The sequence below is a fragment of the Triturus cristatus genome, chromosome 12 (genome assembly GCF_964204655.1).
Source record: "Triturus cristatus chromosome 12, aTriCri1.1, whole genome shotgun sequence".
Lineage (NCBI taxonomy): Eukaryota > Metazoa > Chordata > Amphibia > Caudata > Salamandridae > Triturus > Triturus cristatus.
In genome coordinates this window covers 766,569,763-766,858,120 of record NC_140595.1, presented here as the reverse complement: position 1 = coordinate 766,858,120, position 288,358 = coordinate 766,569,763, and the positions used below count along the sequence as shown (strand labels likewise).

The 288,358-nt window shown below is 44.8% G+C and overlaps 1 protein-coding gene across 1 annotated transcript; it reads left to right on the top strand.

The window, feature by feature from the left end:
* Window positions 1-55,585: 55,585 nt before the first annotated feature.
* On the top strand, window positions 55,586-271,361 carry LOC146782767 (extracellular calcium-sensing receptor-like). Its single transcript, XM_085637240.1, has 5 exons — window positions 55,586-55,855; window positions 215,815-216,636; window positions 267,363-267,581; window positions 270,230-270,353; window positions 270,433-271,361. The coding sequence occupies exons 1-5, from the start codon at window positions 55,586-55,588 to the stop codon at window positions 271,359-271,361; spliced, it is 2,364 nt and encodes a 787-aa protein (XP_085493366.1).
* Window positions 271,362-288,358: the final 16,997 nt, after the last annotated feature.

Here is a 288,358-nt window from a genome sequence, read left to right as displayed (position 1 = left end):
TACCAATCTCCCGATAATTTCTCCAAAGACTGTACTTGATTGCTGCGTAAATATTCAAATACATTGAATGATACAAAAAACTAAAAAAGTCCCCTATCAAGAATCTTTAAGAGAGATCGGTTGATCACTTGGCTTCACATCAAATGCCAAAAGCTATTAAATATGTTAAAATCTTGGAATGTAAACAAATACAAACTAAATGCATGTATTGGATGACAAAAAGATAATCTCATTTCACTTTAGTGTGCACCTCGAATAGACATTACTTAAATTAAAATGCACATAAGTGATAAAGAGAACCTAAATGATGGCCAATCCCGTAAATCTACCTGAGGTTAGAATGTCTAATTACAGATATATCTGAGCTTCCGACAAAAAAAGAGAAGAAGAAAAATGTTCTACCTAAAAAAATGCCCTATCAAATGACTGCTCCAAATGATACCAGTGAATATAGGTGAGGGAGAGTAAAAGGTATATATATGCTCGGGTGCAATGAAAACCGAGGCCCTTTAAGAGCCAATCTAGTTGCTAATATAGCGAATAGCAATCTCCCAAGGGGTATCACTATAGAGTCCTCACTTAAATGTATCCAGGGGTGAATATCCAATAAACATCTCTTCGCTTTTTTATTTCTGTACTCATGGGTTCCTGAAAAATGCCAATTTTCTCCAATATCACTCATTTCAAATCCTCTGGCTTATGTTGGAATTTAAAAAAATGTTTTACTAGTGGGGCTGCTTGTTTAGCTCTCCTGATTGCTGATGGGTGTTCTGTAAGACAAGTGGCCAAGGACCTGGCAAACAAGACTGCCCTGCTTCATGAGCATGTGGCTTGACACCCATGCCACAGCTTGAAAGATGGCCAGAACAGACCAACACAGTGGTAACAGTCTTGGCTCTGGTTGAATAATTCCTTACACCTTCTGGAGTCTGTTTCTTTGACAGTGCATAACACATTTTATTCTAGAGGTTATTACACCCTAATATGGTTGTTTTTTGCACTGCTTTATGCTTTTTGCCCCAGTGAAACTCACAAAGAGCAGATTGTTGTCAGGGTTGGAAAGAAAGGAGTTCATAAACTCCATTGCGCCACTGTAGTCCAGAAGAAACCAATTTTGATACGATCACCCGCTCGAAATAAATCACGGGTGATCGTAGAGCGAAACAAGGCAACCTGCCTAGTACTCCCAAAATGGAGGAATGCTCGGGAAGTTGCTGGTCTAGTTTCTCGCGCCTGGGTCCTGGCGTGAGGTTTAGACCAGGTGTAAAGTGCTACGGTTGAATTCCAAACCGCACACTTCACCAACGGATTTCCAGAGTGAGGAGGTTTTTGAAGCAGGTTTTTGAAACAGTGAGAGATTAGGGTAGTTTCTTCTTGCCAGGCTTACGCGCAGGTTAGTGTGCTTCGTAGCGGCAGTTAGTTAGGTAGGATTTAGCATTCTAGTTATAGTTTTCGGGAAAGAATAAAACTAAGCAACTTGAAGATTTAACACATACCGTTCATCTGCTGGTCCTGGGTCTTTCTGTGGAGTGACGACGGCGAACAGCAAGTATGCCCTCCTGTGGAAGAAAATAATAAGTTTGTCACTGAAGATAACAAATAAGAGTGAGGGTGAGAGAGAGTAATAATTAATTTACGTCAAGTGATAACAGAAGACAGATTATACTAAGACTTGTTTGTGGTTTAGAACACCTGATGTAAATAACATTAAAAGAAGAAAATAAGAGGAGCAAAAGCCTTCGACTAGTTGAGTAAGGAAGTTTAAGAAGAAAGATATCAGGAGAGTCAGGGTGGGAATTCTTGAGTAGTAATAATTGTGTGCTTTCTGTTACTGTATCTTCCAAATAAGCAGTGGAAAAGAGGGAGAGAAAGCAAGAAATAAAGAGCGCTTTCAGAAAAGGAAAAGAGCGAGTGAGGAGATCAAAAGAAGGTCTAGGCAGTCTCTTCTCTGTTCACTTCCCCTTTCCTCCGACGGGGTTCACATGACCGCCAGTATATTTGGTTTTCATGGGAAGGCCTGAGGTGGGAATTAGGAAAATCTCTACATTCTGCTCCCGGGAGTATTGGCTAACAAGTGAGTACTAAGGGTGCCTCGACAACTGTTACCACATGGTCCTTGGAAAGAGTTATTAAAAACTCAAAGCTTTTTTGGGGTCAAAATGATGAAGCCTTTCCTTTTCTTTGGAGGGGTGTGGTCGACTAAAGAGTATAGGAAGAGTGATGGATTGACTGACAGTAAACGGCATCACAACATTTGCCAAGAATGGCACCCTAGTCTGTACCACCAGTCTTTCAATGAAAAAAGTGGTGTAATGTGAATGAAGGGCTAGAGCTTGTAACTCGCTCATGCAATGAGCTGAAGTTATTGCTATGAGGAAGTCTACCTTGAGAATCAGGAGACACAAAGGATTGCTGTACATTGGCTTACATAAAGAATACATAGGAAAATTAAGAACCAAATTAAGGTTCCGCTGCGGCATCAAAAAATATTTGGCTTTTAAACATATGCACTAGACCTTTAATTAAATGTATCACAGCAGGTTATGTAGTTAAAGATAGTCTGGTAAGCATAAAAAGACCATAACAGCTAACAAATAACCTTTAACAGTGCCCCTGGGAAGTCATTGTTAGGCTAAAGACAGCACAAAAAGCAGAAGATTTGAAAACTTAGCATAGAAAAGTTCTGTATGGCAGGAATTAAACCAGGCCTCAAGCATCTAGAAAGTCCAACCGTAGTGGGACACCTGGCTGCTAGAATCTCATCTACTACTTTGGAAAGGAGGTTAAAGGCAGTCATCTGTTGCTGCTCAGTCCCCATATATGGAGTATGCATTGTGTAAGCCCAGGTGCAGGACTGTGCCTTGCTGCTGTGATAGATGTTCCTCCTATGTGTCTCATACTCATTGCGAAACCACTAGAATGACTTAAGCATGGTCATTTCTGATGTTCTTCAGAACTCAGAAGAAAGAGGCATTGGTGGAAATGAGTCCAGTCTATGCAGATTGTGCCTCCACAATACAACCTACTAGGTAACTACAAATCACAAAAATGTTGGCACCGTGGATTCTGGGCGGCAATGGAGAAATTGAGCCATGATCCTCCCCATTGTTGGAGTACACCTGTAAAAAAATTGATTATTATTTGTTGTTGGTGACTGTAAGCTGCATGGAGAAATCCCACTTCTTCTCAGGATACACCCTTAAAGTCACTTAAGTAAACTGAGCTCTAACCCCGGGTAGCTCTAGAATTGAAATGAGATAACCTGCACAGTAAATTGTGCCAATAACACCAACTGAAAAAAATCAAAAATAATACTTCAGCATTGCCCAAATCAAGACCAATACGCTTATGTTCATGGAACATCAATAGATCAGCAAATAATATATCCAACCCACAACTCCTGCTCTACTTTCAAACTTTTGACTAAATACTGTCTTTAATAACCGCCCTCACTTACAGGGCGATACGAACCACCATGCTCCCACATGGAAAATAGCCACTTATGGTCATAAAATGGGTGTCCTGGCAATACACGTCTCAGCAGCAGCCAATAGCTCTGCTAAGGAGTTGAAGGTGAACCCTGTAGTGCCAAATGAAACGCTAGCAGTATGAATGACACTCAGAAGCAGCCAAGATGAAAGGAGGGTGGTGAATAGTCAACGTTTACCTGCATACCAGAGACAGGTCAAAAGACTCAAAGCAACTGATCAGTGTACTATTAAGTCTTTTAGAAGAAGAGGAAACTTATAACTTCATAATAACAAGGGACTTCAATATCCACTTTTGGGAATAACAACAGACGCACACTCGATGCTTCCCCAATGAGCGCAATGGAACATCCCAGAACAGTGGTCAAGAAAAGGAGGCAATCAAACCTAGATAGCTATGCTCTCTGCGGGGTGAGGAGTTGGCCTAATGGCTAGGGCGGTCGACTTCAAATCTGGGGAACTGGGGAACTGGGTTAGAATCTCGTTGAACATCATGTGATTCTGGGCCAATCACTTAATCTCCCCCTGCCTAACACAAATTACTGTATCCGCTTGTAATGCAACTGGTGCTATGTAAAGTGCTCTGATACCCGATTCGGGTCAAGTTCGCGCTATATAAAACTCTGTAAAATTAAAAATAAAATGAATGCAACTCATGAAGGAACTGCAGCATCTTGACCTACAAGCATTAAATGGATGATTTCAGGATGCCAATCCACCTGCACCTCCCACAAGAGGTTACATTCAAAGACTTAACCACACCTCTCAGTTATACGACCAAAATAGCCAATTTAGTATTCACCACAAACAACAGGTGGGTCAAGTGCACTTCTTCTTCCATGGACTAGCTTATGGAATCGGACAGAACAATTCCATGAATCCCATCGCTTTATGGGAGACTTTTACCGAGACCTTGAACAATATATTTGCCATCAATAAAACTAGCCAAGGCACCCTCCAGGCTGAGTATTTTACTCTTCAGTGTGAACTGAGATGTCACAAAGCTGCCATAAAAAAGCTTAATTGGTCCATAAAAAAACAGGACAACTAATCTATATGAATCTATATGGGCATAGCTCCTTCATAACACAAAGTGGAGTGACAGCATATCGTTCAGGCAAATGATTAACTTTCTTCAACTTCCTTCAACACCCAGCCCATTTAGGAATAAACGCTGATCTGTGATAGAAAACATGGACCCAGTTCTTGTTCGGGCAATTCAACAGCACGAAGCAGTGGGAAAAGTACACAGTCTTTGGTGTAAATTCAATAATGGAGGTATTCCTAAATCCAAACAATTAGATTAGAACAACTGCCACGGTATCCCAAGACCATGAGACTACCTCAGCCTGCCTCAGTACAAGGGTAAAGCAAACAAAGAGGCAGATAGCCAAAGAGAGGTGGGTGGGTGTCCCCTGGACCTAATGGGATCCCTCCAGCCTTATTCAAGCAAGATCCTTCATACTAGTCTGAAATCATGGAACCCATATTAAAACAGATTTGGACAGAAGAATTGATCCTGGCCTCCTGGAAGGGATCCATAATATCCCCCATCTACAAGCAGGGTGACAAGAGTAAAGCAAAAAATGATTGCCATGTTACCTTGATCGATAAAGATGCAAAATACCATGCAGGAATGATTCTGGAGGAATAAATATTTTGGGCTGCAAATAACTCCATCATACCATTAAATCAAACAGGTGTTCGTAAGCACTTGAGAACCACCATCAACATTATGTCTCTATCCCTGCTGATCGATGCGGCCAAAGAAACAAAGCAAGCTTTGTATTTATGCTCTGCCTTCAATCACATCAACCAAGAGAAATTGTGGCAGAAGCTAAGGAGCTAAAGCATTGTCCCAGCCCTCAAAGGCAGTTAGTCTTACTGTGTACGGACACCTGAGTCAAGCTGGGGGCTGGAAAGCGGATTTCCAGGTGATTGTCTATCACCAAAGGGCTTAAACAGGTTTTCATTGTTGCCCCCACTCTGTTCAACCTCTTTGTGGCCGACCTGACAATGAGACTGCATAACTGCAATCCACATGCTCCAAAACTGGGTAATATGGTCCTCTCAAGCCTTTCGTATCCGAACAATTTAATGCGACTGAGTAGCACACCGGTTGGATTACAGCATCTACTTCATGCAACCTTGCAAAAGAGTACTTGCTGGAAAATGTCCTGCTAATTAACCTGGAAAAAAAAACAAAGACATGGCAATAAACTACACAAAATGACAAAATCAAAAATGGTACTTTGGAAAACACCATTTGGAAACTGTGGCATAATACAAAAACTCAGGAGTCATCATAGACGATAAGGTATCCTTTAAGCCTCAGAAAGAAGCCCTGACAATAAGAGGTATCACCGTAGCATTGGCTTTGGGGTCTTTGAAGAAGAAATTGGCAGATCCCACCTTAACTCCGTTACTCCAGGCACCCCAAGTGCAACCCCTGCCAATATTAAGATACCCGAGTAAGCCTCTGCGAAGGAGAGACGCAACCACCCTGGGGCATATGGGCGATCGTTCAGGGCGATGTTTGGCCTCCCAAAGTACTCCTTCCTTGTGAAAATAAGATTTGAATTTGACCTTCAAAGACAATCCATGGCCAGAAGGGGGGCACATCAAATGCTGGCACAAGATACCGGGTGCTGAATAAAACAAATTAAGCAATCAGTTCTGGGTAGAAGTAATGTCACAAGAAAGATCCTCAGGTCGGAAATAGACTCTGTAGCTCACCTAGAAATACAGGCTCTATAAGAGATCCCGGCACTCACATCAGCTTTAAAAAAAATGAATTACTAAAATAATCAAAACAACCTCATTAATAGAGCATAAGACAGAACTGGCAGCTAGGTCTCATGGTTGGCTTATACTGAACATGTATGCCACAGAAAGGCTGAAACCATATATTGGCACATGCTTCAACCAAAATAAATACATTTTTGAAATATCATGTGGGTATGCGACCTCTGCTCCCACATTTACCACCTTGGAAGTGGAACTCAACAATTCCTTCAGCTGCTTATGTAGGACCGGGAGTGAAGACCTTCTGCATTTAATTTTTATTTGCACAAAACTCTTGGAGGAGCAAAGATCAAGGCTCCATACCCTCTATAAATCAAAATGTCATCAAAACCTGCAGATGGGCGTTATTGGCCTGTTTCGATCCAAACTTAATTCATTAAACTGCTGCTTAAGGTAGAAAAGGGGCTGCTCCCTGTATTATCTTGCGACTGCAAAGCAGGTGATGAACATAAAACCTCTGATGAAAACTCTGAAGCCAACTTCACGAGGGTAAAACAGACTCTCGAACCATGCAGAACTAGGTTATCTGAAATTGCACATAGCACTTTATTCTAGAAGCCTGCATTAAAGTAAGCCACATTGACCAGAATATTTAGATCTCATTAATGTAATAGGCTCCTTATGATTGTAAGTTTTTAGCATGAAATAGTCTTACAAGCTTTGCACAGTTGGATGGAACTGATAATCTCCTGCTGCCAACAAATCAGGGATTGGTTTAGATCTCTTGGGATAACCACACATGGTCGTAATCAGTACCCAATGGAGAACACTTTGCACATGAAATGATTTCCTCAGGGAATTTTTTTACATGGCACATTAGGTAAACATATCGATGCTTTCTTTTAACATAGTTTTATTTTTATTTTTTAGCTACAATTTAATGTTTTAAATAACTGTTCAATAAAACTAACCTAACCAACACCGGTAGCTATGGCACATATTAGCCAAGATTTACTTAGGGTAATGTATAAAGTAGTTATGCAGTATCAAAACAATAATAAAGTCAAAACACAAAGAAACAAAAATCATAAACCCTAAGGGTGTTAGTTTTTGTCATTTGCTCGTTAGAATGCTTGATAAATTGTAATGGTTTGTAACCTATGTTGGTAGTACATATGTAGGCAGTAGCTCTAGAGGGTGTAGACACACCTTCCATCTAGTGTTTAGCTTAGCATGGCCCCCTGCCTGCATCGTCTCTCATGGTTGTGTGCAAATGCTTCGTTTAGCTGACTCCTCAGCTACTATGGCTGCAAGGCTTTGCCTCACACAGTGCTCCCGTGGAGAAGAAGTCTAGTACCAGTTTGAGTTTCCTGTTAAATACATCAGATAATTCATGAATAAATGTGACCATAGCATGACAACCAGCAAACCGAGGAATGAATCTGCCCCAAAGTGTTGCATTTTGAACAACATGACCCTTTGTCACCTCCCCAGTGTACAATCTTCCCTGGGTTAATATTAATTAAAACAGGTTTTATAATGCTGGGCTCACAAACTTGCAGTAAGATTAACAGAGTGATCAAGACAGAGAGATACTGGAAGAGTAGGGTTTAAGGAACCAAGTTTTTCTTGCCACTTCTGATTAATGCTTATCAAAGTTGTCCTTCATATATGAATTCAGAAAAACATATACTTCTCCTAATGGCCATGACTTTCCTCTTGATAATCAATGAATGAATGAATCAATCAATCAGTCAATCAATCAATCAATCAGTGGTTTGTAAAGTGCAGCTATTAACCCGTTTGGGTATAAAGGCATGGTGGGGGGTGCAGCTCAGTTGGAGTCATCTGAAAAAACAGGTCTTGAGGTCCTTCCTGAACTGCAGCAGTGTAGGGCTGTGCCAGAGTAAGAGGGAGAAGTCGTTTCAGGTCTTGGCTGTGGAGATCGCGGAGGTGTTGCGTGATGTGGTTGTGCCGAGGTATGGCAAAGATTAGTCTGGCTGCAGATTCTGGTTAGAGGGCATTGCCGTATTCCTGTCTGATGGTGAATAGGGTAGGGTGTGCATGACTGTTTTTCGGTAATCGGCAGGGATCCATTTGATTGTTTTTCAGAGTATGTGATGAATATTGAAGCAAGCCGAGGATACGGCGTTGATCTGGTGGTTCATACTGAGCAAAGAGTCCATTATGATGCAGAGGTTATGTGCATGGTCTGTTGGGGGTGAGTGGGTTTCCGAGGGCGGGGTGCTACCAGGTGTCTTCCCCAGCAGAGGGGGTGGTGCCAAGGATGAGGACTTCTGTGTTCTCTGAGTTGAATTCCAGGCAACTGTTCTTCATCCAGGTTGCGGTGTCTGTCATACACTTTTGGAAATTGTGCCTGGTGATGTTGGGTTCCTTTGCAAGGGAGAGGATGAGCAGGGTGTCATTGGCGGAGGAGACAATGTTGAGCCTGTGGTTTCTGATGATGGTTGTGAGGGGGGCCATGTAGATGCTGAAGAGGATGGGTCTGGAGGAGGGTCCCTAGGGTACTCCACATCTAGTCTCTGTTGGTTCTGAGATGTAGGGTGGGAGTCTGACTCTCTGTGTTCTGCCTGTGAGGAATGAGCATATCCAGTCTAGGGCTTTTCCTCGGATGCCAATGTCATGGAGTCTGGTAGCTAGTGTACAGTGGGAGATGGTATCAAAGGCTGCTAATAGGTCTAGGAGGATGAGAGCTGCCATTTGGCCTTGGTCTAGAAGGGCGCAGATGTCATCAGTGGTGGTGAGAAGGGCGGTCTCGGTGCTGTAGTTGCTGCATAATCCAGATTGGGAGATGTCCAGGTGTTGCTAGCTTCGATGAAGTATGCTAGCTGGGTGTTGACAGCCATTTAGATGATCTTGGCTGTGAACGGATGCACAGAGATTGGTCTGAAGTTCTTGAGGTCATTGGGGAATGTGGTGGTCTCAAAGGAGTAGTTGATTGTCAGGTGTAGCTCGGGTGTGATGGCCGTGTCAGCCTTGTTGAAGATGTGGGGTGGACAGGGGTCGCAGTATCCTCCGTTTGTTGTTTCGCTGCCGGGTTTGACAATTCCTCTATAATAGAGAAGTGTTCCTAGGAGTTGTCTGCCTTGGAGGGGATTCTGTCTTGGTTGAAGTTCTTCTTTGTGGATTTGATGAGTTGGTGATGTGTTGTGGTGTCTGTACTGAAAGTGGTGCATGTTTCAGGGGCTTTGCTGTTTCTCCATGTCTTTTCAAGTAGTTGTCAGGAGCATTTGGATTCTTGGAGTGCCGTGGTGAATCAGTTTGCTTTCTTGTTGTGTCATTCTGTAGCTTTCTGGAGGGGAGCAAGTGTGTCGGAGCAATTGGTGATCCAGCGGTGAAGGTTGCTTGCCACTGTTTTGGCATCTGGCATAATTGGAGATAGAGTCCTGGTGAGGGTAGTGGTAATATGTTGTTCGGTGACTTTATTCCAGCTTCTGCGATGAGGTGGTGGGTTTTCTGAAGGAGAAGTGGATGCAGTCCATCCATAACAGTTCTGTGGTGTGCCAGTGGAAGACAATGTTTCCTCCTGCAAAGACGAGGTCGAGTGTGTGTCCATTTGTGTGCATGGGGGCAGTGATAAGTTGCTTCAGTTCTATGTTGGTGAGAGTCTCTAGGAGGGTGGTGGTATTGGGTCATCATGGTTGTCGAGGTGGATGTTTAGGTCTCCGAGTAGTATGTCGTTTGTGGAGGCGAGGGCGTGGGCTGCGATGAGGTCAGTGATGATGTCGGTGAAAGGAGAGCGGGGGCAGGCAGTCTGTAGACAAGGGTTCTGCTGAGAGTCGTTTTGGGGTTGGTCTGGATCTGGAAGGAGATGTTTCATGGGGGGCGAGGCGTCATCCGGGTCTGCGGTTGTCATTCGGAGGGAGCTTTTGTGGATGATGGTGATGCATCCTCCTGGGTGGATCGGGCAGTCTTTTCTTAGGATCTTGTATCTGTTGGGAATGGCATTTGCAATGTCGGTGGCATTGGTCCAGGCATCTGTGAGAAAGGTGACATCTGGCGTGTTGGTGCTGAGGAGGCCCCATATTTCTATGGCGTGTCTGTGCTGGGAGTACACGTTGAGGTGGATGCAGTTCAGTGGTTTATGTTCAGTAGCGTCAGGTAGGCTGGGGGCTGCTGCTGGGGTCTAAAGGTGTGTGAAGGTGCAACAACAGTGTCGGCAGGAGATCGGGCCTTGGGTGTTGCTCAGCGTCGAGAGCTAGCAGTTGTTGCTGCATCCGGGATTGAGAGCATGGAGGGTGCAGTGGTCATAACAGAGGCCGTTCAGGGGACCAGGGTCCCTGGCGCCGGTCGCAGTCAGGTTGGGTTGCTGACGGGCATAGATGGCCTTGCCTGTGGGGCACCAGCAGCACGCCCGCTGCATGGCTGCTCAGTGGCTGCCATTAAGTAGGGGTCAAGGGGAAGGCTGTCAGCTGGGATGCGGGATCGACGCGCTGGGTGGAAGGGGCTACAGGGGCAGCAGGGAACGCTGGAAGGCAAAGGAGGAGAAAAGGTAAGAAATGGACAGAGAGGGTAAAAGAGAAAGGAGAGCAAAAAGAGAGAGAGCAAAAAGAGACAGATCAAATAGAAAGAGAGTAAAAAGAGAGCAAGCAATAAGAGAGAGAGCAAAAAGAGAGAGAGAAAAAGAGAGAGCAAAAAGAGAGAGAGAAAAAGAGAAAAAAGGGCATAGAGGGCACAGACACAGAGCGGAACAGCAGAAGAGCAGAGTGCTCTTCCATTGGACCACCAGGTATGAGGTGCAGGCAGGAGCCTGTGGGTGGAGGAGGACCTCAAACATCTACCTGGGACAGAAGCTCCGGGCTCAGAGGGCAGTCCCTCAATGGTGGAGCTGCACAGGTGGAGAGCAGTGACACTGACCAGGAAGGTCAGTGGTCTTGTTTTTCTTGCCATGCAGCATCTACAATTAAGTAGGGGTGGGGGAGGGCGGTCAGCTGAGAGGTGGTTGCAACATGCTGGGGGGAGGGGCCACAGGGGCAGAGGCGGCAGGGAGCTCGGGAAGACAAAAAAGGAACAAAATGGCCAGAGGTGGTAAAGGGGAAAAGGAGAGCAAAAAGAGAAAGAGCAAATAGAGAGAGAACAAGTAGAGAGAGAGCAAAAAGAGAGAGCAAAAAGAGAAAAAAGGGCACAGAAGGCACAGAGCGGAACAGCAGAAGAGCTAAGTGCTCTTACACTGGACCACAAAGGATGAGGTGCAGGCAGGAGCCTGTGGGTGGAAGAGTGCCTTGACCCCCTCCCTGGCACGGAAGCTTTGGGCTCCGAGGGCAGTCCCTCAGCAGTAGAGCTGCTCTGGGGAGAGCAGTGACACTGACCAGGAATCAATCTACCACACCCACTCTAGAAAACCCAGCTTGCCCACTACCCTTCCGACTATCTCAGATTTACAGGAATTTAAAAACTCACTATGACCAATATTATATTCTCTTCTGAATTCACTATAAGAAACAATACCAGAATAAGAATAAAAACCCACCAGTCTAACATGGCCTATCTCTTTCCATTGAGAGATAAAAGGATCTTGAAATTTCTCTGGCAGTAACGGGTAACTATACAAGGGAGTAAAACATTTCAATCATCCAATGCTAATGTTCTTATGTACCGAAAATCAGACCATAAAAACACAAAGCAGAGAATTGAATCAAACCCTCTTGAAATATCCAAATGTGACCTGTCTCCAAAAGCAACCGAAGACCTCTTTCCAGAATAAAATCTCAAAGGGAGAAGGTATTGTAGTAATGGTATATCTCTTTAAGTGATGTTCCATTACTAGAATCATACTATGTAATAAGAATGTATTAGTATGAACAGAAGCTTGTTGGTTCATTGTACATGCCGTTCCCCACAGAGCTGCATGAATCTTAATATACTCAGATTTCAGGAATTAACTTAAATTTAATTACTTTACTGCCTACCTCAGTTTTGCTCCTGCGTACTATATCTACCAGATCTCTACACATTTTGGCGACTATTGTGGGATTGATATTTTTTTCCCTTAATGAACATTTTTTTTTTAGCACAATTTTGCTCCATACCCTGCCAAGGAGATCAAGCGGATCTTTCTTCACTGCGTTCTGTACTAAACTGGAACTGTCGTCTGAACACTTGGTTACATAATAAAACATCAGCTGAACGCTGCACCCTGCTGATGCCACATTGAATGATCAGCGAAATGCCGTTTGGCTTTTCGGAGACCGACTGTGCTAAAGGGAAAAAGATTGTTCGAACATTTGGTGAGCATAACTTTGCGTATCACTTTGCTGTGTAAAGGAAGCAAAGGTGTTGAGTTCACCCGCGAGCGCAACCGGCTTACATTTGAATGATGCACTCTCCGCACTCCATTCTCCTTCGATTCAAATATCGCCATTAGAGGATGCCTAAAGGCGTCTATGACGTATGTGGTTAGTGGTGTCAAGAAGCGTCACCACGATGAATAGCACGCATAGCAGCCATCTTGTTTCCATGGAAGCGCGCTAGTGACAGAAACGCCGCGCTGAGATCACTGAAGCTGCTTTCTCACTCGCCTTATCCTGCACAGCAAGTATAGCGCGCAATTTATAATAACACCACGCACTGTTTATTTTATTCTACGTTTGTAGAAGGAAGCCTCTCAACATTTAAAGGTATTTGCAACATTTAAAGGTATTTGGAGCTCTGAACAAATAAAGATATTTACAGCTGAGTATATCAGGAAAATAACTATATATATTATAAATACTAGATCAAGTGCATACAAGTGCATGCAGCGTTTTCTTGAGGTTAAAGTACTGTAACTGGCACACTTAATTTTTGCAAAAAATTTTGCTTGAGGGAGAAGTGGATTCACCTATTTAAAAAAGGTTTCAAGACTATTTCCTTGCTCCACATCCTTTGCATTGTTGTTTTGTGGGGGAATTTCCTCTTTCCTCTTCATTTGTGAGTCATGTCTACCAATACTTCAACCAAAGATACAAATGCATCAAGAGCTAATACTGCCGGAGATGGAAATTTTTCTAATCCACACATCAATTCTCCAAAGGAGTTTTGGCGACCCCTGGTGAACCGGTAGTAGCATAGTTGGACTGGAAGGAGTATTTTCTCAATTATATTGCAAACTTAGAAGACGTCAGCGGAACATTTTCACCTGAAAGAAAAAAGAGAATGTTATTATACTCACTAGTTCCTGAGGGTTTACGTATATTTAATGAATTGCACAAACATGATAGAACGGAGGGCGATTTAGACGTATTTAAATCGACCATTTTGGATCTCGATGATCATTTTTCTCCCTCAGTGTGTATTGCTGTCACCAGGCATTCTTTTTTCCACAGGAAACAAGACAAACACTAGACTAGGCCTGGGTGAAAATTCCGTTCCGCTCGCGGAAATTGTGATAATTTGACATTGTCGCGTTCCGTGGAGAGCGTGAAAATGTCAAAATTTCCGCAATCCGCATCTTACTGTAAATTATTTTCTTACTCGCGCTGTAAAAAATACATTCTCACGTGCGCGCGATCGCCTTCCCTGAATCCCCACGTTCGCCGACAAGTTTTCCCGATCCGGTCGCGTTCTCCACGAGATGTTGGATTGTTGGTAGCCATTTGCGCTGTCTAGCGACAGTTCGCGCCCGCAGTAACGTAATTCGTCGCGTGATCACGTCATTCATCACGTGATCACATCTTTCTTCTCGCGATCATGCACTGCGAGACAAGTGAAAACAAGATGGCCGCACCCGTGAGCAACCGCATGGGTAAGTTGGCGAGCCGCGATCATGCAGAAAATACCGCGAACATGCGGGAAAAAAAATTCAGCGTCTTCGCGATATTTCCGCGTGTTTGCGGAGATTTTTAACATTTTTGCGATAGTTTGCGAAAGTGAATTTCGCAAATTCCGCCCACCCCTACACGAGACAATGTATCGCCAATAAGAAAGTTAGCGAGCAAGTGTAAATTTGCACAACTGCATTATGAGTTCATTCGTGACCAAGTAGTCATGTACACCAAAAATAAAACCTTACAGGATAAGTTACGGGTAGAAGGAGAAAGTTGTCTTAAAGACATCATTGCTATGGTCCAGAAAGCTGAACTCTCGGAACGTTGTGCCAAAGCTACATTATCCCAAGATAAAATAGGTGCAGAGGAAGTTGTGGGGAAAGTTATTGTAAAAAAAGGAATGCACAGAAACCACAGAGGTACAAGGTATGACAAAAGCAAACCAGATAACACGGAGAAAAGAAAATCAGATAGCATAGAAACAAAGAGATTTAGCAATCTGATCTGTTACAGATGTGGGAGTTACTCATATTCCGCAGCATACGAGAAGTGTCCAGCCAAATCGGCTAAATGTGTGGTTTGATCAGACACTTCTCTAGAGTGTGTAGACGCAAACACAAGAAGAATTCCAAAGGGGAAGTTGCATGCACACAAGAAGGGGATGATGGAAGTTCTTCAACTTCTAGTGACACTGAAATACAAGTGAACTGTGTCCAAAAAAAAAGGTGGTACTAAACATCACAGGTAGCTCCTCACCTAAACCTTTGTGTCATGTCTCATTAGGCGGCATTGTAGTTCAATTGGCTGCCAATTCTGGCTCTCCATTTACCATTGTGTCACAAGTTGTATGGAAAAACCAATTTATCAACAAGATTGGTGAACGGTTAGAGCCTAATTGTGTGTCTGCTGAAAGCTGTACTGGAGATAAGATCGACATGTTAGGTTTTAGAACCTTAATTTTCCCTTTTAAAGAAAGACAAGCTGTGGGAAAATTGTATGTAGCTAAAGAGGGTCCATCAGTATTGGGATGGAAAGATCAAAAATTATTAGACATAATTTTGAATCCCAAAAGTAAGGAGCAGGTTTTGGTTTCCTGGGATGGGTAGGACACTAAGAAGTGGGTGTTACAAGACTTTCCGGAAGTTTTCACTAATAGCATAAGTAAACTAAAAGGATTTACTCATCAGATTCATTTAAAGGAGGGAGCTGTTCCCAAGATACACAAAGCAAGAAACATTCCCTTTATTATCAGGGATGAGGTTAAAGGGGAGCTTAAAAAAATGTTAGACAATAACGTTATTGAACCCGTAGAAGCAGAAGAATGGGTTTCTCCATTAGTCGTTGCACGCAAATTGAATGGCATAGCCCGTCTATGTGTGGACTTAAGGTATCTCAATGACAACATATTGGTTGACCAATTTCCACTCCCTAGAATTGATGAAATGCTATCCTTGACACGTAATGCAAAGTGGTTTTCCACCTTGGATCTCTCAGCTGCATATAACCAGGTGGTCTTAGAGAAAAGTAGCAGGCAATTCACCACTTTCTGTACGCCTTTCAGTTGTTATAGATTTAAGCGAATGCCATTTGGTTTGGGATCAGCCGCTGCGGTATTTCAGAGGCTGATGTCAAACCATTTCAGCCACATTCAAGAAGTTGCATTCTTTCAAGACGATATATTAATTATGGGAAAAGATAAGACACATCATGATACGGTATTAAGAGAAGTTTTGACCATTCTCAAAGACAATGGATTGGTTGCTGAAGGCAGCAAGTGCAAATTTTCTGAGAAATAAGTCACTTATTTGGGACACAAAATTGGGTGTTCTGGCATCAAACCTAAAAATAGTCTGGTAGAAGCCATTCTCAATGCACCTTCTCCCAAATCTAAGGATGAGCTTCAATCTTTTCTTGGGTTGGCAGAATTTTATTCAAAGTTAGTTAATAATTTTGCTCACAAAACCTATGAAATGCATACTCTGATGAAAAACAAAGCTACTTTGTGTGGACTAGTGCGTGTCAGAATTCATTCAACAGCATTAAAGAAGCCATTGCTTATGCTCCCACATTACAGGGTTTTGATCCACATGCATATACCATTGTTACAACGGATGCCAGTGGTACAGATCTAGGAGGTGTGTTATCCCAAACTTCGGAGCAAGGTAAAGAGGTAGTCATAGCTTCCGCATCTCGTTCTCTTTCTCCAACGGAAGAGAAGTATTCAGTAATAGAGCGAGAGGCTTTAGCTTGTGTATGGGCCATGGAACATTTTAGAAAGTTCATATGGGGAAAGAAATTTTTGTTACGTTCTGACCATAAGCCTCTCATGAAACTACTCACAACGGAAGGTCTTTCTAGAGCTTCAGCAAGAATTGCAAGAATGTCTATGCGACTCCAGGACTGTGTGTGAGGTGAAATATGTCCCTGGCGCAAACAATTTCATAGCTGACTTCCTCAGCAGACTTTCACTACCCATGAAGGAGGTTGATCTTGATCCCTGGTGTGAGTTCTCTGTAGCTGGTGTATTTAGTGACACGTTCGGTTTACGTAAAAGCGATTGGCAAGAAGAGTACAAGAAGGACGACATTTTATCCATGGTTAAAAAGAAGGTCATCTATGGTTGGTCCAATGAATGCAAATTTAATACCACATTAAGAGCGTTTTGGGAAGTTTGTGATGAACTAAGTTTAGATGGGGATTTTGTGTGCAGAGGAGAAAAAATTAGACCCCCTTTAGGGATGCAGGAACAAATTATTGTCATAGGCCACGAAGGACACCCTGGAGTTTCTTGCACTAAAATAAATATTAAAGCACTGTACTGGTGGCCTAGGATTGATTTGGATATTGAAAGATTTGTACGAGAGTGTATTAATTGTGAGTGCTCTGACAAAGCACAGAAAACACTCAATCCTCCCATGTCTTCACTTCCTTGCCCAAATTTACCTTGGGAAGAGGTTGCCCTAGATATTATGGGACATTTAGTTTGGCAGGATGGAGTCACCAAGTATATTTTAGTTCTTGTGGACTTATTTTCCAGATGGCTTGAAGTTGAGGTTGTCACTAAAGTAAATACAGAAACGGTTATTAGTTTTTTAGAAAAATGTTTTTTGATAGAGGGTTTTCCGGCTTCCATATTAACAGACAATGGAGTTCAATTTAAGTCTGATTTGATAAAGAATTTCATGAACAACATGGGCATTGAGCAGAAATTCACAGCCTTGTATCACCCTCGGGGAAATTCAGTGGTAGGGAGAGCGAACATAGTCTTAAAAGGCATTTTACAATTGGCAAAGAAAGGCAACAAGAATTGGGATGACAAACTTAATAAGTTGATTTGTTCGTATAGAATTACTACCCATGATACTGTTGGGGATAGTCCATTTGGCCTAATGCGCGGTAGATTTCCCCATTGTAAAATTAATCCGGGATGGATTGGTAGAAGCAGAAAATATGACTGGGATTCTGAACAAGTGAGGGAGTCCATTATTAATTCACAATGCAAAAATAAATTGTATTTTGATGCTAAACACGGCACTAGAGAAGTTTGTGTGAAAGTTGGGCAAAGCGTCAGAGTAAAGCAAGGAAAAAAATATAGCAAAGTACAGTCCAAGTTTTCTGAACCAAGGACTGTTACTAAGTTCATGAGAAACACTGTGCAACTTAATGATGGCAGTGTCTATCATATGAGTCGCATTGCGATTTCTGCAGATCGTGTAATTAGTAAAAAATATGTTTTGGAAGGGAGAAGGGACTATTAGTGGATGGATGTCTTCCCATCCCTTGAGAAACGTAATGAGATGCTTAGTAACACTGAAGCTGGGAGTAATGCACAGACTATACCTTTATCGGACACATCTCAAGCACCTCAGAATTTGGATGCTGGAGTAAATGGTGAAGTTCTTCACGAACAAGATAGCATGTGTAGCCAGCCCCCTACTTGTTTGGAGGAGATAGAAGGGCAGCATCAGGTGGTTGTTAGAGATTCGGATGCACAGGGTAGAGGGGTGATTAATGACTTCACTATAGAAAACAAATCTAGCAAATTTGGAAGACGCATTATTACTCCCAAGACATTTGATGATTTTTTGCGTTGCTGAATGTTCTTTGTGGTTGTTTATTCACCTGTATTTGTTTTATTTTTGAATTTTTTTTATTTTTTATAATGGTGTTTATTTTTTAATTTTGTTAAGAAGGGAGATGTGTAGTAATGGTGTATCTCGTTAAGTGATGTTCCATTACTAGAATCATACTATGTAATAAGAATGTATTAGTATGAACAAAAGCTTGTTGGTGCATTGTACCTGCCGTTCCCCACAGTGCTGCATGAATCTTGATATACTCAGCAGAAAATGTACGGGCTATAGTAGACGGGGGCGGTCGGGCAGTCCTGGTGATGTTAGATCTCTCGGCTGCCTTCGACACCGTCAATCATAAGGTGTTGCTTCGAAGGCTTCAGGAGTTTGGGGTACAGGGAAGGGCATTGGCCCTACTAGCTTCTTTCTTGGAGGGCAGAGACCACAGCCTGTCATGGGACGGGCTACAGTCGGACCCTTTCCACCTGCCATGTGGAGTGCCACAGGGCTCCTCTTTATCCCCCACGCTTTTTAACATTTACGTAGCCCCTTTAGCCAAGCTCGTCAGGGCTCAGGGCTTTACTATAATCTCCTACGCTGATGACTCCCAGCTTATAGTTTCTGCTGGTGAAGAAGCGAATGACACGGCTATTAAGTTCCATAGCTGTATGTCAGAAATTATGAGATGGATGCGAGAAAACTTCCTCAAAATTAATACAGAGAAAACGGAGATAATAGAATTTGGCCCGGGAAGTCCCGTATGGAATAGCTCCTGGTGGCCAGCCGAGGCGGGTGAATGTCCCTGTCCTGTGCTTAAGGTCAGAAATTTGGGAGTGGTGTTTGACAACCAGCTCAATTTCTCAGCGCATGTCAGTAATCTTGCCTCTTCCTGCTCTTATTTAATTAGGATGTTGCGGAAGATTTTCCCTTTTATCAACCCTGATCTTCGCAGGAATGTGGTGGTGGCTTTAGTGCTGTCCAAAATGGACTACTGTAACGCAATACTGCTAGGATTGAACAAGACCTTGTTGAAGAGACTGCAGGTTCTGCAGAACGCGGCAGCCAGACTCTTGTTAGACGTACCTAGGGACCAGTCTGTCACTGAGGGAATTAAGGCATTGCACTGGCTCCCAGTCCAGCAGCGGATAGATTTCAAGGCACTATGCCTAGTCCATAAGGCTGTGTTTGGGGGGGGAGCTAAAGAAGTTGAGAAGCTCTTTACTCCCTACCTCCCGGGTCGGACACTTAGGTCATCTACTCAAAGCCTGCTTAAACTTAACCGTGTCAAAAAAGCTAGATGGGGTGGCAGAGCTTTTTCGTATCATGCGGCCAGCCGGTGGAATGAGCTCCCTGGCTTTGTTAAACTTACTGAAAGTCACCAAGTTTTTAGAAAACCGATAAAAACACGCCTTTTTGGTGGGACCCGGTGTTAGATGGAGTGGTTTCTTTTTATGGACTAGCGCCAAGACGCCTCGGCATTTGTTCGCGCTCTACAAGTGACTATCCTATCCTATCCTATCCTATCCCATCCTATCCTATCCTATCCTATCCTTTCAGGAATAAACTTAAATTTAATTACTTTACTGCCTACTTCAGTGTTGCTCTTGCGTACTATATCTGCAAGATCTCTACAGGTACACATAATTATGCTTCTGAAACATTATTTTATCCTAAAACAAAATTAGCCTATGTTGAAATACAGTGGCCCAGTAATATGTCAGGAGATGACTCATAATGGAGTGGAAATAGCCCACCAATCAGGGTATCCCCATCTCTTGAGTACCCATTTGCCTGTGATCTAGGAAGGTGGTATCCATGTGCTTTCCTCTGCTCAGAATAATCTGGCACCAGGCAGCTAATCAAAAGGCTTGACACTGTTCTCTGGCAGAGCTGAAGTTGGTCCAACCATCTGAAAATCATTTTTCTGGCAGGTTTATATCCTTAACAAATTTTACTGTTGCTCAGAAGTACTGATTTTCAACTAAAACTCTCATCATTTACAGCTGCACATGGCACTATTGTTTAATAAAATCATCAACATAGTTACCAGTTAATGTTTACGTTGTGTAAATCTAGCCTAATCTGGAGATATTGAAATATTTAATAGATTACTATTTAAAACAGCCTGTAAAGCATATGCTTTTTCCCAATATGTTTGTAATGTTGTGCTGTAAAATTAATAGTTTGGCCCCATTTAAAAAAAAAAAATCACTCACAAAATGATGCGTGTACCTATAATTCCGAGACTGCTACTGGCTTCAGTCATTTGTGTGTGAGACAGAGACCCTCTACCCTGCCACAGTTCTTATCCCAGGGAATAAAATATGTCACACAGTGTGGTCCTTGCACACTTACAGAACAACCGCCTGGCAATTAAAGTTGTTTTGTGACGCCCATTTTGTTCTGATTTTACTTCAGATAGCAAGCATGCATGTCAGGAAATTCATAAGGAGACATTGAGTATCCAACCAGTAATCTGGCTGCCCAGCCCTACACACTGTACACATAGAGACTCAGAGCATTTTACAAGACAATCAATTTCCTCCAATTTTGCTATCGAAGAATTGGGTTTTGGGTGTGGGTGACCGAGGAGGATTTGAACTATGGAAGCAGGGACACAAATTGAAATGGTGAAGGTAAGGGCATTTCATAAAGAATTATTTGTGATTTATTTTGTCTTGCAAATATGATTTATGAATGACAGATACCATAACTGAGATAAGCTTCACAGTAGTTGCGATAAAGATGAGTTGTCCCTTATTCTATACTAATAAATTTGAACTATTAGGCTAGAGAAAGCTCCTTGCATGAGTGCGTAAAGGAAACACAAGTTGGCTGTCTATCTTAATGTATGATATGTCAAAATTATCAAGAAAAGAATCTGGTGAAAATTTTTCTGTAGATCATTAAAAATGTGATCAAAAACTGCTCAAGAAGCGTGCTTTATTCCAATTCCATTGAGGTCTGCGTATACCCGAGGTGGGAGATCAAGGCCAGAGGAAACAATTATAGCACCTGTTTAACAAAAACATAACCAGCCCCAGCAATGAGTGGACAAAGTTCATAAAGACTGTGGTAGAACAGTGAAGTATAGTCCTCTTTTTTAGGATGTGTAGAAAAGGTGTGCTTGGAGTTATCAATTCCATGAGACTTCCATTGGATGATCACGAAGAGCGGATCAGCACAATGATCAGGATAGGGAAATGTAAAAGCCGGGCTGATGGAAAATAATTGCAAACAATGATAGCAGTACTTTCTGTGCATTACCCATTGTTCTTCAATATCTCTAGGAGGGTTTACAGAAGACATTCTGAAGATCTTGTCTTAGGCACACTGCCCTAGTTCACAGGTGCACTGCAGATGTCCTGTGGCCTGAAGACTGTAATCTTCAGTAGCTAGCTGCTCCCAGAAAGTCTAAAGCTCTAATGGTTTTATTTACATCTCTCAACACCTAAGATGTTCAACTTTTTCAGTATTTATTCAGCCTGACCTCAGTTTGGGTCAACTCAGTGGGATTAGCCCAAGATTAGCCCTTCTGCCTTCCGAGGAGCAATAAACACTATCCATTGCAATCTACTATTTTATATAAATCAGTGACTCATTAAAGATAGGGAGCAATAAGCAACTGTGTTAATTGTTAGAAAAACAGAATTAAATATGTCAAACCAATTTGGTTCAGATTGCTTCCACAATGACCACATCCTATACACTAAGCACCCTGATGACACAGATAGAGATTCGGGAGGTGCGTCCAGCCTCACTAACTTTCTTATGTAATTGCTTCCTAGAGACAGAAGCAGCCCCATAGACTGGCAAAGATGGGATTTATTTTTGGAACAGGAAAAGGGCTGCAATCTTTAGCACTGGAAACTAACTGAAAGTACTAACTTTCAAACCTATTACTACATATCTGATTTTTGCCTTCTCTCACTTTTATATCTTTCAGAGTTTTCTTAAACCTAACCAGAAATCCCCAGAATTTCTCAAGCATGAGGTAGACTCCTGTTTGTTGATCACTGTTAACAGACATTTTACAGGCTCATCACAGGCCAGAATATGTGTTGATTTTAGGGAGCTTACATCCATTTAATTTGGTAACGCATTTCTACTCATAGGCAAATTGCCAGACTGGAGCATTGAAGGGTTTGATCTAATCTGGAAACCACTTCCTATCCAGTTTCACGTATTCATTTGCTGTCACGAAGAAGCAATTGAACGGTTTGCGCTCTTGCCCAACTATGCACTGACAACTATTGGCGATAGTTGATGAGTGCTATCTGAATCAATTGAAACCTGGAGCCGTGAACAATTCTTCAGACCCTCTATAAAGCCTGTGCCAAAATCGCATTGGTTTCCGGGCACCCTCACACCAGATGGAACTTGTGTTGAGCTCAGATTGTTTAAAATTCTCAGAGTTCTAAATGGAATGGAAAAAAATGCTAAAATCTAAAAAGTAGTTAGAATCACTAACTGTTGCCACCTTGCAGGTATTATACAGGCTTGGCCGGAATTTGTAGTTCAAACCAGTGGAACAATAGAAAGTAAGTAAAATTCTGTATTTTATTTCTCTTTGAATACACACTTAGCACAGTGAACACTTGAAGAAATTGATTAAAAATTAAATAAGAGCTAATTAAATTATTTAATGACTCCTAAACTAAATAAATCAATCAATCAATTGCCACACTAAAGATGAATTCTTAAGAGTTAATACAATTTTTTCTCATCTACCAGGTTTTGTCCATTCAAATAAAGCTAAACATAAACAAATAACTGGTATTTTTTCTGAGTAAGATGGCAACACTAGTTCCAAAATAGAGGTGACCCTGCAATCACTAGCAAGGTGCAGAAAAGCATAAATCTACCCCAAGTTAAAGAAAATTGACATCCACTTTTCCTGATGATATACTGAAAACAATGTAGCTTAAAGAGTAATTTGGAGGAGAACCAAGTTCCAACATTAGTGCAATGAAGAAAAGTATGCAAGCAAGAAAAAAACATAACTGCCATAGTCCACCTTACTAACTAGGAAAGTTCCAAAAGAACAGGTTATGTGCTGCCGGTAACACTCTTTCAGGCAACTTATCTAACCAAAAAATTCCTCTCCTTTTCAGTATTACCCAGGCATCAGATTGAATCGAGATACATTTCATCAATGATTCTCATGTATCTGCCTGAAGTTCCCTTGTGCACCAAAGTACCTATAACCCACACCCCAGCTATAAACAGTGTTGTCATAAATGATATATTTTCAGGAGTTACAGTGACGTTATCAATCAACATGTCATGCATGATATAACATGGAAGCCTTAGCACTCTGTGCACTTTGCCACTGCAAACCTACACTAAAGTGCTTGAATGGGCCAACTGCTGGCAGGATGGAGGGGGCGGAGCTGGACACAGGTTCACTTGCATCTGAATAGGCTGTGCTCTGCAGGCACACAAAGGGCTTGTCACCACTGCATTGTCTCTGCTGCCAGCTTGGAGCCAAGGCAGGGGAGTCAGGAAATTCCAAGAATTTAAAAGGAACATGTCTAGAAGGTTCCCTTACTTCAAAGAAGGCTCCAGGTATACCAATAAGTTCCTCAGGCCCATTCTTGAGTTCAATTTCTGGACCTGTGGAAGGATTCTATGAGGACTGCCTGCTGATGTAGCCTGCAATGTACTCCACAAGACTGCTTTGCTGCACCTGGAAGGAATGCTTTGCTGCCTGGAGCCTGCCTTGAGCCATCAGAGGCCTGCTTCTTCACATGCATACAGGACTACCAGAGTAACTCCAAGGTCTACCTTTCTGGCCTCCTATTCCAAGTTGCAGGGAAATTACATGCTCCCACCATCTTGAACATGCACCTGTACCTAGCCTGAGTGAGCCCTTACCTCCCCCAGTGGTGCCAATGTAGTCATGGTCCCTTGGTGGTGGTGTTAAAGGTGTCCAGATACCCAAAATTCAAAACATGGGACTTATAAAAGACCGGAACCAACCTGCATGTCTATGAGCCCAAGGTGCATCACCGGTCAACCTGACTTTGTGGCAGCTCCAGCTATGTTCTTCTCCGCAGCAGCAGTGCTTGGTGGTCCTTCACTAAAGGATAGCTGGTATCCTGGAACTTTTGTTGGCTACAGCCTCCTCCCTCGTCCCACTGGAGTTTTCCAACTTCTTAAAAAGTGACTAAGTACAAATGTAGTAATCTTCATCTTGACTTTTTCCAGTGGCTCCACAACAATGACGCTACTTCGTCAGACACTGCCTGCAGCCTTTTCCCGCTGAACATTACCTTTTCAGAACATTTTCTTCAAAATGTATTCTAAGTCAGAAGATAAGCGCTGACCTGGCCCAAATCACTTCTTGTTTTCGACCCGTGCTCCATCGATGTCAGCCATATTTTTTACCTTTGACCCGATCATGTGAGACAAGATGCCCACGGTTGGTGTTTTGATTTTTAGTCACAATTTTTTTATTTAAACTATCAAAATTAATAACTCCAGTTCCATTAATTCAGTACTCATTGTTTTGGTGTCAAATAACTCATAAAAACGTACTCTATTTTAATAAATTGGTGTGGGAATTTTCTTGTATTGTGGCCCCACATTATTATTGTTTGTGTGCTGCATAAATACCATAAAAACCATATGCATGGCCTGTGAGTTACGCCTGACTACCTAAGGTTAAACACAGGTTTATTTAGTGACCTTTTGTGGTTCATTCTGTCAGGGATAGTAGCTGTTGCTTGAACAGGTGGTGCCAACCAATAATCCAACAACCTAATTTGTCACTATAATTATATCTAACAAGCAAACATGTGTAAAAAATAATAACTTAAGGAACACACAGACAAACTGTGTACCCCTGGGAGAACATACATCAAACTCTAAATATCTATCTTAAGGTATGTTGTTTAGGCTTGTGGTTTTGATGAATCTTTACAAAAGTTTCCCCCAAAAAGTTTATCCACCTTTTCTCTTTACTGGAAAGTTTCAGGGTGATCCGTCAAGTGAGGCTGAGAAAATGGGTGGGGGGAGAATTCAATTTCCTCATCCAGTTTCCATAGGGATTGTTAAACAGCTCTACAGCCAAAATGGCAGAACAGAATTGCATAAAATTTGGCAAAAAGCTAAATCTTTACTCAGACAGCATGTCCCACAGGAGTGAAAGGCTTCCACAAATCCTACAGGAGCTCACTCTCTGATTCAGCAAACAAGAAACAAAAACAAGCTTCAGCAGCAGATGCATTTTATATTCTCTTGTCCAGGGCAGAAGCTGAACGAACGTGATGTGGTGATGCAGGAGCAATTAAGGGAGTGAGCAGAGGCAGCAAAACAGCAATAGCAGTTGGAGGTGGTCGCAACCATTCCCAAGCCCCGAGACCCGAGCACTACTTCCAAGCCGTGGAGCCCTTAAAAGTTGGATCACGGAGCGGTTTTGGTTCATTTGGTATATTTTTTAACTGATGAGTGTTGCCCTTGTAAAATCTAGGTGGATTTGGCTGCTCAGCTGGATGCTTCTGCCCGAGATGAGCACTACAGAGCCATGCTAAGCTGAGAGTGGCTGTATACTGTATGCTGAATGCACCCCTTTCATCTCCCCAACTTCTGGGGCAGCACAGGAGTCTTTCTGCCACTAGTGCTGCTAGTTTTGTTTGGTTCATAGGCAGCAGCTGCCTTTTGGATGGCCCAAAGAGAAGGCTGAGGATTCCCAAGCATGGGGATTGTAGGAGCTTGTTCCCTTGGTGAGTAACCCTGCTGGAAACCATTGCAAATTTCTCCCAGAGTTCCCGAAGGGCTGCGCCAGTCAGAGAGAAAGATAAGGCCTCAGGGCTGTAGACCATTGTAAAGAGGAGTAGAAAATGCCTGTATCAGACTGGTGCTGCTTACATCTCTACGGCGTAAGTCCGCATACCTCTCCATCGCTGGGGCAGCTCTCTCTGAGCATAGCCTGAAATAATTGGATGTGGGGCAAACCAGCGATTACTGTGAGCAAGCAGAGGGAAGGGCACTCATATTGCAGCCTCCCCGTTGGATTGCGTTCCCTTGATTTCAGTCATTTGGACGATCATAATGCCTGTAGCCTTTTCTTGACTGTGGAAGGGCTACTAATGTGTAATCAAGGGGTGGCTGAGATAATGTTCAACCTTATTCTTGTCAATGACTTGAGCAAGCACCTGCTGAATCGACCTGCCAAGGATTGAGCTCTTCACGGAGCAGGGTTTCCACACTGAGCCCCAACAACTGGGAAAATGACTGCAAGAAAACTGAGATCAGGGCGCATACTATCTTCCAGATTGTGTCAAAAGACTAAAGCAAACCCAATGAGAAACAGAGTCCCCCAAACAAGAATACTTAAAGGTAGTAGAAAAAAGACAGCGTTATTTCAAAATTTAACCGAAGAAAACCGAAGAAAAAATCCTGGAAAAAGGCTGTACGAATCGTTGTACGGAGCGTTTTCTCCATACGACTCGTACCCGGTAAACTTTCCGTACGACCTAGGAAGTACGATTCGTACAGAAAGCCTATTTCCGTACGTTTCGTACAAAACCGTACGGGTAAAAAAAAACTATGAATAGGATCCGGAACAGCCTGTACGTGACATCCGTACATATTTAAGCAGCGGTTTCCAGCCCAGCAAGTACGATTCGTCCCTATGGCACTCCGTACGGCTCTTTTCTTATGGGAGCCAAAAACAGCAGTGAAAGCAGAGTCCCCAGGGGTATGAGTTGTACAGGCATACACCCCCGTGCGTTGTGTATGTACGGTGCATACCCCCAGTGCGCATGTACCATGCATACCCCCAGTGCGCATGTACTGTGCGTACCCCCAGTGCGCATGTACTGTGAGTACCCCCAGTGCGCATGTACGGTGTGTACCCCCAACATCGTGTATGTACGGTGCATACCCCCAACATCGCGTATGTATCGTGCATACCCCCAACATCGCGTATGTACGGTGCGTACATACGCGATGTTGGTGTACGCACCGTACACATGCGATGTTGGGGGTACGCACCGTACATACGCGATGTTGTTGTAAAGTGCGTACATATGCACGGGGGGCTTGTACGACTCGTACCCCTGTATGACTTGCACCCCGGGAACAACTTTTCCCGGGATACGAGTCGTACAAAGTTCGCTTCGTAGCGAGTAAAGGCATTCCCCGTGTACGGGATGTTTTCCATACGGATCATAAACCGGATTCGACCCCCTAGTGTAGGAAAAAAAGTTATGTAGGCTGCACTTAGAATCCAGTGGCTGTCTTTAAAATCCAGCTCGTCTGTGCAGTTGCCAAAACTTTATAAAGTGAGAGATACATTTAGGCCTCTTGTGATTTACACATTCACTGGTATTTTCATCATAATTGTACATGGCTTGTACTTGTACTCTGGCAGCAGAATTACTTAGTTGCACTGCTTCATTATAACTCCAGTCTTCATTTTCAACAAATATAAACGATGCATCAGTACAAGCAGACCACACTCCTCTTGCTGAGAGTCTGTCCACAGAAATGTTATGCCATAATAAATCACATTTCACATTTTTTTAACAGACTTTAATATTATTCTCAGTCACAAAATGAACATAGACACAATAACAGACAGACACATGTGCCCTTAGAAACAGCTGCATACATTTCAAAATTGCAAGATCTTTATAATCACACCTGTCTCAGTTATTTGTATGACACACTTTGGACAGAATCAGTGAACCACTCACTGGGTATGCCTAGTCTTTCACTGCCTATTTGAGGGTTTTGCATTTGGTAGCCCATATTTACATACTCTATGTAGCATAGCTTATACTGCCACCGTTGAATGGTTTTAGTCATGTTTTCTAAGACAGCATACACTTGGTGGTTACACATCTGTCTGCTATCCATTTGCTGCTCTTGATTGCGATAAAGTTCATTTGATATTGAGGAATGTTAAGTGCACATACCCCACACCACATATACTCATGAAAGAAGGCAGATCTGAGAATTACCCCCACTATGTGATTCCCACTGAGCACCCTCTGGGCATTAGTACGCATCCGGTGGTGTGCCGCGGATGCTTTGTTGTTCCTGGATAATGAGTATGCCCTGTCCGCCACAGCTTGTACTGGGCTAATCTTGTGTTGTGTCCACCCATGCAGTCGCTGCGCACTAGCTGTCCCACTGCCTTCCACAGAATGGCCCACAGAATGAGAAAAGACTAAAAATAAATGGTATTTACCATATGGCCATGCAATGCTCATACTTCAATATAAACAAGCTGTAAGCTTGTCATCTTGTTGCAACAATTTCCGACTTTTCACCAGTGCTATGCACACTGCTCACACTTTTTGGAATTACTTTAACAAAAATGTGAACACACCCACTGCAGGCAGCTCTTGCCTCGCCTCATTTAATGATGATATATTCCCTATAAATTTTGCCCTAGTCCAGATGACTCCTTGCCTCCTAATAGCAATCTTCTAATTGCCTGTCCTTTCTACTGGTTTGAGGACTCTATCTACAATAGCTTGTTAAGAGGTTTGAAATGCAGCAAAGAAGCCCTTTGCTTGTAGTTAGATAATTGAGACTTGGGGTCCAGTGGTTAATAATCGCGTGCACTTGTACCTGTGGAAGTACTTGACTGCTCGGCTGTGTCATCTGCTTCCTAGTGGTCGCCATGTTCGGTGCAGTCATTATGCTTCAATGTATGATGCTAAGAAACTCGTTGTGTTGCGCTAGGATGGTGCTTAATGTGCAGTGAGGCATATCTGGGACTGCATGTACAGTGTACCCCCTACTATCTGGGAATGCATGCACAGTATGGCTCCTACTATCTGGGACTGCATGCACAATATGCCTCTGACTATCTGGGAATACATGCGTGGTATACCTCCTACTATCTGAGAATGCATGGATAGTATGCCTCCTACTTTCTAAGAATGCATGCACTTGTATGCCTCCTACTATCTGAGGATGCATGCATAATATGCCTCCTACTGTCCGAGGATGCATGCATAGTATGCCTCCTACTTTTTGAGAATGCATGCATAGTATGCCTCCTTCTGTCTGAGGATGCATGCATAGTATGCCTCCTACTTTCTGAGAATGCATGCATAGTATGCCTCCTACCATCCGAGGATGCATGCATAGTATGCCTTCTACCATCTGAGGATGCATGCATAGTATGCCTCCTACTTTCTGAAAATTCATGCATAGTATGCCTTCTACTATCTGAGGATGCATGCATAATATGCCTTCTACTATCTGAGGATGCATGCATAGTATGCTTCATACTTTCTGAGAATGCATGCATAGTATGCCTTCTACTTTCTGGGAATGCATACACAGTATGCCTCCTACCATCTAGAAATGCATGCATTGTATACCTCCTACTATCGGGGCATGCATTTATAGTGTGACTTCTATTTTCTGGGAATGCATGCACAGTTTTCCTCCTAATGTCTTTCTGGAAATGCATGCACAGCACATCTCCTACTATCAGGAAATGCATGCACAGTTTGCCTCCTACTAGCATGGTATGCATGCAATGTATTCACAGTTGGGCATGTGCAGAAAAGCCACATGTGCATTGTTCTTGGGGACTTAATAATTGTAAATGTGATGTTTTTGACATAATGAGATGTTGTGGTCTCAGACATTTTAAATATTATTTCATGTATCATATAGATACACAAAAAAGTGTCAACAGTGGTTCATAGAATCTCCATACCGGAACAAGAAGAGAAACATGTAACTTAGAAAACACTTGACAGACTTTGAAATCGCTCATATGCCATACCACTCTAAAAGCAGCAAGAGAGTATGAGCAATATGGTCACTACCACTAAGCCCAACCACTGACAAGAACAAAAAAAACTATTTAAACAAAATACTAGGGCCTATAATTATGCATTACTGGGAAGGGGCAGGAAAGCACTGTATTTAAGGCAATACGGACAGTTACTGTTCTCTACCCTTCACTGGTGCACAATAGGCTGCCTAGCACCAACGCAGGCACCCTTGCGTCAGGGGGCTAGGGTGCCTGCATTGCAAACAGGATTATTTTTGTGCAGGAAGGGGCACCTTGCTGCACAAAAACAATTGTGAGATGCATTTTCCTCTTTGCAACACATATAGAAAGAGGAATAAACAAGGAGAAATAAATATATTTCTCCCCATTATTACTCTCCTGGGCGGTGTATCTTTTTGGCACATTCCCAGGTATACCGGTTCTTGTAAATCTGGGAATGCATCACAATCCATGGATGTTCCCACGCAAAACCCATAGAAACGCCTCTCTTGCACAATGCAATGCAGCAATGTGTTCTACATTACATTACTTGAGATTTATGAAGAAACGCATGGTGGCCTTGCATGGCTTATAAAGCTCATTTTGTATTTGTGCCGCTCTTCCACCACATTGCGTGGTGCGAGAGCGATGCAATGGGACTCATAAGCCTGCCCCTAGAATATTATTCAACTACATACGGACCTCCTTATGAAACCTAGTAAACCCTTCATCTGCCAACTACAAAAAAATTCTCTTTTGCTTTGCAGAAAAAATCTAATTCAGAGAGAAAATATCAGCCTCAACTGGACCTCCTCTGACATACCTCTTGCACAATCAAGAAAAAATAGGATATCTTCTTCCACAAAACCCACCAGCCACTAAATTGATATCCTACCAGACACCATAAATAAACTATGGGGCATATCTACAAGGCGGCGATATAAAATGATCGCCGTTTTCGGCTGAAAAGCTGCGATAATTTATCTCTATATCAGGAAGGTCACGCTATTGCGTAAATCCTTGCCTTAGCGCCTGAATTCCTAACGCCCATCTTTGATTCTCTAATGAGATGCAAAGTGGGTGTTCCTCCCCAGGATAACAGGAGAAATAAGCGACATTTCTCCTATTATCAAGCCCCACGCTATGAAGCATAGCGACATGAAAAGTAGCGATAACCTCTGTTATTGCTACTTTCCTTACGCCTGCTTCAGGACTGACTTAGCCATGATATCCTATGTAAGGTGGATATCATGGCTAAGTATGTGAGGCCCTATCATCAAGCTAACGCCAAACTTCGTGGGATTATCGCTGGGTTTCCAGCGATAATCTCACGTTTGGCAGTTAGCGCTAGGATTTTTATCGCTTTTGAGATAAGCATTGCTAATAGCATGCTATCTCAGCGATAAAAATCCACCCTAGCTGGCGATAATTATCCTAGCGCTAAGAGCACTTAGCGATAATTATCGCCGGTTGTTGCAGATATGCCCCTATGTTCGCCCTGTTTATCATGCCTGATGTGACATAATTAACACTTTGCTTATCCAGAGGATCTAACTCTCATTCCTAAAATCTCAAACACTGGTCAAAATGACTCTTCTACTTACACCCTAAGTCTAAAATACCACGGCTTGCAACAGCAAGAACATCTCCCAGCAGACTATCGATCTGACTTTCACACTGGCAGTGGTGTTGAAAGTAGGCCTGGGCGGTAAATTCCGTTCCGTTCGCGGAATTTGCGGAATTTGGGTAATTTCGCGTTCTGCGGAGAACGCAAAATTGCCCAAAATTCCGCTTTCCGCGACTTCGCGAAATTTTTGCTTGTTCGCGTTCTCGAAATGCGTGTTCGCGAGATATTTCTCCCCGAGCACGCAAACAGCGATTGTGAACAGGAAAAAAGCATCGCGAACAAGCAATTCCGCGTGTTCACGGAATTTCTGCGTGTTCGCGGAGATTTTTTACCGTTTCGCGGAGATTTGCGTAACGCGATTACGCAAATTCCGCCCACCCCTAGTTGAAAGGACCACTCTGAAAATACTACAGGATGTACACTACATTCGGGAAGAGGACATTTACTGCCCCCTCGTCCCTCTCAAACTCACAGTGGCTGCTTTTGACAAATCAATTGCAACAGATTAATATCAACATTAAAGCATGGGTTTTCGAGGGCAAGTGATGAGCTGTTTTATATCCTATATATCGAATTGTAACAAAGTGCTACAAATGGTAAAGTTCACCCCCGAAATAGCTTGGATACCATGCAGTGTGTTACAGGGCTCAGTCCTATCACCCACACTTTTCAACACCAAGTGCTCTGTTCTACCTGGAGCCGATTATTCATGACATTTTCTGGACCTTCAAATAAGCAGGAGCCAATGTACCTAACTCTGCTCCATGTGCTTTAACATTAGTCTCCCTTTTAATTCGGTCTGCGCTATTTTCTTGTGTAACACAAAACCATTTTCTATGAAGAGCACTTTAAAGCTGTTCTACTGCAGCGGTGCGATATAACTCTGTTAAATAAAGAAATACAGGCAGATTTAAAATGCATTTTACATATATTTTAAGTCTGTCCTAGTACTCTCTTACTTTCCACTGCCACCCATCCCTTGTTTGCCATGTTGCCTCATTTAAAAGTCTTTGAATTGTTTCTGAGGTATTTTTTCATATGTTTCTGTAACCACAAAAAGTGCAATAGGTAGCGCTAGATTGGTGTTAGCATGTGATAGCATGACACACACTGAGTGTCATTAATAAGGTGCCTGGTCATTGTCACCCTCAGTATGATAGATTTAATCAGAATTCATCATCCTGTATACAGTTGTGGCACATGTGGTGCCCACCTTCTTTTTCTCCATATGCTGCAGTGTTTTTATCAAGATGTGTCCTTCCCCCACATGCAAACAGATGCCTGCTCAGTCATATACACGTATACAAACCCACGCACACAAGGATACCTATACACTGTAAAATAAGTATGGAGCCAAGCACTGCTTTCTTGCATAGAGACAATGGATGGGTGGATTCATACTAAAAATATTTTGCCTTACGTAGTCACAAATAGATTCAAAGTCTTAGAAAAGTTTGTCCACAGAGAGCAATTTTAAAGCATGGGCAACGTGGAACATCGCCAAGGACCCATACCGTCTAACAGACCCCCTGATAAAGTAACGTGGACCATCACCAAGGACCCACACCGTCTAACAAACCCCCTGATAAAGTAACGTGGACCATCACCAAGGACTCACACCATCTAACTAACCCCCTGATAAAGTAACGTGGAACATTGCCAAGGACCCACACCATCTAACAAACCCCCTGATAAAGTAAAGTGGACATCACCAAGGACCCACACCATCTAAGAAACCCCCTGATAAAGTAACGTGGAACATCGCCAAGGACCTACACCGTCTAACAAACCCCCTGATAAAGTAACGTGGACCATCACCAAGGACCCACACCATCTAACAAACCCCCTGATAAAGTAACGTGGACATCACCAAGGATCCATACCATCTAAGAAACCCCCTTATAAAGTAATTGGGAGAGTCAGGATTTCTTTCACAATAACTTTACACATAAACTTTTAATTCTAATTTGGGAGCTAGGCATGCTTGGCCTGCCCAAACCTCTCTACTCCTGGCTCTCTTACACAGTTTGCAATTACATAAAAATATCCTTCATGTCTCATTTGTTACATTACCTCACCTCTTCTACTTTACCCCTCTCTTTTTGCTTCTCTACCTGTTTACCTATCTCTTTCTATATATTTCTTCATCTATGTCTTGCCTATGTCTATCTCACATTTCTAAATACACCCCTCTCTCATAACTGCAGTCATTCCCACTTTCTGATTTTTGGTATCTCTCCTCATTTTTCCTCACCACTCTCTCTCTGGCTAGTTTTTCTTTTTTCTATACTTCCTCCACTACCTCACCACACAACATGCCTACCTCTCTCTATCTTCATGGGCCTTTAACTCATCTCTCATACTACCTTACCCCTTGGTGTGCCCTACCACTCTCCCTGTTTCTACCTTCCCTTTTGTCTATCTCTAGCTCTCTCACTCACTCTAAAAAATACCAATCTCCATCCATCTCCCACTTTTACTACATCTTCCTTTGATACCTCTCTGCATTTTTCTTTCTAGTAACCTCATATTTCCCTCTTTACCTTACCTCTCTCACCTATCTCCCTCTACCTCAACTCTATCTCAGCATCCCTTTTCTCTATTCTTTATCTCACAAAATATTATTTTTATCTCTCTGTTCTGCTCCTTTCTCCAACACCCCCTTACCCCATTTTGCTGGCTCAGTAGAGCCAAAGGCCAGTGTCTAACAAGAGACTTGTAGAAAGAATTAGAATGACAATTATCAGATTTTACTTTATGGAACTATGAAAATCCTCAGAGCAGTGCTTTGATCTTCACTGTTGTGACCATAATGCCAGTTGTTGAAGTTAAAGGGATTTATTTGTGATTATGAATATCCAGCAAATAATGCTTCTATTTCAAGTCCTATGGCAGTATGTCTTATTTTACTATGATGCCCTATTCACTAAGGGCCAGATTCATCAAGGTTTTTCATTACGCTTGCGCCATGCAAGATGGCTCAAGAGCAACGCAAAACCTAAGTGAGAATTATGAAGACAGGCAAAGCCACCTTGCGTGGCCCTGTGTGGATTGGTAAGCGCAAATTGCTACCTTGGGTTACACTGTCCCATGAAGGCGTTCCATGCATGGAGCGTGGGTGTTCCCATACATGCAGCCATGGATTTTGGTGCATTCCCAGATTTAGCATTAGCTGTAGATCTGGGAATGCTCAAAATGCTATGCCTTCCCAGGTGAGTTGTAACAAGGAGAAATATCTTTACTTCTACTTGTTTTTCCTCTTTCTACATGTGCTGCATTCTGCAGCCCACATAGAAAGAGGGAAAGGCCTCTGAGGATTTTTTTGTGCAGACAAGTGTCCTTTCCTGCACAAAAACAATCCTGCCTACAACACAGGCACCCTGAAGGAAGTGTGCCTGCATTGGCGCTAGTCAGTCAAAAGTGTGACAGCACTTGGAAAGGACAGGAATCCACTGCATAATGTGAAATAAGGTGCATCCCTGCCCACAGTGCAGTAACGTAGCTTGCAGGACCTTAATGCCCATCAAGCCACTCTTACTGTGACTTTAATATAATCCGAGGGGAAGCACTGAATTTGTAAGACAAAAATATAGGTTCAACAACAATGAGTGGCTTTATTTATGTTTGTTTATGCTTTCTTTTAGTGCAATTTCACAAAATTCAGGGCAGATTTATCATTCAGTTGTTTTGCTTGCCTTTTGTTTCTGTAGATTCAATATATGATTCAATATTATTTGACATCAAGGGGGTTTCGATCAGCTGGGCAATACATTTCAAGATTGTTTGAACAAGGGACTTCAAGATATATCTGGGCCTGAGCCCCAAGCATCCTTAAGATGGCACTGCTACCATAGTCTTAAAGGTGTCACATAGGCTTCCTTTATTAACCAGTGAGTATCCTGAACATAATAATGATCTCACACTTACTCAAGAAACCCAAGGTGGACCACAAGGACCTCAAGAACTTCCAGCCCATCTCCCTGCCCCCGTTCCCGGCGAAGGTCATCGAGAAGACCGTCAACAAACACTGACCCGCTACCTAGAGGAGAACAGCATCCTGGACCCATCCCAGTCCGGGTTCCGCAGCAACCACAGCCCCGAAACTGCCCTCATCGCCGCCACCGATGACATCAGGGCCTTGCTAGACAGCGGAGAAACCGCAGCCCTCATCCTCCTGGACCTGTCAGCTGCCTTTGACACGGTCTGCCACCGCACACTACGCACACGCCTCCAAGATGCCGGGATCCAAGAGAAGGCCCTGGACTGGACCACCTGCTTCCTCTCTGGCAGAATACAGAGCATCTGCCTCCCCCCTTCCGCTCCGAAGCCACCAAGATCATCTGCGGCGTACCCCAGGGCTCATCCCTCAGCCCAATGCTGTTTAACATCTACATGGCACCGCTCTCCCACGTCGCCCAACTGCACGACCTCAACATCATCTCTTACGCCAATGACACCCAGCTGATCCTCTCCCTCACCAAGGACCCCCACACCGCCAAAACCAACCTCCATGAAGGAATGAAAGCCGTCGCCGAGTGGATGAAGAACAGCCAACTGAAGCTGAACTCAGACAAGACGGAGGTCCTCATCCTCGGATCCACCCCCTTGGCCTGGGACCACTCCTGGTGGCTGACCACAATGGGAACGGCTCCAACACCCACCGACCACACACGGAACCTAGGGGTCATCCTCGACTCCACCCTTTCCATGACAAAGCAGGTAAATGCCGTCTCTTCCTCCTGCTTCAACACCCTCCGCATGCTCCGCAAGATCTACAAGTGGATCCCCATCGAAACGAGAAGAACGGTCACCCAGGCCCTCGTCAGCAGCAGATTGGGCTACGGAAACGCCCTCTATGCAAGAGCCTAGGCCAAACTCCTGAAACGTCTTCAACGCATTCAGAACGCCTCTGCATGCTTGGTCCTTGATATCCCTCGCTGCAGCCACATCACACCCCACCTGAGAGACCTGCACTGGCTCCCCGTCAACAAGAGGATAACCTTCAAGCTCCTCACCCACGCACACAAGGCACTCCAGAACACTGGACCAGCGTACCTCAACAAACGACTCAGCATCTACACCCCCACCCGCCAGCTTCGCTCTGCCGACCTCGCCACAGTCCCCCGCATCCAATGTGCGGCAGATTGTTTTCCCACCTCACCGCCAACACCTGGAACACTCTCCCCATCCAACTACAGCAGACCCAAGACCTGCTAACCTTCAGAAGACTCCTCAAGACTTGGTTTTTTGAGCAGTAGCAGCATTCCCCCCCCAGCGCCTTGGGAACCTCACGGGTAATTAGTGCGCTTTACAAATGCTATGATTGATTGAGACTCTTATAACAGCTGATGGGTATGAATTGGAAGCTGGTGTAGGTTGTCTGTACACACTGCATTGATGTAGTAACCATTGATGAGATATATCCTGATTGACAGCCCCTACCCCATGGAGAGATTTTACTATCTCAAAGTAACTTTATTTAAAATATAACATTTAAAAAATCACTGTTCAAGCAGTTGTTGACAAGTGTATGCTAGGAATATACCAGTTGCCTCTGCAACCAAAGCCAGGAATGGACATTTACTTATTTTCAGATTATCTTTATATACCAATTTCAGTAATATATGGGTACTTTCTATTAAAAAACTTCATGAACATAGCACTGAGGAACACAGCAATATTTTGCTGAACAACCTGTTCGCCCATGGCAGATACATGTAACACCGACACATCCTGGGAGAATATGTACAAATCATGAGTCTGTTTGACAAATTACAACAGTGACCTTCCTCTCGCAAACACAGTTAAAATGTCCATCAGACAGGATTGCCAGGCTGATAGCTTTGGTGTCTCAATACTGCTGCCAGGGTTTGTTTTCAGCCTGCACATTCAGAGATCATCTCACCCAGCGAGAAACCTGTCTGCCTAAATATAAAACCACTGAGCATGGCTATTAAGAGGAAAGTCAAATTCTAAATGAGGGCTTAAAATAGACCAATTTTTAGCTACAATTGCATGTGAGTTTATGTCTTTCAAAAAGACAATTACTGTAAAAAAACAAGCTGTGGTGAAGCCAATAGGTATCGCCTATACAAGAGATATTGACTTTAACAATGTGTTTTTGCCATGTTGTACACCAGTGTGGCTGCTGTTCAGCGTGGCTAAAAGTTAATAATATGGAGTGTCCTAGAGTGGAGTGGGGGTATTTGTTGCACTATAGTGTTGTAGAGTGGAGTAGCGGGAGTAAAGTGTTGTAGAGGAGTAGAGTTTAGTGGCTCAGTGGCAGAGAGTGTCCTAGAATGCAGTGTCATAGAGTGCTGTGTTGCAGAGTGGAGTGGCATAGAGTTGAGTGGGGTGGAATAGGGTGGAGTGGATTGGAGTGGATTGAGGTAGATTGGGGTAGATTGGATTGGGGTAGCATGGGTTGGAATGAGTGGAGTGGGGTTGATTGGAGTGGGTGGACTGGATGTGGTGGTTTGGAGTGGGGTGATTGAAAAGGGGGAGGTTAATTGGATTGAGGTGGATTAGATTGGTTTGGAGTAGGGTTGATTTGATTTGGGTGGGGTGGGGTGGGGTGGATTGTATTAGAATAGGGTGGTTTGGAGTAGGTTAAACTAAAGTGAAGTGGAGGGGATGGATCAGACTGGAGGAGGTGAACTAAATTGGAGTGGGGTGGATAGGACTGGAGGGGTGGGTTGGAGTGTGGTGGTCTAAATGGATTGGGTTGAGTAGGGTGGACTGAACTGGGGTGGGGTAGATTGGATTAGAGTAGGGTGGTTTGGAGTGGGGTGAATTAGAGTGAAGTGGAGTGTCGTGGCTTGAACTCGGGATGGTGGAGTGGTGAGTGGGGTGGATACGAGTGGAGAGTGGGGTGGATAAGAGTGGGGTGGGTTGGACTGGAGAGAGGTGATGTGGGTTGGGGTAAATTGGATTGGAGGGGTGGAATGGAGTGTGGTGGGCTAGATATTTTGGATTGTCTGAGGTGGTATGGACTGAATTGGGGTGAGGTGGGGTGAATTAAAGTGAAGTGAAGGGGTGGATTGGACTGGAGGGAGTGTATTAGATTGGAATGGAATGGGGTGGACAGAAGTGAGGTGGATTGGACTGTAGTTGGGTTAATTTGATTGGAGGGGTGAATTGAAGTGTGGAGGGTTAGGTGGATTGAACTTGGTTGGGTTGGATTTGATTGGGGTAGAGTAGGGTGCATTGAAGTAGAGTGATGTGGATTGGACTGCAGTGGAGTGAGCTGGATTTGCGTGGAGTGGACTGAGTGGGGTGGATTAGATTGAAGTGGGCTGGAATGGGGTAGGGTAGGGGGACTAGAGTGTGGTGGATTTGAATGGAGTGGTGTGAACTTGAGTGGGGTGATTTGGATTGAGTGGGGTGAACTGGGATGGGGTGGAATGAAGTGAGGTGAAATGGAGTGGGGAGAATTGGAGTGGAGTATATTGGAGTGGGGTGGATTGGATTGTCATGGGGTGGGGTGGATTAGAGTGGATTGGATTAGATTGGATTGCAGTGGGGTAGATTGGATTGAGTGTGGGGGATTGGATTGGATTGAGTGAGTTGGATTGGGTAGGGTTGACTGTTTTGCGTGGGGTGAATTGGATTGAGGTGGATTGGATAGGGGTGGGGTAGATTGGATCTGGCATGACTGGGGTGGATTGGAGTGGGGTGAATTGAATTGGAATGGAGATTGGTTGATTAGATTGGAGTGGGGTGGATTGTATTGGGGTGAGGTGGATTGGATTGGGGTATGCTGAGGTGGATTGGATTGGAGTGGGGCTGATGGAGTGAGGCCAATTGTTTTGAATTGACATGGGTTAGACTGTTTGGGATTGGAGCAGGGAAAATTGGAGTAGGGCAGATTGCTTTAGATTGGAGTGAGAAAGATTGCCTTGAATTGGAGTAGGGCAGATTGGAGTGGGGTAGATTGCTTTGGATTAGAGTGTGGCAGATTGCCTTAGATTGGAGTGGGGCAGACTGTTTTGGATTGAGTGGGACAGATTGTTTTGGATTGGTTTGGGGCAGATTGAAGTAAGGCTGATTTTTTGGGATTGAGTGGGGTGGAATGTGGTGGATTGGAGTGTGGTGAGTTGGGAAAGGAGTGGATTGGATTGGGGCAAAGTGTATTGGATTGGAGTGGGGTAGATTGGTTTGGGGTGAATTGGATTCATTTGAGGTGAATTGAATTGAATTGGGGTTTTTTGGTGGATTGGAGTGTGGTGAATTGGGATGAGATGGATTGGAGCGGGGCAAATTAGAATGAATTGGAATGGGGTGGTTTGGAGTGGGGATGTTTTGAGTGGGAAATTGGAGTGAGTCGGTTTGGAGTGGGGTGGGTTGGAGAAGGGCAGATTGATTTGGATTGGAGTGGGCAGATTATTTTGAATTGGAGTGGGGAAGATTGGAGTGAGATTATTGGAGTGGAGACAAATGTTTTGGATTAGAGTTGGGCAGATTGGAGTGGGCAGATTGTTTTGGATTGGAGTGGGGCAGATTGAAGTAGGATGGATAAGAGTGTGGCAGACTGTTTTGGATTGGGGTGGGGCGAATTGGAGCAAGGCAGATGGTAAAGATGCAGACTGTAGTAGGGCAGACTGGTGTGGGACAGATTGGGGCAGATTGTTTTGGATTGAAGTGGGGTGGATTAGTGTGAAGCAGATTGTTTTGGATTGGTTTAAGGTGGATTGGATATTAGTGGAGATGATTGCGGTGGATTGGAGTGGGGTCAATTGGGATGGAGTGGATGGATTGGGACGAGGTGGGTTGGATTTGGGTGATCTGGAGTGGAGTGTAATGGAATGGGGCAGTTTGGATTGGAGTGGGTGGGTCGGAGTGTGGGGATTAGAGTGGGACAGATTGGAGTGGGCAGATTGTTTTGGATTGAATCGGGGCAGATTGTTTGGATTAGAGTAGAATGGATTGGAGTGGGAACAATTGTTTTGGATTGGAGTAGGGTAAATTGAATTGCACAAATTGGAGTGCGAAGATTGTATTGTATTGGAGTAGGACAGATTGAAGTGAGGCAGATTAGAGTGGGTAGACTGTTTTGGATTAGAGTGGGGTGGATTGAAGTGGGGAGGATTGGGATGGGGCAGACTGGAGTGGGGCAAATTACTTTGAATTGGATGGGGTGGATGAGAACTGGGGCAGATTGTTTTGGATTGGAGTGGGATGGATTGGAGTGGAGCAAATTATTTTTGATTGGAGCGGGGAAGATTGAAGCAGGGCAGACTAATTTTTATTGGAGTGGGACACGTTGGGGTGGGGTACTATTTTAGACATGAGGGGGAAGACTGGAGTGGAATAAATTGTTTTGGATTGGGGCAGCTTGTTTTGGATAGGAGTGGGACCGAGTTTTTTGGATTGGGTTGCGGTAGATTGTTTTGGAGTGGGGCAGATTGTTTTGGATTGGAGTGGGTCTGATTGTTTCGGAATTCAGTGGGGTGAATTGGAGTGAGGCAGATATGAGTGGGGCAGATTTGAGTAGGATGGGTTGGATGGATTGGAGTGTGGTTGATTAGAGTGGAATGGATTGGAGTGAGTGGTTTTGATTGGAGTAGGGTGGATTGGTCTGGGGTAGATTAGTGAGGTGGGGTGGATTGGAGTGGGACAGATTGGAGCAGTGACAGCTGGCAGGGGATGGGGCTGACAGGGTGGGGGGAGCAGGGAGACAAGAAAAAAAACACTTACCTTTTGCCGGCTGGCTGACCAGCTGTCTCTCCCCTTCAGTCCCTTCAGCTGGCTTCTCCTCTGCTTCCATAGCAGAAGGAAGCCTTGTGATTGATCTGAGCACCGTGGGTTGGTGTTCCGACTTGGACTAGGAGGCTTTGCATGTTCATCACCAAACTGTGTAAAGCAAGCCTGGTGAGGAAAGTGCAAAGTGCTCAGGACTGTTTGACTGGCCCGAGAGAGCCGGCCAAGTAGTCACGTGTACTTGGAGTGGGCAAACCACTCCTACCCCATTAACCCCAGCCCCACACCACCTTATCCCAGCCCATGGTGAAAAATCAAATGATAATAATCAGGTTATATTATCATTTTATTTTCCGCTGCACTACTCCTAAAGCAGTGAGACGATGCTCCCCTGCCTTAGCCGCAGTAACACCACTGGATTGGAGTGGAGTGGATTGACATGTACTGCACGGTTATGTGTTAAAACATCATTTGAGAAATTACACATAAGGCAGAAACAATGTTGTTATGCGATGAAATAATCCTCATCTTTTGAGAACAGTGCCCAATAGCAAAGACAAAAGATAACATGAGTGCAATGTGGGAAAAGAAGACTTGACAATATGTAAGAAAATTAACTACAGATAATAAATGTTTGAAATTTTGTTTGTCCTGCTGGGCGCATTTTTGCCAGTCACACGCCTTCTGTTTGTAGGGCACTAACAGTTAAAAAGAACAAAATAGTACCGCAATCATGACGGGAGCATTGGACGGGCACTGATTAAGTTGAGTCAATCAGTGCTTGGTCCCTGCTTCACAGAGAGGCACGGAAATGACGTTAGGCCTGCGTTACAAAATATGAGGTTGTAAAGAAAATTGCCATGCAAGCCAACAAATGGTGAGCAACGGACAGGCTCCAAGCCCTTTTGTTAACAGCAGTGTCTTGCAAGCGAGACGCATGCTCCTGCACATGCACTTGAAGGCTTGATCCTTAAAAGTAGTAAGTCCAGCACACACAGGGCCAACCACCAATGCCGTAATTCCCTTGTGTAGTAAAAAAATGTAAGTTAAATTATTTGAAATAGTTAAAAATATATATAGTTGCAAATTTGTTTTAAACATATTCATTTTATATATAAATAGTACAGGTTTATTAATTATTTTTGAAATATTTGAATAACATATTTTCAATTTAAAAAACGATGTGACAATACATTTCATTAAAAATAGTTACATTAATTTTAATCAATTCTATATATCATCTTTACTAATTGTTAATTCACACAACACAATATTTATATTTTCTTTAGAGGGGAATTAATTGTTATAATTTAAACTTCAGAAAAATTACTTTTATTTCATCTAATATATTTCAATGAATTTACATTTTATTTCAATATTGATTTAATAATGTTCTAGCATTTTTTTGTTCTACGTTTAAAGTAAAATATATAAAAAGAATTTGCAATAATGAAACATATGTTTAATATTTATTTTCAACGTTTTTAATTTATGCACCGCCTTTCCTCTACCAACCCTGGCAATTTCTCTACATTCAGTCTCAAAATCAGTTAAATAAATGATCACAGGTCAAAGAAGGTATGTGTGTGCAATAGTGACAGAACCTATTACAGACTCTGGGGAGCAAATGCTGATTATGTACTTGTCATCTCCTAAGCCACCAGTCCATGTCACAACCCAATTTGTTCAGTGAACACCTCTTCACTGGAGATTTAACAACCATCCAAGATCTCGTGTTAATGCACACAATTACCACCATCCTCTGTGGACCCTCCAGTCTCCCTTGGAAGCACTGGAGGGTATAAAAGAGCGCAAGGCACCTTATAGAGAAACAAAGTACCACAGTGAGGCAGAGCTGCTACACAGTATTAGGAAAATACTTTTAAGACTATAGACTTGTTAGAGAGTGACAGCTCTGTATTGATATTTGCAGATTCTATATGACAGCCCCCCCACTGAAAAAAATATAATTTTCTGTTAAAAATTAATAAACACACATGAACTTACATATCAAGACACTCATACTAATACTAACACACACACACAGTCACACAAAGACATCCACTCACACATTTCTTATAATAACATACATTTTTATTCATTCGTACATTACATTGCCTCTCGTTTGGTAATAACACTGTATGAGAATTGCCAGGAGTTGAATGTGATGATGCAATAACGTGATATGAGCAGGCACACGGCCATACCAAGAGGTAAAACTAGTACCCTCAACTTTACTGCCACAAACACACTTCAATTTAGCAGTGTTTTTAGATCACAAATTCCTCAACAAAATGGACAACACATTTCTTCCCACAAGCAGAGATATGACATTGATGTCCTTCATCAACAATCTTCTGGGCATTCGCGCAGTCGTGCACCTCCTCTTGTCCTGCTTGATGCCAGTGTCTGCTGCCCACAGCACGGGGCCCGGGTGCCAGTTCAATAGAGGCAATACAAGTGGATTTTCAAGAAGTGGAGACATCTTGATCGGCGGGATTTTCTGGGTCCACTTTTCTGTGGTGCAGAAAGAGATCACCTTCCAAGAAGAACCCGAGCCAGCCAGGTGCCAGACGTAAGTCCATTACTACTCACTAGTGAACACAGGGGCAGATTTAGAAGAAAGTGCCACAGCGCGGCACCACAAGCCATTTGCTGCACCACGCTGCAGCACTTTCAGAGCACAGGAATGCAACATATTTATAATAATATGTCGCATTCCTGTGCTCTCCCCTGCGCTGGCGCACAAACAGCTGCCATGCGCCGGCACCCTTGCACCATTGTGCAAGGATGCCTACGCCATGTGGAGATTGTTTTTGTGCTGGAAGGGCCACCTTCCTGCATGAAAACAATCACTGCACGCATGTTCCTCTTTCAATGTGTGCTGTAGAATGCAGCACGCATTGAAAGAGGAAACAAACTATTGCGCCTCGCTACACACTGACACATTTCAAGATTTACGATTCCTCGTAAATCTGGAAATGTGTCTGGTCCCATGGGTGTTGCGTGGGAACACCCACAGCAACACCCATGGAATGCCCCTTTCACGCAAAGTGCTGTGTGCAAAGGGGCCGTAGTTACAAGGACAGGAAAAGCCACGCTAGGGGGCTTTTACTGTCCTTGTAAATATGGGGCAAAGAAATGCGCTGCCAGTGCGTCACAAAAAGTGACATACTGGCAGTGAAAGGGGCTTTTAAATCTGCCCCACAGTGTTTGCAGACTTGTTTCAACTGAACCCCGGAAGCCCTAAAGCCCTCAGTGTTCTGACGAATAATACCCAATGGTGGTGCATGGACCTAGTACTGTGCATGGTCAGCTCAGCTGTCGTCGATGTAAAACAGCACTGTTGACGACTGACACGAGCCCTTGGCCACAATAGTCCTTAGTTGCAAAGTCTGCTGATGCGAAAGTCACCTAGAACAGCACATATAATAAATCTGCAAGTAAACATGAATATTGGTTCCTTGATATTTTTTCTCTGTTCATAGGTACTTTTTCATGTCGGTGTGTGATGCTCTATCATGTTGTATTTTATTGCGTTTTAAATGTTCCTAGTATTTCACATTCTATAATGTAATATTTCAGCTTCTCTAATACAACTTAATTAAAGCTAAGAAAACACCCATGCCCCAAGATGGTTCACTCCAGTTGTATTGCAAGGATGTATATTCCATGACCAGTCAGTGCCACTACAATTTATGGCATTATTTCCTTGTTTATAAACCCACTATTTAGTCTGGGAGAATCAGTGTTTCTCGAACACTGCGCATGGTCAGTGACTGGCTACCGCCCCCTCCCTATGACCTCACCAACCCCCGGACACAGGAACATAAAAACATGGTATCTTTGGAAGGCGGGAGGTCGCAAGACCCCCCGGCCGTATTTATTAAGTTATAAAACAAAAAACTTTATAATTGCACGATAAACAGTTATACAAAAATCAGCAGGACATTAGATACATTATTGTCAACAGGTGTGAGTGACTATCCTTAACAAAAACTCTAATACAGATTGTTTCCTAACCGAGTCTAACATCCTCCTCTGCATTTTTGTATACTAACATTTCTGGGCCATATGGCAAGGTCGCTAACCGGTGTCAGGTCCTACTAGCTGCGCCTCCCCTAAAGATGTGCGCATGCGCAGCCGGGCCCGGTAATTAACCCGGTCCACGCCGTGAACTTCATTTACCCACTAAAGGAGGGCCCTTACTCTGCGCCATCCGGTGACGTCATGAGTATGCGCGCGCGGGGTGGCTACAAGCCTAAGGAAAGCGTGACTCTCCCACCCGCGCCCCTTTGAAGCACCAGTTACCTTGCCCCTGAAGTTCTAGGAGGGGCCAATGACCCAGAATCAGTGTTTCTCGAACACTGCGTTTGTGCAAAAAATGCCTCTATCTTCTTTTGTCAGTATGTGCACATTCCTGTGAAAACATCATTTGTTAAAGGCGGAAGCACAGTAGCGGCGTTTTCCCCACGCTGCTGCCTTATTCACACTGTCTCGTGTACGCTGGGCCTGTTTGCTTTCTGCTAGAAGTCCGTAGAGAAGTGTGAAATCCATAAACTCTGGGGAAACCAGGGCTTATGTAATCTCTCTATTAAGTGCAATTATATTAGCCTCTAATCAGCAAAACTGAAAAAAATATATATTAATTTAACCAGACAACATTGCTATCACCGGTACATGCAGGAGGCTGCCACAGCAAGCACAGCTCCAACAATATGTATGGTTTGATTGCAGGTTGTTACCTTTAGAGTGCACTATTGTGTAGGAAAGGTAGACAAAAGAAGAAAGGGCAGGCATAACGTTATCATGCTTTTACGCATGCAATGTAGCGGGTTGCTTGAGGTTCACTGGCTTGTGCTCGAAATGAAACATTTCCCTCCAAAGGCTGGCTTTAATAGCAAAATAGAGTTAGCCTAAGCTCACTGAATAGTACAAGGTTGGATTCGCCCCAGCCCCTAGAGGGCCGTCATCAGGATGAAACTGTACCGCCGTTCACCAGATGCTGCCAAACTGACTTCCAACCATCCGAGCTGCAGGTGTCATTAATAACCAGATAGAGCTAAGGACTAATGTTAATTATGACACCCTCTGTGTATTCCCTGGGTTACAGAAAAAGAGACAATATTTTTAATAATGCCATGTTGTATAGCATGCAGCGATTAAAATGTGAGGCGACCAGGGCACAATATAGAAAGAGATTGCCGGGGAATGTCTTTCTCGACCTGTAGGCTAATGGGTATTTTGCCATCCATTCTCCTGGCAAAAGAGAAACATTAAGTGCCTGAAGGTGGCACCAGAGGCGGGAGCCTAATGTTCACTCATGTAGAACCTGCCAAAGAGGGCCACACCCTGGTACTGGAGGAGAAACGTTTTGTTATCAGCTAAGCTCATGGGAATGTTTAGTAGAGAAAGAGGAAACAGATCTAAACTGTTCTGCAATAAATTAAGAAATTGTGTTGAATTTTCAGGTGCCTCCAAATGGAATGGCTCATGAGACTTAATGGCATGGGTAAAAAATGTAGATATGTTTTAGGTAAAATAAGCTTTGTACTAAAGCTACCTTTAAAGTTAATTGCAGAATCAAATCTTCGTAACAGTCACACCAGAATAGAGTGCATAGGCCCTGGAAGTAGGGATGGAGGGGCGGGGGGGGGGGGGGGGGCATCCGCAAAATAATCATGCTGGATTTCATAAGGTGAATGAGCGATAAAATTCCTTTATATTTTGTTTTTATCTTGTCACATCTGTTGCCTGTTCAAAGACAGAAGTCAAATGTCAGGGTAAGTCTCCTGACAAATTGCTTCTGATTGTTTTAATTTGGAGATTCGTTTTTTGGTCTCGCCTGAGACAGCGCTTTAGCGCTCCTCTGGCGAGACTTATAGTAAGCGAGTTTTGGAAGTGCAAACAGTGCTTTTCAGGCCTCCAAATACAGTGCATGTGCGCCGGCGGCGCGCACCATTTGGCAGCCTGAAAAGCACTGCCTGATCACTTCGCGGCCCCTTTGATGTCCTCAGTGAGCCGCGCGGCCACTGAGGACATCAAAGTGCACACCATTTGCACTGTGCCCGCCCCCACTCCCCCTCCCACTCCCTCCTCGTCAACTTCAGTGCGCAGCCCTGCTCTCCGCTCCCCCGCCTGGAATGCGCTCCTGTAACAGCTCCCCCGCCCCCAAGCGCGCGCGCGCCACGCTCCATAACGAGATAAAAGGATTACTCTGTTCAGCTGTGATTTTCTGCGTCTTGCCTACCAGACAATATTTAGGTGCGTGTTTCCTTTTTTCTCATTCTAAATCCATTTTTCCCTAGGTGCATCCCCCACCCCAGCTAACACCTCTCTTCTCTCTGCTTCTTTAAAGCCCCTGAGTTTTCTTTCTTCTTCTAATTCACCTTTTCTCTTCTCATTCCGTTTATATCTCCCATCTGCCATTAGCACCTTCCTAATATCAGTAAAACGTGTCTTTATTTCCCCTGCTGCTAAACACACTTGGACTCATTTCTTTGTTACTGCTATTTTGCTCAATGCTCACTTTGTGTTCTCTCTCATGTCCTCTGCGCCCAGTCGATGCTGCTGTGAGGATTCGAGCAAGGAATTTCCAAGTAGATGCTGAAGAGGACATCGTGGGTCTTTTCTGAGTACTACAAAGTTCCTTTTAAGTTTGGTGCAAAGAATCCGAGTGCACATCTCCAGGGCCGCCTAAGCATTTGCCAACCAGATGAGCTTTCTCGAGGCTTTGATATGGTAATGTTTGTTAGCGTCTGCGAATCTAGAGCTCTGTCTGCCTGGACTTGTGTTTACAAGTAAGCAGAGCTCCGTTGCGTGACCAGGTCACAGCAATAAAAGCCGGCACACCTTGCATTATAAAAAAAAAGGGGCGCTGCATTCCTACACTGCCCCAGCTTTTCACTGCCTCTCCTTGTCCGTGTCTTTACGCCCGGCACATAAACAACCAACCTGCGTGAGTGTCCCCAGACAGCTTGCAGGACACAAATCTCCTATTTCTTTGTTCGTGTGCTTGATTGTCATGTGGCACATTACATAAACTTTGCTCCAGTGCAAAAGAATTGCACATTGATTTTACACGATATTTGTTCCTTGCTTCACTCGGAATTAAACAAAGAGGTTTTCCTGCAATCATGTTTTTGGAAAGATGTTTGCATTGGGCCAAAAATGGAGTAAAGTGTTTTGCTCTATTTTTGTTACTTGTAAGATGGAAATGTGCAAACAGGAGGCTAGCCATCACTGGTGCAGACACAATTTTGACCCAGTCATTTCCATTTAACATAGACTGCAGGGGTGAAATGTAGCCATTTACACTTGCACCTGGACACACTCTAACTGTATAATCTGTAAATATCGGTGAAAAATTGAACCAGAACCATTAAACCAACATCACTGTAATTCGACCTAGGTTTTACGCCATATATTTTGCTTGTTCTTATATGCATATTTCCACCAGGACAAAAAGCAAATGAAATAAATAGAATGTTCTCATTTTTTTGATTTTAAATAAAGAAGAAGATAAATGCATTTTGCTCCCATTTTGAACTGTAAAAGATGAGACGATGTTTGAGGGGAAAACAGTTTGCATTATCTCAGATTGCATAAACTCCTTTTTGTCTGAAGCAAAAAGATTTAATGAAATAACATTTGGAGTCAAATCTGCTTTTCTCCAGTCCCTGCTATACAAGAAGGAAAACGGTGTAAGTTGCTTGCCACACACTGCTGCACGCCGCACAATGCTACACGAAACACTGCTGAACGCCACACACTGCTGCACGCCACACACTGCTGCACGCCTCACACTGCTGCACGCCTCACACTGCTGCACGCCTCACACTGCTGCACGCCTCACACTGCTGCATGCCTCACACTGCTGCACGCCGCACACTGCTGCACGCCGCACACTGCTGCATGCCACACACTGCTGCACGTCACACACTGCTGCACGCCGCACACTGCTGCACGCCACACACTGCTGCACACTGCTGCATTACTCACTGCTGCATGCTGCACGACACTGCTGCACGCAGCACACTGTTGCACGCGGCTGCACGCCACACACTGCTGCATGCCTCACACTGCTACACGAAACACTGCTGCACGCCACACACTGCTGCACGCCGCACACTGCTGCACGCCGCACACTGCTGCACGCCGCACACTGCTGCACGCTGCACACTGCTGCACGCTGCACACTGCTGCACGCCTCACACTGCTGCATGCGTTACACTGCTGCATGCCGCACACTGCTGCACGCCGCACACTGCTGCACTCCACACACTGCTTTTATGCGAGTTTATGCTACTGACATTGTAAATGACAATGCCTTTTATTTGTTTTAAAACCAAAACATAAATAAAAGGCATTGTAATTTTACAATGCCAATAGCTCAAACTCTTATAAATGCGAGACCTATTGCATTGCAAATGCTTGTTACTTTTCTTTTCTTTCTCTGACTATAAAGTGGCAGGATTTTGTCAAGTGAACAATGTGACGATCTTGCTGGAATAATGGGAATGTGAAAGGAACGTCTATAGGATGTCAATTTTAATTTTAATACACCACAACAGGGGAGAGGATGTGGTCCATCAGCTAGACTGCCGACCTTGGTGCTGGAAACCAGGGTTCGAGCCTTGGGGTCGCGTCCACACCCTGTGATTCTGGGCAAATCACTGAATCTCCCCGTGCCTGAATGTGTAATGTAAATACGGTGCTCATGTAAACCGCTCCAATACCTTCGGGTCGAGTTTGCGCTATATAAATATGCGACAAAAAAAAAATATTGAATGTTTTGAATTTTAATACACAACAACATTTAAATGCCGGTAAATGAACTGCACAACTAATTCCAATAAGATTTTAATAGGGTCAAAACAAATCGAGACACTTTTCTTGGTGATGCAAAAATGATAAATATTTGCTTAAAATTCTAGTCCCACGTAGTGTTTGTGCACTATACAGTTTTATCAGTAAAGCTGCAAGTCTGTGACAATATATTGGTTATTTCAATCGACAATGTGGTTTGTGCACACAACAGTGTAATCTCACACCATGATTGAGTAATATATTTGCAATAATGTGCTCCTAAGTGCACTATGAGCTACACACTATACTATTATCACTCTCCTGCAGAATGGAAGAGACTCATTTGCTGCACTTGTTCTTTGTTTGACACTTGCATGTTTCACAGTCCCTATGACTTCAATGATGTAACATTGATGGCAGCATTCGCACTCTGAAAACTGTCCGAGCACCACTTCTGAAGCGTGCCTGTAATTGCCACACAGAACCAGAATATTAAGGATGCCTGCATTGATGGTAGGAGGCTACAGGTGCCAACACTAGGAAAGAGCAGAATTGTGGCTTGTTATTAAAAATATACCACAATTCTGCTCTCACCCCTTCACGCAAGACAGGGCAGTAACTTCACTTCCTTGGTTACATTGCATCAAATTTTAGTAACTGTGCCCGACATTTTTGTTACTATCGTAAAGGTGGCCCGGATATTTTAGGCAATACCCCTTTTCCATCTATGCTCTTAGGAACTGGAACAAAATCCCCATCTCCAGCAGGAGCAAACTAAAGCTGCTCCAATTTAGGAAAGAGTTGAAGACACTCCTCTTTCAGTGGTAGCAGTTATTTGAAGGTGGTTGGGTGGGTGGTCATGGGGGGAGGAGGGAATTAAATAAAAATTAAAATACACACTTACCTGTCTACCACCCGCCGTCACCACCATCTCCTCTTGGTTCAATTCCCAGCTTCTAGGGCAGGAAGCAGGATGCACCCGGCTCCCGATAGCCAATCGCAACGCTGCAATGCAGTGCTGTGATTGGTCTGAGCGCTGTGGTTTGGCACTCAGCCAGAGAATGGGAGGCTGGGCAAGGTCTCCATGCAGGCTGTAATGCAGCCTGCATGGAGAACATGCAAAGTGTGCATAAGGCTTTGGCCGGCCCCAGTCAGCCACCCAAAGCGTCTTTCTCACTTGGAGTGGGCAAACCACTCCACACCGGCCCTGCTCTGTGAGCAGAGCAGCTCCGCCCCTACCCAGCTGATTGAGGGGGAACATAAAATGATAATATCAATGAGTTATCATTATTTTCTTTTTTTCTTTTTTGACCTGCTCAGTGGGGTGATGCTCCTCGCCTTATCAGAAGAGCAACCAGTGTCCTCTTTAAAGAACACTACATCACAGTGGATTCACCATCCACAGCACAACTACTTCTCGTACCCCTCTTGACCGTAAGCCTGTCTTTGAGCCTGTACAGTACTACTTTTTGGCTATAAAAATGACCTGTACATAGATACATAAATACACACTTTAAGACAATATAATACAGGGCTGTAAAACACAAATAGGGTCGTTCATGGTATATTGAGTCTTTACCATATTGTACAAACAGCAACAACATGTTTTAAACAGTACACATCTGGAGGCATTCTGAACAGTGTGCTGAAGCATAGAGCACAAGAGCATTGTGGTGATTTAAGGCTTATAAAATCAGAGTTACAATCTGGGGAAAGTGGAGCCCAAAAGGGGTAAATAATGAGTTGTGTGCGAGACTGATATGTGTAGAGGGGATGATAGGATCACTCCTGAAAATCTACTGTGATAAGATGTAGTTAGCGGGTTGGATGCATGAAAGTTGGTAAGATGTACAACAGTAATACTCTCTGGGACTTAACTCTAATTGCAACCAAAGGGTGTCCTAGTCATCAGAAATTGACCGTCTATGGAGGTCTCTGACTGTTTCTGTTTAAAGGTCCGTACTTTCAGCTTTCATCCCCCACAGTTTTTTCCTTCTTCCTTTGTGCTGGCTGAAATTCATTTTTGTTGGTTTTAGAAACCACTGCTAACTGGTATAAAGTCTTTATGATCACTTCTTAAATCATGGTAAAATTGACCTAACCTGATTGGCAAATTTAATTTACTTGTATGTCCTTAGTAAAGTGGTACAACATGTATCCATAGCCTGTAAATAAAATGCTACTGGTTGGCCTGTAGCACTTTTTGTGCCATCGATTTAAGTAGCCCTTTAAAACTTGTCTCCGGCCTGCTATTGCGGTCTTTGTGTAGTTTAAAATGCCATTTCAACCTGACAAAATAAACCTTTTCCAAGCTTAAGCCTTCCATTTTAATACATAAGTTACCTGTAAGGTAAGCCTTAAACAGCCCATAGAGCAGGGTGCAGTGTATTTAAAAAGTTGGACATGTAATTTTAAGTTTTGAATGTCCTGGTAGTGAAAAACTCTTAAATTAGCTTTTCACTTCTGCAGGGCCTACCTCGCCCATAAGATATCCTTGGGTTATCTTATGACATTTGATAAGAGCTAACCATAGTTTGGGAATGGGTAGAAATGTCATGTTCGGTCTCTAAAGAATTGTAATTTAAAATCATTGTTAATGGTTAAGTTTGATTTTGAGTCACAATTCTGAAAATGTCACTTTTAGAAAGTTAAGACAAAGCTGCAATTGCCGGTGCTGACGATCCTTTCGCACATTCAATTTTACTGTGCACACCTTACCTACCTGATTGGCTCACACTCCGTACTGGGAGGCGATAGGCTCTTTGCAAATTTTCAAAGAAAAACAGGTCCAGCTGAAGCAAAAAGAACCAAGCGACACTCACAGTTAAACAGACATTACCCAGTGAAAGCCTTCATTAAATAACATTGATTTACCACCTGTAAAGAATCGGACCAAGTGGCATGCACAGTGACATTGAAAGTATCCAGTGAAAGGCTTAAAGGACAAATTAGCATCTTCCCGGTTTACAGAAAAAGACTGATCCCACACAGATGGCAGTGAGTCTTCAGCCATTTGGAATACATTTTCTCAGAAAAGCACATTTTTGAGAGATCACTGGTGCAAAGGGAATAAGGGGAAAGAATGGCATTAAAGATGCATCCCTGTCACTAGCAGTTTTTCATATAAATTGTGAGGCAGGCAGGAGCTAGTTGAATGGTGTTAAAAATTCCTTTATCTCCCAGTGGGTGGTCAAATTCAGAGCCAGGATACAAGTTTTTATCTATATGCCAATTTGAAGTGTTTTGTTTGTTAACATTTTCATGAAGTAGTCATATGCTTTTTAAAATGTTTCCATGTTTGTTGGTCGTTGTGTTGTGGTAAAAGTATTTAATGTTTTCTGAATATAAAGAAAATAAACTGTGGTTACAGGAATTCATTTGCACAATTATGAAGAGTAAAATGGAATGTGTGAAAGGATTGTCAGCACTGGCAATTGCAGTTTTGTCTTAGTTTATTGCAGCCTAGCCTTTCTCACACATTACCGGCCCAACCCCTGTCCCTGAAAGCAACTTTTAGAAAGTTGGTATTTTCTTGTCCTAACCATTCGGTGCCTGCAGGCTGTTTCTTGAAAGTGGGACAATTGGGGACAAGGTACTCCAAGCTCTACATACATTTCAAAGGGCTGCTTCTAGCAAACACACGCATAGGAAATTGATACCAACCTTTTATCACCCCAGACTTCTAGGAGCCTTGGCTTGGGAAGGAAGGATCTTCCCAGATTCAGATTGGGCGGGGGGCTAGAAGTATTCCTCCTTCAAAAGTTAGCACCAGGTACAAATATTGGACCTTCAGACCAACTCTTTAGTATGCTCCTGGACCTATGGAGACCCCCTAGAAAAACTGTCTTGTTCTTGAGAGGACTGCCTTGCTGCTCAAGGCCTGCTTTGCACCTCAGAGAACTATGCTGCCTGTACCACACGACAGCCATGCTGCTTGAAGGTTGCCTTATTTTATCAGAGGCCTGCACTGCTGTGTGAGGCCTGTCTTGCTACTTGAGCCCAGGACTATCATAGTGACTCCAAGGGCTAGTCCACTGGCCTCTTCTGTGAGCTACAGTGACATAACAAGCTCCAGATACATTGAAGGTGCTTCTTCTGCCCAAAATTGGGACTTAAAAAAATATCTCCAAAAAGTGGCCTGAGAACTGACAGAAGACCCAGACCTTCTCTGCAACAGAAAATCCTGTCCAGCTGAGCCTCTTGATAAAGGAATCTGGCCTCGTGGAGCCCTCATCAGTTACAGCCTGCAGCTCCGTTCTGATGGAGATCTTTCATTTAAAAAATAGTGACAAAGTCAAAGTTCAGAAATCTTCACCATGACTTCGTCCAGCAGCTCCCAGACAATGATGTCTCCTCCTTGGACACCAATGGCTGCCTTTCCCCACTGAGCTTTACCTTCTCAGGAAATTTTGTTCAAATTTTCTTTTAAGACTGAAAGTAAGCTGAGAATTGGCCCAATCCACCTCATGTATCCGATCCGCCCCCCATCACAGTCGGCCATAACTTTTGACTTTGACAAGGTCTTGCGAGACTAGATGTCCGTGACTGATGCTTTGTTCTTTTAGGTGCTTGTTTTCACTAAAAGATTTAAAAACACATGACTCCAGTTCCTCTGATTAAGTTTAATTTGTTTTGGTGTCACTTCATTTATCCACATTTTCTATGTTTTCCTAAATTGCTTTGGAATTTTGTTTGTGTTGTGTTTTCACTTTATTGCTGTTTGTGTGCTGCATAAATACTTAACACAGTTCCTCTAAGTTAAGCCTGACTGCTTTTGTGCCAAGCTACCAGAGGGTTCAGCACAGGTTAGTTTAGTGAGATTTGTGGTTCACCATGACAAACATTGCCGTGGTTCCTTGAGAAGGGTTTTACCCACCCTCAACGAATAACCCATTTGCTTACACCAGCCCACACTGGGTGACTGCTGCAGAAATTGACCTCAAAACAGGGCATGTAAAACTGGCAGAGCCTGACCTGCTGCAGAAGTGGGAGCAGGGCTGCTCCTCTATGTATCGTCCACTCCAATCAGCTCATCACACATGGACTCCTCAGGGAGCCATCTTGCCTAGTCACAAAAGCAGTCACTGAAAACCGATTTGAGAATCCCACCATCCAGGAATTCTTTGCAGTGAGGCTCCACATCAAAGCCAACAGTTTCGGAGCAGATGCCGAAGATAATTATCAGATAGAATGGAGCTCCAGTATGAGATGCTCACACATCTGCCTTGATGATCTCCTTGGCCATTCCCAGAACACCTTCACTTAGTAAGAAAAATAAGAAGAAGGCATCTAGGGCCAAATGGGATAGAGTATCATGCATGAATCAGCACAACAAGTTAGCAAATAGGGTAATCAGTGAGAACAAGTTTTTTTGGTTGTGAAAAGATCTGTTAGCTCCTTTTGGTTACGGTAAATGAAGCACATTTAAGAAAAATAGCGAGTACATTTATGTATGCTGCTTAAACAGCAGAAACAGTTATCCTTCTTCCCAGCTTGCTTTGCTTTATAATATATATTGTTATTTTAGACTTGGCTATGAAATAGGAGCTCGAAATTATTTCAACAATGTCCTTTCCCTAGGTATAGTAAACTCTCCATATTCCAGATTTGGACTCCAGAATTACCAGATGGTGCAGGCTATGCTGTTTGCCATTGAAGAGATTAACAACAACACAAACCTTTTACCCAACATTACCCTGGGATTCCAGATCTATGACACTTGTACGATGCTCCAGCGATCACTGAAGGGGACACTATGGATTCTATCGGGACATGAGGAGCCGATTCCAAACTTTCGGTGCCGGGGGAGTATGCCACCACCAGCTATCATTGGGTATTATGGATCCACCCACTCAATTAGCCTTGCACGCATACTGGGTCTTTACAGATATCCACAGGTAAGACATTGACATTATTGTGCATCAATTAAACTGATTCACTAAGACGTGCAGGTTTGTTATAACAACAAACAGTGCCACTATGAAAAAGGAACAATATTGTTCAAGATATGATAGGGTGTAAATAACTAGATTATGAGTTCCAGGTGGCGCAAAGGTTCTAATCCTGGAAGATGTAGAGCAGAAAGATACAAGAAATATATTCTATTCGTGCTTGTTCCACCCTCTGGGTCCTAAAGCAGAAACACTAATTCTGTGCATCATGGAGCATATAGAGAAAAACTCTGCATGCTTTGAGTTCTATAGTAAGCACACAAATGCAGTAGCAACCCTGCCTAGTGGCACACATTGAGTACTCGTCTAATGTACTTTAGTGCATGTCCTATATCACTGCACTAAAATGCATTCACATGTATATTTAGCTGCTCCTCTTCATTGTTCAAAGTGCTATGCTCTCACTGCACTATGTTTAATGGTTGCACTAGTCTTAGTGCTCATATCTTTTACAGTGCCCCAGGCAGTGTGAGCGAATTTCAGAAAAAATGAGACTGGTTTCCCTGGAAACTAGCACTGGGCCCAGATATTACAATGTATCTCTTTGTTGCATTCTTGTCTTCTGTGCTATGTCACGCAGTACATTGCAGGATGCCATGAGCATGCTCTATCTTGTCCTGACAGGACTGCACTGCCCAGCCCCAAAAACATCACAATGGCTTTCAAACAACACACAGCTGGTCCTCTGATCAGTGTGAAGGACTCAGAAAGCCAGCTTTCTAAGATGGACAGTTTGGAGGTTCACGCTGCACCCAGCACCAGCGTCCTGATAAGGATCTAGCGAGGTCCTGGCAAGTTTGAGGCACTCTGAGCTCTGCTCAGCCCTCTCTCCAGTTCAGGTGAAAATTTCTGACTGAGAAGACAAATCATACAGCGGCAGGGACTCAGTTAGCCAGTGAAGCTCAGTTCAAGTTCTCAACAATGGGTGCAAACCTTTAAAGGAATGCATTTCAGCAATACCATCCAAGTCTCTGTTTACAATGCATGTAGTTGTTTCCCATGTAGTTTGTGACTCTTGTATAGTGTATATTGAGAACTGAGTCACCTCTATGTGTCTGGGTAAGTTGAGGTTATGAACTAGTGATGAAGACAGGGCACAACTGAGCGATCTGGAGTTGAGTTGGAAGGCATTGATAGTTTCTCACTGTGGCAGTGGGTGATAAAAGTGTGAGGATTAAATTCTTATCCAGTCATTGCACTCTCTGCAGAAACCTCAGATCAATGGTCATATATGTGCTAATTGTAGTTAAAATTTTACATTAAAACGCATGAGACAGTTACAGAGGGGCTGAATATTGTGAGGACAAAGGAAAAGAAAATGGTGTGTTTGCAGGTGTGGAGGGAGTGTGGGTGTGTGGTGAAAGGTGGGTAATGCAAGGAAGTAAAGAAGGAGAGAGTGAAATGACAATGATGAGGGGGAAGGAGATGATGTGATATATATGAAGAATGAAGATCTCAGAAAGATGTCTAGAGTAAAAGAATGCGAGTGGATAACAGTGAGAGAAAGCATTAGAAAGTGGTTTGAAGGGATGAATATTATTGATTGAGACCCTATGAAGACTAATAACACTTCCACAAACCTTATTAACGATTATTTCACATTCTAATCTTTTCAGAGCTGAAACATTTTCAATATTAATTATTCACAGCAAAATAAGTATTACTTGTTTACTACTAAGAAGCATTGACAACAGCAATAGGTCAGCTTTGTTCATTATCTGTTATATGGCCATTAGTTGTTGTTTATTATGTTTTATGTCTGGATACAATAACATAAAACACTCCCAAAGAGTCACTGTCACACTGGCAATCACTTGGATTGACATTCTCCATTTATGCTGCAAAGGAAGAGGCTGCATTCAAAGCAGGCTAGGTTGCAATGACCCAATCATTCCCCCAGTGTGTGGTTGGTTTAAATAGTTTTCTCAGGAGTGCTTTTGGTTTCACGCCTGTTCACTTACTGCAAACTTTCTAGACATTATGTGATGAAAATACACTGGCAAGATAAAAACCTGAAACTTAGACGATTTAGCCACCACATCCGTAGTGAGTACCCCACCGGGGCTTCAGGGCATACACCCACCCATGGTGTGACAGTCTTCCTCTTGGCATTCAGGGTTTAGGTGAAAGAGTCTCTAATCACATTCTCCAGAAAGAAATTAAGCACATCGCGGATCTCCTCATAAATGAGCACAGAGATGTGCTTTACTTCATCACTGGTGGTAAATGGCAGTCTTGTTTTTTTTTGTTGTTGTTTTTTTTTATTGATTTTCTGCTAAATGTACATTACAATAATCACATCCAGGACAATTTTCCAGGCATTATACAGCGTGAGAATCTATTAATCGCAGTACCCAGAACTGCACAACTGAGCAGTTATCAGCATATTTCCATCATATAAATAATGCAAAAGCTAAGTCAGTGATTATCTTGGAATAAGGTGAGGTGATCATATAGGTATTCTGTAAGAGGCTCCCAAATGTCCGCCGGTTTCAACACAGCCAGCAGCTCCTCAGCATATAATACAAAATTGTCTCTGCAATATGCAGCATCCTGCATCCAGTTCCTCAAGGTAGGAGTTAGTTTACTGTCCCAGTTCATTGCCACTCTGCGTTTGGCCAAGAGCAGCATTATGGCAGTGAATTTCTTTTTGCGTGATGTCCCCGGTATATTCAATCCCAACAGGCATACCTGTGGCATGCATGGCAATTCAGTTGAGGTCATCCTACCCAGATGGTGAGTCACCAACTCCCAATATTTTTTTATCCTAACACAATTCCACGCTAAGTGCGTGAAGTCTGCCTGATCAGCCCCACATCTCTTACATTGCGCATCTTCCCGCAACCCATATTTGTATAGTTTGGCTGGAGTGTGGTAGACCTGATGTATATATTTGTAGTGAATAATACGGAGGTTACCATTCGGTGTAAGAAGCGTCGTTAGTGCACAGCATGACGCCCAATCATCATCCGTCAGCGGGGAGTCTAGAAGTGTGTTCCAACTGTCCCGAGCCTTATGTGTTTGTGTCCCTATTTCGTCTTAGACAAGCTTATATAGTCTTGATAAAATGTTAGTGTGAGTAGGTGTGGCTATCAACATCTGTAGTGGTTTTAGTGTTTTGGGCAACGCCGGGAATGTGGGGTATAGCTCCCGCATTGCTGCCCTCAGTCTGTGATAAATAAATCTGAATAGCAATGTCTGATTACTAACATAGGATAAATCATCTAGTGAGATGAAAGTGCTATCTGGATACAAATCACCCATTCGTGTAATTCCTATTTGTTGTAGGATCTTCATGCTATTTTTTTCTTGTGTGACTGATAGCTCAGGGTGATGAGCCAGTGGCATGTTTGGAGCATATATAGGGTTTTTACCCGCCTTTTGGCTGATGCTGTGCCAAGCTTCCGACGTCATTCGCACTGTATTAATTTCTCGCAGTGATAACTGATGCAGAGTATGTGTAATTATACTAGTTAGTGGTATAGGATCTGCTTCTCCATCTTCAACTGCCAGGTGTGGTAAATATCTCACCGGGTGATACCAATAATGCGCATATTGCGCCTGAGCGCATAAATAATATAAATCTACATCCGGAACTGCAAAGCCGCATGATTCATAGGGGAGAGTCATAGTGCGTAGACTTATACGCGCGTGCTTCCCAGCCCATATCAGCCTACTGAAGTTAGAGCATATCTGTTTGAAGATTGGAGCCGGCGGTTTTATTGGAATGTTAATGAAAAGGTATAATAATTTGGGTAGCAGTACCATCTTTATTAACGATATTCTGTCAGCTAGCGATAGAGGTAGCGTGATCCACCTGGTTACTTCCATGCGGCTTATCATGGTACCATAATTATACCGCAATACCAGTTCCACATTCCGATGTACCCAGATTCCTAGGTACTTAACCGGTTCATAATGCCAAATGAGGGGGTATTCCAGTTGCGGTGCCCTAGTGCCAACCGTCAGCGGTAGTATAGCCGATTTGCTCCAGTTAATTAGTAATCCCGAGATTCGCCCATATTTGATGTACTCCCGCAATATTGGTGATAGAGTTTCTTCCGGATTACATAGATAGAGTACAATATCATCTGCATATAATGATATGATGATAGGTCGCTGACTAAATCGCAGTGCCGCGTGTGCATAAACCTGACGTATTTTACAAGCCAGCGGTTCTAATGCAATGGAGAAAAGCATTGGGGACAATGGGCAGCCCTGTCGGGTGCCACGTTGTATCTCCACCGCATCCGATATGTGCATGTTTACCTTGACTCAGGCAATGGGCTTGTTGTACAAAAGAGCGACCCCATCAATGAATTTAGGCGGCAGACCTATTGCTCGTAGCACCGCGAACAAGTAAGGCCTTAGCAGCATCCAGTAGTACCGCCACCGCCTGCAGCTCCGGGTTCAGATGATGCAGGAGGGCAAATATAGTGCGTAGATTATGTGCTGTGGAACGTGCCGGTATAAAACCAGATTGATCCGGTAAAATTATTGTGGGCATGAGCGGCTGCAACCTTGTGGCAAAAATTGTTGCCAGTATCTTCACATCAGTGTTTATCAATGACAGAGGTCTATATGAGTCCACCCTATCAGGGCTTTTGTCTGGCTTTAGGAGGGCCACAATGAGCGCTTCACATAGCGTAGGGGGGAGGATTGTTTTATGATATGCTTCACCATACATTTCCAGCAATGGTGTAATGAGCAGGTCAGGGAATGCCTTATAAAATTCTGGCGTATACCCATCTGGACCAGGTGATTTACCATTAGGTAGCGATTTAATTGCTGTCAGTACCTCCTCCTCCGATATAGGTTGAGCGAGGTATTCCTGGTGCGTGTCTGACAGCCATACCAAGGCTATATCTTAGGATCTCATCTGTTTGCGTCGTGGACTGTGACCCATAAAAGTCTTGGTATGCCTCTACAAATGTGTGTAAGATGCCCTGTGTGTCGTAGTGCACTTGTCCACTGTCATCCTCTATCTGGGTAACCGTTTGCTGTTTGCGTTCCACACACACCTTCTGGGCTAGCACCCTGCCCGGTCTACCACCCTCCCCCAATCCACGCGCCATCTGACGTCGGGAAATGTACTTAAGTTACTCGTCTGCTAATGCATTATATCTATTCAGCTCTTCCCGTATCTCACTAAGGGTAAGTGCACTATAAGATGTATCATACTCTGTTTCTAAGCTTCTGATGCGATCCTCGCTTTTCTGTAACTGAGTTCTGATATCCTTTAGGATGCCTGCATTCGTGCTTATACAGATTCCTCTCAGCGTGGCTTCCCAAAACGTACCCGCGCTATCTACTGATTTTGCGTTGTCCTCAAAGTAATCTTTAATCGCTTTTGTATTGTGTCCTTATATATGGGGTCGAGAAGCGCCACGGCATTGAATCGCCATATGAACGGGGGGTGTATAAGTCGGGATTGTTAATGCCAGTAGGACGGGCTTAAGGTCAGAAAGTGTTTTGGGAAGGTAAGTTATATCTATCGCCCATGCGGAGGCTCGGCTCGTGAGAAGCCAGTAGTCCAATCTCGACCAGCTATTATTTACTGTAGAGGAATGAGTACTTTCACATGCTGTTGGGTTGCGTGTGCGCCACACATCTAACATTCGAAATTCTTTCATGCCATCAAGAATAGTGGAGGCTGCATTCGTGTGTCGCTCAGTGGTGTTTGGGGATCTGTCTAGTATGTCATCCAGCACTACATTCATGTTCCCTCCCCATATCAACTCCATATTTGGTAGAGCACGGATCTGCGCCCAGAGGTTCTTGTAGAATGTGGGGTCGTCAGTGTTCGGCCCGTATACATTAATGATGCCTATTTTGGTGCCTCTCAGTACCCCCGTAACAATGACATATCTACCCTGTGGGTCAACTAGTGACTGATGTAGGTGAAAGTTCGTTCCTTTACGTATCAGTGTAGTTACTCCTCGAGTATAAGAGGAATATGCCGCAGATACAACCACCTCTGCCGACCTGTTGCCTAGTGTATCTGCCCTCCGCTGAAGTAAATGCGTCTCCTGCAGCAGCGCGATATCAAAGTGGTGCCTATCAAGGTAAGCAAAGACCTGCCTAATCTTCTTAGGGTTATTTAAACCTCTTACATTGCACGTTATGATTTGCAAAGGCGTTACTTTAGCCTTCGTGTATGTGTCTGATGTCACCTTTCTGCTCCTGGAGAACTGACTTCTCGCGCTCCCTCCATAATCAGTGGGTGCTCTTGTGTGCTATCCTGGGTTGCGTTATGCCGTTGTGTACGTGATTGTGTTATCCTAGAATGTGTGCCACTTTCCATAAAGCAAATTCCCGCCCCGTACCCCCCCTCCCACATCACCATCCCAACTATGGCAAAGACAAGCCCCCATTACAACTAACAGTAATCCCATTCCTCTGTTCATACCCCAATTCAAATACAGTTCAAGAAAGAAAAAATAACAGTCGTGTTACACACAGGGGGGACGGTTGCCGTCGGCTATCAACCCCATCCTATAGGTGAATGGGGGACCACACCGCAGCTCCATTGTTATTTAGACATCCGGAGATACCCTGTAGCAAGCAAGTTCTGAAAATCAAGTACACCTGCCGCAGGCTTCGTAACTAAGAGAAACATGAACTTTGAAACATTGCATAAAGGAATCACATAACCACACTCACATATCCTGCAGTAGATCGAAGAGTCTCAGAGTATCCCTCCCAGAGTCTGTGAGTTTGTCAAGTTCAGTATCTGCACCGCCGGAGATCAAGCATCATTCCAAGTTAGCAGCCCTGTCATTCTATATCCGATGTGGGGTCCTTTTCAGGAGGTTTACGACGTGTTGTTTGTGGGTGGTTCAGCTGTAACTATTTTAGAACTTCCTTAGGATCATTGCATATGGTGCTTTTGCCATCCTCCGTGAGTTTCAGACGAGCAGGGTACATCATAGCATAGGGAATGTTCATGCCTCTTAGTTTTTTCTTAACTTCCATTAATTTCTTACGTGCTTCCTGCACTTGCGACGTGAAGTCCGGATAAATGGAGATGTTCATTCCCTCGTAGTTCAGTGTGCCTATCTCTCGAGCTTTACGAAGGGCCGCATCCCTGTCCCTGTAATTTAGGATCTTTGCGATTATAGGCTGAGGCCGTGCTCCAGGTATCGGCGGGGGCGCCAGAGATCTATGAGCTCGCTCTACGATGAAGACCTCGGAAAAAACCTCCCTGCCCAAGAGAGTGGTTAGGAGCGTTTTAATGTATCTCTCCATGTTTCCCGTCCTGGTCGTCTCCGCCACCCCTGCGATGCGCAGGTTACTTCGGCGCGAGCAAGCTTCTAAGTCCTCAGCCTTTGCCAACAGGGATTGTATCACTCGGTCGGTCTTGGTCTGCTTCAGTTCAGTTTGGTGTTGCAAGTCTTCTGCCTCGGATATTCAGCGCTCCACCTCATCTATTCGCTCAGTATGTTTATCCAGCCTCTCAGACATGTGGACAACCCGATAGGTCAAGGAGTCTATCTTCCCGTCAATGTTGGTCAGGGTCGCTTGTATCGTGGCGAACATGGCTTGGAAATCCACTGTAGAGTCCGACCCCGTCGCCGCAGTGTTAACAGCATCTGGGTCCAGCACCCCAGCGCCCATATCCCCGGTCTTCCGGCGCTGCTCGAAGTGTAGCTTGGGTTGATGTTTATCCTGTTTCCCCATTTCTGCTTCTCGCTCTTTGTAGCGTGTTATTGGAACAGTTCACTAGCAGCAGAGGGGGGCTACCAGATCTCAGCCGAGTCCCCAAGGGCAGCCCAGCACGCCCGAGCCAGAAGCCGCTCCCCAGCCCAAGCCCAGGGGTGGATCCTTTCTGAATTAGAGCCGCAACACCGATCCCACAGCAAATGCGGATGCAGGTGGCTGTCACACAACTCGGGCCACGATTCACAAAAAGGTGCCCAATCTATCCGACGCAGTCTCCCCGATTGCCCAGAGTGATCTCCTGGATCGTTCACCAATTATTTCGCCAATTGTTATCTGCGGTGAAAGGGGTATGCAGGATCATGTGCAGTAGGTCTTGGAAGTGTGCACCAATTGTATAACTCGGGGCTCGGCCTTCCGGCAGACTCCCTTCGCTATCAGCAGAATCACTCGCACTGCTGCATCAGCCTAAGTCTCCAGAATACACTGCGCAGTGGTATTAGCTCCAATGGGCCACCTCCTCGCCAAATCCTCTCTCTGCCGCCGGTTTATCGCGTATGGCCCCCCTCCGCCAACGGCCCAGGTCCGTTCGCGCCTCCCTCCTGGGCCTCTCCGGAGATCAGGTCAGTTGTTGGGCATGCACCCTGGGGCTTCCCCACTCACCGCAGGTCTGACCAGTCAATAGTGCCTCTCCTTGCTTAAATGGCGTACCCAGGGTGCCGCGGGTTAGGGGGGGGTCACCTACCACGTGCCGGGACATCAGGCCACCACAGGATCCGTGTTTCGCCTGCCTCGGGCCTGGGCCTCACTTCGCCTCCAGCAGGACGCTTGCTCCCTCCGATGCGTCACAGGCCCCGTGGTCTTCTGTTACCAGCGCTCACAGCTCGGCACGAACCGCCCTTCACACGCTGCTTCGGCTCCCTCAGCGTCAATGGCCTGTTCCGAGTCGCGACACCCCGGCTCACGCCGCGGACGCAGCCCGGCGCAGGCAGCCTCACCTCCGGCGTCCCCGCCCGGCCAAGCCCACAGCTCGTCCCGCTCCGGTCCCGCGCATCGCAGAGGAAAGGCAGGTGGTCACATGTCCCTGCGGGTGTGCCAGCAGTACGATTCCCTCACATTTGGCAAATTATCACCGTTGGATATCTAGGATAGATGTAGGATGTAGGATTGCGGCGTCGTCGGGAGAGCTCGCTTAGAGCGCAGCCATTTCCCAGCGTGGTAAGCTTAGCCCCAAAAATAGTTTATTTCAAATGGCAGTCTTGTTGATGCCCTGGATCTTCACCAACACCACCTATAGGAAGGTGGAATCTGACTGCATGGTTACCCCCACTTTTTTCCTGGTGTTTTGCTGGTTTTCGACTTAGTTTGACTGGGATCCTGCTAATCAGGACCCCAGTCTATCTGTTTTCTCCCTAAATTGGTTGTTCATGTACATTAGGTACACTCCAGATTGGATTCTGGGGTACCCTTATCAGTCCCTATTATATGGTATACTATGTACCCAGGGCATAGGTAACCCAAAGACCTCTCAGGGGCCGCAGCATGTATTATGACATCCCTGGGAGGCCATTCAAAATGACACAACAGGTCTGCTACAGCAGCCTGTGTAAGGTGGTGCATGCACCCCTTACTTAGATATAGGTTCACTATAGCTATCATTATCACTGCACATATAAACCTATCAGTTACCCCTATGGCAGGCCTTATCAATCCTGAAGGCAGGGTGCTGGGTTTTATGTGAGAGGGTGCCCATGCATGAGCAGAACCCCTCTGCAGCCTTCGGAACCTCTATTCCGGGGTTGCTTGTGATACAGTCAAACCATATATACTTAAGTGCATTATAACCTTGCGGTAAATGCTAACTTTAAAATGGCTGCATGAAAACATGTCGTGTTTGGTGTCTGAATCATACCTCCACACCAGTAACTGCTGTGGGAGGTATGATTCTACCCTACTAGAGGGAGAAATATGACAACACCTGTCCACCCGGTACCAGCTTCACAGAACCCTGGCATCACAAAATGGATTCTGCCAGCCACAGGCATGATTCTGCCCTCCTGCTGCTGGACGAAACTCTGGCAGGGGAGGATGGACAATAGGTTTCCTGTCACAGGGAGGTGTGACCACCTCCCAGACAGGCTTTAGTGTATTGGGGCTGGGTGGGTGCACTCTGAGAGTGCTTTGATACCTGCACTAGGGGCACATTTGGTGTCCCTGTGCATAGTCCAGGTCAAACCGGTTGCAGGGGCTATCAGTCCCTGCTCTGGCATGAAACTGGACAAAGGACATGGGTGTAACAACCCCTCTGTCCTGACCCTCCCATAGGTGGGTCCACAGAATTTGTCCTACCCCTTCCTTGGGTATAAAGTAGGAACCCCTGGATACATGACTTTGGCTTTACCTGGATGAAACTCCGCTACAGAAACCAAGTACTTTGACTATCTACACTACGTTGGATGACTGAAGAATCTCCCTTGGAGTAAAGGAGTTACTCCCCTGCAAGGCAGGCACCTGAAATGCATCTTACCGGTTTGCATCTACGCAGCTCCTGAAGGACTCTGACATTTTTTGCAACACAGGAGGTGGGTTCCTGTGGTCTCTGAGGTTGATCCGTGCTCTCAGCAATTCTGAAATCCGCATCCCTCGTGGGGACCCTGCAACCCGGACCCCTGGGCACCGTGTACATTTGCAGCAGCATATGGTTTTTGGCAACACCTGAGGCTGTGCTTTGGGCTACTTGTAGTCCAGACCCCGAGCAGTATTTCCACTGAAGATTTCCTTCCTACACTCCACGAGTATTCCGTGGGCTGGTATTTTGTGATTCAGCTCGAGGTCCCTTTGCAATCCCTGGTCCGTCGACCTGTGGGTCCCTAAGAAGGTAACTTTGACTTTAAGTGGGCTTTCCTGTTTGCTCCAGATGTGCCCTAACCTTCCATTGCTTGGGGAGTCCCCAGGACCTTGCTGGTCCCCACCGAAGCATCTTTTCTCTGACCGCATGAGTTGCAATTGCCAAGGCTTGTTGGTGGTTAATCCGGACGCTGACCCCCCCCCCCCAAGCTCTCGTCATCCTTCATGGGACAGCTCACCTGCAGACTTTGGTTGTCGTTGACGTCTCCTGGTCCCCATGGCTACAGAGTCAAGCTTCACCTCAACTCACCTGAAACACCCGACATTGGTGGGCATTCGTCTATCGTGCCCCTGGTCATTGTGAAGTGACCCAGACTCTGTCTCTTCTGCTTTCAGGTTCATCTCAGCTCCGATCCAGGCTTGGATCACACCGGACACTTCTCATCTTCCCGGCAGCAGCACTCCTTTGCATCACGCCATTGAAATCAACGAGCGGTTCCGACACCATTTGACCCCTATGCACCCGGCTAATCAGGACCCCAGTCTATCTGCTTTCTCCCTAAATTGGTTGTTCATGTACTTTAGGTACACTCCAGATTGGATTCTGGGGTACTCTTATCAGTCCCTATTTTATGGTATACTATGTACCTAGGGCATAGGTAACCCAAAGACCACTTGACCCCTATGCACCCGGCTCTCCTGGGATAGGTAATACGGGTACCTTAGTACTCTCAAGGGTGCTGGCCTTAGAACCTTCTATGTTCCAAAGGGTTTAGTTGAAGTCCTCTCCAAAGTGTCCTTGATCTTTAAAATTCCAAATGCGACTTTCCCATAGGATTATACGGAGCTCGCGCCTGTGTTCTCACACTGCAAGCGTCCCCCTTGGGTCCCCTCTGTCACTGCCTTGGGTGGTTCCTTTGGGTCCCAGCGATTCAACGTGCTCTAGGCACTGTGTCTAGTCAAGTCGTGGTTGTTATACCACTTTCTTAGTATATGGTTTGGTCTCCCCCTGGAGCCCCCTGTGTATTTTGCTATTTACTGTTGTTCTAGTGCTTTAATATTGTGTGTCTTGTTCTCTAATCTCCTAAAGAGGTTAGTAGAGAGTGTTTAGTAATAAATACATATATTTTATATATACCTTGTGTGGTTCTCCTTTCATTTGGTCATTCAGGAGGTTATAATCTGGTAAACCAAGCTGCTTTACATTACTTCGAGACTTGGCCTGAAGGCTGCTCTCCATAGCTACCACTAGGATAGCTTTCAATAAAGGTTGTCTTTAACCTAATCATCGATAAGGGTTGTTTGGACTGGTGCAAGGTGCCCACTATAACTAGTGGACAGCATATACCAGGCCAACTTCTCACAGCACCTTCCTGTGTCTCTTGGTGCTCTATTTGCTGAGACCACTTCCTCCTTTGCCACATCTGTACATGGTCTTCTCTCACCCAGAACAGAACTAAGAACTAAGACAATGAAGTGTGCATAAATTAAAACACTGATCCAGGACTAGAAGTTACAAAACTGGAGCTATGCATAGGAACGAGGAGTTGTGTCTCGACCCCACACCTTCTCACTTACATCTGATGAAGTAGAACATCATAACAGCAGCATTTTGCATCACAGAAACCACTCTGAGGGCATTATGCACCATTTTTGTTAAAACAGCTTAGTTCTTCTGCTTCTGAGAAATTGCAGGAGCTGCAAAGTGCAATGCCAACTGTGTGTACGTGCTGGTCCTCTGGGATTCTCGCTACCTTTATCTACCACTTGAATTGCAGCTTATGTGACTTCATTGTACATCCCCTTAGGTCTGGCTAGATCCATTTGCAGTAAATAAAGGCAACACACACAGGCATGATCATTAGAAGTGGGAATAGAGGTAGGGTGCCTAAACAATGAGCCTTGAATCAGAAAAATGCTTAAACCCTGGTTCTTCTCTCAGTAATCTATACCTGCAGCCTTCTCATCCTGGTGTTCTGCCTATGCCACTCTAGTGATGGGAATTTTTAGGGTAGCCATGAGCTTTGTAAATCCGCAAAATAAATAAATATTTCTTTACAATCTATTTGAGATGTATCTTGTTTTCTTTTTACTGCATTCAGAGTAGATTATTGTTTTGTTATTACTCGTCTAGGTAACCATATGGCTCTTTTTACTACTTGCTTGTCTTGTAATTGGCCTCTTCAACCCTAGGACATCCATACTCACCGAAATTGCCTTCAGCAATACAAATAGGCACCTCACCTGGTTAATAATTAGTTTAACATTTCATATGCTAATTATGAGTAAACTGTTTAGGTATTGTATTTACTGAATGTACAGCCATACCACGTGATAGCCCATTGGTCTGTTTAGACTCATTAGATAATGGGGGACTGCTGAAGTCATGACACTTTAAAGTAAATTTGCAGAAAAAGGATTTTACATTATGTTCAGGTAACCACATCTGCACTGCCCGTATGCCCATTCTCCACTCCTGATATATAAAGTGGACAACCCAATGTACCCTTGAGGGCTTGGGCAAATAGTGTGAACTGGTAAAGTGTGCCTTCAAGGGATTTTTTGAAACACTACGTTATATCATTTGACTATAGGATAAAAATATACCTCTATGTGAGGTTAATCTCAGAGTGCATATATCTTAAAGTTGTATTCTTTACATTGATCATATATATATACAAATCATTACAACCAAATTAAAGCAATTGAGTAATCAAAAAGGACAAAAGGTGTGTGAAAAAAGTTAATTTATATCAATAAATGGTAGTCAGGGTACTTAAAATTCAGACAATTATACAAAATTTGGAAGGAAATAATATATTCAATGATTCCTCCATTTAACAATAAATCAAACACTTTTTGTGGATGATGCTTAGAAGTTATGTAGAAAACAGTGTGATAGTCACGTTTCGGTCTTTACATCTCAGTTCTTAAGACCATCCTCAGGACTGATAATTTAAAAGTTGACCCCTGGACGTTTAGTGGTTATCCAAGTTTTTCAAAATTTCTAATCTCCACGTTCAAAGACCAGTGCAGAATTGGCAGTCTTGATGCAGTAAATCTCGTTTTTTTCACACACCTTTTGTCCTTTTTGATTACTCAATTGCTTTAATTTGGTTGTAATGATTTGTATATATATGATCAATGTAAAGAATACAACTTTAAGATATATGCACTCTGAGATTAACCTCACCTATAGGTATATTTTTATCCTATAGTCAAATGATATAACGTAGTGTTTCAAAAAATCCCTTGAAGGCACTCTTTACCAGTTCATTCTCCACTCCGGCAACCACAATCCTTTTGCCAGACATCGAGTGCACTCCCAGACCAAAATGCTTTTATTCGCAAACCACAGGCACTGACAGATGCGTATCAGCATGACACCTTTATCAATGTCATTGCAAACAAAACTTATCTGCAATATAATGTCTATAGTTTTTTTTGAAGTATGCGAATACATATGCTTTTCATCATGAATTTTCTATGAAATGTGGGACTTAAAACTTGTTCCATTTCCCCTTTCTCACATCATGTATACCTCTGTGTAACTTGTCAATTGATATTAGAAAGCAAGTATAATTTCAGTAGAATACACATGCTTTGCACAAATGGCCGCTGAATTTAATGGTTGTTCACAAGACCAACTATGCCTTTGTCCATTTTTACACAAATTTGACACATTCCTCCATGGTTTAAATTGCAGGTAATAGCTGTTTTCCCTCAATCCATCAATCAGGGATATTGTAAGCGCGATACTCACCTGTGAGGGTCTCATTTCGCTGGGGGAGGGAAGCAGCTCCTGTCAGTCGAAGAGCCAGGTCTTGAGGGTCTTCCTGAAGATGTGCAAGGTGGTGGCACATCTGATGTTGATTGGCAGCTCATTCCAGGTCTTGGCCTTGATGTAGGAGAAGGTTCTTCTACCCGTTCTTTCTCTGCGGATGTGCAGGGGTTCGGCGAGGGTTCCTCTTGGGTATGTGGATGGAGATTCTGTAGTTGAGATACTGAGGTCTGATGTTCTGGATGAATTTGTAGGCGTGAGTGAGTATCTTGATAGTTACTCTTTTCTCGACAGGGAACCAGTAGAGGTTATGCAGGTGCTGAGTGATGTGTTCGGGTCGGGGGATGCCGAGGTCAAGTCTGGCTGTGGTGTTCTGTATGGTCTGGAGTTTGTGGAGCAGAGACTTGATGATCCCAGCATAGAGGGCATTGCCATAGTCCAGTCTGCTGGTTATGAGTGCATGGGTGACTGTCTTACTTGATTCAGATCCATTTGAAGGTCTTTCAGAGGATGCGGAGGGTGTTGAAGCAGGTGGAGGCGACGGCGTTGACCTGTCGGGTCATGGAAAGGGAGGAGTTGAGTATGATGCCAAGGTTTTGGGCGTGGTCCATTGGGGTGGGGGGCTGTCGAGGGCAGTGGGCCACCAGGAGTTGTCCCATGCAGAGGGGAAGGGTCCAAGGACAAGGACCTCTGTCTTCTCCGAGTTGAGCTTCAGGCAGCTGTTGCTCATCCAGGTTGCAACGTCTTTCATACCTTACTGAAAGTTGAGTCTGGTGGTGATGGGGTCCTTGATGAGGAAGAGGATGAGCTGAGTGTCGTCGGTGTAGGACAATATGTTGAGTCCGTGCTGTCTGATGATGGCAGCGAGGGGGAATTTGTAGATGATGAGGAAGGAGCGGAGCAATTCGAGGGCAGTTCCCTGAGTGCCGGCTTTGTGGAGTCTGGTGGAGTGTGCGGTGGGAGACGGTGTCAAAGGCTGCAGAGAGGTCGATTAGGATGAGGGCTACGGTGTGTCCTTGGTCAAGAAGGGTGTGGATGTCGTCTGTGGTGGCGAGTAGTGCAGTCTCTGTGCTGTGGTTGCTGCAAAATCCGGGTTGGGAGGGGTCGAGGATAGAGTTTTCTTCAATGAATTTTGATAGCTGAACGTTGATGGTCTCCTTGGTGACTTTGGCCGTGAAAGGGAGAAGGAAGATGGGTCGGTAGTTTTTGAGGTCCATGGGGTCTGCTGATGGCATCTTGAGTAGGGCGTCTGACCTCTACGTGTTTCCAGTTGTTGGAAAAGATGATTGTTTTGAAAGTGGCAATGATGGTGTGTCATAGTTCTGGAGCAATGGCGGCGGTGGCTCTGTGGAAGATGTGTGGGGCAGGAGTCCGTGGGGGATCCTGAGTGGATGCTTTTCATGCTCGATGCAGTGTCTTCGGTGGTGACTGGGGTCCAGGAGGAGATGGTGGGTTGAGTGGCATTGCTGGAGAACAGAGTTGTTTCGGAGTCATGTGTCTGGTCATTGAAGTTGTCGTAGAGGCCCTCGATCTTCAAATGGAAGTAGGAGACAAGTCTGTTGCAGAGGTCCTGGGAGGATGTGATATCTGTGGTTACGCTGGGGGGTTTGGTGAATTCCTGGATGATGCTGAAGAGTTCTTTGGAGTTGCTGAGGATCCTGTTCTGGATAAAGTTCCTTTTGGTGGATCTGATGCGTTGGCGGTACTCGGTCATGTAGTTCTTGTAGGTGGTCCGGTCTTCCGAGGATTTGCTGTTTCTACAGTTCTTCTTGAGACGTCTGCTGGTACGCCTAGATTCTTGGAGGTCGGCGGTGAACCAGGTGGCTTTCTTGGGGTGCAGTCTGTCAGGGTTACATAGAGGTGGGAGCTTGTGTGCGCAGTTGGAGATCCATCGGAGGAGTTCTTTGGCTGCGAGGTTGGTGTTGGTCAGGGTGGCGGGGCATCGTGGTTGAGGGTGGAGTTGAGCTGTTCCTTGGTGATCTTGCTCCAGTTTCTTCATTGGAGGCAGGGTGTAGGTTTGGGTGCCATTGGTTTGTCGACTTGGAAGTGTACTCATTGGTGGTCTGTCCATGGGGGTTGCGTGGTGTGGCTGAAGTGGATGTTGTTACCTCCTGTGCAGATGGGGTAGAGGTTGTGTCCAGCCTTGTGGGTGGGGGTGGTGATGAGTTGTTTCAGTTTGAGGATGGTGAGGTTGTCCAGGAGGGTGGTGGAGTTGGGGTCGCTGAGGTTGTCGAGGTGGAAGTTTAGGGCTCCGATGAGTTTGTAGTCCGTGGAGGCGATGGCATGGGGGCGATGAGGTCAGCGATGGAGGTGGTGAACGCAGTTCGACGTCCGGGAGGTCTGTACGTGAGGGTGCCTCTCAGGGTCATTTTGGGGCTAGTTTGGATCTGGCAGTGGAGGTGTTTGGTGGTGGGCGGGCTGTCAATCGAGCTGGAGGTCGTGAGTCGGAGTGACCTCTTGTGTGAGATAGCAAGTCCCCCTCCTGGGCAGTTGGGGCAGTCCTTCCTCTGGATCTTGTATCTGTCAGGGATTGCAGTGGCGATGTCAGGGGCAGAGGTGGAGTTGGTCCAGGTTTCTCTGAAGAAGGCAATGTCTGGTGAAAGGATGTGAATGAGGTCCTAGATCTCTATGGCGTGTCTTTGAAGGGAGTTGACCTTGAGGAGGATGTACCTCAGGGCTTTGACGGTGTTGGTGTTTGGTGTGGGGGCGTTGGCCATGGGGGTGCGGATGGTGGCGAAGGTCTGGTGACAGTGGCGGCAGGAGAACTGTCTGTGGGTGGTGCTCGGCGTGGACAACTGTCAATTGTTGTTCCTTCCAGGGTTGAGTGTTAGGAGGACCAATGAGTCGTAGCGATGGGAGGTCAGAGATCCATCAGACATTGAGATGTCATCAGCGATGTCATGAGTGATGTCACTGACCATGTCATGAGTGATGTAATATGTGACATCATCAGCAGTGCATTGCAGGTGCGCGAGTCATAGTTAGCTCAACTAACTATAACAGGCGAATTTCTCTGGTTTTATATGAGTCAAATGTCCAACTAACTATAATGTCCCTGAAACCTATGTTTTTTTCAGTGAATTTCTAAGGTTTTTTAAATGCTAATTCCTAACTATAACGTCTGTAAAACCTATGTTTTTTTCAGTGAATTTCAAAAGTTTTTTAAATGTTATGTTCATATTTTAATATTTATAAAACCTATATCTTTTCAATTTTTTTTTTTTATATTTTACAACTCTATCATCCTTATTTTAAACTTTACAAATTATATAATCTTTTATATCTTCCCCACAAAACATGTATATCTTTTTTTTTTTTTTGAGAAAACTACAGTCCCATACCAGTAGTCTACCAAGCTCGATCAACACGTGAATCTTAACCACCACATTTAAATGATGCGCATTTCGTATCCGACGGGTTTGTGGCACTGCGTCCCGCGTAACAACATGTGTATATGAGGTCGCGCCAGCAGCTACTTTGGTATGCTACGGGTACGAACTATAGGCCTGGGCTAAATTTCCGTTCCGCTTGCGGAAATTGAGATAATTTGACATTTTTGCGTTCCGTGGAGAGCGCGAAAATGTCAAAATGTCCGCATTCCGCAGCTTAGCGATAATTTGTTTCTTGCTTGCGCTGTAAAATAATACATTCTCGCGCGCGCGCGAGCGCCTTACCTGAATCCCCGTGTTCGCCGACAAGTTTTCCCGATCCGATCGCTTTCTCCAAGAGATGTTGGATTGTTGGTAGCCATTTGCGCTGTCTCGCGACAGTTCGCGCCCGCAGTAATGTCATTGGTCGCGCGATCACGTCTTTCTTCTCGCGATCATGCACCGCGAGAAGAGTGAAAACAAGATGGCCACGCCCGCGAGCAACCGCATGGGTAAGTTGGCGAGCCGCGCCCACGCAGAAAATACCCCGAACAGGCAGGAAAAAAACTTCCGTATCTTCGCTATATTTCCGCTTGTTTGTGGAGATTTTTAACATTTTCGCGATAATTTGCGAAAGTCACTTTCGCAAATTCTGCCCACCCCTAACGCACTACCAAGCAGCGCGTTGCGTCATGTACGTATAGGGTCGCGCCAGCTGTGTGTTGCCTATGTGACGAGTGCACGCTGCCACGCCCTGTGTTAAATCATAGACATATGATGTCGCGCCGCATATGCCATTCCCTCATTTGTTTTTGTATCAAAACTATATCTAAAAAACTTTAAAGTGTATATGAGAGCAAGCGATAATTACAAATATTTTAAACAGTTATTTATTTCTAACTAATAAACTTATATTATAATAAATATATTTTCTCAAAATCACATTCGGTGCAGTCTCATTGCGCACTGGCTGCGCGAATGCCATGTAACCATAAAAAAAAAGCATTTTATTAGTTCATAACATTTCTTATTGTAACAGTTCGAAAATGCCACCCATTTTAGTCAATATCTGTACTGCATTTTATGAGACACACCTCTTCTGCTTAGAGAGCTTTGTTCAAAACCTTTTGCAATATACACATATCTTACACTACACACAACATGCAACCATCATTTTCATCAATATTCATGCTCTGTAAATTAGCCTTCCACCTATGATACCCATACACCTAAAAGTTACATTACCACAGGTAACATGGTTGCATACGCTGTCCACAACACAACGTTATAGAGTACGGCCCAGAGGCAGTATCATGCATAGATAATGAACACATGGACACAGATAGATAGTGGAAGTGGATACGGGCATGTACGCTCGACTCCTTTTTATTACCATGGTGACATATACAGTGACGTCTGTGCTGGATGTGTGTGTGGTAAGTCTAAACCAGCCTTCAGACAATGGTTGCTACTAGCATCAACTACAACAGTAATCATTGGATCACACACAGAGATTCAATATTAAAAGAATCAATATTTTATGCTGCAGTAAGGTAGAGACAGTAGATGTGAAATAATACAGACATAATTCCATCGTAAAAGAACAACAACTTGTGGTATACTGACACACAGTCAATAGATCTGAAATAATACGCAAAAAGATTATATCATAAACGCTCCATCAGTTCTAGTGCACTCACATTACCAAATCAAAAGCATTCAGCATGTGCACAGCCACCGATAATGCGTGCTGTAGACAGGCCAAACTAGGAGCAATATCTGTTGCCATCAACACTGCATCATCTGCAATACCTACTCAATCTGAATTATGAACACTGCTGTCTGCAGTGTAGGCCTTAGAGAGCGGTCACAAAGGACCCACAGATACATAAAGTGATCTCACCTACCCAGTTTGTCGTCACCGAAGCAACAAAAAAGAGTGTGTAAATCCTGCAATGATACATATGCATGGTGCAGACAGTACAAACTGGAGCAATGTATTTTCCTACAGAACTACCTCATCTACAATAGCAACTCAATCTCAATTGTGAACACTACTGTCTGCAGTGTAGGCCAGAGTGAGCGGTCACAAGGGCCCACAACCACATGGCATTCACTTGAGCTCTACAGTTTGTAATACACAAACTAAAAAAAAAACGTGTGCAGAGCCTGCAATGATGCACATGAGAGGTGCACACAGAGCGCACTGGAGCAATGTCTTTTCTTACAGGACTGCATCATCTACATTACCGACTCAATGTCAAATGTGGACACAGATGTCTGCAGTAAAGGCCAGAGAGAGCGTTCAGCAAGGGCCCACAACCACGTGGCATTGACTTGACCTCTACAGTTTGCAATACACGAAGCAAAGAAAACGTGTACAGAGCCTACAATGATGCGCATGAGTGCTGCAGACAGAGCACACTGGAGCAATGTATTTTCCTATAGAACTACCTAATCTACAATAGCGACTCCATCTGAATTGTGAACACTGCTGTCTGCAGCGTAGGCCAGAAAGAGCAGTCAGCAAGAGCCCACAGCCACCTGGCATTCACTTGAGCTCTACAGTTTTCAATACATGAATAAAGAAAATGTGTGCAGATCCTGCAATGATGCATATCAGTGGTGCAGACAGAGCGCACTGGAGCAATGTCTTTTCCTACAGGACTGCATCATCTATAATACCGACTCAATGTCAAATGTGGACACTGAAGTCTGCAGTATAGGCCAGAGAGAGCGTTCATCAAGGGCCCACAGCCACGTGGCATTGACTTGAGCTCTACAGTTTGCAATACACGAAGCAAAAAAAATGTGTGCAGAACCCGCAATGATGCGTATGAGTAATGCAGACAGAGCACACTGGAGCAATGCCTTTTCCTACAGGACTGCCTCATCTATATTAACGACTCAATGTCAAATATGGACACTGAAGTCTGCAGTATAGGCCAGAGAGAGCATCCAGCAAGGGCCCACAGTCACGTAGCATTGACTTGAGCTCTACAGTTTGCAATACACGAAGCAAAGAAAACATGTGCGGAGCCTGCAATGATGTGTATGAGTGGTGCAGACAGAGCACACTACAGCAATCTATCCTCTTACAGGACTGCATCATCTACAATAGCAACTCGATCTGAATTGTGAACACTACTGTATGCATTGTTAATTAAAAGCAGTACTCACACACACAACCATCAATACTTTTTCTCACTCCCTCTCTACAAAATAAAACAACATAAATTACAGAGAACTCTACAATGAATAAATCAAAACAATTCAAATTGGGATTTCATCTCTCCACAGTCTACACTATTCACTGGTCTTTTGGACTTCCAAGATAAATTTGGTCATTTCACTAAACCTATAACTGATATAAAAAATTTATTGAAGCAAGTATACTAAAACAATATTGTGTATGTTTCAATAGATGTTCTAATTACTTAACTACTGGATTCTGTAAATAAACAATCACCACGCAATCTAAATTGTGAACCCTCGAACTGCAGTCTACACCAAATCCAGTGGTCATTCACAACTCACAGCCACATACCGTTGGATTTGGTCAAAGGGAGTACCTTCATCTCCACTCTCAGATGCAGTTCTAACATCATCCTTTATGGCATCAAGACACCGTTCCACTGTTGGGACCCAGAGTTGGTTGCAGCTGGTCAAAGGGAGTACCTCCATCTCCACTCGCAGATGCAGTTCTTACATCGTCCATTGTGGGATCAAGACAGCGTTCTACTGTTCGGACCTAGAGTTGGTTGCACCTGATTGGAGGGGGTACACCGAAATCATCACAGACTTTAACTTCTGACATCCTCAATCATAGAATCAAGACCCCGTTTCACTGTTCCGACCTGCTGTACCACGGTGCACTCCACCGACTGCAGTCAACCAAGCCCAATAATCATGTGCAGCAATTAACTACGGAAGCACAGAATTAGATGCACCTCAACAGAGGGAGTTCTCTGAAAACTCAGCATCAGGTAATGTCGGACATCATCCATTATGGCATCAAGATACCGTTCCACCGTTGGGACCCAGAGTTGGTTGCAGCTCGTCGAAGGGAGTACCTTCATCTCAACTCTCAGATACAGTTCTAACATCGTCCACTATGGTATCAAAACACTGTTCCACTGGCGGTACCTGATGGACTACTGTGTTACTATTACACAGAGCACTCCACGCTCCTGGGCCTAAGGCTGGGCTCTGTGTGCCTGTGTCACGGTAGACAGCGTTAATCTCAGGAGGCTTCCCAGCTCGCAGATCTCGGCCCAGGACCTTCTGCCAGCACGTGGTTGGCCCTCTTTCACATACAGCGGTGTCGAAAGGTGAACTGTGGGGCATATATGTGTCACAGCGGCCATGACGGTTTCTGAGTACCAGCAGGCTGAGAACATCATTCACGCACCCACCTTCGCTCACAGCGTCAGCCTCGTGGTGTTGTAAGCTGCGCAGACCTGGCAGACACGGGCGCCAATCCGGAAGAGAACCACACCCAAAGAAACGTGCTTTTTATTCATACCCCTACGCTAGCCTTGCGTACGGCGAGCCAGCCCACTTCCCTAAACATTTGGGGGGTGGAGAAGGCACATACGCGCTACAATTCCGTAATCTTCCCTAATGACTGTACTATCATGGTTGCGTTCACTTCACTCAATGGTCCATCAGTGTATGTTGACATGTACATTTCTGTGCTCTGCATACTCAAGTCTGTCCGGCACATCCCCTCAAGACTTTGCATTGTATACTTTTATAATCGAGAATTACTTGCCACCTTCGCACATACTTTGCTCTCATCTCTCCCCGCATTCTGTATAGTGAGGCAGAGGTGCCATGCCATGTTTAGTTTGTGTACATGCTTAGCCACGGTTCCCACAGTATGTAGTGTCATTGAGTATGCTACGTGCACATGTTGTTTGTCATGTTGAATGTCATTATATGAGGTAGCGCGTTTATTCATGAGCAGTGGCTTATTCCATTTACATATCGCTGTCTTAAAGAGTATGCAAAAGTTTTTCTAACAGGTGAATAGTGCGACCATAATGGCAGTCATTCATTACTATCCAAGAATGTCCAACTACACAGCGCTTCTAAGCTTACAGCCACCAATCTTGCGATCTTTCTTAAAAGGATGCCAACTCCCACAATCACACCAACATTCACACAGCTTTCTAACGACAGTTATCTGCTTCTCAATAACATACACTCCTACAGAATATGAGCTGGCATACGGCATGTCCTTACTGTTTCAAACACAGTAACTTCCTGTGACAATATCTATTCCCACCCACACAAACTAACTCCCAAACTTCAACTTGGCCTTCTATTCCTAGTTTGAAAACACATTTCAAGAAACAAACCAAACCAAAAGCACCTTTGTTCAGAACAGAAGTCTCCCTCACTTCTGCAAAAGAAATTTATCGACTGCAGATACCACGAACTTCAAATAAAATACACTCCCTTTTAAATACGAACCGCCAATTACACATAGTGAATTGTTACACAATTTTCAACACATGTCACACTCAAGGTCTGGCACACTATTTAACACAGTCTCCTACAGCCTTCTAACACGCTTTCAAACTGTTCTTCTTTTAATACCAGACTACATTCAGACATTCTTTCGATCATCTCTGGAATAACAGGAACAGTGTGAAGAACCGGGGTTTAACCCAGCGGCGTCAGGGGCACGCCTAAGATCTTCGAGTTCACCTGTCTTGGTATACAGAGACACGGAATACTTCTGGATGGCATCAGAGACCAAGTTTATTAACTGCAGCCAGTAACAGTTATCCTAGAAATACATCACGGTGTAAATTCTCAGGAGACTGCTCATTTTACTAAGGCGAGACGTCTCCTTTTATACCCAATATTCACATTATAAATGTACACCCTCTGCACGAAATTCTAGCCAATAAGGTACATTTTCAAACAAAGTGTCACATAACAAAAACTCAATTTACAGTATCCCAACCCAAAAGTTAATTATTAGGAATGTCCCAAATTCAATCTCCACAAGCCGGACAAACCTATAATTGAAAGCATAACCCATGTAATGAAGAAACATAAAAAAAGAAACGGTAACAGATGCTGAACAAGATAAGGCATGTGCAAGGAAAATAAAAGTTAACGATGTCCTGAACATTGATTGTCAATCTCAGACAAAGATCGATCAGGGAAATTGGCTTTGCGGGGTCAGTTTCAGGTGCAGAGGTCAGTTTCTTACAGTTCATTTCAGAGTAAAAAAGAAACCTAGTTAATGTATACATGAACTAAGAAGTCCAGGCCACTTTATTCACCAGGCTACCTTCACAGGCCTACGTGAGGGCAACACAAAATGGTGGCACAGAACAAAATGGAGTCAGACTCGAGAATTACAGAACCTCAGACCCTCCTTTTGCCATTACGTAGGCAATAACCTAAGACTCATGTTCATCTGAATCTAGGTCTATGTCGATATTCATTAGGTCGTCAAGGTGTTGCTGTAGCATCATCTTATTATTCTCTACTTCTCTCGGGACAGGTCGCCGAACACACATAGTAGCACAAAGACTACAAATGGCGGGACCACACTGGATGCAAAGACAACAAGAGAAAAGGATGGTTAAAACCATACCAAGGAATGTCAAAATCTTCCATCCCCATTTGGACAGCAGTCCCCAAAATCATCCCGTCAATGACCAGTCTCCTTCGTCTACATGGATAGACTCAGAGATTTTATAGAATCTAGAGATGGCTTGGTACACTGTAGGGGCATTATCTGGTATGTAAACACAGCAACTGGATCCAATCAATTTACATACTCCTCCTTGATCTGCAAGTATGATAGCTAATATCATACGTTTCTGCAGAGTCATAAGGCGGTCCGCTTGAAGCTCAGCTGTAACATTACTAAGAGCATCTGCTGTCTCATTAATAGTAGCTTCAACAACGCGGACAAGCTGTCGAATATGCCTACTATTGATCATAGGACCCTAAAAGGGCAAGAAGCCCTTGAAGAAATCTCCTACTTCGTGTGCTGCTGTATTTTCTTTATTGAAGACACCTCTACCATATCTCGTTCTATGATAGTCTGAAAAAGTAGTGTATGTAGGGGGAAGTAGAAACGCCACAAAACACGTTCCTGAAAAGTCAGGTGGCAACCATGTGCAGGCTTTGTCATGACAAACCAAATATGTGCCTTTAGCTTGCACAAACGGTGGAGAAGTCAGACATGAATAGACATAGGTTTGAGCACACACACTCTTACCTAGCTGAGCTTTCGGATTCCGACCATTACCTTGAAAACAAAAGTGGCCTCGGTGGGGTACAATCCAAATAGGGGGAGACCTTTTTCGTCTCTCCTTCTCTGTCAAACTGGTACTATATCCAGTCACGTTCCAACCAACGTAAGCCTGCACCTCATCCTTAGGGATAGCATTATATGCATCAATATCTCGGATCAGACCTACTATTCCCCTTATTAAGGCACTATTGCTCGAGTTATCTTTAAGGGAACGTTAGGGGCGTACCTCATTTGCATAGATAAACATGGTCTGAAAAGCCCCCACAGACCAATTAAAAGAAAAAGGCAAAACCAAATATGCCATACCTTTATCTGTCGTATAAGGCATAAGACCACAAACCCAACAATTAGTGTTATTTACTACTAACTGATGCTGATGCAACAACTGTATAAACGAGTTGTTGACAAATTCTGATCTCCTTGTCTGTTCATGTTCAGGCAACGTATAAAACTGGTGCAAAGAAACAGTAGTGAAAGAAAGCATAGGTTGGGAGGTGGGTGCAGATGTCTGTTGTGTAGCATAGACAGTCCAACCCACACAAGCTAATGTGATACTTAAAAACATCAAAAAGCACAATATTATAAAACATTTGCTATGTATCAATGTACAAAATCTTGTCTCAAGATCTATTCTCTCAACATCTCTTTCAGTTACAACAGACTCCATCCTCTAACGTGCTGCTCGTGGCAATTTTCCTTCTTCACACAAGTGTGCGTCTAGCCGTCCTAGACGTCCCTAGAACCACAGACCTTTCGTAAATACGCGGGCCACCCCTTAAGTTCTTATACCGCGACCCTGCAGCTGAACCCGGATGGTGGTTCGAAAAAGAAAAAGAAAAATAGTCTCTTGTCTGAAAGAGTGTAATTCACAAAATAATTCAAATTTTATTTGTCCTTTTTAGACCTTAAGTTGTACCGTTCTTTACCAGGCACACTTTGATCCTGAAAGAGTGTCTCTGGGTGCGTAGTATCAAGTCTCAAACACGGCAGCACAGCTTCTTGCAAGACTTTATCATCCGCATGTTCTGACTGAGTCCATTCCAGATATGCATCGCTAAAAGGTACAAATCTCAGAACCCTTTCACTCTCGGAATCGGCAACACCTTCCCGGACCCACTTATCGTATGGTAAGGGCTAAGGTATCTTCTTACAATGGGTACCATGTACCCAGTTTTTCTTGCCGAACACCTTAATAGCAGTCCGAGTTGATAACAGGACTTGGTATGGACCGGTCCATCTTGGTTCCAAGTTCTTTGACCTCTGGAAATTCTTGGTTAGAACCCAGTCGCCAGGTTGAATCGTGTGGCCTGCGTCTACAGAAACTGAAGGCAAAGTGTCATGGACCTGTTGGTGAAGAACACGCAATTTAGCAGTCAAATCATGTAAGTAGTCAACCAACATAGAGTACTCGATATCACTGTACTTCTTAGGCCTCGGCACACCCCAGACATTCGCCGGGCGTCCAAAAACAATCTTGTATGGGCTAAGTCCCACGCAAGAATGTACTCGTGGACAAAAGTGCCAATGGTAAGGCATCAGGCCATGTAAGACCAGAGCTCGCTTGCACATTGGCCAACTTCAGCTTCAGAGTGACATTATAGAACCCGACCAGGCCTGCTGACTGGGGGTAATTCGCAGCGTGAAATTTCTGTTTAATACCCAGACCCGCACATACTTTCTTCATAATCTGACCCACGAATTCACTTCCATTATCACTCCATACCATCCTTGGCAAGCCATATCTGGGAAAGAATTCTTTAAGCAAAACCTTGGCTGTAGACAAGGCAGTATTATCCTTTAGGGGGTAGGCCTCTATCCATCTGGAAAAGGCACAAACAACTACAAGGACATACTTCAAGTTATTGCATCTTTCCATATGAATATAGTCTATCTGCAGCACCTCGAACGGATACGTTGGAGGAGCAAAATGACCCGCTGGAGTTGGGGTTCCCTTTCCAGGATTATGCATCAAGCTAATCATGCAGTGTTTAACCAAATTCTCAGCACACTTAGGAATTCCACCATTCTGCCATACCGGAGCCAACAACTTACATATCCCTTTTGAACTAATGTGAGCCAACCCATGAGCCATAGTAACCACCGGAAGCACATATGCATCCGGCAACAACCATCGCTGGTGCTCTGACAACTCAACCCAACATCCTGTTGAATCCAACATTCCCGTACTCTCTCTCCACATACTCAATTCTTTCTCAGTAGCTACTGCCTGAATCATCTTCACACTTTCTGTTGTATCTTCACACATTCCTCCTTCCACAACCCATCTGGCAGGACCTGCAACATACATCCGACTCGTCACATCTTTCGCCCTTTCTCTCGCTACTTTATCTGCAAACGCATTCCCTTGACCCACATTATCCGTAACCTTCTATGCGCACTACACTTCACTATCGCAATTTGGGTCGGCAAACTAAGTGATTCAAGAAGTTCACTCACTAATTGTCCATGCTGAATTTTCGTACCATGGGAAGTAAGAAATCCTCTCTCTTTCCACAAGCGACCAAAACTCTGAGCCACGCCAAATGCGTATTGGCTATCAGTATAAACATTCACTCTCTTTCCTTTTGACAACACACACGGTCTAGTCAATGCTATCAACTCCGCTGCTTGCGCTGAATTCTGTGCAATACGTGCTGTTTCAACAATCGTGTGCAAAGTTGTTACAGCATATGCTGCAGTTGTCTCTCCATTCGGAAGATTAAAGCACGAACCATCTACCCATAGGGTACCATCAGGATTCGAAAGAGGAGTATCTTTCAGATCAACTCCACCCTTCGTTTCCTCCTCTGTCCGGAGAAAACAGTCATGCTGTTTCTGAGCATCTGTCTCTACAAAAATCGGCAACAATGTAGCTGGATTCAATGTGTTGCACCGCTTGATGTGCACATGGCTAGCCAAAAGCGTCAACTCATAACCTGACAAATGCGCACACGTAAGATGTTGAGTCTTCGTTCTATTCAATAGGGTATCCACTGCATGTGGGACCATCACAATGAATTTATTATCCAATACCAAACCAGCAGACTGTCGGATAAAAACAGCCGCTGCCGCTGTAGCTCTTAGACAACTAGGCAACGCCCTAGCTACCGGATCTAAAGTAGCTGAAAAATACGCACATGGGCGCTGCTTGTCTCCAAATTGTTGCGTCAACACTGACAACGCACAACCTTCTCTCTCGTGTACATAAAGTGTAAAAGGTATACTGTAGTCGGGGGTACCCAACACCGGAGCAGAACACAATGCATCACGCAATTCGGAAAAACTCTTCTGACATTCGTCAGACCAAGGAAGAGGGTGTGGTGTGTCCTTAAGAGTAAGTGCCAACAAAGGTTTCGCTAGCAAAGAAAAATTCGGAATCCACTGTCTACAATACGAGGTGATACCTAAGAAGGCATGCACCTCTCTCTGTGTGCATGGCACAGTCATTTGGGCAATCGCTTGAATACGCTCTAGGGTCAATCGCCTTCCCTCCTTCGACAAGAGATTACCTAAGTAGGTCACTTCTTGGCGGCAATACTGCAACTTCGAAGGTGACACTTTATGATGAAGGTCAGACAGGTGTCGCAACAAAGAAAGAGTAACTTCTTTACAAATCTCTTCATCATCAGCAGCAACCAACAGATCATCAACATACTGGATAAGAGTAACACCAGAAGACAATGCAAGAGTATCAAGCTGAGTTTTCAAAGCCTGACTGTAAATGGAGGGACTCTCACAATAACCTTGAGGAGCGCGCTTAAACCGGAAACTGCGGCCTCCTAAAGAGAAGCCAAAAATATCCCTACTTTCCTCAGCAATCGAAATACTGAAGAAAGCGTTCTTCAGATCAATAACAGAAAACCAAGCAGCTGAGGCAGGGATCATAGTCAATAAAGCAGTAATGTCCGGGACAACAGGAAACTGTGGCACAACGATCTTATTGACCTCTCGAAGGTCGATCGCAAACCGATACACAGGTGGCTGAGAAGAGTCAGTACGCTTAAGGACAGGCAGAACAGGACTGTTGCACACATTACCTCTCGTTTCTTCAACCACACCTTTCTCAACCAAATCATAGATAATCGCTAAAAGAGCTCTTTCGCCATCACTGGAAATTTTGTACTGGGGAATGCGAGGTAATTTAGCATTCAACTTAAGGGTAACAACATAGGGTGGAATCTCCAAGAGACTAAAATCATTGGGACCTGTAGCCCAAAGTGTATCAGGGAGAGAACGCAGTTCCAGTGGAAGGCGATCCTTAGACAGATACATCGGGGAAATCACTTTCTTACCCACCGTAAGATGTACTCCCAAAGGAGAACAATGTAATGTCGCATGCAATCTTTTCAACAAGTCCATACCCAACAGATTCTCGCCACAGCCTGTCGTTAGAATAAGGGGAGCCTCCAATTCACAGGGACCAATAGAAAGGGGCAAAGGACAAGAAACCGGATTACGAACTGGGGTGCCAGAAAATCCTACTGAAACATTGGTCAAGCCAGACAAAGGTGCGCCGGGGAGTTTAGAGTGCATGATAGAACTCTTTGCTGCACCAGTATCCAAAAAAAAAGGTTCTGCCACACCCGATTTATTCACCTCAACATAAGGTCCACTCTGGTCTACTGGAACTGACACTACTCCCTCCCTTTGTCCATGGCTGTCCTAACTATCATTAAAACCAGCACTCTCACTTCCAACATTATAATCATCAGTGTAGTACTGAGCGGACTGGACGGTCGGAACATTCTGTCGGTCAAAATAATTCATAGAATTCTGAGAGGAAAAGGAACGTTCATTCTGGGGAAACGTACCACGTCCCCTACCCCTAGGTACTTGTTGGAAACCACCACGACCTCTCAGACCAGACATACCATTCGCACGCTGTAGCAAGATCGGGCAACTATTCTTGAAGTGACCTTCTTCTTTACAATAAGCACACTGATTAGGGCCTAGCGGGAGTCGCGAAGCAAAAGAATCAGGCTTCTGCAACAGTTTCTGAAACTGTGGGGGATGCTGAAACTGGGAAGGTTGCTGAAACTGACGCTGATTAGGGCGAGGCGGATAAGGCTGCTGCAGAAGAACTTTTGTTTTTAATTATCTAGTCTTCTTCTCTACTTTATCCTTCTCATCTTTATCTCTATTCTCATAGTATTGTGCAGTAGCCAATATCTGAGCCGAAGAAGAAACAGCTCATGAACTCTCAGAGTCCTTTAACTTATTAGAAAGTTCAGGAAGTAAATTTAAAACAAACTTATCTACAAACAACCTCTGACCACCTTCTGTACTCATATCCTGACCACTATGATCAATGAATGTTTCCTCAAACCTAGAGAAGAAATCAGACACACTCTCGTCTTTCTTTTGTTTGCATGCTGCTAACTTGGCCCAATTCACCCGCAGAGGAGGCATCATAGTTTTCATTAAATTAATAATCCTACCAGGTAGTTCTGCAACTAAGGGTTCAGGTTTGGCTCCTCCTACCTGCAGACCATCTGCAGCAGTAATATTAACCCACGTATCTCCTAACTCTGGCGTGTGATCCTCGTGACGGATCTTCACCCACAAAGGTTGAGGAACTACAATACCCATCAACATATCTATGTCAGCTAAATTCATAACACACGCATCAACTGTCTGAGACAACTCCTTATAATAACCAGCAGGATTTTTACGGGGGTCAGGCAAAGTCTGCTTAAGAGCCAGGACCTCAGCTCTCTTCCAAGGGACATGCACCCACACTCGCTGAAAATGAGCCAGTGCAGCCACAATACCATGAGCGACATCAGCCACAACTGCCTCTCTCCATACAGGGAGAACCTCCCTCATAGGATAATGCTTCCCTTTTCTCCTAATAGAAGGGTCAGGTTCGAACAATGACTGAGGTGGAAGTCTAAACCTAAAAGTGAGTAGTGTCTCTACCGCTTCCTCAACATCGGAACCCACTATCGTCCCTTTAGCAAATTCAGACTGAACATTAAGCAATTCCAGTGGAATTGAACCCAACTCATTATCTTCCCACTCCTGACGAAGGAAGGTACACATGACATTAAAAACATACCTTTGTTTTGGTGCCTCCCACTGTAGGAAGATATCCATAACCACTTGTGGACTGTACTTGGAGGTATTCGAAACCCATCTATGAGCAAGGAGATCTAACAGTGCCCACTCTTCGGGACCAGGGAGCTGACTATGTCTCTGCTTACGTTCAGAAACAGGGGTCATATTCAGTGACAAAAGGAGACAAAAGACTAGTGACAGTCTCAGTCATTCGTTGCCGAGCAGAAGGAGAAGAAGTTGACATGAGGACAGGAGACAAAGTGTTTTGAGGTGACAGAGACGTAGGGACAGAAATAAGAGAAGTCGAAGATAAAGGAGTGTAAGGCAAAGGAGTTTGAGGCAAGGCTGGTGGCAAGGCTGGCGGCCCTGGAGGGGGCTGCGCCGGGGGAGGAAGAACCACCTGTGAAACAACGGGTGGCTGAACTACAACAGGGGGTTGAACGACAACAAGGGGTGCAACAACTGAAGGTAACGGAGGTGCAGTAGCACCCTGCACATAAGGGGGTGGTAATCTCAGTAAATGTGACATCAAAGGATCCTTTTCAGGGTCTACAGTCACATTTGAAAGGGGAGGTGGCAAAGCCAGGTAACATTTGTCAATGGCCATGCAATGTTGTCTATCTGACACTTCAATCGTACAATCTTCTTCATCTTCCTTAAACTGCCTAGCAGCTTGCATTACCGATATATTCCTTTCCTTCCTATCTCTCTTAGCTTGCTTAATTTCTCGCTGTTTGGCTTCCTTACGCCAAAGGCGGAAAGAGTCAAACATCGCCGGCCGGGCTTTCTTCCTAAATAGCGCAACTTCTAGGTTATCTAAAACATCTGATTCAAAACTACCATGTTGGGGCCATTGTAAAACACCATCTTTCCTTGTATAACGGACCCATACTTCATTAAAGGTAATGGGACCTACACCATGCTTTGAATAGAGCTCATAAGTTGGAGTTCCAACCGGAGGTATCGGACACGAGTCCTCCAATCGGGAATCCCTGTTACAACTACAACAAAACCATTTCCTAAATTTGCAAAAACCAGGCATCTTTTAGCTCACTTTTCTTGCTTCAAACTTCAAGGGGTTATCAAAAATGATACACTCGCAATTATACGAACCCCCCGGCTTTGACTATTGCAATGGCCGAATCAAAACCAAGAAACAAAACTTATACTTAACCAAAATGTCTGTCACGCCACCAGAAGACGTCTAACGTCTCGCATTACAAACCATCACAAGAGTGTCCAAGACAGGGCGACAGTCAGGGCAGCAGTCCTTCGGAGCCGTCAGAAAGGGGAAGCCTCACAGAAAAAAACCTTCGGTCCACGTCGACATGCAGGGGTCGATGAAGTGGCGGCCGTCCTCCAGAATTTCCTCATGGGGCTCCTCACAATCTTCGGGCTTGGACCAGTACCGCTGAAGTCGCCCCATGTGGGCGCCAGTTGAAGAACCGGGGTTTAACCCAGCGGCGTCAGGGGCATGCCTAAGATCTTCGAGTTCACCTGTCTTGGTATACAGAGACACAGAATACTTCTGGATGGCATCAGAGACCAAGTTTATTAACTGCAGCTAGTAACAGTTATCCTAGAAATACATCACGGTGTAAATTCTCAGGGGACTGCTCATTTTACTAAGGCGAGACATCTCCTTTTATACCCAATATTCACATTATAAATGTACACCCACTGCACGAAATTCTAGCCAATAAGGTACATTTTCAAACAAAGTGTCACATAACAAAAACTCAATTTACAGTATCCCAACCCAAAAGTTAATTATTAGGAATGTCCCAAATTCAATCTCCACAAGCCGGACAAACTTATAATTGAAAGCATAACCCATGTAATGAAGAAACATAAAAAAAGAAACGGTAACAGATGCTGAACAAGATAAGGCATGTGCAAGGAAACTAAAAGTTAACGATGTCCTGAACATTGATTGGCAATCTCAGACAAAGATCGATCAGGGAAATTGGCTTTGCGGAGTCAGTTTCAGGTGCAGAGGTCAGTTTCTTACAGTTCATTTCAGAGTCAAAAAGAAACCTAGTTAATGTATACATGAACTAAGAAGGCCAGGTCACTTTATTTGCCAGGCTACCTTCACAGGCCTACGTGAGGGCAACACATAATGGTGGCACAGAACAAAATGGAGTCAGACTCGAGAATTACAGAACCTCAAGTGCCCATAATTCTCACCCTCTTTGTGGCCATCCTACTACTAATTCTACTTCTTGAAATGGCTACGCTCTCTATGGCAACAACTATGTTCGACAGAATACGCCTCTAAGCCAAGCTACATCAAAACTGTAAAAAAACTGAAAAACTTTTCGGCTGCCTGCCGCTATCTATTATCGGAGCTATCTACAACATAACATTTATCTACAGTTATGCAATATGCACAACCATCGTTTGATTGCAAAACTTGCCCATTCGACTGGCGAATGGATGTATGCCTTGCCAACATCTCAACAATCACTCCAGATCTCCAGCAGGTAATGGAGTATCTTGAAAACCTTGAACGTGATTGTTCTGGCAGCAGAGCAATGGTGAATGCAATGCAAAAAGGAATCGCAGCGCAATGGGATTTCTGCACAGCCGTGAAAGATCTCCTGCAACGTGCGACCTTTCACAACATCGCAGATTGCCTGCCCATTCAAATTACCGCTTCAACATTCGAGGAACATTGCTGTCCCTTCGAGGATATGAATTGGATCTCTTCGCTTTTCTCACACGATGGCAACAATAGCCTTTTGGAAAATTACGCATCTCAAGCAGCTGAAGAACTTTTGGCCTGGAATCTCCAAGACTTGTAAGAAACTCACATTATTCTTGAATAGATTTTTTTCCATCTTTTTTTACTTTTTCCTTTACATTTTTTATAATACACTTCAATCCTACTACTTTGATATAATAACTTTCTATGTATACTCAGACATTTGAACTCTATCCTCATTATTCCCCATTAGTTCTCCAGTCTAACCAGGAATCGGTGATGTATGGCCTATGCAAATAAGCTATTTATTTCCAAAATTAACCTAAACCCGACACCCATTTAGAAACCACGTCTATTCTTTGTGCACACACCTCTCTGCCTGCCTGTTATTCACAAAGCCATTTCACACAATTTTACTCAAAGTCAGCCTCTGCTCAGAACCTCACAATAAAAATGTAAAAAGACGACTTTGTTTAGGAACTGGTTGGCACAGTGTGGTAATCGTAAACTACCTTTATTTTCATTATAAAATGTATTTATTCATGTCTAATAGCTATTCTGTAGGTCACATAGAACTGTAACATATAATGTGGAATTCACTGATGCAGGAGCTTCGATTTGACTGCAGCAGAAGCAATTGGAGTTTGTCTAAGCTCGATGCCTTAGCTCTCTACAGAAGAATGTTTTTTTGAAACAGCTGAAGACAATAATGTATGGTTTGACTACAAAGGTACAGAATGTGATTCTCAGAAGCGAAATGTTTGTATTCATCCTCAAAGTTCCAATGTGGGTAGAACTAGTACCAATTCTGACACGCACCACATTGAATCTACTGTACAACAGATTGCTAACTATTCTACTGTTGGTAATTTTCTGTTACAAAAAAGCACTGCCAAGGTACATAAAAAGTTTGATGACTACATTTTGCAATTTCTTTTTTATTTCTTTCATTTCTTAAACAATACATGTGGTAATCGTATCCTACCTGTATTTTCTTTATTACACTCAACCACTTTCTTAGACACAACTCATTTTACCATTTTCCTTCTCTGGTATTGCAACCTTCTGCATTATATTCTTCACGATTATTCCTTTATTCCTGCTTCCTAAAACACTACATTCAACTCTTCAGACCAATAGGATGAGTAGTTTGTTTCACACCCCCTGTATAGAATAAACGCACACTAACACTACTTACACAGGTATGCTACAGCAGCCAGTATCCTACAGCGCCCACAGCACAATACTTCACAGCAATAAACTCATGACTTACACTCACAGTTTCATCCCGAGTCTTCATAGCGATACCACTAAGTACTTTGCTTCCCACTCCTGCTATACTCTAAACGCATACTAACACCACCTGCACAGATATGCTACAGCGCCCACTTTGCTACAGCGCCCAGAGCACATCACTTTACAGCACTCAGCTCACAGTTTAGATGCGCGGTTTAATCCCAGAATGTACCGGCACCTCACCTCAGCACCATCTCACAGTAGGCAAAACAGCACTTTCACACCAGTAGGGATAAATAATTTGCTTCACACTCCCTCTATAGTACACCCTACGCACCCTACGAACCTCACAGGGCTCCTACCCTCCTCTTACTCACTTCAATGGGATCACAAAATGGCAGCCAACACTTCCTATCTGCAACCGCTCGCACTGCTCGCAGCCAATCACCTGCAAGCTCGTGCTCGTGACGCCTTAGCCAATCAGATGGCAGAATTCCCAAATATTGATATCTGTAAATTTCGATATTTCTCAAAAACTACTGAATGGATTTACACCAAATAAACAAAAGTGTGCTTTTTAGATCAAGACCCTTCTCCCTTCCAAATGTGGGGTAATTCCGTTCACCCGTTTCCTATGGAAATTAACATTGAAAAACACGTTTTGGGACCACCTTTTTTCTCGGCCCCCCCTTCACGAATCACCACCAAACTTTCAACATGGGAGCTGATCTCAACAAAAAATTCATTTTGAAAATTTCACGAAGATTCATCAATTGGCGCTAAAGTTATTGCGAATAGAATGCTGCCATTTTTCTATAGCAACTAGGTCCTAACTATAACTACCTACTGGCGACCGCCAGTAGGTAATATATATTCATATGTACATGTGACCAAGGGCGAAGTGGCCTGAAATGCGTCATGAAGGAGCTTTGCACGCAACTTTAATAAACCAATAAAGAAAAAAATCTGGCACCAGCTTGAGAAAGTTTTCCGTACCTACATTTTGTGCGTCCAGTGCATAAGGGAGAGTAATTTGATAGATATATATATTAATATATAGGTTCCCCGTGTGTTTCGGTGACCCACCACCTCCTAAGCAAAAGGCGCGTCGGCGTTTGTAGACCTCTGAAGCTTGGTCTGAAAATATGCTCACTTTTCCAAAAACTGAATGTCGACTCCGTGTCGTTTGGTAAAATTCTTTATTGTCAGCTGAAAAGAGTCAGACACATTTCACCTGCCAATAAGGCTTGCTCACTAACATCTTCAATAAAGTTTTTTCGCCATTTTAACTGTGCTTGTATTCCGTGTCACGTGCAAACTACAACCATAAAGAGTGAAGACATACTCATAGGTTTTACATTTCACCAATCTATTGTCGCTTATTTGAATGAGGTTAAAATTCATAAAGCCTTTATCAAATAACATATGCCTGCAACGTGAAAAGCAGTTAGAGATATTGTAAACACATCCAAATTATTTCAAACTTGCATATTAAATTTAGAGCACATTGGTGGAGAGACTAGTGCCTTCAGTGAAACTGGCCACTGCATTAACTCCCCCTTCGCAAATTTGAACCGATCATTCATGTTTTGAGACTTTTATGATATTCCTGCATTTAGAACCTACCCCACCCTAGTGGGCCATGGTTTATCCAAATTCATCTTTAACTACCATCCCTCGTACATTTTGCAGCACTGCAAATTATGCATTGCATATACTGAAGTTGGGAACATCGCCCGTGCGCACACCTCATTCATTTCTCCACCAATCCAGCCCAAGTGGGCATACTGGCTCACATAGATACTTGGTATTATGCAAAATACTGTAACATTCAAGGTTGCTTCTCCACCCTAGTGCTTGATGTGATTGTGAATAAATTAAAACCAGTTAAAAACAACAGGATCACTGGGATAATTCATAAGTAATTGTAAAGGTCCTCTTCCATATTCAAACCCATAGGGGTTTTGGTGTTAAGTTTGATAATGTAACTTGATTCAAGTCTCCGTAGGGTTTTCTGCCGATCACCCCCCCCCTGATATTGACTGGTACAGCATCTATAACAAAGTATGTTAGTCCACTCACATCTTTGTTGTGGTATTGCTTGAAATGACGGGCAACTGGGTATGATTTGTCTGCATTTTTTAATAGCTCGCAGATGCTGCAGCACCTGCTTGTGCACTTGGAGAATTGTGCTGCCTACGTACCTCAGGCCACACGGGCACTGAAGCATGTAGACAGCAAACTCTGTTTTGCATGAAAATTGCGCTTTTATTTTCTGTTCTTTCTTGCTGAACCCTAGCTGGTAGCTGCTGGTATTCTTACCGAAGGTACAGGCCTTGCATTTTGTGCATTTTATGAACCCGTCCTTCCAAGCTAATCACGTTTTGTTAGTCTTGGGTACTCTGCCAACTGGTAGCACATTACTTACCAGTGCTAGTTTTAAGGAACGTGCCCTTCTAAAGGTGATAAGAGGCCTTCTTTGAACACACTGTTTCAAAATTGGATCATTGCAAATGATGTGCCGTCTTCTCATCCAGCACAGACATCGACTTCAGCCACGCCACAGAGCTTCAATGGACGGACCACAGCTGCGTCCACTTCACCTTCAAGAGAACAACGACCCACCAACACCAGCAACACACCGCCCGCAGAAGCTGGAACAAGATCACAGCAGACCAGCTCGCCACCTCCCTGAGCCAACACCCTCCTGCCAGCTCAGCGAACCCCAGCCAGGCCGCCGATAACATCACGAAGTGGATCAGCAACTGCGCGGACGAACTCGCCCCGCTGAGGACCCCGCCTAGCAGACCCGGCAGCAAGAAGGCCCCATGGTTCACCGACGAACTCAAGAGCTCCAAGAAGAACTGCCGAGCCCTCGAGAAAGTCTGGAAAAGGGATCCGACACCGGACAACAGGACCTCCTACAAACTTGCCACCCGGAAACACCACCAGCTGATCCGCGCCGCCAAGAGAACAGCATTCAAGGACCGGTTGGACAACAACGCACACAACAGCAAGGAACTCTTCAACATCGTGAAAGAGCTTTCCAACCCCAACGCGGGAAACAACGACATCACCCCTTCGCAAGACCTCTGCAACTCCCTGGCTTCATACTTCCACAACAAGATCGCGGACATACACAGCAGTTTCAACAACCAACCAACGCACACCACGACCGACCAGCCAGCCCCCCCCACCACCACCCTCCACGCCTGGACCCCGATCAGCACAGAAGACACCATCCGCACGATGAACTCCATCCACTCCGGATCACCAACCGACCCCTGCCCCCACCACATCTTCAACAAGGCCGACGCTGTCATCGCACCCCACCTGCGAGACATCATCAACACATCCTTCGACACCGCCATCTTCCCCGAGAGCTGGAAACACGCCGAACTCAGCGCTCTACTCAAGAAACCAACAGCGGACCCCACCGACCTCAAGAATTACCGCCCCATCTCGCTTCTCCCGTTTCCAGCCAAAGTCATCGAGAAGACCGTCAACAAGCAGATGGCCGCCTTCCTCGAGACGAACGGATCCCTCGACCCCTCACAGTCCGGCTTCCGAGCCAAACACAGCACCGAGACTGCCCTCATCGCCGCCACCGATGACATCCGAGCCCTGATGGACAATGGAGAAACAGCGGCCCTCATCCTCCTAGACCTCTCCGCGGCATTCGACACGGTCTGCCACCGCACCCTAATACGGCGCCTCAGCAACATCGGAATCCAGGACAAGGCGCTGGAATGGATCATCTCCTTCCTCGACGGAAGAACACAGCGAGTCCGCCTACCACCTTACAAGTCAGAGGCCTCCGAAGTCATCTGCGGCGTCCCCCAAGGATCATCCCTGAGCCCCACCCTCTTCAACGTCTACATGAGCCCCCTCGCGGCCATCGTACGCAAACACCACCTCAGCATCATCTCCTACGCCGACGACACCCAGCTGATCCTCTCCCTGACCAACAACCCCGCCGCCGCCAGAGCCAACCTACACGAAGGGATGAAAGAGGTAGCCGAGTGGATGACGACCAGTCGCCTGAAACTGAACTCGGACAAGACGGAGGTCCTCATCCTGGGCTCCTCTCCCTCCGCCTGGGACGACTCCTGGTGGCCTCCCGCCCTGGGCACCGCACCCAAACCGACAGACCATGCACGTAACCTGGGCTTCATCCTGGACTCCTCCCTCTCCATGACCAGGCAAGTCAACAGCGTCTCCTCGGCGTGCTTCAACATCCTACGCATGCTACGGAAGATCTTCTGGTGGATCCCCACAGAGACCAGGAAGACCGTCACCCAGGCCCTCGTCACCAGCCGACTGGACTACGGCAACGCCCTCTACGCCGGGACCACCGCCAAGCTCCAGAAGAGACTCCAGCGGATCCAAAACGCCTCAGCCAGACTCATCCTCGACATCCCACGATCCAGCCACATCTCCGGACATCTGAGAGACCTTCACTGGCTCCCCATCAACAAGAGAATCACCTTCCGCCTCCTCACCCACGCACACAAAGCCCTACACGACCAAGGCCCGAGCTACCTCAACAGCCGAGTCAACTTCTACGCTCCCAAACGCCACCTCCGATCAGCCAACCACGCCCTCGCCGCCGTCCCCCGCATCCGCAGAGCAACTACAGGAGGAAGGTCCTTCTCCTACCTGGCCGCCAAGACCTGGAACTCCCTCCCGTCCGACCTGCGCCTGACCCAAGACCACCTCTCCTTCAGGAAGAAGCTGAAGACCTGGCTGTTCGAGCAGTAGCGGCACCCCCCCCCCCCAGCGCCTTGAGACCCTACGGGTATGTAGCGCGCTTTACAAGTGTCACTGATTGATTGATTGAATGTTTTTGTAAGATATGACGCAAATCATTGTGTTGGTTGTTGAATGTGGTAATCACCCTACACTGGGAGTTCTCTATCCTATTCACGGCCTTCTTTTTGCTGGGATTAAAGAGTAACTCCTCCCTTGACTGTTTAATTGCTTTGTAAACTGCTGCTGCAATGCATTCTTGCGAATACCCTCTTGTAACAAACCTGCTCTTTAAGCAATTAATTTCTACCTCTAGGTCTTCCTTGGTACTGCAGTTCCTCATGGCTCGGAGACACTCCCCATAGGGAATGCTTTTCACCAAATTGGCCGGGTGGAAACTCATTGCATGTAGCAACGTGTTCCCATCGGTGGATTTGAGAAATAGTTTAGCGTGTAATCTCCCTTGGTGGATGTAACCTGTCAGGTCTAAAAAGTTTACCTCTACACTGCTGATGACACTGGTAAATTTCAGATTCAATTGATTATTTAGCAGTTTTTTTACAAACTCTCGGGCACTGATCTTGTCTCACTTCCATACAACAAATAAATCATCAATGTAGCGACTCCACTGAATCACATCATCTTGCCATTCTTGTTGAAAAAAGCGCCTGGACCACCTGCTCCTCCCACCAGCCCATATGCAAATTGGCACAGCTGGGAGCGAAGTAGGCCTGGGCGAAGCACTACGCTACGCTCGCGTAGTTTGCGAAGTTCGCGCTACTTCGCACTACGCGAACTGCACGTAGCACAGTGCGAACACGCGTAGCGTAGTATTGCGTAGTGCTGCGGTCATTTTTTGCTTGCTCGCGGTCCTCAACGTCAAGTTGGCGACCGCGAGCAAGCAAAATGACATCCTGACGAGACTTTTTCCTTGTTCGCGATCGCGAGCATGGAAAATAAACCTCCCGGCGAGATTCCCAACGCGAGAAGGTCAGGTTTCTCATTGCGAGGGGTCGCGTATGCTCGCGACCGCTCGCGATGAGAAACTACCAGTTCGCGTTGAGAAAGCTGCAGCTCGAGTAAAAATCTACTCGAGCAGCAGAAAACTACAGCTCGCACTGTGCAAGATGCCATTTTCAATGATTGCACAGTGCCGGTTGCTTGTCCGCACTGTGCAATCATTGAAAACAACATCTTGCACAGTGCGAACATGTTACTTCGCAGTTCGCGAAGTGCTACGCGTAGCTCGCGTAGTGCGAACTTCACTTTGCGTAGCTTCGCGAAGTGCTACTTCGCGAACTACGCCCACCCTTAGAGCGAAGCAGGTGCCCATCGCTGTACCACACCGTTGATGATAAAGATCTTCATTGAAAAGAAAAAAATTGTTTTCCAGACATGTGGTAATAATGGATAACAACATTTGTGTATGGTGCCAGAGTTGGTAGGTCTCCTTCCCAGGAAATACCTGACTGCATTCAACCCGTCCTTATGATGAATGCTGGTGTACAGGGTCATCACGTCTATCGTCATTAAAAGAAAATCAGGTTCCCGTGGCACATCATACACCTTACGTAGGAAATCTCCCGTATCTTGGATAAAAGAGGGGAGCTTAGTAACTAATGGACATAGAAAGGAATCAACAAATTTGGATGGGTGTTCTAAAGCACTACTAATGGCCGAAATGATGGGACGGCCTGGGGGATTCGTTATTTCTTTGTGTATTTTAGGGATTAAATAAAACACCAGAGTGGTAGGATTAGATATTTTAAGATAAGACAGCTCATCCCCACTGATCTGGCCCTGTCTTTGCCATTACAATAACTGAGTATTATACACATCAAAATTTTGTACATAACATCATTGTGAGTTTTAGCATAGTTAACCCCTTCAGTGCCATGCCCTTTCCCCCTCCTGTGCCGGGCATTGCACTAGTGGGTGGGGTTCATGACGAGATAGTCTCGTCATGGGCACAGCGCAACCGTGCTCCATGACGAGACTATCTCGTCATGGGCACTGAAGAGGTTAACTCTGTTGCCCAATTGTTTGTTAGCCTCAGCAAGGTATTTCTCCTTTCCCCATAGAACCACATTACCACCATTGTCTGCGGTGCAGACAATACAATCGTTGTCATTTGCAAGTTTCTCAACTAAAGCATGATACTCTTTTACTTGCTGAGTAGATGTTTTTTTCTTTGCATTTATTCGAGTATACAATTCTTTCACCTCATTAATCACCAAATATTTCAGCAAAAAGTTTACGAGGAAAGTCAACTAATTGGTAAACTTCTGGCCAATTCAACCAGGAAAAAACAAGAAGCAGCCATTATATCGAAAGTGCTCGATCCTCAGACTGGTCGAGTTGTAGCTAATAGTGCCGAGATCCCTCAGGTCTTCCTAACACATTTCCATCAACTTTATTCGACTGAATACCTCGTGGAGGAAGAGCAGATTAAGGAATACTTTATGAATATGAATATCCCTAAACTATCAGATAACCGGATTAGTATAGTGGGATCTGATGTGGAATCAGCCGAGATCGTGGCTGCCATTACAGCAACAGCCGGGGCGAAAGCATGTGGACAGGATGGCTTCCCTATTGAATTTTATAAAGTTTTTTTAGGAGAATTGATTATGCCCCTGAAGAATTTATTTAATTATATAAAAGAGGGAGGCTTGGTTCCCACATGTTTTAAACAATCAATAATTGTATCCTTCGTTAAAAACGATAAAAATCCAGCTGATGTTAATTCCTACAGGCCCATCAGTCTTTTAAATTCAGATTATAAGATTCTAATGAAAGTGTGGGCTGGGCGCTTTTTGTTTGCCGCTCAAGAGACAATTCATAGTGATCAGACTGGTTTTATTGGGGGTAGATCTATGACGGCAAACACACAGTTTTTGATACATGCCTTGGACTATTTCAATACAAATTTTATCCCGGCAAGTATTGTTTTGGTCGACGCGGAGAAGGCTTTCGACTTAGTGAATTGGAGTACTTTGTTTTTTGCCCTTGGACGGTTTGGCTTCCCAGCCCAGGTCGTTAATATGCTCCGCAATATTTATCAGGGAGCCACGGCCCAGGTATTTGTAAACTCGAAACAAGCAGGGACTATAAAAATAAAACTCGGGACCAGGCAGGGTTGTCCGCTGTCGCCCTTGCTTTTTACCTTTTTTATAGAGCCTCTTGCAATTAAAATACGAAACAATCCTGCCATTCAAACACCTATTTGTGGCATGCCCAAGCTGAAACTTTTCGCTGACGACATAATTTTATATTTGTCTTCGGATAAAGACAACCTTGAAATTGTTTTAGGCGAATTTAAGAACTTTGAGTTAATTGGCGCTTATTAAATAAATGCAGATAAAACCGAAGTCCTCGCTCTTAATACAAATGTAAATTATTTTCCAACTTGTTTAAGAAGGCAAGCAACTAACCTTGATCCCATCAGATATCTTGGGATATATGTGTCTAACCAGTACCAACAGCTATATAAACTGAATTATTTAAGAATGAGGGAGAAAATTAAGAAACTTTTGGAACAATGGTTGATACTCCCCTTATCGATAGTGGGTAGAGTTTCCTTAATTAAAATGTCTATACTTCCGTTATTAATATTTCTCTTTTCTAATGTCCCAATCAAAATAAATATGTCTTTTTTTAGTGAATTAGAAACCTTATTTAGAGAATTTGTCTGGGGAAAGAAAGTACCAAGAGTAAAGTTGACAGTGGTCCAATTACCCATTGCACAAGGGGGGTTAGCTTTGCCTCATTTGAGAACTTACTATGAAGCAGCTTTTCTAGACTTAGTGTCTGGACTGATGGGATCTAAATGTACAAAAGATAGCTTCTTTTTAGATAGTATGATTCAAGAATCGGATTCACAAACTCAACTTTTTAAAATCTTCCAAATTTCCTAAAAAAAACTAGGTACAAGACATTGAAGGATCTTGCTTTTAGACTTCAGTCATTTTTTAAAAAGACAGGCTCTTCTGGTCTACAGTATTTAAAGTTGAGAGAAGCCTCTAGTTTTGGCCTCCAGTTTCGATTAAGACACATTAATAAGTGGGAAAGCTGTGGACTATCTGAACTAAGACGTTTCATAATTCAAAACAGGGTGATTTCCTGGTCAGAGGTAATGGGTAGGGCGGAGAGTCATTTGAAACCCTCCTTCTTTGAATATCTGCAAATTGCTCACTTTCTAAAAAACACGAGTGGCATTTTTGATGCTCCAAACCAACTAGTGGTAGCCCTTTATGGGGCCAGAGTGAGTGGTGTGGGGAACTGGTACCGGTTGCTACATAAACAGGGTCAAGCGTCTGTCCTAGAGAGCCACTTGGCTAAAATAGATCGTGAGACAGGATGTACTTTTTCATTGAATGATTGGGAGGCTCTGTGTCTTTTAGGAAATAAATCATTGCGTGCTGCTAATTTTAAAAGGATGTCCTTCCTATCTCGGTGGCTTTCATACTTAACTCCGGCTGCTTTAAAAAAAAGATTTCCAGGAGTGGAGAATAAGTGCTTCCGTTGCCAGGCTGATGGGGAAGGCGGATGGCACCATATCTTTTTTTCATGTCCACGGTTGAGGCCCTTTTGGGAGGCAATTTTTGCAGACATTAGGTTAATAATCGGGAAGACTGTTATGGTTGAGGCCGAGGCAGCTCTATTTGGATGTTCTGGGGACAAAGTGAGGTTAACAGGGGCCGAGAAAGCTTTTTTATTCATTTCTTGTACGGTAGCCCGTTCCTTAATTTTACAGAATTGGAAATCTAGTGAAGCCCCCTCTCATTTGAAATGGTTCAACAAAATGAAGAGGTCTCGAAAATTTGAAGAAGCTTATGCTAGACGGATCGGGGCCATTAGAATATTTGAAACAAATTGGAAGTTTTTTATGGATTTAGAAAAGTTAAAAGAGGGACTTTAACACTGGTTTTATATTTTGGATATTGTAGCCATTTGGCATTGTATTTTGGATGCATTTGCACTTTTGTCACTATTGCACTTTATTAGAGGATTGACTTACGGTTATTTTGGATTAAGGAGGGTAACAGTTGTCTCAGTTATATTGTTTTAAAAAAAAAAGGGTCACTATTGATGTTGGAATGATAATTGTTATTTGTGATAAAAATGCACTTGCACTTTAATGGATATTGCACTTTAGAACCATTTGCAACCATGTGGGTTGCTGCACTTTAGGCTACTTAGTTTGCATATTGCTAATTAGAAGCTTTAGTATCTGATTTACTAAAATGTTTGTTTTTATTGATCTGAAGTAGATTATGTATTTTGATGTACCTAATGCCTTGCTCAATAAAAAATTAAAAAAAAAAAAAAAAAAAATCACCAAATCACTAAAAACATCTACAGAATCCCTTGATGTCACTGGTATGAATTTTGAAGGTAATTTAAATGTCGTTGTCTCACTGCCCCCAATTTCAAGTTGCTCTTCATGGGCCAGTTGAATTGCCCTGCATGATGTGCTGGGCAGATCTTGAGCGGTCATATCATCACTGGTCAAAGTTCCTTCTATTTGCAATTCTTGGATCGCAACCCTTAAATTGGTCAGTGATATCAATTTAATGGTTGAGATCCGAGAATTGCTAAAACTCACAATGATGTTATGTACAAAAGTTTAGATGTGTATAACACCCAGTTATTGGAATGGCAAAGACAGGGCCTGATCAGTGTGGATGAGCTGTCTTATCTTAAAATATCTAATCCTACCACTCCGTAGTTTTATTTAATCCCTAAAATACACAAAGACATAACGAATCCCCCAGGCCGTCCCATAATTTCGGCCATTAGTAGTGCTTTTGGACATACATCCAAATTTGTTGATTCCTTTCTATGTCCATTAGTTACTAAGCTCCCCTCTTTTATCCAAGATACGGGGGATTTCCTACGTAAGGTGTATGATGTGCCATGGGAGCCTGATTTTCTTTTAATGACAATAGACGTGATGACCCTGTACACCAACATTCGTCATAAGGACGGGTTGAATGCAGTCAGGTATTTCCTGGGAGGGAGGCCTGCCAAACTCCGGCACCATACACAAATGTTGTTATCCATGATTACCACATGTCTGAAAAACAGTTTTTTCCTTTTCAATGAAGATCTTTATCATCAACGGTGTGGTACAACGATGGGCACCTGCTTCGCCCCCAGCTATGCCAATTTGCATATGGGCTGGTGGGAGGAGCAGGGGGTCCAGTCGCTTTTTCAACAAGAATGGCAAGCTAATGTGATTCAGTGGAGTTGCTACATTGATGATTTATTTGTTGCATGGAAGGGAGATGAGATCAGTGCCCGAGAGTTTGTAAAAAAACTGCAAAATAATCAATTGAATCTGAAATTTACCAGTGTCATCAGCAGGGTAGAGGTAAACTTTTTAGACCTGACAGTTTACATCCACCAAGGGAGATTACACACTAAACTATTTTGTAAATCCACCGATGGGAACACGTTGCTACATGCAACGAGTTTCCACCCGGCCAATTTGGTGAGAAGCATTCCCTATGGAGAGTGTCTCTGAGCATGATTTGCGTCATATCTTACAAAAACATTGGCACATCATTCGCAATGATCCAATTTTGAAACAGTGTGTTCAAAGAAGGCCTCTTATCACCTTTAGAAGGGTACGTTCTTCGAAACAAGCACTGGTAAGTAATATGCTACCAGTTGGCAGAGTAACGTGGTTAGCTAAGACGGACGGGTTCATAAAATGCACATAATGCAAGTCCTGTACCTTCGGTAAGAATACCAACAGCTACCAGCTAGGGTTCACCAAGAAAGAACAGAAAATAAAAGGGCAATTTTCATGCAAAACAGAGTTTGCTGTCTACGTGCTTCGGTGCCCATGTGGCCTGAGGTACGTAGGCAGCACAATTCTCCAAGTGCACAAGAGGGTGTTGGAGCATCTGCGAGCTATAAAAAATGTGGACCACTCATACCCAATTGCCCGTCATTTCAAGCAATGCCACAACAAAGATGTGAGTGGACTAACATACTTTGTTATAGATGCTGTACCAGTCAATATCAGGGGGGGTGATCAGCAGAAAACCCTACGGAGACTTGAATCAAGTTACATTATCAAACTTAACACCAAAACCCCAATGGGTTTGAATATGGAAGAGGACCTTTACAATTACTTATGAATTATCCCAGTGATCCTGTTGTTTTTAACTGGTTTTAATTTATTCACATTCACATCAAGCACTAGGGTGGAGAAGGCAACCTTGAATGTTACAGTATTTTGCATAATACCAAGTATCTATGTGAGCCAGTATGCCCACTTGGGCTGGATTGGTAGAGAAATGAACGAGGTGTGCGCACAGGCACTGTTCCCAAATCCAGATCATGCAATGCATAATTTGCAGTGCTGCAAAATGTATGAGGGATGGTAGTTATAGATGAATTTGGATAAACCATTGCCCACTAGGGCGGGGTAGGTTCTAAATGCAGGAATATCATACATGTCTCAAAACATGAATGATCGGTTCAAATTTGCGAAGGGGGAGTTAATGCAGTGGCCAGTTTCACTGAAGGCACTAGTCTCTCCACCAATGTGCTCTAAATTGAATGTACAAGTTTGAAATAATTTGTGTTTACAATATCTCTAATTGCTTTTCACATTGCAGGCATATGAATTTGATAAAGGCTTTATGAATTTTAACCTCATTCATATAAGCGACAATAGATTGGTGAAATGTAAAAACTACGAGTATGTCTTCACTTTTTATGGTTGTAGTTTGCACGTGACACGGAATACAAGCACAGTTAAAATGGCGAAAAAGCTTTATTGAAGATGTCAGTGAGCAAGCCTGCTGGGCAGACGAATCCAAAACGCGTCTGACTCTTTTCAACTGACCATAACATATTTTACCAGACGACACGGCGTCGACATTCCGTTTTTTGAAAAGTGAGCATATATTTATATATATATATATATAAATATATATATATATATTGAGCAGGCTGACTTCGTGGGGCAGCAACGGATTTAGCATATCCACCAGCACACCGAGGCCCATGAGGGGGCTATAAATGTCACAGCAGCAACATTGCGTGCTACATCTGGAGACAAAGGACACTATAAGGCCCATAATGCTCTGCTAGTCGCAGCAGAGCGTCCCATCCAGGGCATGTATTGGAGCATTTAAATGATGAGGGCCGTGTCCTATGCGCCTTCAATTGCCAAAGCCTCTGAAGAGAATTGGGGACACTTCGAAACGCGCCAGGCATCCATGGTAAATTGAACTGCTTAAAGTTATCGTTCTGCCAGCGGATTGTATACCATAAAGGCTCTTTATGAGCATGTTGCCGTTCGAGTGCTCCTTGCACGTTGGGTACTTTGGAGCTTGGATAAATACGCGGCACACCCTGCCGCGAAGGAGCACCACCCCAGGATTTGGGGGCCACGCGGTCTGTAATTGAGCAGGCCGACTTTTTGGGGCAGCAACGGATTTAGCATATCCACCGGCACACCAAGGCCCATCTGGGGGCTATGAATGTCACAGCAGCAACATTGCGCGCTCTATCTGGAGACAAAAGACACTACAAGGCCCATAATGCTCTGCTAGTCGCAGCAGAGCGTCCCTTTCAGGTCATGCATTGGAGCATTTAAATGATGAGGGCCGTGTCCTATGCGCCTTCAATTGCCAAAGCCTCTGAAGAGAATTGGGGACACTTCGAAACGTGTCAGGCATCCATGGTAAATTGAACTGCCTAAAGTTATCGTTCTGCCGGCGGATTGTATACCATAAAGGCTCTTTATGAGCATGTTGCCGTTCGAGTGCTCCTTGCACGTTGGGTACTTTGGAGCTTGGATAAATACGCGGCACACCCTGCCGCGAAGGAGCACCTCCCCAGGATTTGGGGGCCACGCGGTCTGTTATTGAGCAGGCTGACTTCGTGGAGCAGCAATGGATTTAGCATATCCACCGGCACACCGAGGCCCATCTGGGGGCTATGAATGTCACAGCAGCAACATTGCGCGCTCCATCTGGAGACAAAGGACACTACAAGGCCCATAATGCTCTGCTAGTCACAGCAGAGCGTCCCATCCAGGGCATGCATTGGAGCATTTAAATGATGAGGGCCGTGTCCTATGCGCCTTCAATTGCCAAAGCCTCTGAAGAGAATTGGGGACACTTCGAAACGCGTCAGGTATCCATGGTGTATTGAACTGCTTAAAGTTATCATTCTGCCGGCAGATTGTATACCATAAAGGCTCTTCATGAGCATGTTGCCGTTCGAGTGCTCCTTGCACGTTGGGTACTTTGGAGCTTGGAGATATATATATATATATATATATATATATATATATATATATTCACTTAAAAAACCATAGGTTTCACACATGTTATAGTTAGCTGGGCATTTCCCTCGTAAAAAAACAATGAAATTCCCCCGTTATAGTTAGTGCAGGCAACTATAACTCACGCGACCGCAATCCGCTGCTGATGACGTCAGATATTACATCACTGTATTTAGACACTTATTTACCCATGTCTTCTTCCATTCATCTTTAGCTATACATATATTTCATTTTTTTTTTTCAGAAAGACACATATGTCATCAGTGATGTAATATCTGACGTCATCAGCAGCGGATTGCGGTCGCGTGAGTTATAGTTGCCTGCACTAACTATAACGGGGGAATTTCATTGGTTTTTTACGAGGGAAATGCCCAGCTAACTATAACATGTGTGAAACCTATGGTTTTTAAAGTGAATTTGCAAGGTTTTTTAAATGCTAATTCCTAACTATAACGTGTGTGAAACCTAAGGTTTTTTCAGTGAATTTGTACGTTTTTTTAAATGCTAAGTTATGTATTTATTAATATATTTTTTTAAACAAAGCTTTTTCACGGCGCGCGCACGGTGCGCTTCACGCACCGTGCGCGCGCGGTGGGCATGCAGTGCGCTTCGCGCACCGCGCGCCCACTTTACGCAGTTCGTGCCGTGCACACACAGTGCGCTTCTCGCACCGTGCACGCACTGTGGGCACGCGCTGCGCTTCGCGCACCTCGCGCACACTTCACGCAGTTTGTGCCGTGCACGCGCGGTGGGCACGGAGCGCTTCGCCCCCAAGGGCCAAATACATTTTTTTTTTTTAAAAATCGCGGAGTGCGCGCACGCTGCGCGAACTGCGCAGAATTTTTTCCGTTTGGGTGGTGCGCGCATTTCCGAAAAAAAATAATAATTTTTTTTGCCCTTGGGGGTCCTTCTGGGACCCCCTGACCACGGCTAGGGGGTCAGGAACTGTCCACCCTGCCCCCTTTTCATGTTCTCCACATTTGTTTTTCACCCACTCAGAGTGCGAGAGACAAAATGGCGGCCGACACTTCCTGGTTTCGACCGATTCGAATGTTTACTAAGATCTAACAACCAATCAGAATTGCGCTCGCGCACGGCAAGGTGCGCGCACCCAGCGCGCACGCTGCGCGCGTACAGATATATATATTGATTTAAATGCTATTTTCGCTGGAAATACTGAGCAGATTTACACCAAACCTGCAAAAGGCACTTCATGGACCTTATGGCTACCTCTGCCAAATTTCACGTAATTCTGTTCAGCCGTTCGGGCTGTAGCTGCAACTAAAGTCCCTATTGAAAAATCCATGGGAAAATGCGTTTTGTGACCCCCCTTTTTTCTCGGCCCCCGCTTGACGAATCACCCAGAGACTTTCAGGGTAGGAGCGGAGCGGAGCGCCCCATTAGTTTTGAAAATTTCGCGAGGATTCGTCAATCGGCGCCAAAGTTATTCAAAATAGAATTTTGAGATTTCCTATGGAAACTCGGTCCTAACTATAACTATCTACTGGCGACCGCCAGTAGATAATATATATATATATATATTACCTACAGGCGGTCCCCAGTAGGTAGTTATAGTTAGGATCAATTTTCCATAGGAAATCCGCAACATTTTATTTGGAATAACGTTGGCGCCAATTGGCGAATCTTCGTGAAATTTTCCAAACTTGGCTATCTCCGGTCCGCTCCTATCCTGAAAATTTCATGGTGATTCGTCAAGCGGGGGCAGAGAAAAAAGGGGGGTCCCAAAACACGTTTTCCCCATGCATTTTCCCACAGGACCTGTTGATGCAGCTACAGCCCGAACTGCTGAACGGAATTACACAAAATTTGGCAAAGAGGTAGTCCTCAGTTCAGACTCGTGCCTTTTGCTTAAATGGTGTAAATCCGTTCAGTAGTTCCTGAGAAAATTAGAGTTAAAAAGATAGATATATCTGGGCGGAGCCTAACCACACATCTCATCGTGAGATCTGATTGCCTGTCAGTACTTCATCCAAGAAGTGTGGCAGCAATCTTGGGACCAATATACATGATAGCACCTCATTAAAAAGCATTGCAGTTAATAGAAGATTTTAAGACTTTAGTTACATTATAAATCATTTGTTGATGGTACCATACTCATTTTAGGAATTGTGGTGTGTTCTAAGGTGATTTTACCATGTGAAAAAGCCTTCTGCTGTGATATCATGAATCATGTTTGAGAGAAAACTATTTTTTCATGCTTTTCCCACAGAGGTTTGGAAGGTGATCTATAAGCTAAACTGAAAGCATATTTTCTGTAAATTCACATTATCTTTCTCAGTCATGTGAGAATGAAGTCTGACATTCTCAGTAAAACATGTACATCCAACAAGGGCAGAGACTGTCAGTTGATTACTTTGTGTTCTACTGCAGCTTCCCAGAGTGTTCTAAAGAACAACTAGAGTGCTAACAGTCCTACTTATGACAAACGTATTGCACACCTGAAGCCATCTTGATTGGAATAAAGTGGTAACTCTTAAAACATTTAATTTAAAAAGGAACAAAATGAGGGGGTTTGTTTTGCCATAGAAAGTATGATTAGTGCTGCAGAAAGAAACATGTGGGCACATTTTGAGTGACTTCTCAAATCCTCTTTTATTTCATTAAACAATTCTGACATGCAGACTGAAACATGCACTTTCAATACCAGCAGCAGATGTCCCTGGTGAGCAGTAGCTTTACTACAGTGATCTAATTAGCAACTAGAGTGCTAACATTCTGAATTTAAGGCAAATGTGTGACACATCTGAATGCCTTCTTGATGGAAACAAAGTAAAAAACTGAAAGTATTTCCTACTGAGGAGACTGTAGTAAATGAGGAACTTAGGAAACTTCATAACAAATAAGTCTCCCAAAATGGCCACCAGAGACAAAAGAGCCCAAATGTAGCACAAATATCACCCAGATGTAGCCCAAGTATAGCCCAATGACAGAATGACCCAGAGTATTCTAACGAACAACTAGAGCGCTAACAGTCTTACTTATGACAAAAGTATGGCACACCTGAAGCCATCTTGATTGGAATAAAGTGGTAACACTTAAAACATTTAATTTACAAAGGAACAAAATGAGGGGGTTCATTTTGCCATAGAAATTATAATTACTGCTGCGGAAAGAAAAATTAGGGCACATTTTGACTTCTAAAATCCTCTTCTATTTCATAAACAAATTCTGACATGCAGACTGAAACATGCACTTTGAATACCAGAAGCAGACTTCCCTGGTTAGCAGTAGCTTTACTACAGTGATCTAATGAGCAACCAGAGTGCTAACATTCAGAATTTATGGCAAATGTGTGACACATCTGAATGTCTTCTTGATGGAACCAAAGTAAAAAACTGAAAGTATTTCCTACTGAGGACACCGCAGTAAATGAGGAAATTAGGAAACTTCATAACAAATAAATCTCCCTAGATGGCCACCAGAGACAAAAGAGCCCAAATGTAGCCCAAATATCACCCAGATGTAGCCCAAATAGAGCCCAATGACAGAATGTCCCAGAGTGTTCTTAAGAATAACTAGAGCGCTTACTGTCTTACTTATGACAAAGTATGGCACACCGGAAGCCATCTTGATTAGAATAAACTGGTAACACTTAAAACATTTAATTTAAAAAAGAACACAATGAGGGGGTTCATTTTGCCATAGAAAATATGATTAGTGCAGAACAAAGAAAAATTAGGGCACATTTTGAGTGACTTCTCAAATCCTCTTCTATTTCATTAAAAAATTCTGATATGCAGACTGAAACATGCACTTTTTATACCAGCAGCAGACATCCGTGGTGAGCAGTAGCTTTACTACAGTGATCTAATGACCAACTAGAGTGCTAACATTCAGAATTCATGGCAAATGTGTGACATATCTGAATACCTTCTTGATGGAATCAAAGTAAAAAACTGAAAGCATTTCCTACTGAGGAGACTGCAGTAAATGAGGAAATTAGGAAACTTCATAACAAATAAATCTCCCAAGATGACCACCAGAGACAAAAGAGCCCAAATATCACCCAGATGTAGCCAACATGTAGCCCAATGACAGAAGTGTGCAAAACACTTATTTTTTGTGTATTTGCAGTTTTATATAGTGCAGACTTGTCAGGTATTGGAGTGCTTTACATGAGCATTGGTTACATTACACAAGCTCAAATTCATTTTGGTTGTAGACATGAGGAGATTAAGTGATTTGACCAGAATCACAGAATGTTGAGCTGAAGCAGAAACGCCAACCTGGTTCCCCAGTTGCAAAGTCTGCAGCTCTGGAAGTAACACCACATCCTCTCCCCTAAGTGCAACACTTAATCAAGTGGTCAACTGGATAAAAAAACATAAAGATTACAAATAATTTAAAAGTTCTTTGTTGCTATTTGAAAACTCAGAAAATATGTCCTCATTTTAGTTTTTTAGAGCACTAACTGTGGTAAATAAATTAATTACCAGGTCTGAATTTCTATAAATTATCAATATAAATGAAATCATGGACTGAGGAGTCTGTGGCGTAAGAGTTAAATGGGCCTTTATTCATTAACTCGAGTTAAGGGAGAGCTCCATCACCTCAGCAGGTTCAGGAGTGGTCTGACACTTTATTCACTGAATACAGTTTTTATACTTTTCACATTATACATTTCACAATATATTGCAAGTCATTGGGAAGAGCCCTCCTAGTTCGTAGCAGAAAGATGTTGCAATTTAGCATTGCTCAAGGCATATAAGCAAAACACAGATAGACACGTACTTTTCAAGGAAACAGCTTGGGTTTTTGTTTATCAGAGGGTGGGGGAGCTGGTGCGTAGGTTATGAACAGACAACCTTGGAGGGAGCTGAAATATGTGACAATCTGCGGGCCTCAGTGAATGCTAGGGCAGCTGGCTTCGAAGAGATACTAGATAAGCCTTTTTTCTCTGAAAAGAGAAGGTTGGTGGGCCCTTTTTCAGAATCGGCTTAACCACATAAATGTGTGGGTGTAACTGACCAAGAACTTGTGCAACCTGAGGAGATACGTGAACTGGCTGATCCTGGACAAGCTTAAGTGAATTCTAAAATGGATGCTGTATCTAAAATGGATGCTGTATAGAATTGTTTTGGAGCAGCAGAGAAAGGAAAGTGTGCGAGGGGACAGAACCGGGAACGCGATCTTTTAATTTTTATTTTCTCATTCCCTCCTTGTCCCCAAGCGCAACTTATTTTCTTTTTAGGCCACTTCTATGGCAAAGAGGCCGTCCACATGGGCTTGCAACATAATTTTCTCATTTTCTTTTGCTCTATTAATTGGCTTTGGGACTAGGCATGTAGCACAGAGACCACATAAAGCGGGGCCGCACTGGACACAGAGACAACAGGACAATACCATCATCAACATGAGGCCTAGTCCTGAAAGTACCTTCCAGCCCCATGCTGACAACATACCCCATAACCATCCCATTAGTGTCCAGGAGCCGGGCTCTTGGTGTATGTCTGCAGCTATTTTATGCAATTTGGAAATTACCGCATAGACTGATGGAGAGTTATCAGGAATATACACACAGCAGCTAGAACCGATCAATGTGCATGCTCCACCCCGGTCAGCCAGTATGACGTCAAGAACAAGACGGTTTTGGAGTGTTACCATCCTTATGGCCGTCTGTTCCTCGGTCAAGTTTCCAAGGGCAGATATGGTCTGATTGATGACGGCCTCCAGAGTCCTGGTAAGTCTACATATTAATTTACTATTTTGTACAAGGCCTATGAAAAAGAAGAATCCCTTATTAAAATCGGTATATTGTTCCCAAGTTGTTTCAGTCTGGTCAACCCCTGAGGTATCAATTGCTCTTTTCCTTCGCTTGTGCTGATATAGCCGGAGATCCTTATGATAGGAAGCGGGTGCTATAAAAACTGGTGGGAGGAGAAATGCTATGTAGCATGTGCCGCCCCACCCTTGAGGTAATCGAAAATAGGCCGTGGAGCCGCAAACAAAATAGGTGTGGCGGGAAGCTACAAATGAAGACTTACCCCAATCCACAAAATCTAGTATCGTGGAGCAATCACTGTGCCCTAATTTCAGGGATCCATTCTTTCTGATACACAGATGGCCTTTAGTAGGTGTTACCAATATAGAGGGAGGGTCATTATTCTTATTAGACCTGATGTTCAATATTTGGAATGCTACTGTCTCATTGCCTGTCCGATATTCCTCACTCTCTAAAGCAGAGCCCCACGCTTGGGGGTCTCCGTTTTCATCTGGGTAACAGGCTTTATTCAGGACAGCATTCAAATCTCCCCATGGCCATCCATTTTTACAAGAATTCTTCTCCTCGGGGCAAATCAAGGAGGTGTTCCTGACCACCATTAAGGCATCCCAAGCTGGGCACGATCCATTGTAAGAGAAGGACAAGGGAGAGAGAGGCATTCCGCCTCTTCTCTGGTGCGCCGGAAGGCGACCACAGATCCAACAGTTTGTGGTATTACTGACCTGAAGTGTATGATGTAACATCTGTATAAAGGTATTATTCTGTAAGGCCAGCCTGTGACTCTGCTGATGGGGGGTAAAGTATGGTACGTGTGTTCTTCAGTTGTATTGACATGTCCTTGTTGGTGTGGTGATGGTGTCTTGGAAGGAAAAGCATCATGTAATATCCACCCCACACATGTCAATATAGCACATATCAAAAACAAAATTATCAAAGTCATTATACATCTGCTACGTAACATTTTGCAGTATTTCTTTTTCATTATTGCCTTTTTAGTCGCCCCCAGGCAGTCTGCTGTAACTCAGTAATCATTGTCTGACCGCTTCACCAGTCAGTCTGTACCAACTGGACTTAATTGATCAAACTTGAGCTCCATTGGCAGATCGCAATTTTGAACTGTAAGTTTGTTGGTGTGACGGATCCAAGAGAGGTGGCAAATAGTTTGTATTATCTTTCCTTTGAACAATGTTCTCAGGATCCCCAAAGTACTTTTTACAATGGCTGGCATGAAGCCATCCTTTCCTTCCTTCAACCTTTACTGCTGTCCGCGTAGTTAAAAGTACCAACTTTGGCTGCTTCCACCTGGGCTCCAAGGGCGATGTTCTATCAAAGTTACGGATGAGAACCCAGTCCCCTGGCCTTATCGCATGCTCTTCGGGACTGGTGTGATCTGGAAAGGCAGCCGCCACCTGTGAACGACAAGAGTGTAGTGCAGACATCCTGGTGGCAAGATATAATCTGTCAACATATTACTGTCAGTATCCGTGATAGACTTAGGTCTAGGTGTGCCCCACATGTTAGGAGGTCTGCCGTAGACTACCTCATAAGTAGATAGACCGGTCCTTAATTGTGCTACCATTCTCATGTAGAAAAGGGATACCGGCATGGCTGTGACCCAATCTACACCCTTTTCTGCGCATATTTTTGCTATTTTTGTCTTCAATGTCTGGTTGTGTCTTTCAACTAGACCTGCTGCCTGTGGGTGCCTGACACAGTGGAACTTCCAGGTGTACCCTAACAACAATGATACCTGTTCCATTAGTTTAGAGGAAAAACATTGACCATTGTCAGAATAGATAACTCGTGGCAGTCCATATCGGGGAAAGTATTCCCTAACCAATTGTCTAGCTGTTGTTCCGGCTGTGTAATCTGGTACTGGATAGGCTTCTGTCCACCTAGTCAATGCACATACAACCACTAGTACGTATTTCTGTCCCCTACATCTATCCATTTGTATGTAATCCATCTGTAGGACCTCAAAAGCATGTTCAGGAGGGTGAAATCCACCTTGTACTACAGACACCCCTTTCCCCGTGTTGAACTGACAACATATCATACATGTTCTGACTTTGTATTTTGCGGCAGCTCGCAAGTTTTTGTTGTGCCATAATGGTCGTAAGCTATCTAACATTCCTTTCTCACCTAGGTGTGCTGGACTATGTGTAGTTTCTATGATTATGGGTACCATCGAATCGGGTAGGAACCACACTGTTTTGTCTTTTGTCACCCACCCCTGTTCAGTCTCTGTCCCTCCTGCTTCAGTCCATTTTTTCTTTTCCTCTGGGGGGGCATGGGCCTGTATGTCTATGACGTCTTTGGAAGGGTCTCTTACTACCAGAACTGTGTGGTATGTGGTGTGAATGTGTGAACATGGCCATGTTTGGAAGTTTATTTGAATGATTGAATGAGGAACATGTGACGGCAATCATTATGCCGAGTTTTAGCAGATTGAGTTGTTTTGGATGTTGTTGCCGCCCTAATGATACGCATCTGGCTGAAAGACAAGCTGCCCCACCTGAGGGCAGCCCAAGTTATGATATGTATGTAAAGCATGGTATTACACCCCTTTTTGTTTAATGCATTGTGGCTGTGAATGTGTGAGAGAATTGGAGTAGTGAAATTGTCAAGGAGTGAGTTTAATTTGGCCTCATCACCATCAATGCGTCGCAAAAGGTAATTGAAAGGGGTGTAGCTAGGAAAAGAGCACCCCCTGTGACTTAATGATACCCTTGATGTACAAAAAGTACTAATGAAAAGTAAATATGGACAGATCAAAAGTTCAGTTTAAGCAAAAAAATTTGTTTATTTGGAATTTGCATGTTGTTCCAATCTGGTGTTGTTTTTTTTGTTTTTTTTGGTGGCTGAGTGAGCCAACGTGCCTGGTGCAGAGGTTTGTGTTTAACATCATGGTTGTAGGTCCTAATTCTAGCTGGACCTACTGAGACTTTCATCCATTTGAGGTTGATTAAATGAGTACCAATGCATGGGGTAGTAACAAACATCTGTTCTATGCTGGTATGTTATGTTATTATGTTCTGTGAATTATTCACAGTAAGTATTTTCATAATTTGAGGATAGAAATAAGTTGAGGCCCCTAAAAGGAGACAGTATATAAAAAATAAAATAGGAAAAAGTGTATTTTTAAATAGTGTTAATTATTGAAGGTTAGAAAGAATTATGAAGGCTTTTTGTCTTTGACAGCTTCAGAGTGAGGAGAAGGTAGGGGCCAAAGAGCGCAGAACGCGATGCAGAAATTGAAGGCAGATTTTGACCTTGTAGTCTGTAAGGAGGGGGCTAGAAATAGGAGCGAGTAAACCAGAAGGTGAAATAATTGCTTAGAAAGCTTCTCTGACATGGAAATGTGTAATGCTTGCAGCAGGAGAGCCTTGGAAAGAGGTGGGGGCCAGGAGTGCTTGCAGTGGCTTGCTAACAGCCCAGAAAGTTCTGTGCTGAGGTGCTATTTTTAGCTTTTCTGATAAGATAGGACAGCAGAGAATCGAAACTTACGGAGCCCTGTCTGTTCCCATATTGTTCAAGACAAATAAAAAAAAAAAAGGGTGCTGAGAAGAAAAAGATACATTGGTATTTCTGCTTTTGAAAAATAATGTCCACGTAGTTGCCTTCATTTAACAAATGTGGCATTATCCTGAGACAAAAAGTAAGATGAAGCTCTTTCTTAGAATTTTGTGGGCTACATGCCTAGGTAAAAACGATCAGCAAATTAAGATTCATTTTTAACAGGAGGAATTGTGGCGCAAGGGAGCACAGAGTGTCTGTGAAAATGCTTTCCTTTTAGACAGTCAAAATTAAGGTGGCTTAACATGCTTCAGGGCTTGACTGTAGATACTGGGTCTTTCTGTATAGCCCTGAGGAGCTCTTGTAAATCTGAAGCTTCTGCCATTTAATGAGAATCCAAAAAGATATTGGCTATCCTCATGAATAGGAATGCTGAAGAAAGCGTTTTTCAGATCTATGACAGTGAAGAAGGTAGCCTTGGGATCTATTGCTGTCAAAAGGGTTGTTATGTCAGGTACCACAGGGTATTGTGGCACTACACACATTTGTTTAACTCTCGCAGGTCCACTACCAAACGATATACAGGTTCAGCAGTTGGGTCCGTTCTTTTAAGAACTGGAAGAACAGGTGAGTTGCAAGTATTGGAATCTGTCACTACTTCTACCTTGTGTTCAATCAGGTCATTTATTATTTGCAGTAATGCGAGTTCAGCTTGCGGAGGTATTTTATACTGTCTGATTCGTGGCAAAACCACGCCTTCCTTTAGTGTAATCTTGTGAGGTGTGATGTCCATACAGCCTACGTCTGTAGGACTAGTTGCCCATAATGTCTGTGGGATCACTTTGAGTCTGGCATCCAGTGCCTTTTCCAGGTAATGACCTTTGAAATCTCGCAGGAATAACCTGACACCTTCTGGGGAGCAACATATCACGGCACCCAGTTCTTTCAGTGTTTTAATACCTAATAGATTTTCGGGGCAGGTCTTTGTTAACACTAGATCTGTAGTACGCGTTAGTGGACCCACTCCTATGGAAACATTTTGGGAGACCTTATTTATTACTGTTTTTCCCGAAAAACCCAAGGAAATACTATGTGAGCCGGAGAGAGGTAACCCTGGGACCTCATCATGGTTTATTGTTGTCCTACTGGCCCCTGTGTCAAAGAGGAATTTTCTGTCCTGCCCCAAAATGTGTGCTTGTACATAGGGTCCACGTTGGTCCACCGTGACAGGGATCAGGGGCAAGTCTTTCTCTCTCTCTAGGCCCTTTCATGAGTATTCAGGATATTCGGGGTATATTTCATCATTGCGCTGGTACATTTGAGTTTGTGTGGGAGCGTTAGTGGGGGGTCAGGTCTGGGCCGTAGGGGCTGGGGCCTCATTATTTCGAGAGGCATAGGGACGGGCTTGCGTTTTTCCTGTTGCTATATTATGTTTTAATACGGGACACTCCCTGACGAAGTGGCCATGTTTCTTGCAATAATTACACGACCCCTTTTCAGTAGCTTTGCTATTTTTACCCGAGTTGGATACAGTCGTTGTCTGGGCTACCAGGGCTTTCACTTTGGTGTCCTTGACGCGCCTTTTATCTTGTTCTTCTTCTTTAATTCTATTGTGGTGGTACTGTAACATTTGAAGCATCTGTTGAGAGGTATTCGCTTGCCAGGTACTCTTAACTTTTTGGAGTCTATTCTTTATTGGGGGAAGCGTATTTTCCACCAATTTTGCTACAAAAAGACGTTGGTATCCATCCCTGCCTGAGGAGAGGCCGTTGTTAATGGCGAAACATTTCTGTAGTCTTACAAAATATTCTCCTATATCTTCATCTAACTTTTGTTTACACGCTGATATTGCGTCCCAATCCTCTTTCTTCGTTGTTAATAATTTGGGTAATACTTGCATAAGGACATCGGGGAATGCACGTATTAGGGGTCTCAACCCATCTCCTAGTTGGCGAGCTTCATCCTCATTACCCAGTGCTGTCCAATTTATAGCTGTTCCCCCATCTATGTTCCTGTAGGCAGAACGGGATAAATCCCTTCAACAAGTGCACTTCTTTCTCTTTCTCGCTGTTCAGTAATAACTCTCTCGCCCTCTTCCTGTAATTTCTTTTCTTTAGCCTGTTCTGACATTTTCCTACCTTTTTCAATTTTCGTTTGTTCTTTCTGATCTCTCCTATGCGCTTCCTTGTGCCATAATTCAATTGCCTTTTCTTGTGTAGGCCTTACTTTCTTTTTCCACAACTGTTCTTCTACTGCCATAATACACTCCATGTCCCACGTACCTGCAGGGGGCCAACTGAGTCTGAGTTCTAGATCCTTTGTATAATCTGACCACAGTTCTAAAAACATTACCCCTTCTATACCATGTTTAGTATACATGAAATGTCCAGGTGTATCTCTAGGTGGGACCGGAACGGCCTGTTCTAATAACCTTTTCTAGGTACTTAATCCTCGTAATTTGGAAAATAAAGGCATTTTAAGGTGTTTTAACTAGGCCTTATAAAGATGAGAATTACGAAAACAATATACTTGATATCATTATACAGTGAAGAATCAGTGCAACTTTACCGTGTTCTGTCACAGAACCCGTCTTTATACATTCCCAGTAGTACTCACCGAGAAGCAGAATTGAAGAACTGGTCATCAGACTGGAGCGCTGCGCAGTGGACTGAGGACCAACGGGACTCTGGAAACCTCGGACTCGAAAAGTTCACTGGTCGGGCTCTGGGTTGGAACGCTCCGCCAATCTTCCTCACCGCCTCGTGTGGATGTTCAGTCTCAGTCTGCCTCCTCCTCGCCGCGAGGGAGTCAGCAGGAATACCCCGCTTCTTGTGCACTTGAGAGTCTGTCGGGGGGTCTGGAAGGGACAAGGACCGGACCTAGATCTCCGGCGCGTGGGGAAGGGGAAGCGTCCATGTTCGGGCGCAATGTTAATGTGGTAAATAAATTAATTACCAGGTCTGAATTTCTATAAATTATCAATATAAATGAAATCATGAACTGAGGAGTCCGTGGTGTAAGAGTTAAATGGGCCTTTATTCATTAACTCGAGTTAAGGGAGAGCTCCATCACCTCAGCAGGTTCAGGAGTGGTCTGACACTTTATTCACTGAATACAGTTTTTATACTTTTCACATTATACATTTCACAATATATTGCAAGTCATTGGGAAGAGCCCTCCTAGTTCGTAGCAGAAAGATGTTGCAATTTAGCATTGCTCAAGGCATATAAGCAAAACACAGATAGACACGTACTTTTCAAGGAAACAGCTTGGGTTTTTGTTTATCAGAGGGTGGGGGAGCTGGTGCGTAGGTTATGAACAGACAACCTTGGAGGGAGCTGAAATATGTGACAATCTGCGGGCCTCAGTGAATGCTAGGGCAGCTGGCTTCAAAGAGATACTAGATAAGCCTTTTTTCTCTGAAAAGAGAAGGTTGGTGGGCCCTTTTTCAGAATCGGCTTAACCACATAAATGTGTGGGTGTAACTGACCAAGAACTTGTGCAACCTGAGGAGATATGTGAACTGGCTGATCCTGGACAAGCTTAAGTGAATTCTAAAATGGATGCTGTATCTAAAATGGATGCTGTATAGAATTGTTTTGGAGCAGCAGAGAAAGGAAAGTGTGCGAGGGGACAGAACCGGGAACGCGATCTTTTAATTTTTATTTTCTCATTCCCTCCTTGTCCCCAAGCGTAACTTATTTTCTTCTTAGGCCACTTCTATGGCAAAGAGGCCGTCCATATGGGCTTGCAACATAATTTTCTCATTTTCTTTTGCTCTATTAATTGGCTTTGGGACTAGGCATGTAGCACAGAGACCACATAAAGCGGGGCCGCACTGGACACAGAGACAACAGGACAATACCATCATCAACATGAGGCCTAGTCCTGAAAGTACCTTCCAGCCCCATGCTGACAACATACCCCATAACCATCCCATTAGTGTCCAGGAGCCGGGCTCTTGGTGTATGTCTGCAGCTATTTTATGCAATTTGGAAATTGCCGCATAGACTGATGGAGAGTTATCAGGAATATACACACAGCAGCTAGAACCGATCAATGTGCATGCTCCACCCCGGTCAGCCAGTATGACGTCAAGAACAAGACGGTTTTGGAGTGTTACCATCCTTATGGCCGTCTGTTCCTCGGTCAAGTTTCCAAGGGCAGATATGGTCTGATTGATGACGGCCTCCAGAGTCCTGGTAAGTCTACGTATTAATTTACTATTTTGTACAGGGCCTATGAAAAAGAAGAATCCCTTATTAAAATCGGTATATTGTTCCCAAGTTGTTTCAGTCTGGTCAACCCCTGAGGTATCAATTGCTCTTTTCCTTCGCTTGTGCTGATATAGCCGGAGATCCTTATGATAGGAAGCGGGTGCTATAAAAACTGGTGGGAGGAGAAATGCTATGTAGCATGTGCCGCCCCACCCTTGAGGTAATCGAAAATAGGCCGTGGAGCTGCAAACAAAATAGGTGTGGCGGGAGGCTACAAATGAAGACTTACCCCAATCCACAAAATCTAGTATCGTGGAGCAATCACTGTGCCCTAATTTCAGGGATCCATTCTTTCTGATACACAGATGGCCTTTAGTAGGTGTTACCAATATAGAGGGAGGGTCATGATTCTTATTAGACCTGATGTTCAATATTTGGAATGCTACTGTCTCATTGCCTGTCCGATATTCCTCACTCTCTAAAGCAGAGCCCCTAGCTTGGGGGTCTCCGTTTTCATCTGGGTAACAGGCTTTATTCAGGACAGCATTCAAATCTCCCCATGGCCATCCATTTTTACAAGAATTCTTTTCCTCAGGGCAAATCAAGGAGGCGTTCCTAACCACCATTAGGGCATCCCAAGCTGGGCACGATCCATTGTAAGAGAAGGACAAGAGAGAGAGAGGCATTCTGCCTCTACTCAGGTGCGCCGGAAGGTGACCACAGAAACAGAAGTTTGTTGTTTTACTGACCTGAAGTGTATGATGTAACATCTGTATAAAGGTATTATTCTGTAAGGCCAGCCTGTGACTCTGCTCATGGGGGGGTAAAATATGGTACGTGTGTTCTTCAGTTGTATTGACATGTCCTGGTTGATACTTTTGATGCAAATAAGACCCTCTCATATATGTAATTTCTAAAGGAAATGCTCTAGGTATTACAGTTTTGATTACATCAAGATGATGTCAGGCGTTCCACACTTTTGTAATAAATATAGAATGTTAGCAATCTAGTTGTTCATTGGGATACTGTTGAGAGGCAGAGGCCAGGGTCACGGACTCTGAAAATTGAAGGCAGGTAGGAGAGTGCAGAGGCAACAATTTGACCACACTGGGCAGGCAGGAAGGGCAGTGGCAGCACAACAGACTATGAAGGGCAGTGGAAAGGGGGGCAGGGGCAACAATCCAACAATACATGACTGGCAAGAGAGGCTGTGGCAATAAATTAGACCATTGTGGGCAGAAGGAAGAGGCAGTGGTAGTACAACCATATATGCCAACAGACCCTTTTCAGCCAGGAAACGTCCAATGTTTTTAAGCTCAAATGGGCTTTATTTGATCTGTCTCCTGTCTACAATCTCCTCTTTTTCAATGTAACTCAAAGGGGAAAATCAATACCCCAGTTTTTTTTTCAAAATCTCCCTTTTACCAAGTTCAAAATGTTCGCAAGTATGGTACATTGGATCATGGTAGGCAAGAGGAATTGGGGTAGGGACATGGACTCGGATAACAGAGGACAGGAGGGACATGGAGAGGTGCACCAAACTGACCCTACAGGACAGGCATCAGGGTTTGCAGCAGCACAATACACCACACAGGGCATGCGGGACAGGAGTGCAGCACAACAATCCATAGAAAGCAATAGGGAGGGGACAGGACCATGCACATGGAAAACAGAGAACAGAGGGGAAAGAGGCAATGGTAGCTAGCTGACCATAATGGACAGACTGGAGAGAAAGCTGCAGCATAACAGACCATAAAGGGCAGGAGGGATGGATCAGGGGCATTACAATGGAACAGACAAGCCAGGAGGGAGGGAATAGGGGTCTGCACATGGAAACAGAGGGCTGGGGGCAAGGGGGCAGGGCAGGAGCAGCAAGATGACCATGGAGGTCAGGCAGGATGGGCACTAGAAACAAGACACACCATGGAGAGCAACAGTGAGACTATGATGGCCTACACACAGACCATGGAGGGAAGGCGGGAGGGGGTCAGGGGCAGCTAGCTGACCACACAGGGAAGGTGGGAGGGGCCATGGCAGCACAGAAGACCATGCATGGCAAGCGGGAGGGTTAGTGGCAGCACAATGGCTATGATGGGCAAGAAGGAGGTTGCAGGGGCATGCACAAAGTACCATGGAGGATAGAAGGGAGTGTCAAGACCTGGGCACAGACAAGAGAGTTCAGGGGAAGGGGCCTCACAACAGACCACGTAGGGCAGGCAGGAGGAGCAGTTGCAGCACAACAGACCAGGGAGGGCAGAAGGGTGTGGCAGTAAAATGGACCATGGAGTGCAGGAGGAAGGGGATAGGGGCATGGCATGTGGACAGGCAGGGTGGAGGTGGCAGGGACAGGTTACAGTCATCTGACAATGCTAGGCAGGTGGCAGGGGAGTGGCAGCTCTTCAGAACACTCAGAGTAGATAGGAGTGGCAGGTCCATGGAACATGGTGGGCAAAAAGGATGACGCAGGGGCATGCACAAAGACATCGGAGAGCAGGGGGAAGGAGAATAGGGGCAGCAAGCTAAGCAGAGAGGAAAAGCAGTAGGTCAATGATGGGCCTTAGAATTGGGCAATGGAGGGCAGGAGGAGTGGACTGGTACATCATGCTAAATGGAGGGCAGTGGCAGCACATCAGACCATGCATGGCAGGAGGGAGGAGGCTAGTCTATGGATTCAAACAACAGAGGATAGGGAGGAGGTGGATGGGCAGCAAGCTAACTGTTCAGAGAAGGTGGGTATTAGGAACTTTATTGTTTTTAAAATGTGTGTCTGTGCGAACTACTTAAAATATGAACAAGTATGCAGCATAATCTCACTTTTATTCAGGAAGAAGAGGACGTTTGTGACTGTGACTCCGGGCTCACTTGGCAGAAACACCCCCTGACCCTCCACCCCCATCGCAAAATGTAATGCCAGTGAAAAGGGTAGGTGGACGCAGTGTTATATAGAACATAGTCCTGAGAGCATGATTGAAAATGAAAACTAGATGTAGTATATGGTATAAACTATGCACCAAAAAGTGTGATATAAGATGAACCGGGGCGTGAAATATAATATGCAATACATTGTGTGCAATGACAGATTTATTGGAGAGCGCGAGATAGCAGAGGCACTGGCGCGTGCTATGCGATATGCACCTTGGAGTGTAATATGCACAGGGCAGTGTTGTGTAACCTAACTAGTCTCTAAAGTTGTAATATAAAATATGTGCTGGGGAGTGTATAGGCATCGAGGAAGGCACGTTAGATGGGGCAATATAACCAGTGCGAAGGCAAGTGTTGCATGACATATTCACGGGGTGGTGTTACAGTGCACATGGGCTAGAGAGTGTCATAGCATACGCACTAGCAGGTGGAATACAACACAGAGACCCCTCCTTAAGAATTAAAAAGAAAAAAAAAGGCCATGACCCGGGGGTTGGGGTCCCCGGGGCCGATTAAGGCCTTGGGAGGGGGGCCACTCGGCCCCCTTCCAAATGTATTTTTTTCAACACAAAAAATTAGGGTGCAGGCCCTGCGGGATGGGGTCCCCAGGGCCAATAAATTAGAAAAAGAAGGGGGGCCACACAGCCCTCCTTCTTAAAATAATTAAATAAATAAAAGACCGGCATCGCGCCGGAGGCCACGCTCCCTCCTTGCAGCACTCTGCAAATGGTCAGTTATAAGTTGGGGAATTAAGTCCACTTCAATACTGAGGGTCCCTGAGGGCCAACTAGCCCAACAGGTACCTCCAGTATGCGCCAGGGAGCTGCATTGCAGACAGGTGTTCTGAGGCCACGCCCCTTTTTACACCTCTATGCAACGCAGCTCTGTGGCGCTTACTGGAGGTACCTAGTGGGCTAGTTTGACCCTAGGGACCCTTAGGATTCAAGGGGACTTAAGCTCTCAACTTAGAACGGCCACAGGGCGCGTTTACACAGTGGTAAAGGGAGGGGACGGGGCCTGAGGTGACGTGTGCAAACACGCCCAGTGGCGCGTTTTAAGTTGGGGAAATAATTCCCTTTCAATCCTGAGGGACCCCGGGCGCCAACTAACCCACCAGGTGCTTCCAGTAAGCGCCACTGCTCTGCGTTGCAGAGAGGTGGTGCAGGTCGTGCCCCTTTTTACACCTCTCTGCAATGGCGCTTACTCAACATACCTAGTGGGCAATTTTGCCCCTAGTGACCCTCAGGATTCAAGGGGACTTCATCTCCCAACTTAAAACGGCCACAGGGCGTGTTTGCACAGTGGGGAAGTGAGGGGACGGGGCCTGAGGTGACGTGTTCAAACACACCCTATGGCACGTTTTAAGTTGGGAAAATAATTCCCCTTCAATCCTGAGGGCCCATGGGGCTAACTAGCCCACCAGGTGCTTCCAGTAAGCGCCACTGAGCTGCGTTGCAGAGAGGTGGTCCAGGCCGTGTCACTTTTTACACCTCTCTGCAACGCAGCTCTGTGGCGCTTACTGGAGGTACCTAGTGGGCTAGTTGGACCCTAGGGACCCTCAGGATTCAAATGAACTTAATCTCCCAACTAAAAACGGCCACAGGTCGTGTTTACATAGTAGTGAAGGGAGGGGAGGGGGCCTGAGTTAACATGTGCAAACAGGCCCTGTGGCACTTTTTAAGTTGGGGAAAAAATTCCCCTTCAATCCTGAGGGACCCTGGGGGCCAACTAGCCCACCAGGTGCTTCCAGTAAGTGCCACTGCACTGCATTGCAGAGAGGTGGTCTAGACCGTGCCCCTTTTTACATCTCTCTGCAATGCAGCTCTGTGGCGCTTACTGGAGGTACCTAGTGGTCTAGTTGGACCCTAGGGACCCTCAGGATTCAAGGGGACATAATCTCCCAACTTAAAACGGCCACAGGGTGTGTTTACACAGTGGGGAAGGGAGGGACCAGGCCTGAGGTGACGTGTGCAAACACGCCCTGTGGCGCGTTTTAAGAGGTAGTTGTAATCCCCTGCCCTATTATATACTAGGGGCTTACAGAGGAGGTCATGCTATTCACAGGGGGACCCAAATGCATGGTGTTCCCTAGTGTATGTAGGTGTTTTCACTGTATTCTGAGTGTCTTTTAACATGGCACTGGCTCTAGGACTGGTTAGTCAGACTCAGTTACCACCAGAATCCGTCTGAAAAAGTTGAGGGTACAGGATGATTTTGCAACAAGGCCTCTTTCTGCTCTTCTGTTTGTTCTTTCTGCACGTTATCCTTCTTCCTGCACTTTTCTTCGTCTTTGTGGACTTCTGTTGCTTCTGTCTGCATTACTTTTTTTGCTTTCTACGCGTTTTTTCTTCTTTCTTCACATGTCCTATCTCTGTAGGCATAGTTAGAAATTAATATTTAAAAAACCTTTGAAATTCACTGAAAAAACCATAGGTTTCAGGCACGTTATAGTTAGGAATTAGCATTTAAAAAACCTTAAAAATTCACTGAAAAAACCATAGGTTTCAGGGGCATTATAGTTAGCTGGACTTTTCACTCATACAAAACCATTGAAATTCCCCCGTTATAGTTAGTTCAGCTAACTATAACTCGCGCACCCGCAATTCACTGCTGATGACGTCACATATTACATCACTGATGACATCTCAAATGACATCACTGAAGACATCATCCTTGTGATAGTGTGGCAGACCTCCTCTCCCCCTATTATAACCTTTGATACACACATTCAAAAATAGAAACTAAAATTTTCAAAACAATGGACATACCAATACCAGTTACAACAGCCTATTCAGTAATTCTAAGATCCACATACACATCCACTCATTCACCAACAGTCCTATATAGTCACTCATACATGTACTCACTCATCATATGTACTCATACACCTATACATCCTGTTACACAATGCCACTCATCCATAGAGTTACTCACACACATAGTCACTCATGCTAATAAAGAGTCAAACATCCATTTACTTGCATATACAGTTATACACACACACCACCACACTTACTTCTACAGAAACTTACACATACTTAGTCTTTTAAACAATCACTTATAGAAACACATACTTATTCATACAGGAACTCTTCCAATCTCTCACTCTCACATATACTCACTTATATACACCAATAGTCACATATACTACTTTAAAACATATGTAGTTACTCATAAAGACACTATTGGGACAGTCATTCACCCACTAACACGCCCATGCACACACTCATCCACCCATACAGTCCTGCACACATGCTGTCTTCAACACATACAAACAGTAAGTCACTTATTCATGCACCTATGCACTACGTAATACCCCCACCAAACCATATAGACACTCAGACACTCATACTGATACTCAAAAATCCAACTAATAACCTATATAGACATTCATGTAGCTACTCACCAACCCATGCAGCCACTTATACACAAAGTGAGAGACTGATACAGATATTTACATATTTAAACATTACTCACTAAGCCATGTATTCACTAAGATACACTTAATCAGTCAGTTATACAATCAATTTTTCAAAAACAAATCATCCATTTAGACACTTATATACCCATTTATTCTTCCATCAACCTTGAGATATACATATATAAAACATATGTAATTTTCAGAAAAACACACATTCACTGGATGGTGTATTCAGTGATGTCATCAGTGATGTCACTGACCATGTCATGAGTGATGTAATATGTGATGTCATCAGCAGTGCATTGCGGGCGCGTGAGTTATAGTTAGCTGAACTAACTATAACGGGGGAATTTCAATGGTTTTGTACGAGTGAAAAGTCCAGCTAACTATAACGCCCCTGAAACCTATGTTTTTTTCAGTGAATATGTATATATATATATAAGAAAAAGCAACAATGGCAGAGAAAGAGGCGATAATTGAACAAACTATAATCAATCTGTCCAATGTCGAACTTTCTAAAGCAGAAAAACAGCTTCTATCCCTAGGACTCAGCTTTTGCCCCGAGAGTTCCTTCAATTATGCTAATACCAGAATTGACATTTTTTGTTTTATCCGAAAATGAAAACTGAAAAAATTCTTTACAATAAAAACAGGCCTGGAGAAGTCCCAAACACTGCAGGATAGTTTTCCCGGGAATACTCCAGAACTACAAGCTGCGGATATGCCGACCCTTCTGGCTTTGCATGAATTGAGCAATGAAGAGTCCGCAACACAATCTGGTACAAAAGATGGAATCAATACCCAGAGCAGATTACACAATGCAGGAATAAATCAAATTGGAGCAGGAATCAGTCCTTTTAAACCCAAGAGCACTTTCATTCCTATGATGCCCAAAGATTCGGTTGACATATTCCATGATCGTGTGATAGAGGATATTAAAAAACTTTATGTCCAGACCAAGAAAAAACCCAAAAATTCATCTTATTTAAACAACCAATATGACCGATTTATGACCAAATTAGGCAAAAACAACGAAATGATTATCAATGCATCCGATAAAGGTGGCAACATTGTTCTATGGCCTAAAAAAGAATATATCACAGAAGCAAGAAGACAGTTGAACAATCATGAGTGCTATGTGAAATCAAATCTCAACGAATTTAATCAGGCCAAAGAATCATTAAGGAAACAACTGCTACAATATAAAAGGGAGGGTCTAATTTCATCATCTGAATACAAATTTTTAGACATTGACTTCCCTGTGATGCCCACAATGTATTTGATTCCAAAAGTACACAAACTAATCCGGCCAGTACCAGGAAGACCTATCATTTCGGCCATCAACAGTGTCAGTGAACACATTTCCCAGTATGTAGATTTTTTTCTACAAGATTTTGTGAAAAAGCTTCCCAGTTACATCAAAGACACTGGTGACTTTTTAAACAAGATTAAAGACATTACATGGGAGACTGTTTTTTTATTGATTGCTTTAGACATCGAATCACTGTATACAAGCATCAATCACACAAATGGTCTTAATGCTGTCAACCATTTTCTTGACTCTAGGGGTGGTGAATTCTTCCAACACAACAAAATGCTGATTCATTTGATAGCCTGGTGTCTGAACAATATCTTTTTTCTGTTTGGGAATGAAATTTTTAAACAACTGAGAGGCGTGGCTATGGGATCCTGTTTCTCCCCCAGCTATGCTTGTTTACATGTTGGCTGGTGGGAGGAACAGGTCCTAAAGAAACAATATCTGGAAATTTTTAGTCATCGTGTGGTACATTGGCTACGTTACATTGATGACGTTTTTTTGATTTGGAGAGGGGATGAGGAGAGTGCAATCAATTTTATTACCTCTATCATAATTGTATGAATTTGCATTTCACCTCCCAAATCAGTGCAACCACAATTGAATTTCTCGACGTCAGAGTGCTGGTCGAAAACAACAAACTTGAAACAACTTTATTCAGGAAGCCCACAGCAGGCAACAGCACTCTACATGCTAGTAGCAGCCATCCCAAGCATTGGATAGATAGTATTCTGTTCGGTGAAATGCTGCGGATCAAACGTATTTGCAGCACGGCGGAACAACTCGATAAGTGCACAAATGATGTAATACAAAGATTAAGGCTAAGAGGGTACAGTGACAAAACCTTGACATGTGCCCTTGTCAAGTCCAAAGATAGACCAAGAGATACTCTTCTGCACAAGACAGTTCAAATGGCCGGTGAAACTGGAGTTGATAGCTGTCCTAGGTTAATTACAACATATAGTAGACAGGAGAGAAAAATCAATGGCCTATTATACTTACGGATGGGGTACTGGGACCACGCCTTCCTAATTTTCCTACTATCACTTACAGAAAAGCGAAGTCAATGAGAGCCAGTTAGTCAAAAGTTGTCCAGAGACAGGAATTACTGGCACTTGGTTAAAATCAAGGAAAGGTTTTTTCAAATGTTCTTCGTGCCGGGCATGCAAGTTTGGTGTTAATACTACTCATTACACCACTCCATTCTCGGATGAGAAATGTGCCATCCAATGGAATTATAACTGCCGCACTGAGTTTGCTGTGTACATCCTGACGTGCACCTGTGGTTTGCGTTACGTGGGAAGTACCAAGCTACAGGTGCACGTCAGGATCCTGCAGCACATCCGGGCTATAGTGAATAATGATTCATCTTATCCTGTAGCCAGACACTTTAAACGAGAACATGACAATGACTTGAGCTGCCTCTCTTACTTTGTAACTAATGCGATTCCCCCCCTAAGGAGGGGTGGCAACAAAGAAAAGAAGCTAAGACAATTAAAATCTCGCATTATTCTAGAACTAGATAGTAAAGCACCACATGGGTTGAACACAACAGAGGATATGCACAATTTCCTCTAGGAACATGTTGTCGTGACCCTGGTGATATCGAGAACACTAAACTCAGATTTTTTATCTTACATCATGCACTGATTTATTTTAGTCACCTCCCTATTTATTTCCTATATACTCCTTCCCTCTTGGGTAACTTATTTCTAGGAGTAGACACTGTTTTTGTCTGTACACAATACTCATTATGGAACCTCAGCTGCTTTAGGAGATTTTGCACATTTTAGATTTTGTTATGGGTTTTACTTACACTAGAATATCTTTTTTAATGGAGATGACATTTGAGGAGAGGATAGCGTCAGTAATTTTTTGCACATATTTAATGGCACTTTTTTTATCTATTTCAGATGACGTATTATGACATGATATGAAAACAATTGGGCCATAATTACATCATAGCAAGCATTTAGGCTGATATTTAATAGCTCACATATATTATTCTTGCTGGTTCATGTCTGGATTTTGTGGCACTATATTGATACTGTTTTATTAGCGATATTTTATATCCTATTTATTGACAGTTTTTAACAATGTGTTACGTTTTTTATCCATTCCAGTGTTGATGTGTAAATATAATCATATGTATTTGCATTCAGGTCATGTTAAATTTTTTAATTTATAATTTGGACCAACTGATATATGTTTTAAGTGATACTTTTATATGTATTCATACAGCAATATTGTGCACACAAATTTAGCAACAATAGATGTATTTTAATTTATGGCGATTGTTTAAGTGACTTCACGTAATCTGTCTTTGCGGAAATCTGTTTTCTGTGTCTATGATCACGTGACACAGTAAGCAAACTCACTTTGCATATTTAAATTGTAATGGCGGACTGTTACCAGTGTGTGATCAAGGGCTCGGCTGTGCCCGAAACGCGTCACTGAGAGAAGGAGCAGAATAAAAATCTACCTGCCAGTAATCGGGGTCCGTTTTCCTCTGTTCGCTGCTGCTGCTGCTGCGTGCACATCACCGCGGAGGTTCGAGGAGTTTGAGTAACTGCATATATATATATGTATATATATATATATATATATTCACCATATGTTTTCCATGATTTGGGGTCGCGCTCTAAATATATATATATATTACCTACTGGCGGTTGCCAGTAGGTAGTTATAGTTAGGACCCAGTTACTATAGGAAAATGGCAACATTGTATTCGCAAAAAAAAAAAAAAAAATATATATATATATATATATATATATATTCACTGAAAAAACCATGGGTTTCACACACGTTATAGTTAGGAATTAGCATTTAAAAAACCTTAGAAATTCAATGAAAAAACCAAAGGTTTCACACATGTTATAGTTAGCTGGACATTTCACTCGTAAAAAACCAATGAAATTCCCCCGTTATAGTTAGTTCAGCTAACTATAACTCGCGCGCCCGCAATGCACTACTGATGACGTCACATATTACATCACTCATGACATGGTCACTGACATCACTCATGACATCACTGATGACATCTCAAATGACATCACTGATGACATCACTGATGACATCATCCTTGTGATAGAGTGGCAGACCTCCTCTTCCCCTAATATAACCTTTGATACACACATTCAAAAATAGAAACTAAAATTTTCAAAACAATAAACATAACATTATAGAAATGCATAATATTTTTAAAAAATATCATCTAATATCAATACTTATTTCTTTTAAATACCGTCTGACAATTTTGTTTCAGAAGTATAATCCCAAAAATATTATATCTCAAATAACTCCACAATACATGTGGTTCCATTTCCTGCTGTCTTCAACACATACAAACAGTAAGTCACTCATTCATGCACCTATGCACTACGTAATACCCCCACCAAACCATATAGACACTCAGACACTCATACTGATACTCAAAAATCCAACTAATAACCTATATAGACATTCATGTAGCTACTCACCAACCCATGCAGCCACTTATACACAAAGTGAGAGACTGATACAGATATTTACATATTTAAACATTACTCACTAAGCCATGTATTCACTAAGATACACTTAATCAGTCAGTTATACAATCAATTTTTCAAAAACAAATCATCCATTTAGACACTTATATACCCATTTATTCTTCCATCAACCTTGAGATATACATATATAAAACATATGTAATTTTCAGAAAAACACACATTCACTGGATGGTGTATTCAGTGATGTCATCAGTGATGTCACTGACCATGTCATGAGTGATGTAATATGTGATGTCATCAGCAGTGCATTGCGGGCGCGTGAGTTATAGTTAGCTGAACTAACTATAACGGGGGAATTTCAATGGTTTTGTACGAGTGAAAAGTCCAGCTAACTATAACGCCCCTGAAACCTATGTTTTTTTCAGTGAATATGTATATATATATATAAGAAAAAGCAACAATGGCAGAGAAAGAGGCGATAATTGAACAAACTATAATCAATCTGTCCAATGTCGAACTTTCTAAAGCAGAAAAACAGCTTCTATCCCTAGGACTCAGCTTTTGCCCCGAGAGTTCCTTCAATTATGCTAATACCAGAATTGACATTTTTTGTTTTATCCGAAAATGAAAACTGAAAAAATTCTTTACAATAAAAACAGGCCTGGAGAAGTCCCAAACACTGCAGGATAGTTTTCCCGGGAATACTCCAGAACTACAAGCTGCGGATATGCCGACCCTTCTGGCTTTGCATGAATTGAGCAATGAAGAGTCCGCAACACAATCTGGTACAAAAGATGGAATCAATACCCAGAGCAGATTACACAATGCAGGAATAAATCAAATTGGAGCAGGAATCAGTCCTTTTAAACCCAAGAGCACTTTCATTCCTATGATGCCCAAAGATTCGGTTGACATATTCCATGATCGTGTGATAGAGGATATTAAAAAACTTTATGTCCAGACCAAGAAAAAACCCCAAAATTCATCTTATTTAAACAACCAATATGACCGATTTATGACCAAATTAGGCAAAAACAACGAAATGATTATCAATGCATCCGATAAAGGTGGCAACATTGTTCTATGGCCTAAAAAAGAATATATCACAGAAGCAAGAAGACAGTTGAACAATCATGAGTGCTATGTGAAATCAAATCTCAACGAATTTAATCAGGCCAAAGAATCATTAAGGAAACAACTGCTACAATATAAAAGGGAGGGTCTAATTTCATCATCTGAATACAAATTTTTAGACATTGACTTCCCTGTGATGCCCACAATGTATTTGATTCCAAAAGTACACAAACTAATCCGGCCAGTACCAGGAAGACCTATCATTTCGGCCATCAACAGTGTCAGTGAACACATTTCCCAGTATGTAGATTTTTTTCTACAAGATTTTGTGAAAAAGCTTCCCAGTTACATCAAAGACACTGGTGACTTTTTAAACAAGATTAAAGACATTACATGGGAGACTGTTTTTTTATTGATTGCTTTAGACATCGAATCACTGTATACAAGCATCAATCACACAAATGGTCTTAATGCTGTCAACCATTTTCTTGACTCTAGGGGTGGTGAATTCTTCCAACACAACAAAATGCTGATTCATTTGATAGCCTGGTGTCTGAACAATATCTTTTTTCTGTTTGGGAATGAAATTTTTAAACAACTGAGAGGCGTGGCTATGGGATCCTGTTTCTCCCCCAGCTATGCTTGTTTACATGTTGGCTGGTGGGAGGAACAGGTCCTAAAGAAACAATATCTGGAAATTTTTAGTCATCGTGTGGTACATTGGCTACGTTACATTGATGACGTTTTTTTGATTTGGAGAGGGGATGAGGAGAGTGCAATCAATTTTATTACCTCTATCATAATTGTATGAATTTGCATTTCACCTCCCAAATCAGTGCAACCACAATTGAATTTCTCGACGTCAGAGTGCTGGTCGAAAACAACAAACTTGAAACAACTTTATTCAGGAAGCCCACAGCAGGCAACAGCACTCTACATGCTAGTAGCAGCCATCCCAAGCATTGGATAGATAGTATTCTGTTCGGTGAAATGCTGCGGATCAAACGTATTTGCAGCACGGCGGAACAACTCGATAAGTGCACAAATGATGTAATACAAAGATTAAGGCTAAGAGGGTACAGTGACAAAACCTTGACATGTGCCCTTGTCAAGTCCAAAGATAGACCAAGAGATACTCTTCTGCACAAGACAGTTCAAATGGCCGGTGAAAAATGGAGTTGATAGCTGTCCTAGGTTAATTACAACATATAGTAGACAGGAGAGAAAAATCAATGGCCTATTATACTTACGGATGGGGTACTGGGACCACGCCTTCCTAATTTTCCTACTATCACTTACAGAAAAGCGAAGTCAATGAGAGCCAGTTAGTCAAAAGTTGTCCAGAGACAGGAATTACTGGCACTTGGTTAAAATCAAGGAAAGGTTTTTTCAAATGTTCTTCGTGCCGGGCATGCAAGTTTGGTGTTAATACTACTCATTACACCACTCCATTCTCGGATGAGAAATGTGCCATCCAATGGAATTATAACTGCCGCACTGAGTTTGCTGTGTACATCCTGACGTGCACCTGTGGTTTGCGTTACGTGGGAAGTACCAAGCTACAGGTGCACGTCAGGATCCTGCAGCACATCCGGGCTATAGTGAATAATGATTCATCTTATCCTGTAGCCAGACACTTTAAACGAGAACATGACAATGACTTGAGCTGCCTCTCTTACTTTGTAACTAATGCGATTCCCCCCCTAAGGAGGGGTGGCAACAAAGAAAAGAAGCTAAGACAATTAAAATCTCGCATTATTCTAGAACTAGATAGTAAAGCACCACATGGGTTGAACACAACAGAGGATATGCACAATTTCCTCTAGGAACATGTTGTCGTGACCCTGGTGATATCGAGAACACTAAACTCAGATTTTTTATCTTACATCATGCACTGATTTATTTTAGTCACCTCCCTATTTATTTCCTATATACTCCTTCCCTCTTGGGTAACTTATTTCTAGGAGTAGACACTGTTTTTGTCTGTACACAATACTCATTATGGAACCTCAGCTGCTTTAGGAGATTTTGCACATTTTAGATTTTGTTATGGGTTTTACTTACACTAGAATATCTTTTTTAATGGAGATGACATTTGAGGAGAGGATAGCGTCAGTAATTTTTTGCACATATTTAATGGCACTTTTTTTATCTATTTCAGATGACGTATTATGACATGATATGAAAACAATTGGGCCATAATTACATCATAGCAAGCATTTAGGCTGATATTTAATAGCTCACATATATTATTCTTGCTGGTTCATGTCTGGATTTTGTGGCACTATATTGATACTGTTTTATTAGCGATATTTTATATCCTATTTATTGACAGTTTTTAACAATGTGTTACGTTTTTTATCCATTCCAGTGTTGATGTGTAAATATAATCATATGTATTTGCATTCAGGTCATGTTAAATTTTTTAATTTATAATTTGGACCAACTGATATATGTTTTAAGTGATACTTTTATATGTATTCATACAGCAATATTGTGCACACAAATTTAGCAACAATAGATGTATTTTAATTTATGGCGATTGTTTAAGTGACTTCACGTAATCTGTCTTTGCGGAAATCTGTTTTCTGTGTCTATGATCACGTGACACAGTAAGCAAACTCACTTTGCATATTTAAATTGTAATGGCGGACTGTTACCAGTGTGTGATCAAGGGCTCGGCTGTGCCCGAAACGCGTCACTGAGAGAAGGAGCAGAATAAAAATCTACCTGCCAGTAATCGGGGTCCGTTTTCCTCTGTTCGCTGCTGCTGCTGCTGCGTGCACATCACCGCGGAGGTTCGAGGAGTTTGAGTAACTGCATATATATATATGTATATATATATATATATATATTCACCATATGTTTTCCATGATTTGGGGTCGCGCTCTAAATATATATATATATTACCTACTGGCGGTTGCCAGTAGGTAGTTATAGTTAGGACCCAGTTACTATAGGAAAATGGCAACATTGTATTCGCAAAAAAAAAATATATATATATATATATATATATATATATATTCACTGAAAAAACCATGGGTTTCACACACGTTATAGTTAGGAATTAGCATTTAAAAAACCTTAGAAATTCAATGAAAAAACCAAAGGTTTCACACATGTTATAGTTAGCTGGACATTTCACTCGTAAAAAACCAATGAAATTCCCCCGTTATAGTTAGTTCAGCTAACTATAACTCGCGCGCCCGCAATGCACTACTGATGACGTCACATATTACATCACTCATGACATGGTCACTGACATCACTCATGACATCACTGATGACATCTCAAATGACATCACTGATGACATCACTGATGACATCATCCTTGTGATAGAGTGGCAGACCTCCTCTTCCCCTAATATAACCTTTGATACACACATTCAAAAATAGAAACTAAAATTTTCAAAACAATAAACATAACATTATAGAAATGCATAATATTTTTAAAAAATATCATCTAATATCAATACTTATTTCTTTTAAATACCGTCTGACAATTTTGTTTCAGAAGTATAATCCCAAAAATATTATATCTCAAATAACTCCACAATACATGTGGTTCCATTTCCTGCTGTCTTCAACACATACAAACAGTAAGTCACTCATTCATGCACCTATGCACTACGTAATACCCCCACCAAACCATATAGACACTCAGACACTCATACTGATACTCAAAAATCCAACTAATAACCTATATAGACATTCATGTAGCTACTCACCAACCCATGCAGCCACTTATACACAAAGTGAGAGACTGATACAGATATTTACATATTTAAACATTACTCACTAAGCCATGTATTCACTAAGATACACTTAATCAGTCAGTTATACAATCAATTTTTCAAAAACAAATCATCCATTTAGACACTTATATACCCATTTATTCTTCCATCAACCTTGAGATATACATATATAAAACATATGTAATTTTCAGAAAAACACACATTCACTGGATGGTGTATTCAGTGATGTCATCAGTGATGTCACTGACCATGTCATGAGTGATGTAATATGTGATGTCATCAGCAGTGCATTGCGGGCGCGTGAGTTATAGTTAGCTGAACTAACTATAACGGGGGAATTTCAATGGTTTTGTACGAGTGAAAAGTCCAGCTAACTATAACGCCCCTGAAACCTATGTTTTTTTCAGTGAATATGTATATATATATATAAGAAAAAGCAACAATGGCAGAGAAAGAGGCGATAATTGAACAAACTATAATCAATCTGTCCAATGTCGAACTTTCTAAAGCAGAAAAACAGCTTCTATCCCTAGGACTCAGCTTTTGCCCCGAGAGTTCCTTCAATTATGCTAATACCAGAATTGACATTTTTTGTTTTATCCGAAAATGAAAACTGAAAAAATTCTTTACAATAAAAACAGGCCTGGAGAAGTCCCAAACACTGCAGGATAGTTTTCCCGGGAATACTCCAGAACTACAAGCTGCGGATATGCCGACCCTTCTGGCTTTGCATGAATTGATCAATGAAGAGTCCGCAACACAATCTGGTACAAAAGATGGAATCAATACCCAGAGCAGATTACACAATGCAGGAATAAATCAAATTGGAGCAGGAATCAGTCCTTTTAAACCCAAGAGCACTTTCATTCCTATGATGCCCAAAGATTCGGTTGACATATTCCATGATCGTGTGATAGAGGATATTAAAAAACTTTATGTCCAGACCAAGAAAAAACCCAAAAATTCATCTTATTTAAACAACCAATATGACCGATTTATGACCAAATTAGGCAAAAACAACGAAATGATTATCAATGCATCCGATAAAGGTGGCAACATTGTTCTATGGCCTAAAAAAGAATATATCACAGAAGCAAGAAGACAGTTGAACAATCATGAGTGCTATGTGAAATCAAATCTCAACGAATTTAATCAGGCCAAAGAATCATTAAGGAAACAACTGCTACAATATAAAAGGGAGGGTCTAATTTCATCATCTGAATACAAATTTTTAGACATTGACTTCCCTGTGATGCCCACAATGTATTTGATTCCAAAAGTACACAAACTAATCCGGCCAGTACCAGGAAGACCTATCATTTCGGCCATCAACAGTGTCAGTGAACACATTTCCCAGTATGTAGATTTTTTTCTACAAGATTTTGTGAAAAAGCTTCCCAGTTACATCAAAGACACTGGTGACTTTTTAAACAAGATTAAAGACATTACATGGGAGACTGTTTTTTTATTGATTGCTTTAGACATCGAATCACTGTATACAAGCATCAATCACACAAATGGTCTTAATGCTGTCAACCATTTTCTTGACTCTAGGGGTGGTGAATTCTTCCAACACAACAAAATGCTGATTCATTTGATAGCCTGGTGTCTGAACAATATCTTTTTTCTGTTTGGGAATGAAATTTTTAAACAACTGAGAGGCGTGGCTATGGGATCCTGTTTCTCCCCCAGCTATGCTTGTTTACATGTTGGCTGGTGGGAGGAACAGGTCCTAAAGAAACAATATCTGGAAATTTTTAGTCATCGTGTGGTACATTGGCTACGTTACATTGATGACGTTTTTTTGATTTGGAGAGGGGATGAGGAGAGTGCAATCAATTTTATTACCTCTATCATAATTGTATGAATTTGCATTTCACCTCCCAAATCAGTGCAACCACAATTGAATTTCTCGACGTCAGAGTGCTGGTCGAAAACAACAAACTTGAAACAACTTTATTCAGGAAGCCCACAGCAGGCAACAGCACTCTACATGCTAGTAGCAGCCATCCCAAGCATTGGATAGATAGTATTCTGTTCGGTGAAATGCTGCGGATCAAACGTATTTGCAGCACGGCGGAACAACTCGATAAGTGCACAAATGATGTAATACAAAGATTAAGGCTAAGAGGGTACAGTGACAAAACCTTGACATGTGCCCTTGTCAAGTCCAAAGATAGACCAAGAGATACTCTTCTGCACAAGACAGTTCAAATGGCCGGTGAAACTGGAGTTGATAGCTGTCCTAGGTTAATTACAACATATAGTAGACAGGAGAGAAAAATCAATGGCCTATTATACTTACGGATGGGGTACTGGGACCACGCCTTCCTAATTTTCCTACTATCACTTACAGAAAAGCGAAGTCAATGAGAGCCAGTTAGTCAAAAGTTGTCCAGAGACAGGAATTACTGGCACTTGGTTAAAATCAAGGAAAGGTTTTTTCAAATGTTCTTCGTGCCGGGCATGCAAGTTTGGTGTTAATACTACTCATTACACCACTCCATTCTCGGATGAGAAATGTGCCATCCAATGGAATTATAACTGCCGCACTGAGTTTGCTGTGTACATCCTGACGGGTTTGCGTTACGTGGGAAGTACCAAGCTACAGGTGCACGTCAGGATCCTGCAGCACATCCGGGCTATAGTGAATAATGATTCATCTTATCCTGTAGCCAGACACTTTAAACGAGAACATGACAATGACTTGAGCTGCCTCTCTTACTTTGTAACTAATGCGATTCCCCCCCTAAGGAGGGGTGGCAACAAAGAAAAGAAGCTAAGACAATTAAAATCTCGCATTATTCTAGAACTAGATAGTAAAGCACCACATGGGTTGAACACAACAGAGGATATGCACAATTTCCTCTAGGAACATGTTGTCGTGACCCTGGTGATATCGAGAACACTAAACTCAGATTTTTTATCTTACATCATGCACTGATTTATTTTAGTCACCTCCCTATTTATTTCCTATATACTCCTTCCCTCTTGGGTAACTTATTTCTAGGAGTAGACACTGTTTTTGTCTGTACACAATACTCATTATGGAACCTCAGCTGCTTTAGGAGATTTTGCACATTTTAGATTTTGTTATGGGTTTTACTTACACTAGAATATCTTTTTTAATGGAGATGACATTTGAGGAGAGGATAGCGTCAGTAATTTTTTGCACATATTTAATGGCACTTTTTTTATCTATTTCAGATGACGTATTATGACATGATATGAAAACAATTGGGCCATAATTACATCATAGCAAGCATTTAGGCTGATATTTAATAGCTCACATATATTATTCTTGCTGGTTCATGTCTGGATTTTGTGGCACTATATTGATACTGTTTTATTAGCGATATTTTATATCCTATTTATTGACAGTTTTTAACAATGTGTTACGTTTTTTATCCATTCCAGTGTTGATGTGTAAATATAATCATATGTATTTGCATTCAGGTCATGTTAAATTTTTTAATTTATAATTTGGACCAACTGATATATGTTTTAAGTGATACTTTTATATGTATTCATACAGCAATATTGTGCACACAAATTTAGCAACAATAGATGTATTTTAATTTATGGCGATTGTTTAAGTGACTTCACGTAATCTGTCTTTGCGGAAATCTGTTTTCTGTGTCTATGATCACGTGACACAGTAAGCAAACTCACTTTGCATATTTAAATTGTAATGGCGGACTGTTACCAGTGTGTGATCAAGGGCTCGGCTGTGCCCGAAACGCGTCACTGAGAGAAGGAGCAGAATAAAAATCTACCTGCCAGTAATCGGGGTCCGTTTTCCTCTGTTCGCTGCTGCTGCTGCTGCGTGCACATCACCGCGGAGGTTCGAGGAGTTTGAGTAACTGCATATATATATATGTATATATATATATATATATATTCACCATATGTTTTCCATGATTTGGGGTCGCGCTCTAAATATATATATATATTACCTACTGGCGGTTGCCAGTAGGTAGTTATAGTTAGGACCCAGTTACTATAGGAAAATGGCAACATTGTATTCGCAAAAAAAAAAAAAATATATATATATATTACCTACTGGCGGTCGCCAGTAGGTAGTTATAGTTAGGACCACGTTTCCATAGGAAAACCTCAACATTCTATTTTGAATAACTTTGGCGCCGGTCGACGAATCCTCGCGAATTTCTCAAAATAGGTGGGGCGCTACGCTCCGCTCCTACCCTGAAAGTCTCGGGGGGATCCGTCAAGCGGGGGCTGAGATAAAAGGGGGGTCCCAAAACGCGTTTTTCCCATGCATTTTTCCATAGGACCTTTAGAACGAGCTACAGCCCGAACGGCTGAACAGAATTACTCAAAATTTGGCAGAGAGGTAGTCCCTAGGTCAAGGAAGTGCCTTTTGTAGGTTTGGTGTAAATCTGTTCAGTAGATTCTGAGAAAATAGCCTTTAAATCAATATATATATCTGAGCCCGCTTACGGTACGCTTACCGTACGCTTACGGTAAGCGTACGGTGGCGTGCGCGAGCGCGATTCTGATTGGCTCTTAGATCTTAGTAAACATTCGAATCGGCCGAAACCAGGAAGCGGCGGCCGCCATTTTGTGTATTTCACTCTGAAAAAAAAGAGTGAAAACAAGGAAAGGGGGCAATGAGGAGAGTTACAGACCCCCTAACATTTGTAAGGGGGTCAAAGAAGGACAGAAAAGTACAAAGAAAACATTTATTGATTTTAAAAAAAATCACGGGGTACGCGTACGGTAAGCTTACGGTAAGCGTACGGTAGGAAAAAAAAAAAAAAAAATGAAAATCAGATTTAAGTGTTTAGATATTAGGGGGCTCTAAAAAGAGCCGTTGTGTTTATGAAATGATTTTTTAGTGGTACCTACAAGTAAGTACCGATGCAAAGTCTAAGGTTCAAGAGGAAGACTCTGTTCCCTTCATCATTGAAGTGCACACCATCTCCTCTATAAATGTCTTGCATGTCATAACGCAAGTTGTTGTGGTAAATGGCACCCATACCATAGTCACGGAGGAAAGCAGAAACAGATTTGTTGACGTGCTTTCTTGCTTTGTCATCGCACCGCGTGCCCACCGTGCGTGCACGGCACTTACTGCGTAAAGTGGGCGCGCGGTGCGCGAAGCGCACCGCGTGCTCACTGTGCGCGCACGGTGCGCGAAGCGCACCATGCGCGCACGGAACGAACTGCGTTAAGTGGGCGCGCACGCCACGAATGGCGTAAAGTAACTTAGCATTTAAAAAACCGTACAAATTCACTGAAAAAACCATAGGTTTCACACACGTTATAGTTAGGAATTAGCATTTAAAAAACCTTGCAAATTCACTGAAAAAACCATAGGTTTCACACATGTTATAGTTAGCGGAAATTTTACTGATAAAAAACCAATGAAATTCCCCCGTTATAGTTAGTGCAGGCAACTATAACTCACGCGACCGCAATCTTCTGCTGATGACATATGTGTCTTTATGAAAAAAAAATATTTGTAATATATGTATAGCTAAAAATGTATGGAAGAAGACATGGGCAAATAAGTGTCTAAATACAGTATTAGCATCAGCAGAGGATTGCGGTCGCGTGAGTTATAGTTGCCTGCACTAACTATAACGGGGGAATTTCATTGGTTTTTTATCAGTAAAATTTCCGCTAACTATAACATGTGTGAAACCTATGGTTTTTTCAGTGAATATATATATATATATATTCACTGAAAAAACCATGGGTTTCACACACGTTATAGTTAGGAATTAGCATTTAAAAAACCTTAGAAATTCAATGAAAAAACCAAAGGTTTCACACATGTTATAGTTAGCTGGACATTTCACTCGTAAAAAACCAATGAAATTCCCCCGTTATAGTTAGTTCAGCTAACTATAACTCGCGCGCCCGCAATGCACTACTGATGACGTCACATATTACATCACTCATGACATGGTCACTGACATCACTCATGACATCACTGATGACATCTCAAATGACATCACTGATGACATCACTGATGACATCATCCTTGTGATAGAGTGGCAGACCTCCTCTTCCCCTAATATAACCTTTGATACACACATTCAAAAATAGAAACTAAAATTTTCAAAACAATAAACATAACATTATAGAAATGCATAATATTTTTAAAAAATATCATCTAATATCAATACTTATTTCTTTTAAATACCGTCTGACAATTTTGTTTCAGAAGTATAATCCCAAAAATATTATATCTCAAATAACTCCACAATACATGTGGTTCCATTTCCTGCTGTCTTCAACACATACAAACAGTAAGTCACTCATTCATGCACCTATGCACTACGTAATACCCCCACCAAACCATATAGACACTCAGACACTCATACTGATACTCAAAAATCCAACTAATAACCTATATAGACATTCATGTAGCTACTCACCAACCCATGCAGCCACTTATACACAAAGTGAGAGACTGATACAGATATTTACATATTTAAACATTACTCACTAAGCCATGTATTCACTAAGATACACTTAATCAGTCAGTTATACAATCAATTTTTCAAAAACAAATCATCCATTTAGACACTTATATACCCATTTATTCTTCCATCAACCTTGAGATATACATATATAAAACATATGTAATTTTCAGAAAAACACACATTCACTGGATGGTGTATTCAGTGATGTCATCAGTGATGTCACTGACCATGTCATGAGTGATGTAATATGTGATGTCATCAGCAGTGCATTGCGGGCGCGTGAGTTATAGTTAGCTGAACTAACTATAACGGGGGAATTTCAATGGTTTTGTACGAGTGAAAAGTCCAGCTAACTATAACGCCCCTGAAACCTATGTTTTTTTCAGTGAATATGTATATATATATATAAGAAAAAGCAACAATGGCAGAGAAAGAGGCGATAATTGAACAAACTATAATCAATCTGTCCAATGTCGAACTTTCTAAAGCAGAAAAACAGCTTCTATCCCTAGGACTCAGCTTTTGCCCCGAGAGTTCCTTCAATTATGCTAATACCAGAATTGACATTTTTTGTTTTATCCGAAAATGAAAACTGAAAAAATTCTTTACAATAAAAACAGGCCTGGAGAAGTCCCAAACACTGCAGGATAGTTTTCCCGGGAATACTCCAGAACTACAAGCTGCGGATATGCCGACCCTTCTGGCTTTGCATGAATTGAGCAATGAAGAGTCCGCAACACAATCTGGTACAAAAGATGGAATCAATACCCAGAGCAGATTACACAATGCAGGAATAAATCAAATTGGAGCAGGAATCAGTCCTTTTAAACCCAAGAGCACTTTCATTCCTATGATGCCCAAAGATTCGGTTGACATATTCCATGATCGTGTGATAGAGGATATTAAAAAACTTTATGTCCAGACCAAGAAAAAACCCAAAAATTCATCTTATTTAAACAACCAATATGACCGATTTATGACCAAATTAGGCAAAAACAACGAAATGATTATCAATGCATCCGATAAAGGTGGCAACATTGTTCTATGGCCTAAAAAAGAATATATCACAGAAGCAAGAAGACAGTTGAACAATCATGAGTGCTATGTGAAATCAAATCTCAACGAATTTAATCAGGCCAAAGAATCATTAAGGAAACAACTGCTACAATATAAAAGGGAGGGTCTAATTTCATCATCTGAATACAAATTTTTAGACATTGACTTCCCTGTGATGCCCACAATGTATTTGATTCCAAAAGTACACAAACTAATCCGGCCAGTACCAGGAAGACCTATCATTTCGGCCATCAACAGTGTCAGTGAACACATTTCCCAGTATGTAGATTTTTTTCTACAAGATTTTGTGAAAAAGCTTCCCAGTTACATCAAAGACACTGGTGACTTTTTAAACAAGATTAAAGACATTACATGGGAGACTGTTTTTTTATTGATTGCTTTAGACATCGAATCACTGTATACAAGCATCAATCACACAAATGGTCTTAATGCTGTCAACCATTTTCTTGACTCTAGGGGTGGTGAATTCTTCCAACACAACAAAATGCTGATTCATTTGATAGCCTGGTGTCTGAACAATATCTTTTTTCTGTTTGGGAATGAAATTTTTAAACAACTGAGAGGCGTGGCTATGGGATCCTGTTTCTCCCCCAGCTATGCTTGTTTACATGTTGGCTGGTGGGAGGAACAGGTCCTAAAGAAACAATATCTGGAAATTTTTAGTCATCGTGTGGTACATTGGCTACGTTACATTGATGACGTTTTTTTGATTTGGAGAGGGGATGAGGAGAGTGCAATCAATTTTATTACCTCTATCATAATTGTATGAATTTGCATTTCACCTCCCAAATCAGTGCAACCACAATTGAATTTCTCGACGTCAGAGTGCTGGTCGAAAACAACAAACTTGAAACAACTTTATTCAGGAAGCCCACAGCAGGCAACAGCACTCTACATGCTAGTAGCAGCCATCCCAAGCATTGGATAGATAGTATTCTGTTCGGTGAAATGCTGCGGATCAAACGTATTTGCAGCACGGCGGAACAACTCGATAAGTGCACAAATGATGTAATACAAAGATTAAGGCTAAGAGGGTACAGTGACAAAACCTTGACATGTGCCCTTGTCAAGTCCAAAGATAGACCAAGAGATACTCTTCTGCACAAGACAGTTCAAATGGCCGGTGAAACTGGAGTTGATAGCTGTCCTAGGTTAATTACAACATATAGTAGACAGGAGAGAAAAATCAATGGCCTATTATACTTACGGATGGGGTACTGGGACCACGCCTTCCTAATTTTCCTACTATCACTTACAGAAAAGCGAAGTCAATGAGAGCCAGTTAGTCAAAAGTTGTCCAGAGACAGGAATTACTGGCACTTGGTTAAAATCAAGGAAAGGTTTTTTCAAATGTTCTTCGTGCCGGGCATGCAAGTTTGGTGTTAATACTACTCATTACACCACTCCATTCTCGGATGAGAAATGTGCCATCCAATGGAATTATAACTGCCGCACTGAGTTTGCTGTGTACATCCTGACGTGCACCTGTGGTTTGCGTTACGTGGGAAGTACCAAGCTACAGGTGCACGTCAGGATCCTGCAGCACATCCGGGCTATAGTGAATAATGATTCATCTTATCCTGTAGCCAGACACTTTAAACGAGAACATGACAATGACTTGAGCTGCCTCTCTTACTTTGTAACTAATGCGATTCCCCCCCTAAGGAGGGGTGGCAACAAAGAAAAGAAGCTAAGACAATTAAAATCTCGCATTATTCTAGAACTAGATAGTAAAGCACCACATGGGTTGAACACAACAGAGGATATGCACAATTTCCTCTAGGAACATGTTGTCGTGACCCTGGTGATATCGAGAACACTAAACTCAGATTTTTTATCTTACATCATGCACTGATTTATTTTAGTCACCTCCCTATTTATTTCCTATATACTCCTTCCCTCTTGGGTAACTTATTTCTAGGAGTAGACACTGTTTTTGTCTGTACACAATACTCATTATGGAACCTCAGCTGCTTTAGGAGATTTTGCACATTTTAGATTTTGTTATGGGTTTTACTTACACTAGAATATCTTTTTTAATGGAGATGACATTTGAGGAGAGGATAGCGTCAGTAATTTTTTGCACATATTTAATGGCACTTTTTTTATCTATTTCAGATGACGTATTATGACATGATATGAAAACAATTGGGCCATAATTACATCATAGCAAGCATTTAGGCTGATATTTAATAGCTCACATATATTATTCTTGCTGGTTCATGTCTGGATTTTGTGGCACTATATTGATACTGTTTTATTAGCGATATTTTATATCCTATTTATTGACAGTTTTTAACAATGTGTTACGTTTTTTATCCATTCCAGTGTTGATGTGTAAATATAATCATATGTATTTGCATTCAGGTCATGTTAAATTTTTTAATTTATAATTTGGACCAACTGATATATGTTTTAAGTGATACTTTTATATGTATTCATACAGCAATATTGTGCACACAAATTTAGCAACAATAGATGTATTTTAATTTATGGCGATTGTTTAAGTGACTTCACGTAATCTGTCTTTGCGGAAATCTGTTTTCTGTGTCTATGATCACGTGACACAGTAAGCAAACTCACTTTGCATATTTAAATTGTAATGGCGGACTGTTACCAGTGTGTGATCAAGGGCTCGGCTGTGCCCGAAACGCGTCACTGAGAGAAGGAGCAGAATAAAAATCTACCTGCCAGTAATCGGGGTCCGTTTTCCTCTGTTCGCTGCTGCTGCTGCTGCGTGCACATCACCGCGGAGGTTCGAGGAGTTTGAGTAACTGCATATATATATATGTATATATATATATATATATATTCACCATATGTTTTCCATGATTTGGGGTCGCGCTCTAAATATATATATATATTACCTACTGGCGGTTGCCAGTAGGTAGTTATAGTTAGGACCCAGTTACTATAGGAAAATGGCAACATTGTATTCGCAAAAAAAAAAAATATATATATATATATATATATATATATATATTCACTGAAAAAACCATGGGTTTCACACACGTTATAGTTAGGAATTAGCATTTAAAAAACCTTAGAAATTCAATGAAAAAACCAAAGGTTTCACACATGTTATAGTTAGCTGGACATTTCACTCGTAAAAAACCAATGAAATTCCCCCGTTATAGTTAGTTCAGCTAACTATAACTCGCGCGCCCGCAATGCACTACTGATGACGTCACATATTACATCACTCATGACATGGTCACTGACATCACTCATGACATCACTGATGACATCTCAAATGACATCACTGATGACATCACTGATGACATCATCCTTGTGATAGAGTGGCAGACCTCCTCTTCCCCTAATATAACCTTTGATACACACATTCAAAAATAGAAACTAAAATTTTCAAAACAATAAACATAACATTATAGAAATGCATAATATTTTTAAAAAATATCATCTAATATCAATACTTATTTCTTTTAAATACCGTCTGACAATTTTGTTTCAGAAGTATAATCCCAAAAATATTATATCTCAAATAACTCCACAATACATGTGGTTCCATTTCCTGCTGTCTTCAACACATACAAACAGTAAGTCACTCATTCATGCACCTATGCACTACGTAATACCCCCACCAAACCATATAGACACTCAGACACTCATACTGATACTCAAAAATCCAACTAATAACCTATATAGACATTCATGTAGCTACTCACCAACCCATGCAGCCACTTATACACAAAGTGAGAGACTGATACAGATATTTACATATTTAAACATTACTCACTAAGCCATGTATTCACTAAGATACACTTAATCAGTCAGTTATACAATCAATTTTTCAAAAACAAATCATCCATTTAGACACTTATATACCCATTTATTCTTCCATCAACCTTGAGATATACATATATAAAACATATGTAATTTTCAGAAAAACACACATTCACTGGATGGTGTATTCAGTGATGTCATCAGTGATGTCACTGACCATGTCATGAGTGATGTAATATGTGATGTCATCAGCAGTGCATTGCGGGCGCGTGAGTTATAGTTAGCTGAACTAACTATAACGGGGGAATTTCAATGGTTTTGTACGAGTGAAAAGTCCAGCTAACTATAACGCCCCTGAAACCTATGTTTTTTTCAGTGAATATGTATATATATATATAAGAAAAAGCAACAATGGCAGAGAAAGAGGCGATAATTGAACAAACTATAATCAATCTGTCCAATGTCGAACTTTCTAAAGCAGAAAAACAGCTTCTATCCCTAGGACTCAGCTTTTGCCCCGAGAGTTCCTTCAATTATGCTAATACCAGAATTGACATTTTTTGTTTTATCCGAAAATGAAAACTGAAAAAATTCTTTACAATAAAAACAGGCCTGGAGAAGTCCCAAACACTGCAGGATAGTTTTCCCGGGAATACTCCAGAACTACAAGCTGCGGATATGCCGACCCTTCTGGCTTTGCATGAATTGAGCAATGAAGAGTCCGCAACACAATCTGGTACAAAAGATGGAATCAATACCCAGAGCAGATTACACAATGCAGGAATAAATCAAATTGGAGCAGGAATCAGTCCTTTTAAACCCAAGAGCACTTTCATTCCTATGATGCCCAAAGATTCGGTTGACATATTCCATGATCGTGTGATAGAGGATATTAAAAAACTTTATGTCCAGACCAAGAAAAAACCCAAAAATTCATCTTATTTAAACAACCAATATGACCGATTTATGACCAAATTAGGCAAAAACAACGAAATGATTATCAATGCATCCGATAAAGGTGGCAACATTGTTCTATGGCCTAAAAAAGAATATATCACAGAAGCAAGAAGACAGTTGAACAATCATGAGTGCTATGTGAAATCAAATCTCAACGAATTTAATCAGGCCAAAGAATCATTAAGGAAACAACTGCTACAATATAAAAGGGAGGGTCTAATTTCATCATCTGAATACAAATTTTTAGACATTGACTTCCCTGTGATGCCCACAATGTATTTGATTCCAAAAGTACACAAACTAATCCGGCCAGTACCAGGAAGACCTATCATTTCGGCCATCAACAGTGTCAGTGAACACATTTCCCAGTATGTAGATTTTTTTCTACAAGATTTTGTGAAAAAGCTTCCCAGTTACATCAAAGACACTGGTGACTTTTTAAACAAGATTAAAGACATTACATGGGAGACTGTTTTTTTATTGATTGCTTTAGACATCGAATCACTGTATACAAGCATCAATCACACAAATGGTCTTAATGCTGTCAACCATTTTCTTGACTCTAGGGGTGGTGAATTCTTCCAACACAACAAAATGCTGATTCATTTGATAGCCTGGTGTCTGAACAATATCTTTTTTCTGTTTGGGAATGAAATTTTTAAACAACTGAGAGGCGTGGCTATGGGATCCTGTTTCTCCCCCAGCTATGCTTGTTTACATGTTGGCTGGTGGGAGGAACAGGTCCTAAAGAAACAATATCTGGAAATTTTTAGTCATCGTGTGGTACATTGGCTACGTTACATTGATGACGTTTTTTTGATTTGGAGAGGGGATGAGGAGAGTGCAATCAATTTTATTACCTCTATCATAATTGTATGAATTTGCATTTCACCTCCCAAATCAGTGCAACCACAATTGAATTTCTCGACGTCAGAGTGCTGGTCGAAAACAACAAACTTGAAACAACTTTATTCAGGAAGCCCACAGCAGGCAACAGCACTCTACATGCTAGTAGCAGCCATCCCAAGCATTGGATAGATAGTATTCTGTTCGGTGAAATGCTGCGGATCAAACGTATTTGCAGCACGGCGGAACAACTCGATAAGTGCACAAATGATGTAATACAAAGATTAAGGCTAAGAGGGTACAGTGACAAAACCTTGACATGTGCCCTTGTCAAGTCCAAAGATAGACCAAGAGATACTCTTCTGCACAAGACAGTTCAAATGGCCGGTGAAACTGGAGTTGATAGCTGTCCTAGGTTAATTACAACATATAGTAGACAGGAGAGAAAAATCAATGGCCTATTATACTTACGGATGGGGTACTGGGACCACGCCTTCCTAATTTTCCTACTATCACTTACAGAAAAGCGAAGTCAATGAGAGCCAGTTAGTCAAAAGTTGTCCAGAGACAGGAATTACTGGCACTTGGTTAAAATCAAGGAAAGGTTTTTTCAAATGTTCTTCGTGCCGGGCATGCAAGTTTGGTGTTAATACTACTCATTACACCACTCCATTCTCGGATGAGAAATGTGCCATCCAATGGAATTATAACTGCCGCACTGAGTTTGCTGTGTACATCCTGACGTGCACCTGTGGTTTGCGTTACGTGGGAAGTACCAAGCTACAGGTGCACGTCAGGATCCTGCAGCACATCCGGGCTATAGTGAATAATGATTCATCTTATCCTGTAGCCAGACACTTTAAACGAGAACATGACAATGACTTGAGCTGCCTCTCTTACTTTGTAACTAATGCGATTCCCCCCCTAAGGAGGGGTGGCAACAAAGAAAAGAAGCTAAGACAATTAAAATCTCGCATTATTCTAGAACTAGATAGTAAAGCACCACATGGGTTGAACACAACAGAGGATATGCACAATTTCCTCTAGGAACATGTTGTCGTGACCCTGGTGATATCGAGAACACTAAACTCAGATTTTTTATCTTACATCATGCACTGATTTATTTTAGTCACCTCCCTATTTATTTCCTATATACTCCTTCCCTCTTGGGTAACTTATTTCTAGGAGTAGACACTGTTTTTGTCTGTACACAATACTCATTATGGAACCTCAGCTGCTTTAGGAGATTTTGCACATTTTAGATTTTGTTATGGGTTTTACTTACACTAGAATATCTTTTTTAATGGAGATGACATTTGAGGAGAGGATAGCGTCAGTAATTTTTTGCACATATTTAATGACACTTTTTTTATCTATTTCAGATGACGTATTATGACATGATATGAAAACAATTGGGCCATAATTACATCATAGCAAGCATTTAGGCTGATATTTAATAGCTCACATATATTATTCTTGCTGGTTCATGTCTGGATTTTGTGGCACTATATTGATACTGTTTTATTAGCGATATTTTATATCCTATTTATTGACAGTTTTTAACAATGTGTTACGTTTTTTATCCATTCCAGTGTTGATGTGTAAATATAATCATATGTATTTGCATTCAGGTCATGTTAAATTTTTTAATTTATAATTTGGACCAACTGATATATGTTTTAAGTGATACTTTTATATGTATTCATACAGCAATATTGTGCACACAAATTTAGCAACAATAGATGTATTTTAATTTATGGCGATTGTTTAAGTGACTTCACGTAATCTGTCTTTGCGGAAATCTGTTTTCTGTGTCTATGATCACGTGACACAGTAAGCAAACTCACTTTGCATATTTAAATTGTAATGGCGGACTGTTACCAGTGTGTGATCAAGGGCTCGGCTGTGCCCGAAACGCGTCACTGAGAGAAGGAGCAGAATAAAAATCTACCTGCCAGTAATCGGGGTCCGTTTTCCTCTGTTCGCTGCTGCTGCTGCTGCGTGCACATCACCGCGGAGGTTCGAGGAGTTTGAGTAACTGCATATATATATATGTATATATATATATATATATATTCACCATATGTTTTCCATGATTTGGGGTCGCGCTCTAAATATATATATATATTACCTACTGGCGGTTGCCAGTAGGTAGTTATAGTTAGGACCCAGTTACTATAGGAAAATGGCAACATTGTATTCGCAAAAAAAAAATATATATATATATATATATATATATATATATATATTCACTGAAAAAACCATGGGTTTCACACACGTTATAGTTAGGAATTAGCATTTAAAAAACCTTAGAAATTCAATGAAAAAACCAAAGGTTTCACACATGTTATAGTTAGCTGGACATTTCACTCGTAAAAAACCAATGAAATTCCCCCGTTATAGTTAGTTCAGCTAACTATAACTCGCGCGCCCGCAATGCACTACTGATGACGTCACATATTACATCACTCATGACATGGTCACTGACATCACTCATGACATCACTGATGACATCTCAAATGACATCACTGATGACATCATCCTTGTGATAGAGTGGCAGACCTCCTCTTCCCCTAATATAACCTTTGATACACACATTCAAAAATAGAAACTAAAATTTTCAAAACAATAAACATAACATTATAGAAATGCATAATATTTTTAAAAAATATCATCTAATATCAATACTTATTTCTTTTAAATACCGTCTGACAATTTTGTTTCAGAAGTATAATCCCAAAAATATTATATCTCAAATAACTCCACAATACATGTGGTTCCATTTCCTTTAGGCCAAATAGTTATTTTAAAATTCTTTTTTGATTACATTTCCAATGTTAATCCAATAAAATTCCAAAATTTAAATTGTACAGATCTCACCGATTGTCTGTACCATTTTGGTTTCCGAAAGATTAATTAATAATTAAATAAGTCCACAATACAATTGTTTACCTTTCCTCATGGCCAAATAGTAATTTTAAAAAGCTTTTTTGAATAAATTTCCAATGGCAATCCAATAACCTTCCAAAATTTAAATTGTGCAGATGTTACCGATTTTGTCTAAATTTTTGGTTTTCCAAAGTTTCATTAAAAATTTAAAAAGTCCACATTACAATTGGTTACCTTTCCATTAGGCCAAATGATAATTTGAAAAATCATTTTTTTTAAAAATTCCAATGGTAATCCAATAAAATGGTAAAATTGTTTTGTACAGATCTTGCCAAGTCTCTCTAAAATTTTGGTTTCAGGAAGATTAGATAGGAATTTGCTAAATCAAAAGGCAAACGTTGCTTGAAAATCAATTTTGAATCATTACACAGTGTCCAGCCTTTTTCACATTTAAGATAAACTGTGTAATTTCCAGAAGTAACAGTAGGTCCTTCATGGAAAATTATAGCAACTGTTACAAAAGTTTTTCCTGAAATTGATAATTGCTGTCCTGTAAACTTCTTTATTAAAGTATCTAATTTTGAACCATCAGCTTTACATCGTTGCATCATTAAAATTACATATTGTCCGTATTCCTTCAAAATTAACGTTGAAAACATTTCAGATTTACACTCACCGCATTCCATGCTATGATTAGCATCTTTAACTAATTTAGCAAAAGTGACTGTTTTACTTTCTGGCAATGTTAAATAAATAAACCTTTCAGAATCAACATTAGAGCCACATATATTGTAACAGTTTTCACAACTATGTTCCCATTTATAAGAGAGACCAAACAAATTTTCAATGGGAACCCCTTCTTCTTCCAGTACCTGAAGAAAAAACATCAAGAATTCCTGTGCGTCTTGCTGTACATTTTGAGAAAACTGTGTTCGTCCTGAACATACATCTAAAAGTTTTCTAATTTCAGTAGCACTTTCTATTTGAGTTTTATCATTACTCAGCTTTTGAAAAAGGAGACTCAACTCAGAACAGAATCTTTTTCCCTGATTTACTATTATCTGCTCTTGCACACTTTCCAGATAAAATGCAACATTCAGCACTACATTAGCGTAGCAGTTGACACCAGAGCTATTTTCAAAATGACATCCTACAACCTCTTCTTCATTTTCCTTTTTCCTTTTGCTTGCAATTACATCACTCCTCTTTATTTTCCTCCTCTCTACATCTTCATTACAGATATTCTCATTTCTCCTTTTACGAGAAACTACACGTTTCTCCAACACAGGATACTGACCTAAATGAGGAGCATAGGTTCTTCTTAATCTATTATACTCCTTTACACAATTTGTATCAGCACTAACTTTTGAGTCATCAAAGTCTATCATGAATAAACCAGATAATGTTTTCACTCGTGACAAAGCTACATAAGCCATACCTTCTTTGAACACAGTTGAACCAATGTTCACAAAAGCACAATCTACAGTCAATCCTTGAGACTTGTGAATAGTTACAGCATATGCTAGAGAAAACGGAAACTGCTTCCTACGTACATATAAGTCTTTCACAAGCATGAAACGAACTGAACAACGACAAATGTCTATAACTTCTTCTATCTGATCAAATTTTATTTTTAAACATTCAATTCCATCTTTTTTCTGATAATTAATAAAACCCACAACTCTTCCCATAGCTCCATTTACTAAACCTTTTTCAACATCCAAATTTCTCCTTAAAAATACTCTACAGTTCATGCAAACATATAGATTTTTTTCTAATCCAGCAGTTTTGGAAATGTTCTTCTCTAGTGAATACAATTTATTTTTCAGTTTGCCTGTTAATGTGATAGTAATTCTTCCATCCTGAATTTTGTCCACTGCTTCCAATTTCCTGATATCTTCCTTTTCCAATTTCAAAAGCTCCTCATTGAATATTGAGCATTCACGTAGAGTTGGCATTAAGCAGATGACACTTTTCTTTTCTGCAATGTTCTTGTATATCTTCTCTGCAACTATTTCTTACCATGCTCACCTCATCAATAATGAGAACTTGCATCTTCTTCAATACTCTTGAAACTTCCAAGCATGCTTCTCCAGTTAGCTTGTGGTATTGTATTTTGTTCTCATGCTCCACTGGTAACATTAGCAAACGATGTAAGGTGATTCCTTTTGTGTTATATGCTGCTAACCCAGTTGGAGCAGTAACCACACAAGACAAAGTTGAATCCGTTTTTTGCTGTAGGTAGCTTCTGATGACTTTTATTAAGAAACTTTTTCCAGTTCCTGCTTGTCCGCTTACATACATCCTGATTGGTTGAAATGATGTGCATGAGCAATCTTTTTTTTCATGTAGTAATCTGTGATCAATTTTGTTTCTGATCTCTTCATAAATTTGTTGCTGCTCTTCATTCAGTTGTCTTTCCAAATTTGGTAAGTCTATAAATTCTTCTTGAGCTTGATTCATAGCCGTTTCCACTTCATTCATGGCTATTGCAGCTTCATTTTCAACGATTGGTTGTCCTAGGGGATCTTGACCGAGTGTTCCTGAACTTTGGCTGTCCTGAGAACTGTCTCTAGCTCCTTCTGCTGCAATTGTAGTTCCCTGTTCAATTTCTTCATTTAACATTTGCAGATAAGTTGTGAATGTATTGCATTGTATGCTGTCTTTGCCAGCATTAAAAGAATCTTCATAGCTTTGAAATTCTCCCAGTAGTTCATCCTCTGTACGCCATGGTTTAAACAGCTGTAAAAGAGCCAAGTAGTAAAATTCCTTTTTGTCAGTAGTGTCGCAACTCAGCTTCCGGTGATTTATCAAACTTCCTTTTGTTTGCTTCACCAAACATCCTTCCTCACCAATGACTTTATATTTTCCATTTTTGATGTCTTCTGCGGCTTTCCGTGAATAAATGTAGTTCTGCAGCACTTCATAGAGACACATGTTCTCCAGATGTTGACTTCTCTTGGGATAATATGTGTCCAACATGTTTGATTTCAAAATATCTGTACTTTCTGGGTCATTCTCGGCCAAATATTCAATTTCTCCAACAGATTTCAGTACCCGATTTCTCATTGCTGCAAGGCCTAAACTTGCCCAAATTATTCTTCTTGATTTCGAGTAGAGACTTGCAGAAGATAACCTATCTGAACATTCGTAGGATCCAATTTCTCGATGCGATAACATCTTTAAACTGAAACCGTACAGCTTCTTACTGACAGTCTTCTCGTGAGAAATCTCTTCCCACATTTCTTTCAATTCAGTTTTTTCAGATTTAGGAATGTAAGACGTTACATATCGAGCAACAGCAATGGAATTGTCAGCTACATACTGTATATCCATGTTAGCATTCCACATGGATAAAATGACTGGGTTGTAGTCATTTATATTTTTTTAATCTTCTTTTCTTTTTAGGTTGTAGGTATTCTTAGGTGATTTTCTATTGATAGTATGTCTCACAGATGACATAAAACTGTTTACTCTTCCATTTGAAAGAACAGGTCTAGAAAATCCAAATCGACATTTAGTGTAGTATTTATCTTTGCTCTTGTATTTCCGTCGACAGTATTTTCCACACCGATGACTTTGGAAACGTAAAACTTGCTCCTTTAACTTTTTCTCTTCTGTGCTTTTTGGTATAGCACATGTTGCATATTCTTCAATGTAAGATAACACTGCTTCATCAGTATCTGTTCCAAACTTTGGGGCATCCTTGATCCACAACAGCATATGAATATGAGGAGCACCTCTTGCCTGGTACTCTTTTCTCCAAAAGAAATCCACTACTTCTCCTAGAGGTGGATTTTTTTTATTGCAGATGAAGGACATCATAGCCTCAAATCTATGATTGAAATATCTGCAAACATTAACCGGATCCAATGAGCATAGTTCTCCTGCTGTCTTGTATTCGATGTTTTTAATGTTTGAATTTGCCTCTCGTAGAAAATCCAGTAAATCATCCCAAGCGTACTCAGCACAGCTTAGGGTAAGGAACCATGTTGGTGTTGCTAAATTTCGTAACATGCATTTTAATTCACCATGGCGTCGGTACCAATATTCATTTGTCCCACGCTGACAAGCCATCAGATTGATCAGTTGTGTTTCCAAATGATCATCTCGGTGCTGCACTTTCTCCATAAAATCCTTAGCAGACACATTTTGTAAATGTACTCCACTTTTTAAAATGTGATTTACTGCATAAGATAATGCAGACAAGTCGCTTTCAAATAAAAGTTGGAACAAATAAGGAATACTTTGTCGAAATCTGGGATCTTCAGCATATAGTCTTGTAGTCCGATAGTCCAGAAGCTGGAATCTGTTCTGGACGTTCATCGTATCGTCCTCCTTTTCCTTTAGGAAACAGCTGGGGAAAACATCGAGCTTCCAAGCTCTCCTCCCATACACTCACGGGAGTTCCTTTTGCTTTCTTCATTTGAAACAGATCAATATTGTCTCCCATAACTTCTTTTGAATGAAGAGGATGTATGCTACAATGTTCATAAATTTCTTCTTCCTTTGACTTGTCCACTTTTTCAATTTGTCCAGTTGGTGTTTCTGTGTCTTCTTGTAAATCTTCTTCTTCTTCTTCTATATAAATTGATTCATACCATTTGTTATTCCTTTTCAAATACAAATTTGCTCTTTGTACTTTCCGTACATCTACCAGCTCCTGCCAAATCTTCTTATTCTTTGTAGGTACACCATTAACCAGAATAACTAATGGTTCAGTTTCCAAAGTATCTGCATCAATAGTTTCCATATTTTTTTTCAAATCCAAGGGAAAATAAACCACTCTACCTTTTAAACCTCTCAGTAAATCTGAAGGAGGTAATTTACCAGTTTTGGGCTCCATACGTACTATGGTCTGGAACGGATGAACACATTGAATAAGTATAGACTCATATGTATTTAATTCAGAAAGTTCAGCAGGAATAGCATCCAATTCTAAATTATTATGTACAGCTCTGGTCGGCATTCTATTTTCCTCTAACTTGTTGTAACAGTATTTACAAATACGATGATCTTCACCCAATTCAAAACAATTTTCAAGAAATATATATGTGGCAAAATCCTTCCACTTATAATTATCTTCATTTTCACTCTTTCTGTAGAGATCAACATTCCTAGTTTGTTTTCTATAATGAGTTCTGCGGCAACAAATACAAGTAATATTTGGTCTTTCATTACAGATTATTGCAAATTTTGTTATGTGATCATTAAATGTCTTACTTACAGAGGGTTCTACATTCTCTTCCACTTCTTCCTCATTTACTGTGTCCTTTTCTGCACTGTTTTGTTCAGGACCAAAGTAACAAAACTGAATTTCATCAACAACCTTCTCTACATCTGATACCGATCCACGGAACAGAGCCCTATTCAATTCATCTAACTTTATTGCTGGACTTTTAGCAAAATACAACCGTCTCACAAACTTTCTCATTTCAGTATGATGAACAGCCAGCATCCTAAAATGATGGAAAACACTATTACACACTTTTCTAGATAGACAAGCCAGAGAATGACCCTGCAAACCAGTATTCTCTCTCACTCTGCATGGATCTAGACTTTGAAGCACCTTAATCTTCTGTTTTACACTTTTTTTACTATATTCTCTTAGAAACTCACGAAATTTATCAATAGATTCCTGACGCACAGTGCAAATACTACTACAATTCCAAGTGTACACTGGGGCTTTAGGACGTCTCCCCATAGCCTCATCCGCCATCACTTGTACCTCATCTCTTGGAACCATTATCTCCTTCTCCATTATGCAACCATTTTTCACTTCATAAGCACGACCTCTGGTGTCAACTGCATGCAGCAAACTATTACTTTGAAAATAACTCTCTTCATTAAAAAAAGGTTCACTACTTGAACTATGCATCCATTTTCCTAAAAACACTTTACAAAAGTTTGTTCTGTTCACTACTCTTTTCCTTTTGCTTTGTGATTTCAGTACATTAACCATTTTATCTAATGTACGCATCCTATTCAAAATTAAAATGAATAGTTTCCTTTTTAATTCTAATACCTTTGCTGCAATGGCTTCAATTTCTTTTTTTCTCTTGTAATATTTTGCCTTTTGCTTATATTTCTTCACATCCTTTATCAAATTGGACATAACTCTTCTCTGAAACATTTTTCTACGTATCTCTTTAAACGCTGTTTTTCTGTTTAAGTTAATCTTTATTGTTGCAGAAGGTATATTTGCATTAACTAAATTCTCAATTTTTTCCTGTTTTTTTCTATTGAAAACATTCTTTCCAGTACAGACATTTTGTACATTTTTCCTTTTTTTGAATATGTTCTTTAAAAAATCTTTTGTCTGCTTACCAGAAGATTTTTTCTTTTTCCCAACATGAGCATCTCCAACTAACTTAGGTCCTCCAGTTGTCTTCAAATATAGGTTTTTTTTGTGGTCTTTCTTTAGTCTGGATTTTGTAGGCATCTTCAATTTTGTTCACTGCTCTTCAGCAATACCTGAAAAAAACTAAAAAAAATTCCTTTATTTTATTTAAATATATTACTACATTTTGTATGATCTTTTGAAATCTTAAAATACTATAAACCCCTTTCCTATAAATGAAAATCACAATAACACCTTCACAAATTAAATATCTAAAAACAGTTCCTGTGTGCACACAGAGTCATGCTTTGAAATTAGGCAGAAAACGAAATTTCTTTGCCAATTGCAAAGCATACTTTCTACTACTTTTTTGGCAAGTGATAAGTACTTTTACAGTCTGACACATTTTGAATCCACTTTTCAGATTCTGAAAACAGCACATGTCCAAACAGCTTTTTCAGACCAGCAACATGTGTAACCTGGGTGACTGACTACACTCCAGCAAGGGCAACCAGCATCAGTGATGCTGAATGTATTTGCATTACTGATTAAAACCTCAAACCCCACTCGGTTGTGAATACTGTGCATGTTTCCACAGGATAAACAGCTGGTGTGTGCTAAGAGTTTGCTTCTGCACAAAAAAAATAGGTCCCCCTTTTCATCTAATGCAAATGTAAAATCACCAGAGCAATACGCAATAAATCTCTGCCTGTAATTCCTCTTTGCACACAGAGTCATGTTTACATATTTGTCAGAAAACGAAATTTCTTTGCCAATTTGAAAGCACACTTACTACTCTTTTTTTTGGCAAGTGATAAACACTTTTACAATCTGACACATTATGAATCCACTTTTTAGATTCTTAAAAAAGCACATGTCCAAACAACATTTTCAGACCAGCAACATGTGTAACCTGGGTGACTGACTACACTCCAGCAAGGGCAACCAGCCTTAGTGATGCTGAATGTATTTGCATTACTGACTGAAACCTCAAACCCCACTCGGTTGTGAATACTGTGCTTGATTCCACAGGATAAGCAGCTGGTTGTGTGCTAAGAGTCTGCTTCTGCATAAAAAAATAACACCCCCTTTCCATCTAATGCAAATGTTAAATCACCAGAGCAATACCAAACAGCTTTCTCTGACCAGCAACATGTGTAACCTGGGTGACTGACTACACTCCAGCAAGGGCAACTAGCGTTAGTGATGCTGAATATATTTGCATTACTAAGTGCAACCTCAAACCCCACTCGGATGTGAATACTGTGCATGATTCCACAGGATAAGCAGCTGGGTGTGTGCTAAGAGTCTGCTTCTGCATAAAAAAATAGCTCCCCCTTTCCATCTATTGCAAATGTAAAATCACCAGAGCAATACCAAACACCTTTCTGAGACCAGCAACATGTGTAACCTGGGTGACTGACTACACTCCAGCAAGGGCAACCAGCCTTACTGATGCTGAATGTATTTGCATTACTGACTGAAACCTCAAACCCCACTCGGTTGTCATTACTATGCATGATTCCACAGGATAAGCAGCTGGCTGTGTGCTAAGAGTCTGCTTCTGCACAAAAAAATGGCTCCCCCTTTACATCTAATGCAAATGTAAATTCACCAGAGCAATACGCAATAAATCTCTGCCTGTAATTCCTATTTGCACACAGAGTCATGTTTTCATATTAGTCACAAAACGAAATTACATAGCCAAATTCAAAGCACACTTACTACTCTTTTTTTTGGCAAGTGATAAACACTTTTACAGACTGACACATTTTGAATCCACTTTTCAGATTCTTAAAAAAGCACATGTCCAAACTGCTTTTTCAGACCAGCACCATGTGTAACCTGGGTGACTGACTACACTCCAGCAAGGGCAACCAGCCTTAGTGATGCTGAATGTATTTGCATTACTGACTGAAACCTCAAACCCCACTCGTTTGTGAATACTGTGCATGATTCCACGGGATAAGCAGCTGTGTGTGTGCTAAGAGTCTGCTTCTGCACAAAAAAATGGCTCCCCCTTTCCATCTAATGCAAATGTGAAATCACCAGAGCAATACGCAATAAATCTCTGCCTGTAATTCCTATTTGCACACAGAGTCATGTTTTCATATTAGTTACAAAACGAAATTTCTTTGCCAATTTGAAAGCACACTTACTACTCTTTTTTTTGGCAAGTGATAAACACTTTTACAGACTGACACATTTTGAATCCACTTTTCAGATTCTTAAAAAAGCACATGTCCAAACTGCTTTTTCAGACCAGCACCATGTGTAACCTGGGTGACTGACTACACTCCAGCAAGGGCAACCAGCCTTAGTGATGCTGAATGTATTTGCATTACTGACTGAAACCTCAAACCCCACTCGGTTGTGAATACTGTGCATGATTCCACAGGATAAGCAGCTGGGTGTGTGCTAAGAGTCTGCTTCTGCACAAAAAAATGGCTCCCCCTTTCCATCTAATGAAAATGTAAAATCTCCAGAGCAATACGCAATAAATCTATGCCTGTAATTCCTATTTACACACAGAGTCATGTTTTCACATTAGTCACAAAACGAAATTTCTTTGCCAATTTGAAAGCACATTTACTACTCTTTTTTTGGCAAGTGATAAGTACTTTTACAGACTGACACATTATGAATCCACTTTTCAGATTCTGATAAAAGCACATGTCCAAACTGCTTTTTGAGACCAGCACCATGTGTAACCTGGGTGACTGACTACACTCCAGCAAGGGCAACCAGCCTTAGTGATGCTGAATGTATTTGCATTACTGACTGAATCCTCAAACCCCACTCGGTTGTGAATACTATGCATGATTCCACAGGATAAGCAGCTGGCTGTGTACTAAGAGTCTGCTTCTGCATAAAAAAATACCTCCCCCTTTCCATCTAATACAAATGTAAAATCACCAGAGCAATACGCAATAAATCTCTGCCTGTAATTCCTATTTACACACAGAGTCATATTTTCACATTAGTCACAAAACGAAATTTCTTTGCCAATTTGAAAGCACACTTACTACTCTTTTTTTTGGCAAGTGATAAGTACTTTTACAGACTGACACATTATGAATACACTTTTCAGATTCTGATAAAAGCACATGTCCAAACTGCTTTTTGAGACCAGCACCATGTGTAACCTGGGTGACTGACTACACTCCAGCAAGGGCAACCAGCCTTAGTGATGCTGAATGTATTTGCATTACTGACTGAAACCTTAAACCCCACTCGGTTGTGAATACTGTGCATGATTCCACAGGATAAGCAGCTGGGTGTGTGCTAAGAGTCTGCTTCTGCACAAAAAAATGGCTCCCCCTTTCCATCTAATGCAAATGTGAAATCACCAGAGCAATACGCAATAAATCTATGCCTGTAATTCCTATTTACACACAGAGTCATATTTTCACATTAGTCACAAAACGAAATTTCTTTGCCAATTTGAAAGCACACTTACTACTCTTTTTTTTGGCAAGTGATAAGTACTTTTACAGACTGACACATTATGAATACACTTTTCAGATTCTGATAAAAGCACATGTCCAAACTGCTTTTTGAGACCAGCACCATGTGTAACCTGGGTGACTGACTACACTCCAGCAAGGGCAACCAGCCTTAGTGATGCTGAATGTATTTGCATTACTGACTGAAACCTCAAACCCCACTCGGTTGTGAATACTATGCATGATTCCACAGGATAAGCAGCTGGCTGTGTGCTAAGAGTCTGCTTCTGCATACAAAAAAATAGCTCCCCCTTTCCTACTAATGCAACTGTAAAATCACCAGAGCAATACGCAATAAATCTCTGCCTGTAATTCCTATTTGAACACAGAGTCATGTTTTCATATTAGTCACAAAACGAAATTTCTTTGCCAATTTGAAAGCACACTTACTACTCTTTTTTTTGGCAAGTGATAAACACTTTTACAGACTGACACATTTTGAATCCACTTTTCAGATTCTGAAAACAGCACATGTCCAAACTGCTTTTTCAGACCAGCAACATGTGTAACCTGGGTGACTGACTACACTCTAGCAAGGGCAACCAGCCTTACTGATGCTGTATGTATTTGCATTACTGAGTGCAACCTCAAACCCTTAAAGTATTCCTTATTTTTACCAGTACACCTTAATTTATCGTGAAAACATAGTCCATATTATTTTACATGTTCCTCACATTTAAATTTCTCCCAAAACAGAAAATAATAAACACAACTTCAACAAAAGGAATTCCAATTCTATTATTCATTTCTTAATTTACCATATACATCCCCTCTCAAACTCTAAACTCACCTTTAAAATTAGTTAGTTGTGAAAGAAATGTGGCACTCAAACAGCAGATTATCAGAGCCAGGATCTCTGTTCTGTTCACCTCTCTCCTCTCAGCAGAACCAGATAATGGCAAACTTTCCCTCTCTTTTTCCACACATATACATGTTAATTTCAAATCTCAGTGCTTCCCCCTTTTTTTCAAATGTAATCACACATTTCTATTGGTTGAAAACCAACCCTTTTCCAAAAGTACCCTTCCCCCAACTTGACTTCTGCCTAGTACCCTTCCCCCAACTTGACTTCTGCCTGCTACCATAGCAACAGCTCATGGAACACTGCTGTGTGGAGTTAGGTCAGAAGTTCGCCACACAATGTTTCATTTCCAAAGAGCAGGAGTGCTTGACTTTTCAAACCTAACAGCAAATCCATAGTACTGTTCTTTGGTAACACATTTTTCTGTACCAATACAAAACATGCTTCTATAAATTTACACATACAGCCTCGTTTTTATTCTAGAATGGTATGAAACAGCCAATCAGTTCTTTTTTTTATAAAAAAAAAATGTATGCCTCCATTTCCAAACTGTCTTTCATTTCTTTTTACCATTCTTCTGAATTACACCTCCTGAGTGCATCCAGTTCTCCTTTGAAGATGTTCACAGTGTGGATTGTAGGGCACAGCTATGTCTTCTGGAGTGAAAAGTATGCAGAGAAAACAGATATGGTGAGAGACCTTGCTTTGCCAAATGTAGACATTAAATGGATTGGTCAGAGAGGGTTAAAGTGGCACCAATTGATGCCATTGGTGAAATCCTTCATGCAAATCCAACACTCTGACCTCATAATAGTGCACTGTGGTGGCAATGACCTAGGCACTTTGACTGGGGTAAGTCTGGAAATGCTTATGAAGGACACCTTTGCACAACTGTTTTCACTTTTCCCTAAAACTGCCTTTGTGTTTTCTAACATATGCCAAAGGCAAAAATGGAACTGGTCCAATCATTTCTGTCCACAGATTGACAAAGCAAGAAAGCACGTCAACAAATCTGTTTCTGCTTTCCTCCGTGACTATGGTATGGGTTCCATTTACCACAACAACCTGCGTTACGACATGCAAGACATTTATAGAGGAGATGGTGTACACTTCACTGATGAAGGGAACAGAGTCTTCCTCTTGAACCTTAGACTCTGCATCGGTACTTACTTGTAGGTACCACTAAAAAAACACTTAATAAACACAACGGCTCTTTTTAGAGCCCCCTAATATCTAAACACTTAAATCTGAATTTTGTTTCTTTTTTTATTTATTTTCTACCGTACCCGTAGCCCGCGATTTTTTTTAAAATCAATAAATGTTTTCTTTGTACTTTTCTGTCCTTCTTTGACCCCCTTACAAATGTTAGGGGGTCTGTAACTCTCTTCCTTGCCCCCTTTTCAAGTTATCACCCTTTTTTTTCTGAGTGAAATACACAAAATGGCGGCCGCTGCTTCCTGGTTTCGACCGATTCGAATGTTTACTAAGATCTAAGAGCCAATCAGAATCGCGCTCGCGCACGTCACCATACGCGTACGGTAAGCGCACCGTAAGCGCACCGTAAGCTGGCTCAGATATATATATTGATTTAAAGGCTATTTTCTCAGAATCTACTGAACAGATTTACACCAAACCTACAAAAGGCACTTCCTTGACCTGAGGACTACCTCTCTGCCAAATTTCAAGTAATTCTGTTCAGCCGTTCGGGCTGTAGCTGTGTCTAAAGGTCCTATGGAAAAATGCATGGGAAAAACGCGTTTTGGGACCCCCCTTTTATCTCAGCCCCCGCTTGACGAATCCCCCGAGACTTTCAGGGTAGGAGCGGAGCGTAGCACCCCACGTATTTTGAAAAATTCGCGAGGATTCGTCAGCCGGCGCCAAAGTTATTCCAAATAGAATGTTGCGGATTTCCTATGGAAACAGGGTCCTAACTATAACTACCTACTGGCGACCGCCAGTAGGTAATATATATATATATATATATATATATCACCTACTAGCAGTCGCCCGTAGGTAGTTATAGTTAGGACCTAGTTTCCTTAGGAGAAGCGTTTTTTGTTTTCCAATAACTTTGGTGCTGGTTGATGAATCTTTGCAAAAGTTTCAAAACTAGTGCCGCGCTCCGGTCAGCTCCTGTCTTGAAAGTTTCGGGGAGATTCGGCAAGCAGGGGCCGAGAAAAAAGGGGTGTCTCAAAACGTGTTTTCTCCATGTTATTTCCCATCGGAAACTTTAGACACAACTACAGTTCGAACTGCTGAACGGAATTTGGCAAAAAGGTAGCTCTTGGTTCAGAAAGAGCCCTTTTTTTTAAATGGTGTTAATCCGTTCATAGTTCCTGAGAAATTAAAAAAATAGAGGTTGGAAAAACTATTTCCCATAGGAAACTTTAGACACGGCTACAGCTGGAACTGCTAACCGGAATTACACCAAAGTTGGCAAAAAGATAGTGCTTGGTTCATAAAGCGACCTTTTTTGAAATGATGTAAATCCGTTCAGTAGTTTTTGAGATATTAAAGGAAAAAAATCTATATATATCTGGGCGGGACCTAACTACACAAGCAAAAGCTTGGCTCTAACTGGGTTCCAACACTTCAATCCAGGAAGTGTTGGCAGTCATCTTGGTGCAATACTTTTTAGGTCACGCCTACTGATGTAGCACATGCGCTGCTCACTATACAAACACCACTGCACTGCCACAAAACCTAAAACACTACCCCAGCAGGACCCCCTACACTGCACGAACACCGTTGCACAGCCCTAAATCCTAAAACACTACCTCAGCATGACCCCCTACACTGTCCGAACACAGCTGAACTGCCCTAAACCCTGAAACACTACCCCAGCACGACTCCCTACACTACCTGAACACCGCTGCACTGCCATCAACCCTGAAACACTACCCCCAGAAAGACCCCCTACACTGCCCGAACACTGCTGCTCTGCCCTAAACCCTGAAACACTACCCCCAGCACGACCCCGTACACTGCCCAAACACTGCTGCTCTGCCCTAAACCCTGAAACACTACCCCCAGCACAACCCCCTACACTGCCCGAACATCACTGCACTGCCCTAAACCCTGAAACACCACCCCCAGCATGACACCCTACACTTCCCGAACACCGCTGCACTGCCATAAACCCTGAAACACCACCCCCAGCAAGACCCCCTACAATGCCCGAACACTGCTGCACTGCCCTAAACCTTGGACCACCACCTCCAGCACGACCCCCTACACTGCCCGAACACCGCTGCACTAACCTAAACCCTAAAACACCACCCCAGCATGACCCCCTACACTACCCAAAGACCACTGCACTACCCTAAACACTAAAACATGAACCCTATACTATACAAACACCGTTGCACTACCCTAAACCCTAAAACACTATACCCAGCATGACCCGTTACACTACACAAACACCACTGCACTACCCTAAACCCTAAAACTCTACCCCCTACACTACACAAATACCACTGCACTACCCTAAACCCTAAAAAACTACCCCCAGCAGTACTCCCTACACTACCCAAACACCACTGCACTACCCTTAACCCTAACACATTACCCCAGCAGTAACCCATACACTACCCAAACACCACTGCACTACCCTAAACCCAAAAACTCTACCTCCAGCAGTACCCCCAACACTACCCAAACACCACTGCACTACCCTAAACCCTAAAACACTACTCCCAGTACGATTCCCTACACTACCTAAACACCACTGCACTACACTAAACCCTAAATCTACCCTCAATACGACCCCCTTCACTACCCGAACACCACTGCACTTCCCTAAACCCTAAAACACTACCACCAACACGACCCCCTACACTACACGAACACCAATGCACTGCCCTAAACCCTACAACACTACCCCAGCACGACTCCCTACACTACCGGAACACCACTGCACTGCCCTAAACCCCAAAACACTACCCCCAGCACAACACCCTACACTGTCCGAACAGGACTGCACAGCCCAAAAACCTAAAACACCACCCCCTGCATGACCCCCTACACTGCCAGAATGCCGCTGCACTGTCCTAAACCCTAAAACACTAGCCCAAGCACGACCCCCTGCACTCCCTGAACACCGTTGTACTGCCCCAAACCCTCAACACTAACCCCAGCACGACCCCCTACTCTGGCCGAACAACGCTGCACTGCTCTAAACCCTAAACACTACCCCTAGCACGACCCCCTACACAGCCCGAACACTGCTACTCTGCCCTAAACACTAAAACACTACCCCCAAAATGACCCCCTACACTGCCCGAACACTGCTGCTCTGCCCTAAACCCTAAAACACTACCCCCAGCACGACCCCCTACACTTCCTGAACACCGCTGGTCTGCCCTAAACCCTAAAACACTACCCCCAGCATGACCCCTACAATGCCTGAACACCGCAGCACTGCCCTAAACCCTGAAACACCACCGCCAGAACGACCCCCTACAACGCCCGAACACCACTGCACAGCCCTAAACCCTGAAACACCACCTCCAGCAAGACCCTCTACACTGCCCGAACACCGCTGCGCTGCCCTGAACCCTGAATCATACCCCCCAGCATGACCCCCTACACTGCCCAAATACCACTGCACTAAACCCTGAAATATCCCTTCCAGCACGACCTCCTACACTGCCCGAACACCACTGCACTGCCCTAAACCCTGAAACAATACCCTCAGCAGTACCCCTACACTACCCAAACACCACTGCACTACCCTAAACCCTAAAACACTACTCCCAGCACGATTCCCTGCACTACCTAAACACGACTGCACTACACTAAACCCTAAATCTACCCTCAATACGACCCCCTTCACTACCCGAACACCACTGCACTTCCCTAAACCCTAAAACACTACCACCAACACGACCCCCTACACTACACGAACACCAATGCACTGCCCTAAACCCTAAAACACTACCTCAGCACGACTCCCTACAATACCGAAACACCACTGCACTGCCCTAAACCCCAAAACACTACCCCCAGCACAACACCCTACACTGTCCGAGCAGGACTGCAAAGCCCAAAACCCTAAAACACCACCCCCTGCATGACCCCCTACACTGCCAGAATGCCGCTGCACTGTCCTAAACCCTAAAACACTACCCCAAGCACGACCCCTTGCACTCCCCGAACACCGTTGTACTGCCCCAAACCCTAAACACTAACCCCAGCAAGACCCCCTACTCTGCCCGAACACCGCTGCACTGCTCTAAACCCTAAACACTACCCCTAGCACGACCCCCTACACAGCCCGAACACTGCTACTCTGCCCTAAACAGTAAAACACTACCCCCAGAATGACCCCCTACACTGCCCCGAACACTGCTGTTCTGCCCTAAACCCTAAAACACTACCACCAGCACGACCCCCTACACTTCCTGAACACCGCTGCTCTGCCCTAAACCCTAAAACACTACCCCAAGCATGACCCCTACAATGCCTGAACACCGCAGCACTGCCCTAAACCCTGAAACACCACCGCCAGCACAACCCCCTACACTGCCCGAACACCGCTGCACTGCCCTAAACCCTGAAACAACACCCCAGAACGACCCCCTACAATGACCGAACACCACTGCACTGCCCTAAACCCTGAAACACCACCTCCAGCAAGACCCTCTACACTGCCCGAACACCGCTGCGCTGCCCTGAATCATACCCCCCAGCATGACCCCCTACACTGCCCAAATACCACTGCACTAAACCCTGAAATATCACTTCCAGCACGACCTCCTACACTGCCCGAACACCACTGCACTGCCCTAAACCCTGAAACACCATCCCCAGCACAACCCCCTTACACTGCCCAAACACAACTGCACTGCCCTAAACCCCGAAACACTACCCCCAGCACGACCCCCTACACTGCCCGAACACCACTGCCCTGCCCTAAACCCTGAAACACCATGTACAGCACAACCCCCTACACTGCCTAAAGACCAACTCACTACCCTAAATTCTAAAACACTACCCAAACACCACTGCACTACCCTAAACCATAAAACACTACCCCAAACAGTATCCACTACACTACCCAAACACAACTGCACTACCCTAAATCCCAAACCACTACCCACAGCAGGACCCCCTACTCTGCCTGAACACCGCTGCACTGCTCTAAACCCTAAACACTACCCCAAGCACGACCCCCTACACAGCCCGAACACTGCTGCTCTGACCTAAACCCTGAAACACCACCGCCAGCACGATCCCCTACACTGCCGGAACACCGCTGCACTGCCCTAAACCCTGAAACTCCACCCCAGCACGACCCCCTACAATGCCCGAACACCACTGCACTGCCCTAAACCCTGAAACACCACCTCCAGCACGACCCTCTACACTGCCCGAACACCACTGCACTGCCCTGAACCCTGAAACACCTCCCCAGCATGACCCCCTACACTGCCCAAACACCGCTGCACTGCCCTAAACCCTGAAACACAACCACCAGCATGACCCCTTACACTGCCCAAAACACCACTGCACTAAACCCTGAAACACCACTTCCCGCACGACCTCCTACACTGCCCGAACACCACTGCACTGCCCTAAACCCTGAAACACTACCCCAAGCACGACCCCCTACACTGCCTGAACACCACTGCACTGCCCTAAACCTTGAGACACCACGTACAGCACAACCCCCTACACTGCCTAAAGACCAACTCACTACCTTAATCCCTAAAACACTACCCCCGCATGACCCCCTACACTACCCAAATACCACTGCACTACACTAAATTCTAAAACACTACCCCAGCACGACCCCCTACACTACCCAAACACCAATGCACTTCCCTAAACCCTAAAACACTACCCCCAGCACGAACCCCACACTACCCAAAGATCACTGCACTACCCTAAACCCTAAAACATGACCCCCTACACTACACAAACACCGCTGCACTACTCTAAATCCTAAAACACTACACCCAGCAAGACCTGCTACACTACAAAAACACCACTGCACTACCCTAAACCCTAAAACACTACCCCTACATTATACAAACACCACGGCACTACCCTCAACAATAAAACACTATCCACAGTATAACCCCTACAGTACGCAAACACAACTGCACTACCCTAAACCATAAAACACTACCCCAGCAGTACCCCCTACACTACCCAAACACCACTGCACTACCCTAAATCCCAAACCACTACCCACAGCAGGACCTCCTACACTACACAAACACCAATGCACTACCCTAAAACCTAAACCACTACTCCCAGCATGACCCCCTAAACTAGCCAAACACAACTGCACTACCCTAAACTCTAAATCTACCCCCAGCATGACCAGCTACACTACCCGAACACCACTGTACTACCCTAAACCCTAAAACACTACCCCCAGCACGACCCCTACACTACACGAACACCACTGCACTGCCCTAAACCCTAAAACACTACCCCCAGTACGACCCCCTACACTGTCCGAACACCGCTGCACTGCCCTAAACCGTAAAACACCACCCCCTACACTGCCCAAACACCGCTGCACTGCCCTAAACCCCCACCCCCAGCATGACCCCCTACACTGCCCGAACACTGCTGCACTGCACTAAACCCTAAAACACCAACCCCCTGCATGACCCCCTACACTGCCGAACACCGCTGCACTGCCCTAAACCCTAACACAACCCCAGCATGACCCCCTACACTACCCAAAGACCACTGCACTACCCTAAACCCTAAAACACGACCCCCTACACTGACCGAACACTGCTGCACTTCCCTAAACCGTAAAACACCACCCCCTGCACGACCACCTACACTGCTTGAACACCTCTGCACTGCCCTAAACCCTGAAACACCACCCCCAGCACGACCCGCTACACTACACAAACACCACTGCACTACTCTAAACACTAAAACACTACCCCCACATTACACAAACACCACTGCACTACCATAAACCCTAAAACACTACCCCAGGCACATCCCCTACACTACCCAAACACAACTGCACTACCCTAAACCCTAAAACAATACCCTCAGCAGTACCCCCTACACTACCCAAACACCACTGCACTACCCTAAACCCTAAAACACTACCCCAGCAGTACTCCCTACACTACCCAAACACCATTGCACTACCCTAAATCCGAAACCACTACCCCCAGCAGGACCCTCTACACTACCCAAACACCACTGCACTAAACCCTGAAACACCATCCCAGCACGACCCCCTACACTGACCGAACACTGCTGCACTTCCCTAAACCGTAAAACACCGCCCCCTTCACTGCACTAAACCCTAAAACACCAACCCCCTGCACGACCCCCTACACTGCCGAACACCGCTGCACTGCCCTAAACCCTGAAACACTACCCCCGTACGACCCCCTACACTACCCAAACACCACTGCACTACCCTAAATTCTAAAACACTACCCCAGCACGACCCCTACACTACCCAAACACCACTGCATTTCCCTAAACCCTAAAACAACCCCAGCATGACCCCCTACACTACCCAAAGACCACTGCACTACCCTACACCCTAAAACACTACCTCCTACACGACCCCCTACACTGCCCAAAGGTCACTGCACTACCCTAAACCCTAAAAGACACGACCCCCTACACTACACAAACACCACTGCACTACCCTAAATCCTAAAACACCACCCCCTTGCACGACCACCTATACTGCCTGAACACGGCTGCACTGCCCTAGACCCTGAAACACCACCCCCAGCACGACCCCCTACACTGCCCAAACACTGCTGCACTGCCCTAAACCCTAAAACACTACCCTTACACTACACAATCACCACTGCACTACCCTAAACCCTAAAACACTACCCCCACATGACCCACAACACTACCCAAAGACCACTGCACTACCCTGAACCCTAAAACACTACCCCCAGCACAACCCGCTACACTACCCAAACACAACTGCACTACAATAAACCCTAAAACACCAGCCCCAGCAGTAGCCCCTGCACTACCCAAACACCACTGCACTACCCTAAACCCTAAAACACTACCTCAGCACGACCCCTACACTACCCAAAGACCACTACACTACCCTATATCCTAAAACACGACCCCCTACACTACACAAACGCCACTGCACTACCCTAAACCCTAAAACACTACACCCAGCAAGATCCGCTACACTTCAAAAACACCACTGCACTACCCTAATCCCTAAAACACTACCCACAGTACAACCCCTACACTACCCAAACACCACTGCATTACCCTAAACCCTAAAACACTACCCCCAGCAGTACCCCTACACTACCCAAACACCACTGCACTACCCTAAACCCTAAAACACCACCGCCAGCACGATCCCCTACACTGCCGGAACACCACTGCACTGCCCTAAACCCTGAAACACCACCACCAGCATGACCCCTTACACTGCCCAAAACACCACTGCACTAAACCCTGAAACACCACTTCCAGCATGACCTCCTACACTGCCCGAACACCACTGCACTGCCCTATACCCTGAAACACTACCCCAAGCACGGCACCCTACACTGCCTGAACACCACTGCACTGCCCTAAACCCTGAAACACCACGTACAGCACAACCCCCTACACTGCCTAAAGACCAACTCACTACCCTAATCCCTAAAACACTACCCCAGCACGACCCCCTACACTACCCAAACACCACTGCACTACCCTAAATCCCAAACCACTACCCACAGCAGGACCTCCTACACTACACAAACACCAATGCACTACCCTAAAACCTAAACCACTACTCCCAGCATGACCCCCTACACTAGCCAAACACAACCGCACTACCCTAAACTCTAAATCTACCCCCAGCATGACCAGCTACACTACCCGAACACCACTGTACTACCCTAAACCCTAAAACACTACCCCCAGCACGACCCCTACACTACACGAACACCACTGCACTGCCCTAAACCCTAAAACACTACCCCCAGTACGACCCCCTACACTGTCCGAACACCGCTGCACTGCCCTAAACCCTAAAACACCACCCCCCTACACTGCCCAAACACCGCTGCACTGCCCTAAACCCTGAAACACCACCCCCAGCATGACCCCCTACACTGCTGAACACCGCTGCACTGCCCTAAACCCTAAAACAACCCCAGCATGACCCCCTACACTGCCCAAAGACCACTGCACTACCCTAAACCCTAAAACACGACCCCCTACACTGACCAAACACTGCTGCACTTCCCTAAACCGTAAAACACCACCCCCTGCACGACCACCTACACTGCTCGAACACCGCTGCACTGCCCTAAACCCTGAAACACCACCCTCAGCACGACCCGCTACACTACACAAACACCACTGCACTACTCTAAACACTAAAACACTACCCCCACATTACACAAACACCACTGCACTACCATAAACCCTAAAACACTACCCCCAGCACATCCCCTACACTACCCAAACACAACTGCACTACCCTAAACCCTAAAACAATACCCTCAGCAGTACCCCCTACACTACCCAAACACCACTGCACTACCCTAAACCCTAAAACACTACCCCAGCAGTACTCCCTACACTACCCAAACACCATTGCACTACCCTAAATCCGAAACCACTACCCCCAGCAGGACCCTCTACACTACCCAAACACCGCTGCCCTAAACCCAGAAACACCATCCCAGCACGACCCCCTACACTGACCGAACACTGCTGCACTTCCCTAAACCGTAAAACACCGCCCCCTGCACGACCCCCTACACTGCCCGAACACCGCTGCACTGCACTAAACCCTAAAACACCAACCCCCTGCACGACCCCCTACACTGCCGAACACCGCTGCACTGCTGCACTGCCCTAAACCCTGAAACACTACCCCCGTACGACCCCCTACACTACCCAAACAACACTGCACTACCCTAAATTCTAAAACACTACCCCCAGCACGACCCCTACACTACCCAAACACCACTGCATTTCCCTAAACCCTAAAAGAACCCCAGCATGACCCCCTACACTACCCAAAGACCACTGCACTACCCTAAACCCTAAAACACGACCCCCTACACTGACCAAACACTGCTGCACTTCCCTAAACCGTAAAACACCACCCCCTGCACGACCACCTACACTGCTCGAACACCGCTGCACTGCCCTAAACCCTGAAACACCACCCCCAGCACGACCCGCTACACTACACAAACACCACTGCACTACCCTAAACCCTAAAACACCACCGCCAGCACGATCCCCTACACTGCCGGAACACCGCTGCACTGTCCTAAACCCTGAAACTCCACCCCAGCACGACCCCCTACAATGCCCGAACACCACTGCACTGCCCTAAACCCTGAAACACCATCTCCAGCACGACCCTCTACACTGCCCGAACACCGCTGCACTGCCCTGAACCCTGAAACACCTCCCCAGCATGACCCCCTACACTGCCCGAACACCGCTGCACTGCCCTAAACCCTGAAACACCACCACCAGCATGACCCCTTACACTGCCCAAAACACCACTGCACTAAACCCTGAAACACCACTTCCAGCACGACCTCCTACACTGCCCGAACACCACTGCACTGCCCTAAACCCTGAAACACTACCCCAAGCACGACCCCCTACACTGCCTGAACACCACTGCACTGCCCTAAACCCTGAAACACCACGTACAGCACAACCCCCTACACTGCCTAAAGACCAACTCACTACCCTAATCCCTAAAACACTACCCCCCGCATGACCCCCTACACTACCCAAACACCACTGCACTACACTAAATTCTAAAACACTACCCCAGCACGACCCCCTACACTACCCAAACACCAATGCACTTCCCTAAACCCTAAAACACTACCCCAGGCACATCCCCTACACTACCCAAACACAACTGCACTACCCTAAACCCTAAAACAATACCCTCATCAGTACCCCCTACACTACCCAAACACCACTGCACTACCCTAAACCCTAAAACACTACCCCAGCAGTACTCCCTACACTACCCAAACACCATTGCACTACCCTAAATCCCAAACCACTACCCCCAGCAGGACCCTCTACACTACTCAAACACCGCTGCCCTAAACCCTGAAACACCATCCCAGCACGACCCCCTACACTGACCGAACACTGCTGCACTTCCCTAAACCGTAAAACACCGCCCCCTGCACGACCCCCTACACTGCCTGAACACCGCTTCACTGCACTAAACCCTAAAACACCAACCCCCTGCACGACCCCCTACACTGCCGAACACCGCTGCACTGCCCTAAACCCTGAAACACTACACCCGTACGACCCCCTACACTACCCAAACACCACTGCACTACCCTAAATTCTAAAACACTACCCCCAGCACGACCCCTACACTACCCAAACACCACTGCATTTCCCTAAACCCTAAAACAACCCCAGCATGACCCCCTACACTACCCAAAGACCCCTGCACTACCCTACACCCTAAAACACTACCTCCTACACGACCCCCTACACTGCCCAAAGGTCACTGCACTATCCTAAACCCTAAAAGACACGACCCCCTGCACTACACAAACACCGCTGCACTACCCTAAGTCCTAAAACACCACCCCCCTGCACGACCACCTATACTGCCTGAACACGGCTGCACTGCCCTAGACCCTGAAACACCACCCCCAGCACGACCCCCTACACTGCCCAAACACCGCTGCACTGCCCTAAACCCTAAAACACTACCCTTACACTACACAAACACCACTGCACTACCCTAAACCCTAAAACACTACCCCCACATGACCCACAACACTACCCAAAGACCACTGCACTACCCTAAACCCTAAAACACTACCCCCAGCACAACCCGCTACACTACCCAAACACAACTGCACTACAATAAACCCTAAAACACCAGCCCCAGCAGTAGCCCCTGCACTACCCAAACACCAATGCACTACCCTAAACCCTAAAACACTACCACAGCACGACCCCTACACTACCCAAAGACCACTACACTACCCTAAATACTAAAACACGACTCCCTACACTACACAAACGCCACTGCACTACCCTAAACCCTAAAACACTACACCCAGCAAGATCCGCTACACTACAAAAACACCACTGCACTACCCTAATCCCTAAAACACTAGCCCTACACTACACAAACACCACTGCACGACCCTCAACAATAAAACACTACCCACAGTACAACCCTTACACTACCCAAACACCACTGCATTACCCTAAACCCTAAAACACTACCCCCAGCAGTACCCCCTACACTACCCAAACACCACTGCACTACCCTAAACCCTAAAACACCACCGCCAGCACGATCCCCTACACTGCCGGAACACCGCTGCACTGCCCTAAACCCTGAAACTCCACCCCAGCACGACCCCCTACAATGCCCGAACACCACTGCACTGCCCTAAACCCTGAAACACCATCTCCAGCACGACCCTCTACACTGCCCGAACACCGCTGCACTGCCCTGAACCCTGAAACACCTCCCCAGCATGACCCCCTACACTGCCCGAACACCGCTGCACTGCCCTAAACCCTGAAACACCACCACCAGCATGACCCCTTACACTGCCCAAAACACCACTGCACTAAACCCTGAAACACCACTTCCAGCACGACCTCCTACACTGCCCGAACACCACTGCACTGCCCTAAACCCTGAAACACTACCCCAAGCACGACCCCCTACACTGCCTGAACACCACTGCACTGCCCTAAACCCTGAAACACCACGTACAGCACAACCCCCTACACTGCCTAAAGACCAACTCACTACCCTAATCCCTAAAACACTACCCCCCGCATGACCCCCTACACTACCCAAACACCACTGCACTACACTAAATTCTAAAACACTACCCCAGCACGACCCCCTACACTACCCAAACACCAATGCACTTCCCTAAACCCTAAAACACTACCCCCAGCACGAACCCCACACTACCCAAAGATCACTGCACTACCCTAAACCCTAAAACATGACACCCTACACTACAGAAACACCGCTGCACTACACTAAATCCTAAAACACTACACCCAGCAAGACCTGCTACACTACAAAAACACCACTGCACTACCCTAAACCCTAAAACACTACCCCTACATTACACAAACACCACGGCACTACCCTCAACAATAAAACACTATCCACAGTATAACCCCTACAGTACGCAAACACAACTGCACTACCCTAAACCATAAAACACTACCCCCAGCAGTAGCCCTTACACTACCCAAACACCACTGCACTACCCTAAATCCCAAACCACTACCCACAGCAGGACCCCCTACACTACACAAACACCAATGCACTACCCTAAAACCTAAACCACTACTCCCAGCATGACCCCCTACACTAGCCAAACACCACTGCACTACCCTAAATCCTAAATCTACCCCAGCACAACCCCCTACACTACCCCAACACCACTGCACTACCCTAAACCCTGTATCTACCACCAGCATGACCAGCTACACTACCCGAACACCACTGTACTACCCTAAACCCTAAAACACTACCCCCAGCACGACCTCTACACTACACGAACACCACTGCACTGCCCTAAACCCTAAAACACTACCCCAGTACGACCCCCTACACTGTCCGAACACCGCTGCACTGCCCTAAACCCTAAAACACCACCCCCCTACACTGCCCAAACACCGCTGCACTGCCCTAAACCCTGAAACACCACGCCCAGCATGACCCCCTACACTGCCCGAACACTGCTGCACTGCACTAAACCCTAAAACACCAACCCCCTGCATGACCCCCTGCACTGCCGAACACCGCTGCACTGCCCTAAACCCTAAAACAACCCCAGCATGACCCCCTACACTACCCAAAGACCACTGCACTACCCTAAACCCTAAAACACGACCCCCTACACTGACCGAACACTGCTGCACTTCCCTAAACCGTAAAACACCACCCCCTGCACGACCACCTACACTGCCTGAACACCGCTGCACTGCCCTAAACCCTGAAACACCACCCCCAGCACCACCCACTACAATACACAAACACCACTGCACTACTCTAAACACTAAAACACTACCCCCACATTACACAAACACCACTGCACTACCATAAACCCTAAAACACTACCCCCAGCACATCCCCTACACTACCCAAACACAACTGCACTACCCTAAACCCTAAAACAATACCCTCAGCAGTACCCCCTACACTACCCAAACACCACTGCACTACCCTAAACCCTAAAACACTACCCCAGCAGTACTCCCTACACTACCCAAACACCATTGCACTACCCTAAATCTGAAACCACTACCCCCAGCAGGACCCTCTACACTACCCAAACACCACTGCCCTAAACCCTGAAACACCATCCCAGCACGACCCCCTACACTGACCGAACACTGCTGCACTTCCCTAAACCGTAAAACACCGCCCCCTGCACGACCCCCTACACTGCCCGAACACCGCTGCACTGCACTAAACCCTAAAACACCAACCCCCTGCACGACCCCCTACACTGCCGAACACCGCTGCACTGCTGCACTGCCCTAAACCCTGAAACACTACCCCCGTACAACCCCCTACACTACCCAAACACCTCTGCACTACCCTAAATTCTAAAACACTACCCCCAGCACGACCCCTACACTACCCAAACACCACTGCATTTCCCTAAACCCTAAAAGAACCCCAGCATGACCCCCTACACTACCCAAAGACCACTGCACTAACCTACACCCTAAAACACTACCTCCTACACGACCCCCTACACTGCCCAAAGGTCACTGCACTACCCTAAACCCTAAAAGACACGACCCCCTACACTACACAAACACCGCTGCACTACCGTAAATCCTAAAACACCACCCCCCTGCACGACCACCTACACTGCCTGAACACCGCTGCACTGCCCTAGACCCTGAAACACCACCCCCAGCACGACCCCCTACACTGCCCAAACACCACTGCACTGCCCTAAACCCTAAAACACTACCCTTACACTACACAAACACCACTGCACTACCCTAAACCCTAAAACAATACCCCCACATGACCCAAAACACTACCCAAAGACCACTGCCCTACCCTAAACCCTAAAACACTACCCCCAGCACAACCCGCTACACTACCCAAACACAACTGCACTACAATAAACCCTAAAACACCAGCCCCAGCAGTAGCCCCTGCACTACCCAAACACCACTGCACTACCCTAAACCCTAAAACACCACCACAGCACGACCCCTACACTACCCAAAGACCACTACCCTAAATCCTAAAACACAACCCCCTACACTACACAAACGCCACTGCACTACCCTAAACCCTAAAACAATACCCCCACATGACCCAAAACACTACCCAAAGACCACTGCACTACCCTAAACCCTAAAACACTACCCCCAGCACAACCCGCTACACTACCCAAACACAACTGCACTACAATAAACCCTAAAACACTAGCCCCAGCAGTAGCCCCTACACTACCCAAAGACCACTACCCTAAATCCTAAAACACGACCCCCTACACTACACAAACGCCACTGCACTACCCTAAACCCTAAACCCTAAAACACTACACCCATCAAGACAATGTATGAGCTATATTATACACCATATAGAATTGGTCAATGGGGGGGAACAACGGGAGGGGTCTGCCCTAGATGTCGGGCAGCACAGGCGGATACCATCCATATGTTCTCCGCCTGCCCCACCCTGGATTTATTTAAGAATACAATAGAGCAATTTCTGGCTCATACACTTGGGATTAAAATAAATATAACCAATGAAGTTATGATACTGGGAGTAACTAGGGATGGTATAGAAGTATCTCATCACGAATTTATTTATATAGCAATGACCCTATGCCGAATATGTGTCGCAGCGATGTGGAAAGACCCCAACCCTCCAACATTCCAACAATGGATGGCACGATTATTAGCGATATATGCATTAGAAAAAGTTTTATATGATAAAAAAGGTTGGAAGACACAGCAAATGGGGATACAGATATGGACTCCAATTGCTGAGTGGAAAGAAAGACTTGAAAATGACTGAAATAGTAAGGACTTCTCTATCCTCTACCTCCCCTTCCTTAGTTAATCTTTTTTTTTTCCTTTTTTAATCCCGTGTATGTGTATATATTACCCCGTAATTTCTGCTGAATACGCTTTATAATTCGTTGTAAGGATCTGCAAAATGAAATGTATGGATTGATTTTCTTTTGTGATGATGAATAAAAAAAATAATAAAAAAAAAAAAAAAAAGATTGAAGACAGCTCAATAGGCAGCGGGAGGAAATAACCAAAAATACACCCTTTACAGGTAGTACATTGGGTGATTTAGTTAACAGGACCCTGGTAGTTATATTATAAAAAAGATATATATAGTATAAAAATAATGAAAATATAGAATTTGGTGCGCAGGGATTTCTCATCATAGTCAGTGTTGTACTTAGTTCCGTGCTCCCTGGTGTCAGGAGATCTATGGTCATAAATAGAACAAACAGAAAAAAAGAAATCATAAAATCAGAGACAAGATCAGATGTCCTCGTTGATAAATGACAATGACACTTATGTGAGTTGTGACCAAGGTATATCATCGTTGAGGCCTGTAATGTGGGTACCTAGACGGAACACCCATCTTTGTTCTTTCTCAAAAAGACCATTCTCGGAGTTTAGTTGTTCTATAACTGTCCATTTAAGGTCATCAACACTGTGATTCATAGTTAGGAAGTGATTGGCCATCTTGGTTGTGCTCTTCCTACAGCGTACATTGCTCCTATGCTTACCGATACGTATCTTGACCGGTCTCGTAGTCATACCGACGTATTCCATTCTGCAAGGAAACCTGATCAAATATATCACGTTCCTGCTGTTACAATTTGTGAACTTCCTTTGCTCCCAGGTTGTGCCGTTAAGGAAGGTGATGTGTGTGCTTTTCTTGGTTAGGTAGCACGTACTACACAGGCCACACGGAAGGTGACCTTGGATTGGTGGTAGAAGTTATACAGACACCACCTCACTTATTCATACAGATGCTAACACATAATTACTCTCTTATAGAATCACTGATACAAATACACACTCATCCATGCAGCCACTCTCACATAACATAACACGTGTATTTGTAAAGCGCACGTTCACCACTACGGGTATCTTGGCGCTGAATAACAGATGTTTATTGTTACCCAACTCAATGGTACTCAATTTATCGACCTCAGATGGATGAAAGGCTGAGTGGACCCGCCGGGATTTGAACCTGTGACCATGAGGTCGAACACAGGCCCCTGCAGCAGACACATTTGTCCACTGAGCCACCAGACCCGGCTCACAATTACTGACTCTCATATATAGTTATTTATATACACCATCACTCACATATACTGCCTTTTACATATGTAGTCACATGTATATGTAACACTGAGATATCCATTCACTCACCAACACACCTATACACACTTTCACCCACCCATGCAGCTGTTTCCACGTGCACTCTTGAACCCATACACCCAGCGAATCAACCACTCACACATCTATGCAGAGTCACACATCTCCCACCCACCCACACACACACTTAGGCAGCCATACAAATATTCAGGCAAGCAATCAATAACCCATATAGACACTCATGCAGCTACTCACCAACCCATGCAGCAGCTTACACAACAACAGACAGACTGATACAGACTTTCACACAGTTTAGTCACTAACCCATGCATTTAGTAAGACACATTTAATCACTCACTTATACAGTCAGTCACATACCTACTAAATCCTTCATACAGACACTTATACACCCACTCATTCCTCAATACTGCTTGGCATATATATAAAACAAATTTAAACTTTACAGAAACACACAGTCACTGGATGATGTCATCAGTGATGTCATCAGTGATGTCATTTGAGATGTCATCAGTGATGTCACTAACCATGTCATGAATGATGTAATATGTGATGTCTTCAGCAGTGCATTGTGGGGGCACGAGTTATAGTTAGCTGAACTAACTATAACGCTAGAATTTCTATGGTTTTGTACGTGTGAGATGTCCAACTAACTACAACGTTCCTGAAACCTATGGTTTTTTCAGTTAATATATATATATCCACATATATGTATATATATAACCTAATGGCAGTTGCCACTAGGTAGCTATAGTTAGGATCAAAGATTCCATAGGAAAAGCATTTTTTGTTCTGCCATTAGTTGATGAATCTTAACAAAAATTTTTTTTAAACTTCCACTTTTTGGTTCAGCTGCTGTGTTTTTGAGTGATCCATCAAGCGGGAGCTGAGAAAAAGGAGACCCCAAAACACGTTTTCCCGATGTTATGTCTATGGGAATTTTTCATTTTTGAACACGACTACATCCGGAACCACTGAACAGAATGACACTAAATTTGGCAGAAAGCTAGATGTAGGGCCAAAAAGTGAGCTTTCTGGGATTTGGTGTCAATTTGGTCAGTAGTTTCAGAGATAATAAAGTTTGAAAAATATAGATATCTGAGGACGAGAGTCATTACAGTGGACTCACAGATCCTACTAAACTTTGATTGGCTGCCAACACTTCAACCAGGAAGTGTTGGCAGCCATCTTGGGACTCTACTTGAAGGAAAGTCCCAAAAAAAAGTAAAAAATTAAGAAAAGGGGGTAGAGTTAGAATACCCTGCCCTCCCAGATATGGTGAAGTGGGTCCAACAAGGACCCTGCTGGGGTTTTAAGGCATTCTTTTAAAAACGAATTACCATGAATTCGTGGGTGGATCCACGGGTTTGCAGGAAAATTAAATTAAGATACGTCTTTTTCCATTCCCACATGACTTTTATAATAATCCCCCAGGTGGGCCAATTCCCAGGGGCGTCTTTATAAAAATATTCAGAGGTTGCCCATGCGGCACCCCCACACTTAGGGACTGCCACCTTCCCGGGCACCTCTTCGGGGCAAACAATTAAACTGATGCAGGGGCATGCGCAGCCCCCAATGCCCTGGGGACTGCCACCTCCTCAGAGCTATTTGTTAAATTACTGCAGGGGAGGCCCTTATAGCTTCCCCCGCAGCCCTGCGGACCACCACCTCCGCAGGGCTTTATCTATAATGAAAACAGGGGCTGCACTGAGGCCCTGTAACACCATGGTCCACCACCTCCCCAGGGCTTTACACTAAAATAATGGTGTGGTGTCTCATTGATACCCCCGGGACATATCTGTTTGCTTTGGATTGCCAGGAGCTTTACTACTCCTCCTTAGGGTCCTTGTGGGACAGAAAACCCTCCTATAACCTCCTGTAAGTCCCACAAAGCGGGTTTCCTGAAAGGTGGTCAGAGGCCATACCTCCTTTTTCCACCACTCTGCATACGTGCCTTCCAGTGCACTACTAGTTGGGGGATGAAGTCCTCTTGCTATACTATGGGTCCTTGGGGGCCAACAAGCCCTCCTGTTATCTCCAGTAAGTCCTAAACAGCAGGATTGCTGAGAGGTCATCCAAAGCCACACCTCCTTTCTGCACCAGTCTGCAAATGCACCTCCTGGCACACTACTGGTTGAAGGATGAAGTCTCCTTGGCTGCTGAGGGTCCATGGGGCCAACAATCCCTCCTGTTACCTCCCGTAAATCCCACACAGCGGGATTGCTGAAATGTGTTCAGAGGCCATGCCCCCTTTCTCTACCATTCTGCATATGTGCCTCCTGGTGCACTATTGGTTGGGGAATGAAGTCTTCTTGGAAACTATGGGTTCTTAGGGACCAAGAAGCCCTCCCGTTACCTCTGGTAAGTGTGACACAGTGGGATTGGTGAGAGATGCTCTACAAACACAACTACTTGTTAAAAAAACATAAAAATTCACTGGAAATCCAAAGGTTATAGGGACGTTATAGTTAAGAAATAAAATTAAAAAGACCTTAGAAACTTACAGAAAAAAACAAAGGTTATAGGGATATTATAGTTAGGCTCAGATGTCACTTATGCAAAACTAGTGAAATTCAAAAGTTATAGTTACCTGAGCTAACTATAATGAATACCCCCGAAACATACTGCCTATGACCTCACATATTACATTACTCATCACATGGTCAGTGACATCACTGATGACATCTCAAATGACATCACCCCACTCACCCACAAAACTACTTACATACCTATTCACAGACCCACACAACCCCTCACACACCTACTCACTCAACCATAGAGCCACTAACTTACCCATACACCTAATCACACAGTCACTCACTCATCCATACAATCACTCACACAGCCATTCACTCACCCATACCGTTACTCACACACCCACTTATTCACCCATGTAGCCATGTACACCACCACTCAATCATCCAAATAGACTCTCAAGAAAACCACTCATTCACCCATACAACAACTCACGCATCCACTCACATACCCACACAAGCACTTAAATACCCATTCACACATCCATGCAATTACTCACATAACCACTCACTCACCCATACACCCACTCACACAGGCACTAGCCGTCTAATGCAGCCACTTACACACACACTAACTCACCAATGCAACCACTTATATACACATTGACTGTGTAAAACAGCTACCTACACACTTACTCACTTACCCATATGTTCACTCAAGCAGCCACTCACTCACCCATATACCCACTTAAACACCCAGTTACTTGCCTATGGAGCCACTCACACAGGCACTCACTCACTGATATTGCCACTCACACAAACACTTACTGGATGATGTCTTTTGTGATTTAATTTAAGATGTCATCAATGATGTCATCAGTGATGTCAGTGGTCATTTCATGAGTGATGTAATATGTGAGGTCATAAGCAGTGCATTGCCGGGTGTATGTTATAGTTGGCTCAGGTAACTATAGCTGCTGAATATCATTGGTTTTGTACAAGTGAAATCTGAGTCTAACCATAATGTCCCTGTAACCTCTTTTTCAGTGATTTTGTAATTTTTTTATAAAATACTATTTCCTAATTTATATATATATATGTATATATATATATATATATATATATATATATATATGCATATATATATATATTATCTACTGGTGGTCGCCAGTAGATAGTTATAGTTACAACCTAGTTTCCATAGGAAATCTCAAAATTCTATTTTGAATAACTTTGGCGCCGGTTGACAAATCCTCGCAAAAGTTTCAAAACTAATGGGGCGCTCCGTTCAGCTCCTACCCTGAAAGTCTCGGGGTGATTCATCAAGCGGGGGCTGAGAAAAAGGGGGGGTCCCAAAACGCGTTTTCCCCATGCATTTTTCCATAGGACCTTTAGTCGCAGCTACAGCCCGAACGGCTGAACAGAATTACGTGAAATTTGGCAGCGAGGTAGCCATAAGGTCAAGGAAGTGCCTTTTGCAGGTCTGGTGTAAATCTGTTCAGTATTTCCTGAGAAAATAGCATTTAAACGCATATATATATGTGGGCGGAGCCTAACCACACATCTCATCCTGAGATCTGATTGGCTGTCAGCACTTCATCCAAGAAGTGTTGGCAGCCATCTTGGGACCAATATGCATGATAGCACCTCATTAAAAAGCATTGCAGTTAATAGAAGGTTTTAAGACTTTAGTTACATTATAAATCATTTGTTGATGGTACCATACTCATTTTAGGAATTGTGGTATGTTCTAAGGTGATTTCACCATGTGAAAAAGCCTTCTGCTGGGATATCATGATTGAGAGAAAAATATTTTCTCATGCTTTCACCACAGAGGTTTGGAAGGTGATCTATAAGCTAAACTGAGAGCTTATTTTCTGTAATTTCACATTATCTTTCTCAGTCATGTGAGAATGAAGTCTGACATTCTCAGTAAAACATGTACATCCAACAAGGGCAGAGACTGTCAGTTGATTCCTTTGTGTTCTACTGCAGCTTCCCAGAGTGTTCCAAAGAACTACTAGAGCGCTAACAGTCCTACTTATGATAAACGTATGGCACACCTGAAGCCATCTTGCTTGGATTAAAGTGGTAACTCTTAAAACATTTAATTTAAAAAGGAACAAAATGAGGGGGTTCATTTTTCCATAAAAAGAATGATTAGTGCTGCAGAAAGAAAAATTAGGGCACATTTTGAGTGACTTCTCAAATCCTCTTCTATTTCATTAAAAAATTCTGACATGCAGACTGAAACATGCACTTTCAATACCAGCAGCAGTTTTCCCTGGTGAGCAGTAGCTTTACTACAGTGATCTAATGAGCAAAAAGAGTGCTAACATTCTGAATTTATGGCAAATGTGTGACACATCTGAATGCCTTCTTGATGGAATCAAAGTAAAAAACTGAAAGTATTTCCTACTGAGGAGACTGCAGTAAATGAGGAAATTAGGAAACTTCATAACAAATAAGTCTCCCAAGATGGCCACCAGAGACAAAAGAGCCCAAATGTAGCCCAAATATCACCCAGATGTAGCCCAAGTATAGCCCAATGACAGAATCAATCAATCAATCAATCAGTGACACTTGTAAAGCGCGCTACATACCCGTAGGGTCGCAAGGCGCTAGGGGGGGGGGAGGGGGGAGGGTGCCGCTACTGCTCGAACAGCCAGGTCTTCAGCTTCTTCCTGAAGGAGAGGTGGTCTTGGGTCAGGCGCAGGTCGGTAGGGAGGGAGTTCCAGGTCTTGGCGGCCAGGTAGGAGAAGGACCTTCCTCCTGTAGTCGCTCTTCGGATGCGGGGGACGGCGGCGAGGGCGTGGTTGGCTGATCGGAGGTGGCGTTTGGGAGCGTGGAAGTTGACTCGGCTGTTGAGGTAGCTCGGGCCTTGGTCGTGTAGGGCTTTGTGTGCGTGGGTGAGGAGGCGGAAGGTGATTCTTTTGTTGACGGGGAGCCAGTGAAGGTCTCTCAGATGTCCGGAGATGTGGCTGGTTCGTGGGATGTCGAGGATGAGTCTGGCTGAGGCCTTCTGGATCCGCTGGAGTCTCTTCTGGAGCTTGGCGGTGGTACCGGCGTAGAGGGCGTTGCCGTAGTCCAGTCGGCTGGTGACGAGGGCCTGGGTGACGGTCTTCCTGGTCTCGGTGGGGATCCACCAGAAGATCTTCCGTAGCATGCGTAGGATGTTGAAGCACGCCGAGGAGACGTTGTTGACTTGCCTGGTCATGGAGAGGGAGGAGTCCAGGAGGAAGCCCAGGTTACGTGCATGGTCTGTCGGTTTGGGTGCGGTGCCCAGGGCGGGAGGCCACCAGAAGTCGTCCCAGGCGGAGGGTGAGGAGCCCAGGATGAGGACCTCCGTCTTGTCCGAGTTCAGTTTCAGGCGGCTGGTCGTCATCCACTCGGCTACCTCTTTCATCCCTTCGTGCAGGTTGGATCTGGCGGCGGCGGGGTCGTTGGTCAGGGAGAGGATCAGTTGGGTGTCGTTGGCGTAGGAGATTATGCTGAGGTTGTGTTTGCGTACGATGGCCGCGAGGGGGCTCATGTAGACGTTGAAGAGGGTGGGGCTCAGAGATGATCCTTGAGGGACGCCGCAGGTGACTTCGGAGGCCTCTGACTTGTACGGTGGTAGGCGGACTCTCTGTGTTCTTCCGTCGAGGAAGGAGATGATCCAGTCCAGCGCCTTGTCCTGGATTCCGATGTTGCTGAGGCGCCGTACTAGGGTGCGGTGGCAGACCGTGTCGAATGCCGCAGAGAGGTCTAGGAGGATGAGGGCCGCTGTTTCTCCATTGTCCATCAGGGCTCGGATGTCATCGGTGGCGGCGATGAGGGCGGTCTCGGTGCTGTGATTGGCTCGGAAGCCGGACTGTGAGGGGTCGAGGGATCCGTTTGTCTCGAGGAAGGCGGCCATCTGCTTGTTGACGGTCTTCTCGATGACTTTGGCTGGAAACGGGAGGAGCGAGATGGGGCGGTAATTCTTGAGGTCGGTGGGGTCCGCTGTAGGTTTCTTTAGTAGGGCGCTGAGTTTGGCGTGCTTCCAGCTCTCAGGGAAGATGGTGGTGTCGAAGGAAGTGTTGATGATGTCTCGCAGGTGGGGTGCGATGACAGCGTCGGCCTTGTTGAAGACGTGGTGAGGGCAGGGGTCGGTCGGTGATCCGGAGTGGATGGAGTTCATCGTGCGGATGGTGTCTTCGGTGCTGATCGGGGTCCAGGCGTGGAGGGTGGTGGTGGGGGGTGGTTGTTCGGTCGTGGTGTGCGTTGGTTGGTTGTTGAAGCTGTTATGTATGTCCGCGATCTTGTTGTGGAAGTATGAAGCGAGGGAGTTGCAGAGGTCTTGCGATGGGGTGATGTCGTTGTTTCCTGCGCTGGGGTTGGAAAGCTCTTTCACGATGTTGAAGAGTTCCTTGCAGTTGTGTGCGTTGTTGTCCAACCGGTCTTTGAATGCTGTTTTCTTGGCGGCGCGGATCAGCTGGTGGTGTTTCCGGGTGGCAAGTTTGAAGGAGGTCCTGTTGTCTGGTGTCGGTTCCCTTCTCCAGACTTTCTCGAGGGCTCGGCAGTTCTTCTTGGAGCTCTTGAGTTCGTCGGTGAACCATGGGGCCTTCTTGCTGCCGGGTCTGCTAGGCGGGGTCCTCAGTGGGGCAAGTTCGTCCGCGCAGTTGCTGATCCACTTCGTGAGGTTGTCGGCGGCTTGGCTGGGGTTCGCTGAGCTGGCAGGAGGGTGCTGGTTCAGGGAGGTGGCGAGCTGGTCTGCTGTGATCTTGTTCCAGCTTCTGCGGGCTGCCTGTTGCTGGTGTTGGTGGGTCGTCGTTCTCTTGAAGGTGAAGTGGACGCAGCTGTGGTCCGTCCATTGAAGCTCTGTGGCGTGGCTGAAGTCTATGTCTGTGCTGGATGAGAAGACTGCGTCGAGTGTGTGTCCGGCGAGGTGGGTGGGGGTGGACACCAGTTGCTTGAGTCCCAGGTTGGCGAGGTTGTCGAGCAGGGTGCTGGTGTTGCGGTCGTTGTTGTTCTCCAGATGGAAGTTGAGGTCTCCCAGGAGGATGTAGTCGGCGGAGGGGAGGGCATGCGGGCTGACGAAGTCGGCGATGTCCTCGCTGAATTGTGTGCGTGGTCCAGGGGGTCGGTAGATCAGGGTGCCTCTGAGGGTGGTGTTCCAGAATGTTCTTAAAAACAACTAGAGCGCTTACTGTCTTCATTATGACAAAAGTATGGCACGCCTGAAGCCATCTTGATTGGAATAAACTGGTAACACTTAAAACATTTAATTTAAAAAGGAACACAATGAGGGGGTTCATTTTGCCATAGAAAATATGATTAATGCTGAAGAAAGAAAATGAGGGCACATTTTGAGTGACTTCTCAAATCCTCTTCTATTTCATAAAAATATTCTGACATGCAGACTGAAACATGCACTTTTAATACCAGGAGCAGACTTCCATGGTGAACAGTAGTTTTACTACAGTGATCTAATGAGCAACTAGAGTGCTAACATTCAGAATTTATGGCAAATGTGTGACATATCTGAATACCTTTATGATGGAATCAAAGTAAAAAACTGAAAGCATTTCCTACTGAGGAGAATGCAGTACATGAGGAAATTAGGAAACTTCATAACAAATAAATCTCCCAAGATGGCCACCAGAGACAAAAGAGCCCAAATGTAGCCCAAAATCACCCAGATGTAGCCCAAATATAGCCTAATGACAGAAGTGTGCAAAACACTTATTATTTTGTGTTTTTGCAGTGTTATATTGCGCAGACTTGTCAGGTATTGGAGTGCTTTACCTGAGCATTGGTTACATCATACAAGAACAAATTCATTTTGGTTGTAGACATGGGGAGACTAAGTGATTTGACCAGAATCACAGAATGTCGAGCTGAAGCAGAAACTTCAACCTGGTTCCCCAGTTGCAAAGTCTGCAGTTCTGGAAGTAACACTACATCCTCTCCTCTAAGTGCAACATTTAATCAAGTGGTCAACTGGATAAAAAAACATAAAGATAACAAATAATTTAAAAGTGCTTTGTCGCTATTTGAAAACTCAGAAAATATGTCCTTATTTTAGTCTTTTAGAGCACTAACCATAATTTTGCTGCCCATAAGACCCTCTCATATATGTAATTTCTAAAGGAAATGCTCTAGGTATTACAGTTTTGATTACATCAAGATGATGTCAGGCGTTCCACACTTTTGTAATAAATATAGAATGTTAGCAATCAAGTTGTTCATTAGGATACTGTTGAGAGGCATAGGCCAGGGGCACGGACTCTGAAAATTGAAGGCAGGTAGGAGGGTGCAAAGGCAACAATTTAACCACACTGAGCAGGCAGGAAGGGCCGTGGAAGCACAACAGACTATGGAGGGCAGTGGAAAGGGGGGCAGGGGCAACAAACCAACAATACAGGACTTGCAAGAGAGGCTGTGGCAATGTAATAGACCATTGTGGGCAGAAGGAAGAGGCAATGGTGGTACAACCATACATGCCAACAGACCCGATTCAGCCAGGAAACGTCCAATGTTTTTAAGCTCAAATGGGCTTTATTTGATCTGTCTCCTGTCTACAATCTCCTCTTTTTCAATGTAACTCAAAGGGGAAAATCAATACCCCAGTTTTTTTTCAAAATCTCCCTCTTACCAAGTTCAAAATGTTCGCAAGTATGGTACATTGGATCATGGAAGGAAATGGGGTAGGGACATCGACTTGGATAACAGAGGACAGGAGGGACATGGAGAGGTGCACCAAACTGACCCTGTAGGGCAGGCATCAGGGTTTGCAGCAGCACAATACACCACACAGGGCATGCGGGACGGGAGTGCAGCACAACAATCCATAGAAAGCAAGAGGGAGGGGACAGGACCATGCACATGGACAACAGAGAACAGAGGGGCAAGAGGCAATGGTAGCTAGCTGACCATAATGGACAGACAGGAGAGAAAGCTGCAGCATAACAGACCATAAAGGGCAGGAGGGACGGATCAGGGGCAGTACAATGGAACAGACAAGTCGGGAGGGAGGGAGTAGGGGTCTGCACATGTAAACAGAGGGCTGGGGGCAAGGGGGCAGGGCAGGAGCAGCAAGATAGCCATGGAGGTCAGGCAGGATGGGCACTAGAAGCAAGACACACCATGAAGAGCAACAGTGAGACTGTGATGGCATACACACAGACCATGGAGGGAAGGTGGGAGGGGGTCAGGGGCAGCTAACTGACCACACAGGGAAGGTGGGAGGGGCCATGGCAGCACCGAAGACCATGCATGGCAAGTGGGAGGGTTAGTGGCAGCACCATGGCTATGATGGGCAAGAAGGAGGGTGCAGTGGCATGCACAAAAGACGATGGAGGATAGAAGGGAGGGTCAGGACCTGTGCACTGACAAGAAAGTTCAGGGGAAGGGGCCTCACAACAGACCACACGGGGCAGGCATGAGGAGCAGTTGCAGCACAACAGACCAGGGAGGGCAGAAGGGTGTGGCAGTACAATGGACCATGTAGGACAGGAGGAAGAGGATAGGGGCATGGCATGTGGACAGGCAGGGTGGAGGTGGCAGGGACAGGTTACAGTCATCTGACAATGCTAGGCAGGTGGGAGGGGAGTGGCAGCTCAACAGAACACTCAGAGTAGATAGGAGTGGCAGGTCCATGGAACATGGTGGGCAAAAAGGATGGAGCAGGGGCATGCACAAAGACATCGGAGGGCAGGGTGAAGGAGAATAGGGGCAGCAAGCTAAGCAGAGAGTTTAAGCAGGAGGTCAATGTTGGGGCATAGAATTGGGCAATGGAGGGCAGGAGGAGTGGACTGGTACATCATACTAAATTGAGGACAGTGGCAGCACATCAGACCATGCATGGCAGGAGGGAGGAGGCTAGTCCATGGATTCACACAACAGAGGATAGGGAGGAGGGGGATGGGGCAGCAAGCTAACTGTTCAGAGAAGGCGGGTATTAGGAACTTTATTGTTTTTAAAACATTGTGTCTGTGCGAACTACTTAAAATATGAACAAGTATGCAGCATAATCTCACTTTTATTCAGGAAGAAGAGGACGTTTGTGACTGTGACTCCGGGCTCACTTGGCAGAAACACCCCCTGACCCTCCACCCCCTATCGCAAAATGTAATGCCCGTGAAAAGGGTAGGTGAACACAGTGTTATATAGAACATAGTCCTGAGAGCACGATTGAAAATGAAAACTAGATATAGTGTGTGGTATAAACTATACACCAAAAAGTGTGATATAAGATGAACCGGGCGTGAAATATAATATGCAATACATTGTGCGCAATGACAGATTCATTGGAGAGCGCGAGATAGCACAGGCACTAGCGTGTGCTATGCGATATGCGCCTTGGAGTGTAATATGCACAGGGCAGTGTTGTGTAACCTAACTAGTCTCTAAAGTTGTAATATAAAATATGTGCTGGGGAGTGTGACGTTGTATATGCACTGTGACAAAAATATGGATCCCAGATTGTAATATGTATGGCATAGCACTGTGCGTTATAACATAGGCATCGAGGAAGGCACGTTAGATGGGGCAATATAACCCGTGCGAAGACAAGTGGGGCATGACATATTCACGGGGTCGTGTTACAGTGCACATGGGCTAGAGAGTGTCATAGCATATGCACTAGCTAGTGGAATACAACACAGAGGTGTGTGGCACTCGGCAGGCAATGGTGGGTGTAACACAGCATTGGGCTCTGTCAGGAGCGCGCTGTGACTCTCAAGTGATGTTCGTCCCCTTTCCAGAGAGTAAAATAAAAAGTATTACACATCCGGCAGTGGATGTGTGTTTTATTAACCGTGAGGGGGGTTTCTTGCATAGTTTTGGTTGAATTTTTGTAGAATCCCCTTTGAATGGCTTGGTGTGCATGTGTATTAAATGTGCCCGTCAATAGCTACCCATGTTTGTATAAATAAACGACAAGGGGTCTACCGGGATTAGGCACGGTAGGGCATCAGACATGTCAGAGCTTCACTAGTGGTGTATATACATTCCACGTGGATTCATTGTATGCATAGTCGCCTTTTAATGAATATCACGCAAATCGTCATGGTGATAGGTACGTACGGTTTGTCCAGCATGTCCTAGGTGTGTCTATAAATATATATTTTTTTAAAATAATAAAAAACAGTGGCCGGCCCTGGGGATTGGGGTCAAAAAAATATAATTAGGAGACAGGCCCTGGGGGATGGGGTCATAAATTAGAATAAGAAGGGGAACCACACAGCCCCCCTTCTTAAAAAATTAAAATAAATAAAAGACTGGCATCGTGCCGGAGGCCATGCCCCCTCCGTGCAGCACTCTGCAAACGCGCCCCCAACAGGCATCTCCAGTATGCGCCAGGGAGCTGCGCTGCAGACAGGTGTTCTGAGGTCAAGCCCCTTTTTACACCTCTCTGCAACGCAGCTCTGTGGCGCTTACTGGAGGTACCTAGTGGTCTAGTTTGACCCTAGGGACCCTTAGGATTCAAGGGGACTTAATCTCTCAACTTAGAACAGCCACAGGGCGCGTTTACACAGTGGTGAAGGGAGGGGACGGGGCCTGAGGTGACATGTGCAAACACGCACTATGGCACGTTTTAAATTGGGGATATAATTTCCCTTCAATACTGAGGGCCCCTGGGGGCTAACTAGCCCACCAAGTGCTTCCAGTAAGCGCCACTGAGCTGCATTGCAGAGAGGTGGTCCAGGCCGTGCCACTTTTTACACCTCTCTGCAACGCAGCTCTGTGGCACTTACTGGAGGTACCTAGTGGGCTAGTTGGACCCTAGGGACCCTCAGGATTCAAATGAACTTAATCTCCCAACTAAAAACGGACACAGGGCGTGTTTACACAGTGGTGAAGGGAGGGGACGGGGCCTGAGTTAACGTGTGCAAGAACGCCCTGTGGCCTGTTTTAAGAGGTAGTTTTAATCCCCATGCCCTATTATATACTAGGGGCTTACAGAGGAAGTCATGCTAATCACAGGGCGCCCCAACACATAATGTTCCCTAGTGTATGTAGGTGTTTTCACTGTATTCTAAGTGTCTTTTAACATAGCACTGGCTCTAGGACTGGTTCGTCAGACTCAGTACTATTGTAGTCGCATTTGCGCTGCTCTGATCGCCGTGATTTTACATTTCCCAATTTTGTATTTGCTTTCATTTATTTTATTTTCCCCTGGTTTTAGGCTGTGATTAGGCAGTGGTTCCCCCTCCCTCTTACCGCATTTAAATCAGCTTAAAGCACCGCCGTTTGGTGGGTCCGGGTCACGGGTGGGTCCATAGCTTAGTTTTGGGCGCCATTTTTGGTTGGGCTGGTGTTGTTTCATCCCGGCGGGCGCCATTATGAGCGTTCTCGCGTCTGGACAACCACGCGGGACACCTATTTAAGGCGGTCCTTCTACTGTGGCTACCAGACAAGGTACTATTGTAGTCGCATTTGCGCTGCTCTGATCGCCGTGATTTTAAATTTCCCAATTTTGTATTTGCTTTCATTTATTTTATTTTCCCCTGGTTTTAGGCTGTGATTAGGCAGTGGTTCCCCCTCCCTCTTACCGCATTTAAATCAGCTTAAAGCACCGCCGTTTGGTGGGTCCGGGTCACGGGTGGGTCCATAGCTTAGTTTTGGGCGTCATTTTTGGTTGGGCTGGTGTTGTTTCATCCCGGCGGGCGCCATTACGAGCGTTATCGCGTCTGGACAACCACGCGGGACACCTATTTAAGGCGGTCCTTCTACTGTGGCTACCAGACAAGGTACTATTGTAGTCACATTTGCGCTGCTCTGATCGCCGTGATTTAAAATTTCCCAATTTTGTATTTGCTTTCATTTATTTTATTTTCCCCTGGTTTTAGGCTGTGATTAGGCAGTGGTTCCCCCTCCCTCTTACCGCATTTAAATCAGCTTAAAGCACCGCCGTTTGGTGGGTCCGGGTCACGGGTGGGTCCATAGCTTAGTTTTGGGCGCCATTTTTGGTTGGGCTGGTGTTGTTTCATCCCGGCGGGCGCCATTACGAGCTTTCTCGCGTCTGGACAACCACGCGGGACACTTATTTGAAGTCGCTCCTCCCGTGCAGCGGGATCGCGCAGTGGGACGCCGTTGCTTAGCCGGAGTCGTGCCAGAGTCCTGCCCGTCTGCGCCCGTCCGCGCTGAGGATGTCGAGGGCGCTAGGGGTACGTCTCGGGCTCCTGGGCTGTCAGTGTCGGTATGTTTACCTATTCCAGTATGTCTTTACGGTCCATTGGAGACTCTATCTCTAAGTGTGACCAGGCACCGATCCATCCGCTTAGCGGTCCGTATCGGTGCTCTTGTAAGAGATGGGCACTTGGTTCCCCTGCTAGCATCTGCAAGGGGACTTCCTTTATAGCCTCTCGAGGCATAGGCTTGACACCGTCACTTCGTCTATTGAGCCTAAATGTTAGGTCTTTGGCTCAACACAACTTAGCCTTTTGTGATCTTATACAGGAGGAATCTCCTGACATATTTGCGATCACGGAAACGTGGCTGCAGGAACATGATTCAGCCATTATTAATTTGGCTTTTCCTCCTGAATATTCTGTTTTCACCCTCAATCGGTTATCTAGAGGAGGGGGTATCGCCCTTGCCGTTAAATCAAGTTTTCCTTGCAGTTGGAAGGCCTTAAACATCGCTGGGTGTGAAAGCGCCTCTTTTAACATTTTGATTAGCCCCCAGTTTTCTATCTCGGGGATGGTGGTTTATCGGCCCCCTGGTAGTGATGTGGCATTTAGAGAAGCTTTCCCGGATGCGGTCAGCTCTTTGTCTATTGGCTGTGCTAATTTCTCTATTTTGGGAGACCTGAATCTCCATTTTGAGAACAGGAGTTTACCGGCTGTTAATAATATTTTAGCAGACCTAGAGGCCCTCCAATTGGATCAAAAGGTAGCTCAACCCACTCATGTGGGAGGGCATACACTTGATCCCTTCTTCACCAATCTTCCGGAAACTACCATCTCTGCTATAACACCGGTGGGGTGGTCGGATCACTATCTAGTGGCCATTCGAGCTTTGTTACCCGATACTCCCTCCATCCCTCTTCCTAGACCAATTCTGAGAAGACACTGGAGCAAACTCCGATTGGAGGACTTCCATGAGGTGTTAGCCGCAGATCCGCTGGGACCCTTGGTCAGTGTGGAATTGGACTATGATTTGTTTTGTAAGTGGATCACTAGGGAACTTGATTTCCTGATCCCTCTTAAGGCAAGTAAGTTCTGCTCTAGAGATTCTAGCCCTTGGTACAACAGCGCCCTTCGGGCGTTAAAGGGCATTTATAGGCAGGCTGAGAGAGAGTGGCGGAGACATTATGATGCAGCCAAAAAAACGCTGTATTTGAATTCTGTCAAGTTTTACCATCGCGCCATTTGCAGAACGTGTGCGGCGTTTTATTCGGAAGAATTTCATAATAGCCCTAACACCTCTAAATCAATATTTAAGGCCCTGAAAGATCTCTCGTCCAAAAGAATTTGTTCCCAGGTATTGGCCTCCTCTACCCATTGTGAGGCTTTAGCATCCTTCTTTTTGGAGAAGGTGCAAGCTATTTACCGGTCATTCTCTTCTGCGGGCCCACCAGTAGGATTTCCGGTGATGATCTCGTGTTGTCCCACTATGGAGTCCTTTCCTCTGCTTTCCCCCGAGGATTTTGATAGGGTGTCCCAAAAAATTAAATCTGGCTCACCTTTGGATCCACTAAAACCCATCTTCTTTAGAGATCAGTCCTTTGTAGGACGCCCTATACTGCGATCTCTTATCAACGCTTCGCTGGCGACGGGCGTGGTCCCAGCTGAATGGAAGCGGGCTGTGGTTTCCCCTATTTTGAAGAAACCTTCTTTGGATCCTTCAAGGACGGAGAATTACCGGCCCATTTCCTTACTTCCCTGGCCGGCTAAAGTTATGGAGGCCCATGTCAACCAGGCTCTATCTGACCACCTCACCTATGCCAACATCCTGGTTTCGTACTGGGCATAGCACGGAGACAGCTCTTCTTGCAATGGTTGAGCATCTACGTGCAATGCTGGATGCGGGACAGACGGCGGCGCTAATACTTTTAGATCTAAGCGCCGCCTTCGATACTGTCTCACACCCCATCCTATTACGTCGCATGGAGGAGATGGGCATTGGCGGTGTAGCCTTACAGTGGTTCCGCTCCTTGCTTGACAACCGTTCCTTTTGCGTTGCCATACCTCCTCATCAGTCCAAATTCCATCCTCTGGGCCTGGGGGTGCCGCAGGGTTCCTCGCTGAGTCCGACGCTTTTCAATCTTTATGTGAGGCCGCTGGCTGATGTCGTCAAGCAGTGGGACATGACGATGGTCTCTTATGCTGACGACACTCAGCTAGCGGTCACTATCAGCGGGGACGCTGAGTGCGATGCCCCCAGGTTTCAGAGTGGACTGAGAGCGGTGGTGAGCTAGATGAATGTCAATTGTCTCCAGCTCAAAGAAAACTGAGGTCATGGTTGTCAGGAAGGGGCGAGAGCTCTGGGGAGACAGATGGTGGCCACCTGAGCTTGGGCCAGTTCCTACTCCAGTTACGGAGCTGCGAAACTTGGGAGTGTGGCTGGAGCCCGCCCTCAGTTTTGTGGGGCATTCCAAGAAGACTGCGGCGGGCTGTTTTGGGGTTCTTCGAGGCCTCAGACCCGTCCTGAAGTTTTTTGACCCCCCCATGAGGCAGCTGGTGGTTCAGGCAACTGTAATCTCTCGCCTTGACTATGCCAGCTCCCTTCTGGTGGGGGCAAATCTGGCGGAAATTAATCGCCTCCAACGCGTCCAAAACACAGCGGCCAGAGCCATAGTTGGCCTGCCCAGGTCCTGCTCTGTTTCTAGTACTCTCCGCTCCTTACACTGGCTTCCGGTGAAAACTAGAATCGATTTTAAAATTCTATGTTTGGCCTTTAAGATTCTGAAGGGCTCAGCTCCTCGGATCCTGTTGAATCTCCTGTCCTTCTATGTACCTTCTCGCCCCTTGAGATCCATGGGCCAAGCGCTTGCGGTGGTCCCGAGATTCAAGCTGAGCCGTATGGGAGGTCGGTCTTTCCGGGTAAAAGCAGCTATCCTGTGGAATTCTATCCCGTTGGAGATCCGCCTTCTGGATGATCTCCTTTTATTTCTCAAAGCGTTAAAGATGGTGTTATTTTAATTCCTTCTCTTCTGCACTGTCTGTCTGTCACTTTTTGGTTCTGTTGGGTGCGGCTATGTCTATCTTGTCATGCGCCAGGACGCCCCTTAGCTGGGGCAGCTGTGCGCACTACAAAAGCCCCTAACATAACATAACATAACAGTTACCACCAGTATCCGTCTGAAAAAGTTGAGGGTACAGGATGATTTTGCAACAAGGCATCTTTCTGCTCTTCTTTTTGATCTTTCTGCACGTTATCCTTCTTCCTGCACTTTTCTTCGTCTTTGAGGACTTCTGTTGCTTCTTTCTGCACTTCTTTTGTTTCTTTCTGTGCATTTTTTCTTCTTTCTTCACATGTCCTATCTCTGTAGGCATAGTTAGAAATTAGCATTTAAAAAACCTTTGAAATTCACAGAAAAAACTATAGGTTTCAGGCACGTTGTAGTTAGGAATTAGCATTTAAAAAACCTCCGAAATTCACTGTTATAGTTAGCTGAACTAACTATAACGGGGGAATTTCAATGGTTTTGTACAAGTGAAAAGTCCAGCTAACTATAACACCCATGAAACCTATGGTTTTTTCAGTGAATATATATATATATATATATCCTAGTGGTGGTTACCAGTAGGTAGTTATAGTTACGAACATCTTTCTAAAGAATTTTCTTTTGGGACTTTCCTATCATCGTCGTTTGAAAAATCTCCTCAAGATTTTCCCCAAAAAAGTGTCATAGCAAATTTGTTGTGCATGGGAGGTTTTGAGGTGATATGTAAAAGAGGAGGCCGAGAGAAAGGGGGGTAAAAAAATAAAATTTCCCATGCTAATTCTCATGGGATCTTTAGACTGGCCTGCAGCACGAACCGTTGGATGAAATTACACCAAATTTGTCAGGAAGGTAGATTCTGTTATGTAGTGCACGTTTTCAGTTATACAGTGTAAATCCTTTCAGTAGTTTTTGAAAAATTTAAAGGTAAAAATAAGGATATCTATGGCAACAGCAACTTAATAATAACAAGCTCATTCAGGGAAATGCAGACCTCTGATTAGCTGCCAACACTTCAGCCAGAAAGTGTTGGCAGGCATTTTGGGATCTGGCTTTAGCAGAGTTCGAATAGATAACATAAACTCCTCCATGGCATAAAAGTTTTTTGTTAAAACAATTGATGTGAATTTTGTGAATTTATGGCAAAACATTTTGTTAAAATCTAAGAATGAATTCCTTTGCCTGTTTTAGTTATAGCCCCCCAGTGGGACAGGTTGTGGGGGCATAAAGGGTTAATAAAAAATGGAGGGGGTGCACAGGACACCACCCAAGGGCTTATTTTTGTCCGGCACCACTGCCTCCCTGGGGCTATTGTTTGTAATTAGTGGGGGTCAGACCAGACTTCCCCCAGGGCCTGGGGATCACCAACTCCCTGGTCTATTTTTTAAATGTTGCAAGGGGCATGCAGACACTTCCGGGGACCACCACCTACCCAGTGCTATTTTAAAAATGAGGATGGGTGGTGCGGACCCCCAGGGGACCGTCACCTCTCCAGGGCTAACTACTAAATATTCAGGGGACCACCCTGGGACCCGGGGACTCACACCTCTCCGGGTCTACAAGACCATAAAGTGTGGCCTGGCTGACTAATATCAGGGTCCCGAGGAACACCACTTCTCCAGGGCCAAATTATCATGTTTAAACTTGGAGGGGGACTGCACAGCCCCCTCCTGGGTTATATATATGGCCTCATGGTCCTACCTGCTCCCCGGGGCTGGCCTGTGATCTACAAAAGAGGTAGGCTGCTTTACCCCCTCCAGGAGCAATACATATCCCTGGGGACAGCCACTCCTGAGGGCTGGCTCCAGCTATCTCAACCACTCTGCAAAAGTACCTCCTGGTACCCTACTGGTTGGGTGGTGAAGTCCCCTTGACTGATGAGGGTCATTAGGGGTCAAGAACCCCTAATGTTACCACCAGTATTTCCCACACAGCAATTGATTAGAGCATGCCGGAGGCCCTTCCCCCTTTCTCCACCACTCTGCAAATGCATCTGCTGGTGCTTTACTGGTTTGGGGATGAAGTCCCCTTGACTACTGAGGGTTGTTGAGGGCAAGAATCCTAATGTTACCACCAGTAAGTCCTACAAAGTGGGATTGCTGAGAGCTTGCTGGAGGCCCTCTCCCCTTTCTCTACCATTCTCCAAACACACCTCCTGGCACACTAATGATTGGGGGATGAAGTCCCCTTGAATGATGAGATTTGCTGGAGTCCTAGAACCCCTCTTGTTACCACCAGTACGTACCACACATTGGTATTGATGGGAACTTGTCAGAGGCCCCATCCCCTTTCTCCACCAACTGTACAGACCTAAGCAGCCACTCAGACACCTACTCACAGACCCATATAGCCACTCACAGACCCACTCGCAAACCCATTCAGCCACTCTGAAACTCAATCACACACCTACACAGATGCTCACACACCCACAAAACCACTCACACACCCAGTCACAGACCCATGTAGCTACTCATGCACATACTCACCGACCTTTACAGCCATTCACACACCCACTCTGAAAGGTTACAGGTTAAAAAGAACTTCAAAATTCACTCAAAAACAAAGGAATGTTATAGGTAGGCTCAGATTTCACTCGTACATAACTGTGAAATTCAGCAGTCAGAGTTACCTGAGCTAACTATATCTTATGCCCCCACAATGCACTATTTATGACTTCACATATTACAACACTCCTGACATGGTCGTGACATCACTGAAGACATCATTGATGACATCTCAAGTTTTGCAAAACTCAACACAGGTGGTCGAGGCGGGTTGCTACTGCTCACATTGAGAAATATTCTGCTCGCTTTGAGGAAACTGCCATTCGAATAGAAATATCTACTTGAGCGACAGAGAAAGAAGCAGTTCCCTCTTGTGGTATGGTTAGTGCCATTCATGCTGATTGTTCAGTGCAGGACAAGCTCCTGCCACTAAAAATCAGTGTGAGCAGTGCGATGTACTACAGTTCACAGCTAGTGGAACTCCGGGTGGCGCTGCAACGTTTTTGGTCACTTTGGGAAGTTCTGCATAGCAGAACTCCATGAACGCAACCTAGGCCTAATTTATGTATATCTGTAATCTTTGGTTTTTCCAGTGAATTTCTATGTGTTTTAAAATTCTATTTCCTAATTATAATATTCTTGTGCCCTTTGTTTTTTTCTGTGAATTTAAACGTTTTTTTAATTTCATTTCCGAACTGTAACCTGTAAGAGTGGGTGTGTGAGTGGCTGTATAGATGGGCGAGTGGGTATGTAGAGGCTGTATGGGTCTCCAAGTGGGTGTGTGTCTGAGTGGGATTATGAGTGGGTGCGTGAGTGTCTGAGTGGGTCTGTGAGATGGTGCATGAGTGTCTTTGAAAATCTGTGAGTGGATAGATGAGTTTCTGAGTTGGTGAATGAGTGGGTGCATGAGTGTCTGAGTCGGTTTGTCAGTGGGTACATGGTAAAAAAATATGGGGGACATCAGTAACAGGTCCTCATGCCAGCTCCCCCTGTGATGGTCCCCCAGTCTAGCTTGCCTACAGTTCGCTACTCACTGCTGCCTTCGGTTTTGTGCCTCCTCTGCTCAATTTAAACTAGTTTTTCAGCCTCTTCTCTGCTTACTTGTGCCCTCTATTTTGCTCCTTTATGCTCATTCTGTCCAATGTTTTCCGTCTTTCTGCTCGCGCCTGACCTTTATTCTGCCTCTAGCTGCTCGTTTCTGACCTCTATTTTGCCGCTTTCTCCTTATTCTGACCATTATTTTACCTCTTTTTGCTGGTTTCTGATCTTTCTTTAGCTTCTTGTTGCTGGTTTCTGGCTTTTATTTTTCCTCTTTCAGCTAGTTTCTCACCTATATTTTGCCTCTTCCTCATCTTTATTTTGACTCTTTCTACTTATTTCTCACCTTTATTTTGCCTCTTGCTGCTGGTTTCTGACCTCCATTGTGCCACTTTCTGCTCGTTTCTCACCAGTGCTTTAAGCTTTAAAAGAGCCAATACTCACCGGTACCGAGTACTGGCATTTTTTTCATTTTCTCCCCTTCACATTACCAGAACTTCTCCATTGGCAAGGAGAGTACTGGTACCCGTAGGCAGGGTTCGACTGTTTAAGCAAGCATTGGGGAAGTGGGCGATGTGCCAGTGCCTGAGGCCCATCTGTGCAAATACAATAATTGATGGACAGAATGCAGAACAATGTCAGACATTCACCCCAGTACAGAGATCTGGGCCTAAATCCATTGTTGTTTTGCTCACCATACCATTCCAGTTTGAACCTAGCCATATGCAAATCAGTAAATCAGTCTTGACCCCGTGCCTCATGGGAACAGTCCAGCACGAACTGCCAAGCCAGGTCCTCCCTGGTCTAGAAGCAAGCATTCTAGGACCGGTTTTGGGGTTTCACCCCTCTTCAGCCAGGATAGCTTGAATCCAGTAGCATGGAGAGCATGGGACCCACGTCTGGGCATACCCGTCCCACTCGGGGATGAAAAATGCAAAAACAATAATTGATGGACAGAATGCAGAACAATGTTAAACATTCACCCCAGTACAGAGATCTGGGCCTTAATACATTGTTTTTTTGCTCACCATGCCATTCCAGTTTGAACCCAGCCATATGCAAATCAGTCTTGACCCTGTGCCTCATGGGAACAGTCCAGCCCGAACTGCCAAGCCAGGTCCTCCGGGACTGGAAACAAGCATCCTAGGACCGGTTTCGGGGTTTCACCCCTCTTCAGCCAGGATAGCTTGATTCCAGTAGCATGGAGGGCACGGGACCCACGTCTGGGCATACTCGTCCCACTTGGGGTGGCAAATGCAAAAACAATAATTGATGGACAGAATGCAGAACAATGTCAAACATTCACCCCAGTACAGAGATCTGGGCCTAAATCCATTGTTTGCATTGCCCAGCATTCCGTCCATCAATTGTTTCTTTTGCATTTGTCGCCCTATGTGGGAAGGGTATGCCCAGACGTGGGTCCCTTGCTCACTACACCACTGGATTCAAGCTAGCCTGGATGAGAAAGGGTGATGCCCTGAAACCGGTCCCAGGATGCTGGTTTTCGGTCCAGGGAGGACCTGGCTTGGAAGTTCGGGCTAGACTGTTCCCACAAGGAGCAGGGTCAAGACTGATTTGCATATGGCTGGGTCCAAACTGGGGTGATGTGGTGAGCAAAAGAATGATGGATTAAACCCAGATATTTGTGACTGGGGGTGAATGTTTGCATTGCCCAGCTTTCCGTCCATCAATTGTTTCTTTTGCATTTGACGCCCTATGTGGGAAGGGTATGCCCAGACGTGGGTCCCATGCTCACTACACCACTGGACTCAAGCTAGCCTGGCTGAGGAAGGGTGATGCCCTGAAACCGGTCTCAGGATGCTTGTTTCTGGTCCAGGGAGGACCTGGCTTGGCAGTTCGGGCTGGACTGTTCACACAAGGAGCAGGTTCAAGACTGATTTGCATATGGCTTGGTCCAAACTGGGGTGGTGTGGTGAGCAAAAGAATGATGGATTAAACCCAGATCTTTGTGACTGAGGTTGAATGTTTGCATTGCCCAGCATTACGTCCATCAATTGTTTCTTTTGCATTTGTAGTCCTATGTGGGAAGGGTATGCCCAGACGTGGGTCTCGTGCTTACTACACCACTGGATTCAAGCTAGCCGGGCTGAGGAAGGGTGATGCCTTGAAACCGGTCCCAGGATGCTTGTTTCAGGTCCAGGGATAACCTGGCTTGGCAGTTCGGGCTGGGCTGTTCCCACAAGGAGCAGGGTCAAGACTGATTTGCATATGGCTGGGTCCAAACTGGGGTCGTGTGGTGAGCGAAAGAATGATTAAACCCAGATCTTTGTGACTGGGGGTGAATGTTTGCATTGCCCAGGTTTCTGTCCATTAATTGTTTCTTTTCATTTGAGGCCCATCTGTGAGCTGTTTTCTTTTTGGATCAGTAGTGCCAGTTTTGAAAATGTTCCTGTTGAGCTGTGTTGTCCCGCTTCGTCAATTGCTCCTTGGGATCTAATCTCCCTCCCTAGAAGCCTGCAGCAGGGACACAGAATCTTGTAACTTCACCACCCCTTAGTGGGGATCGGTAGCATCCTCATGAGTCTCTGCTGGGCTGACCAAATTAGTGTATGAGGATGACTTCGGCTGACTATGGACTCACATAATATGTGCAGATTGAGCTAGGGGAGGTGAGTAAAAAGGAAAATAAGACGCAGCTGTGAAGAGACATTTTCACCCCCTCTCCTTACTGTATGAGGCCAGTGCATCCTTAATCTGACTTCTCCCCTGCCCAGTTGGCATATATGAGGAGTGGTTTGGGAGCCTCGCTGGTGACCAGCTTGAGGGGAGACATTTTATATTCTAGCTTCCTTGTATGAGATGGCATTTCACTATCTAATCTCTGTCCTGTTAAGCTCTCTGCACTTGCACGATTCCTGCTATGATCTTTCTGTGTGTGTCCGATGGACCTTGGGACTACCCAAGGAGGAAGAACAAGAAGAGATAACTTAATGAGGGCAGAGAAAAGGGTAGAGAAGAGGCTGCAGGGGAAGAAGAGGTAAAGGGGGAGCCACGGGATGGATGGGAATAGGAGGGATTAAAAAACAGAGATGGGGTTTAGGAAACAGTAAGATGCACAAAAAGACATGAAGAGCGAAGTTTAGAAAGAGAAAGTGCTAGATGGAGAAGCAGTACAACTATGGAAAAGGAAGGGACAAGAGAAACAGAAGTGAATGAAAGAGTGCTCGAGAGATTAGAGATGATAAATAGGGGAACATAAAGGAGGAGAATTAGAGCGACAACGGTTGTGTGAGAAGGAGAGAATTCTATGTGTGCACTTGCATAAAAGAAGGAGCGTGAGAGATAAGGAAAAGAGACCTTGGGCCTAACTGGCTGTACTTGCTGGGTGTATGCTAGTGGTGTACTTTAATTTTATCTCATGCAAACACTGTGTATTAGTAAACGATGGCGAGTGCTTTCATATAGTGCTCCACTTTCAATTTTCTAATCATTGTTTATAAAAGTGTCGCTTTTATTCAGTTTAAAAGTACTCAATAGTCCTAGCACAGAAGTATATTTTAGTTTTGCCTTTATTAGAACCCTTTACCAGCAGGGCATAGATGTTAGCAGCAGTCACAGCTCATCAAGCCCTCTTGGTGAAGCATATTACCAGTATGAACATCCAACATAACCATGGCACCTTCCTGGGGCTGTTCGCAAGGCCTCTACTGTGACTGCTGCTTATGCCCTAGAACACAGCAGGGAACCAAGCTAAGCATACCCTTCACCAGCATTCAGAGCAACACTAGGGCATTTATAATATGGTCAATGAGCACTGCTAATACTAAGCTGTGTTATATGCTGCTTCTTCAAACGTGCTTTTAATAGGACAGCAGCAAAATTTCCAAGCACATTGGTAATAGTTCAATAGGACAATGCCTACATTTCTAATAAGGTTCTTAATAACATTGGATAATGTTTCTGGTTCTCATCCCATCCCCAACATTAAGGACATTCAAGTTTCCTGCCTCACCCTCCTATGGCTTGGCCACCTTCCCCACTCTCCAGCCTACAAGGGCAGGAAAACAGCCAGAAATGTTTAAAGAATGCGTGATTTGGGAAATTACAAATGTCCCCAACTCCCCAGGTCCTGCCTGATAAAGTTTTCTCTTGCTCTTGCTTTTCTCTATAACAACCTCTCTCTCTACCCCACTGTTTCCGTTCATGTCTCACCACTCTGCCTTTCCATGTACCTCTCTATTTCTCCTCACCCATCACTTGCTCTAGCATCTCTCACTATCTGCTAGCACCCTTCTTTATCAATCACTCTACTTTTTGGTCATCCTCCCTCTAACTTACTCTTCACCTTACTTCCTTCTTTTTACCTTGCCTCTCTCTCTAACCTATGTCTTTGTACTTCACCTTTTGCTACCTCCTCTCTTTCTACTTAATTTTGGGCCTTATTTCGCTTTACTGCCCATATCTTTCTACAACTCTTTCTGACTACCTTTATGTCACCTCTTTTCTTACTCTCTACCTCTCTTTCTCTGATTCGCCTATCTTTGTTTCACATCTCTACCCTTACTTCCCCTCACCTCTTCTACATCTCCCATTTTCTTTCCCTCGCTGTACACTGATCTCTACACCTTCACGTAGCTATCACTCAATTTCTATTTCAGCCCTTTCAAACACATATCTGTCTCTCCTTATCTGTATCTCTGTTCTGGCACATTTATTTGGTCACAATGGGATGCATTTTAAAATATCAACTGGTACAGAAACCTTTGTTTACCTAGCTTGTTCCTGGCTACAGTATCACTTTAATTAATAACTAGATCTTTGTGCTTTCTAGTCAAAGGTTTGATTCACCATAACATTACATAGAGGTGTATGTTCCTGCTATAAAGCACAGCATCTAACATATAGAACGCAGATTTGGTTTTTATATAGATAGTTCAGTTGATTACTGATTTTGCTGCATAAATCCTTGTCACAAGTTAAAATCCTTGTCTTACAGCTTAGTCAGTTATGGCCCGCATCAAGGAGATGCATGCAAACTACAAATATATGTTTAGAACTTTATATTTTTTTCTCAATCTTTTGTTATTCTTACATTGCTAAAAAGAGTTAATTTGGGTAGTAATAAACATATTACCTCCGACATTCTTACAATGATGCAGATTTCTTGTAAACAAAGCTTGGAAAAGTAAAAAAACGATCCCCGCCCCTCGTCCATCCCTTATCCCCTCCCCTTTTTACACCCTTATCCCCACCACAAACTTCACCGCCAGTCCACTGCTCATTTTTGTGAGTACCTGCACCTATTATATTCAATTTAAACCACTGTTTCTCACCTTTATTTTGCGTGAATCTGTGTGTTTCTCACCTCTATTTTAGAGGTGGGTGGTGAATTCTGCTCTGCAAGCACAGAGGGGACTTTACCCCCCAACCAGAAAAGCCAGAAGGTGTGTTTGCAAAGTGGTTGAGTAAGGAGGCAGAGCCTCTGACCAGGTCTCAGCAATCCCACTGTGTGAGACTTACTAGTAGTAACAATTGTAATTCTTTGCCCCCAACAACCCTCAGCATCCCAGTGGGCCACTAATTTGTAGTGCACCAGGAGGCCCATTTGCAGAGTGGTTGAGGAATTGGACAGGGCCTCTGATGAGATCTCAGCTGTCCCGCTGTATGGGACTTACTGGTGGTAACAATAGGGGTTCTTGACCCCCAACGACCCTTAGCATTCAAGGGGACTTTATCCCCCAATGAGTAGTGTTCCAGAAGGCATATTTTCAGAGTGGCTGAGAAAGGGGGCAGGCCACTGACTAGGTCTCCATAGTCTTGCACTGTGGGACTTACTGTTAGTAACAATAGTGTACCCGGCCAGCAATCACCCCAAGCAACCAAGGGGACTGCATACCCCAACCAGTAGAGCATCAGGAGATGCGTTTGCAGAGTGGTTGAGAAAGGGGGCAGGGACGCAAAGGAGGTCTCAGAAATCCCACTGTTTAGGACTTACTGGTAGTAACAATCAGGGTTCTTGGCCTCAAACAACCATCAGAAGCCAAGGGTACCTCATGCCTCAACCAGAAGTGCATTAAGAAGTGTGTTTGCAGAGTGGTTAGGAAAGGGGACGGGACCTCTGACAAGGACTCATCAGTCCCGCTATGTGGGACTTACTGTTGGTAACAGTAGGGGTTCTTGGCCCCCCAAGGACCCTCATCATCCAAAGGTCTCAGCAATCCTGCTGTTTAGGACTTACTGGTACTAACAATAGGAGTTCTTGGCCCCCAATGAACCTCAGCAGCCAAGGGGACTTCATCCACCAACCAGTAGTGCACCAGGAGGTGCATTTCCAGAGTGGTTGAGAAAGGGGGCAGGGCTGCAGAGGAGGTCTCATCAATTCCACTTTTTGGGACCTACTGATGGTATTCATGAGGGTTATTGGCCCCCCCAAGGACCCTCAGCATCCAAAGGGATATCAGCCCCAGCAAGTGGAATTTGTTTTTGGTATTGTTTGCCACAAATTTGCAGCCAACTGTTTAAAAAAAAAAAAAAGAATTTTACCCTGCTGAGGTCCTGGGACCCCAAGAGCCAAGATAGTGGGTTAGGTTATTAGTACCCTACCCCCTTTTCTTTTGTGTGTGTTTGTTTGGGGACTCGGCTGAAGCTGAGTACCAAGATGGCTGCCAACACTTCCTGGTTGAAGTGCTGTCAAAAATCAGAGCTCTGCATCTGTATGCACAAGCTCAATATTATTCGCAAATTAGCTACAGACGAAGGTAAACAATTTAGTTTTTGTTACGTTTCTCAGTAACTACTGAACAAAATTACACGGATAACTGATCCCCCAACTTCAATTGACATTTGAAATATATGACGGTCGATTTTGAGATTTTGACTATTTCAGATGCAACATTGTGAATAGAACTTCACATTTGAATACAATAACGTTTTTACCTACAAAAGCCACATTGTTGCTTTCAATAGATTGTATTATATGGTTATAAAATATATTTGTGTCATACTGAGACAATAAAAAATTAATAACAGCTAAGTGTAATTGTTTATGTGGGCTGAAGGAAATAAGTATGTAAAATATGAATAATGACATTTGAGATATCAGAGTCTGTTTTCACTCTCTTCTTTGATACACATCACATGTTTAACTTGGTCAAAAAATGGCACCTCTGCATTAGTGATTAAGACTGTTTACAGCCAAAATGCTTTAGATGTAGTTCGTTGTAGTTCGACAATAAAATTCTTTGAGCCCTCACAAAGGCATCCTCATCCTTATTGGAAGAGGATATTGGTTCATATTTCATGTACAGTGCTGAATTCATTCGAGGACTTGCCCTGTGATCTGGAGTGCTGCATCAGCCAGCAAACAGTGGAGAAGGAACCCGGGCCGGGAAGGCGAAGCCGGACCCAATGGGGGCCCTTGACAAACTCCGTCCGGGGGCGGGAAGCCCCTCCCCACCATTAACATAGCCTGCTAAAGGGGGGCGACCAGGATTAGTCACCCCAGGGCAAGCTCGGGCCCCCCAATCCGGGGGTGAGCTGACGGGGACGAGGGGGGGATAAATAGGGGCAACAGGCCCAGAAAGGCCCCTCGGAGAAGAGAGAAAGGTGTACTCCAATCGAGCACTGCAAGACGAGAAAGAAATACCCGAGGTAGAAACACGATAGGAGACAGCAGCCCCCGGGGTTAGTGCTACAATTACAAGCAAGGTGGGGGAAAGCCAGGACCCTAACTGGAAGCCGGCCAGTGAGTACCTGCACCCCTCCCCGAGTGACCCCCCCACAACCACAAAACTCTTAGGGCTGGCCAATCTCTCCCCCTGGCAGTAAAGGTGAGAATATGGAGAAAGGAGTTTATAGATATTTTATCACTGCTGGAAGTGAGCCAGGAAGGTTTAGACCTAACAACACAAGACAAGAAGGACAATGACAGGAGGGACCGCTGCAAGCCCAGAGTAGAGAGTTCAGTAGAAAATTGGCTGAAAGCTTTCAGAACATTGGTGTGCGTTTTCATTGAGAAATTTGCCCACAGTGCAGTAGCACTGATTTTGTACGAATAAAAGGTACATGAGGCGCAGCAGCAATATCAGGGCGATGAATGGCTAATATGATGGACAAGGACAAGGGTTCAAAGGGAAAATACAAGGCAGTCACAAATCAGGTAAATCATGCTGGAAGTTCGACAAGGACGATTGTAGATGGGGGACGCATGCAGGTTTAAACACGTTTGCGGGTCATGTGGGGGAAACCACCCTGCTATACGCTGTAAGCGGGCTCCGAGGACAGGGGCCCATAAAGATAAAACAGGCACAAAGAAGTGAGGAGCAGGCCCCCCCCAGACTGGGGCAGAGGCAGGGGGCAGCTGCTTCTGACCCCCATAAAGGTAAGAAGGTTGTTGTATCTGTTGAATCACTATTGCAAGGCAACGGACAGACAGCGGTTAGCAGAGGGCTTTACACAAGGTTTTCCAATCCCTTAAAAGCAACCTGGGATGCCCGGGAAAGCCGTAACCTGAAATCAGTGAGAGACAACCCAGGGGTGGCAATGCAAAAGGTAGAGAAGGAACTTCTACTTGGGCAGGTGGCCGGCCCTTTCACTCCCCTGCCACTAAAGGACCTGGTGGTATCACCACTCGGTGTGGTGCCCAAAAAAGAGGCAGGCTGGTTGGAACAGGGGGCATGTGCAGTGGCTTACGTATCAGTAGAGAATGCAGTGGACTGATAAGGGAGGAAGGGAGGGGTGACCTGCTGGCAAAAAAAGACATAGAATCAGCTTTCAACTTATTGCCAGTAGACCCAGACAGCTAGCATCTGCTAGTTTTCAAATGAGATGCAGGGGACGGGTCCACTACTTAGATGACTTCCTGTTTATCGGCAGGGCAGGCACAGGGGATTGCACCAACCTTCTGCATAGCTTCATGGTTCTGGCCCAGAAATTAGGTATCCACTTAGCTCATGACAAGACGGAGGGCCCGACCACAAAACTGTCCTTCCTCTGGATAGAGCTGAACTCAGTGGCTGAGACATGCAGACTGCCGCCCGATAAGGTAACGGAGCTAAAGGGAATTATTGGTAGAATGAGGCAACCAAAGAAGGCAACGCTAGGTGAAGTGCAGCAGCTGCTGGGGAAGTTGAATTGTGCTATACGGGTAATCCCTGCAGGGCACGCCTTTGCAGGACGACCAAGGGCATGACACAGAAGCACCACAGGGTCTACATCACACAAGGGGTGAAGGAGGACTTAGGGCATTGGGAGAACTTCCTGACAGATTTCAACGGCACCCTCATGTGGCGAGAGCCTTGGGTGCAAGCAAGCCAACTTGAGCTCTACATGGACTCGGCTGGGGGGGTTCGGCTTTGGGGCCATCCTAGCGAACGCATGGACGGCAAGGGCCTGGCCAACATCCTGTTCAGAGCGCAGGGGTCACTGCCAACATATCCTTGTTGGAGTTGTTCCCAATTGTGGTGGCTTTCAAAATTTGGGCCCAGCGGTTAGCCAATCAGCAGATAAAGCTATGGTCTGACAACCCCGCGGTGGTGCACGTAATCAACACAGGGTCAGCAAAATGCTGGACAGTGGCCAACCTGCTGCGAATACTGTTTGACTGACAGCTGAGAGCCCAGTGTGCTCACTGCAGAAATACTTAGGGCCTGGGGATACCGACGTAGTCTGGTTGGGGCGTTCTGGAATAGAATGCAATCAACTCCTCCAGGCGGTACGGGAAGCAATGGGGCACCGTGGCAGACCAGATGCGGTGGTGGTCCACCTGGGAGGCAATGACTTGGCAGCGTTGGGGAGGAAAACATGCAAAAAAGCCTCACAGCCTTGGCTCAATTGATATGCCTAGTCAAAGTAATTTTTTCAGAAATAATAGTGCAGAAGGCATGGCGTGGGGCCATGGACTTGTGGGCAGTTGGAAAATCGAGACGGAAGATTTGTAGGGCCAATGGATGGGGTTGTGTTAGACACGGTTTTATACATTTGAGGTCCCCGGGTTATCTCTTGGAGGATGGGGTACACCTTACCAGGGTAGGAATGGACATGTTCCTAGTGAACATCGTAGGGGTGCTAGAGCAAATGGGTTTCAAGTAAAAGCAAGGGGGGAGGCCAGGGCAGGGGGAGCACCCTCTGATCGTGAAACCGTAGGTAGTGTGCCAGAAGGAACACAAGGAAGGTAGAAAAAAGAGAGAAATTACTAAAGGTAGATGGAAGGCTCACACAGTGTCCTTGGAATTCCTCACAGCAGGGACACTAAGGGAGCCAAGGGCGGCATACTGCCATAGAAAGAGTAGATGTGATGCTCCTGCAGGACCCTTGGGATGCCTGACGGCAAGGGTACCGAGGGAGCGAGATGCAAGGACTCAGCCTCAGGAAGGATAGAGTAGCTGCTCAAGCTAGGTCCTTGGGATGCCACACGACAGGGACCCCTGGGAGCAGGGAGGGCCCATGAAAGGGTCCAGGGCAACGGGACCATACTTGCAGCCCGGGTAGGTCCTGACTGACACCCTCCAAGTCAGTAGCAGGTTGAAGCCTAGACCCGTTAATCAGAGGCCCAGATATGGGGCCCCTCCCTTCTGAAGGTGATTACAAAGACAATGAATTGTGTTACATGGATATTAAGAGGGCAATTGGTATGACCATGAATTTTGCAAGATGTATAAACATGTTATGTTGAATAAACTGCGACCTGTTAATGCACCAAAGCACGTTGTCAGTGGTGTAATTTGAAGGTTAAGATGGATGCAGTTTGAAGCAGGAAAGAGGGGACCATTCGCCTCCTGGAAGGGGGTTGGAGTATCTGAGTTGCCGAATGCCCTGCCATGGTGAAGAAGCAAGAGATGTCACGCTAGCTCTGGGAGTGAGCGGTGGTAACCGAGGAGTCAGAGGACCCCTGACAACTGTAAAGCCACCCAGGTAAGACTGAGAGTTATTATGGGCAGAAGTTTGGAGAGCTACTGTAGATGTGCAAAAGTCTCGAGCGGTCCATTGTCGAGAGCTTTGGCTGTTGTGGGCTACCAAGCATTCTGCAGACATCTCAGTTATTTTGAAGTCATCTATGGAGGTGCGACAGGTGGCTTCATTCAAAGTTTTCAGCGATCAGCTGATTATAGGAAAAGGAGCAACCAACAATACTAATGCCCGGTTGGAGGGAGGGGATCTTTCTTTCAAATTGAAGAAATTGGAAAAATTAAAGCGTGCAGAAATGATGAAGTGGTGGGAATCAAAGACGCTGCAGCAATATTTGGAGATGGGCCGCTCCCAGAGGGCTTCAGGATTTTGGTAGCCTCAAACTAGGAAGACATTACTCCTGACATGCTACATGAGTGGGCCAATAATAATAATGAATATTCCAGAAGAATGTTTGGCATAGAAGTAAAATATGCAAATATTGGCAAGCAATTAGTGTTGGAACAAATTGAAGAATTTTGATCCTATATTAATAGCGAGCACGATCAAGAACAAATGAAGAAGTTCCTTGCAGATGAAAGCTTAATAATGTTAGAAGAATCAAGACAAGGAAAACTCAGGATAAAGTGTATCATGAACGAGGCCAAATCTACTCTTTCTCAAGAAAGTATGATAATCTACATAGACAACAGGTAGTTGATACTGATGTGAATGAAGGAACAGGTGTAGCACAGAAATGTGTGAGCCCATCAGTTATAGACAAATTGGAGTTTTTATATTAAGATCTGAGATTCAATCTGCCCCCAGACAACAACAATCAAAAGCAAAACCTCCAAGATAAAGAGGAAGAGGCAGAGGGATATAAAGTAAAGAAAATCAAGTTAATGTGAAGAATACCAAATGGGAATACTGAGAATTCCATAATTAACCTGAAAGACATTGTTTTAACACCTCAGGAAATCAAAAGCCTGCAGTTAGAACTTTGATTCTGCCCTGAGCAACACGTGTTACAACCAAACAAAATCATTGTGCTAGCCATGGTACTGTCGAGAGTTGACTATGGTAACATCATTTATAATGGAGCTCCAGCATATGCAGTCCATCGTTTGCAGCTCATTCAGAATCAAGCGGCTCGCTTGATTTATGGCCTACCCAAATACCATCGTGCCACTCCCCTGCTTAAAGCTTTGCATTGGCTCCCGGTGAAGGAGCGTGCCCTCTTTAAGCTGGGTTGCCTTACCTTTCAGGCTAGAGCAGGTACAGCCCCTGAATTCATTTGCGCCGCCATAAAACCGTACCTCCCAGGTCGTGAACTTCGCTCTGCCCACAGGGCCTTTCTCAACATTCCTCGCTTTAAGAAAAAGAAATCTGGTGGAGCGAAATTTGCTGTTCTGGCTCCGTTTTTTTGGAATTCTCTCCCTCCTGCTCTCCGATCTTCTCCGTCATACACACAGTTTCGGAAAGACCTTAAAACCCTGTTATTTGAGCAAGCTTACACTGTTTAGCCCTTCCGCCGACCGCTACTGCATCACTTAAAGCGCCATGAAACCGCATGGTAAACGTGCGCTCAATAAATGTTTTTAAATTCAAAATTCAAATTCAAACAAGAATTGATTTCTTTAAATTTATAAGGCACATCAAACTAAAAAAGTACTTTTTGCTCATGGTGAAAAATCAAAAGAAATCAGCAGAGACAAGAGGGATATCAGACGAACAGAGTGCGTTATCGGTTGATGATATGAATGATATGAATTTAATGCTGGATCTCTATGAGCTGGAGAATCAGAATATGGTAATCCAAGAATCTGTAAATTAAGAAGTAATGTCCATTGAAGAAGGACTCAATGTCTTTGGTGAAGCCCCCACTAACTTTAAACCAAAATCTAAGCTCACTCCAATGATGACAAAGGATGAGATTGACCATTTCAGTGATTAAGTCATCAGTGAATTGGAAAATTTGCATATCGAGATCTTTGAGAAGAATACGCATAATCAGTGTCAAAATGAATATCAGATATTGATCAATAATTACAAGCAGAAACAGAGTGTGTGGACAGAAATTCTGACATAGGGAAATGGGAGTATGAGACCACACCATGTGCGGTCCCATCGTAATTAAGCGGTCGGGTCTGCTGACCGTAGGTCGGACAGTCCTGATTCAGCGATGATGTCGGTCGGGTGTAATATTGTTTTGTGGGCCAAAGAAAAGCATTTGATGGAGGCATATACAAATTTGAATAACCTTTATGCTATTGGAAATTTCCTAAGGAATTGATGATATCAGTTCAAACAAAATTTGCATCTGAATTACATGCTTGGAGAGACAATGGTTTACTTAGTCGTGAAGAATATTTATTCCTCAAAACAGATCATCCTGTAACACCATTGATGTATTTAATTACCAAAGTTCACAAAGATCTTGAGAATCTTCCAGGCCTCCCTATTATTTTTGCCATAGGCAGCACATCTGAGAACAAGTCAAAATATGTTGATCGATTCTTGGGGACTTTGCTTGAAGTCTCTCAATTTATAAACAAGACACAGGTGATTTTTTGCATAGGATCTATGATTTCCCATGAGAAGATGACTATGAGGTAATTAATGTCACCACATTGTATACCAGTGTTAAACATAAGAATAGTTTAAGAGCAGTTAGTTACTTTCTGGAAGCTAAACTGCTGAATATGTGGCAACATACTCAAATGCTACTAACTATGGTGGGCAGTTGTTTGAATGGCAACTTTTTCATCTTCAATGGTGAATTTTACCGTGGTATGGCAATGGGCACCTACTTCCCCCCCAGCTATGCAAATTTTCATATGGGATATTGGGAGGAGCAGGTGATGGGGGCCCGTTACCACGATGTGTGGGAGAAAAATGTAGTGCACTGGTGTCACTTCATTGACCACCTCTTTTTAGTTTGGAGGAGCACTGAAGAAAGCGCTAAAATATTTCTTACTCAGATTAAAGTTAATGGCCTCAACTTACATTTAAAAAGTACAATTAGTAAGATGGAGGACAATTTTTTAGATCTGACAATATATCTTAAATATAACAAGCTTGAAACTAAGCTGTATAGAAAATCTACAGCTGGGAACACAGTGTTGCACGCAACTAGCTTTTATCCATGAAACTTAATTAGAAGTATCTCCTGTGGAGAGACCTTAAGAGTGAGGTGTATCTCTAATGAACCAAATGAAGAAAAGTCCAACATTGAGCAATTGAAATCAAGATTCCTATTTAGGGGGTATACACCCAAGTGCATCAATCAAGCAATTGTAAAATCTAAGTAGAGAATTAGGGAACATACTCTTTAATCAAAGTAAGACAAATAAATAAGGTAAAGGAGACCAACACTTTAGAGTCATCACCACATTTAATAAGCTGGAAGCGGCAATTTGATCTATCTTACATAAGTATTAGCATTTAGTCAAGAGTGACCCGGTATTGGCAAAGGTGGCACCAATAAGCAATATATTCAGAAGAGCTAGAGCAATGAGACAGGATATGGTGTGAGATGGCCCAGAAAGCCAGAAGCAAGTTAAAACTACATGCCTTAATAAAAGTGTTACTGCAAACAAATGATGGACGGAATGCTGACAATACAAACATTCTCCTTCAGTCAAAAGATCTGGGTTAAATCCATCATTCTTTAGCCCACTATGTCACCCCAGTTTGGACCCAGCCATATGCAAATCAGTCTTGACCATGTGCCCCATGGGAACAGTCCAGACTGAACTGCCAGACCAGGTCCTCCCTGGACCGGAAACAAGCATCCTGGGACCGGTTTCCGGGTATGTCACCCTTCTTCAGCCAGGCTAGCTTGATCCAGTGGCACAGTGAGCAAGGGACCCACGTCTGAACATATCCATCCCACTTAGGGTGAAAAGTGTTATAGCAAACAAATGATGGACGGAATGCTGACTATGCAAACATTCTCCCCCAGTCAAAAGATCTGGGTTAAATTCAGTATTCTTTAGCCCACTACGCCACCCCAGTTTGCATCTCAGTCTTTACCCTGTGCCCCATGGGAACAGTCCAGACAAACCTGCCAGGTCAGGTCTTCCCTGGACTGGAAAGAAGCATCCTGGGACCGGTTTCAGAGTATGTCACCCTTCTTCAGCCAGGCTAGCTTGAATCCAGTAGCACAGTGAACAAGGGACCCACGTCTGGGCATACCCATCCCACTTAGGGTGAAAAAAGTTACAGCAAACAAATGATGGACGGAAAGCTGAGAATACAAACATTTTCCCCCAGTCAAAAGATCTGGGTTCAATCCATCATTCTATTGCCCACTATGACACACAGTCACTTTTCAAATAAGAGAATTAAGGATTGGCTGAATGATAGAACACCAATTTACATCAGAAACAGGCATAAAATTATGCCTTTTTAGAATAAATAAATTTAGGAAGGTTAAAAATGCTGTGGATGTAAAACATTTTGCTATTATACATTTTATTAATTGCCTTACTGAATGTGATGTCTGTGCTATGAACTGTCCTTGTGGATAGATATATATTGGGGAAGCTCTTTGCCAAATGAATGTTCAGAATCTTAAACACATGTGAGCAATAAGAAATGTGGATGCTAGTCATCCAGTTTTCATCCACTTTGCTGAATGATTGGATGGTAGAATCGTATCTTTGAATGTGATGCAGCTTTATAAAGAAGCTGTAAATGGAAAAAGAGGTAACAGAGAGTTAAGTCTACAAAATATGGAGTCCTGCTAAGTGTTTCTTCTATACATGATTATACCAAAAGAACTCAACTCAGAAATAGTCTTCTTTTGTTTTTCTGAACTTATGAAGATAATAAGTAACCACTGCGTTTTGTTGATTATCTTTAAGATAGTGGATGGTATTGATCAATCATTTTGAAATGAGGGAATGCCCCATCAAGGTAATATTAAATGCCTATTGAGTTTTACTTTCTCCTAAATTGTTTTAGGGACTATTGCTTTACATGTATATGCTTCTGATTAAGCTTTAGGATGTAATCCTGTTTGGGATTTCTATTATAGTACAGTGCAGCATTACATGTAAAAGGGGTTATATACATTTTTAGACAATAGGGCTTTGGTACTGTACTTTGGAAGGTCGACTGAAATGGCTCAGACAATATTTAACTCTGTAATGTTGCACTATCAGCAGTTTGTCATTGCTCACTGCCACTGACTTATGATAATGGATTCCAAAAACATACATCAATTTGTACCTTAGCTGGAGTTCCTCCGCTGCGTTAATCAATATGCCTGATCCACTTATAATTGATTTTACCACTTGCAACACCTTTAAAGTTATTGTTGTCAATGTTTCTTGTTGTGTGTAAGGTATCTAGTTTAAGTATAGGTTTAGGATACAGTTCACCTTTGAGTCTGTGTGCATTTGAAGTAATCTCATGTTAAAAGGTGTATTTTTCTACTTTGGAAAAGGTCAGTTCTCTTTCATCAAGTCCACTACTAAGTGACCGGATCCAATTCCCTTCTTTTTTCCGCACCATCCCCAGTGATGACTTCCAGTCCAGAGGACTCGCCCAATTAGTAACACATTTTGGATGGACTTGGGTGGGCATTGTAGCCACAGATGACACCTATGGACAGCTGGGGAGTCAAATTGTGCAAGAATCAATAACCAACAATGGAGCTTGTGTGGCCTTCACCGAGAACATTCTTTTAAGCCGAGTGGACAAAAATGCTTTTCATATAGCCCAAGTTATCAAAAACTCAGCGGCCACTGCCATTGTGATCTTTTCCTCTATTGCATTCTTGATTCCTCTCTTCGATGAGCTGGTGAGGCAAAATGTAACTGGAAAGACCTGGATTGCCAGCGAAGCCTGGTCAACAGCTTTGCTCTTCCCATTTGAGAAATACTCAGAAATCCTGGCCAGCACCATAGGATTTGCAATATACAGTGGCGAGATGGTAGGCTTTCACGAGTACTTCATGAGCATCCACCCTTCTAAAACTCCAGAGGACATCTTTGTGAGAAGGTTTTGGGAAGAAGCCTTTGGATGTCAGTGGTTAGATGAGGACACACTCCTGATGAAGGACAATAAAACCAAGAAATGCATAGGGGATGAGAAACTAGAAAGCCTTCCAATCAGTAGCACTATGGACTTTAGAAACACCTACAATATCTACAAAGCAGTTTATGCCACAGCACTGGCTTTAAAAGATCTGACAATGTGCATAAAGGGTGACGGGCCTTTCATTGAAGAGACCTGTGCCAATATCTCAGACTTCCACCCATGGCAGGTATGTTTTCACTAAAAGCATATTATAAGGAAATCTCATTTTTATGTGATGAAGAGAAGAGGGAATAGCACAGATAGTACCACCACCAATATGTACCATTTTATTAGTTACAAATCAGGGAGCACTGCACTGTATATGTGTTTGCTGACCGTGGCCCCAATGAGTGACCATACATCATGATCAAAAAGCAACAGGTAATATCTCCACAATGACATTGGAACACCAGGATAAAATCTGTAATTACTATTCCTTTACATTCAGATGGTGGGTTTGCATTCATAGCACTCAGAAGAAAGCTGTTGTAATCATAACTTTAGCTAACTGCACATTTTTGTATTTTAACCTGACTACCAATGGGGCCCAGGAAAGCTACCCACTGCACTGATTGATCATAAGTTGATTCGATGCTACTAAGGCTCCTTGGCAGGTGCTGATTCAGTAGCTCAGCCACTGGAAATGACGGCCTGTTTTATGTACTTCTATGATTGCTCTTGCCATTGCGTGCTGTTGTGTGAGTTAATATTATGAGGTAATGTCCCCCAGTCCTGGACAGTCTCACGACCATAAAATATCAAGTCACCATAACATATCACTGTAAACACACTGAAAGCCGTTAAAGTACCCCCACTGGTTAGCGCTTTCTCCATTATACTGCTATGCAATTAGCACAGGGTAACCCTGCTATTATGAGTCCATTGCTCCTTACAACCATATACCCATTACCTGTGAAGAGCACATGTGACTTGTTTATTCTTTGACCAGGCAACCAGAAATAGCATGGACTTTGATAGTATAAGTATCTAATTAATTCAATTGGCTTTGCTTGATTCAGATGACATAGACATCTCTCCTACAACTCTGACCTGAGTGGGTTTTTATCTGAGCTGGGTTAAATACTCTATTTTCCTCAGCTTTATAAATTACTCGAATAGTGATAGTCAGCACCAAATCCTTTAAATTGCCCCAATACCTGGGTAAATGTTCAATATACAATCTAGGCGTAGTTTGTTAGAATACTGTGGATATAAATATTACACTACAAAAATGTGGTTGCCGAAATATCCACTACTAAAATATCATAAATGTACATGTATACAGAAAAGTAAATATTTACTATATTATCTTTACATCTGCGTACCTTAGAGATGTATATATCATTAAGGTACATGTCTGGGGCAGTTTATTATATATAAGCATTTGGGGGTATCCTGGTGCTGTCAAGCGGAGTCTTTTTTAATGTTTTTATAGCCTTGTTTATTTTAGGGTGCTGAATAGAAGTCACATTCTAAGAATCTGTTGCACATGATTAGTCCAAATAAAAACTATGCTGCATGGTAATTCACAAGCCATGCTTGCCATCTAATTTGGGAATGCCACAATCTTAGGAACTTCATACAGAGTATATTTGAGGACATCAGCATATTTCTGGGAAAACCACCTGTTACAGAATTTGAATATTTGTAAACATTAGAGCATATTTGTAAATGCATAATACTGACTAAGGTTTATCTGAATACGTATTACTGTTTGTTGTGAGACCTAAACAAAGATTTAAAACAATTGATGCCTGATAGCCCCACTGATACAAATGTTCAATGACACCATCTATTTTTCACAAGGGTAAGAAACAACTTTTGGAACAAAGATGACATTTTCTATCAAAGCTTTTGACAGAAAAAATGTGATCATGCCTATGTCTTTGTGTGAAACTTTGGATTATGGGGGTGAACTATCAAATACTCCAATAGTTCTATTGGTTCTAGTATCAAAGCTTGCACCATCCAGATCTTTGGTGTTATCAATGAGATTGGAGCTGAAATGAGAAGTGCTATTGCTACTATGTTTGAACTTTAACATGTGCTGCAATTGGATCTTAAAACACAGGTGCAATAGTTTGCTTGGAAACCTTCGGCAGTTACCTGTTGAATTTTTTTAACTGCATTGCTTTATAAACATTATTATTTGGAACAAACTAGATGACTGTATGTGTGTAAGGGTATCTTACCATAGGGGCCCTTTAGAAGGAGGCAAAATATATGAGCAAAGATGTTCCTATTCATAGAGAGTGTGTTCTCGAAATAAATGTAGATCTTAATATCCATTCCGAGTTCCAAACTGGGAATAAATACTGGGATATATTTTCATTGCATAGAGCTTTCCCATCTGTTCTTTTTAATTTTCATCCTTTCTCTAGTAATATTCATGTAATAGGTACTTTATAATTCACATTTAAACATCAGCCCTAGTATATCAAACTGTTGTTTTCTACATACTGTTCATGGAATATTGTTCTGTGAAAAAAGAGAGCCACTACACTGTAAAAGATCAGCTAAATAAATAATAGGGGTGGAAGACTTAATTCAAGTTACAATGGGTGGCAGACCAAGAACCCGATGAAGAGATCCTGTCATTTGAAATGTTGACAATTAATTAAATTATTTATTTATTTATTCAAGTTGTTGTGTGGCATGTGATAGACCGAAGGAAAGTAAATGTATTTCACAGAGATTCTGATTTATAAGCAAAAAGAAGACATTCACTTAGTATAAGAATGAGATAAGATACAAATAAATATCAAAAAGTTCAATTATTTATATCCTGAATTAGAGCAGTGAAAGGTATGATAGGCATTGGTGCATCTGTCCATGGTTAAATGACAACAAGTTTTCAAACAATTGTATTGTTTGCAATTTACATTAGGCCCATTTTAGGGCATGATCTATTCACCAAGGTAAATCCAGTTCACAGACATGGAAGATTTGTTGGCAGGTTTCAGTTGCACAGAGAAGCCATTAATTAATTATTCCTGGAATAATAGTTTTTTTTCAGTTTGCTATTAAAGACTTAAAATAATTAGTTTATCCTGTTAACAGGTGGGACTGAATTCCGATGTTTTGGTGTTCATCCAGTGAAGGATTTGTTAAAGGTTTTTTTTCATTCTTCAGACAAACAATTCCAACAGAAGGATCTTTGAACTTCTATACAACATGTTTTTTAGAGAAATAGTGTCTTAGAGTGTCTTAGAGTGGAGAGATGTATGATTAATGCAAGTAAATTTCAAGATGGTTGTCTATCAGAATATCTAGAACAAAAATATAGTGTGGCCAAAAGATCTGAGACAAGAGTATCGAGAAGGCGAGTGCAAATAGATAAGTATATATTTTGTATTCTTAGCTCCACATTTAAGCTTCTTCATGATACATATATGTCACCAACGTACATATATCTGTAGATAAGCTTAGTAAAACTGTGCTTACCCATAGAAATGTACCTTCACAATGTTCTTGTCCTCAATATTATTATATTCTTACTAGGAAAGTTTGACCACATAATATTTTATTTCAATATTTTAGTCAATAACTTTTCAAAATACTTCTAGATTCACCTGTGAGCCAGTTCAAAGAGACATAGATATGTGTGATATAGCCAAACTTCCTGGTACCTTAAACGAGCCTCAGAGCTACACGAAGAGCAGCTTTCAGCATAGAGAGGTGAAACCTTGGTATAACTGTTAACAAGGAATTTTAAGTGTCTAATCTAGAGAAGACTAGGGATTGGACAATGTGATCAGCATTTGGCTGTCAGGAAGGTTTTGATTCTGTGAAGAATTTGTATTTAGAAATAGGCACCTTGCAATGGGGTTGATGTGGGTTTAAAGACTGCCAAACTTGTTTAACTGGATGTCCTTGTGATAGTGATGTATGAATAAAATGTACCCAGTATGGTGTTCAGGAGAGGCTAATCTCTTTGAATTTGCAGGAAGGATCTGGAGCTGTGAGGAAGGTAGAAGGTTTCAGTGTTGTTGAGCACAGCTCAGGTTGTTTGATTTCTCTGAATTCATACCTAGTGGATATAAACATCTGGATCAATTTCATAGTACTGGGATATGTTTGTGTCAGTGTTAACAGAAGCTTTGCCAATTTCTTGAACCTCCTGAGATTTTACGTAGGTCAGAAGAAGAGGGGATGTGCCATGATTAGCTTCATGAAAAAGAAAGCAAATCTTAAAATATATAATGGCAGAGACGGGGAGCCAGCAGAAGTCATATTGTATGGGGGTAACATGGTTTATTTGTAGAATGAATCAATGTAACAGTGGATTGTAGTACAAATTTAAGCAGAGTAAGTGATGATTGTTAAAGCCTTACAAGTAGTGTGCATCCAAAGTCAATTCTTAAAATGGTCAGTGAATGATCTGGGGAGATGTGGTGAATTTTCTTTAGAGAGTATTGATGAAAGTCTGCAGCTCTTGCCACCTTAATTATAAGAAGACTAGGTGTTTGTGAAAGATAATGAGTACAGCTATGTATCTGGCCAATGGGGTTTGGACTGTTGAGAAGACCTAAAATGTTAGCAAACCTAGAGGCTTAATTAACCCTTGGTGTAGTCTACTAGATTATACCAGAGGTCTCTGTGTCTTCAGAGCCATGGCGGATAGTCTGAACTCCCTCACCCTTGCCATTATTATGTGCACATGCGAGGTACTGAATAACATATCACCTGCATACATATAATGCTTTGTCATGCAGCTGGTAGCAATTAGGTGTGTAGAATCTGTGATTGCTGCATCACCTTCCCTGTGCTCCCAAACTGTGGGCTCTAAGACTGCCACCAAATATATAAAGTCAAAGAACAAGGGGTAAGCCAGCATCCCTCAGAACCTGGGCATAAGTTATATAAACAACAATTGGTTCTGTCGGGTCACACAATTCCTTTGTAAGTCTAAATCAATTCAAGAGAGACAATTTACAGATAAACACACTAACACGAAATGTGCAGGGAATCAAAAGTCTTTTTACTTAGCATTTCAAAAACTATTATCAAATAATCACACGGCTGTCAGTTAAATTCAAATACTCAAATGACACAAGTGAAAAAAGGACTCAAAGTGACATGATGGATAAAGTGAAAGTGACAAGTTCAGTGTATTATACAATTTAGTGACGAAATCTATACATATATTTACAAATAGCACATTTTTAGAGAGGGGAGGGAGGGTGTCCAATTTCATTACGTGATAACATGTATCTCAAGCTTCATATTTAAATTGCAATTGATTTGTCAGCTTGGAGACCTATTGAAGTATGGACAATTAGCCGTTGACATTTCGACCCTATCACTAGCCTAAATCAAGGATGTCAAAACGGATCTTCTTCAGGACATGGGGTAGGAAAGACAGCCTGCAGAAGAAAATATATGTGGGTGAGTGTGTGTTTATGGAGGTACTAAAATTATGTCAAATATCGCAGAGCTTGGGCCTAACTCACTGATTTGGATAGAACCCTCTAACGTCTTGGGGTGAAAAGGATCAAGGGATAGTTCTTCCGTGGATCAGGAGAATTCCTAAAGTGGTAATAATGGGACTGTTTAAATTACTTAGAAAAGCATTTTTCATAATCAGAGTAGTGGTAACTAAACTCGGATAGTTGAAAGTGGATGCATACCTGGTGAAACGAATTGATCAGGCACTCTTGTTTTCTTAAAAATCATATTGGGATCGGAAGTGCCTTCAATAAATGGCACGTAACAAAATCCGTGAATGAACTGCTGAACATAAGAAAATACTTCTCAGTATGGGTTGTAGAGGTTAGAAATGATAGGTAAGGCCAACCAGGGTGAAAGAGGCAAAGCATACCTTGAGGTCCGATGTCGGATGATAATACTGCGCGATGCGCGATGTTGCTGCAGGTCACGGGGTCATGAAACACTCAAGGCAGAACCATTTCTGATAGACGGACAACCGATTTGAATATTAAGGAATCCATACTACTGGATGTCCCACATAAATAGAGACTTAATGATTAAAAAGCTGGAGTAATCAAAGGGCGAAACATACCTTTAAAGTAATTAGGAGTCCAAATGAAGGACGGAAACGTGAGGCGCGATGCTGCTGCCAGTCACGGGGAACAGATTAAATCATGGCCAATTTCCTGAAAGACGGAAAATATTTGATCTTAGTATTGTGGACATCACTAGTGTTTACTTCTGCAGGCTGACTTTCCTACCACATGTCCTGAAGAAGACCCATTTTGACATCCTTCATTTAGGCTTGTGATAGGGTCGAAACTGCGACAGCTAATTTTCCATACTTCAATAGGTCTCCAAGCTGACAAATCAATTGCAATTTAATTACGAAGCTTGAGATACATGTTATGAAATTTGACCCACTCCCTCCCCACTCTCCAAAAATGTGGTATTTGCAAATATATGTACAGTATTTCGTCACTAAATTGTATAATACACTGAACCTGTCACTTTCACTCTATCCATCATGTCACTTTGAATACATTTTTCACTTGCGTCGTTTGAGTATTTGAATTTAACTGACAGCCGTGTGATTATTTAATAATAGTTTTTGAAATGCTAAGTAAAAAGACTTTTGCTTCCTTACACATTTTGGGGCCGATTCCAATCCTGGGAAAAGACTGTACGAATCGTTGTACGGAGCGTTTTCTCCGTACGACTCGTACCCGGTTAACTGTCCGTACAACCGAGGTACGATTCGTACAGAAAGCCTATTTCCGAACGTTTCGTACAAAAGACCGTACGGGTAAAAAAAACAACGATTCTTATCCGGAACAGCTTGTACGCGACGTCCGGACGCATTCAAGCAGCGGTTTCCGGCCCAGCAAGTACGATTCGTCCCTACATCACTCCGTACGGCTCTTTTTTTACGGGAGCCAAACACAGCCGGAAAAGCAGTGTCCGACGCGAACCGCTATGCAACGGAGCCCCGGTACGCGACGTACATGCCATGAACCCCACCGTACGTGTCATCCCAGTCCTCCTAGCCTACGACCTGGTGCACCGGACCCGACGCACACGCCGCAGGAGGTGAGAACAACACCCAGGGGCCAGGGGTGGTGAGGGGCATGAAACATACCCATACCCAAAGCAAAACCTATAATATGGAGCCCATACATTACCACCAGGGTCTGGTCACTTGGGGGGGCGTGGCCAGCAACCCCTGCATACCGCAACAACGGAAGGGGACGTGTACGATGCGTTGCACACGTACCCCTAGCACCAGTAGAACAGTCATACGGACCGTACACACACAATGAATGCGTGGGTATGGTGCATTCCACACGTACCCCTACGGCACCAGTAGAACAGTCATACGGACCGTACACACGCAATGAATGCGTGGGTACTGTGCGTTCCACACGTACCCCTACGGCACCAGTAGAACAGTCATACGGACCGTACACACGGAATGAATGCGTGGGTACGGTGCGTTCCACACGTACCCCTATGGCACCAGTAGAACAGTCATACAGACCGTACACACACAATGAATGCGTGGGTACGGTACGTTCCACACGTACCCCTAGGGCACCAGTAAAACAGTCATACGGACCATTCACACGCAATGAATGCGTGGGTACGGTGCGTTCCACACGTACCCTTACGGCACCAGTAGAACAGTCATACGGACAGTAAACACGCAATGAATGCGTGGGTATGGTGCATTCCACACGTACCCCTACGGCACCAGTAGAACAGTGATACGGACCGTACACACACAATGGATGAGTGGGTACGGTGCATTTCACACGGCACCAGTACAATAGTGATACGGACCGTACACACGCAATGAATGCATGGGTACGGTGCGTTTCACACGTACCCCTACGACACCAGTACATTTGGGATACGAGGTGTACACACGCCAGGAATGTGGGCTTATGGACGGGCCCTGCATGTTACCTTCATATTGGTGTGTGTGTAGGTCCAGGCCAGCAGTGTACTGCCCCAAGGGGGTTGGTGGGTGGGTACAGAGGATTCCCAGCAGTGGCCACACATATAGGGGTGGGTGCAGATTAATGCCAGGAGTGGACAGAGGCATGGGGGTGGGTGCAGAGAACTCCCAGCAGTGGACAGAGACATGGGGGTGGGTGCAGATGAATACCAGCAGTGTCCAGACATATGGGGGTGGGTGCACAGGCCTCCCAGCAGTGGCCTGCAATATGAGGGGTGTGTGCAGATGAATAAAAGCCGGTGTCCAGACATATGGGGGTGGGTGCACAGGACTCCCAGCAGTGGCCTGCAATATGAGGGGTGTGTGCAGATGAATAAAAGCCGGTGTCCAGACATATGGGGGTGGGTGCACAGGACTCCCAGCAGTGGCCTGCAATATGAGGGGTGGGTGCAGATGAATACCAGCAGTGTCCAGACATATGGGGCTGGGTGCAGAGGACTCCCAGCAGTGGACAGAGACATGGGGGTAGGTGCAGAGGACTCCCAGCAGTTGCCTGCAATATGAGGTGCGTGTGCAGATGAATACCAGCAGTGTCCAGACATATGGGGGTGGGTGCACAGGACTCCCAGCAGTGGCCTGCAATATGAGGGGTGTGTGCAGATGAATACCAGCAGTGTCCAGACATATGGGGGTGGGTGCACAGGACTCCCAGCAGTGGCCTGCAATATGAGGGGTGGGTGCAGATGAATACCAGCAGTGTCCAGACATATGGGGTGGGTGCAGAGGACTCCCAGCAGTAGACAGAGACATGGGGGTGAGTGCAGATGAATACCAGCAGTGTCCAGACATATGGGGGTGGGTGCAGAGGACTCCCAGCAGTGGACAGAGACATGGAGGGGTGCAGAGGACTACCAGCAGTGGACAGAGACATGGGGGTGGGTGCAGAAGACTCCCAGCAGTGGACAGAGACAAGGGGGTGGGTGCAGAGGACTCCCAGCAGTTGCCTGCAATATGAGGTGTGTGTGCAGATGAATACCAGCATTGTCCAGACATATGGGGGTGGGTGCACAGGACTCCCATCAGTGGCCTGAAATATGAGGGGTGCGTGCAGATGAATACCAGCAGTGTCCAGACATATGGAGGTGGGTGCAGAGGACTCCCAGGAGTGGACAGAGACATGGGGGTGGGTGCAGATGACTCCCAGCAGTGGACAGACACATGGGGGTGGGTGCAGAGGACTCCCAGCAGTGGACAGAGACATGGGGGTGGGTGCAGAGGACTCCCATCAGTGGACAGAGACATGGGGGTGGGTGCAGATGAATACCAGCCGTGTCCATACATATGGGGATGGGTGCACAGGACTCCCAGTAGTGGACAGAGACATGGGGGTGGGTGCAGACGACTCCCAGCAGTGGACAGAGATATGGGGCGTATACATCATTATCAGATGACCACACCTACATGGTGGTATGGACGCTTCCCTAATTTTGGACTATGATGATAGTGCTATAACAACACATCACTGACAGCTGTGTCCCACTCCCAGGAGGATGGATGTATTTCACACACTGCATGACACACCACATGTGGGTGTGAGGACATATAACACATGCATACCCACCCATGACGGATGCAGCACAATACACACCCTGATATCAGTGCTTAATTTGTAAAATATTAAGTGCAGGTGCTCAAATCTTTTTAGGGGACCACACCCACGTTACCAGGCTCCACCTTCTTCCTCCACTGGCTCCACCCACGTATTTGTCTGCACCCACATTCTCAATTGGCACTGCTGAAAGCCAGATGTAACACCCGGTCTGAATTTCAGCAAGGGAGCCATCCTCAAGTAAAGGTTTGATAGGAGGTTCCCCCCGCTAGAGAACTTTTTGAAAAAAAGGAATTAAAAGTGCATTTAAAACAAAATTTCAGAATAAATTGGCTGGAATGACTAATGCACTGAAAGGGGACACCTATATTTACTACCTTTTGGGCTCCCGTCTTCCTATTGTTTATGCCTGCGCTCATAAATTTAATGCCATTAAAATGCCATGGCAGAGCTAATAAGGAGGGTTGAGTGCTGGCAGTGGAGCAATAGCCATGTAGACAGAGGCAGAGAAAGGACTAAAGCTGTGAAGAAAGGCGAGAGAGCGTCAGGCAGATGGTACAGGGCAGTGAAGTTGGAGTCACGGATGGTGCTAATTTTGAACAAAAAAAATCCAGGAGTTTGTCACAATATTGTTGTGATGCGCAGAGGTTTTTCTTCTGGGCATCTGGATTAGACAGTTCTTAAAAGATGCTAAAGGTTTCCCTTATTCAGTCAGACCTGGGAGATGAATTTTGTAAATTAGGACTTTTTGGCTCTCTTTATGGCACTTTGGAGGTCTTACAGGTATCCCTTAGAGAGGGGCTATCTTCAGTTAAAATAGTCTTGTGCATCTTTCATTAGAGGTTGAGACTGGTTTGTTTCAGTTCCATTGTCAACACATTGGACACATTTTTGTGGATTTGATGCCAAATCTAGTGTTTCTAGTTTTGGATGGGACCAACCTCACAGAGAGCAGTGATGTATTGTGGTATAGATTGTCCAGTAAGGCTTCAGTGTCATTCTAGTTGAGAAAGTTAGTTGTGACAACATTCTGTGTGTCCTCAAGCTCCTCTGTGCTTACATATCTGTAACACCTGGATGGAATCATCGCATATCTCTTTCTTTCTAAGAAATGCAAGCAATTCTACAAACCTGTGTCCTAGTCCCTTCATGGATATCATATGGAAAAATCTGGCATGAATGGTGCAGGTGTGATCAAGTCAAACCTAAAAGGTAGCTGACTTAAGATGTGCTGAATGCTAATCATTGTGTATGTGACATTTATGTTTTTGAAAGGCATCAAGGAGTTTGGTAGATTGAGGTCAATGATGACAAATGTAACAAAATATGCACTTACTGGCTCCCAGTCCCTCCATGGACATTATTTGCAGCCCGACACAAGACATTTGTTATTTACTCTGTATCAAAGTTCGATTGCCATAAAATATTTAATCCAATTTAACTTCAATACATAGTGATTGAATCAATTGAATATTTGAATTGAGGCCTGGAAATGTTTCCTGGCGTTACATCGGGTGTTACACCATCAGCATTGGTTTTTATTAGTACTCAAGACTTTACATTTACCCACGTAAGGCTGATTTGTGAAGGAGTTTTGCGGTCAAAATGGCTGGGATTTTCAAAACGGAAACAAAAAGTATGGAGGTGAGAAAAGGAAAAAAACATTATTGAAAGGAAAAGTGGAGAAAGGGTGACAAAAGGTAAGGAAACCCCATTTATGTCTGGCTCAGCGAACTGGAAATACGTTTTGTATTATTCCTTTGGCACACATTCAGAAGCCATTTTTTGTTTGGGGAATCTCTTTAAAACCCTATTTTATCGTTAGCTATTAAAAAGATTTCTTGAGCACCAACTCCCCTTTATTTATTTACTTATTTATTTATTTATTGAGTTTTATATAGCGCTGGCTAGACTCGGAGGTATCAGAGCGCTTTACATGAGGAAGAAACATTGTTTCAGAACATGGTTACAAAGTTACATCAGTTACTGGAGCGTAGTTACAGGAATTTTCGCTCGCCGGCGCCTTGCAGGGATGGTCAAAGAGGGAGGGAGATATTTTCATTTTCTGGATACTCCCTTGTATGGCATTGATAAGCAGTACGACAAGTTATCACAGGTGCACAGTGTTATAGGTTGGCACCAGAGGGAACCACACGAGCTTGCACCAGGGAAGTGCAAGGGCCCATCCTCATCCTACACTTCCCATCGCTCTGTTTCTATCTCTCTTTATCGGGCTAATAGCCTGAGTGCCAGAGATCATTATTTTGCACATTAATTCAATACCTTGTTCCAGCATTACACCAATGAAATCCTTTGTCGTTGCAACTAATTGTCCGGTCACACTGTGCAAAACAAACTTGTTTCACCCAGCGCCAGCCGCACACCGAAGCTTCCAGAATAAACCGATCAAACATTTCATTGACTTTTAAAGACATGGCAGACACTGAAAATTTCAAAATAAACAGATGCCACCTTTCACGTGACCCCGAAGAAGCTGCGGTCAGAAAACATTTTCGAACAAGTAGATTCCACTGTAAAAGCAGAGTCGGTTACTTACTTGGTTTACTACCTTTTTTCATAGCTGTCAAGGTTTCAGATTGCATATGTGTGACAATTTCAATGTAATTATGGGTGACATTCAACAACTATGAGTGACACTTTCTAGAGAGCAATATCAAGCAATGAAGAAGAGGAAAACAGATACATATGAGAAATAACACCAGTCATAGCTGCCAAGTTTTCAGATTCCTTGTGTGTGGCATTTCTATGGTTTCAGTTTACTTACGAGTGAAATTCACGGACCAAATGTGTGACACTTAGGTGCCGATCACGATCCGGTAAAAAATTCCCCCGTGCGACTCGTATCGGGTCTTTTTACCGTACGAATCGTACAAGTGCCGTACGAACTGGCAATCACGATTCGCATGGTAAAAAGTCCATACGAACCGCACCGGGAATCATTCCCCACACGTCCTCGGGTCGGAAAATGTGTCCGACACGTCCTCGGACGATTTACCTTACAAACGTAAAAATCCAAGTCCGACCGAGGAATCACGATCCATCCCGTGCGTCCGAGCCTACAACCGTATGGAAAAAACACCGTCCGCACCGAACACCTATAGCAACCATGGAGACATGTGCCCGCATACGCGCCCAACACTCCCCCCAGCCCCCGTACGTCCGACACGTACCCCCCGTATATGTATACCCCCACCCGTCTATGTACACCCCAGTACGTTCCAGTCGTACCCCCACCCCAGTACGTGTCGTACCACCGTCAATGTACACCCCCCACCCCTGTACGTGTCGTACCACCGTCTATGTACACCCCAGTACGTTCTAGTCGCACCCCCACCCCAGTACGTGTCGTACCCCCCGTGTACCTACACCCCAGTACGTTCGAGCCACACCCCCACCCCAGTACGTGTCACAGCCCCGTCTACCTACACCCCAGTACGTTCCAGTCGTACCCCCACCCCAGTACGTGTCGTACCCCCCGTGTACCTACACCCCAGTACGTTCGAGCCACACCCCCACCCCAGTACGTGTCATAGCCCCGTCTACCTACACCCCAGTACGTTCCAGTCGTACCCCCACCCCAGTACGTGTCGTACCCCCCGTGTACCTACACCCCAGTACGTTCGAGCCACACCCCCACCCCAGTACGTGTCATGGCCCCGTCTACCTACACCCCAGTACGTTCCAGTCGTACCCCCACCCCAGTACGTGTCGTACCACCGTCAATGTACACCCCCCCACCCCTGTACGTGTCGTACCACCGTCAATGTATACCCCCCCACCCCTGTACGTGTCGTACCACCGTTAATGTACACCCCCCCACCCCTGTACGTGTCGTACCACCGTCTATGTACACCCCAGTACGTTCCAGTCGTACCCCCACCCCAGTACGTGTCGTACCACCGTCAATGTACACCCCCCCACCCCTGTACGTGTCGTACCACCGTCAATGTACACCCCCCCACCCCTGTACGTGTCGTACCACCGTCAATGTACACCCCCCCACCCCTGTACGTGTCGTACCACCGTCTATGTACACCCCAGTACGTTCCAGTCGTACCCCCACCCCAGTACGTGTCGTACCACCGTCAATGTACACCCCCCCACCCCTGTACGTGTCGTACCACCGTCTATGTACACCCCAGTACGTTCCAGTCGTACCCCCACCTCAGTACGTGTCGTACCACCGTCAATGTACACCCCCCCACCCCTGTACGTGTCGTACCACCGTCAATGTACACCCCCCACCCCTGTACGTGTCGTACCACCGTCTATGTACACCCCAGTACGCTCCAGTCGTACCCCCACCCCAGTACGTGTCGTACCACCGTCAATGTACACCCCCCCACCCCTGTACGTGTCGTACCACCGTCTATGTACACCCCCCCACCCCTGTACGTGTCGTACCACCGTCTATGTTCACCCCAGTACGTTCCAGTCGTACCCCCACCCCAGTACGTGTCGTACCACCGTCAATGTACACCCCCCACCCCTGTACGTGTCGTAACACCGTCTATGTACACCCCCCCACCCCTGTACGTGTCGTACCACCGTCTATGTACACCCCAGTACGTTCCAGTCGTACCCCCACCCCAGTACGTGTCGTACCACCGTCAATGTACACCCCCCCACCCCTGTACGTGTCGTACCACCGTCTATGTACACCCCCCCACCCCTGTACGTGTCGTACCACCGTCTATGTACACCCCAGTACGTTCCAGTCGTACCCCCACCCCAGTACGTTCCTGGCGCACCCCCAACACAACCTCCTAAGTACGGAGCGCACCCCATGCCCCAACATCACAACCGCATGTACGAGTCGTACAAAGCCACACACAAGGACCAAATCGTACAACCAAATGGCCCATGTACACACCGTACACACGCTCAAAACGCACGTACACAACAAGGACAAAACAAAACAACTCAACAATACACCATTCGAAAGGCACACAGCCACTAAACATGGCCAACAACCACTAAAATAACACAATCACTGACCTGCAACTGTCAAAAACAAACAGAGGCCCAATACACCACCACTCCTTATAACACACCCACCCAAAATTCAAACACTGCCACACCCACCCATGGACCAATAAAAAGGGCCCACACACACAAACCATGAGCCTTTGCAACAGACCCACTGCTGCCAGACACCACAGAACCAGACTACAAGCGACACCACATCTTACACTTGCACACCTTCACACGACCACCCTCACAAACACCCTCTCATCACATTCACACACACACACAACCATCCACACCCCCCCAACATCCACACACCCCCCACACCCACACCATCCCCACCCACACCCCTCACCATGCCCACTACCAAGAATCCAAAGTTCAGTCACCGAGAGTTGGAGGTCCTTGTTGATCAAATCCTCAGAGTCGAGCCACAGATCTTTGGAACATTGGTCAGAAGCACCAGCCAGGCAGCCAAAACAGCCATGTGGCAGACCATCGTCGATGCTGTGAATGCTGTTGCGGACACCAGGAGGACCAAGCAGGATTGCCAGAACAGGTGGTACGATCTGCGGAGGAGGGTCAGAGCCAAGAGACAGGAGGAACACGACCAGGCCAACGCCACCGGAGGAGGGCCCTCCCGCAGACCCGTACAGTACCATCCCTGGGAGGAGAGGGTGATGGCCATACTGCCGGTGGAGGCAGTTGAAGGAGTAGAAGGACTCCGAGACCCGGGTGAGTACACAAACAACGCACCTCACATGGGGGGAACTGCAACCACAACCAAAATTAATAACAGGCACGCAACCACCACAAGCCATCGCATTACTCAACCACACTCCATGAGCAGGCACATGCCACTGCTGCCACCATGCCCCATGCACCCAGCTGGACAATGTCAAGTCACAGGCCACAGAAGACAACAACACATGACACGGTAACCCGGATGGCGGGAGGCTGGGCACCAAGAATCACATAGTGCGACTCCAAAGCAGACAACAATGCCCTCTGCCCATATGGCCTAGGTCACAGCCAGACAAACACTGTGTCCCAACACAGGAATGACTTGCCAGCAAATGGCGGATGCCTTGCATCAACACATGGGGGTGAAGGCACTGTTTTGCACATGCCAGCAGCTAATGAACAGCCAACAGTGTGAAAGAGTGGCAGCACACACCACCACAGCAGCAGCGCACAGACACACAGCAGACAAAATGGGTGCCTGGAGATCAGAAACAAACTCACATCAACAGGCCAAGGGCCACTCAAAGATCTGCTAACAGTGTGTGCCCAGGAAGCTGGGCCAAGGTGACAGAGGGTGACACACGGAGGGAGGGAGAGGGGGACACAGAGGGAGGGAGAGGGGGACTGAGAGGGAGGGAGACGGACAGAGGGAGGAGGCTGACACACAGAGGGAGGGAGAGGGGGACAGAGAGGGAGGGAGAGGGGGACAGAGAGGGAGGGAGACACAGGAAGATGGACAGAGGGAGGAGGCTGACACACAGAGGGAGGGAGAGGGGGACAGAGAGGGAGGGAGAGGGGGACACAGAGGGAGGGAGAGGGGGACAGAGAGGGAGGGAGAGGGGGACAGAGAGGGAGGGAGAGGGGGACACAGAGGGAGGGAGAGGGGGACAGAGAGGGAGGGAGACACAGGAAGATGGACAGAGGGAGGAGGCTGACACACAGAGGGAGGGAGAGGGGGACAGAGAGGGAGGGAGAGGGGGACACAGAGGGAGGGAGAGGGGGACAGAGAGGGAGGGAGAGGGGGACAGAGAGGGAGGGAGAGGGGGACACAGAGGGAGGGAGAGGGGGACAGAGAGGGAGGGAGACACAGGAAGATGGACAGAGGGAGGAGGCTGACACACAGAGGGAGGGAGAGGGGGACAGAGAGGGAGGGAGAGGGGGACACAGAGGGAGGGAGAGGGGGACAGAGAGGGAGGGAGAGGGGGACAGAGAGGGAGGGAGAGGGGGACACAGAGGGAGGGAGAGGGGGACAGAGAGGGAGGGAGACACAGGAAGATGGACAGAGGGAGGAGGCTGACACACAGAGGGAGGGAGAGGGGGACAGAGAGGGAGGGAGAGGGGGACACAGAGGGAGGGAGAGGGGGACAGAGAGGGAGGGAGAGGGGGACAGAGAGGGAGGGAGAGGGGGACACAGAGGGAGGGAGAGGGGGACAGAGAGGGAGGGAGACACAGGAAGATGGACAGAGGGAGGAGGCTGACACACAGAGGGAGGGAGAGGGGGACAGAGAGGGAGGGAGAGGGGGACAGAGAGGGAGGGAGACACAGGAAGATGGACAGAGGGAGGAGGCTGACACACAGAGGGAGGGAGAGGGGGACAGAGAGGGAGGGAGAGGGGGACAGAGAGGGAGGGAGACACAGGAAGATGGACAGAGGGAGGAGGCTGACACACAGAGGGAGGGAGAGGGGGACAGAGAGGGAGGGAGAGGGGGACAGAGAAGGAGGGAGACACAGGGAGAGCAAATCAGTCCTGTGGTGTGTGGGAATGTCTGCTCGTCAGCAGGTGGACTGCGTGCATGTAGACAAGGGTGGCCAGTGCCAGAACCCCCCCTCTTCATCATGGCAAAACGCAGGGCCATGTCACAACCTGTACACGAGCACAAGGACAGCCACCTGCATCATATGAGTGTGTGGATCCACTCCATGTGCACATGTACAGTGCTACAAGGAAGGCGCAAATGCATAGCTCGGCACACATGCACACTCCACTGCTGACTGCAGTCACACTTGACGCAGCAAGTAAGACTGTGCCACACATAGTTAAAGGGGCCAAATTGGTGCCCAAGGGACACACACATGCACAAGTGCACTGTGAGTGGAATGCAAGACAGATCCTAATTCCAAGAGGAAATGTGCCAACTTTGTAACGGATGAAACATGGATGTTGCATGGTTCAAAATTAACATTTTCTCTCTCACACACAGGTCAACGTCGTGCTGCACCCCCCAACACTGGGGGGGAACACTCACAGGACCCGGATCTGCAGGAGACCGATCCCACCGGCAGCGACCACTCTCACCACTCTGCGGACGACCCCGACCGACCTGGCCCCTCTGGTGTCCAACCACCTGCAGCACCTGCGTCAGGTACAACCGTGCCAACCACCACCCCCACTCCTGCCACATCCCAGGAGACACCCAGGATCCCTCCCCCAACACCACAATGCAGCCAGGCTCGCCAGGAGGGACACGGTGTCCCGGGCACCCAGGAGGAGGCAGGCGACAACGCCAATGCCACCCCTCAGGGGTCCCGGAGACCCAATGTGCCCACAAGTGCAGGCCAGACGCAAGTGGGCAGGGGTGGTGGGAGTGGAGGACGGCGGAGGCGCGAGCCTGACCAGTTGGCTGGGGATCCGGTATTTTCACATGTCCGTAACATCCTGGACTCATACCGGCAGGACACCACGGGCATGGCCCAGGTTGTGTCCGTCCTCGAGGGGATCAAGGTCCAGCAGGCCCAGCAACATGCGGAGCTAATAGCCTGTCTACAGCTACACCAACGGAGGATGGAGGACAGACAGGCTGAGCAAGTGACGGCGTCCCAGGGGATTCACGCTGAACTCCGTCGGATGGCCGACACCATGGCCGACCCTCCCTGTGCCAGAAGGCGGAGAACATCACCACCCACAGGGAGGGATCATGAGGAGGAGGAGGAAACATCCGACGGAGCATCCCAGACGTCGTCACGGCCTGCTGCTGAGGTTCCCCGCAGGAAGCCGGGTCGTCCACGGAAAGGACCCTGAGGGTGGCTGCTACATCACCATCTCCCAGGACACCTGGCCTGGCACCTGGCCCACTGGAGCAACAGCATCACAGCATCAAGAGACATTCTCTGCCACATGGCCCTGCTGGTCACTGGCTGACCAATGTTGACAAAGACTGTGGCATGGACTCTGAGGATTTCCAATGGCAAGGACACCAACTCCCCTACTGAACTTTGGATTCCCTAATCCCGGAAAGCCCCTCACTTTGTCCCCCCCCCCCCCATAATAAATCACACTATTAAGAGTAGATGCCTGCTGGTAGCATTATTACCTAACATGTGTCTTGTACAGTCTAAACATGCCTGAGTCATCTGTTCACTTCAACCATCCACACCCTGGGGCCTGAGACTGGCACAGGACACATGGGTCACAGTTTATTAGGCAAGACAGACATGGAGCACCATACACACCCGTGATGGGCAGAACCAGCTGAGGGGGTGGCCGAACAACCGTGCTGACAGACACATTGAGTACAGCAACAGTCATGCGCAGAGGTCAGGGATCCTGGCCCGTGTCCTGGGGGGCACCCAGGTACGTGTAGACAGGTGGCAGAACCATGTCCTGCAAGCTTGAGTCCGGTGGATGCAGAGAATGGGGGCCTGGACAACGTTGGATGCATGGGGATGGCACATGTCACACTACCCACACAGTCATGGACATCATGCCCAATACACAGTCTCAGCACACACACACAGCTTGCATCTTGCCACTCGACACATTGACACATAGCCACAATCTGGGAATACCATGCCAGACATGCAGGATGCACCGTGCCAACACACCAGCATTGACTGAGAAGAGGCACCTTGGAGGCATAGGGACACCTTTAATAGTCATGTTTTTGGGATTGCAGAGGCAACTTGAAGTACACATGAACACATCATGTGGAGTAACATGTGGCTCAAACACTGGCACCCCCCTTCTGCAGCACAAATGCGTGATAGCCATGGAACTGGCACACAAGTGTCGGCTAACAGCTAAATACCCACAGCTGCTCACGGAGAGACTGCCATACACCATACATCCGCTGATGTGGAAGTCCCACGCCATGTCAAGACAATGTTAACCGTATGTGTCCGAGGGCAGTGTCACACACATTGATGCCTTCATCACAATCCACTATCCCATCACTGATGACTGACAACCAGGCAGGCCATCCATTCAGGTGTACCCAGCTGCATGTTGTGTCCCATGGGGATGCCACATGTCTGCAGAGGAACCAAACCCCGACCTGGCCAGTGTGCACACATCGTGAACAACTGCCACACCCAATACACCCCAGATGCATCCCTTACCCCATGGAGACTTCCAAACGTGTCCGTGCCTGTAACGCTGAGTCAGCCCACGATGCCATGTCCATGAGGAATAGCAGTGCCACAACAATGCAACCAGAAGACGGCATGCGCAGGTACCTGGGGAAGAGAGACACACAAGAAGTCAGCCACAAAGAGCACAGCCACTTGCATGTGCATTGACTCGACACATGTATGGATGAAAAAATGCTAGGTCACAATTATGAGTGGGGAAATACTACCATCACTGCCACCATCACTCCAGTGACACACCCACGCACACCTCTGACTCACGTGCCATACATGCAGGTGGAGACACGCATCACAACACATGCCACACGGGGACCAAGGCGTGCACACTCAGACACTGGTACTCACCACTAAGCAAAGAAGTCGCGTATGAGCCGAGTCCGGATGTCCTCTTGCGGCTCCACATCCTCCACATCACTAGCCCCATTGCCAAGCCCTTCGTCCTCCACGGGTGGATGGTCCTCGTCATGTTGATTCAGGATGAGTGGCACAGCTCTTTCAACTGCCATGTTGTGCAGCATGCAGCAGACCATGAAGATCTTGCAAACCTTTGCCGGGGCATATGGGAGTGCGCCGCCGGTCTTGTGGAGGCACCGGAATCGGCTCTTCAGCATGCCAAACGTCCTCTCTATCACTCGCCTTGTCCGGCCATGGGCGGTGTTGTAGCGGAGCTGGGCCGGCGTGATGGGGTTGCGGAGAGGTGTCAGCAGCCAAGGCATGTTGGGATAGCCAGCGTCCCCTAAATGGAAAGCACATGGATATCGTTAGAACTGGCGAAGCGGTAGTGCTGCTCGGCCAAACAGAATACAGGACAGACAGACTGTACCCACCAACAACACATGCTCGTTCGTTGCGCAGCTGCATCATCATATCAGGCATCCCGCTACGCCTCATGATGTAGGCATCGTGTGCTGATCCTGGGAAACGAGCACAGACATGTGAAATCACCATGTTGGACAGACACACCACAAGGGCATTGATGGAGTGGTAGTGCTTCCGATTGCGGTACGCCACCTCCCGTGCGTGTGGTGGTACCAAACCTACATGTGTCCCATCTATGGACCCAATGACATGGGGCATCCCTCCCAGGGCATAGAAACCACGCTTGACCTCAGTCATCTGTTCAGGGGTTGGGAACTTGATGAAGTCATCCAGGTGAATCAACATGGCCTCCAAGAAATCATGCAGCACACCGCTGAACATGCTCTGGGACATGCCACCAACATGAGCTATGGTATTTTGGAAGGTACCCGTGGCAAGGAAATGTAGGGCAGCCATTACCTTCAGCTGGGGTGTCAGTGCCGTAGGATACCTGTGCTGCGGTTGCAGGTGTGGTGCCAGTCTCGCCGTCAGCTCCAGAATCAACGGTTGGGTGAAGCGGTAGAGCCGGATCCTGTCATTCTCCTGCATGGTGGCCAAGTCTGGAATTCTTCGGGCAACAGGAGGCGCTCTGCAGTAATTTGGAAGTGACAAGGAAGAGTGAGTGCACTACGAGAACAACTCATGTCTACTGAGCACATGTAAATCTGGCAATACACACATGCCACATAGGGAGTCAGGCATGTGCTACATGCCCAGGACACGTATGGATGCAAGGTGACACTCCTTCCAAGACCCAGCTACACACGGTGATTGAGAACCTCCCCATGCCACGCCATGGAAATAGCTGTGTCCCAGTGCAAGTGCACTGCCCGACGCAAGACAGGAGTGACATACACCCACACATCAGCAGAAGTGTGATGCCGATTGCAGAGACTGGCAGCGGAACACTTGAGCCACAGGTCACATGACATTACACTAGTCCAGCCCACACACCTTGCCATGAAGGTGCACATGTCATGACTCACCACACATTCCTTGTGAGTTTGCTGACATGGCCTTGTCACGCTACTCCGTGTCCCTTGCATACATGTGCACCTCACATCCGAGAACACATGTGGCATGGTGTTGGGAACAGTGTGCAATGACAATCTACACACAGCCACATGTTGGTTGCTGCAACGGCTGCAGCTTTTGAGGGTGCTACAACATCAACCTGATGTAAATCCCGGACACATATATGGCATAGTCACATTGTGCACTGTGGGTAGTGATAAGTCATGTGTCATGACCCCTGTACCTGGCATCATGGGACACTTCCGTGTGTTGGTGTCGGTGCCATGCCAGTGACGCTCACCCCAAGTGCGCAGTCCCACATGCACACATGTCAAAGGAGTCAAGGGCATGCCTGGCACACATTGCACCCTCACACAGTACACATGTACACATCTCATCATACATCTGGTGCCTTCTCCACTCAGGAGGCATGTTCCACATCACAGCCTGTGACACCTGTGCCCCACACATGTGGTAATGCACAGACGATGCCTTGATGTCCATTCCTGGACAAGTATGTCCATCCATGGACAAGTATGTCCGCCCTATTCCTACATGTGTGTCGCCTATCACCACAGTGATGTGTAAAATCCGCCGTACTGCTGCTGAGAGGGCCTGTGCATGTTCCCAAATCACTGTGGGAGTGCTGCCGTATGTGTACCCATCGTGATGGCGAGCGTAGATGCGAGTGTACGGTCCGTGTCACTACGGGTACGCATACGCGTGCAGACCCATAGTGATGGAGAGCGTAAATGTGAGTGTACGGTCCGTACCACTACGAGTACGCATACGCGTGCAGACCCATAGTGATAGAGAGCGTAGATGCGAGTGTACGGCCCTATCACTATGGGTCTGCACGCGTATGCGTACCCGTAGTGGTACGGACCGTACACTCGCATCTACGCTCACTATCACTATGGGTCTGCACGCGTATGCGTACCCGTAGTGGTACGGACCGTACACTCGCATCTACGCTCACTATCACTATGGGTCTGCACGCGTATGCGTACCCGTAGTGGTACGGACCGTACACTCGCATCTACGCTCACTATCACTATGGGTCTGCACGCGTATGCGTACCCGTAGTGGTACGGACCGTACACTCGCATCTACGCTCACTATCACTATGGGTCTGCACGCGTATGCGTACCCGTAGTGGTACGGACCGTACACTCGCATCTACGCTCACTATCACTATGGGTCTGCACGCGTATGCGTACCCGTAGTGGTACGGATTGTACACTCGCATCTACGCTCACTATCACTATGGGTCTGCACGCGTATGCGTACCCGTAGTGGTACGGACCGTACACTCGCATCTACGCTCACTATCACTATGGGTCTGCACGCGTATGCGTACCCGTAGTGGTACGGACCGTACACTCGCATCTACGCTCACTATCACTATGGGTCTGCACGCGTATGCGTACCCGTAGTGGTACGGACCGTACACTCGCATCTACGCTCACTATCACTACGAGTACGCATACGCGTGCAGACCCATAGTGATAGTGAGCGTAGATGCGAGTGTACGGTCCGTACCACTACGGGTACGCATACGCGTGCAGACCCATAGTGATAGTGAGCGTAGATGCGAGTGTACGGTCCGTACCACTACGGGTACGCATACGCGTGCAGACCCATAGTGATGGAGAGGGTAGGCATGCATGTACGGGCCGTTGCCATGCATTTGGGGTGCCCTAGGGCCCCCACACGCACCGTACCTGTGTGTGATGCTCCAAATTACATAGGGGACAAGTATTAAGGCCTACATGCATGCTGGTTGTCATGGAGACCAAGTTCAAAATTCGAAATTGTTCTGGAAGGTGCACAGCAGAAGTCAGTTGGAATTTGTCTACTTTGTTGCAATGTGTTTGTGGGGCTGACATCATGCAGGAGAATGAAACCGATAGAGAACACACAGACTGCTAGGTTTGTAGGGATTGGTGGAAACATAGGATGCAAATGTGAGTGACCAATCTCTCTGTACTCCTGTGCATGAGACTGGGCAGAAGGGCACATATAAGGCAGCCAGGTCCCATGAGGGAGCACTTGCCTGCACATCTTTGCATTCGTCGACCCAGCTGCTGCTACTGATTCCCTGGAACCATGTCAAGGGCTGTGGAGAGGACACAGCCATTCACCCTGGAGGAGAACATGGCTCTGCTGGATGTGATCCTCCCACAGTACCCCATGCTGTATGGGCGACCAGGGTATCAGGTGAGTGCATAGGCCACTGCCACAGACTGTCCCTATGTTGTGACTGTGACTTCTGCCATTGCGTCCAGGTGTAACACACATGCCATGTACTGTCGGGGGGGTCCCAGGGGGGGGGGTGCCTGATGTCTCCCAGCAGTGCCCTGAGACAGGAGGGGTGGGGGCCTATCACTCACAGCAGTGCCCTGAGACAGGAGGGGTGGGTACAGAGTGCTCCCAGCAGTGCCCTGAGACAGGAGGGGTGGGTACAGTGTGCTCCCAGCAGTGCCCTGAGACAGGAGGGGTGTGTGCCTATCACTAACAGCAGTGCCCTGAGACAGGAGGGGTGGGTACAGAGTGCTCCCAGCAGTGCCCTGAGACAGGAGGGGTGGGTACAGTGTGCTCCCAGCAGTGCCCTGAGACAGGAGGGGTGTGTGCCTATCACTAACAGCAGTGCCCTGAGACAGGAGGGGTGGGTGTGATGCACAGTGTGAGCCTTGATCATTGATTGTGACATTGCCATCATTCCACCTGTGTACCCACTGTGGCACGTAGTGCTTTTTCCCCTCACCAGGGGATGATGTCCCTATGACAAAGGTGCAAGGCGTTGGCTGCATGACATGCCTTGTTGTAACCAGCTAATTTGTACCCATATGTCTCTCTGTGACATGTGGCTGGTGTATTGATGTGGTGTCACTTGTTCTTCCTCACAGGTAGGCGCCACTGCCAAGGAGCAGATCTGGCTGACCGCCGTCAGTGCCGTGAGGCGTGTGGATGGTCGGAGGCGGAGCCTGCCCCAGGTGAGGAAACGCTGGCAGGATATCCGGTGCTGGACGCGGAGGATTGCACGGCTCCTGCTGGGGGACTCACCTGAGAGCCACAAGAACCGCGGCCGCCGCCGTCTGAGCCACCTCCACAGGCGTGTGCTGCCGGTGGTCTTTCCAGACCTGGAGAGGCGCTTACAGGCGATGCAGCAGCCGGAAGGGGGTAGGTACATGTGTGTTTGTTGTGTGTCACCGGCATTTGTAAGGGCACAGTAGCATGAATTCACTGGCAGGGTTTAAAGGTGCTGTGCAGATCCTGTTTGCCCCAGTATAGCGCTGTGCCCCTGCCACCCTTCCCCTCCTTGCAATGTGTTCCCTGGTCTGTGTGTAGTCACTCCTCCACAGGGTAATGTAGGCTGGCGCTTTGTCCACGGGAACAATGTCTGTAGCATCATGTGTGGGGGTGGTGTGTAACAGGTTGTGGGACATTGCCTGTGCACTGTCAAGTTCACTGCATGTGGGTTCCATATCAGTTGGCACTGATGCTGACTCCAGACATGGGAGTTGGTCTCTCATGTGTCATGCCTTACAGCGCGCATGTCCCATGTAGTGGCCTGTGACATGATGTGCATGAGTGTGCGATACACATAGTGCAGGGATGGTGACGTGTGTTGCAGTCATTACCATTCAGTAGCATGTAGTTGCGTGCCCACTACTGTCCCCTGGGGCACCTTTTCCTCAGTGGTGTATGTGTCATCATAAACGTGGCCACTGTCAGTGTCTACAGCGTAAGTTGTGCTCTCTGCCATTGTCCCCTGTCACCATGTATATAGACGTGCTATTTTGTACAGGTGTCCACTGTGCAGCCTGACCTGATTGTCCTTCTTCATACTCACAGTTGCCAGTGCCTGTGTGTCTTGCTATACTCATCTGAGGATGGGCACTGGTACCACATTATTTGTACAGGCGCACCTTGGCTGTTTGGCGTTCAATCTCGCTTTTTGCCTGCCCCTGTGTGTATCACCCAGACTATGAGATGTTGGTGCCACCTGTGTCTCAACAATTTGCCTCGTGTAGGGTCTTGTTGGGGCGGGCAATGCCTATGTGTTAAATCCTGATTACCACTTGCTGGGTCTGGGCAGTGTGTGATGTGTCTGGACACACACGCAATGTGCAGTGACAGAGTCATGTTGTGCATGTTTTCAGCATTACCTATGCAGCATGTGTCTCAAGTTCATGGATATGGTCCCTGGTCATCGGTATTTTCGCCAACGCTGTGTGGTGCAGATGCAGTGCTGGATTGTCCCCAGGGCCTGGGTGCTATGTCAGACTCCTTTTCCTGTGTTTAGCTATTGTCTCATGCTCTCCATGGTATTTCAGTGGCATGGTGGCTCAACCAACTGTGTGTTTCATGCCCTACATCGGTACCCTGTTCAGTAGATGTTAGGGATCTTCCTTTTCAGGCCATGCAATGTTACCTATGTGGATTGGACTCATGTGACAGATGTTTACAGATGTCTGATTATTTCTGTCTCTCCACCCTGCCCACAGCATCGTCGGGGGACACAGAGGGAGACATGGACACAGACCAGGCGGAGGGACCGAGCACCAGTGCCAGCCGTGACATCGGGTCTGGCACATCGAGTGGTACAGAGGCGGAGGAGAGTGTGGCCGAGGACCTGTCGACTGGCACATCAGACTACGAAGCTGACAGGTCCGGGGACGATGTCTCCGAGTGGGCGGAGGCTGCACCAGCAGCTGACAGCGGAACAACACCTCGCACCGCCCCCTCAGTTTCCACCAGCCGCCTCCCACTTGCTCGTGTCCCTTCCCAGCGTGCCCGGTCACAGCATGTCTCCTTCCTGCCAGGCACCGCACCCCCTGCCCCTGTCTCCACTGCTGCCGCCAATGCAGAGTCTGTGGACATCCAGCGGCAACTGCAGGTTGGTCAGGCTGCGATCCTTAATGTCCTCCATGCCCACGGCAAAACCCTCACCAACATCGAGGCTTTCTTGGAGGGCATTCATTCATCGCAGGCTGACCAACGCAACTTGCTGAGGTCCATCGACTCCACACTGACTGCAGCAGTGGGTCTCCTGCAGCGTGACCTCCCCCCACCTACCCCTGCCCCATCCACACTTCCCACTCCCATGCCTGTCACACGTACACCCAAACGTCGGCATGCACCCACATCAACGGACACGGGCACCACACCAGCAGGGAAGGTCCACCGCACTCCTCCTGACACGCACACACAGGGTGAGGTAGGCACACCCACTGGGTCGGGGGGCAAACGTGTGACACGCAGCCATAGTGGGAGTCCGCATTCCACCCAGTCCACTCCCTCCAAATCCCCTCCCCTCAGCTCTCCTGGCCACATCTCCCCCAAGGACACCTTCATGGCCGCTCTGTCCCTGAGCCCCACAGTTACACCACCACGCAAGCGGTCAAGGAGGTCCCCGGTCAGGGTGGTTGAGTCTCCCCCCCTGTCTCCACCCTCCCCGGTGGCGCTGCGACCCATCCCTCTGACCCCCCCCCCTCCTTGGGGCCTGAGGTCCCTTCGGGTGCAGGGGACTCCCTGGAGGACCTTGCAAAGGTGTGTAGTGCCATCCTGGCCTCCGCCTTTGGCACTGACCCACCCCCTGTGGTGGAGTCCTCCATCCCTGCACCCACAACGCCGCCCCTTTGCCCTGATGTCCCTGCGGTGCCTGTTGCTTCCCCCCCCCCTGATGCCCTCACCAGTGTGGAAGACGATGCCATTTGACTGTGCAGGCAATGTAGGGGACACGCATCCCACTGTGTCCCCCATCCAGCTGAGAATCATTGACTGCCCTATGGGCTTTGTGAAGATTGAACTGCCTGCGATCCACGGACATTGTGCTCATGCTGAATAAAGCTTAATTTTGTTTTCATTATCACACTACTGCTATGCTGGTATTGGTGTTGGTGGGGCTGCTACATGGTTTTGGGTGGTGTGTAAGGGTTTGGGTGTGTGGGATGTGTAGTAGTGTACTGCTCATTGGTGGGACCCTGTGATCTGTGTGCCATCACAAGGTGTTGGCTAACTTTCTTTGTTCATGTAAGCAGTTACTGCATGGTGCACTTGTCCCAGGGTGTATTCCTTCCTCTGTGTACCCAGCTTTCTTCCCTGCAGGGTGTTCCCAATGTTTAGCGCAGAGCTGTGTCTACATGAGCTGTGTGTGTGACGGAGCCCTTCTACTTTGGCCATGCATGCAGGGCCATGTCTCCACCTGCGACAATCGTGGCATCCTTGGTGATCACTGTACTTGTGTGTGGAGTCTGTTGACATGAGTTCATGGGGACATGTTCCCTTGTAGCCAGTATGCATGTGGATAATTCTGGCCTCACACACATGTGTTACACCCCTCCTGTATCAGGGCACTGCTGGGAGTGATGGGCACCCACCCCTCCTGTCTCAGGGCACTGCTGGGAGGACTCCACACCCACCCCTCCTGTCTCAGGGCACTGCTGGGAGGACTCTGCACCCACCCCTCCTGTCTCAGGGCACTGCTGGGAGGACTCCACACCCACCCCTCCTGTCTCAGGGCACTGCTGGGAGGACTCCACACCCACCCCTCCTGTCTCAGGGCACTGCTGGGAGGACTCCACACCCACCCCTCCTGTCTCAGGGCACTGCTGGGAGGGCTCTGCACACACACCTCCTGTCTCTGGGCACTGCTGGGAGGACTCTGCACACACCCCTCCTGGGTCTGGACACTGCTGGGGGGACTCTGCACACACCCCTCCTGGGTCTGGACACTGCTGGGAGGACTCTGCACCCACCCCTCCTGTCTCAGGGCACTGCTGGGAGGACTCTGCACACACCCCTCCTGGGTCTGGACACTGCTGGGAGGACTCCACACCCACCCCTCCTGTCTCAGGGCACTGCTGGGAGGACTCTGCACCCACCCCTCCTGTCTCAGGGCACTGCTGGGAGGACTCCACACCCACCCCTCCTGTCTCTGGGCACTGCTGGGAGGACTCTGCACACACCCCTCCTGGGTCTGGACACTGCTGGGGGGACTCTGCACACACCCCTCCTGGGTCTGGACACTGCTGGGAGGACTCTGCACCCACCCCTCCTGTCTCAGGGCACTGCTGGGAGGACTCTGCACACACCCTCCTGTCTCTGGGCACTGCTGGGAGGACTCTGCACACACACCTCCAATTTCTGGATATGTACGCTTGGGACATACACGGTGTGGGTGCGCTCCATGCATTCGAGGTGAGGGTACGGGTCGTACTTACACTGTTGGGGTGGGGGGTACGCTCCATGCATACGCGGGTGAGGGTTCGTGTCGTACTTACACTGTTGGCATGGGGGGTACGCTCCATGCATACGCGGGTGGGGGTACGGGTCGTACTTACACTGGTGGGGGTGGGGGTACGGTCCGTACGTCCGCGGGTGAGGGTTCGAGTCGTACTTACACTGTTGGGGTGGGGGGTACGCTCCTTGCATACGCGGGTGGGGGTACGGGTCGTACTTACACTGGTGGGGGTGGGGGTACGGTCCGTACGTCCGCGGGTGAGGGTTCGAGTCGTACTTACACTGTTGGGGTGGGGGGTACGCTCCTTGCATACGCGGGTGGGGGTACGGCTCGTACTTACACTGGTGGGGGTGGGGGTATGGTCCGTACGTCCGCGGGTGAGGGTTCGAGTCGTACTTACACTGTTGGGGTGGGGGGCACGCTCCATGCATACGCGGGTGGGGGTACGGGTCGTACTTACACTGTTGGCATGGGGGTTACGCTCCATGCATACGCGGGTGAGGGTACGGGTCGTACTTACACTGTTGGCATGGGGGGTACGCTCCATGCATACGCAGGTGGGGGTACGGGTCGTACTTACACTGGTGGGGGTGGGGGTACGGTCCGTACGTCCGCGGGTGAGGGTTCGAGTCGTACTTACACTGTTGGGGTGGGGGGTACGCTCCATGCATACGCGGGTGGGGGTACGGGTCGTACTTACACTGTTGGCATGGGGGGTACGCTCCATGCATACGCGGGTGGGGGTACGGGTCGTACTTACACTGTTGGCATGGGGGGTACGCTCCATGCATACGCGGGTGGGGGTACGGGTCGTACTTACACTGTTGGCATGGGGGGTACGGTCCGTACGTCTGCGGGTGAGGGTTCGAGTCGTACTTACACTGTTGGGGTGGGGGTACGCTCCATGCATACGCGGGTGGGGGTAGGGTCCGTACATATCCGTCCCCACGCTATGTGATGCTTGTGCGGGCCGTACCCAGGCCTTTGCCACGTGGGTACGATCCGTCCCGCCATTGTTGGGGTGACGTGTGTGTGGGCGTGGTACGACTCGTACCCACGCTCTTCAGGCGTGGGTACGGGACGTACCTGTCTGGTTGTGTTGCCGGTTCGCGTGGTGACGGACTTCCGTTGTGGCGGTCGCTGGCTTATCAGGACACACCCCCACCCCCTCGTGGTGACCAGGGCATGGGAGTCAGGTATGTCCAGGCCATGTGTGACTTATGTGGTTGTTTTGTGGTCTGCCCTGGTCGTGCCACCCCCACCCCACCCCACTTTCCCCCCTCCCTTAGTTATTCTGACCTTCTGCGGCGTCTGCGTCGGTGCCTGTAGAGCAGGTGGACTGCTATGAGGGCAGGGATGACTCGTAGGTTCGGGTCCATGTCTGTCCGTCGTGTACTGGTACTCCAATCGCGTCGTCCTGTCGCGTACGGGTCCTCCTTGGTGGCGTCGTCCTGTGTGTCCGTCACGTACTGGTCCTCCTTGTTCGCGTCGTCGTCTGTCCGTCGCGTACTGGTGGTCCTTGTTCGCGTCGTCCTGATTTCCCGGCAGTTTTTGGCTGCCGCAAAATATTCACCGTGCGGGGTGACGTCGGTGCGAATCGTGATTCCTGGGTCGTGAATGGCTGGCTGCGAGCGTCCCGACGTCAGGTCGGCACTTTCCCGGATCGCATTGGTAGGTGTTTTTTTGTTCGGTCGGACTTTTTTACGAATCGTACGGTCATGGTGTACCCGTGCGATTCGTAATTCCTTGTTTGTAGAAATTGACGACCGGGTACGCGTCGGACGGAGAATATGCTCCGTCCGACGGTTCGTACCCGGTTTTTACCGGATCGTGATCGGCACCTCAGAGTAACACGTTCTTGTGAATAAAACAAACAAAAAAATGAACTGCATGCAGAGATAAATATCAGAAATGACGCTCTTTTGAGCAACAAGAAGCTTTCAAAAGGTCTTGAAACTGCTGCAAACAGGCTGGGATGGAATTTCACTAATCTACTGCCCCATGCCAAAATTGTCCAAAACACTCTTCTCCAAAACGCTCCCATAAGCTTGCACATTCTCCCTACACCCTACATTTCACACCTGCTCCACTACACTTGCTTGCAGTACCCCGGACAAATCACATTGCTGTCTCCAGTTTAAAAATTGCCAGACCATTTTTGGCTACATACACTTTACCGCAATACAAAAATAACTCCTGACTCCTTCCTCTCATAGGTATAAACCACATTGCAGCTCTCCAGAGACATCACTCTCTAACCAGTGTGTGCCCCTCCTGGTGTGGCCACTTATCAACTGATGGGAAATGCTGTAGTGGTGGAATTGCATTTGCCTCAATACTGCTCAGTCCTTAACTTACTGGTCATGCTGGCATTGCACTGATTGGCAGGCCCTGAGCCTCTCTCTCTTGACTCAGTGTGGGAAGGGTGGGCATCAGGCAAGGCTGCAGCTGCTGATACAATGAACGGTGAGCTGAGCCGGTCTCACTGTTACTCATGCCTAAAGACAGCGATTCCACTAGTTTGCTGTCCACCTCGTCCCCTGCATCGGCATTTAGCAAACGTCACCTTTGCCTGAATGGTCACATGCCTAAGACCACTCTTAACCCACATTAAGAGTGGCAGAGGGAAAACAAACCTCTTTAGTACACTCACTTCATGCTGAAACATTTACCAGCATTTTGAAAAATACGGCTTTAACGGACTTCCAGAATGCTCCATATTTGTGCTGCTTCACTCAAGCGCACCAGCCTCTTCCACAGAGCAGCAGTGATGGGTTGTGTGTCGACCAGATGATGCCCAACTTCGGCAGCAACAGGCACACCATGGTGAACAAAGCTGCCTACTGCCACCTCAGTGTCGAAGGGGGCCGATCAAACTCCGCCAGGCCACAGTGGCATAGCTGCAAAGTTTGCCCTTGCGATATGTAGACATGCATACAAAATGCACAGAACATGCAGCGCAAGCTTCACAAACTCAGAAGAGCAGCCAAAGAGACAGTAGTGGAGTAAGCTTCATTCCCATACAATACAGCAGAAATAGCCAGCGTCCGTGACCATCTTCACTTGCACAAAGAAGAGCCCGACCAAATTGAATGGCAGTGCAAGAATAATTTTTATACAAAAGAGCTATTGAAAAGCCATTGGCAGTTTTAAAAAGAGGAGAGTCGATGTTTTCCTAAGGATGTGGAGTACAGATATGGTATAGCTGTCTACACTTTTCTAATATTACCTTTTACTATATAGGCTTCATAAATTTAAAATAGGCAGGCAACAACACGTGGGGCGCAGCAAGCAACCTTCACTCATGTTGTAATGCCATCTACAGCTACCTAACTTTATTTTTTTATCCCGCAATGCAAGGATGAGAATCACGGGGCGAATTAGTCCTATGTATGTAAATTCGGTCCATGTTTACATCCCAAAATTCAATGACTCAAAAACCAAGCATTTGACCCTCGTGTTCCCATTCTCACTCACAGCCCTCTCTAGTAATAATGTCATTCTTTTTATCCAACAGGCTGTGTAGTGACATCTGGTAAGAACCATTTGTAGGTCTGTTAACCCAACGTACTAACTTATCACGGTCCTCATGGAGAAGTGTGGCTCAATGGTTAGAGCGGCAGACCCTGATGCAGATGTCTGGCCCGGGACCAGGGTTCAATTCCCCGCCTCGGCAGGTCTTGGGCTCAAAATTCCACGGACCTGACAATTCTCGCCTCGGTGCCTATTCCAATCATGGAGTCCCACTCTGCAACTCTGGGCAATAGCTTGCTTAATCTCCACAACGGCCCCCACAATGCTAAGGATGCCTGGCCTCCACCTTGGGGGTGCCCAGGAGTGGACACCTCACAGGGAAAGCCAGGATGGGTTCCACAGCGGTATTCGTACAAGCGCCTTGAGACCCTTGCGGGTGAGTAGTGCGCTATACAAATATCCATTTACATTTACATGACATTCTGCCACGCACAAGGCAAACATTTTGAGATGTTGGAAAGGTGATCCCTATGAGTGTACTGTACGTGTTAATGTTTCACTCACTGGAGTAACATTTAAGATAGTGTTCCAGAGGGAAATTTAAAGTTCACCAATGGTATTAGTGCCGTTGAATCTTATTAGCTGATTCAAGAATGCCCAGAAGTTGTGCTTAATAGAAAAGGCTGATACGGCTCTGCTCACCTGGCACCATCGAGCCTTGACGAACCCCTAACAGTCACAGTTTTGCAATATCAGTGTCTCCCGGCCGGAACAGTGTTGCTGGGATTCCGATGCTTTTTGTCCCCATTGCTCACCCAGGCCAGAGGGCCATACTCAAGCGGGTGCCGAGCATCCCTCACCAGCACACGCACACACCGGGCAGAAGTAAACCTCGTGCACGATAGGCCCTGCGGCACATGCACATGCGTACTTCTCCTGACCAATCAACGTCAGGGAGGTAGTTGGGTTATCCTGCGCAGCGCTAACAAATGAAACGCTGTCCAATCGGGGTGATTCTGCCAGCCTCATTGTAACTTTCTAGAACATCTATTGGCTGCTGAGTACCTCCTGGCCCATGTGTGATTTGGTAGTCTAACGAAAAATAGCAGAGTTGATACTAGAGCACAAAAAGAGGTAATGCACTGACCTTTTCAAAGCTGCTGTGTGTGACAAACAATATTTTTACTTTCGGTAATGTGACACTTGGCAGGGATGTTTTTAAGAGGAATGCTGATGCACACTGCACGACACACATGCTGCTATTTCAGTTAATTGTTCCGGACTGCTGGTGCCTAGTGTGTGAGTGCCTCATGACGATATGGCGGGCCGGCGGCAAATTACATTTTAAAAGGTTACGTACGCTACTGTGGCTGCACAGGATTAAATGAAATCCAGCCCAATCAGTGGTCCGCCCACCGGTAACACTGACGAAAGGCATGGATTTATTATCGGCTCAGCTCTACAGCGGAAAGAGTTTCAACAGTCAAGTACATTGTCTGACTGTACACACATTGTGCAGTCGTCGATGTGAGTTCGCCCTGACATCTAGACCCGGCCCTGATAAATAAGTGCCTGTGCTTAGCACCGGAAAACACCAGCACAAATTAAGCAATGCCTGATATCATGGCACAAGACTGTATAGTCATGTAACTACCTACAAAACTAAGGTAGCCAAAGGTAACACACACTGTCACGCACATTCCAGGACTGATAGGAATGTCCAGGTGCTGGTCCAGCCACCAAGATGTTGTCTCTCATGGAAGGAATAGGGTGGAAGTCCCCTAGATACAATGCCCACAATTGTCAGTCAGGTGCCCAAATACCCTGCATAACAAGTACCATTTGTGTGGTAGGCCGTGATTACACACATGCATAGTGCTGAAAAGGGGGAATTTATCCATTAAGGCATTTCGACATACTCAAAACACAAGTACAGTGACTAGCAAGGATGGCACAGACGATTCAGCAGGAGACATCGGTGAGCAGGCATGGCCATTGTTGAAGGGATCCGGCACCAACAAAGGAAATGTTGACACAGGTCAGCACAACAATTGTGCAACTGTTTGCAGGGAAAATGTCAGGTGCCACAGAGGAAGGAACACTCCTTGGGACAATGTCTCTAAACAAAATTAACACACACTACCAATGATTCTTTGCAGAGACATTGTGATGGCACACAGATACCATGGTCCACCTCATGACCATCATACAAAAACATTTCTCTGAACCCTAACACATTACCAGAACACCAACTCCAGGAGCCTCAGCACCAACATCAAGTACCTGAAATGCAATAGTGTTGAAAGTAAAAATAAAGGCTTTATTCAGCACAAAAAAAGCAACGAAAAATAGACTATGTACAGAGGCCAATGGCCAGTCCATATTTCAAGTCCAAGGGGGGACGTAGGGGACCGCGTCTACCCCTAGATTGCCTGCACGAAGGAACCTCAAGGTTTGTCGACCGGGGGGGGCATCATCTGTGGCAGTACCAGGCACCGCAGGGACAGGAGGGAAAAGGGTAGGTGTTGCGGGTGCAGGGGGGAATGTCTCCGCCACAGGGGGTGGGGCAGCGCCAAAGGTGGAGGTGAGTTCGGCGCTGCACACCGCTGCCAGTGCCTCCATCCGAACCCCTGCTCCTGAGGATTCCCCAGGGTCAACAGAGGGTGTGGTGGGTGAGGGATGGGGTGCAGCGCTCTTGGGGGAGGGGGTCGACCTGGTGGGGGACTCAACTCCCGTGCCCGGGGTCTTCCTCACCCGCTTTTGGGGTGGTCGCTCAATTGGTGCGAGGTCCAGCTCACCCATAAAGATATTCTTGGGTGAGAGTTTGGCAGGGGAGCCAAGAGGAGTGGTTTTGGAGGAACAGGGTTGTGAGGACTGCGGACTGCGACTGTGGCTGCGTGTATGTCGTCTGTCCCCAGACCCTGTGGGTGTGCCTACATCCCCCTGAGTGTGCATGCCGAGGTGTGCGCTTTGCCTTACTTGGGGGTGTGCTGGCTGTGTCTGGTGGGGTGCGTGCCCGTGACTGTCTGTGTGTGCATTGGACAGGCATGGGAGAGGGAAGTGTGGATGGGTCTGAGGTAGGGGGGGACGGAGCGCTGCAGGAGACTAACTGCTGCTGTCAGGGAAGAGTCCATCGACCGCAGAATCCTGCGTTGGTCAGACATCGTTGCTGACATGCCCTCCATGAATGACACCATCTGTGTGAGCAGTTTAGTGTGTCCATGGAGGACATTCAGCACCGATGCCTGCCCAACCTGCAACTGCCGCAGTATGTCCACAGACTCTTCACTGAGGGCAGCAGGGGTGACAGCGGCAGGGGGTGCGGTGCCTGGGCCGAAGGAGACATGGTGGGCCTCTGCACGGACAGAAGGGACGGGAGCAACTGGGAGGGCGGAGATGGTAACGGAGGAGGCGGGTACAGATGTGGGGATGCTGCCAGGTGGTGATGCAGCCTCCGCCTCCCTGAGGAGGTCAGCGTCGGACCCATCGGCGTCGTAGCTGGTATCATGCCCAGACAGGTCCTCTGACTGACTCCCCTCGCCCTCCGTGCCACTGGCTCTGACTGACTCTACAGCACTGGTGGCACTGTCGCTGGGTCCCTCCTCCAGGTCCATGCAGGTGTCTCCCTCCGTTGCGGATGATGATGATGCTGTGGGCAAGGAGACGAAACCGAAATGCATCAGTCACCTGTATGCATCTGACACATGAGCTCAAAAACAATTGGTCACTGTGCATATCAGGCAATGCATCATGAGTAACAGCTAGATTACTCCGCACATATGTAAGCCCGGTACTGCCCAGTTGGTAGACCACTATACAATGAAGTCATACCACCTCTTGTTTACCCTGAAAGAAACAGTAGTGGTGCACCCAACGTAAACTGACACACCTTACTGCTCAAGGTGTCACCACACTCAGAGACCTGTAAGTACTTTTGAACACAAAACGAAAAAATGTTGGTACCTTGGGACTCACAATACTTTACACAATCGACATGTTTGGAATGTGCCAATTCACCATTTTGCGAAAAGAACACTCATGTGCCTCCATGAAAGATGTCTCACAAGGCAGTGCACACAAAACTACATTTACACTGTCATTGAAGAAGCAGGCACCTTTTCTAAGAAGCCACTGTTAGAAATGAATGGTGTTGCAGAAAGTACATATACATGGGCCCACGGAAGTCTGGATGTCTTGAGACTTGTTAGTTGGTATCACCAACAACAAAGGAGTCTCACAAAATCCAGACCACTGTGGGAACATGTATATGGAGAATCTGCAACACCATTTAATTCTAACAGTGGCTTCTTTGCAAAGGTGCCAGCGTGTTCCATGAAAGTGGAAATGTCGTTTGGTGTGCACTTCCTTGGGAGACATCTTTCATGCAGGCACATCAGTGTTCTCAACACAAATCATCAAATTACCACATTTAAAACATGAAGAACTGTTGACAAGTGCTGTGAGTGCCAAGGTACAATTTTTTTAGAGTAACAACTTGAATTATGTCAGTTGTCACAAGACCATCCGTCACCTAATTACACAGTTGGCTACACATATGACCTACTGCCTGTCATCTGGAGTGGCACCACACCCAGGACAATGCATAAGCTACTGTGCCTGCAATTGGGTTGTTAAAAAGCATAGGTGTACTGTGGAGACACCCTCATGGCAAGCCAGAATGTCCACACAGATGTCAGCACACAAAGTCCAAACTGCATTGCATCTGAACCACACACAGGTGCCAAAAATATATGAGCAGGAGTCATGTTTTTGAAAAAATGACACAGGCTGCAAAGCACGAACATTAAGCACTGGCCAGCATCACAGGGGCACTGCACGGTGATTCTGTGTACAGCCAATTCGCACACACAGGTCAGACCTGGCAAGGAAAAATCAGGGGTGCCCATGTAGGCCTCTCCCGCACAACCACCCATACCTGAGTCAATGTGATTGATACAGATCAAGAAGTGACACCTCTTATTCAGGGTAACAAAAACTGTGCAGAAAAAATTGCTAGATTTACACAATATCACCTCCTGGGGCTGGCAACACATATTTGTGACAAACAACCAGCAACAGATTTTTGTGAATAGCCACACAGGCACTGCCCAGTGTGAGTATGCACAAGCAAAATGGTGTATCCCTGTCCAGTGGACACATGTAGCACACATTAGAAAAATACAAACTAGGCCAGGGACCAATGCCACAGAGGCAGACCTATGCTGAACCCACAGAGAATGTGCACAGTGTTGGATGACACACATGATTAGGAGGCCAGGGTGTCTCAGGGGACTGTAGTGGTCACACTGCTCCGTGTTCCTGGAATGAGCTAACTGTACCATGAGCAACTGTCATGGCACTATGCATATCTCACACTCATGCACATCATGTCTGAGGCCACAACATTGATCATGCATGCTGCAAGGGTGTTCATTTGAAACCTCACACTCCTATGTTGAGAATCATCATCAGTGCCAACAAATATGGACCCCCAACATAGTGAACAGGTCATGGCACAGGCAAGGTACCAACACAAGTCACAGACCACCCTCCCACATGATGCAGAAAGCAATGTGCACTTAGATTTACTGGAACCTTAGATGACCATGTGCAAATGTGATTACACACAGACCAGGGGACACATGTCAAGGAGGGGAAGGGATGAAAAAGAGCACCAGGTGACATTGGGGAACAGAAAATGCTCTGCACATATAAACTCTGGAAGTGTATCCAGGCTACAGAGCACTTCCAAAAGCTGGTGACACATAACACAACAAACAGCCATGTACCTACCCCCTCGTTGCTGCAGTCCCTCCTGTAACTGCCTATCGAGGTCAGGGAATACCACCTCCAGGACACGACTCATGTGGGGTGTCAGGCGTCAGCGCCCGCCGTGGGGGCGAGGAGAGTCGATCCCCAGCTGGACCCGGGCGATCCGCCGGGTCCAGCACCGGATGTCCTGCCACCTTTTGTGGACCTGGGGCAGGCTCCGACTACGCTCCCCCGCAGATCTCACGGCCCTGACGATGTCCCTGCAGATATCCCCCTTCTAGTAGGCAGTTACCTGCCAGGATGACAAAGTGACACAACATCAATACACCTGCTCCATGTCCCAGAGACACACATTTGAACATCTTTAAAATGTTGAACAGGGCATAGGATGCTGACAGGAATTGCATCATTCACAATAAGAAATTGGCCTGTGTGCAAGCCCCAATGCACTACATGGCATTGAAAGTCAACAGGTGGCATGAGGGGTGCGACACACTCACCGATCATGGCACACACTGTGCAGCACATGCAACAGCAGGTTGATGGCCAGCACGTGTCAAGCAGTCACATGTCCCACTCCACTGACGCACCCTCAGCAGACTAGACAGACACACCCAGTCACAGATCACTCGCCTGTCAGTCACAACAGTGGATACAACCCTCACTCTGCACATGTGCCACTTGCCAGTTGGGTGTCACAGGTGTCGTGCCAGCTCTGCAAGTCAGACACACAGCACGGCTTACTTGTCACATCACATGGGTAGATCTGTTGCCTCCTCCATGCAGCTGTGGTGCAACACTTCACATAGACACTCACCCACATGACAAGGAACATTCACACACATCAATGTCCATGAGGTCGTACACATCATTTGGACACTCTCACCACAGGTCCACTCAACTCATACACATCTGTGGGTACAGTCACCTGTCACACCGGGGGGACCACTGAATCACCTCAGGACAATAGGAAAAAAAGCCACCAAGGATTTCCCAGGCTGAATGTGTCATGCACTATGCAGTGAATGTCACAGTAAGCACAATGCAAGTGAGGAGAGCACACAGGAACTACCTCATGCTCTGCATGAGAGACATAAGCATGTCCCCCCCTGGGACCCACTCTAAACAACATTGCATGTCTGTCACACCTGGACACAATGCCAGAAGTGACAGTCACACAACAGATGCATAGGGAAAGGTAGTGGAGTCAGCACTCACCTGCTCCCCTGGTCTCCCATACAGCTTGGGGTACTGTGGGAGGAGGACGTCCAGCAATGCCCCATTCTCCTCCAGGGTGAATGGCTGGGTCCTCTCCACAGTACGTGACATGGTCCAGAAGAAGCAGAGACAGCAGCAGTGTGGTCGACTGGAAAGTTGTGCAGGCAAGTGCCCTCTCATGAGTTCTGGCTGCCTTATATCTCTCTTGCTGAGGGGCATTCATTTTGAGGAGTACATAGTGATTGGTCAGACACATTTGCATCGTACGTTTACTCCAATCCCTTTAAACATACACCTATGACACGCATTCGCATCGTTCAAATTTTGAGCATCATGTCAAGTCAACAACCACTTTGCAACATTGTATTTTGTGGCCAACTGACTGTTCCAGGACACCTGATGGACACATTTCAACTGAAAACTCAGTATCCATGACAACCAGCATGCATTTAGGGCCTAATACTTGTCCCTTACGTGTTCCCTATTTAATTTTGAAATCCACACACAGGTACAGTGCGTTTCACACGTACCCCTATGGCACAAGTACAATGGTGAAACGAAGCATACACAGGCGATGATTGCGGGTGTACGGTGCGTTTCACACGTACCCCTACAGCACAAGTACAATAGTGAAACGAAGCATACACAGGCGATGATTGCGGGTGTACGGTGCGTTTCACACGTACCCCTACGGCACAAGTACAATGGTGAAACGAAGCGTACACACGCGATGATTGCGGGTGGACGTTGCGTTTCACACGTACCCCTATGGCACAAGTACAATAGTGAAACGAAGCATACACACGCGATAATTGCGGGTGTACGGTGCGTTTCACACGTACCCCTACGGCACAAGTACAATGGTGAAACGAAGCGAACACACGCGATAATTGCGGGTGGACGTTGCGTTTCACACGTACCCCTATGGCACAAGTACAATAGTGAAACGAAGCGTACACACGCGATAATTGCGGGTGTACAGTGCGTTTCACACGTACCCCTACGGCACAAGTACTATGGTGAAACGAAGCGTACACATGCAACGATTGCGGGTGTACGGTGCGTTGCACACGTACCCCTATGGCACAAGTACAATGGTGAAACGAAACGTACACACGCAACGATTGCGGGTGTACAGTGCGTTTCACACGTCCCCCTACGGCACAAGTACAATGGTGAAACGAAGCATACACACTCGACGATTGCAGGTGTACGGTGCGTTTCACACATACCTCTACGGCACAAGTACAATAGTGAAACAAAGCGTACACACGCGATGATTGCGGGTGTACGGTGTGTTTCACACGTACCCCTACGGCACAAGTACAATGGTGAAACAAAGCGTACACAAGCGATGATTGTGGGTGTACGGTGCGTTTCACACGCTTACAATGGTAATACAGGTGTACACATGCCAGGAATGGAGGGCTACAAGTCACACAAGGATGTCCATCAAGTACTTGTCATTGCATACTTTCATGTGCAGGCCCTAGGTGTGTCAGCCAGTGATATTGCACATGTCATCTCATCTAGTTGCACAATTGATGTGTGATGACCTGTGTACACATGTCATGTGTGATGGGGCACTATGTGGCACACATCACCTTGACACTTGCCACATGTGTGTCTGTAGTCCAACTGTGTCATGCACAGCAGCAGAGGGATGGCACAGTCATCACCACCCGTACCTGTCTCCTGATGCCAGGGACACTCTCCCAACTGACATGTCATGATCAGCGTGCCCCTATGTGACTATGTCAGGTGTGTGTCATGTGTTCCCATGAGCTTGCTGTTAGTGTTCCATCAACTTCATCTGCTGTTGGTGCATCCAACATGGGTCTTTGTGGAGATGGGCATGGCACACATCTACGTACACCATGCCACTTGTTGATTCCCACGGCTGTACGGTCTGTGTGCATTGGACATCATATTTTCCCAGGCATACATGTCTGTGTCATCTCAATGGCTGTGTTTAATTGTTGTCACGTGTACCCCTTCATCGCAATGTGTGTCATATGTACATTTAACATTCCATGTGACCTGTGCGTGTGCCTTGCAGTCAACTGTCTGGATGAGATGACATCCTTCAAATGCAGCTATGAGGATGTGTGTCACTCCGGTGATATCTCTGGCTGTTCACTCAGACTTGCCCCCAGCTCATTTCAGGGTATGTCATGTAAACATGACAATCAACAGGTGTAGCTGGCTTTTCGTAGGAGTGCCAGCAAGCTGGCATATGTGTCCTGGATGTATTGCACACACCAGACTCCATAGTTACCTGATGTTTAGTAGCAGTTTAGCATGTGCTATGTTCATTGACATTGATGTTGGCAGACTCTCAATCTTCATGATTCCTGACAATGTCTTGCAGGGCACCGACTGTCCCAAGAACAATGCCAGACTTGGCTGCCATAGGGAACGTGCCTGCATCCGACGTTACAGATTCACTCAGCAGTTGATTGAGGACTTGACCGACAGGCTGGCACCACACCTCCAACCACAACACAGGTATCCTACTCCGCTGACCCCAAAGATGAAGGTGATGGCAGCCCTACATTCTTTTGCCACAGGTACGTTTCAATTGACCATAGCTGATGTTGGTGGGATGTCACAGACAATGTTCAGCCGTGTCCTGTGTGATGTTTTGGCAGCCATGTTTGAGCACCATGATGAATTCATCAAATTTCCTACTCCTGAGGAGTTGACAGATGTCAAGGGTGATTTCTATGCCCTGGGAGGGATGCCCCATGTCATTGGGTACATTGATGGGACACATGTGGCTTTGGTACCACCACAGGCACAGGAGCAAGTCTATCGCAACCGTAAACATTACCACTCAATAAATGCCCTTGTGGTGTGTCTTGCTAACATGCTGATTTACCATGCCTGTGCACGTTTTCCAGGATCAGCACAAGATGCCTACATCATGAGGCGTAGCAGGGTGCCACAAATGATGCTGCGGCTGCACAACGAACGAGCATGTCTTGTTGGTGGGTATACTCTGTTGGTCCTGTGTGTTGCGGTATCTTTGGCTCTTACGGCATCTCCTGACCCACTTATTTACATGATGTTTCCATGTAGGGGACTCTGGATATCCCAACATGCCATGGCTAATGACACCTCTCCGCAACCCAAGAACAGCTGCAGATCACAGGTACAACAATGCACACAGGCAGACCAGGCGAGTGAGGACGTTTGGCCTCCTGAAGAGCCGATTCCAGTGCCTTGACAAGACAGGCGGGTCCCTTCCATATGCACCGGAGAAAGTGTGCAAAAATCTTCATTGTGTGCTGCATGCTGCACAACATGGCCGTTGAGAAGGCAGTGCCACTCATCCTTGATCCTGATGAGGAGCAACACCTACCTGTGGAGGATCCAAGGCTTGGTCACGAGGCAAGTGATGAGGAGGAGGAGGATGATATCCTGAGTCAGCTCATACGCAACTTCTTCTCATAATGGTGAGTCATTGGGTATGAGTGTGGAAGCTTGGAGCATTGAGTGGCATGTGTTGCAATGTGTGTGTCCAGCTGACTGAATGCAAAGTGACTTTGCTGTGTGTACTGAAATGTCACTCGAGTGATGATGTCATACCACACAGTTTTGCGGAGAGACTTTCTTTGAAATTTGCATGTGTCCAACATTGTTCATGTTTCGTAACTGACCATGTGTGCGGCGAGATTTGTTTTAGGTGACTTCTTGTGTGTCTGTCATTCCCAGGTTTTTGCGCCTGTTGTCTGCTCGTGTCATCGTTGTCCTCCTGCTACTCCTCATGAGGATTGCAACGTGTGCTGAATCAGCGTTCCATGCACGGACATGTGGAAATGTCTGTTTGGGTAAGGATTGCAGCAAGGCTTTTTGGTGGTGGTACGGGTTGGGAATGTGTGGGAACTGCTTCTGTGCATGTTGTGGTACCATGCATACATGTCTTCTCACCATGGAGCATATAACATGTAGCATTACTCCCATGACATGATAGTCACCCTTCTTGACAGTCATCTGTAGTGGAGTGTGGAGTCTGATGAAGGCATCAATGTGCGTAAACCTTGCCTCTGAAACATTGCTGATGCTACGGGTGGACATGATGTGGGACATCACAACAACTGGCTCTATGGTGATTTGCAGCATCTCTGTGTGCAGCAGGATGTGTTTGGCTCATCCCCTTGACTTGTGTGCCAGTTCTTTGGGATTTACAACATCCGTGTTGTGAAGGGGGGGTCCAGCGTATGTCCCACATGTTCTGTCAACTGACCTGTGAGTCAGTTCGTATTGGATGCATTTCCCTTTGTGTGAGTTTGTGCAATAAGGGTGTTATGCACAATCCAAAGTGCCTCATCTCTGTCACTGCAGATCTCTTGCCAGTTTGCATGCGTCATCTATGGCATAATTGTCGAAGATTGAGCATATGAGTGTATGTGTACTTTGGCAACATGCATGCGTTTCTTCATGGCTAATAATCTCTATTGTGCATGAAGTACCTGGTTGTGTATGTATTTTTGCAGGTTACTCCTCACAACAGGACATCAACGCCTGCTGACGGTGTGTCTCATGTGCGCAGCTCCACATTTTGTTGCCTGATCCTGTGGCCGTCATTTTTGTTGATTCTTCATACATTTTCTCGGAGTGACCCATGAGTAACCTTCCTTTACATACACCTGTTGCACTGTGCCTGTCTGACCTCCTTGTCTTTGTGTGCTACTTTTTGCCTAGTTTCTCACCCCTTCTGCCTGCTGCTGCCTCACCTGCGGCACCGCCCCACCGAGTGCCCTGATTCGGCAACCCACACGCCTACAAAATGCTCCTCCCTTCCCCCTCCACCCATTCTAAATGCAGCCAGCAGCTTGTCTGTGCCACTGTTGCACCAACGCCGTGCCGAAGGCCGTACCGTCTGTGCCTGCAATGTGCACAGTGCACGACCCTCTGGTCCTTGCATGACCCACGTCACACAACAGGCTCATGCTGCAGCCACCCTCCAAGCAATGCCCTCCAGACAATCAACCGCCTGCTATCAGGCAACCCCTAAGCGCACACATGACACCTTTGCATGCTGAGTGTGTGACTCCAACTGCCTACACATCGCTGCCCTGCCTACCAGACCCTGTCAGAACAACCAGGTCATGTGCCTCCTACTCCACACCTGCTCCGTCCACAAGCATGCCATTGGACTCTGCTACCTCCTCAACACAACGGCCCCACACATCACCTTCATGACAGTAACCTGGTCAAAAGCATCCTCAGCACACAACTTCTTCATTGCCATCTCAGACGGATACAAGATCACCCGCAGGGACGGCAACAACAATCCCGGAGGATGAATTGCAATTTATTCTCAAGTACACCCTCAGAGTCACAAATCCGGTTTTGCTCCAACCACCTGGCAACCCTCAGAGTAACACTCATCTACAGATCTCCAGGCCTACATCCACAATTCCGCAAAGCCATCAACACGTACATCTGCACGCACACCCTCACCTCCACAGGTTACATGTGGCTGGGGGCCAGTAACTTCTAGCTGGAGGAGAACCACACCACCATCCAACATTGGTCCATCAACATTTGCATCCACGTCTCCGACAAGTAACACACTGCCCCACACCCCGCTACCAATCCCCCAAAGATGCTTGATGTAAGTCAGCACAGACAAGCTGTGTGGGACACTCAAACCAACACTACCGCCACACCATGCAACCTCACACACTGGATCAGCTACTGATCCAACAATCTTGCCACATTGACAGACTTTCCTGTGAAGCACAACAACAGTTAAGCCACCTGGGACAAGGCAGACCTACTGGACTCAAACAGATCTAGCCGGACTCTTGTGCAAACCTTGCAACACAAAGTACCTTCATTTACCTTACAGCCCTGGAAAACGCCACACACAGCCATCACCATATCATCAGCAAGGACAAGTGGAGATCCTTCAGATAGGGCCGAGGCACCAAAACAGACGACATCAAGGAGCTCATCAGCATTGTGAGTGAACTGACAGCAGATCTCCATCCAAAAGACACCCCACCCTTGCAAGACAGATCACATCCCTTGCAACTTTCTACCACTGCAAGCTCACGGCCATGCACAACAGCCTTGGCACACAGAGGCAGACAGCACTATTATCCGCATGACAAACCCCCCTCAGGTTCTGGACTCCCGTCAGCAACAATTACACCACCTGGCTCATGTGCACCATCCACTCTGGCTCTCCATCAGGCCCCTTCCCACACAACATCTCAACCACATAATTCCCCATCCTTGAAGCCCACATCCAGGGCGTCCTGAATGTCTCATTTGAGTTTGCCGCATTCCATGGGAGCTGGAGGCATACAGAGACCCAGGCCCTTCTTCAACAACGGATGGCAGTACCGCAGGATCTCCTGGAACATCACCCTGCTTCCCTACCCAGCAAATGTCATCAGGAAGACACTCAACGAGCGACTGACAAACTTCCTCCACGCAAACAGCTCCAGGCAACCGGCACCAGAACATCTTCCACAGTAATCACACCACTGCAACCGTCATTATTGCCACCACCAACGACAACTTAGCCCTACTCAACAATGGTGAGACCACCCCCTTGACCTCTCAACAGCATTGTACACCATGTGCTACCACACTGTCAGCTCACACATCTCCAACACTGGTATCCAGAGGAGGGCCCGGGAATAAATCACTAAGTAGCTCACCAGCAAGGCCCAGGGAGTCGGCCTCCACCCTGCAGCATGTAGTACACTGGGGTCATGTGGGCCATGCCCCAGGGCTAATCTCTCAGCGTGACGATCTTCAATGTCTCCATGACCCCCCTCTCCACCATCACATGCGCACACGACCTCATCATCATCTCGAATGCCATTGACACCCAGCTGCTCCTCAACCTCACCAAAGACCCAGCCTATGCCAGATCCAACCTTCAAGAAGGCTTGAGATCCGTTGACGAATGGCTGACCATCAGCCACCTGAGGCTGGACTTGGACAGGACTGAGGTCATCATCTGAGGATTGTCCCCTTACGGCTGGGCACCGCACCAGCTCCCAGTGGCCACGCACGCAAGCTGGTGTTCATCATGGACTCATCGCTCACAATTACCATGCAACTCAACACCATCTGTACCTCATGCTGCAACACCCTCCACATGCTGCAAATGATCCACAGATAGATCCACTCCAAGGCAAGACAGACCGTCCCCCAGGTCCACAACACCAGCCGGGTCAACTACAGCAACGCCCTCTACAGAGGAACAACAGCAAAACTGCAGGAGAAGTTGTCCACATCCAGGGAGCATCCGCACACCTCATCTTCAACATCCCCCGCCCCAGCCACATTACCGTCCACCTGAGATAGCTAGAATGGCTCACTGTCTGCTGCAGGAGCACCTTCAGACTCCTGAACCACACTCAGGAGGCAGCCCACAACCCCAGACCCAAATCCGACCTTGGACGTCTGTCATCCAACACCCCGTTGGCCCAACTTCATGCAGCCCACCTTGCCCTGGCCACCATTCATCACATCCACAGAACAACTGCATGCAGGAGATAGTTCTCCCACCTCGCAAAACAGACCTAGGACTCCCTCCCCGGGCACATCAACATGACCCATGACCTCTACACCTTCATGATACTCTGGCAAATTGGTCTGTCTGAGCAGTATTGCAAGCCCCCCCTAAGCAGCTTGAGGCCATCACGGGTGAGGATTGGGCTCCATGTCTGTATTTGGTGATACATTGTGACCCATGTGTGTCCTCGACTGGACTCAGATCCAAGTGTATGGATGGCTGGAGTTAGTTCAACACTCAGGCATACTTTGACATATCCCCACACGTATGTTGTGGACTCATGCAAAATGACAGCAACATAAAATTACAATTATAAATGTTTTTATTATATATTTGGGGCATGATTTGTGCACAGAAAAAGGTGCAATACAGGGACCATAGAATCCAAAGTTCACAGGGGGAGATGGGTTCCTTGGCATTTGAAGTCATCAGAGTCCAGACCACAGTGTTTGGCATCATTGGTCAGACTGTGACCAGCAAGTCCATGTGGCAGATGATGTCAGTCAATGAGGTGATGCTGTTGCACATGGAGGCCAGGTGCCACGCCAGGTGACCTGGGAGATGTGGATGGTCCGCTGCCTCTCACGGTGTTTTCCTTGGACGACCACCTTCCTCCGGGTACCCTCCGATGCAGGTCTTGACGATGCTTGGGACGCTCCGTCGGACGAATCCTCCTCCTCCCTCCCTGTGGCTGGTGGTGGTCTTCGCCTGGTGGCACAGGGAGGGTTGCCCATGTTGTCGGTGATCCTACAGAGTGAATGGCTTATGTCGCTTTGCACCGCCAGGAGCTCAGCCAGTCTTGGCTCCATCCGTCCTTGGTGTTCTTGTTGACTGGCGTGTTGCTCGGCCTGCTGGTTCTTCATCTCTGTGAGGGTCACCACTACCTGGCTGAACTCCCTGGTGTCATGCCGGTATGCGTCCATGATGTTGTCTATGTGTGACATACCGGTCCCTTCAGCTGGCTGGTCAGGTTCTCGCCTCCACTCCCACCACCCCTGCCCACATGAGCCTGGGCTGCCGTTGTGGGCACAACGGGTCTACGGGACCCCTGAGGGATGGCAGCGGCAGTGTTGTCTGCCTCCTCCTGGGTGCCCGGCGCACCTTGTCCCTCTTGGTCAGTCTGGCTCAGGTGTTCACTGCGGGCAGGGCTCCTTGGTGTCTCCTGGGATGTGGCAGGAATGGGGGTGGTGGTTGGCACAGATGTTCCTGAACCAGGTGCCTCAGGGGCTTGGACACCAGAGGGTCCAGGTCGGTCAGGGTCATCCGCGGAGTGTTGAGAGGCGTCGCTGCCGGTGGGATCAGGTTCCTCCCTAGCCTGGGACTGTGATTGTTCACCCCCATTGTTGGGGGGAGAATCATCACGTTGCCCTGTGTGTGAGAGACAAACAATGTTAATGCTGTTTCATGCAACATCCATGTTTCATACACATTCAAGTTGGCACTGTTCCTCCAGGTAGTTGTATGTGCCTAGCATTCTCCTCAATGTTCACTTGGGGATGGGTATGTTGCGGGGGACAGATTGATATGTTCTCCTGAGTCTTTGACATGTAGATTTTTGGCTTGGATGCTTCTTCGGCTATATATTGGTGTTGTTGTGTTACATGTCCATTGTGACAGTGGGTAAATCCATTGCCTGTCCCGGGGGTGTCTGCTTGTGTAAGGGGTGTGTGTGTGACAGGGCCTGCGGGTGGGTGTAGTGTGATTTGGCACTGGGGCTCCCAGGTGATGTAGCTGTCCCCCATGGCGCATGCTGCCATGACAGTGAGTGTGAGTTCCTGTCCTAGATATCTGACCTTGTTGTCTTGGTGTTTGTGTTTGCACTGGTCACAGGAGGGCCTTGTGCTGCCTACACCCGGGCCAAATGTCAGCTATCTTGTCAGTACTTTCCTAATCCATGTGCATTGCGCATGGTGCATGGATATGTACCTGGGCCATATGGGATGAGGGCAATTGTGTCTGATTTGGGGTTCAACAATGCGTTTTGTGACACCCACCCTCCCAGCATACGGGACATCCATTCTTGGGTTGGTGCTTCGTGTAGCATGGGACATAGCATGGCCTTGCTTTCTCAATGGGGCAGACACATGTTATTGGCATTAGAGTTGTTTTTGACTGTGGTTGTGGCCGGTGAGGGCTCGGGGGTAGTTGCGTGCATTTTGTGTAGTTGGGGTGTGGATGCCATTACCCCCATGTTACGTAAGTTGTTTGTGTACTCACCAGGCTCTGAAAGTCCTTGAAGTCCATATACTCCCACCGGCGGAAGCAGGGCCATCACCTTCTCCTCCCAGGGATGGAAATGTACTGGTCTGCGGGGCCCACCCCCTCCAGTGATGTTGCTCTGGGCGTAGTCGTCATTAATTTTTCGCTTGCCCGCTCTCCGCAGATCGTACCACCTGGCTTGGCATTCAGTCCTGGTCCTTCTGATGGGTGCAACAGCATTCACCCTATCGACGATCCTCTCCCACAGTCGTGATTTTTCGGCTATGCTGGTCTCTCTGACCAATGTTCCAAACAGCTGTGGCTCGACTCTGATGACTTCATTGACAAGGATCTCCAGCTCCTCCCTTGTGAACTTTGGATTCTTGTCTGTGGGCATGGTGTGGGGTGAGGGTGTGGATGGTTGTGGGTGTGTGGGTGTGAATGTGAAGTTGTGGGTCTGAATGTGAAGAGGTGGTATGTGTGAAGGAGGTTGTGTGAAGGTGTATATGTTAAGGTGGATGGGTGCAGCTGTTGGTGTGTGCTCTCTAGCTGCAGTGAGTCTGTTGCAAAGGCTCATAGTTTGTGTGTGTGGGCCCTTTTTATTGGTCCATTTGTGGGTGGGCCTCAGTTTGAATTGTTGGTGGGTGTGCTATAAGGGGTGGTTGTGAGTTTGCCCCTGTGTTTGCCTGTTTGGATTTGGCCAGGTCAGTCATTTCCATGTTTTGTGCAAAGTATACGTGTTTTGTGGTGTTGTGCGAGTCGAATAGACCCTCCTTGTGCTGTTTTACATTGCCTATGTACGGTGCATACATACGCGATGTTGTTGTGAGGTGCGTACATACGCGATGTTGGGGTACCCACCATACATACGCGATGATGTTGTTGTGAGGTGCGTATATACGTGAGGATTTTGTTGTGGGGTGCGTACATATGCGATGTTGGGGTACGCACCGTACATACGCGATGATGTTGTTGTGAGGTGCGTACATACGTGATGTTGGGGTACGCACCATACATACGCGATGATGTTGTTGTGCGGTGCGTACATACGCGATGTTGGTGTACGCACCGTACATACGCGATGATGTTTTTGTGGGGTGCATACATACACGATGTTGGGGTATGCACCGTACATACGCGATGATTTTGTGATGTTGGGGTACTCACCATACATACGCGATGATGTTGTTGTAAGGTGTGTACATATGTGATGTTGTGAGGTGCATACATATACATGGGGGGCCTGTACGAATCGCACCCCAGGAACTACTTTTCCCGGGATACGAGTCGTACAAAGTTTGCTTTGTAGCGGGTAAAGTTATTTCCCGTGTACGGTACGTTTTTCATACGAGTCCTAAATCGGAAAGCCGGTCCGGATCGTACTTGTACGGTCGGACTGTATTTTTAGGCTTCGTACGGAAAAGTGTCCGGGTCCGTCTCGTACAACTTTTCCGGATCGAATTCGTACGGATCGGGCCGATCCGTATCTATTTTTTCCGTACGAATCGTACTTCACGGGTGGGACAGGACTTGTACGATTCGTACGGGAAAAATTACGGGTACGAGTCATATGGAAAAAAAAATACAGGATCGGAATTGGCCCCTTTGTGTTTGTTTGTTTATCTGTAAATTGTCTCTCTTGAATTTTTTCATTCCTTTTTTTATGCCTCAAACAAAATTTGGCATAATTGCAAAGAAATTCATTTAGACTTACAAAGGAATTGTGTGACTCGACAGAACAAATTGTTGTTTATATAACCAAACATATAAAAGCAATATTTTTGCATCTCAGTGCCTTCCTTAATTATGCCATGAGGAATATTTCATTTAGAGAATGTTATAAAGCTATGCTGTTCTTAAACACTCTCATTTCTTAAGAAAAATACTATCATAGAAATAGAAGAAGGGTGGTTCAAAAGTACACTCTCAATTGAGCAAGACTTGCAGATTAATTTGTGAAACCCCCTTCCACTCTGCTTTATTCCCAGCTCCTTTACTACGTCAAGAAGGTGAGGTTAGGAAGCGAAGACACAGAAGCATTCTTTGATGAACATGGCAACCCACCAGCACGGTATGACATTGTAAAGTGGAAGTGGGATCCCAAAGGCAACATCATGCACATGAAGGTTGGCACCTATGACTCCAGTGTACCGAAAATTTTTACAATCAACACCAGTGCTGTTCAATGGACAACAACAAACAGACAGGTAGGCAAATTTCGGGAGGAAATTTCATACATCTCCTTACTTTATCTTATTTGTTATCAGCCATATTTGGGTATGAAGACCCAGATTTATTAGTTTATCGAACAGCACAGTGCAGCAGTTTCAGATGATGTGCAGTGTGTGAAGGAGAGTACAAGAGAGTGCCATAGTACAGAAATATGCCAATCTCCTCCCCTCTCCTTAAAGCTGGGGCACAAATGTGAAACAAGTGATATACCTCATAACCTGCCCAATCAATCTTACATACATAGGCATGAGTACGAGAAAAATACGCACCATGATATGTAAGCACAGGAGCAATATCAGGTACAGACACAACACTATGAAAATGGTCGAACATTACATATTCACTGGACATTCTGTTACAGATCTCAAGTGGGTCACCCTAGAACAAGTCAATGAATGAACAAGAAGCCTAAGAAAATCCTCTTTGAGAAGGAACAGCATTGGATTTACAAACTATACATACATAACAAAGGTTTAAACAAGAAAATTCCCTTATGGAATATACTGTAATAGACAAACACCCCATGTATACCGAGTAAAAGGTTTTGAGAAATCAGCACAAAACCACTTTCCATTTGGGTCATTTTAACCTCTGTATTTATTAGTACTCACTGCGCCAACCTTACAATAAGGTTCCCCTTTTGTCCGCATTTTGTAGTACGTTTTCATGCACCCCAGTCTGTATTTCAGCCATTTCCTTTCTGTAGGTTCCCTATATATGAAATACCCAACAAAACCCCAGTTTCTGCATTTATCCCTTTGTAACCAGGTGGCGGAACTTCAGTTCCCTACCTCCCTAGTCCTTGTGACTCTCCCTTCCAGTTCAAAATACTATGCACAGACTCACTTTAACCATTTACCCACTTTGTATCTGTGCTGTAAAGTGCAGCATGCATGCAAAGTCGAAAAAGGAAGGAGAAATTAAACGATTTCTCATTTCTTGCACCTACTTGAAAAGGTTGCAGTTTTCTCACTCTAAACACAATCTTCTTTATTTAGTAAATTGGGTTTATCATATGAAACCCTGGGTGGTTGCATGTGAATGCACTTCCCTTAGTACACCTGCATGGTGCAAAGTAATGGAAAGCAGTGCATAGCGCTGCTTCACATTACTTTTCTGTTATTTCCAGCACTAAACAAGTTCAGCGCTGGAAAGTAAATTGGGAAAAAAAGATTTTGTGCCAATTAGCATTACTTTTGTGATGCAAACATGGTGCAAAATCTTAGTAAATCTCCCCCTTTATATCTTATAGACACCTGTGCCTTTATTCACCTTTCTGTGGGTGTTTTTATATGTGTATATGTCATGTCTGATGTTTTGGAGGGTAATTTCACTTGTCTGTATGCCCTGTCACACATGTCAACCAAGGTGTGCCTGAGAATGAGCCAATACAATATCAAGGGATTAGAATTACCCCCTAACAGAAATACAATTGTGCTTTTTTTGCTTCAGATATAATTGAAGGAAAAGGTCATCTTTGGTCTGTTTGCATGCCTTAGGATGTTTGTATAAACTACTATTCAGAGTTGGTAGTTACCAACTATATGTTATAGGGTTACTACGTAGTTTTCTGGTTCTAAAGAAAGACTATTGACCATTGGTGGTACTAGATGCAGGCTAAAACATGTCGACCCATTGATGTTACAGATCAATATACCCACTAAACATCTCACTGTTTTTATTCTCGCCAAAGGACCTTGTTAGTAAATAGGATTTAGGATCCTGAAGGTGATTTTAACTTGCTTAGGCTATTCTTTAGATAAAGAGTTGCTCTTAGAAATTTCACTGAGCCCACCCACTCACACTAGGTGCAGTTAGTAAAGATCCAATGATAAAGCATGCCACCGGTTTGTACCTGTAGGTGAGGATCATACTAATATATACATGTGATTTCAGGGAAGTACAAATTTACCTGAGTACACATCCCTCACTATCTTAAATATAATGAGACCAGATAATAGACCTCTTAGACATTAGGAGGCTGTTTCTAAACAGGCTAAACCCCTCTTGTGAAATTATTTGTGTTATACTTGGTCCTACAGCAAAGAAATGTAACCTGGTCATCAGACAGTCATGCTTTGGCTCAGGGAGGAGAGTCAGACTCTTGGTCTTCATGGTCTGTGATCGAAAGACTTTGAGAGAGCTTTCACACATGCTTTAAACCCCGCCTTATCAGTATAATGTCATTCACTTGATTGAGAAAGCAAATGTGGCAAAGAAGCAAAGATGCATTTACCTCTCTCTACCTATGGTTTTCAAAACTGACTGAACTTTGTAAGCTAGACAAGCTGAGCATCTTTAGACCCACTGTTGCTTGTCATCAATTGTAAACGCTTCTTTCCCTCAGCTGACAGCATCACCATCAATGTCACCTGTGGCAATAGCCAGTCAAAGAGCACCATCTGCAATACATTTGTTCTTATTATGTAAATTTAAAATAAGTAGAACTTCTTCAGATGAATACCAAATACTCACATTCTTTATGCCGAGCTCATCTTTTTGTAGCTTGGCTATATTTTGTCGAAAACCTTTTCGAAGCAGATCTCTGTTTTGCTCCAATTTATCACTGCTTCAGCCAATCATATTGATTATGGTTAAACATGGCCCTATTTTCTCCTTTCAGGTCCCTGTTTCTGTGTGCTCTCCCAGCTGTCCAAAAGGATTCCGAAAGGCAATCAGACCAGGAAAGTCAGTGTGTTGCTTTCAATGCTTTTCATGCAGATTAGGGGAGATATCAAACGTAACAGGTAAGACAGGCCTCCTGTTAAAATCTAATATTTGTTAAGTAAAGTGCTCTTAAGTACTTCTCCATGTTTCCATTTCTAGATTCCATTGAATGCTTTAAATGTCCCTGGGATCAGTGGTCCAATGACAACAGAGATCAATGCATTCCAAAAAACACAGACTTTCTTTCGTATGAGGAAATCTTTGGAGCTATTTTGGCAGCAATCAGCATTTTCTCTTCAGTGATTCCTATTATCATTATCGCACTCTTTTTTCACTATAGGAAGACGCCCATCGTGAAAGCAAACAATACTAGCCTCAGCTTCCTCCTGCTCATGTCCCTCACCTTGTGCTTTCTCTGCCCACTGACTTTTATTGGTTGCCCCACAGAAATGAAATGCCTTCTGAGACAGGTGGCCTTTGGCACTACCTTTGCACTTTGTGTCTCTTGCATCTTGGCCAAAACCGTAATTGTGGTCATCGCCTTTAAAGCCACCAAACCAAACAGCAACTTAAGAAGATGGGTTGGACCTCAACTGTCGTGTATGATCATAATTGCTGGTACACTAATTCAGGTAGTTCTCTGTGTCCTCTGGTTGGTTTTCGCACCCCCTTTCTCAGAATATAACATTCACATTCATCCTGGGCTGATAATAGTTGAGTGCAATGAAGGATCTCTCATTGCTTTCTGGGGCATGCTGGGATATCTTAGTTTTCTGGCCACTATCAGTTTCATAATGGCCTTCTTGGCTAGAAAGCTGCCTGACAGCTTTAACGAAGCCAGATTCATCACCTTCAGCATGCTCGCTTTCCTCAGCGTATGGCTTTCATTTATTCCAGCCTATCTCAGCACTCGAGGCAAGTACATGGTGGCCATGGAGATTTTTGCTATCTTATCTTCCAGTTCATCCTTGGTTTCCTGTTTATTCTTCCCCAAATGCTATATCATCTTGTTTAGATCAGAGATAAACACAAAGGAATATCTGATGGGGAGGGATACAGGCAAGAACATGAAGGTGAAAAGGATGTAAAGCATTAAGTTGGTGTTATATTGGATGGAAACTTACAACCACAAAAAACTCACACCCAGTCCTTAGGGGACCGCACTGCATGCTTTGCTTCTTGCACTTGAATATACGGATCCTGAATTCCCCAAACGTATTGTGTGTGATTGGATTACTATGTACAGTGCTTTATTGATAAATTACATTGGTGGCATCAACATGGATTCAAAGATTCTAAATTCAACACAATCAAGCGTAAAACACTTTAGGCTAAAGTGGCAGACCTCAAGATAAGTTGCCACAGGCTCTTTTTATGCATACAGTGAGTCATCAAAGTGTGGGAGCACAAGTTGTAGCGAATTCTCTGGCTGATGAAGCGGCCAATTCTGCAGTTGCAACTGCTACAGTTCTTGTAAATACTCATTCTAAAATGAAAATAGATTCTGATATCTTAGCTGCCCTTAATGCTCATAGAGATGGCACACCTTTACCTAAGGGATTGATTGAGTCAAGACAGCAGACTAGCTCTAGTGATAGCTGCTCATGAATCTGTTGCTTCTGCACATGCAGGTCTGGCGGCCATAATTTCACTGCTACAACAGCATTATTGGTGGAATGCCTTATATCAACTGGCCAATATGTATGTCTTTGTGAAATTTGTCAGCAAATTAAAGCCTCCACCATGGCTCGTCCACTGCAGACATACCTTTTAATTTCTAACAGACCTTTCAGTTGCATTTAATTCACCCATTGTGGCCCTCCTATTTCGGATCCTGCTTTTAAATTATCTTCATTTCAGTTGATTCTTGTTCCAGCTTCCTCTGGGTTTCGGCACAGTATTAAAGACATGCAAGTCTTTATCCAGGCACACGTATGTAGTACATTCCACGTAGACCAGGGCCTGGCTTTTGCTTCCAAAGCATAATGGGATACTATGGCTTCCTGAGGATAATATCTGTTGTGGAGAGGGTGAACCATGACTTAAAGCAGTCCTTAACAACTACAATATAAAGCACAGGGCATAGTTTGATCTGGTAATGAGACAGAATATTGAGGCCCACAAATTCAAACTACATGAATATCGAGCATCGTGGAGTGGAAATATCGAGTGCAAGTATATCATTGTCAAGAATATAGATTTATTGAATTAAAAAATATAGAAGTCATTAACATCATTTGTGAAAATATAGTTGTTTAAAATATCAATTTTTTAATTAGTGTTATGTATTTTAGTATATATTTTAAATGTATGCAATGTATTTTTTTCTATAAGAAATGTTTATATTTTTAATAAATGGGTTACATTTTTAGTAGTAATTAATTTAATTTTAAATTAAATTTTGCAATTTTTAGTTCCATAGCGGGTTGTGGGTTTATAGGGGAATAGGGTTAGAAGTAATTTAATTATAATACATTTGTGAATATTTAGTTTTTCTTATAATTAATTTGTTTGAGATTGTATAGTGTTAATTGTGGGAAGTAATTTATTACTTTATTATTAATTAATATTAATTAATTATTTGGTAATTAATTATAGTAATTGTGTAATATTTTTAGCTGTGGGTTGTGGTGTTTATAGGGGTAAAGGGTGGAAAGTAATATATTTTTAATTAATTAATAATATATTGTTGATTGATGTTAATTCATTTATTGAAAATTAACTATGGGAATTGCGTAATTAATTTTAGGTGTGGGGTGTGGTGTTTATAGGGGTAAAGGGTGGGAAGTAATTTATATTCAATTAATTATTAATTAGTTGGTCATTAATATTAATTAATTAATTAATTAATATTTAATTAGGGTAATTGTTTATTTTTTGTGTGTGGGTGTTACTTTTATAGGGGTAAAGGGTGGGGAACAAATTAATTTGATTTACTTTATAATTAGTTGTTAAATACTATTAATTTTTTATTGAAAAAACATTTTAATTGAGTAATACATTTTTTTACAGTTTCATTTTAGCTGTGGGTTCTGGGGATTCTAGGAGTAAAGTTTAGGTATTGAATACATTTTTATGATTCTTAATTTTTTTTTAAATTAATTATAATTCTTTAACTGGTAATTAAAAATTTTAATTATGGAAGTGCATTTTTAAATTTAGATGTGGGTTGTGAATTGTGTAGTGTAATAGGATAGGAAATAAAAATACTTAATTTATGTAATAATTAATTTAATTTATTTAACATTATAATATGTTTTTTTATTTTTTATAATTTTTAATATTAAATATATTTGTTTTTTTAATTTTTAACATATTCATATATATTTTTTTTACAATTTTTGTTGTTAATATTTTGTTTGTTTTTAATTTTGAACTGACTGGAGTGGGTATGTTAATTGTTACCCCTCCGCAATCCAGCACTTTCCCTACTTTTGCACTAATTGGAGTGGGAATAGTACATTTGATCCTGCAACTATCCAACACTTTCCCTTCTGTGGCACTCACTGGAGTGGGAATAGTCATTTTTACCCCCCGCTACCCACCACTTTCTGTACTGTTGCACTCATTGGAGTGGTAATAGTCATTTTTACCCCTCTGCTACCCAACACTTTGCCTACTGTTGCATGCATTGGAGTGGGAATAGTAATTTTTACCCCTCCACTATCCAACACTTTCCCTACTGTTGCTCCCACTGGAGTGGGATAAGTAATTATTACCCCTCCGCTATCCAATACTTTCTATACTGTTGAACTCATTGGAGTGGGAATAGTAATTTTTACCCCTCCGCTATCCGACACTTTACCCACTGTTACACTCACTGGAGTGGGAATAGTAACATTTACCCCTCTGCTCTCCACCACTTTCCCTACTGTTACACTCATTGGAGTTGGAATAGTAACTTTTACCCCTCCGCTATCCAACACTTTTCCTACTGTTGCACTTATTGGAGTGGGAATAGTCATTTTCACCCCTCTGCTATCCAATACTTTCCCTACTGTTGCACTTTCTGGAGTGAGAATAGTAAATTTTAACCCTCTGTTATCCAACACTTTCCCTTGTGTTGCACTCCCTGGAGTGGGAATAGTAATTTTTACCCCTACGATTTCTAACACTTTCCCTACTGTTGCACTCATTGGAGTGTGGGAATAGTAATTTTTACCCCTCTGCTATGCAACACTTTCCTACTGTTGCGGGAAATGTAAGTTTAAAGATTTTTTAATAGTTTAATGTTTTAATTTATAATAGAATGTTTTTTCTGTTTTTAAATAGATTTTACATTATTGGTGTGTATATATATATATATATATATATGGATATCTATATGAATATATATATTTCAATTTAATTTATAATTTTAAAAGTATCTAAAATGTATAAGTAAATATATATATATATATATATATATATATATATATATATATATATATATATATATATATATATATATATATATATATATATATATATATACATATATATTATCTACTGGCGGTCGCCAGTAGATAGTTATAGTTAGGACTGTGTTTCCATAGGAAATCTGCAACATTCTATTTGGAATAACTTTGGCGCCGATTGACGAATCCTCGCGAAAATTTCAAAATAGGTGGGGCGCTCCGCTCCGCTCCTTCCCTGAAAGTCTCGGGGGGATTCGTCAAGCGGGGGCTGAGAAAAAGGGGGGGGTCCCAAAACACGTTTTCCCCATGCATTTTTCCATAGGACCTTTAGTCCAAGCTACAGCCCGAACGGCTGAACAGAATTACTTGAAATTTGGCAGAGAGGTAGTCCTCAGTTCAGGGACGTGCCTTTTGCAGGTCTGGTGTAAATCTGTCCATTAGTTCCTGAGAAAATTGCAGTTAAAAGCATATATATATCTATAGGCGCACCGTGCGCGTACGGTAAGCATACCGTACGCGCACGGTGACGTGCGCGAGCGCAATTCTGATTGGTTGTTAGATGTCAGTAAACATTCGAATTGGTCGAAATCAGGAAGTGTCGGCCGCCATTTTGTCTCTCGCAGTCTGAGGCAATGAAAAACAAAGGGGGAAAACGTGAGAAGGGGGCAGGATGGACAGGTCCTGACCCCCTAGCCTTTGTCAGGGGGTCACTGAAGGACCCCCAAGGATAAAAAAAAAAAAAAAAAAATGTTGTGAAAAATCGCGGGGTGCGCGCACCGTGTACGGCACGAACAACGCATCGTGGGTGCTTGGTGCGCGAAGCGCACCAAGCGCCCACAGCACGCGCACAGTGCGTGAGGCGCACCGTGCGCGTACGGTACGCGCACGTTGAAAAAAAAAAAAACATAACTTAGCATTTAAAAAAACGTACAAATTCACTGAAAAAACCATAGGTTTCACACACGTTATAGTTAGGAATTAGGATTTAAAAAACCTTGCAAATTCACTTAAAAAACCATAGGTTTCACACATGTTATAGTTAGCTGGACATTTCACTCGTGAAAAACCATTGAAATTCCCCCGTTATAGTTAGTGCAGGCAACTATAACTCACGCGACCGCAATCCTCTGCTGATGATGTCAGATATTACATCACTGATGACATATGTGTCTTTCTGAAAAAAAAATATTTGTAATATATGTATAGCTAAAAATTAATGGAAGAAGACATGGGTAAATAAGTGTCTAAATACAGTGATGTAATATCTGACATCATCAGCAGAGGATTGCGGTCGCGTGAGTTATAGTTGCCTGCACTAACTATAACGGGGGAATTTCAATTGTTTTTCACGTGTGAAATGTCCAGCTAACTATAACATGTGTGAAACCTATGGATTTTTAAGTGAATATATATATATATAAGACCCAATGCTCTCTCTTACACGAAGGAAAGCTCGACACAGCTCCAGAGTGGCAATGGCAACTTTAATGGTTTTCATCCACGCGGTGACAGGCAGTCCATGAAACGATAATGGCAGACGCGTTTCAGCTTTGGTTTGCTTTCTTCAGTGCCGGTCTCACGGGCTCCTCACTCTTCTCAGGGGTCTTTCCAAGTGGAGTTTAAGAAGTAACTACTTCCAGTCATGTGATTACTTGCCCCTCCCTCCTTTCAAGGGTATGTCACAAAAGTATCGCGTTTGTCTCACCAGGCAGACAGAATGCTGGAAGGAAGCAACCATCTATGGATAAGTAATTACGGACTACATCTCCCATTAATCATTGCGTTTTGTCTCATCCAGAGCAGCTGCATATCAGCGGACGATTGGATTAAAAAGGAGGATGTGGCCCGGCTTGCTTCCTTCGACTGCGGTGCCTCTGAGGAAGTGAACTACGAAACGCGTCAGGTGGCAGTCGTATGCTAATAGACTGAGAAGCGAAGCTGAGCATACCAAATAAATGTTTTTACTGGGGAAAAGAGTGTCGTGTTCGAGTGCTGCTTGCCCTTTGGTCACCCCAACGAGCCTTGATGTAACTAGCGGCAGACCAGCCGCTGAGCGAGCACCACCCCATGTGAAGGGGGCCACGAGTTCCGAAGCACGGGGCTCAATGTGGAGCACGGCGCGTGGATTGAGCGCGGCTTCACTCCTTGGGGCTCAATGTAGAGCTATGAACTTGGCAATTATTAAGGAAGCAACCATCTATGGATAAGTAAATACGGACTACATCTCCCATTAATCATTGCGTTTTGTCTCATCCAGAGCAGCTGCATATCAGCGGACGATTGGATTAAAAAGGAGGATGTGGCCCGTCTTGCTTCCTTCGACTGCGGTGCCTCTGAGGAAGTGATCTACGAAACACGTCAGGTGGCAGTCGTATGCTAATAGACTGAGAAGCGAAGCTGAGCATACCAAATAAATGCTTTTACTGGGGAAAAGAGTGTCATGTTCGAGTGCTGCTTGCCCTTTGGTCACCCCAACGAGCCTTGATGTAACTAGCGGTAGACCAGCCGCTGAGCGAGCACCACCCCATGTGAAGGGGGCCACGAGTTCCGAAGCACGGGGCTCAATGTGGAGCACGGCGCATGGATTGAGCGTGGCTTCACTCCTTGGGGCTCAATGTAGAGCTATGAACTTGGCAATTATTAAAGAAGCAACCATCTATGGATAAGTAATTACGGGCTACATCTCCCATTAATCATTGCGTTTTGTCTCATCCAGAGCAGCGGCATATCAGCGGACGATTGGATTAAAAAGGAGGATGTGGCCCGGCTTGCTTCCTTCGACTGCGGTGCCTCTGAGGAAGTGAACTACGAAACGCGTCAGGTGGCAGTCGTATGCTAATAGACTGAGAAGCGAAGCTGAGCATACCAAATAAATGCTTTTACTGGGGAAAAGAGTGTCGTGTTCGAGTGCTGCTTGCCCTTTGGTCACCACAACGAGCCTTGATATATATATATATATATATACATATATATACATTACCTACTGGCGGTCGCCAGTAGGTAGTTATAGTTAGGACCTATTATCCATAGGAAATCCGCAACAATCTATTTGGAATAACTTTGGTGCCGGTTAGTGAATCTTCGCGAAATTCTCAAAACTGGTAGGGCGCTCTGGTCCGCTCCTATCCTGAAAGTCTCGGGGTGATTTGTCAAGCAAGGGCAGAGAAAAAAGGGGTCCCAAAACATGTTTTCTCCATGCAATTTTCCATAGGAACCTTTAATCGCAGCTGCAGCCCGAACTGCTGAACGGAATTACAACAAATTTGACAAAGAGGTAGCCCTTGGTTCACACTCGTGCCTTTTGGTTAAATGTGTAAATCCATTCAGTAGTTGCTGAGAAAATCAAAAGTAAAATCAAAGATATATCTTGGCGGAGCCTAACCACACATCTCATCGTGAGATCTGATTGGCTGTCAGCATTTCATCCAAGAAGTGTTGGCAGCCATCTTGGGACCAATATATATGATAGCACCTCATTAAAAAGCATTGCAGTTAATAGAAGGTTTTATGACTTTAGTTACATTATAAATCATTTGTTGATGGTACCATACTCATTTTAGGAATTGTGGTTTGTTCTAAGGTTATTTGACCATGTGAAAAAGCCTTCTGCTGGGATATCATGAATCATGTTTGAGAGAAAACTATTTTCTCATGCTTTTCAAACAGAGGTTTGGAAGGTGAACAATAAGCTAAACTGAGAGCATATTTTCTGTAAATTCACATAATATTTCTCAGTCATGTGAGAATGAAGTCTGACATTCTCAGTAAAACATGTACATCCAACAAGGGCAGAGACTGTCAGTTGATTCCTTTGTGTTCTACTGCAGCTTCCCAGGGTGTTCTAAAGAACAACTAGAGTGCTAACAGTCCTACTTATGACAAACGTATGGCACACCTGAAGCCATCTTGATTGGAATAGAGTGGTACCTCTTAAAACATTTAATTTAAAAAGGAACAAAATGAGGGGGTTCATTTTGCCATAGAAAGTATGATTAGTGCTACAGAAAGAAAAATTATGGCACATTTTGAGTGACTTCTCAAATCCTCTTGTATTTCATTGAAAAATTCTGACATGCAGACTGAAACATGAACTTTCAATACCAGCAGCAGACTTCCCTGGTGAGCAGTAGCTTTACTACAGTGATCTAATGAGCAACTAGAGTGCTAACATTCTGAATGTATGGCAAATGTGTGACACATCTGAATGCCTTCTTGATGGAATCAAAGTAAAAAACTGAAAGTATTTCCTACTGAGGAGACTGTAGTAAATGAGGAAATTAGGAAACTTCATAACAAATAAGTCTCCCAAGATGGCCACCAGAGACAAAAGAGCCCAAATGTAGCACAAATATCACCCAGATGTAGCCCAAGTATAGCCCAATGACAGAATGTCCCAGAGTGTTCTAAAGAACAATTAGAGCGCTAACAGTCTTACTTATGACGAATGTATGGCACACCTGAAGCCATCTTGATTGGAATAAAGTGGTAAAACTTAAAACATTTAATTTGCAAAGGAACAAAATGAGTGGGTTCATTTTGCCATAGAAATTATGATTAGTGCTGCAGAAAGAAAAATTAGGGCACATTTTGACTTCTCAAATCCTCTTCTATTTCATTAAAAAATGTTGACATGCAGACTACAACATGCACTTTGAATACCAGTAGCAGACTTCCCTGGTGAGCAGTAGCTTTACTATAGTGATCTAATGAGCAACTAGAGTGCTACCATTCAGAATTTATGGCAAATGTGTGACACATCTGAATGCCTTCTTAATGGAACCAAAGTAAACAAGCATTGAAAATGCAACAGGTCTCGCCCTCGATTAAGTTAGAGCAATTCTGTTTGTAATTAGGTGGCTTTTTAGCTTTGCTTGTATTAGTGTTTTTCAAACTTTCATGTACATAACATGCATATGTATGCATATATCTATATGTATATGTATGCATGCATTTATATTTGTATTTATATAGATATGCAGATTATATATATGTTTATATATGTATGTATATATATATTCACTGTAAAAACCATAGGTTTCAGAGATGTTATAGTTAGAAATTAGCATTTAAAAAATCTTTGAAATTCACTAAAAAAACATAGGTTTCAGAGACGTTATAGTTAGAAATTAGCATTTAAAAAAACTTAGAAATTCACTGAAAAACCATAGGTTCCAGGGGTGTTATAGTAAGCTGGACATTTCACTCGTAAAAAACTATGGAAATTCCTCCGTTATAGTTAGTTCTGCTAACTATAACTCGCGTGCCCGCAATGCACTGCTGATGATTTCACATATTACATCATTCATGACATGTCAGTGACATCACTGAGGACATCACTGTGGTAAATTTTAATTACCTAGACTTAATTTATGCGGTAAAATACAATACGAATAACTCAGTAAAAATAAGAGGCAGAATCCGTGGTATTCGAGGGTATAATAGGGAATTTATTCCTTACAAAGGAATGATGATAATGATGGTTCGAACCAGGCAATCGAGTTCCGTCACCACGAAGGTTCAGGAAGGGATCAGCAATACATTATTGACAGGTTATCATATTTATATTAAAGTGCATTACAATAAAGACATATGCAGAAGGCGTAACAGCTGATAAGAATATACATACGTAATGAAAAGGCGTTACAATAGGCGTGCATAGAGGCGTATACTAAAAACGTCATTATGATGATGACACATGTGGGTGGATCCATAAGAGAATCCTGCAAAGTCAGCGGAAATACATGGCAGAGATGCGCGCGCAGCCGCCTGACGTGTGATTGACGTGTAACTAGAGGGTGAAGGGAACTTGACATTTAGCCCTACATGGGGAGACAGAAGTCTGGGGTGTCAGGACAACCTAGTCCTAAATCATATCTAATATCTTGTGTTTGAGGAACTATATTATCTGGAAGGAAAGGTCTTCTCGGACAGATCCTATTCTATACTGACAGCTAGTGCGTGTACAAGCGTCTAAGTGTCTACATGAGATGCGAGGGGGCATGGGCCTACCATGGTAACGAAAGTCATGAATTACTTGCATGGAGACAGTAAGGCCGGGCCCTTTGCTCTGCAGCTGGAGGGATGTTTACCTAAGCTACTAGACAGGAATGCATTTCTTGAAGAGCGGAGCAGATAGCTTGAAGGCTGAATACAGTTTTTGGCAGGCAACAGGCCGGGCTAAGCACCGTTAGCCGCGCAGGAAGTAAGACAAAGTTCATGGATACAGATGCCGGTCCAGGCTGGAGCATTCAGAGGCAGAAGCAGAAAAAAGCTCGATGGCAGAATTCAGGGCCTACCTTGCCAGAGCTGGAAAACGTGAAAAGTATACCATATAAAGACGGTGGCAAGGCATACTTAGGAATGGAATATCTGACCCATTCATGGCAGATCTGAAAGAGGACATATTAACGTTGGACACAATTGTATTTGCGTCTTCATAGCTTGAAGTGGAGGGAACATACATGTATTTGTAGCATGTACATGGAGCCGTTGGGGTCTAGATAGGGGACACAATTGACCATAAAAATTAATATTTCCTCATTCCCTCCTTGTCCCCTACGGACCCTCATGAAATATCGATCTTCAGGAATCCATCAATCTGTTCATGTAACATCATTTGCTCTTCTTTCTTCTTCCGGGATCTTGAATGAAAACTTGAACGTGGAATACACGATGTGGCACACAGGCCGCAAATCGCTGGTCCACATTGTAGACACAGGCATCAACTGAATACTATGAGAAGGCCAATACCTAGGAAGGATAGGACTTTCCATCCCCAGGCTGACAATATGCTCCAGAACCAACCGGACCATGTCCAAGTGCCTGCATTCTGATGTATTTGGTTTGCAATCTTATGAAGACGAGTTATGGCTTTGTATACGGATGGCGCGTTTTGTGGGATGAAAACACAGCAACTTGATCCGATGACCCTACAAGCTCCGCCCCTATCTGCTAGGATGACGTCAAGGACAAGACGATTTTGAAGAACAACAATCCGCATCGCAGACTGCTCCTCTGTTAAGTTGCCTAGGGCAGAGGTAGTTTCATTCACTACTGCTTCAAGGGTTCTGGTTAATCTACGTATCAGTTTACTATTTGAGACAACACCTATGTAAGGAAAGAGACCTTTATTGAAATCTGTATATTGTTCCCATGCTGTTTCGGTGTAGTCAACAATCGGGATATCTCTCTGGGGTCTATGGTGTACTAGATTGGTATTTCTATGATAATCGGGAGGGGCTAGGAAAACAGGTGGCAAAAGGAATGCAATGTAACAGGTACCATCCCAGTCTGGAGGTAGACGTATATATGCGGTATGACCACATATGAAGTAGGAATGACGGAAAGCTCTAAATGTAGACTTGCCTTTATCACTGAATTCGATCACAATAGTACATTTACTATGACCCAGGTGTACTGAACCATTCTTTTTTATACAGAATTCACCTTTGACTGGTAATACGGACATAGCAGGCAAGACTAGTGTAGCTTCAGATTCAACATTTAGAATCATGAGGTTAAGTGTAAAATTACCTAATCCATATACTTCATTTTCTAGGTCAGTTCCTGTTCCTTTGGGAACTCCCTCCTTGTTAGGATGACAGGCTTTAAGCAAAACTAAGTTCAGGTTTCCCCATACCCAGTTGCTCTGGTAAACTACAGTGTTTGAATCTAAAGAGTTAATCAAACTAAACCATGCTCCACAGGAACCATTGTGTGTAAATGGGTACGGAAAGAGAGGCAGAACTCCTTTGTATTTCTGATAGGGAGGGAGTCGGCCACATATCCAACAATTGGTAGCATTGCTGGTCTGATGGGAATGATGTAACATACTAATGAATGTGTTGTTGCGCAGCGCAAATCTATAGGACAACTCATGTGGAGGTAGTTCACCAAAAGAATGTTCGGCAGTAACATTGTAAGCACGCTTGAAAATAGGATAGTACATGTGTAACAATATACTTGCAGCAATAATAAAAAGACATAGAAAAAACATAATCAACAATGTCACTATACAGTGACTATGAAGTGATTTACAGTATGCATGTTTCTTGAGCTGTTTCTGTCTATTTCTCTCTCTAATTCGGTCTAGAGGATACATGTCAAAGACTTAATTCAACCGATTCACCTTGGAGAGGACTTAAACAATCGAATTGTCTGACTTGCTAGACCTTAGTTTCAGTTTATAGTCTTGAGATTCGGTCTTTTCAACCAGGGGAAGTTTTGAATCAGTCTCTGGAAGGGGGCAGGGCTGAGAGTTCAGATCGGATGGTAGCCCATGAAATTTCTTGATATGACTCGAGTGTAACCAACCCTTGCGACCCTCGACCTTCACTGCTGTCCTCGTCGTTAGAAGAACCAGCTTTGGTTGTTGCCAACGAGGCTCCAGCGGGCTCCTCCTGTCGAAGTTTCTGACGAGAACTAGATCTCCAGGAACCACTTCATGGGGCTTTACCTCGGTGTTGTCGGGAAAGGCTGCAGCTACCTGTGAACGGCAAGATTGTAGTGCAGACATCAAGGAAGCAAGGTAATGTGTCAGCATATTACAATCAACATCAGTTATTTTACGAGGTATAGGCGTCCCCCACATATTTGGCGGCCTACCGAAGACCACCTCGTACGGGGATAGCCCTGTGCGAGAATGTGCTACCATTCTCATGTAAAATAGTGCAACTGGTAAGGCTACTATCCAGTCGACGCCTTTCTCTCTACATATTTTAGAAAGTCGTATTTTCAGGGTCTGATTATGACGTTCCACGAGACCTGCTGCCTCGGGATGTCGGACACAGTGGAATTTCCATTGATAGCCTAACAAGAGTGAAATGTGTTTCATTAGCTCAGATGAGAACGGTTGGCCATTATCTGAGTACACGATACGGGGCAAACCATACCGTGGGAAGAATTCACGAACTAATTGTTTGGCAGTAGTCGGGGCAGTGTAATCTGAGACGGGATATGCCTCTGTCCAACGGGAAAGAGTGCATACAACTACGAGGACGTATTTGAATCCTCGACATCGTTCCATCTGGATATAATCCATCTGGAGCACTTCAAAAGGGTGATCGGGAGGTTGGAATCCACCCTGCTCTACAGGTACGCCTTTACCTGGATTGAACTGACAACATATCATACAAGTTCGGACTTTCTGTTTGGCTGCAGCTCGTAAGTGTTTGTTGAACCAAATGTGTTGAATACTGTCTAACATAGCTTTTTCTCCTAGATGTGCTGGACTATGTATTGTGTTAATGATAACTTGAACCATTGAGTCGGGGAGAAACCATATAGATTTTCCCTTCGTCATCCATCCCTGATCTGTTTGGATCCCTCCTAATTCAGTCCATTTCTTTATTTCTTCTGGCGTAGCATGTGTCTGTATGTCAATTACATCAAGGGCGGGATCCTTAACTGTCATGCAGTGTGTCGGCGTCGGAACTATTGTCTTTGTCAAGTCAGTTGCATGAGTCCGATTCTGTGCTGTTTGCTTAGCTGTTCGGTCTGCTAGGTCGTTACCCTGGGAAATAATATCGGTGACTTTTGTATGAGCTTTACACTTCATGATAGATATTGAAATAGGTAGATGTATTGCATCTAACAGAGCTTGAATGAGGTGACCGTGTTGAATGTTGGCACCGTGAGAAGTCAAATAACCTCTCTCTCGCCAAAGAACTCCGAAGTCGTGTACAACTCCGAATGCATAACGTGAATCTGTGTATATGTTAACTTTTCTATTCTTGGCTTGAATACAGGCTTGTGTCAGAGCAATAAGCTCTGCTGCTTGAGCTGATAATGTGTCAATACAATTTGTTTCAATGACTTCGGTGTCTGTCGTGACTGCATAAGCGGCCACTAACTTTCCTGTACTTGTTCTCATACATGAACCATCTACATAAAGTGTCAGGTCTGGGTCTGGTAATGGAACGTCTGTCAAGTCTTGTCTGGGTTTCGTCGTAATAGTGATGACTTCAATACAATCATGCGCCAGTGGGTCTGTTCCACTTAATGGCAAAAGTGTGGCAGGATTTAATGTACTACAACGTCTGATTTCTATGTGTGGCTGAAACAATGTGAGTTCGTAACCTGTCAGTCGTGCTATAGTCAAGTGTTGTGTTTGTGTCCGATTCAAGAGAACCTCTACTGCGTGTGGTACTTGTACTGTCAATTGATGTCCTAATACTATGGAATCGCTTTGTCTGATCGCTAGAGCTGTCGCTGCAACTGATTTCAGACACGCAGGAAGAGCTTGAGCTACGGGATCTAATGTGCTAGAAAAGTAAGCACATGGCTTGTGTGATCCTGCTTGTTCCTGAGTGAGTACTGACAAGGCAGTACCTTCACGTTCTGTAACAAAGAGTGTAAAAGGCTTACTGTAACATGGTGTCGCTAAAACAGGTGCTTGGCATAAAGCTTTCTTTAAGTCTTCAAATGCTTGTGTATGTTCTGGAGTCCAAGAGAGGACAGTCGATGTCGCTGCCTCCTGGGTTGTCAACTGAATGAGTGGTTTTGCTAAAAATGCATATTGGGGAATCCACTGCCTGCAGTACGAAGTGAGGCCTATGAAGGCCCGTACCTCCTTTTGGGTCTTGGGTGGTGGCATGTTTACAATTAACTGGATGCGGTCAGGTGTGAGCTGTCTCCCCCATTTGGACAGCAAGTGCCCTAGGTACACAACTTGCTGGGCACAAAATTGCAGCTTTGAAGGGGACACCTTGTGCCCCTTGTCGGCCAGAAAATGTAAAACCGTCAGTGATGCTTTTTCACATTCGGGTTCGCTTCGGGCGGTGATCAGCAGATCATCGACATACTGAAGCAGTGCAGTGTTAACTGGCATGTGGATACTGTCAAGTTGTCTTTTCAGTGCTTGGCTGTAGATGCTAGGACTTTCTGTAAATCCTTGAGGTGCGCGTGCGAATTTAAAACTTCGTCCATTTAAACTAAATCCGAACAAATATTGGCTTTCCGGATCGATTGGGACGCTGAAGAAGGCGTTCTTGAGGTCAATTACAGTAAAGAACGTTGCTTCTGAATCAATGGCTGTCAGTAATGAAGAGATATCTGGGACCACGGGATATTGTGGTACAATGCATTTATTTAATTCGCGCAGGTCAATAACTAATCGATATACCGGTGGTGCTTTTGGATCAGTTCGTTTAAGAATCGGAATGATCGGAGAATTACATACATTGGAGTCGGTTTCTACAACCACTCCTTGTGAAATGAGTTCGTCAATGATTTGCAGTAAAGCCACTACAGCATCTGGAGGTAATTTGTATTGTCGCATTCGTGGTAATACCACTCCTGCTTTGAGTGTGACTCGATATGGTGTAATGTGCATACAACCTACATCAGTGGGGCCCTGTGCCCATAAATGTGCAGGTAGATTCTGTAACCGGTGATCCATGTCTCTCGACACGTAGTGACCTTTAAAGTCACGCAAAAATAGTCGTACTCCGTCCGGAGAACAACATATTATAGCTCCTAGAGCTTTCAATGTTTTAATACCTAACAAGTTTTCTGGACATGATTTCGTAAGCAATAGATCTGTAGTCCGTGTCAATGGACCGACTGTAAATGCAAGTGGTTGCGATACTTCGTTAATAGTAGTTTTTCCTGAAAAACAAAGGGAAATATTTTGTGAGCCTGAGAGGGGTGCCCCTGGGACTTCGTCGTGACTTATAGTTGTTCTGCTTGCCCCTGTATCAAGTAGAAACTTTCTGTCCTTCCCTAATACTTGACTCTGTACATAAGGACCCTCTTGATCTACAGGAACCTCAATAAGGGGTAAGCCAACTTCCCTCTCTAGGCTATTTCATGTGTATCGCTGATACTCTGGATAGTCATTTTGTGCGTACTGGTACATCTGTTGTGTCGTGTTTTGTGTTGCGGCAATAGGCTGTGGCTGTGGTACCGCTATGGTCTGTTGTGCAGCTTGCATAGGCTGTACATTCTGAGGTGCTTGTTGTTGGATCTGATCCTGTCTAGGCGGACGTGGTCTCTCCTTGGTTTTACCCGTAGAGATATTATGTTTCAGAACTGCACAATCGTTTATATAATGACCTGGCTGTTTACAATAGTTGCATGTCCCTTTAACGGGAACCGCTGAATTACTGGACTGTGTCGCACCCTTCTTATGACTGTCAGCTGGAACTGACTGAGCGACGAGCATTTTCATTTTCGTGTCTTTCATGCGTCTTTGTTCGTGTTCTTGTTCTTCTCTAATTCTATTCTGGTGATACTGTAACATTTGTAACATTTGTGAAGGAGTGTTAGCTTGCCAAGTGCTCTCAACTTTCAATACTCTGTTTTTAACCTGTGGCAGGGAATTCTCGACTAGTTTTGTTACAAAAAGATGTGGATATGAATCACTACTTGCTTTCAGGCCGCTATTAATACCAAAACATTTTTCAAATCGGGAATAAAAATCACTAGTGTCTTCCTCGGGTTTCTGTTTACAAGCTGAGATTGCTCCCCAATCTTCCTTTTTCGTAGTTAATAAACGTGGCAATACTTGTACTAACAATCCTGGTAATGCTTTAGTTTTGTCCCCAAGCCCTACGCCTGCAGTTCTGTTATTTTCTTCGGTTTCTAATGCGGTCCAATCAATCTTTTGGTCTCCCACTTCCCATTCTTTTTCTTTGAGTTTCTCATAAATACCGGCAGGCAATAATACTTTCAATATTTTCATAATGTCTGGATAGGTATAATCACCCATGAGTAACATGTCCTTTAGTTCACGGTGGAAACCTGCTGGGTCTTTGTCATGGCTGGGCACTAATTTTTTCATTTCGAATAGTTCTATTTTAGTTATGGGCGTGTACACAAATACGCGTCTAAACGTATTGTCATCATTTCTAACTGGGTGTACTTCGCGTAAGGGATTCTGTCTGTCTATGTAATACGTTTTCCTCTCCATGGAAGGAGCTGGATCATGTTCTGGACACAAAAAGGCACTATATCTATGTCGGTATTCTAGAATTACTTTAATTAGATCGGTACCTAGACCTCTCCATTTATTCGTGAGTAGTTCTATCAATATATCAGGTAGGGGACCAGGATCGGAGTGTTGGCCTTTATATAATATAAGGAGATGTTGTATCATGTATATACTAGCTAAACGCTGTTCGTCTGGGGCGAGATTCAGAAACGTGTGTGCTAGCGCATCATCACTGTATTTTTCAGAGCTGTCAGCCCATTGTACTGCTGACCTAGCTAATTCTTGTTCATCCATAGAATCGAGCACATGGTACCCCCTTCGTTCTCGAAGTAATTTATCGGTAGCCTGGAATAAGTGTTCAGGGGTCCTTGGATTTGAGATAACTGTTTGAAAAATTCTGTTACATTCTGGACGTATCGGACGTATTGTTTTATTAAAGGATCTTCCTTTTCCTACATAAGCTATCGTTTGTCTAGCTGGTAATTCTAATTGTCCTGTGCTCATTTCTGACTGTTCCTCCTCCTCTTCCTCTGATTCAGTTTTATCTGCTTCTACTCTTCTTTCATGTATTCGTTCTACTTCTTTTCTGATCCTTCGGCACATGACTTCTATACACTTCTGTTTATCATGTCTTCCGTCTGTTATATACTTGCATTTCCTCCGAATCTACCTCAGGCCTATCTCTGTTTCTGATCAAGCAGTTTATGAAAAAGCGTAACAATAATTTTTGCATGTCTACTTTCTGGTATTCCATGGC

Coding starts and splice junctions, on each gene's coding strand:
- LOC146782767 (XM_085637240.1), top strand. CDS start 55,586: ATGGTGCAGGCTATGCTGTTTGCCATTGAAGAGATTAACAACAACACA. Junction 216,637..267,362: donor CAGACTTCCACCCATGGCAG/GTATGTTTTCAC, acceptor CTTTATTCCCAG/CTCCTTTACTACGTCAAGAA. Junction 270,354..270,432: donor GGAGATATCAAACGTAACAG/GTAAGACAGGCC, acceptor TTCCATTTCTAG/ATTCCATTGAATGCTTTAAA.